Below are 223303 nucleotides of genomic sequence, written 5' to 3' on the forward strand. Positions count from 1 at the left end.
TGATGATCTTTCAGGAATCACTGGAGGCAGGAAGGGTCCCAGCGGACTGGAAGGTGGCTAATGTAACACCACTGTTTAAGAAGGGAGGGTGACAGAAGATGAGAAATTATAGGCCGGTTAGCCTGACTTCGGTCATTGGTAAGATTTTAGAGCCTGTTATTAAAGATGAGATCGCGAAGCACTAAGTGCATGGTAAAATAGGACTGAGTCAGCATGGCTTTGTCAATGGGATGTCGTGTCTGACAATCTGTTAGAGTTCTTTGAGGAGGTAGCAAGCAAGTTAGACAAAGGAGAACCAGTGGACGTGATTTTATTTAGATTTCCAGAAGGCCTTTGACACGGTGCCGCATAGGAGACTGATAAATAAGTTTAAGAACTCATGGTGTTCAGGGTAAGATCCTGACATGGATAGCAGATTGGCAGAAGGCAAAGAGTGGGGATAAAGGGATCTTTTTCAGGATGGCAGCCGGTGATTAATGGTGTGCTTCAGGGGCTGTGCTGGGACCACAACTTTTTACAACATACATTAATGATCTGGAAGAAGGTACTGAAGTTTTCAGATGATACAAAGATTTGTAGAGGAACAGGTAGTACTGAGGAAGCAAGGGGGTTGCAGAAGGACTTGGACAAGCTAGGAGAGTGGGCGATGAAGTGGCAAATGAAATACAATGTGGAAAAGTGTGAGGTTATGCACTTTGGAAGGAGGCATAGAGTATTTTCTAAATGGGGAAATGCTTCGGAAACAGAAACACAAAGGGACTTGGGAGTTCTTGTTCACAATTCTCTTAAGGTTAATGTGCAGGTTCAGTCGGCAGTTAAGAAGGCAAATGCAATGTTAGCATTCGTGTCAAACGGGCTAGAATACAAGACCAGGGATGTACTTCTGAGGCTGTACAAGGCTCTGGTCAGACCCCAATTGGAGTATTGTGAGCAGTTTTGGGCCCCATATCTAAGGAAGGATGTGCTGGCCTTGGAAAGGGTCCAGAGGAGGTTCCAAGAATGATCCCTGGAATGAACTTGTCGTATGAGGAACGTTTGAAGACTCTGGGTTTGTACTCATTGGAGTTTAGAAGGATGAGGGGGGGTCTTATTGAAACGTACAAGATACTGCGAGGCCTGGATAGAGTTGGATGTGGAGAGGATGTTTCCACTTGTAGGAAAAACTAGAACCAGAGGACACCATCTCAGATTAAAGGGACGATCCTTTACAACAGTTGAGGAAGAATTTCTTCAGCCAGAAGGTGGTGAATCTGTGGAATTCTTTGCCACAGAAGGCTGAGGAGGCCAATTCACCGAGTGTCTTTAAGACAGAGATAGATAGGTTCTTGATTAATAAGGGAATCAGGTTATGGGGAGAAGGCAGGAGAATGGGGATGAGAAAATATCAACCATGATTGAATAGCGGAGCAGACTCGATGGGCCAAGTGGCCTAATTCTGCTCCTATGTCTTATGGTCTTATGGCTGGTGCTGATGTCGTATTACTGAGTGGTGAACATAAAAAAAGTGTGTGTGTGTGTGTGTGTGGGGGGGGGGGGGGTGATGGAGGAGGCTTCCTGTGTATGTTCGGGTCTAAGGGCATTGGTTACAGCCCGTCTTCTGTTCTCTCTGGCCAGGTTCTCTCTGGGCCCGGTGGCATCCCTAAGAATTTGGGGTCAATTCAGGCAGCATTTGAAATTGGGAGCAATGTCACTACTGTCACCAATTTGTGGGAACTACAGGTTTGTACTGTCTGGGATGAATGCAATGTGTTCAATTTGGAAGAGGGAGGGGATCAATAGTTTCAGGGATTTGTTTGTGGAGGGCAGGTTGGGGGGGGGGGGGGGGGGCTGGAGAAAGTGGAGAAATTTCTATCACTAGGGGGAGTTTGTTCAAGTATCTGCAGGTGGGAAACGTGCGTAAGGAACTGTCTTTGTTCCCTCAGCTACCGCGACCTTATGGACAATATGCTATCTCTAGATGAGATAGGGGAAGGGAAGATATCCAATATATATGGGTGGTTGTTGGAGACAGGGAGAGTATCGTTAGAGGAAGTAAAGGGAAAGTGGGAGGAGGAGCTGGGCCCGGAGGGCGGGGGGTGGAGCGAGATCTTGCACAGAGCAAATTTACTTCTTGTGCCAGGCTGAGCCTGATACAGCTCAAAGTACTTCACAGGGCATACTTAACTAGAGCGCACATGAGTAGGTCATTCCCCAGAATAGAGGACAGATGTGAGCAATGTCTAAGGGGGCAGGTAAACCATTCAGACATGTTCTGGTCCTGCACTAAACTGTTTGGGTGTCCTTTTTTGAGACTATGTCAGAGATTGTGGGGTTCAGGCTGGAGCCATGTCCATTGGTGGCGATCTTCTCGCTGGCGCTTCTGGAGAGGAAGAGGACTGATGTCCTGGTCTTTGCCTCGCTGATTGCCTGGAAACAAGTCCTACTTGGATGGAGGTTGCCAGCTCCACCAAAGGCCTCGGTGTGGTTTGGGGGACTTGACAAGAGTTCCTGAAATTGGAAAAGATCAAGGATGTCATTAGTGGGCTGGAGGAAGGGTTCTATTCCAGGTGGAAGCCGTTCATCACCTTCTAGAAGGGATTGTTCATGGCCAGCAACAAGGGGGGGGGGAAGTTAACGGGGGTGGTATTAGAGGGGTTGGGTCTTGGATGGAATGGAGGGATTGAGAGATTATTTTAAAAAACATTGTATCTGTTCTGTTGGACTGTTTTGTATGTGATAAGCTGCACATTTTTTGAATAAAAATATTTATTAAAAAAAGACGAGCAGAGCCAGGGCTTGCGAAAACGCAATTGCTCCTACACTCATCATGTGACCCCCCCCCCCCCATTTTCAATGAGTTTGAAAAAGTAAATACTGAAATGACATTTTAATTACTACATGAAGTGACAAGTCAATTTAGGTACAGATGTTGGATTAATTGAGGATTGAAAGGCAGCTTGTAAGAAACATTTTCAAGCAAAATATTTCAAAAAATATTTATTAAAATCTGGAATTCATTGCCACAAGTAGTTAGTGAAATTGAGTCAAATCACAAATCTAAGAGGCAATTGGATGAACACAAAGAAATATTTCAAACACTGCAGGGACAGATCAGGGAAGTTGAGGTAAAATAGATGAGCAGCTAGCACAGTACAAAAACCTCTTTCTGTGCTGAATTTTCTGTCACGCAATTGGGAAGGAAACGACATAGCTGCAATAAGCAGCTGCAGAGTGTATGGGTAGGTTTTATTCTGAAAAGGAACATGGTACTGCTGTTATTTTCTTGTACTTCAGTGAGCTCTTTGTTCTCCACTCTGCTGTAATTATTTGCATCTGTAATACTACAATCACAATGCTTTGTGTATAAAACCTATGCACTTTTCTTCGCTTCTTGGAGATTCAATGCACTACACAACTGACTGACCAAGTGGCTTGACTGGAAATGATCTCTCGCTTTCACCTGTGAAGATTCACAGCTCAGGGATGCACCAATGTCTGGTGGAGTGTCAAATCACTTTTGTTTGACAGTTACTCTCAGAGAACAATGGGAATCAGGGGGAAACAGTCAATGGAAACCAGGGAGAAAACTGGTTGGAGTCATATCTAACATAAAAGGAAGATGGTTGTCATTGTTGGAAGTCAGGCATTTCTGCTCCAGGACATCACTGCTGGAGTGCCTCAGGTGTATGTCCCAGGTTCAACCATCTTCAGTTGCTTCATCAATGACCTTACTTCCATCACAAGTCAGAAGTTGGGATGATCGCAACTCCTCAGATACTGACGCAGTCCTTGTCCAAATGCAACAAGACCTGGACAATATCCTGGCTTGGGCTGACAAGTGGCAAGTAACATTCACACCACAAATGTACCAGACAATGACCATCTCCAATAAGAGAGAATATAACCATTGCCCCTAGACATTCAATGGCATTGCCATCACTGAATCCATCACTATCAGCATCCAGAGGGTTACCATTGACCAGAAACTAGACTAGGCATGTAAATATCATGGCTACCAGAGCAGGTCAGAGCTAGGAATCCTGTTGCTCCTCTTGACTTCCTAAAGCCTGTCCACCACCTACAAAGCACAAGTCAGGAGTGTGATTGAATACGCCCTATTTGCATGGACAAGTGCAGCTCCAACAAGAAGCTTGACACCATCTAGGAAAAAACAGCTTGCTCGATTGCTGCGTACAGAATGCTGGAATTCACATGAGTGTAATGGAATACTCTCCGCTTGCTTGGATGAGTGCAGTTCCAAGAATACTCAAGAAGTTCAACACCACCCAGGACATAGCAGCCTGCTTGATTGCTACCCCTTCTACACTCACTCACTCCACCAACGATTAACAGTGGCAGCAGTGTGTACCAACTACAAGATGCATTGCAGGAACTCACCAACGTTCCTTAAGCAGCAACTTTAAAACCCACGACCACTACCTTATAGAGAGACACTTTGGGAAAGGAGAAAAAGGCAGTTTAAACAAAAAAAATACTGATGAGCACTGAAAAATAGAAAACAGGACACCATTAAGAAGTCAATTAAATTTATTACATCACAGATAAACCCACATATTCTAATGGATTCTCCCTGTAAATGTATCTTGATTTTACATTTTCAGGGATTAATTCATCCTGAAATAGCTTTTAGACCGTCAACAGATACAAAAGTGTGACATATTTAATATTGTTTAAATCACCCACCATTGTTCTTGAATGAAATTATAGCCCAGCCTTTCACTTCTCATTTCTTCAGTTCAATTTGAAAAAAAACAATATTAGCATCACGTGCCAAAAGTCAAAATCAACTCCATTGAGATCCATTGATTTTGCACCCAGAGGCTATTCTGAACTTAGGTTTGGGGCCAGGGAAAACCATTATGTTTTCTTATTAAAAATTAAATACCAGCTAATCAGACAGAAATATATAACATGTAAACATTGAAATGCAAATTGTGTCAGAAAATAGCAGCGACAAACCATTAAGTAATGGTGTAAAGTTAAACAGATTTTTAAAAATATTATAAAGGAGATAAAGAAAACAGTCTTATTTCAATTCTTTGGTGTTCATTCATGCCTTCCTTGCTTAGCAAATCAATTTTTTCAGGGCAGAAAATTACAGGGAGGAGTGGAAGTTTTTTCCATTAGTCAAATATAGTCCACTCATAACTGGAGTGATAAATAGCTGCCTTGTCCATCAACAAGAATATCAGAGGGTTGGACCCAAATGTGCTTGCTACTGGTGTCAAAAATCACTCGCCTTTCATTAATATGTCCAGTTAGTTGATTGGGTTGTTAAATATAGCTGGTGAGGGGAAAGAGAGGAAGGGATTCATAAATATTGCCACTGTGAAAGAGACAAACTAGGATGGCATTTCATCTATTTCAATTAGAGCTTTAAAACATTACAGAAAGTTCCCAACCACTGTGTTCGGCTGACTAGATGATACAAAATGAATGAAGCAGTGTCGCCATACTTAAAGCTCACCCCAAGCACTTCACTGTTCTCCAGGAAATGTTTCAAGTATGAATTCCTGTCATGAGATGAAGGGATCATGATACATGCAGCAAAGGCAATGCTGGTGGTTAAATGCACAGCAGCACACGATGAAACAAGGAGGTTACAATGTTACTGGCGGGGGAGCTGCGCCATTTCCAAAAAGCATTGTTTGCCTCCTTTCTGTTAATGTTGCAATAATAAAACAAGGACATTTCGGAATGCAAAGTGTGTGCTGCTGTACAACACTGGGAATAATCCAAATATTTGGAAGAGTCGAGAAAAACAACCAAAAGGGAATCAAACAAATATTAAATCCTCGATTGAACTTGGTAATGAAACAAGTAATTATCTAACTGGGCTATTTAGCAGCTACATTTCTCCTATAGTCCTCCAGGTGCAGCAGTGTTTCTCTAACCCACTTTAGCCAGCTGCATGTTATGACTCATGAACTGGCACTATTTATGATCCTTTTCCAACACAGCCTTTTCCTATGGTATTTATTTGCTCAACCACATCAGTAGTGGTACATCTGTAAGGGAAGTAAATGTAGCATTTAGACTTTGTGCAAAAGCTAAATAGCTAAATATGCTCTATTAATATATACAAGAGTCAGTTAAAGTACATGAACTGAGCACGATTTCAGCAGAAACCTCTCACAAATGATAACTAATGGAGGTAAAAGCCCATGCACTAAATAGAAGACTCTTTTAATACAAAATACAAGAGAAGAGCCACCCTCCAACATTACTAATGATTTACCCGAGTTAGTGAATTTCATCCCGCTCAGAAGCTACTGCTATTTCTCCAATTTCCAGTACAGATCTGTGTGCATGTAGCATTTCTTTGGGCCTGCTTGCAGCCCATTCAACTGCTTAATATAACCAGCCCTGAAATTCAGTCTCAAATACTGTTCAGTTAGAAAAGCAAGAGCTTTTATTAGAACGCATGCAAAGGCTGAAAAGGTTCTTATTCATTTACCAAGCCCCCCCACTCAGTAACTTTCTGGGTGGCATATCCAAATCCAGCAGCTCACCGTAATGGGAGATGACAGATGCCTACATTCCATCATTCTTTGGTGCAAAATATTGGAGTGTTCCTGAGAATATTTTGAACAAGACAATGATACAAAGCAATATACTATGGATGCTGGAAATCTGAGCTCTCAGAAAGTGCTGGGAGTACTCAGCATCTCAGACAGCATCTTTGGAGAGGGAAACAAAGCTAACGTTTCAGTTTGATAACCCTTCATTTGTGATCGGACAAAGGTGCCGGCCCTGAAATGTCAACTCTTGTTACTAGCTCCACAGATGCTGCCAAGCCTGCTGAGTATCGACCACATTTATTTATTTCAGCAAGACAATGTTCAGGAGTGGAGAGAAACGTTACTAAAAAGCAATAAGCCAGACCATTTGTCCAATGATTTGTGCTATTATATGTCCAGTGTAACTGTTGAGGCCTATAATCAGGGAAGAGGCCTAATGATGATTCACAGAAAATAATGACAATGTGAGGAAGGCTCATGAGAAAACGGCTGTGAAAATGTAGATACTTAATGACTGCGCTGGAATACAAAAGACTTTCAGAAAATAGTTTCTGTACAAACATTTGAAATGGCTTCTCTAAAAGGAATTCAAAATTCAAATCTACAAAGGCAATAGATTCAGTCATTTCAGAAGGTTAAATATTTGGAACAGAAAAATAGCATGACCTGATTCATGTTATCATGTCTACTAAGTGCATTTATCAGTCGTTGATTGATTGATTGACAAATTAAATTTTGGCAGTAGAGTTTTTTTTGCACAAAGTGCTATTTCATTTCAGCTTCTTGCCTCCCAGTTGAGGCCGAAGTAGCAGGGACCCGGGTATCCATTCATTGGGACTGAACACCATTTCTTGCCAAAGAGCCACCTCTTCCTCTGTGGAGTCCATCCATTCTACTGGGATTCCATAACTACATCCTGCAAAATATAAACATGAACAGTGTGAGGGTTCACTCACCCTAGTGACCACAGACATACATACCAATTTCTACCCTCCCATAAGTCCCGAAAGACGTGCTATTAGGTAATTTGGAGTTTCTGAATTCTCCCTCTGTGTACCCGAACAGGCGCCGGAATGTGGCGACTAGGGGCTTTTCACAGTGACTTCATTGCAGTGTTAATGTAAGCCTGCTTGTGACAATAAAGATTATTATGAGTGTCAGATTCATGACCAGGAATATTTCTTCTTTTTAAAAAAAATATTTTATTGAGGTATTTGAAAATTTTTATAACAGTAACATAAACAATGACATCAACATGGTAGAATAAACATTTCCCCCACCAGCCCAATCTTCACACACCTCAACCGTACAACAACAATCCACCCCCCCCGCCCCCAATCCAGAATACTGCATCTGCTGACATTTTAATTTTCCCCGAGAAATTCGACGAACGGCTGCCACCTCCGGGTGAACCCTAACTCTTACTGCAAACTTTATTTTCTCAAGACTGAGAAACCCAGCCATGTCACTAACCCAGGTCTCTACACTCGGGGGCTTCGAGTCCCTCCACATTAATAAGATCCGTCTCCGGGCTACCAGGGAGGCAAAAGCCAGGACGTCGGCCTCTTTCGCCCCCTGAACTCCCGGATCTTCTGACACTCCAAAGATCGCTACCTCTGGACTCGGCACCACCCGTGTTTTTAGTACCGTGGACATTGCCTTAGCAAAATCCTGCCAAAACCCTCTAAGCTTCGGGCATGCCCAAAACATGTGGACATGATTTGCTGGGCTTCCCGCGCACCTCGCACACTTATCCTCAATCCTGAAGAACTTACTCATCTTAGCTGCTGTTATGTGTGCTCGGTGGACTACCTTAAATAGTATCAGGCTAAGACTGGTGCATGATGAGGAGGTATTAACCCTGCTTAGGGCATCTGCCCATAGCCCCTCCTCTATCTCTCCTCCTAGCTCGTCCTCCCACTTGCCCTTAAGCTCCTCCACCGGAGTTTCCTCCGCCTCCGAAAGCTCCTGGTAAATATCCGATACCTTCCCCTCTCCCACCCAGGTACTGGAAACTATTCTATCCTGTATCCCCCGTGGCGGCAGCAACGGAAAGGCCGGCACCTGTTTTCTCAGGAAATCTCGCACCTGCAAATAACTAAACCCATTCCATGCTGGCAATTTAAATTTATCCACCAAAGCTTTCAAGCTGGGAAAGCTCCCATCTATAAATAGATCCCCCATGGAGTCGGACACCTTAGGAACTTTCAAGCGGTTATTGGATAGGCACATGGAGCACACCAGAATGACAGGGAGTGGGATAGCTTGATCTTGGTTTCGGACAAGGCTCGGCACAACATCGAGGGCCGAAGGGCCTGTTCTGTGCTGTACGGGTCTATGTTCTATCCTTCTAATTCCTGCCCTCTGCCAACTCCAGAACCCGCCATCTAGCCTACCCGGTACAAACCTGTGGTTATTATAAATCAGGGTCCAAATTCCCGTAACAGCCTCCCCGAACAGGCGCCGGAATGTGGCGACTAGGGGCTTTTCACAGTAACTTCATTTGAAGCCTACTTGTGACAATAAGTGATTTTCATTTTTCAAATCGAATGCTCCCTCCCCTCTTTTATATCTTCTCCATTGCCCCCAGGTCCTCAGAGCCGCCAGTACCACCAGATTTGTGGATTATCAGGTCGGCGAGAACGGCAGAGGTGCCGTTATCAGTGCTCCCAAACTGGTGTCTTTACATGACGCCGTCTCCATCCGCTCCCTTGCCGACCCCTCCCCCACTACCCACATTCTAATCATGGCTATATTAGCCGCCCAGTAGTAATTGCAGATGTTTGGCAGCGCCAACCCATCCTTCCCCCGGCTGCGCTCCAGCAACACTTTCTTCACTCGCGGGGTTTTACCCGCCCACACAAAGTCCGAAATAATCTTATTCACCCACTTGAAAAAGGCCCTCGGGCCGAAGATGGGGAGGCACTGAAAGACAAACAGAAATCTGGGGAGGACCGTCATTTTCACGGTCTGTACCCTCCCCGCCAGTGATAGCGGGAGGCATGTCCCATCACTTAAAGTCCCCTTCCATTTGTTCTACCAACCGGGATAGGTTTAACTTGTGCAGTGCCCCCCCATTCCCAGGCCACCTGGATTCCCAGATATCCAAAGCTCTTCCCTACCATTCTAAGCGGTAGCCAACTCACTTTTCCTCATGTTCAATTTATACCCTGAAAATTGCCAAATTCCCCCAAGGTTCGCATTACTTCCCCCAACGGGTCCGAAATGTACAAGAGCTGGTCATCTGCATAGAGCAAGACCCGGTGCTCCGCCCCTCCCCGAACCAGCCCTTTCCAGTTCCTGGAGGCTCTTAACACCATGGTCAATGGCTCTATGGCCAGATCAAACAGTAACGGGGAGAGGGTGCACCGTTGCCTCGTCCCTCGGTGTAGTTTAAAATATCCCACCTCAGCCGGGTTGTACGCACATTCACTACTGGTGCCTGATAGAGCAACCGCACCCAGTCAACAAAGCCCTCACCAAACACAAACCTTCCCAGCGCCTCCCACAGGTAATTCCACTCCACCTGATCAAAATCCTTCTCCGCAAACATCACTACCACCACTTCCTCTCCTTCTGAGGGCAACATAATAACATTCAGAAGCCTTCAAACATTGGCCTCGAGTTGCCTGCCCTTCCCCTCCATCCCAGCCGGGGGCTCCGACTCATATAATTTACTATAAAAGTCCTTAAACACCTTGTTCACCCCCGCTGGGTCCAGGACTGTATTACCGTCTCTACTCTTTACTTTACCTATCTCCCTGGCCGATGCTCTTTGCCTGAGCTGGTGCGCCAACATTCTGCTTGCCTTTTCCCGTACTCATAGATCCCCCCCTCCCTTGCCTTCCTCAACTGTTCCAATGCTTTCCCTGTGGTCAACAGCCCAAACTCCACCTGTAACCTCCGCCGCTCCCTCAGTAGCCCCGCGCCCGGGGCCTCCGAGTATCTCCTCTTCACCTGGAGTATCTCCTCAACTAACCTGTCCTTCTCAGCCTGTTCCATCTTTTCTCTGTGGGCCCGTATCGAGATTAGTTCCCCTCTGACTACTGCCTTCAAAGCATCCCAGACCGTCGCTGCACAGACCTTCCCCGTATCATTTGTTTCCAGGTAGTTCTGGATGGACTTGTTAACCCATCCACAGATTGTTTCGTCTGAGAGAAACCCCACATCCAATCTCCACAGCGGGCGTTGCCCTCTCTCCACACTAACCCGTAGATCCACCCAGTGCGGGGCATGATCCGACACGGCGATTGCCGAGTACTCAGTATCCACCACCCCCGGTATTAGAGCCCTGCTCAGAACAAAATAGTCGATGCGAGAGTATACCTTGTGGACATGTGAAAAATGGAAAACCCCTTCGTCCTCGGCCGTGCAAATCTCCATGGGTCTACTCCCCCCCCCTCATCTGTTCCATAAAACCTTTCAATTCCTTTGCCGCAGCCGGCCATCTCCCTTTCCTGGATTTTGACCGGTCCATTTCCGGATCATCCCAAAGCATCTGGGATGCTTTGAAGGCAGTAGTCAGAGGGGAACTAATCTCGGTATTGATGTCCCCTCCCATGATCAGGTTATGTGACTCATAAGTCTGGGATCTTACCTAACACCCGCCTCATAAATTCCACGTCGTCCCAATTCGGAGCATACATGTTTACAAGTACCACTCGCACCCCCTCCAGCTTCCCTCTCACCATTATGTACCTACCCCCCTTGTCTGACACGATTCTCCCTGCCTCGAATGCCACTCGTTTGCTGATCAAGATCGTTACCCCCCTGGTCTTTGAGTCCAGTCCTGAGTGGATCACTTGGCTAACTCATCCCTTCCTCAAGCCCGTCTGGTCTGTAACCTTTAGGTGTGTCTCTTGTGGCATTGCCACGTCCGCCTTCAGTTCCCTCAAATGTGCGAACATGCGAGACCTCTTGACCGGCCCATTCAGTCCTCTCATGTTCCATATGATCAGCCTGGACGGGGGGCTTCCAACCCCCCACCCCCTGCCGACTAGCCATCACCCTTTTTAGGCTAGCCTCGAGCTCGGGCCCTCCGCTTCCTCAAGTCCCCACTTGGGCTGCCGCCATTCCTGACCTCCCATTTGTCTCCCAGTAACCGTTCCTCCCCTGTCAGAAAAGCAGCTCCCCCCGCCCCCCTAGCAACAAGACTAGAAACCCAATCCCCCAAGTCAAGCTCCAGCTTGACACCTGCTCACCCCCACTGTGCTTCCGAGAGTCAGCTGACCCATGCTGACTCGGTAGCTCCTGCCCCTGTCACCAAGTATCTGTCTCCCTATTGTTTTCTCCTCTCTCCCCCCACATGAATAAGCATTTTAAAAGCATCCCATTCCCCAGTAAACAAACATCATAAAAAACAGTGACAAAACAATCACTTTAGAAAAATAGTCACCCAAAAAGCAGAACCAAATTCAAAGCCCATCCCCCCTCTAACAAGGTCCCTGCAAGACAAAGCAACCTTTAACCATTTAACCATGGTTAACATTTAACCATCCACACAGCCCATTATTTCACATAGAGCTACTTACATTTATACAATCCAGCACCACAAATCGCTGCCACAGTACTTCTCTAAGGCTTAAGTGTATTTTAATTCACCTCCAGCTTAATTTCTTTAATAAAGGTCCATACAAAGTAGAAGTCCCATTCCTCATGTATGACCCACAGACGGGCTGGGTACAGCATCCCGAACTTCACCCCCCTTCTTAAAGAGGGTCGTTTTTGCCCGATTGAACCCAGCTCACCTCTTGGCCAAATCCGCTCCCAGGTCCTGATAGATGCGCAACTTACAGTTCTCCCACTTGCTGCTCCATTCTTTCTTGGCCCACCTCAAAACGTGTTCATTGTCCATGAAACGGTGAAAACGTACCACAATGCCCCTCGGCGGCACGTTCACTCTGGGCTTCCTCGCGAGGGCTCTGTGCGCTCTGTCCAGTTCCAGGGGCCGAGGGAACGCCCCAGCCCCCAACAACTTCTCCAACATATCCGTCACATAGGCCCTCACATCCGATCCCTCACTGCCTTCAGGGAGGCCAACAATTCTGAGATTCTGCCTCCTGGACCTATTCTCCAGGTCCTCCAGCTTCTCCTGCATTCTTTTCTGGCGGTCGCTCATCATCCCTACCTTGCTTTCCGTCACGGTTATATACTCCTCGTGCTCGGACAACTTTTGTTCCACCTCCTGGATCACTCTCCTGTGGGTTTCCTGATTCTGAACCACTTGATCAATCAAAGCCTTAATTGGGTCCAGCGTGACCTTCTTCAGCTTGGCAAGCAATCCTCGAAAAACCTCACCAGCTGCTCCATCGACCACTGTGCCGTCTCCCCGCGGCCCTGCTGCCCCGCCATGCTGTCCCGTGTTACCAGCTCTGCTTGCGTCTCCCTTATAGGACTTTGTCGTCTCACACGGCCACGTCTAGTCCAATTCTCCATATACCAGAGGGGGATTTCTCCTTACTGTCTCACTCTTCACCGATTTATCCCATAAAATCCGGGGAACAAAACGGGGAAAAAAGGTCCATTACAGGCTATCAAATGTGCGACCTACTCCTCCATGGCCACCACTGGAAGTCGACCAGGAATATTTAAAACAACAGGCTAGGCGCAGAGGAAAAGTGCTCTTAATTTGAGATCATGATGGGACTAGGTTAATCACAGGCAATGTTGATAAGTTGAGCCATAGGGAATTTCTCCCTTTTTGTTTGCTGTGATGGTGGCAAGGATATGGGAGATCGGCACAATTCCCCCTTCTCAATGGCTTGGCAGCTGTGATCACATATCTTGTTGAATATTCCATTCTTCAGAGCGTACTGCGAATGTTGAGATGCTCAAGCCAGCCCTACCTTAGCAGTGCCCGACTCTCCCGTTGCTGCTGTTGAGGCTCCAGGAGACACCGGCCCATGCCATCCTTAAAAGGATTGCAAATGGAGAGGCAGCCAATTAGGAGGCTGATGCACTTCTGCTGATTGTGGGTTCAGGATCCACCTTCGGTCCTAACAACGTAGCCATAATGCCCACAGTAAAATCCAGAGCAATATACTGGAGGGGGTGAGAAGCTGCCTCACCAAACATTTACTAAAAAGCAATGTCAAATTAAGCATTGAATTTTCGGGAGACTCTAAATGAGTAATTGGCAGTGGAATGGTCAACAAAATCATTCCTGCTAGCAGTAGTGACTTGTCAATGTGGTCCACAGTATTGTATCATGTGGAAAATGCATTTCTGTTTCATGCACAAATTAGCATTCCATGCATCTACATCCAATCCTGAAGGTTAACTGCAAAAGTTACACGATGATCATGAAAATATGGATGCCTATTTATCCCTTTGTCACTAGATGACGTCGGGCACAATAAATCTTAACTCCCACAACAATAAGGAAATAAACAGGACTAATGGTAGAGATATCCAGTGTAACCCTTTCCAACTGCCTGTTTAAGATTTAAGCTGGGATAAGTTGATGTTACCTCTAGATTAATGATCATAGAAATAAAGCAGACTTTCTTTTCTCCATGCCACACCATCCATGTAACTCTAAACCTCAATTCTGCCAACCTGTTTTCTCAAACTTGGCACCTTTTGGCTAAAGTTCGGTACTCAGCAGAGCTCCACCCCCCAACCCCCCCTCACATCTGAATCACCAAAAGAATGTTTCTTTCCCTCCCCCCTTCACCTCCAAAACCTTGTCCACTCCCTTTTTGCCCCAATCCCCATGGTTGTTGAAGACTTAATTTCTACAAAACTCCCTTTGATACCCAACCCATGTCCACAAACTATAGGCCATTTAAAACCCCATTGTCCATCTTTTCTCCTGCACAGTATGTCATTAGGTCATGTATTTCTCTGATTCCATCATCCCGTGAATTACTATATCATTGTCATTATTTCAAACTCCGCTCATGGCCTTGTCCCATCCAGTCTCCTCCAAACTGTTAGGAATGGGTTACGAGACATTCCAATTACATATCAAATTGGTGTTAAGTATCCAATAATTGACACTGGCATGTAAAGGGGTTGCAGGTAGAACTTGAGGCGGTGATAGTTTTGTATGGAGTGTGCTCAAGGAAAAATGAACCCATTTGGGAAAGAAGCAGAACTCTTGACTCTTTACTCAACAGCGGCCCTGAACCAGCAGACTCCACATGCAGCCTCCTGTACAATACTTGTTTGATCATCAATTTCACTTTGGTTCCTTTGTAGGCATCAGCGACAGGAGACAGTCTTTGCCCACACTAATCAAATTGAATCCCAGGCGCAGTATTGGTCAATCAGCATCTACAACCAGATCGACTACCTGGTCACGGAGAACGACAGACCTCTAAAGAAAATTCCACAAGCACAAACAAGAACGGTCCCCTTACCAGTGCCGAAGCCCAGTCGGAGTCCACCCAGAAAATGATTGGTCAGTTTTTCATGGTCCCATACTGTCAGCTCAACACAAGCTTCCTTAAGATCTTCTGGTCTAAAGCCATCATACACAATGGTATGGTTATAAATTGGGTTGGTGTCCTTCTTCACAATCCGAGTCTTCTGGTAGCTCTTCTTACTTGTGTCGGGAAGCACATAACTGAGGAGAGGATAACATAATGAGGGAAGTTAGAGTGGTCTTATGGGGTGGGGTTGGGGTGGGGGTGGTAAGAGAGATTCCAGTCTTGGTTGGGGGAGGGGGCAATTGACACCCATTATTCCTGACTCCACCATGGGTTAGTGGTGTCCCAGGGGTTACATAGGAGTCACACGGCTTTCCCTTGCCTCTCAAAGGCCAGGTTTGCTTGTGGCCCAGGCGGGGGCGGGGGGGGGTCTCGCACATTCACTCATGCCTGATCAAAAGCTTTGGCAACAGGAAGGGTGTGCGGATTGGTGGGGGGGGGGGTTGCTTACTGCTGAAAGACACACTCAGACCTTGCCCCACCTCGCAACCCCCCCAAGCTCAACCTTTATCCCACCACTCATCTTTGGTCTGTGATCCCAGGGTAATGCTGGACCTCTGGTGGGTTCATTGCCATCACTCCCACTGGCAGCATGAGGAACTGCTGACCTCTGATTGGTTGGCAGCTCACATGGGGGGGGCTTCCACCAACGGGAACCTTAATCCGGAGTAAGGCTTGACAGTGACCACCTGTGTGCCTGAAGAGCACTTGGCTCAGTCGGACCTCCCCGACAGACCTAATGGGGGTTCCTCGCCGGTTCTCCAAATGGTGGGCAAGATCCGTGTCAACCTGACAGACCCTCAGCCGGTGTCTGATTTATGAATGACAAATAATAGTTGAGACAATGAGAAGTAAATTCCCCTTTCCCTCCAAATCTCTCTGTGGATTTGAAAATAGTCTATGAATTCTATGTAGGATATACATTAGAGAAAGCCATTAAAGTACCATTTCACAAATGAATCAACTCCAGATGATCGAAGCTGGGGCAAATCCCTGGCATTTTTCATCCAGATGTGTACCTCTCCAGTGGGCGGATCGCCAGCACCTTAATACATTACATAAAAACTCAAATTAATCCTTTCAAAACAAAATATAATTACTCTGAAAAACAGTGATGTAAATTAAAAATACTAGGTGGAATTGAAGAAATATATCAAGGTGTTTCTGTCATTTTGTCTTTGATCAGGACTAAATCCTCCTTGCTCCACTGCAAAAGGATTCTGAGCAAAAAGAATGTTCTCCAAGGTCATGGTGCCATCACCATACAATCTGCTATGTACAAGAAAGCAAAGTGGGCATGAGACCGGATGGCCCTCAGTCCTCTTGCCTACCAGAATGAACAGGAATAAATTGCACTTGAAGTGCAGTGATCAGGCAAGGGGCAGGGCTGTATTAATTACCAGTAAGTAGCAGTACAGCGATCAGAAGATTTTGAAACCTTCCATTACTGATTCTCCAGAAATATTTACCCTGCTCATTGCAAATCTAAAAATGGTAAGAACGCAAGTGTCGTAGCCAGGTAAACTGTATAGAGACACCAGGGAAAAAAGTATCTGCGTCACTAATCACTCCAATCTACCCATTTCACTTGGATGATAAATGTTAATTTGATTACGCGTTACTCATTTAGTTTATCAGGAGTTAAGAAGTGGCGTTGACAGATGTCCCACTCTGGATGAACCAAATGCTGTAGCTCTAGAGAAAGATACGAGCAGCACAAGCAAGGAAAGAGGGCTAGTCTCGACATCAGAGGTCACCCTTGGTCAGGGCAGTCCCATTTTATTTATAGCAAACTATCGCACAGACTCACAGATTATGGTTTTACATGTCTTTGCCCTCCACTTCCCACGGTGATATCTTTTCAATGAGATTAGAGATCACAAATGCTCAAACTAATTTTGAAAAGCTATTGGGCGGGATTTCCCGGCTGTTCATGCCGGCGGGAAATTCCGGTCCGGAGAGGAGGGGTGCAGTCAATGGGAAATCCCATTGACAATAGCCGGCTGGTAGATCCTGCTGGTGGGCTGCCTCCGCCGCCAAAAAACACCCTGTCAAATCCCGCCCATTGTTTTATTTATATGGGGAAAACGTAACTGCCGCAATAAATGTCCTTTTTGATTGATCCCAACACTTCACCTTCTCAGCATAGCTCCATACAAGTTTCCCCCATACACCACCTTTTGATCCTATTTATCTTATTTGCTTCAATGGGCTTTCCGGTTCACTTGCCCGAAGCAGCTAGTACCCATGTGCAAATGTTCAGTCTAAGTTCACTATATCTTCACTATTTTTAAAATATATCCCCTAGTTTCTGAGTGTTTTGCCTGGATTAACTGTCCAGACCGTAAGATTTATGAAATGAAAAAATGAAATGAAAATCGCTTATTGTCACAAGTAGGCTTCAAATGAAGTTACTGTGAAAAGCCCCTAGTCGCCACATTCCGGCGCCTGTTTGGGGAGGCTGGTCCCAAATCCTTGCCACCATCACGAGAACAACTTAATTTAATTAACCTATCCTTTTAAGATTTCATCCATAATAGCAATAATTAACATGATATTATTATGTTCTAGTGAAATTCATTTCTGAATTTTACCTCAACACTTGATTGTTCATCCCAGCATTAGATACAGAGGATTCTAATTTGGACAGAACAACAACTCAAGCCTTTAGAATTCTACAAATTGTTATCTTCCATTCATCATTCCTCCATTGAATTGTGAATCCACTAGGCTAGAGGAACTGGTTCCACATGTGTACATGTGCATTCACTAACATGTATATACATACGAATTAGGAGCAGCATTCATTCCCTCAAGCCTGCTCCGCCATTCAACAAGATCATAGCTGGTTTGATTGTAACTTCAACCCTGCATTCCTGCCTAACCCCAATAACCTTTCACCCCCCTGTTAAACAAGAATTTATTTAGCTCTGCCTTAAAAACATTCATATACTCTGCTTCCACTGCCTTTTGAGGAAGAGAGTTTCAGGGACTCATGATCTTCAGAGATAAAGATTCTCTTCATCTCTGTCTTAAATGAGCGACCCCTTCTTTTTAACGTGACCCCTTGTTCTAGATTCTCTGACAAGAGGAAACAACCTCCCCACGTCCATCCTGCCAACACACCGTGCTAAGTTTTTGTAGTTGTTTCAATAAAATGAAAAAGGTGTCTTTATACAATGTTCTTTATCCAGCAGCTATCGTTTAGTAAGAGGGATTCCTGCTTACTAGCGAAATGGTAAAGTGTGGGGCGGGCAGTCTTTGTCCAACACTGTTGCATGTAAAGGAAATCTGGAGACATGATAAATCTCCCAGAAAATGGAGGTGAAAACTGACATCTATCAGCATTTTCTACTGTACAAATGGAAGTGCTGGATTAAAAAAAGTAACCGGGTATTTGCATGTTGATGGACTGCTGTCACAGAATGCTAGAACAGTGGGCAGCACTGTTGCTTCACAGCGCCAGGGTCCCAGGTTCGATTCCCAGTTTGGGTCACTGTCTGTGTGGAGTCTGCGCGTTCTCCCCATGTCTGCATGGTTTTCCTCTGGGTGCTCTGGTTTCCTCCCGAAAAACATGCTTGTTAGGTGAAGTGGACGCTCTGAATTCTCCCTCAGTGTACCCGAACAGGCGTCGGAGTGTGGTGACTAGGAGATTTTCACAGTAACTTCATTGCAGTGTAATGTAAGCCTACTTGTGACAATTATTATTATTAAAACACAGGTTTAGGTTTTTGCAGCATTCAGCAAAGGCTGCACACAAGTGACCCAGCAGGAGACAAGAAGTTGAAAAACAATATATCCAGTACCTTCTCTGGAGTTTTCAAAGATCGCTCATAAATCTGACATTTTGTTTTAGAAAAAGGAAGAGTCTATTGATAAGGGGCGGGGTTCTCCCATTCATGGGAAGCAGCACTCAAAACGAGAATGGGGGACAATGCCACTGGAATTTATATGCTCTTTGCTGGACCATACTTTGAAGCACTATTGAAAGGTAGATTGATTTTTACCTAAAGTGCATGGTGGTACATATTTGATGGCAAGGTTTATTTCCCCTCTGTGATCTATTCCAACGCCCACAGCAGGACACTGCAACAGAAAGTTTTTTTTAAAATTGAAAGTTGCACAACAAGTGATTCATTTAGTCATAGTTTGCTTATTTGATAATCAATGGAAAAATGCCTACTCAGAAAGGAAAACCGCATTGTCACTACAGAATTATTGATTGAACATTCCATTATTTTTCCTCTCCACTCAAAATATTCACTGGCCTGATATTTTGTTTTAGAAAAAGGAAGAGTCTATTGATAAGGGGCGGGACTCTCCCATTCGGCAGCAGAGTGTCCACGGCGTCGGAAACACAATGGGGTGAACGGGCCGCTGGGAGTACCGATTCTGGCCCCTACAGGGGGCCAGCACGGCACTGGAGCGGTTCCCGTCGCTCCAGCCTCCCATTCCAGCGCGAACTGTGCACCGCGCCAACCTGCGCATGCGCGGTGGCATCCCTCAACATGCCGGCCCCGACGCAACATGGCGCGGGAGTTCAGGGGCCGGCACGTAAGAAAATAAGCCCAGGGAGCGAGAGGCCGGCCCGCCGATCGGTGGGCCCCGATCGCGGGCCAGGTCCCATTCGAGGCACCCCTCGGGGTCAGATCTCCCCCCCCCCCCCCCCTGGCCGCCTCCCGACACTGCGTGCAGAGTTCCCGCTGGCTGCGACCAGGTGTGGACGGTGCCGGCGGGACTCTGCCCGGCCGGAGAATCGGCGGCCTGGCCGCCTGGAGCGGCCCGCAACCGGCGCCGCGCCAATCATGCCGGCGTCGGGGCGGCGTGGCGTGGTTGCGGGGATTCTCCAGCCCGGCGCAGGGCTGGGAGTATCCCGCCCAAGATATCACTACCAATCTCAAATGGAGAACGTGCAAGATGTCCTTGACTTTGCCTTTTGAATAGTAATGAATGCAGTTCATTGCAACATTAATCTAAAAATCTATATATTAGATACCTTGCACAATCCCAAAATATTTACTTACTGTTGTCAAAGTTTACCATATGTTGGTTAACTCCCTTGCACCCCACCCATTGTAAATTCCTACATCCACATTTTGAATTGAAAATATCTACGACAATTTGTCACCCTAATGACACCCTCCTGCCAGAGGTGGCAGTATTGTACGCCATTTTGATGATTTCCAAAACCTCCAGGAGCAGAATTTTACTGCCATGTTACAGCAAGGGAGGGGCAGTAAAACGTGGCGACACATTCAGAATTCCATCAACTCCAGCGGGAAAGGAGAACCCCGCCGGCGAGAGGGGTCGTAAATTTCCACCCCAGGTGTACGGCAGAAAAACTCTTAGAGAGAATATTTTGTTTGTATAGTGCCCAGACATGATAGCTTGTGGCATTGCCCACCCCAGTGGGAACAACATAAGTCAGCAAACACAGCACAAAACTTTTCTTCCGAAGCTTTAATCAAACCTAATTATCCTTTTCCCAAAGACAGAACTTTCGCCATTTATCTGTAAGTAACTAAGAAGGACAAAAGGTGAGAGGTTAAAATGGGGACTAAATATTGTACACCTATATCTTATTTAAACAACTTACCACTGCATACCCAAGTTTAATTATCACTAGCTCTCGAAACCATCTTCACCCTCCAGTGCCACAGGAGATTTGTGCTGCTGTGCATATCATCCCAAGGCAGCTTTGAACCAATTTTTGGACTGAATGCATTATTTTGTCTTCAGATGTAATCCAGCAGCTGGGTTACTGCCCAGGTGTATTAGTTGAAGATCTCTCTCTTTGGTTGCAATGTAGGACTTTAGCCAAGATATCTTAAAGAACATTACTTAATTGTGTATCACTAAGGTCGAAGGTGGTGCTTAAAGTTCTCTTTCACCTATTCACATTGCTCAAAACATTTAATTAATTCAATTGGTAAGGAATAAGAACAAAATGGACCATGATAGGCTGGAGCAGTTGTCCAGCTTCTGGTTAGATTTGCTCTTGCAAATTTAGCTTTGTAACTTCTTTTGATTGGCAGGTTGCTAATAATCTCACAGCAAAGGAATTTTGGAAAGGTGGTAAGGGCCCTGCCGGCTGCAGTTTGACATCAATCTTGTCCCACACAATAAATGATCATCTCAATTTGCATTTATTCTTACAATCCCCAATTCCACTCCAGCTCTTCATTCAGTCCTAGTTTGTACTCTGAAGAAAGCCAGCAAAGTGAATGGAATATCGGAAAGCCTCTTTTGGATTAGCCAGACTTCAGGGAAACAGAATTAGCGGTTCACCTGAACAACGCTTTTGCCTGAGCGATTTGTGGGCTCGATCCAGCTCGATTCCACCCTCCCCCACAAGGCTCGAGAGGTTTCCGAATCAGACGATGATTCTTTGTTTGTCTGCTGCCTGATTTTGTACTTTTTGGGCATTCCTTTTACATGGGAACCTCATCGCATCGAACTAATACAGTATACCTGATAGTTGAAATGGTAGGTTTTGCAATTTGGGTTTTTCAAAATCTTTGCAATTTTGGCTGTAGGAATTGAACGCCCACATCATTGCTACTCGTCATCCCAAAGAACTATTTTTCTAAATGGTTGTGGTGGGGATTTGCAGCAGGATTACAGTCAAGTTTGCAGCACTTAATAATTTACTTACCCTCGATTTTAGAAGATACCAGTTGAGTTCTCGGTTACTCCAGTCCCAGCTGGCCAAGTCCACATCCACCTCTCCCAGAAAACTATTCCGGCCCAGAGTGTCATTGTGCCAGACAGACAGATTGAGTTTTTGGATCAAGAGAACACTCTTCTCAATTTTATACTGTGGGAGGGGGGGGGGGGGGGGAGAAAAAGTAATTACCTCAATAGAGATAGTTGTATAAAATCAAGCTATTTGTGTGGCGTAATTAAATAAAGTGCTATTTTTCAAAGTCTTAGCTAATATGAATCCCTCAACCAATAATAGGAGAAAGCAAATTAATTGACTATTAATTCCATTGCTGTCCATAGAAACTCAGCACCATTCTTTTCAAACAGGGACTACATTTCAAAAATAATCCACAAGCTGTGAAATGCTTCAGGACTACCCAAAGATATGAAATGTGCTATGCAAATACAACTCTTTTTCTTTTTAAAATCATTTGGCCTTTGCTGTCAAGATTCAAACTGAATCGATAAAAAGCCTCCTCCTCCAGGTCAGCTGTAATATTCCAGGCGAGTGAAGTCAGACACAACAATTTTCAACTGTGTGCCTTGTAAACTAGGAGGCACTACATAAAATTGTGAAATTTGGTATATTTAGCACGCAGTTGGAAAGATGATGCCGAGGACCCATCATGAATGCTGGAGAAAGAAATGAGATGGTCAGATCAATGCAGTGCATGGTATTGAGTTGCCATTTATTGGCAGGAGTACAGTTTAGATGAAGATTTAATTGGGGATTAATAAGGGGTAAAGGACTGGCAGTGGCACAAAACATGTGGTATCAAGTTGGCCACCTATTAAATCAGAGCCTGATTACTGGCGGGTCGGGTACAGGCGGGTTGAAGGGATGATTACCTCGTTCATATGGGAAGGGAACATGGCCAGAATTAGAAAGGTGCTACCACAGAGAGGAAGGCAGGCAAGGGGTTTGGGTCTTCCGAATCTGAAGTATTAGGACTGGGCGGCGAATGTGGAGAAGGTACGGAGCTGGGTCAGAATGGAGGAGAGTTTGTGTAGGGGGTCGGGATTGAAGGCGCTAGCAACAGTGCCGCTCCCGACAGTCCCAGGGAAATACTCTGGGAGTCCGGTACTAATAGCTTTGTTGAGAATTTGGAGGCAGTTTTGCCAGCATTTCGGGTTGGGGGCAGGGTCAAGGGAAATGTCGATTCGGGGGAACCATAGATTTGAGCCAGGGAAGTGGGGTGGAAATTTTCAGAGATGGGAGGAGAAAGGAATTAGGACACTAAAAGATTTGTTTCTTCGGGGTCGGTTTCCAGGATTGAAGGAGCTGGGAGCGAAGTATGGGCTGGAGCAGGGGGAAATATTTAGATACATGCAGGTTCGAGACTTTGCCAGAAAGGAGATACAGAGCTTCCCGGTGGAGCCGGCTTCCACATTGCTGGAGGAGGTGCTGACGACAGGGGGGGGGGGTAATGTCGGCGGTTTACAGGGTGAATTTGGAAGAGGAGAAGGCAGTGCTGGAGGGGTCAAGGCAAAGTGAAATGAAATGAAAATGAAAATCGCTTATTGTCACGAGTAGGCTTCAAATGAAGTTACTGTGAAAAGCCCCTAGTCGCCACATTCCGGCGCCTGTCCGGGGAGGCTGTTACGGGAATTGAACCGTGCTGCTGGCCTGCCTTGGTCTGCTTTCAAAGCCAGCGATTTAGCCCTGTGCTAAACAGCCCCAGTGGGAGGAAGAGGGTATGGAGGAGGGGTTCTGGTGTGAGGTGTGCCGGAGGGTGAACGCCTCGGCCTAGTGCACGAGGTTGGGGCTGATACAGCTGAAGGTGGTATCTAGAAAACACCTCACAAGGGCGAGGATGAGCCGGCTCTTTGAGGGGTAGAAGATGTGTGTGAATGTTGCGGGGGGCGCAAACTACATTCATATGTTTTGGTTCTGTCCAAAGCTGGAGGATTACTGGAAGGAGGTTTTTAGGGTAATCTCTAAAGTGGTGCACGTGAAACTGGACCCGGGCCCTCGGGAGGCCATATTCGGGGTGTCGGACCAGCTGGGGTTGGAAACGCGTGCGGAGGCAGATGTTGTAGCCTTCGCTTCGTTGATCGCCCGAAGGAGTATCCTGTTGGGGTGAAGATCAACCTCTCCACCCTGTGCCCTGGCGTATGGGGGGACCTGCTGGAATTCTTGACTCTTGAGAAGGTCAAATTTGAACTGAGGGGAAGGATGGAGGGTTCTACAATTCATGGGCGTTATTCATTATGCACTTTCGAGAATTGGATAACATCGAACATTGGGGAGGGGGGGGGGGGGGAAAAGGAGAATAAAAATATTTATTTTTTAAAAATCAGTGCCTGATATTGAATTAGCACTGCTGCCTCACAGAGCCAGGGACCCGGGATCAGTTCCGGACTTGGGTGTGTGTGTGGCTTTCTCCCCGTGTCTGCATGGGTTTCCTCCGGGTGCTCCGGTTTCCTCCCACAGTCCAAAGATGCGCAGGTTAGGTGGATTGGCCATGCTAAATTGCTCCTTAATGTGCAACGGTTAGGTGGGGTTACGGTGATAGGCCGGGGGAATGGACATGGTTGCGTTGCTCTTTCAGGGGGTCAGTATAGTCTTGATGGGCCGAATGGCCCCCTTCTGCACTGTAGGGGTTCTATGAATTCCATTGACTGTAAGGCAGTTAGTTGATTAGATTCTGCCCTTTTGTGCCATGGCCCAAGACAAATTTCTATCCCCAAACCTCTATTGAGATGAAGATGTGCAACCCTGCAACTCACCTGATCCCATCCTAAAAGCTCTTTCAATGGCATCTGGCAATGTCCTGTTTAATTACCAGAATCATTTGTAGTGTGCAGCCACTAAGATCCGTCAGTGCACAAGAGGTGCACAACATAGTTAGAACACTTAACATGTGCTGCACTCAACCTGAAAATGCTTGATGCAAAAGCTGCTGCACTCCTCAGAACGGTTAATACAGACAAATTATTCATGAGGATCCCATGCTGGTAAATTGACCGATCAGTCACTTCGGACAACCAAACTGTTGGAAGATTCTTGCAAAGAAGCTTTTCAGGTGGATCTCAGCTATAGGCACAAAAATTCCCATTTTGAACAACTGTGTTTCAGGAAATCAGCTTCCATGGAAGGACGGTCAAGAATGAGATTGCTCAATCATACATACTTGTTTGCACTACTGCCCAATACAACTTTGCACCTCATTGCCTTTAGCTTCCAGAATTTAGAGTAGCACATAGCTACAGAAAGCCCCTTAGGAGAAGAGCAATCTGCAAGGAATGCTCATATTTACACCGCAATAGACAGAAAAAAGGAAATTTGGAGAAAAATGGAAACATTTGTCTCAGGAGCGTAGGTTGTGCTAGCTTGGGGGCTTCTCAGATGGGAGGAAATTGATGAGAGAAAGAGAGAGAGAGCAAGAAGAGAGTTAAAGGGAGATTTACAAACAATAACTCTCCACATTCAAATTTAAGTGATGTCCATATTATGTCGGCAAATATGGGAGGCAATTTGCACACCTAATCCTGCAAACAGTAAAGGGGGAGATTAATGAATTGGAAAAAGAAAGCATGTGACTCAGAACTCTTTGGTCTTTTCAAGTTGATCTTTGAGATCTTTAAAATTCTCCTAAATAGGCATGCTTAGTTTAATGTTTTATTGACAAGACGGCTGCAGCTTAGACAATGCATGACCTCCCAGTTACTGTACTTCATTGTGGACATAGGTTATGCAGATCGGCCTTGGAAGTCACCGACGTACCCACTGGAACCCTACCAAAATCCAGTTGATGAACATGATCATCTTCACCTTGAAGGACGAACAATAAGAGGTTATGTGCTTACATCCTGGACTGAGAAAGTGGACTGCAACCAAAGTTAACTGCAAACATAATACTGTTACGCATTGGTAAACTAATGGCCATCATCGCCAACTGATATGGTTTTGGCATTTTGGAAATTTCTTCTGGCAAGGCAGGTTTATCACAAGCGAACCTCCAAAATGAGGTTTCTAACTATTTAATGTTTGAGCATTCAAAGTCATCTACAGTACTTAAATCAATGTAAAAGAGAGTGCAAATACCTTCAATATTTCATTGTAAAGTGGATTCAAATTTCTCCTCTTGACAGAGGTCTTCCTCTTGCCCATACGTGCCTTGTCTGGAAGCAAGTAGGTCTTAACATATCTGCAATTACCCCAAAGAATGCTTTAAAACTGTTTGATCCATAATACAACATGGCCTTTAAGACTTGACACAATGATGAAACAAGCTTTCTCAGCCCTTCTCCCCCCATGTTAATGGTATTCGATAGCACAAATGACCCAGAAAAGACCAGGAAGGGGTTTTTGCCAAGGAAAAGTGCTCTAAGCCAGGTGAGAGTAAGAAATGTTCCTGTGCTACGGAAGGGGGGGAAAAGGATGAATAAAGACATCAGGATGTTCTCATTGCTGATGATTATTCAGTGATTCTTGCAAGTATATGGACATGTACCAGGGATAGGATACCAGTAGCTTCTGCAAAGTTGAAAATCCCATGAAAAGCACATGAAAGATACCATCCCAGTAACTTATTTTACTTGCAATTGATATCATGGCTGGGATTCTCCGAAATCCCGGCCAAGTTTTGACGCCGGCATCAAAACCGGCGCGAGCGACGCCTGAGTCAACGGGCCTCCAGGCCCAGTCATTCTCCCCATCCTGGGGGGCTAGCATGGCGGCGGAGTGCTGTGTACTGCTCTGGCGCCGAAAGCCGGCCCTACACGGCCGGTGCAGGTCCGCGCATGCGCGCCACGGCCATCTCCCGCCACCCCCTCCGGGCAACATGGCGGAGCCCTACAGGGGCCCGGCGTGGAGGAACATAGGCCCCCTCCTGTAATGAGCGCGCCCGCCGATTGGTTGCCCCCGATCACGAGCCTGGCCAACGTGGAGGCCCTCCCCGGAGTCGGGTCCCCCTGCCCCCCCACCAGGACAGCCCCCGCTGCCCGAACGCCGAGGTCCCGCCGGGTAGGGCTATATGCGAACGAAGTCGGCGGGACTCGGCCCATCGAGCGCGGAGAATCGCTGCGGAGCTGCTTTTAACAGCCCCCGACTGGTGCCATGGCGACCGTGCCGGCGCGAGTGCCGCCGATTCACCAGTCACCGGAGAATCCGCGGCCCGGTGTCGGAGCAGCATGGCGGGATTCGGTTCGCGCCCCCCCCCCCCCCCCCCCCCCCCCCCCCCCCGGCGATTCTCCGACCTGGCGCGGGCTCGGAGAATCCCGCCCCATGACTTGAAAGTACAAAATGTATTTGGAGTAAGAAGAGGGGGGGGGGGAAGAATAGTGAGAGAGAAGGAAACGAGACAGCAGGAAAGTAAGTGTTAGCTTCCAAAAATAAAAAAGCTAGAAAATTATAATCTACTTACGCATCAGTTCGACCTTTCTTCTCATCCACTACTGCCAGATCCTTACACTGACTCATATAAATCTGGAACTCTTTATTCTTCTCACTGTAGTCCAAAGCAAACTGAACTGACCCCTGGGCGTCAATGCTTCCAAAATCGCCACTGTAGACACTCATGATGCTTCCACTCACCTGAAGGTGATATTAACAGACAATTATTTCTAATTAATCCATCATAACACCAGACAGATTAGCAATACATCTGCACAGGGTGCAAGAAATGCTTATATTCTTCTTTGTTAATTTTGGTATTGAAGTATAGTTATTAGATGAAACAGCAAAATTATTCAAATAAAGGGGCAGCATGGTGGCGCAGCGGTTAGCACTGCTGCCTCACTGTGCCGAGGTTCCGGGTTTGATCCTGACCCCGGGTCACTGTCTGCGTGGAGTTTGCACACACTGCCCCTGTCTCACACCCACAACCCAAAAAGATGTGCAGGGTAGGTGAACTGGCCACACTAAATTGTCCTTAATTGGAAAAAAGAACTAGGTGCTCTGCAAACCTTTAGCTAGCAACGTCAAGAGTATTATTTTGTGCCTAACAATTTTTAGCCAATTCTTATTATTTGTTTGACCAAAGAACGGACATCACTATTGTTTTGAGATCACTGGAAACAAAAAGAAAAGACTTGGGATGCATGTTCTAGCTTCTTCATGTCGCCATACATGCCAACCTAGAAAACAAACAAATGTTGGCAGGCTACAAAAAAAAGAATGATAATTCAGGAGCGGGGTGGGAACCCAAGAACAAATAGTCACATAAATGTGCCATTAGCAAGAGGTAATGTTCTTTCGCTGGTACCTCAAGAAAAATAGCAAATACACAGCAACCTAAATGGGGAAATCCTAGCACCTGTAAGAGGAGACAAATGAATAGGGTTTAATTACAATGATTTATTAGAGCAGCCAAAAATTATAGTCTTTTAAGGGGGTCTTTTTTTGAACTTATATAGTGCAGAGCAGACTGGTATTAGAACAGTAGAAGAAAATTTCGCAGTCAGGGTAAAGACACCAACCAGCAACATGCCGATGTGGCAAAAAAACACAAACAATGCTAACTGAATGCCCACGTAGTGGTAAAAGACACCTGTGAGACCCTCAGTAACATTTTTCAGTCTAATATGGTTTTCTGGGACATAAAGATGGGGACATAACAACAGCGCTAACAACAAGAGAAGAGATTAGGAGAAAAGCCATAGAGAGGCAAGGGTAGAAAATACTCACTTTGCTTGGGTGAACACCTGTAACTTGTTTAATGTAAAAGTCGGGGCCAGACAATGTTCAAATGTTAATAATGCCTTGCCTACGTGATCTACAATGTATAAATGTCACAGGATTTCTCAGTTGGGGAGAATCAGCTCCAGAGACCCTTCTCTGTGCTCCCCCAACGCCTTGGCTAATAAATGATCGTTCTGTACCCAATTCTCCTCCCATTATTTTGGATAATAGTTTTTGCACTGCAAAATGCTGGTTGCCCTTCAGAGGGCAGAGGGAGAGGGTTGTCTGGGGAAGAGAGGCATATCTAAGGGGCATACTTCAGAGAAAGATTTCAAAACTCTTGCAAGAAAATATTATTGAGAAACTTCCAAGAAATTCAAGATACCTCCCTTCCACTTCTAAATACGGAGGTCATTAGCTCTAGATGCTAGATGAACATGAAGAGAATGAACAGGATTGGTCTGCTGCATTAACCAGTGGACAGTGGATTAACCAGAGGTTGGATGGTAGGAACAGGGAGATGGTGGGTATAAGTGGGTTTGGATTATTTGCAGTCATTCACAGGGCCCAAAAACATTGTCTGCCAATGTGAGATATTGATGTCTGTCATGCATGCATAACATATGGGCCAACTTACTGCATACTACTTCTTACAAGCTTCTAGGATTTAATGTTAGCACAGAGGAGACAAATGGAAGAATGGTGATAAAAATGTATCTAAATGTTAACTAATACCTTAAGCAAACACTTCACTCAGGTTATTCCACCTTTGACAGGCAAGGGAGTTTCTTGCTTGCGAGGTTTGAAATTCACTCACAACCAGCGCTAGGCAGACATGAGTCAGCACCTCTCACCAGTTACACAAAGTGAGGAAGCTTCTTGGTACCTGCTTTGCACTGATTCCAAAATTCTTAACAACAATACTTCACCCTTCCATGTGCACATGATTCCTCTGGTCTCCAGCTGTGCTCACAGGCTGAAATTCGCGGATGGATTTGTTTATGTTCCTCCCTGGGAGAAATAAACCTACCCAGAGGACAGGGGCAAATATGAATCCTGCAGCTCAAACATTTGTGTTCAAACAGCTATTTCTTCAGCCAGTGGCAATCAATGTTCTCCCAAGGCCTTCCTGAGTCACTGAGTACTTGGCTGCTGACTTGCTCCACTACTGCATCCAAAGATGTCAACTCATACTCAGTTGTCATAAACAACAGGACAAACAAAAGTCATGGGGAGCACAGCCAATACAGTTCGTAGTAACACTTGATAGAATACCCAAGGTGTCAGAGGGATTTGAATCTTTATGTAACAGTGCACATAAAACATGTACTAGAGTAATTATATGCAGCATCCCAACAAACACAGACGTAAAATATTCCAAGATTTTGTTTGGTGCTTACAAATAAATTCATACCGAAGACACAGATGCCATATCTGAGGAGTGGCTGGCATCACTGGGACTTTTCCTGTGCCATCCAACATTGAAGCTGACTTCTGAAGCAGAATCCGATTCACTCTGTCAAAACAAGACTAGTAATGTAATGTCTTTCAGCTTCAAATCACACAAATTGAACAAGACCCTTAACCATAAGTCAGAGGCAAAATAGGTCAACACTTTTGTTTTCCCCTTTCTTCTCCACTGCAAATTATTTAAAAGATTTCTAAAATTCATGTTGCGTCTTTTACTGCCGAAACAGGCATCACCAACTCACAGCACAGTGGTTTGGTCAGCTTAAAGATACCATGGCTTCACTTAGGCTGGCCAGTAGGAAGATTCAGTGGAAGAGAAATGCAGGCCTCTGAGATGTGGCCTGCACAAGGCTTGCATTAAGAATCTACCATGCTGGCTTAGTATGTCATAATATCAAAGCAGCTCAAAGTTTACAGATCAAAATACATCACACCATGAATTGTATTGGAAATACAATTGTTCTGTTACGTAAGGAAATACAACAATCTTTCTACATCAGCAATACTCCACAATTAGTCATGGGATGAATGACCATTGATTTGCTTTTTAATCGTTTAGTTGAGGGTGAAATATTGGCCAAGTTCATCAGTAAGACTTGTTGCTCAAATAATGCCATGGGATATTTAACAGCCAGCCGAATAGGCAGATTGAAATCTCAGTTTAGTGTCTCATGTATAGAACAATCATGTAATCTGGAAGTGAGAGACAGGTAGTAGAAGAACCACCTCAGCAATGGAAGCAGTAATCAAGGCTCGGACTGACAGGATTTAAAGTCAATTGTGGAGAGAAATTGACTTGGAAGAAGGTTTTGGAAGTAGCTTCAGCAATGGATGTTGTATATAGTAAATTCTAACATTCAACATTGCATTAATAAGGGGATTTTTTTAATTAAAAAGGGGATCAGGAGTTATGGGGAGAAAGGAGAATGGGGATGAGGAACATATCAGCCATGATCAAATGGGCCGAATGGTCTACGTTTGCTCCTATATCTTATGGTCTTATGGTCAGAGCAAGTGTTAGGTGACATGAAAAGGGGTAATATGTATTTTAAGGAATACAAGAGGTTAATCTGCAGAATTTCATGCATGTGCCTTCTCAACTGGAATCCTACCACTGGCCTCCCAAGACAAGGTAAGCACCTGTACACTTACCCAACCACAAGCTTTAAAAACTCCACATAATATTACCATGTGATAGTGTGCAGACTTAAACTAAGCTGGTCTGGTGACAGTGACATTTCTATGCCATAACATTCAAGGCTTTCTACACCGTAACATTCAAGGCTATGGGCCGAGTGTGGCAAGTGGGATTATGTGGGCAGGTCAGGGCCTTTCATGCATTGGTGCAGGCCCGATGGGCCGAAGGCCTCTTCTGCATTGTAGTATTCTGTGATTGAATTAAAATTACGGAACCCTATGGGAAATAACATTGCAAGTTGAAGTAATCTTCGCCCACGCCAATCAACATCATAACATTTCCCATTCATTCAGTGGTGGCTTTAATTCAGGACAATTGATCTGTATACACAATAGACCACTCCCTGAATCAGTTTCACTTAATTTGCAAGTACTCCATCTGATTTGGAGGATTAAACTTTAAATAAGTTAGACATTGTGAATGTATTATCTTCTCATCATTGAGTGAACTCACATAAAAACAATTAGCAATTTAACATAATGGTTGGGGTTGGTAGAGTCTTCTTAAATCACCACAATGTATTCTCATTACTACTCAACATTTCTTTTTTGGGGGGGGGGGGGGGAATGGTTTGAATTAATTCCTTTCATCTAATTTGTACAACCGGCTCTCATTTTCAATGCACATTTCCTGCTCACAGTTACCTCAGTCATGAGCAATGGAACAGACTTGCTCAGCTCCTTCACTCTTGTGTGCTCCAGAGTTGGAAGGTTTGCTGCAGGTGCTTTGTCATCAGCTGGAAAAGCAGATTTTGGCATTAAAATATGGAACTACCTCTGACATGCAAGAAACAAGCTGCAGTGATGGTCTGTACACGGGAACTTCTACAGCATTTCAAAATCATCCTTAAATGTAACCTCATGGCCCTAACAAAATCATTAAGGTACCAGTTTAAAAAATAAGTGCGATGGAAATTCATTCAAACACGATTTAGCATAGTCTTCATCCCAGCCCTACGAATATTTCATTTAAAACACAAAACCAAAATTAAAGGTATCGGATGGGAGAAACTCTTGCTGATTGGTAGAAATGAAAATGAAAAATTGAAAAATCACTTAGTGTCACAAGTAGGCTTCAAATGAAGTTACTGTGAAAAGCTCCTAGATGCCACATTCCGGCACCTGTTCAGGGAGGCTGGGAATTGAACCTGCGCTGCTGGCCTTGGTCTGCTTTACAAGCCAGCTATTTAGTCCACTGTGCTAAACCAACCCCTGGTCAAAAGCAACAGAAAAGGAGTGCTGTGCTATGTACCCACTTGTGTCAAAGTTACCATCCATATTGTGTCTCTTTACTCAGAAGGTGCAGCAACCCCCTCCTAGCTCTTACTCTTTTATGTTTTCCTTCTATTATTGAATTCGGTAGTTTTACACACAGCACAGCACCATCAGCTAAAATAAAACAGTTTTAGCACTTACTTAAAATAAAAGTCCCATTAGCAACCATCTCATCGAGCTAATTAATGAAGGGAGGTGATAAGTTGCTTAGGTGAGTGAATGGGATATAGGGGGGGGGGGTTGGATATCGGCAGCGGTGGGGGGGGGGGAGGAGGAGGGGTTTTGCGTGGAGGGAGTTTGTGAGGGGGAAAAATGAGCAGGAGTAGAGTTGTTTGAAATCTGTGAATCACAGCTTCATAGTCAAAAGATGAATCCAAATTTTGCAGGGCTTGAAGCTGATAAAAATGGGGGTTGACTGTGTATACACCTGCCCTTTCAGACACTTTTAGCTGCCTTAAGATCAAGATCATACACGACACTGTGGATCTGAGTCACAAACACAGAAAATTGAAGGTGAGGCAAGAGAATGAAGCTAGGCATAAGGACAGTTTTTCATTTTACTTTGAAAGTTCAAGGTATATCACAGTGCACATTCGTTCTCATCCAAAAGTATGGGTAAATTATCTGATGACTTAGACTTGCCCATTTCCGGAGATATCTCATCACCTCAAAATGTTGAACAAGAAGTGGGCTCCAAAATGACAATAGAACTACAAGACATTGCTGATTCCGTTCAAGTGGGGGAAGAAACCTACCCTGAAGACATTGTCATATGACCAAAATATGTTCCAATGGGTACGATAGAATATTTCATACAGAAAAAACAGAAAACATCGGTACTATGGAAAATTTGAGAAAAGGGTTTGAGGTTGGTGGGCGAAAGCAGGTTCATAAGTTCCATTTTCTAAAGGTGAAGAGAAATGGGATGGAAATTAGAAATTGGTTGATTTTACTGTTATGTTTGCAAATTATTCCCTGATGCCAGTAAAGGAAAACAAGCATTCGTCGACGGGTTCTCTAACTGGAGAAATGTTGGAAGAGATATTGCTGATCATGAAACATCCAAAACTCATATAAAGTTCGTTCAAAGATGTAAATTATCTGGAAGTACTGATTCTGCGTTATTGGCTCAGTTTGAAAAGGGGTGTTTTTCTTGGGGGAAAGTGCTGAGACGTGTTGTTCCCACAGTCAAACTGCTGTCTTTTTTGGACATGGTGAATCATCATTGTCAAATCGAAGAGATTATTTTATAGCTTGCCTTGAATATCTCAGTGAATTTGATGAGCTTCTCAAAGAGCATTTGAAAAGTTATCAATATTGTGGCTCAGTGAAGACCAATTTTTTAAACGCACCAAGCCTATGATGACTTCATCACTATAATGGCATATCGGCTCAGAAACCAATTCACCAACGAAGATGCCAAATACTATTCCATAATAGTTGATTCAACATCAGATGCATGTCATATGGAATCATTTACATTAATTTTAAGATATCTGACCAACGATGATGAGGTCATAGAGCGATTTCTTGGTTTTGTCCAGCTATAATCCCACACTTCTGCGTCTCTGGAGACAACTGTTTTGAAAATCTTTGCAAATTTAAGTTTGTCATGGGCAGAGTTTTGACAATACTGCAAATATTGCAGGAAAATATTTAGGTCGACAAGCAAGAGTGAACAATGTAAGCCGCTGTGCGTTAGTCATCCCGCGTTCGAGCCATTCCTTGAATTTATTCTGCAATGCTGCATCTGAATCGCCTGAGTGAGCTGTTCCTTTATTTTGAATTTGTTCAAAACGTGTGTGTGTGCCTTATTTTTGGTTTCCACACATCGGTGGAATATGTCGTAATCACGCCTGGGAGTAGGCAAATGAAAAATATTTGACAGTCAAAAGGCCGGGTGGTCTTTTCGTGTAGATGCTGTTTTGGCTTCGAAAATAAACTTTGTTTATATAAGAGAAACCTTATTAGGGATAGCCTCACCAAATTCAGAAAAGCCACGTGTGAAAACTGAAGCAAAATCCTTAGCAGAGAAGTTTGAAAAGTATGATATTGCTGTTTTTACTCTTTTGTGGAACCATTTACTTCAAAAAATTAATGCTGTCATCAAATTGCTGCAAAATATTGAAACACAATACAAACTGAATGCCGAACAATGGTTAGCCTCAGCTAAAAGTTGTGTCATGGAAGTTCAAACTGACGATAGCTTGGTGGAAGTACGGGCATTAACATTGACATATCCCTCAGATATATCTGATGAGAAGCATACAAGACACAAGAAGTTATATTCGATGAAACTAGAGACAAAGAAATCAATTTAAAAGGGAAAAAGATCATCATTGAGACCGTCAGTGATAACTGTGAAACAATCATGGTGCAGTTGTAGAGCAGAAGTGAATCTCTGAAGAAAATGGTTGATTAATTTTGCGTGCTTTTCGACAAAAGTTTGGCTGAGAATGCTAAGAGCCGCTGCAGTAACAGGTTAATTGAATTCTACTGGGAGGACAGACTGAAACAAAATAATACATTCATTTCTTCAATTATATGCGATGAGATTGCCAGCTGATTTGTACAGACTTGTACATGATAGTTTGCAGGCAACCTTTCAAAAAATTCCCATAACAGCCTCCCCGAACAGGCGCCGGAATGTGGCGACTAGGGGCTTTTCACAGTTACTTAATTGAAGCCTACTTGTGACAATAAGCGATTTTCATTCATTTTTCAAAATGTGGAAACCATTCTGAAAATATTTTTGACAATACATGCCATAAATGCTTTCGGTGAGCGTTCTTTTTCTGTATTGAAAAGAGTTAAAAATTATTTTGCGATGTACGATGAGTCAGGAACATTTGCCAAGTTCAGCAATACTGACAATTGAAAGGGAATCTTTACAGGATTTTACCTATGATGATGTAGTTGATGATTTTGTAAAGGGTATGTAGAAAAACACTCTAAATTTCCATTGCAACAAGGGATGAAGCAAGAAAATCTTAAAAATCTGTCCGTCTTCTATATTCTCTTGTTTAAATTCTGTTTTTCAAAATGGACCATTGATGGTCTGGTATAATGCCTGCAGCTGGTCACATGCTGATAGTTCTAACCACCATCGCTCTCAAGACTGGTCTTCAGAAAGTCTCTCGGACAAAGAATGGAATCCTGCAGACAGAGCCACTGATATTGGACTTGAACTCACTGGGCACTTCACTTGAGTGAATTTACGGCAATAAAGTATTTGTTTTTGTGAGAGGAAATAAGGAAGTTAACTTTTGAAACTGAATGAGACTCGGTGGGTGAAATATACTGAATGGCAGCGTACGCATCTTGCTGATTGGAGTATTTGCTCCTACACCGGACTGGCTCATCCTGTCCTGCACTGGCCTGTGCTGCAGTGATGTTATCGGCTGTTTTTTCCATCTCGTTACTCATCAGCAAGTTCTATGTTTTCTCGCCTCAAGACACACATCACAGTATTGACCATGTTTACCATCATTCTGACAAAGAGTCAAGCGTGGATTTCAGCAATTACTCATACAGGTGTGTTTTTACAAGTGAAAAAGCAATGATCAATTTGTGGATTTTTGCGGCTTCCACCTTTGCATTCTGTGGGGCGAAGGTGGGTGGGGAAGGGAGTGAGGTTGGGCAGGGGGGGCAAGAAATGAGCACGAGGCCCCACTTTCTGTAAATCCGCCTCTGGATTGAGGAATCATGCAGGGTTCCTAATTTGGTCAATGTTTGGATACAAATTTGAAAACAAAATTTTGCTACAGGTAACATTTGAATGATTAATTCCTCACCATCTCTTTTCATTTCATTCTCAATCACTGAAGTAGTGATGGTTTCTCCTGGAAACAGAAAACCAAACTGAATTCTGGCTGTTATTAAAATGATGAACACATTCACAAACTGTTCCAATAGCTCCAAATGATTCCAGCCCCCATCTACATATGAACCACAGAGTGAGCAGGTTAGGAAAAGAAAGCAGAATACTGCAGGTGCTAAACATCTGAAATAAAAACAATAAAATGCTGGGAATACTCAAGAGGCAGGCAGGACCTATTAGAGAAGTAGGGAAGTAGGGAAAACTTGGATAAGGCAAGAAAATAGGGAAGGGACACCCTGAGAGATAGGAGCAGAATAGGCCATTTGGTCCACTGAGTCTGTTCTGCCATTCAATGAGATCGTGACTGATCTGATGTGATAATCCTCAACGCCACTTTCCTGCCTTATTCCCAGAACCCTTGATTCCCTTACTGATTGAAAATCTGTCTTTCTCAACCTTGAACATACTTAACGACCCAGCCTCATCGTAATGCTGATTAATGTGTACCTGTTGGCTGTGATGTAGAAAGTATGCAAACTTTGCACTGCCTGCTAATTTAAATGATTGTGGTGTGTAGCCCAGCGCTTATACATGCTCACCATCACTGGGACCATGGCCAGTGACTGCACTGAAACAAGATCATGACCCATAAACTCTGACCTCCGGGACATTCTACCCTGCAGGTACCCCAAAGATGCGCTCGGGTATTTGTGGACCCCCACCATGATGCAGTATCAGATGGCTGTGTCTCAGTTTCCATTACAGCTGAGCAATAATCTCCCAAAATTTCACTGTTAAAGTGGAAGTCCAGACCAAGGCCATACAACCCCAGCTTACTGGCATATAGGCTCAGACTGCAGTCAATCCTGGCTGTGGAAATCAATGCTCAAAGAGACTTTCAGGTCATCACAAGTGGAGAGCAATCTTTCCTCCAACAGATTACTCCGCCCCAGTTGGCAGACTCTATGAAGCACAGACCTGCTGCACTTTCTCAAGAGGACAGCATCTGTCCTCCCTTCACCACCACTCCACGCATGCCCTTGCCCCTCAGGCAGTCAACCCAGACTGCTGCCACCCATTCCAAGGTGATGCAGTCCAAAACCAGATCTTCAAAGCTCAGAGCTGCTCCAGGTCACCTTGCAAGGCTCCCCCAGAAGAGTCAGCAGCCTTCCACCAGTCATGCTGCAACCACTAAGTGGCATTATATAGGAGCATTAGACCAGGCAAAGGTACTTGAAAAATGCTACGGGAATGAACAAGGGCGATTATTTGCATTTTCTATGGAATACTGGATTGGTTTGTTAAATAAAGTTGGTTTGGAATACTTGTTTTGATGTGAGTTTTATATCAGTATTTTGACAAAGAGAACATTGTGATCATTCGTAACAGAGAAATGATAATGTGTGAGATTGTTTATAGTAGGGTTGTTGTTGGATGAAGCAATTATGAATAGTCTAGCTCTAAAGGGATTGTATTGGTTGTCTCCACCCTTCCTCCTCTTCCTGAGCCGTTTGTCATGTCCATGGTGATAAGAGTGATGCCCCTCACTATGATTAGGTTATGCAGGATATAGCAAACCATCAAGTATCAGGACGTACGCTCCAATAAGCAGGAGAGGGTTCCTCCAGAGCAGTCTAGGCCCATCGACCTCAGTGTAGCCATGGGTCATTGGTTTGCACAGTCATGAGTCAGGTGAGAAGTAGATAGTATTGTTGCCCAGCAGCCACCCTCTGATTTGATGTGGTGGCTCAAATACTGAGGGAATAGCAAAATGACACAGAATAAAGGCATTGTGACTGCTGCCAGGTTAGCAGGCGTTTCTCAGGCGATGTGCTGAGCGTGGTTGGGCATCAGCTGGACATTCAGCATGTGGAACTTCTTGCAGATGGGATACATCTCAGGTATGGATGTTGCTCTCACAAAGCCATAAGTGTGTGTAATTGATGGCACCTTTCACCAGAGGGAAGCCTGTTATCTAAGCACATTGTCTGCTTCTCTCTGTCCAAAGAGCACCCAATGAATTCTCCACTTTTGGCAAAAGTGCAAGTCACCAGTTGACAGCAAAAGAGAGATGTTACAGATGCTGCCTGCTTCGACAGGAAGAAACTCATAGCCACAGCTTACTTCAAATTCTCACCTGACCCTGAGGCTGCAAGAGTTGCATAATTCTGGTGAGTATCTCCTTCACAAAGCACAGCTGATGCTGTTACGATCTCAGTGGGGGAACAGCAAACCAAAATATCTAAATTTACCAGTTGACCCCAGAATGAAGAGAGTACACAACAAGATGACACTTTATGTAACTTATACTTTAACATGAATCAGAACTAACAAAAATTAAACATGAATTCACAAGCAAATGATCCTTCAGTTAAAAAGCAAGTTTCACTTTAAATAATCAATACAACAAAGAAACACATTCACAAGCATCCACATCACTCCCCATAGACATGTGGCACCATGTGCGGTTCCAAAGTTCTCCATCTCAGCCTCTGGTAGGATCTCTTATTTTCCCCATTAAATTGATTCAACCCTCGAGTTACGTTCAACGCCAGCCGTCATGCATCTGAGGTCCCCAGGAACAGCCTTCATCTGAACGGCATTCCTGGAGAAACTCATGACAGTCCAGATGGCATGGATTCCCCTTTATCCAAATCCTTTAATGTACCCTGTTAAACGGTCTGGTTGACTCTGGCAAAACTGAAACAGCAGCAGTAAAATTATCCAATTCACAACTCCTGCAATAACTCCTGCCTTTTGTTCACGGGATGTGGGCGTCGTAAGCTGGGCCAGCATTTATTGCCCATCTCTAATTGCACTCGAAGGGACAGTTAAGAGCCAATCACGTTGCTGTGGATCGGGAGTCACGTGTAGGCCAGACCAGGTAAGGACAGCAGATTTCCTTCCCTAAATAACATTAATGAACCAAATGGACAATCGACAATGGTTTAATGTTCATCATTAGACTTTTAGTTCCAGATTTGTTTTTATTTAATTCAAATTTCGCCATCTGCAATGACTGTATTTGAACCTGGGTTTACCAGTTGCATTACTCTGGGTCTTGGTCTACTAGTCCAGTGACAATACCATTATGCCACCGTCTCCCCTACTTAACTGTATTACCCACACACGCAGCACCTTGCTTATGTGCTTTCTCTGTCCTCCCCACTGCTGTAGCTTTCCTTTGTCTGCAGCTATTTGGCCACACAGCTTTTGTAGGCTTGCTACCTTTTTGTTGGTACTGTTTCCAGATCAAGGATCGCGGGGTCACATGGACTAGCATTTCTTATTATTCAAGAAAATTACAACTGATCATTTTACAACTGAAACAAACCCTAAAGATCCTTTTCAAACATTCTTAAAACGAGTTACAGATTCTGTGGATATTTTAACAAATTTACCAATTTTCCTTCCGGTACTGATTCCAGGTCAAAGATCACCACACATACCGCACGTACATTTCCAATTTTGGTTGAGGCAAGAGAAATGCATCTGGAAGACCCTAGGTGTTCAAGGTGTCCTGCTAAGCGCACTTCTCCCCTTTTTTCTTTCCCCTCAGTGAGAAGTTGGCCCTCATCTGGGCTGTCTCTGCTCAATATTCCTCTTTTGCTGCAACCCAAGAGGTATGGACAACTATAGCACCCATGACTGGGAACAAGTGGTTTGTCTAGTGCCTTTAAAGTCAGAAACTGGGCTTTCTCCGAGTTCAGCACCGCTCCCTGTCAACACGTTAACTTTACGCAATGATGGAAACCGCGAGTGCTTTGACAAACTCAAACAAAGCTAGTAGAAATTAATCAGTAACTAACATGCAAGCGATTGTGGCTGGTCCTCCCTGTTGCCCACATATTCAGCTGTGTGTGTTTAAGGAGGGTGTTGGCTGGAATGGCGGGGTTGGAAGTGGAAGCACTGGCATTAAAACAGGTGTTACATGCTGACTGACAGCCTGGCCGCACTGCACCTTACTGGCACAAGCTCCTCATGCCCTCCCTTACACCCTCGGCAAGACACCCGCAAGCGCAGGATGCACCAGAGTTGGTGCAAATGCTACATGGGTATGAAAATGGCCCCATAGCAACAAGACTATAATTTTGTGGCCACAGAGTTAACATTTCACTTCAATAACTTTTCATCAAAACTGAAAGAGACAGTTGTTGAATAAATCTCCTCTTTGTACTTAAGCTGTCTATTTTGTTAACTTTCAATTGGCAGGAGGAATTTAACACCAGTTATGCTTTGTCATCTGGGCAGAAATCCATTCAACTCAATAATTATTAATCTTAGTTATTTAACCTTTAAAGAAAGTAATATAACCATGTGAATCTGTATAATTCTATTTTTTCCTTACCATTAGTACAGAAAATAATTTCCACAGTGATTATGCCCTCAATGAGGTATGTCAGGCTGGACACAGCCCTCCTTGCCGCCAAGACGTTCTGTGAAAGAATGTCACAAGCCATCGACAGGTATGTATCCTGCAAACAGAACGAGGGGAGGTCTCACCCTCCACATTTTGGGAGTCACTGAAAGCGGTGATGGGGGGGGGGGGGGGGGGGGGGGAAACAATAGCATACAGGGCACTCAGAACCGGAAGGAGAGGGCAGCTAGGCTATGGCTGATCGACTCCATATTGGATGTGGATCGGAGATACTCCACAGACCTGAACGTGGAACTACGGGCGGAGAGGAAAAAGCTACAGTTGGAATTTGACCTGCTCTCCGCCGGGAAAGCAGGTCACGGGAGACCTTTTATGAACACGGAGTCAAGGACAGCCACCAGCTGGCTCACCAGCTGAGAAAGCAGGCAGCCACGAGGGAGATAACACAGGTGAAGGACAGGAACGGTAAGCTAGTCACAGTGCCAGATAAAATCAATGACGCCGTTGCGACCCTTTACCGGGAGCTGTACACCTCCGAGCCCCCAGAGGGGAACTCAAGGGTGAGGCAGTTTTGCAACAGGCTGGACGTACCAGCTGTGGGGGAGGAAAAGAGGCAGACTTCGGATGCACCACTAGAAAATCCAGAGGTGATGTGAGATTGACTGCCCTTGACATCAAGGCATCATTTGAACAAACATGGCATCAAAGACCCCGAGAAAAACTGGAGCCAAAGGGAATCAGGAGGAAAACCCTCCACTGATTGGTGTCATACTTGGTACAAAGGAAAATGTCTGTGGTGGTTGGACGTCAATCATCTCAGCTCCAGGACATCATGGCAGAAGTTCCTCAGGATAGATTTCTAGGGCCAAGCATCTTCAGCTGCTTCATCAATGACCTACCTTCCAACCCAAGGTCAGAAGTTGCTGATGAGTGCATAATGTTCAGCACCATTCACAACTCCTCACATATAGAAATTGTCCATCTCCAAATGCAGCAACACCTTGACAATATCTAGGCTTGGACAGACAAGTGGCAAGTAACATTCGCACCATGCAAGTGCCAGGTTATCATCTGCAACAAAAGTGGATCTAACCATTGCCCCTAGATATTCAATGGCATTACCATCGCTGAATCTCCCACTATCAGCATCCAGGGGGATGACCATTGACCGAAAATTGAACTGGAGTCGCCAGATAAATACTGTGGCTGTAACTCAAAGTCTGTCCACCTTCTAAAAGGCACAAGTCAGGAGTGTGATGGAATACCCCTCACTTGCCTGGATGAGTGCAGCTCCAACAAGAAAGAAGCTCGACACCATCCAGGACAAAGCAGTCCACTTGATTGCTTTCTCTTCCACAAACATTCACCCCATCCACCATCGATGAACAGTAGCAGCTGTGTGTACCATCTACAAGATACACTGCAGAACACCAAGGTTCCTTAGACAGCTCCTTCCAAACCCGAGGCCACTACCATCTAATAGCAGCATTTACCCGGGAACTCCACCACCTGGAGGTTCCAAGTCACTCAAAATTTGGGAGTGCCCTCTCTAACAACACTGTGGCCTACCTCATGGAATGAGGTGGTTCAAGAAGGTAGCTCCCCAAGCACCTTCTCGGGGGCATCAAGGGATGGGCAATGCGTGCTGACCCAGCCAGCGACACCCACATTCAGTAAATTAATTTTTTTTTTTGTGTAAATATTTTATTGAAAATTTTTGGTCAACCAACACAGTACATTGTGCATCCTTTACACAATATTATAACAACACAAATAACAATGACCTATTTTATAAACAAAAAATGAATGAATCAATAATAAATAACAAAAATGAAAACTAACCCTAATTGGCAACTGCCTTATCACAAGTAACACTCTCCAAAAATATAATTTAACAGTCCAATATATAATTATCTGTAGCAACGACCTATACATATTATACAGTATATATTAACAACCCTGAGAGTCCTTCTGGTTCCTCCTCCTCCCACCGCCCCCCCCCCCCCCCCCCGATCCTGGGCTGCTGCTGCTGCCTTCTTTTTTCCATTCCATCTATCTTTCTGCGAGGTATTCGACGAACGGTTGCCACCACCTGGTGAATCCTTGAGCCGACCCCCTTAGGACGAACTTAATCCGCTCTAGCTTTATAAACCCCGCCATGTCATTTATCCAGGTCTCCACCCCCGGGGGCTTGGCTTCTTTCCACATTAGCAATATCCTGCGCCGGGCTACTAGGGACGCAAAGGCCAAAACATCGGCCTCTCTCGCCTCCTGCACTCCCAGCTCTTGTGCAACCCCAAATATAGCCAACCCCCAGCTTGGTTCGACCCGGACCCCTACTACTTTTGAAAGCACCTTTGTCACCCCCATCCAAAACCCCTGTAGTGTCGGGCATGACCAAAACATATGGGTATGATTCGCTGGGCTTCTCGAGCACCTCGCACACCTATCCTCCACCCCAAAAAATTTACTGAGCCGTGCTCCAGTCATATGCGCCCTGTGTAATACCTTAAACTGAATCAGGCTTAGCCTGGCACACGAGGACGACGAGTTTACCCTGCTCAGGGCATCTGCCCACAGCCCCTCCTCGATCTCCTCCCCCAGCTCTTCTTCCCATTTCCCTTTTAGTTCATCTACCATAGTCTCCCCTTCGTCCCTCATTTCCCTATATATATCTGACACCTTACCATCCCCCACCCATGTCTTTACTCTGTCCTGCACCTCTTGTGTCGGGAGCTGCGGGAATTCCCACACCTGTTGCCTCGCAAAAGCCCTCAGTTGCATATACCTGAATGCATTCCCTTGGGGCAACCCATATTTCTCGGTCAGCGCTCCCAGACTCGCGAACTTCCCATCCACAAACAGATCTTTCAGTTGCGTTATTCCTGCTCTTTGCCACATTCCATATCCCCCATCCATTCCCCCCGGGGCAAACCTATGGTTGTTTCTTATCGGGGACCCCCCCCAAGGCTCCAGTCTTTCCCCTATGCCGTCTCCACTGTCCCCAAATCTTCAGTGTAGCCACCACCACCGGGCTTGTGGTGTAGTTCCTCGGTGAGAACGGCAATGGGGCTGTCACCATAGCCTGTAGGCTAGTCCCCCTACAGGACGCCCTCTCTAATCTCTTCCACGCCGCTCCCTCCTCCTCTCCCATCCACTTACTCACCATTGAAATATTAGCGGCCCAATAATACTCACTTAGGCTCGGTAGTGCCAGCCCCCCCCCTATCCCTGCTACGCTGTAAGAATCCCTTCCTCACTCTCGGAGTCTTCCCAGCCCACACAAAACCCTTGATGCTCTTTTCAATCCTTTTAAAAAAAGCCTTCGTGATCACCACCGGGAGGCACTGAAACACAAAGAGGAATCTCGGGAGGACCACCATCTTAACCGCCTGCACCCTCCCTGCCAGTGACAGGGATACCATATCCGATCTCTTGAAATCCTCCTCCATTTGTTCCACCAACCGCGTTAAATTTAACCTATGCAATGTGCCCCAATTCTTGGCTATCTGGATCCCCAGGTAACGAAAGTCACTTGTTACCTTCCTCAACGGTAGGTCCTCTATTTCTCTACTCTGCTCCCCTGGATGCACCACAAACAACTCACTTTTCCCCATGTTCAATTTATACCCTGAAAAATCCCCAAACTCCCCAAGTATCCGCATTATTTCTGGCATCCCCTCCGCCGGGTCTGCCACGTATAGTAGCAAATCGTCCGCATACAAAGATACCCGGTGTTCTTCTCCTCCTCTAAGTACTCCCCTCCACTTCTTGGAACCCCTCAACGCTATCGCCAGGGGCTCAATCGCCAGTGCAAACAATAATGGGGACAGAGGGCATCCCTGCCTTGTCCCTCTATGGAGCCGAAAATATGCAGATCCCCGTCCATTCGTGACCACGCTCGCCATCGGGCCCTATACAACAGCTGCACCCATCTAACATACCCCTCTCCAAAACCAAATCTCCTCAACACCTCCCACAAATAATCCCACTCCACTCTATCAAATGCTTTCTCGGCATCCATCGCCACTACTATCTCCGTTTCCCCCTCTGGTGGGGCCATCATCATTACCCCTAACAGCCTCCGTATATTCGTGTTCAGCTGTCTCCCCTTCACAAACCCAGTTTGGTCCTCGTGGACCACCCCCGGGACACATTCCTCTATTCTCATTGCCATTACCTTGGCCAGGATCTTGCCATCTACATTTAGGAGGGAAATAGGTCTATAGGACCCGCATTGTAGCGGGTCCTTTTCCTTCTTTAAGAGAAGCGATATCGTTGCTTCAGACATAGTCGGGGGCAGTTGTCCCCTTTCCTTTGCCTCATTAAAGGTCCTCGTCAATACCGGGGCGAGCAAGTCCACATATTTTCTATAGAATTCGACTGGGAATCCATCCGGTCCCGGGGCCTTTCCCGCCTGCATGCTCCTAATTCCTTTCACCACTTCTTCTACCTCGATCTGTGCTCCCAGTCCCACCCTTTCCTGCTCTTCCACCTTGGGAAATTCCAGCCGATCCAAGAAGCCCATCATTCTCTCCCTCCCATCCGGGGGTTGAGCTTCATATAATTTTTTATAAAATGTCTTGAAGACTCCATTCACTCTCTCCGCTCCCCGCTCCATCTCTCCTTCCTCATCCCTCACTCCCCCTATTTCCCTCGCTGCTCCCCTTTTCCTCAATTGGTGTGCCAGCAACCTGCTCGCCTTCGCCCCATATTCGTACTGTACACCCTGTGCCTTCCTCCATTGTGCCTCTGCAGTGCCCGTAGTCAGCAAGTCAAATTCTACATGTAGCCTTTGCCTTTCCCTGTACAGTTCCTCCTCCGGTGCTTCCGCATATTTTCTGTCCACCCTCAAAAGTTCTTGCAGCAACCGCTCCCGTTCCTTACTCTCCTGCTTCTCTTTATGTGCCCTTATTGATATCAGCTCCCCTCTAACCACCGCCTTCAACGCCTCCCAGACCACTCCCACCTGGACCTCCCCATTATCATTGAGTTCCAAGTACTTTTCAATGCACCCCCTCACCCTTAGACACACCCCCTCATCTGCCATTAGTCCCATGTCCATTCTCCAGGGTGGGCGCCCTCCTGTTTCCTCCCCTATCTCCAAGTCTACCCAGTGTGGAGCGTGATCCGAAATGGCTATAGCCGTATACTCCGTTCCCCTCACCTTCGGGATCAACGCCCTTCCCAGCACAAAAAAGTCTATTCGCGAGTAGACTTTATGGACATAGGAGAAAAACGAGAACTCCTTACTCCTAGGTCTGCTAAATCTCCACGGGTCTACACCTCCCATCTGCTCCATAAAATCTTTAAGTACCTTGGCTGCTGCCGGCCTCCTTCCAGTCCAGGACTTCGACCTATCCAGCCCTGGTTCCAACACCGTATTAAAATCTCCCCCCATTATCAGCTTTCCCATCTCTAGGTCCGGAATGCGTCCTAGCATCCGCCTCATAAAATTGGCATCATCCCAGTTCGGGGCATATACGTTTACCAAAACCACCGTCTCCCCCTGTAGTTTGCCACTCACCATCACGTATCTGCCCCCGTTATCCGCCACTATAGTCTTTGCCTCGAACATTGCCCGCTTCCCCACTAATATAGCCACCCCCCTGTTTTTCGCATCTAGCCCCGAATGGAACACCTGCCCCACCCATCCTTTGCGTAGCCTAACCTGGTCTATCAGTTTCAGGTGCGTTTCCAGTAACATAACCACATCTGCCTTAAGTTTCTTAAGGTGTGCGAGTACCCGTGCCCTCTTTATCGGCCCGTTCAGCCCTCTCACGTTCCACGTGATCAGCCGAGTTGGGGGGCTTCCTTACCCCCCCCCCCTTGTCGATTAGCCATCACCTTTTTCCAGCTCCTCACCCGGTTCCCACGCAGCTGTATCTCCCCCAGGCGGTGCCCCCCCGCCCATCCCCTCCCATACCAGCTCCCCCCTCTCCCCAGCAGCAGCAACCCAGTAATTCCCCTCTCCCACCGCCCCCGCTAGATCCTCCGCTAGCGTAATTACTCCCCCCATGTTGCTCCCAGAAGTCAGCAAACTCTGGCCGACCTCGGCTTCCCCCCGTGACCTCGGCTCGCACCGTGCGACGCCCCCTCCTTCCTGCTTCTCTATTCCCGCCATGATTATCATAGCGCGGGAACCAAGCCCGCGCTTCTCCCTTGGCCCCGCCCCCAATGGCCAACGCCCCATCTCCTCCACCTCCCCTCCTCCCCCCATCACCACCTGTGGGAGAGAGAAAAGTTACCACATCGCAGGATTAGTACATAAAACTCCTCTTTCCCCCCTTTTTAACCCCCCTCTTTGCCCCCCACATTCGCCCCACCACTCTGTTCAAACGTTCTTTTTAATAACCCGCTCATTCCAGTTTTTCTTCCACAATAAAAGTCCACGCTTCATCCGCCGTCTCAAAGTAGTGGTGCCTCCCTCGATATGTGACCCACAGTCTTGCCGGTTGCAGCATTCCAAATTTTATCTTCTTTTTATGAAGCACCGCCTTGGCCCGATTAAAGCTCGCCCTCCTTCTCGCCACCTCCGCACTCCAGTCTTGATAAACGCGGATCACCGCGTTCTCCCATTTACTGCTCCGAGTTTTCTTTGCCCATCTAAGGACCATTTCTCTATCCTTAAAACGGAGGAATCTCACCACTATGGCTCTGGGAATTTCTCCTGCTCTCGGCCCTCGCGCCATCACTCGTTATGCTCTCTCCACCTCCAACGGACCCGCCGGGGCCTCCGCTCCCATTAACGAGTGCAGCATCGTGCTCACATATGCCCCAACGTCCGCTCCCTCTACACCTTCAGGAAGACCAAGAATCCTCAGGTTGTTCCTCCTTGCGTTGTTCTCCAGTGCCTCCAACCTTTCCACACATCGTTTCTGATGTGCCTCATGCGTCTCCGTCTTCACCACCAGGCCCTGTATGTCGTCCTCATTCTCGGCTGCCTTTGCCTTCACGACCCGAAGCTCCCGCTCCTGGGTCTTTTGTTCCTCCTTTAGCCCTTCGATCGCCTGTAGTATCGGGGCCAACAGCTCTTTCTTCATTTCCTTTTTGAGCTCTTCCACACAGCATTTCAAGAACTCTTGTTGTTCAGGGCCCCATGTTAAACTGCCACCTTCCGACGCCATTTTGCTTGCCTTCCTTGCCGCTGTTCTAAAGGATCCACTGCAATCCGGCCACTTTCTCCTCCTTTTTCCATCCGTATCCGGGGGGATTCCCTTCTGGTTTACCGCACAGTGTTTTTGCCGTCAAAATTGCCGTTGGGGCTCCTATCAAGAGCCCAAAAGTCCGTTTCACCGGGAGCTGCCGAAACGTGCGACTCAGCTGGTCATCGCCGCACCCGGAAATCCACAGTAAATTAATTTTTAACAAGTCCTTTTCCAAGTGGGCATAACCAGCATCGAGGCACTGATTACTCAAAACCAGCTGTGCTGGGCGGGGCATATCGCTTGCCTGCTGGATACCAGACTCCTGAAGCAACTGCTCTCCTTAGAATTTGCTCGCAGCAGGAGACTTTTCAGGTGGACAGTGAAAACGCTTTTAGGGATGTCCTCAAAGTATCGCTGAACAGGTCAAACATCCTGGCTTGTGCCCAACCAAAATGGAGAAGGTTCATTCAGGAAGACACCAAATAACACTGAAGAGATTTTGTCAGCAACATGAAGTCAAGGTGTTGGAGGTAGAGCACAAACCTCCAAACAACTCATTTACTTCACCCTTCAAGTATCACCTGCCCATCAAGTGGCTGAGTCAGATTATGCATTGGACTCATCAGTCATCTAGAACCAATCAAAACGGAGTGAAAGCAAGTCGTTCTCAAATCTGAGGGACTGCTTAGGAAGAAGGGTACATCCATGAGCATTGGCAAGTCCCTGATTAATGTCCACTGCCTGAAGGCAATTAACACTAATCAACACAGATTTCTCATCAGACGTCTCCAAAACAGATTAACTGGTCTTCCATCTCATTGTGGTTTGTCAGATCTTGCAATATGCAAATTCATTGCCTCCACAAATGACATGCCAAAATTAATTTATTGGTGAAATGCTTTGAGACATCCTGTGGATCTGAATACTGCCAAATAAATAGGAGATAGTTTTGCTTCTGTGGCAAGAATATGCCAGCAATTCCTCATTTTAAAATATTTGTTACTCTATTGAAAATTTAATATGCCAAATATGAAAGATTCAATTTACATATAATGCCAACACTTACTGTCTGTAGTAGAGCTTAGGTTATCCATACTCTTAGTGTTGCCCTTTTTAGCTCTGGCTAAAGCCCTCATTACAGGAGACAATCCATAAGTAGGACCTGAATTAAAATTAGAAGAAAGTTTTCATATAAAACGGATAGTGTTACATGTCAGCAAAGTATGTTCAAACAGCTGAAGCAATGAACTAAAATCTTTGAACAAAGAAAGCTCCTTTAGCTGGAGAAAACCTGAAGCATTATCCTCTTGGTATGAGCATAAAAGAGGCAATAAGTTAAAACTGACCCGAATCATTTGTTTCCCATAGCTGACTGTATTTTGTTTTGCTACAAATCTGCTTGCAAAGTACGTTTTGTTCTAAGCATTACAACATCATTGTCCAGTCTGTTTCATAATCTGAAGAATAATTTCATGAGAACTCAATTTTTAAAAGCAGCTATTTGATGCAACAAGTTTGATTCTTTTCATTAGGCTAACGTGATTTATTCACTTTAAAAAAAAATCAATACTGGCCACCCCTTTGCACTTTTTATTGTTTCTTGAACTCGTTATTACGTATTCCAATGACATGACGTTCCACATTAACATTCCACAACTATTGGCCTCTAGATATAAAAGTTCAACTTCCCTTTACAAATTTGGCTTTCAATTTTTTTATAATTCCCTTCTCCTAATATTTTAACACTTTGTCCCTTATGAACCATTTGAATTAGGCAACTGTCAATTCCTCTCAAAATCTTTAACTTCAGGAAAAGAAACCTTGAAAACTCTTCTCTAAAGGAGAGCACACTCCCTAATCTTCGCCCCCTACCTTGAAATCCGGACTCACATTTGGTGCTCCACCTGAAGCTTCTTAATTCCCAGGTAACTAATGAATTTATATTTAATTTCCTTCACTTTGTCATGGTTTTTTAAAGTTGAACGGGATCATTGTACAATATAGAATCAACATACACCAGTTAAAGCAGCATCTAAATGATGCGTCCAAGTGGTGTCAAATTTCTTTGGGCTGCAAGAAGATTGAGGGCATGTTTCTGTTTACGCTAACAACAAAGTGGAATCTGAAGGTTTCAGGATTTTAAGCATTCAGCCAGCAAGAAAAGGTAAGTTACTAGATATAAAAAGATCAAACCTGACTCCATGCTTTGAAAATCATCGTTACTTTCAGAATCATCCATAGAATGGACACTGTTTGAAGATTCCTCCTCCTGGACTCTGGAATTATTGTTTATTGCATTGCCCGAGAGGTCATCTTCATCACCGTGAGTACCGGTGAAAGTTAAAAGTTTGCCATTGACGATAGGGTTTACATTGACTGAACAATGGGGTTCATCGGTAGATGATGCTGTCACACCAGCATCTCCGGAATGTTCGTTTCTGCATAAGGATTTTGATTCTTCACTTACACCTCTTGGTACTGTGTGTTTATTGTATTTCAGAATGGTATTGGGTTCAGTCACATCATCTTCGGGTGATTTGTCAACCAAGGCTTCTCCCTGGCTCTTCAAAGAAATGTTGGCACAGACATTTTTTACTGGGACTGCTTCCTGTTCCAACAGAGGAATATTGGACTTGGAAGAGCTCAGTGTGATTTCCTCATTTCTTTGGTTTGGAACAAGTTGGCATTCTTTGTCGAGTCTTATTGTGTAACTGTCCACAGGGTTCCTCATCTCTGCTTTGTGATTGTCGGGCAGTATTGGCCTCTCACTGCAGGCTTCATCTTCAGCTTTTCTCATTGTGAACTCCTCTATTGGTGCTGATTCAGCTGCCATTTTCCTTATCTTGTTGTACATTTCTTTTCTCTCGTTCTCTTTTGGTGGAAGAATCTCCTTTTTTATTGTTTCATCGATAACAGAATTGGAAGTAGTTTGACTGTTTTTCATGTTTGACAGACACTCATCCCAACTCGAGTTATTGGAGAGCGTCAACATTGTGGATCTTCCATGTTCAAAGGATTCTGGTACAAAGGAGTCTTTGGCCTGATCATCATTGCTAGAGGTTCGCTGGACATCTGCTTTAGGTACTTCATCAACCATGGAAGGATTTATTTCCGCATGTTTATTCCATGTGGTCATCCTTGCATCATTCTTTCCCATCTTGTCAGGTGGCTTGAGTCTTGGTGCTGGAACAGGAGGTAATTTGCTAACCTTGGATAATGGAACCATCTCTTCCTCCGCAGAGGACTGAGATTCTGATTGATTCCCTTGATGTTCAGATTTTAAAAAGCTATTTTCAGGGGGAATTTCCCTGGTTACCTTATTGGATCTGGACTCAGCCAATGTGGAATGATTTATTTCAGTTGGACAGCTTTTGTACTCTGGTGATCGGAGCCTTCTAGATGGAATTTTGGAAACATCACTTGGGAGCTCAGATTTTGCTTTACTAGATTCAATTCCTACTTCCCAAAACTTCCTCAGGTTTTTAAAATGGCCGGGATCAGTCAGGATTTCCTCTTCAGGGTGCTTATTACCCAAAGCATGTATGGTGAACGCAGGTTTAAGACCTTGCTCCCTCTCATCATCAGAAGAGGATGGCTGGTATTTAGCGATTCTGGAAGTAGGTTGGAAGGCAGCCTTTGCTTGATTAGTCATTCCAGCTGTCCCATTCTTACCTGCCAACTGTCTATTTGCTGGTTCCAGATCCTCAACAGGTGCTTTAGGAGTTTCTGCTGCTGCTTCTGAAGCAATCTTCGGTCTTGGAATTCGGGATGTGGGGGACAGGTCCAATTTCTCAGGTGCCTTGTGAGTTTCTTGTTCTTCATTAGCCGGGGTTAATGGCAGTCCTTCTGGACCTGGGATTATAAAACAACATTCAGCTAATTATGTCTAATGCTCTAGTTTAAAGTTCTAAAGTGAATGGGACAGATATTAAAATCAGTAAAATTTCCCATGATAAAAATGAAGCATTTGTCAAGCTCTGAATCGGTATTGGGCTGTTAATCACGGTACACAAATTCAAACCCGTGTACTCTCTGAAACCTTGTCCCAGTCTAAAATCAACACCAAGTTTCAAGGATCATTCGGTGATCTTTGGGCTGGACTTGATGAAGGATTCGAACTACACAATTCAAACAAGCAAGTTGGCCAGAATTTAGTCAACGGGATCTCCCAGTCCTGCTGATGTGAACGGAGATTTCAATGGCTCGCCTACCAGGCTGTGGGGAAACCCACGGTGGGGATACTGGGAAATTTAGGCCGTTGTGTAAATAGATCAGGTCAGTGTCTAGTTGGAAGCTCCCTTTAAACATACAAAACAAGCCTCAAATGACACTATACCAACCAATTGTTTTTTTTTAAGCAAATTGAATGTATTGGACTATCTTCACAAGACACGGGGAGGGGGCGGGTTGGTTGCACATCTTAATTGATGTAATACAATGTTGCAAATCATGGTAACACTCCCAAGAGAAAAAAAGCTTGTCAGATATTTCTCAAAAGAAGATAATGCCTCTTTTCATGTCTTCCTTTTATTTGACAGGGTAGAAGGAAAAGTTTACTGAAGTAATAATTTAAGCACCATATGTCACCTGGCTCAGTGGCAAGGCTTTCTGGTTTGTCAGTTGATAGTGTTTCGCTTTCTCTGGATGAGCTCTTCCATTTTGGAATCCGGGTAACATTCGAGGTAGCCCTTTTCCCTTTGTCACTGGCCTCTGCAATCTGGTAACTGGGGGCCCCTTTATAGTGAGTGGCCATGCTCCTCTTTGGTTTTGGCACACTCAGAGCCTTCTCGCTCATCGGCAGTTCAACAGGAGAGACTGTGGCAAACCCTTGCCCTGAAGCTTAAAAAAAAAGAGACACTCACTTAACAGGCAGCTATTTTCTGATATAACCTTCTCAGGTCACAGAATGTACAATAAATTCATTGCAATTTCACTTTCAGTACTGAAATATACACAAATTGTACGATTTAACATGACGAACAAGTAGCACAGCTGAATTGAATCCAGTTCAAAATGGAGGGGCAAATCTTTCCCCTCTACCAATTGCTAGGAACTGTTTGGTGAAACTCAGTGCTCGGTTGGTCAAGCGTCTGCATGAAACTGACCAGAGCACTGACAAAAAAATGGCAGGAGGAGGTTTAAGAGTGAGGGGGAAAAAAGTCAAAATCCCACCAATATGTGACTTCTTTGGAGAGGAAGAGAGGCCAATATTTTCCTACTTCTTCTCAAATTAATCAACTTCCTCTAGCTGAACAATGGAGAAAGTGAAGCCATTCCCATTCCCTCCACAGCCTCATCCACCGCCGATAGCTTTGTATCAGTCACCTCGCTACCATTCTGATCCCCAAAGATCTCTGCTGCCTCTCCATTGCCTCCTTAAAGCTCACCTCGACCAAGCCTTTGGTCACCCTCCTCCTTTGGTCCTTAAAAGTCTTTATTCCCATTTTCAAATGTGAAGCTCCTTGGGATTTCTTTTTAAGGGTGCTATATAAATTCAAGCCATAACTATTTCATCTAATGCTTCTGGGAATGCTTATTATTGTGTGACCCATCATATGGTGTCCTTTTAGCTTGATACGCACAGAAGTTCTCTATCAGCAACAAAGCTTTCATTTTGGAATCAGTGGTAAATTGTTGCACAAGGTATATTTTCTCTAGTGGTAGAGTCAAATTTCTCAAACATCTTATTTAACGCATAAAAACATTATTACATGACTATTGACCGAGGGAAAAGCAAGTGGGTCATGTCAGAAGAGGATATTCAATCACAAGGGCAAGCTTGTCCAGGAAGCGTCTGTTCAATTACACCTCTGGTATATTATGCATGATATTCATACCACCTTCAGACACATGCTTTTATAGCTCATACTATCAATAACATAGCTCATGCTTGGGTTCTTTCACTATGCATGGAAAAGACTCTGGACCAGGTTTCCGCTCCTTGAGTTGAGACATTTGCTGATTTTGCCAGTCCTGCCTTGGTTAAAAAGTGCCCCGATTTGCGTAATCTTCACTGCGGTGGGGGATTTGAGGTGAGATAGAGTTGAACTCACCAACCTTGGAAGCAGAACATAGATGGACATAGAGTTGGGCAGTGCTCAGGTGGGTTGATTAGAAGGCTTGCTTCTGTTTTCTGAGACTTTCCCCAGTTGTTTTACAAACTGTTATGCCCTCACCCCCTCACACCCCACCCACCTCACCAGCCCCTCAATCACCATCCAATTCAGTTCCGACTCATGCCCTCAACCCACTACCCCATGCCCTCTCATAGCCCCCAAGTCACCTCCATAGCCATTCACCCGGTATGTACCATGGACAGACCTCATGAGTCATAGGGAGCTGAAAAATCCAATCTAATATTAACAATCTAATACAGCTTTCACTCAGATGCACTTCCAATTCTGAAATCCATTCAAAGCTTTAAAATCTCAAGTAGTTAGTCTCTTACAAAAACAAATAAGCTTCTTTTCTGACTCCACATTATAGACAGCTAATGCTTTAATTGCGTTTTTAAACTGCCAACCAAACTGTGAACTGAGATAATTATAGCTTTTGAAACTCTGCCAAACACTCATAATGGGATTAATAAGAACCAGTAGGGATATGTCAACAAAGTGAAAACTAATAATAACCATTAGGCATAAGTCAACTGGTGAAACTGCATGACCAGATGCCATTTTGTTTTCTAAACTACACCAACTGGCATGTCAAAGCAGCGCAGCACAAGTTTAAAAAAAATAAAAAATGGCTAATCAGCCACTGTGAAATAATATTCAAGAGTGGGGCATTAAAAAAAAATTCAGATCATGGCACTGCAACAGACCTCATCCACCTTTCAAGAGCATTTATGTCTACTTCATTTCATGAACTACACAACATTGTGGGTAAGGCCCTTGCAAAAGCCAAATGGCATCTGTTTGAACTCAGCACTAAGTTTAAATGGCTCTGCTGAGTTTGGGTTTCCCTCCCGAGTGATTCATACCCTGTCCCTTTTTCTTATTGGTTAAAAACTGGATCCGCCAGAAATAGGGATAGGACTTCTGCATCCGGGTCCTGCTCACTGCCTTTAAAGGTTTGCAAAACCTTCCCGACCCCACAACAAAAATGGCCCTGTCTCCAGTATATGTGTTGTAGTGAAACAACGATATTCAAATTCATGCTCCATGAAATCTTGAGAACTGTGTAAAACCAGTTGTTTAAGTATAAAACCAGTTTGTTCATTACTCCGTTATGTTAAAGAGACAATGAACATTTTTCCAGGACTCAGTAAATAATAATAATAATAATCTTTATTAGTGTCACAAGTAGGCTTACATTAACACTGCAAAGAAGTTACTGTGAAAGTCCCCTGGTCGCCACACTCTGGTGTCTGTTTGGGTACACTGTGGGAGAATTCAGAATGTCCAAATCACCTAGCAGCATGTCTTTTGGGACTTGTGGGAGGAAACGGAGCACCCGGAGGAAACCCACGCAGACATGGGGAGAACATGCCAACTCCACACAGACAGTGACCCAAGGCAGGAATCAAACCCGGGTCCCTAGCGCTGTGAAGCAACAGTGCTAACCACTGTGCTACTGTGCCATCTTACCGCCTGCTGTTCAGCCAGCAGGTGTGCAAACATAACCTGGGATTAGCAGTGTTTGAAAGACCACATTGCGGAGTTTTGTCATTTATAATCTCCTTTCTGTTTTGAGTCACCGAAAGCAGATGTGAGGTAGACATGGCAAATGGAAAGCTTTAACTGTTTCATAGTGATTAAAGAAGCTGATAAAGATTGCACTGAAAAAAATTACAATTGCACATCCTCATTACAATAGAGGTAACGTTTGTAAATAGATGTAAAATTACTCAAGGTTTTCAATGGGTTTAAAGAAATCTAAGTTTGATATTTATGGTACACCAATCTCTAGATTTTGATTAATATTGTGCTCTGCAAGGCAAGATAAACCAGCAGTAGGAATCACATCACCTTTAGTACTCTTGGGTCTGATGTTTGAGTGGATAAAGAGGAATTTCCACTTCCCACATCAGCTGTATTTTCTGGCTCACATTGGGAAGTTCAACAAAACAGCATCATTTGTCTATTTCCATTTCAATAGAAGTGTGCATAATTATGAAACTGAATGTTTCGGCGGCATGGTGGCACAGTGGTTAGCACTGCTGCCTCACGGTGCTGATGACCCAGGTTTGACCCCAGCCCCGGGTCACTGTCCGTGTGGAGTTTGCCCCGTGTTTGCGTGAGTCTCCACCCCCCCGCCCCCCCCGTTTGCCCCGCCTTTGTGTGGATTTATTGATTGTGCCAATGCAAATCAGGATGCAAGGCCCATGTGCGTTAAATGCAGGGAAGTGCTGGCAAATGAAAGTTTAAAACCCTCAAAACTTCAAAGGCATTTGAAGACTACGCATGGCGAGTTCGAGGACAAATCTCTTGATTTTTTTCAAAGGATGCAACGAGAACTTAAATCGTTGACTGAAGTCCTCAGCAGAAATGTTACATTGAACGACAAAGTACAATTAGCCTCTTACATGATAGCTTACCGTGCAGCTAAAGAGAAAATGCCCCACACTATAGCAGAGAGATTAATTCTCCCTGCAGCATTAGATATAGTTCGTACGGTCATAGGTGAGAGGTTCGTTGAAAAAGTGAAATGCATCCCACTTAGTGATAGCACAGTGGCTTGCCGAATTTCTGATATTGCTGAGAATTTAGAAGCTCAGCTTATTTCTCATTTAAAATCAGCGCAGGCATTCTCAATACAACTGGATGAAAGTACAGACATTTCAGATTGTGCAACCTTGCTAGTATACGTTAAGTATGTTTGGCACAATTAATTTGTTGAAGATTTGCTGTGCTACCTGACTTTAGCGACCCACACGACTGGCGCAGAAGTTTTTGAAGTTTTGAATAGTTTTGTGGTTGGAAAGTGCTGGCTCGACTGGGTTCATTGCAGAGGAATCAATCACAAGTGATGGAGCAGCCAACATGACTGGGAAAAACAGCGGAATTATAGTAAGGATTAAGGAGGCAGCTGGTCAGGACATTGTTTGGAATCATTGTTTTATTCACCGTGAGGCACTGGCATCGAAAGGAATTCCATCCAATCTTGAAGTGGTGTTGAAAGGAATAGTGAAAGTTGTGAATTTCATTAAACGCAGCCCACTCAATACCAGACTTTTTTTTTTTTTATAAACAATATTTTATTGAAAATTTTTGGTCAACCAACACAGTACATTGTGCATCCTTTACACAACATTGTAACAATACAGATAATAATGACCTTTTTAAATTTAAACAAAAACAACAACAAATAAATAAATATTAAATAACAAAAAAAAAAAACTAGCCCTAATTGGCAACTGCCTTGTCTCAGGCCACACCCCCCCCCCCCCCATCCCCCCCCCCCATCATCCCCCCCCCCCCCCCCCCCCAAGTCCTGGGCCGCTGCTGCTGCCTTCTTTGTTCTCCCCTATCTATCTTTCCGCAAGATATTCGACGAACGGTTGCCACCGCCTAGTAAACCCTTGAGCCGACCCCCTTAGGACGAACTTAATCCGCTCTAACTTTATGAACCCCGCCATATCATTTATCCAGGTCTCCACCCCCGGGGGCTTGGCTTCTTTCCACATTAGCAATATTCTGCGCCGGGCTACTAGGGACGCAAAGGCCAAAACATCGGCCTCTTTCGCCTCCTGCACTCCCGGCTCTTGTGCAACCCCAAATATAGCCAACCCCCAGCTTGGTTCGACCCGGACTCCTACTACTTTCGAAAGCACCTTTGTCACCCCCATCCAAAACCCCTGTAGTGCCGGGCATGACCAAAACATATGGGTATGATTCGCTGGGCTTCTCGAGCACCTCGCACACCTATCCTCCACCCCAAAAAATTTACTGAGCCGTGTTCCAGTCATATGTGCCCTGTGTAATACCTTAAACTGAATCAGGCTTAGCCTGGCGCACGAGGACGACGAGTTTACCCTGTTTAGGGCATCTGCCCACATCCCCTCCTCAATCTCCTCCCCTAGCTCTTCTTCCCATTTCCCTTTTAGTTCGTCCATCATAGTCTCCCCTTCGTCTCTCATTTCCCTATATATATCCGACACCTTACCGTCCCCCACCCATTTCTTTGAGATGACTCTGTCCTGCACCTCTTGTGTCGGGAGCTGCGGGAATTCCCTCACCTGTTGCCTCGCAAAAGCCCTCAATTGCATGTACCTGAATGCATTCCCTTGGGGCAACCCATATTTCTCGGTCAGCGCTCCCAGACTCGCAAACTTCCCATCCACAAATAGATCTTTCAATTGCCTTATACCTGCTCTTTGCCACATTCCATATCCCCCATCCATTCCCCCCGGGGCAAACCTATGGTTGTTTCTTATCGGGGACCCCCCCAGTGCTCCGGTCTTTCCCCTATGTCGTCTCCACTGTCCCCAAATCTTCAGTGTAGCTACCACCACTGGACTCGTGGTATAGTTCCTTGGTGAGAACGGCAATGGGGCTGTCACCATAGCCTGCAGGCTGGTCCCCCTACAGGACGCCCTCTCTAATCTCTTCCACGCCGCTCCTTCCTCCTCTCCCATCCACTTACTCACCATTGAAATATTAGCGGCCCAATAGTACTCACTTAGGCTCGGTAATGCCAGCCCCCCCCCTATCCCTACTACGCTGTAAGAATCCCTTCCTCACTCTCGGAGTCTTCCCGGCCCAAACAAAACCCATGATACTCTTTTCTATCCTTTTGAAAAAAGCCTTCGTGATCACCACCGGGAGACACTGAAACACAAAGAGGAATCTCGGGAGGACCACCATCTTAACCGCCTGCACCCTCCCTGCCATTGACAATGCTACCATATCCCATCTCTTGAAATCTTCCTCCATCTGTTCCACCAACCGCGTCAAATTTAGCCTGTGCAATGTGCCCCAATTCTTAGCTATCTGGATCCCCAGGTAACGAAAGTCTCTTGTTACCTTCCTCAACGGTAGGTCTTCTATTTCTCTACTCTGCTCCCCTGGATGCACCACAAACAGCTCACTCTTCCCCATGTTCAATTTATACCCTGAAAAATCCCCAAACTCCCCAAGTATCCGCATTATTTCTGGCATCCCCTCCGCTGGATCCGCCACATATAGTAGCAGATCATCCGCATATAAAGATACCCGGTGTTCTTCTCCTCCCCTAAGTATTCCCCTCCATCCCTTGGAACCTCTCAGCGCTATCGCCAGGGGCTCAAACGCCAGTGCCAACAGTAATGGGGACAGAGGACATCCCTGCCGTGTCCCTCTATGGAGCCGAAAATATGCCGATCCCCGTCCATTCGTGACCACACTCGCCACTGGGGCCCTATACAACAGCTGCACCCATCTAACATACCCCTCTCCGAACCCAAATCTCCTCAACACCTCCCACAGATAATCCCACTCCACTCTATCAAATGCTTTCTCGGCATCCATCGCCACTACTATCTCCGTTTCACCCTCTGGTGGGGCCATCATCATTACCCCTAACAACCTCCGTATGTTCGCGTTCAGCTGTCTCCCCTTCACAAACCCAGTTTGGTCCTCATGAACCACCCCCGGGACACATTCCTCTATTCTCATTGCCATTATCTTGGCCAAGACCTTGGCATCTACATTGAGGAGGGAGATTGGTCTGTAGGACCCGCATTGTAGCGGATCCTTTTCCTTCTTTAAAAGAAGCGATATCGTTGCTTCTGACATAGTCGGGGGCAGTTGTCCCCTTTCCTTTGCCTCGTTGAAGGTCCTCGTCAGTAGCGGGGCGAGCAAGTCCAAATATTTTCTGTAAAATTCAACTGGGAATCCGTCCGGTCCCGGGGCCTTTCCCGTCTGCATGTTCCTAATTCCTTTCACCACTTCTTCTACCGTGATCTGTGCTCCCAATCCCATCCTTTCCTGCTCTTCCACCTTGGGAATTTCCAGCCGATCCAAAAACTCCATCATTCTCTCCCTCCCATCCGGGGGTTGAGCTTCATACAATTTTTTTATAAAATGTCTTAAACACTTCATTCACTCTCTCCGCTCCCCGCTCCGTCTCTCCATCTTCGTCTCTCACCCCCCCTATTTCCCTCGCTGCTCCCCTTTTCCTCAATTGGTGTGCCAGCAATCTGCTCGCCTTCTCTCCATATTCATACTGTACACCCTGCGCCTTCCTCCATTGTGCCTCTGCAGTGCCTGTGGTCAGCAAGTCAAATTCCACATGCAGCCTTTGCCTTTCCCTATACAGTCCCTCCTCCGGTGCTTCCGCATACTGTCTGTCCACCCTCAGAAGTTCTTGCAACAACCGCTCCCGTTCCTTACTCTCCTGCTTCCCTTTATGTGCCCTTATTGATATCAGCTCCCCCCTAACCACCGCCTTCAACGCCTCCCAGACCACTCCCACCTGAACCTCCCCATTGTCATTGAGTTCCAAGTACTTTTCAATGCATCCCCTCACCCTTAAGCACACCCCCTCATCCGCCATTAGTCCCATGTCCATTCTCCAGGGTGGACGCCCTCTTGTTTCCTCCCCTATCTCCAAGTCTACCCAGTGTGGGGCATGATCCGAAATGGCTATAGCCGTATATTCCGTTCCCCTCACCCTCGGGATCAATGCCCTACCCAACACAAAAAAGTCTATGCGTGAATAGACTTTATGGACATAGGAGAAAAACGAGAACTCCTTACTCCTAGGTCTACTGAATCTCCACGGGTCCACCCCTCCCATCTGCTCCATAAAATCCTTAAGTACCTTGGCTGCTGCCGGCCTCCTACCAGTCCTGGACTTCGACCTATCCAGCCTTGGTTCCAACACCGTGTTAAAGTCTCCCCCCATTATCAACTTTCCGGTCTCTAGGTCTGGGATGCGTCCTAGCATTCGCCTCATAAAATTGGCATCGTCCCAATTCGGGGCATACACGTTTACCAACACCACCATCTCTCCCTGTAATTTGCCACTCACCATCACGTATCTGCCCCCGTTATCCGCCACTATAGTCTTTGCCTCGAACATTACCCGCTTCCCCACTAATATAGCCACCCCCCTGTTTTTCGCATCCAGCCCCGAATGGAACACCTGCCCCACCCATCCTTTGCGCAACCTAACCTGATCTATCAGTTTCAGGTGCGTTTCCTGTAACATGACCACATCTGCTTTAAGTTTCTTAAGGTGTGCGAGTACTCGTGCCCTCTTTATCGGCCCGTTAAGCCCCCTCACGTTCCACGTGATCAGCCGAGTTGGGGGTCTTCCCACCCCCCCCCCTTGCCGGTTAGCCATCATCTTTTTCCAGCTTCTCGCCCAGTTCCCACGCGGCTGTATTTCTCCCAGACGGTGCCCCCCCGCCCATCCTTTCCCGTACCCACTCCCCCCTTTCCCCAGCAGCAGCAACCCAGTAATTCCCCCCTCCCCCCCCCCCCCCGCTAAACCCCCCGCTAGCGTAATTACTCCCCCCATGTTGCTCCCAGTAGTCAGCAAACTCTGGCTGACCTCGGCTTCCCCCCGTGATCACGGCTCGCCCCGTGCGGCGCCCCCTCCTTCCTGCTTCTCTATTCCCGCCATAATTATCATAGCGCGGGAACCAAGCCCGCGCCTCTCCCTCGGCCCCGCCTCCCATGGCCAACGCCCCATCTCCTCTCCCTCCCCACCTCCCCCCATCACCACCTGTGGGAGAAAGAAAAGTTACCATACCGCAGGATTAATCATACAATCCCTCTTCGCCCCCCCCCCCCACTCGTCCCACCACTTTGTCCAAACGTTCATTTTCGTAGTCCAATCATTCCAATTTTTCTTCTACAATAAAAGTCCACGCTTCATCCGCCGTCTCAAAGTAGTGGTGCCTCCCTTGATATGTGACCCACAGTCTTGCCGGTTGCAGCATTCCAAACTTTATCTTTTTTTTGTGAAGTACCGCTTTGGCCCGATTAAAGCTCGCCCTCCTTCTCGCCACCTCCGCACTCCAATCTTGATAGACGCGGATCACCGCGTTCTCCCATTTACTACACCGAGTTTTCTTCGCCCATCTAAGGACCATTTCTCTATCCTTAAAACGGAGAAATCTCACCACTATGGCTCTGGGAGCTTCTCCTGCTCTCGATCCTCGCACCATAACTCGGTATGCTCCCTCCACCTCCAACGGACCCGTCGGGGCCTCCACTCCCATTAACGAGTGCAGCATCGTGCTCACATATGCCCCGACGTCCGCCCCCTCCACACCTTCAGGAAGGCCAAGAATCCTCAAGTTGTTCCTCCTTGCGTTATTTTCCAGTGCCTCCAACCTCTCCACAGATCGTTTCTGGTGTGCCTCCTGTATCTCCGACTTCACCACCAGGCCCTGTATGTCGTTTTCATTCTCTGCTGCTTTCGCCTTCACGACCCGAAGCTCCTGCTCCTGTGTCTTTTGTTCCTCTTTCAGCCCTTCAATCGCCTGTAATATCGGGGCCAACAACTCTTTCTTCATTTCCTTTTTTATCTCCTCCACGCAGCGTTTCAAAAACTCTTGTTGTTCAGGGCCCCATATGAAACTGCCACCTTCCGACGCCATCTTGGTTTCTGCTTGCCTTCCTTGCCGTTGTTCCAAAGGATCCGCTGCAATCCGGCCACTTTCCTCTCCTTTTTCCATCCGTGTCCAGGGGGAACACCCTCCTGGTTTACCGCACGGTGTTTTCAGCCGTTAAAATTGCCGTTGGGGCTCCTATCAAGAGCCCAAAAGTCCGTTTCACAGGGAGCTGCCGAAACGTGCGACTCAGCTGGTCATCGCCGCACCCGGAAGCAATACCAGGCTTTTTGACACTCTGTGTTCCGATATGGGGGCTGAGCACACACATTTATTGTTCCACACAGAAGTATGTTGGCTGTCAAAGGGTCGGGTGCTACTCAGAGTTTACGAACTGAGGTACGAAATAAATGCTTTCCTCCTCGAGAAATTGTCCCCTCTGGCTGATTTGTTTGCTGATGAAACTTGGATGCTAACAATGTCTTACCTTGCAGACACCTTTTCAATTCTAAATGAACTGAACCTCAAATTGCAAGGGAAGGATGATGATTGCTTTCGGCACTCTTAAGAAATCGAAGCTTTCCAAAAGATATTGAAAGTTTGGCAATTGCGAGTGCGAAGCCAAAACTACAACATGTTTCCCACACTGCTACGACACGTTGAAGAAAACAGAGTTAGTAAGGAAACTGTAAATGGATTGGCAAGCCTTATTGAGTTGCATCTGACTGCCCTGATCGACAATTTTGGTCGCTACTTTCCAGAGGTGAAGTTTAAGATTCTGAGAGAGAGGCAGTGGGTGAAAAATCCCTTTGAGTTTGAGACCCCAGAATCAGTTCTTAACTTGCAGCTGCCTCCAAAAGAAGAAATTGAGCTTAAGTGTCTCAGCTGTAACAGCATATTAAAAACACGGCACAAGTAATGAGGCTGGCAGCATTCTGAAGTAGCATCTCTGAGGAGTATCCGGAGCTGAGTAAAACAAGCTCTTTGTTGCTCTTGCCCTTCACAATGACCTACATGTGCGAGGTTGGATTTTCCGTCCTCACAAAGATGAAGACGCCACAAAGGAACCGGCTGAATCCTTCACCCGATATGCGCATAGCCCTCTCTTCCTGCGAACCTGATTGGAGTGAGATCGTGAGGACCAAGGAGGCTCACCTCTCGCATTAACGGTAAGAGAAAATGGTGAGTCGCGAAGGTCGGCTGCCGTGGGTCGTGAGGGTCGGCCGGCGTGGGTCGTGACGGTCGGCCGGGTAGGGTCCCGAAGGTTGGCCGGTTGGTAAAAATGGGTCCCCGGAAAAAAAGTTTGAAGAACACTGAGCTAGACTGTTGGACATTTTTGAGAGAGGTAAGGAGGTCATGTTAAAAAAAAATTAACATGGCTTGAATCGTTACATATTGGGCTCATTTCAAGCACACACACTTACCATTCAAATGACTGTGTTCAGGCTCTTCTGGAGCCTTGCATGTTTCATCTGTAACATCTAAATTACTCTGTGCTCTTGTTATCAGAGTGTTGTCATCAGTTGATGCAATTCTTTGCTCCCCAAGCTCAGCAGCCTGGTAGGCTTGTGGCCTATCACAGTGGCTACCTGCAACACTGCCTTGTTTCATCAGGTCTGGAGTTTGTTCACAAGTTGGAGATTCAACACTGGAAACTACAGGAATCTGACCTGTAACAGAAGCCATATCAAATCAATCCAACTAGTAACTGTTTCACAATATGGCCCTACCAATGCAAAATCAGACAGATATCAGGATCACATTTGGTCTTCAATATAAGCAAAGACAGATCAGAATTTAGCTTCATATGCTCATTGAGTGGTTGCAACGTGACCAAGGCTGGAAGCTGAATATTCAAGGGCATTTGACATTTCAGACGGATCGGAAGAAGGGAAAAGGAGTGTGTGGGGGAGGAGGGGGAGCCCAGTATTAAAGGATAACATCAGTAGGTAATAAGAAATGATTTTGGTTTGGATTATTCAGATGATAAATCAGTTTGGGTGGAGATAAGAAATTGCAAGGGAAAGAAGTTACTGGGTGCAACTAGCATATCGCCCTACTGACAGTATAAGACAGAATATAAATCAAGAAATAAAGGGGGCACATATGAAAGGTATTGCAATAATTGTGGGTCCAGTGCATTTGGGACAATTTCTTAGAATAAAAAGTGTTTTGGACCAAAGAGGGAAAAGGCTATGTGTAATAAAACATTATTAATTAATGATCTCATAGTAAAGTAGAGATGAGTGATCATAATATGATAGAATTTCATATTCACTTTGAGGGCGGGAAACTGGGATCTAAAACTAGTGTCTTAAACTTAAATAAAGGCAATTACAAAAGTATGAAGACAGTTCTCTAAAGTAGTTGGGGAAAATAAAGTTAAAACATAAGATGGTAGATAAGCAAAGGCAGACATTTGAGGAGAAACATCAGAACCCTAAACAAAGAAATTCCATTGCATAAGAAAGACTTTGCAGATGCAGTATCTGTAGATAACTAAAAAAGTTAAGGAAAGTTTCACATTGAAGGAAAAGATGTACAATTTTGCAAAGGTTAATGGTATGCCAGAATATCGGGAACATTTTCAAAATCAACAAAGGATTACTTAACAGAAAAGAGGGACAAATTAGAATGCGACAGTAAACTGGCAAGAAATAATCAGGGTTTTTACAAATGTATAAAAAGGCAGCCAACCTAAAATCTTCCCAGGGTTGGATGGAAATGGAGCAAAATACAATCAGATATTAGATTCTGCCATTAAATGAGACAGTATGTATTAATATATAAAAATTACATACAAGGCATCTGAATTTCCAGGATTCACAGACACCCGGGCACGATTCTCAGAAATGGAAACGGGCGCGGGCACTACCGATTCTGGCCCCCATAGGGGGCCAGTACGGTGCTGGAGCGGTTCACGCCGTTCCAGCCTCCCTTCCCAGCGGCAAATGGGTGCCATGCCAACCCACGCATGCGCAGTGGTGCCGCGCCAACCCGCGAATGCGCGGGGGACTTCCTCAGCGCGCCGGCCCGACGCAACATGGCGGGGGGTTCAGGGGCCGGCCGCGTAATAAAATAGGGCCGGGGCTGGAGAGGCCGGCCCGCCAATCGCTGGGCCCCGATCGCGGGCCAGACCCCATCGGAGGCCCCCCCCCCCCCGGTGAAGGAGCACTTTCCCCGCCCCACAGGCCGCCCCCCCAGACCATACGTTCCCGCCGGCTGCGAGCAGGTGTGAACGGCGCCGGCTGGACTCTGCCGTTTCCGCTCGGCCCAACAAGGCTGGAGAATCGGCCCGCAACCAGTGCTGCGCCAAGCGCGCGGGCGCAAAGGGCACCGATTCTCCGCTCCTCAGAGAATCGCCTGCCGGCGTCGGACCGGCGCCGTGGGAAAAAATGGCACGAACGGTGATTCTCCCATACAGCGCGGCATCTTTGGACTGTGGGAAGAAACCAGGGCACCCGGAGAAAACCCACACAGGCATGAGGAGAACATGCAAACTCTACACAGTCATCCAAGGCTGGAGTCAAACCTGGGTCCCTAGCGCTGTGAGCAGATGCTAATCACTGTGCTGCCATGTTCTCCACATGGGGCTAAACAATAGGAACTCACATTTAAGGCATCCTTATTTTATATATTACTAATAACATAGTGCTATATAGTATTGTGCCCACATATCACTTTCTTTATAAATCTATGCATAACGACTCGATTTTTGTTTCCCAATTGAGGTGTGAATCACGTCATCAAGCTTGCTGGAAAAATAATTTTCTTGTGTTCCCCTGACCACACTATTTTCATGTGGCCCTTGGGTGGGTTGGGGAGGTCTTGGGGCCAAAACTCACCTCTTCGGAGATCAGGACTTCTATGGTGAGGACCAGAGGAGAATTGCATTTCCTCCACTCACTATTTTCATGTTTTGGTGTGGGTTTTGGAAGTCCTAAGAAAAATCACTACAAGTGGAAACCTGCTGAAGAGTCAGGAACATTCTGAAAGGTAAGTGTTTGACATCTTCAAATGTCACTATCTGGTGCTGTATTGTAATGTTGATGTGTTTTTAAGCAGTGATCCATCATAGGGATCTGACCGGCATCGGAAAGTTGACCATTACATTGACCAGCATTGCATAATTGACCTGCATTGTGAAATTGCCACGCATTACAGTACGTTCTTATTGTCAAAAGCGCCACAATGCATTAAAAATTGAAATGAAATAAAATGTCCCGTCAGCCTCTTCTGTCATATTTGCACTGTGATTAAAATCAAATCTGGCTTTTTCAAAACACCTGCTTTTGAAACTAGAAAAACATCTCTGCATCTGCACTAATTGACAGACACTCTGCTTTAAAACAGAAATGGAACTCTTCTGTTCTGCCAGTTTCAGTCAATGTAACTAGAATGTTTTGTTATGACAGCTGGAGCAATTATGAAAACTTGGCTGGGTTTCAAAAGGTGTTATGGCTTCAGCTCAGCTGGTAGTCTATTGATCCAAAAAGGATTGAAACTTTAAAAAATAGATTTTTATTCAGCTTGATTAATTTTATACATAACAAAAACAATAACAGATAATAACAGACTCTCCCACCCCCTCCCGCCCTCTAAAAAACTAAACAGAACCCCACCAGCCCTCCCACCATCCCTAACAGCTAACAATCGCCAGCATTTTAAACTACAAAATAAACGGCTGCCATTTTTGATATAACACCGAAGCTGGCTTCCAATCCATCAACACCCATTTTCAAGCAATCAGCAAGTTGAAGGCCCAGAACATCAGCCCCCGCCCCAGTCTACAGATCCGGGAGGTCCGAGACCCCAAATATGGCTCCGAGGGGACAAGGTTTCAGTTCAATTTGTAGGATTCCAAAGGAGGAGATCCAGAAGGCCATGAGCTTAGGACACGACCAGAACATGTGTACATGGTTAGCTGGGCCTCCTACAATACTCACACTCATCCTCCACACCCGCAAAAAGCCTGCTCATCCTGGATTTGGTCAAATGAGCCCTGTGCACTACCTTCAACTGCATCAGCCTTAGCCTCGCACATGTTGACGTTGTGTTCACCCTACGCAGAATCTCACACCACACCCCCTCCTCCAGCTCGGACCCCAACTCTTCCTCCCATTTTGCCTTAAACCCCTCCAAGGATACTGCCTCCTCCGCTATAAGTCTCCCATAAATTCCAGAGGTACTCTCCTCCTTTGTCCCTCCCAATGACGAAACCCTCTAAGCTCCGCCCCTGCCAATGAGAAAACCCTCTCCAGCAATGAAGAAGGCGGCACCACAGGGAATGTTGGAAAGATCTTCTTCACAAAGTCACACACCTGTAAATATCTAAATGCATTTGCTCATGAAAGTTAAAATTTCTCTGCCAACACCTCCAGGCTTGCAAATCGACCCTCCAAAAATAAATCCTTCATCACAGCAACCCCTTCTCCTCACATCCCCTAAACCCCCAGTGTCCTGCCTCGTCGACTTGAACATATGGTTCGCTCAGATCGGCACCAACTTCGATACTGCCTCCAATTTGAAGTGCTGCTGAAATTGTCTCCTTATCTTCAATGTGGAGACCACCACTGGATTCCCTGAATACTTTCTCGGAGAAAAGGAGAGTGAAACCGTCACCAACGCCCTTAGCCCTGACCCCCTACATGAACCCACCCGACTCCATCTGCACCCATAAAGCCTCAAGAGCCCCACACCACACCAGCACCTTCTCAGAGTTCGCCATCCAATAGCACTGTCATGATATGGGGCGGCACGGTAGCATACTGGTTAGCACAGTTGCTTCACAGCTCCAGGGTCCCAGGTTCGATTCCCAGCTGGGTCACTGTCTGTGCGGAGTCTGCACGTTCTCCCCGTGTCTGCGTGGGTTTCCTCCGGGTGCTCTGGTTTCCTCCCACAGTCCAAAGATGTGCGGGTTAGGTGGATTGGCCATGCTAAATTGCCCTTCGTGTCCAAAAAGGTTAAGTGGGGGTTACTGGGATAGGGTAGATACGTGGGCTTGAGTAGGGTGCTCTTTGTAAGGGCCGGTGCAGACTCGAATGGCCTCCTTCTGCCCTGTAAATTCTATGATTCTATGATATCACCCATTGTGGGGATCGGATTCATTACATCTGAAAGATCATCAGCGTACAAGAACACACTTTTTCAACCTCCCCCAAAACTATTTCTCTCCATCTAACCAAAGACCTCAGGGCAATAGCCAATGGCCATTGGCCAATACAGTTAAAATCTCCCCCAAAATCAACTGGTGCGTATCCGTATCAGGTATCGCAGCCAGCATCCTCTTCATGAATTCCACATCATCCCGATTTGGGGTGTACACGTTCACTGACACCACCGTCTTATCCTCCAGTATCCCCGTAACTGTGACATACCTGCCGTCCTGGTCCGCTACCACCTTCTCCATCTGGCACTGAATTCTTTTGCTAATAAGTATAGCCAACCCTCAGGCCCTGCTATCAAAGCCTGAGTGGAACAACTGGCTATCCCAACTCTTACAGAGCTTGATCTGGCCCCTTATCCGCGGGTTGGTCTCCTGCAAAAGCACCACATCGGCTTTCAAACTTTTTAAATGAGAGAAAACTCTTGCACGTTTCACTGGGCTCCCCAAACCCTGCACTTTCCACGTGACCAATCGAATTGGGGGTCTCTCACCCCCCTCGTCAGCCATTTCCACCGAAAAGACTTGCCCCCTTCCATCCAGCATACTGCTGAAACCAGAGCCCACCCAAGATGGCTGCCTGTCCCGCCCAACAACGTCCCACCCCCAGTCACTGTAAGCACTCTACCCCATCCCCATCCACACCTCAGAAATCCCCCAGCCACTTCCTCTCGAACCGATACCTCTCTCCTCCCGAACCGATACCTCTCTCCTCCATCCCCTTCCCCCCACCATTTACACCTCTCAGCTCAACGAAACAGCCAAAAAGGTCTCGCAAGCTGCTGCCCCTTCCCCCACCTCGCTCCCATTCACTAGCCAATCTCACTCAAATCGCAAAGTAGCCCCCCTGCCAGAGCCCACAATACCCAAATAATCAATCAAACACAATAACCAGACCCCAAACTGAAATGCCCCCACCCCTGCCTTCCATCATCCAAAGCAGCCCAACATCCATTCACCCTCCCCCCCCCCAAAAGCAAATGTTCCCTCCAAACCTCAAGCACCCCTTAATGCGAAAAAATAGAAAAAAGGGAAGGAGCCCCCCAAGCCAAACTGCAAAAATTTCAATGACCACCAACTCTGCACAAACAAGAGAAAAGAAAGGTGGGGGGGGAACAAGGGAAAAAAATATATAAATACATACACATTGTTACAGTAGTGGACTCGCCAACACTAAGGGCATTCAAATGGTCATTAGATAGACATATGGAGGATCAGGGAATAGTGTAGATGGGCTTTAGTGGTTTCACAGGTCGGCGCAACATCGAGAGGCGAATGGCCTGTACTGCGCTGTAATGTTCTATGTTCTATGTTACTGCAACATCCCCATACAGACCCCTCCCAACCACCAACCAAGTCCCATGCAAGTCTGTTCAAGTCCAGTCCAACTCCTTCAGCTTCAGTAAATGCCTCCGCTTCCTCCGCCATCTCGAGGAAATGGTCTTTAGCCTTGTGCATAACCCTCAGCCTCGCTGTGTACGCCATGCCAAATCGAACTTCAATCTGGTAGAGCACCGACTTCGCACTGTTAAAGGCTGCCTGCTGTGGTAGTCACCACTAACTGTATTAGATGTATATTAGATGTAGTACGGTAAGACTCCTGTATTAGAGGTACACGGGTAAACCCCTGCCTGCCTACCCATTCTGGTAGCAGCTACAGGAGGCCACACATCTTTGCTCAATAAAGCCTCGATTATTCACTACTGTCGTCTTTGTAGTAATTGATAGTGCATCAATTTATTGAGCAAAGATTTTAAAACAATGGAACTTCGCCTCAAGCCTGACCGCCTACAGCTGAACCCTCAAGCAGCCAATGCTACGTCCACTTTTGACCACTGGCTAGCCTGCTTCGAAAGCTACCTCCAAACATCTGCTGAAGAACCCTCGGACGCACAGAAGCTCCAAGTCCTTTATTCATGGGTGAGCCCTGACATTTTTCCTCTCATCCGGGATGCGCCCAATTACTCTGAAGCAATGGAGCTCCTGAAAGGACATTACGTTCAGCCGGTCAACAAACTATACGGCAGGCACCTCCAATCCACGAGACAGCAACTCCCTGGTGAGTCCCTAGGTGATTTCTGGTGTGCCCTGCACATCCTGGCGAGGAACTGTGACTGCCAGGCAGTCTCGGCAGTCGAGCATACAGAATCAGAGTCGCTTTTGTTACGGGCATGGGGTCGGCGTACATCCGCCAGTGCCTATTGGAGGGGGATACGCTTGACCTTGCGGGAACCAGGCAGCTTGCGAACTCGTTAACAGTGGCCTCCCGCACGGGGGTCCCCCGTCTGGGGGACTGGAGGGTGAGGGAGGCATGGACACGGGACTGGCCCAGAAAAGGAGATGGCTAGTCGGCAAAGGGGCAAGTGAGAGCCCCTCCAATCCGGCTGATAACGTGGAACGTGAAGGGGCTGAATGGGCCGGTGAAGAAGGCTCGAGTGTTCGTGCACTTAAAGGAACTGAAGGCGGACGTGGTCATGCTCCAAGAGACTCACCTGAAGGTGGCGGACCAGGTCAGGTTAAGAAAGGGATGGGTAGGACAGGTATTCCACTCGGGACTGGACGCAAAGAATAGAGGGGTGGCAATATTAGTGGGAAAGCGGGTGTCATTTGAGGCCAAGACTATTGAGGTGGACAATGGAGGGCGATATGTAATGGTGAGCGGTAAGCTGCAGGGGACGTGGGTGGTGTTGGTAAACGTGTACGCCCCGAACTGGGATGATGCAGGATTCATGAAGCGCATGTTGGGGCGCATTCCGGACCTGGAGAAAGGAGGCCTGATAATGGGAGGGGACTTCAATACAGTGTTGGACCCAGCACTGGACCGCTCCAAATCAAGGACTGGAAAGAGGCCGGCAGCGGCCAAGGTACTTAGGGGGTTTATGGATCAGATGGGGGGAGTGGACCCATGGCGGTTTGCAAGGCCGCAGGCCAGGGAATTTTCTTTCTTTTCCCATGTACACAAAGCCTACTCGCGGATAGATTTTTTTGTTCTGGGCAGGGCGCTCATCCCAAGGGTGGAGGGGATGGAGTATTCGGCCATAGCCGTTTCGGACCATGCCCCGCACTGGGTGGAACTGGAGCTGGGAGAGGAGAGGGACCAACGCCCGCTGTGGCGGCTGGATGTGGGACTGCTGGCGGACGAGGGGGTGTGTGGGAAGGTGAGGGGGTGTATCGAAAGGTACCTGGAGGCCAACGACAACAGGGAGGTGCGAGTAGGGGTGGTATGGGAGGCGTTGAAGGCGGTGGTCAGGGGAGAGCTAATCTCCATTAGGGCTCACAGGGAGAAAACAGAGGGCATGGAAAGGGAGAGGTTAGTGGGGGAGATTTTGAGAGTGGACAGGAGATACACAGAGGCCCTGGAGGAAAGATTACTTGGGGAAAGACGACGGCTTCAGACGGAGTTTGACCTGTTGACCATAGGGAGGGCGGAGACACAGTGGAGGAAAGCGCAGGGAGCGACCTATGCGTATGGGGAAAAGGCTAGTCGGATGCTGGCACACCAGTTCCGTAAAAGGATGGCAGCGAGGGAAATAGGGGGAGTCAAAGATGGAAGGGGAGCCACGGTTCGGAGTGCGACGAAAATAAACGAGGTATTTAAGGCCGTCTATGAAGAGCTGTACAGATCCCAGCCCCCAGCGGGGGAAGAGGGTATGAGACGATTCCTAGACCAGCTGAGATTCCCGAGGGTGGAGGAGCAAGAAGTGGCTGGTCTGGGGGCACCAATTGGGTTGGAGGAGCTGAGCTAGGGTTTGGGGAGCGTGCAGGCGGGGAAGGCCCCGGGGCCGGACGGGTTCCCGGTGGAGTTCTACAGGAAATACGTAGACCTGTTGGCCCCGCTACTAGTGAGGACCTTTAACGAGGCAAGAGAGGAGGGGACCCTACCTCCGACAATGTCGGAAGCGACAATTTTGTTGATCCTAAAGCGGGACAAGGACCCACTGCGATGTGGATCGTACAGGCCGATCTCGCTCCTTAATGTGGATGCAATGTTGCTGGCAAAAGTGCTGGCCACGAGGATCGAGGACTGTGTCTCGGGGGTGATTCATGAGGACCAGACAGGATTTGTAAAGGGTAGGCAGCTAAACACCAATGTGCGGCGGCTCTTAAACGTGATAATGATGCCATCGGTGGAGGGAGAAGCGGAGATAGTGGCAGCTATGGACGCGGAGAAGGCCTTTGACCGAGTAGAGTGGGAATACCTCTGGGAGGTGCTGCGTAGGTTTGGGTTCGGGGGAGGGTTCATCAGTTGGGTTAAGCTCCTTTGCAGAGCCCCAGTGACGAGTGTAGTCACCGGCGGAGTACTTTCGGCTGTACCGAGGGACGAGGCAGGGGTGCCCCCTGTCCCCCCTCTTGTTCGCATTGGCGATCGAACCATTGGCCATGTAATTGAGGGAGTGTAACAAATGGAGGGGAGTGGTCCGAGGGTGAGAGAGCATCGGGTGTCGCTATATGCGGATGACCTGTTGCTGTACGTGGCGGATCCAATGGAGGGGATGGTGGAGGTCATGCAGACTCTAAGGGAGTTTGGGGAGTTTTCGGGCTATAAGCTCAATGTAGGGAAGAGTGAGCACTTTGTATTACAGGTGGGGGACCAAGAAAGAGGGTTAGGGGACCTACCGCTGAGGAGGGCGGAGGGGAGCTTTCAGTATCTGGGGATCCAGATAGCCAGGAGCTGGGGGACCCTACATAAACTGAATCTGACGAGGTTGGTGGAGCAAATGGAGGAGGATTTTAAAAGATGGGACATGTTACCGCTCTCGCTGGCGGGTAGAGTGCAGTCGGTCAAAATGGTGGTCCTTCCGAGGTTTTTGTTTGTGTTTCAGTGCCTTCCCATCGTGATCACTAAGGCCTTTTTTAAGGGAGTAGGCAGGAGTATTATGGGGTTTGTGTGGGTGAATAAGACCCCGAGGGTAAGGAGAGGGTTCCTGGAACGCAGTAGGGACCGAGGAGGGTTGGCGCTGCCAAACCTGGGGAGCTACTACTGGGCAGCAAATGTGTCGATGATCCGCAAGTGGGTTATGGAAGGAGAGGGGGCGGCATGGAAGAGGATGGAGATGGCGTCCTGCAAAGGAACGAGTCTGGGGGCGTTGGTGACGGCACCGCTGCTGCTCTCGCCGACAAAGTATACCACAAGCCCGGTGGTGGCGGCAACGCTAAGGATCTGGGGCCAGTGGAGATGGCACAGGGGTGCAATGGGAGCATCGGTGTGGTCCCCGATCAGGGGTAACCATCGGTTTATCCCGGGGAAGATGGACGGGGGGTTCCAGAGCTGGCATCGGGCGGGGATCAGAAGAATGGGGGCCTGTTCATTGACGGAACGTTTGCGAGCCTAGGGGCACTGGAGGAGAAGTTTGCGTTATCCCCGGGAAATGCCTTTAGATATATGCAGGTGAGGGCTTTTGTAAGGCAACAGGTGAGGGAATTCCCGTTGCTCCCGGCACAAGAAATTCAAGACAGGGTGATCTCAGGCGCATGGGTTGGGGAGGGTAAGGTGTCGGAAATACACCAGGAGATGAAAGAAGAAGGGGAAGCGCTGGTAGAAGAGTTGAAGGGTAAATGGGAGGAGGAGTTTGGGGAGGAGAGCGAGGAAGGTCTGTGGGCGGATGCCCTAGGTAGGGTTACTTCCTCCTCCTCCTGTGCCAGGCTCAGCCTGATACAATTTAAGGTGGTTCACAGAGCTCACCTGACGGGGGCGAGTTTGAGCAGGTTCTTTGGAGTAGAGGACAGATGTGGAAGGTGCTCAGGGAGCCCGGCGAACCATGTCCATATGTTTTGGTCATGCCCGGCACTGGAGGGGTTCTGGAGAGGAGTGGCGGGAGCAATATCTCAGGTGGTGAAAGTCCGGGTCAAGCCAAGTTGGGGGCTTGCAATATTCGGAGTAGTGGACGAACCGGGAGTGCAGGAGGCGAAAGAGGCCGGCATTCTGGCCTTTGCGTCCCTAGTAGCCCGGCGAAGGATCTTGCTAATGTGGAAGGAGGCGAAGCCCCCCAGCGTGGAGGCCTGGATAAACGATATGGCTGGGTTCATAAAGTTGGAGAGGATTAAGTTCGCCTTGAGAGGGTCTGCGCAGGGGTTCTACAGGCGGTGGCAACCGTTCCTAGACTATCTCGCGGAGCGTTAGAGTAAGGTCGGTCAGCAGCAGCAGCAACCTGGGGGCGGGGGGGGGAGCTGCCTGGGGGGGTGGATGAGCAAGAGATAACATGAAGAGTCGGGGAAACTGGACGTACGGGAGAGAGCCAGTGTACAAAGCTATGTAAACTTTAATAAATATATATATATTTTTAAAAGTGGCCTCCCGTAACGTCCAGTCGTACGCCCCCGACCGCTTGGCACACTCATGGGCATCATGGGCCCCACCAGCTACCGACCCCAGCCCACCGCAAGCCTGCGCCGGGCGGCAGCCAGCCAACCCAGGGGGGCCCAAATGCTACTTCTGCGGGCAGAACACCCCCGGCAGCACTGCCCGGCGCGGAGCGCAACCTGCAATGGCTGCGGAAAGAAGGGACATTTTGCTGCTGTGTGCCAAGCCCGGTCAATTGCCGCTGTTTCTAGGCCCAGCGTTTCTATACCCCCATGTGCGGCCTGTGGGCGCCGCCATCTTATTTTCCGCAGGCCACGTGCGGCCCGTGGGCACTGCCACCTTTAATGCCGCCCACCATGTGCGCCCTGTGGGTGCCGCCATCTTCGGCACCATCTTAGACGGCACCTCAGGACCCCTGCTCGTCGGGAAGCTCATCTGGCTGTTCATCGCCTGCCACCACCGCTGTCCAGCCCAGGGCCTCACAGCATCTGCCGCAGGTTGCCTCGATCACCGTCGACCAGTCACGGCCCCCACAATCTCGCAACCGCAACGGTGAAAATCGATGGGCACAAGACTTCCTGCCTTTTTGACTCCAGGAGCACGGAAAGCTTCATCTACCCCACTACGGTAAGGCGCTGCTCCCCTCGCAGTACACCCCGTGAGCCAGAAAATCTCCCTGGCCTCCGGATCCCATTCCGTGGAAATCCGGGGTACTGCATCGCAACCCTCACTGTCCAGGGCGTAGAGTTTAGCAACTTCCGGCTCTACGTCCTCCCCCACATCTGCGCTGCCCTGTTACTCGGCCTGGACTTCCAGTGCCACCTCCAAAGCTTAACTTTAAAATTCGGCAGACCCCTACCCCCCCTCACCTCATGACCCTTAAGGTCGATCCACCTTCCTTGTTTGCAAACCTCACACTGGATTGCAAACCCGTCGCCACCAGGAGTAGACGGTACAGTGCCCAGAACAAGACCTTCATCAGGTCGGAGGTCCAGCGGCTTCTGCGGGAAGGCATCATTGAGGCCAGCAACAGCCCCTGAAGAGCCCAAGTGGTAGTAGTAAAGACTGGGGAGAAATACAGTCAGACCATCAATAGGTACACGCAGCTCAACGCGTACCCCCTCCCACGCATATCTGATATGGTCAATCAGATTGCATAGTACCGGGTCTTTTCCACAGTGGACCTGAAGTCCACCTACCACCAGCTCCCCATCCGCAAGGAGGACCGCCAATACATTGCGTTCAAAGCAGATGGCCACCTCTACCACTTCCTTAGGATTCCCTTCGGCATCACTAATGGGGTCTCGGTCTTCCAACGTGAAATGGACCGAATGGTTGACCGGTACGGACTGCGGGCCACCTTCCCGTACCTAGACAACGTCACCATCTGCGGCCACGATCAGCAGGAATACGACGCTAACAGTCTGAAATTTCTCCACACCGCCAAACTCCTTAATCTCACGTACAATAAGGAGAAGTGCGTGTTCCACACCAACCGCTTAGCCATCCTTGCCTATGTGGTGGAAAATGGAGTTCTAGGGCCCGACCTGACCGCATGCGCCCCCTCATGGAACTCCCCCTCCCCCACTGCCCCAAGGCCCTGAAACGATGCCTGGGATTCTTCTCCTATTATGCCCAGTGGGTCCCTAACTATGCGGACAAGGCCCGCCCATTCATTCAGTCCACAGTCTTTCCCCTGATGGCTGAGGCCCGCCAAGCCTTTAACCGCATCAAGGCAGACATCGCCAAGGCCACGATGCATGCGGTCGACAAGTCCCTCCCCTTTCAGGTCGAGAGTGATGCATCGGACTTAGCTCTGGCCGTCACCCTCAACCAAGCAGGCAGGCCTGTGGCATTCTTTTCCCGCACTCTCCATGCCTCCGAAATTCGGCACTTCTCTGTCGAAAAGGAGGCCCAAGCCATTGTGGAAGCTGTGCGGCATTGGAGGCATTACCTGGCTGGCAGGAGATTCACTCTCCTCACTGACCAACGGTCGGTTGCCTTCATGTTCAATAATACACAGCGGGGCAAGATCAAAAATGACAAGATCTTGAGGTGGAGGATCGAGCTCTCCACCTACAATTACGAGATTTTGTAACGCCCCGGGAAGCTCAATGAGCCCCCCGATGCCCTATTCTGAGGTACATGTGCCAGCGCACAAGTGGACCAACTCCGGGCTCTACACGATGGCCTCTGTCACCCGGGGGTCACCCGGTTCTTCCACTTCATCAAGGCCCGCAACCTGCCCTACTCCATTGAGGAGGTCAGGACTGTCACCAGAGACTGCCAGGTCTGCGCTGAGTGTAAACCGCACTTCTACCGGCCAGATCGAGCGCACCTAGTGAAGGCCTCCCGCCCCTTTGAGCGTCTCAGCATGGTCTTCAAAGGGCTCCTCCCCTCCACCGACCGAAACACGTACTTTCTGAACGTGGTCGACGAGTACTCCCAGTTTCCCTTCGCCATCCCATGCCCCGATATGACTTTTGCCACGGTCATTAAAGCCCTCCACAGTATCTTCGCCTTTTCGGTTTCCCCGCCTACGTCCACAGCGTAGGCTCCTTTATGAGCGATGAGCTGCGTCAGTTCCTGCTCAGCAAGAGCATTGCCTCGAGCAGGACGAACAGCTACAACCCCCGGGGAAATGGGCAGGTGGAGAGGGAGAACGGGGCGGTCTGGAAGGCCGTCCTGCTGGCCTACGGTCTAAGAATCTCCCGGTCTCCCGCTGGCAGGATGTCCTCCCCGACGCGCTCCACTCCATCCGATCACTCCTCTGCACTGCAACTAACCAAACCCACCACGAACGTCTTTTTGCCTTCCCCAGGAAGTCCACCTCCGGGGCCTCGCTCCCAACATGGCTGGCAGCTCCTGGACCCGTCCTCCTTTGCAAACACGTGCGGACCCATATGGTTGAAATGGTCCAACTACTGCACGCAAACCCGCAGTACGCCTACGTGGCGCACCCCGACGGGCGCCAGGACACAGTCTCCCTCCGGGACCTGGCACCCGCTAGATCCCCACCCACGGCCCACCACCTGACACCCCCCCCCTCCAGTTGCCCCTGCGCCACTCACCCTTCCCCCAGCGCACCTCACCGCAGCCCCCACCCCAGGAGGATCCGTCCTCCCACTGGTTCCACTCAGGGGCGATGAAGACGAGGTCAACACGCTCTCGGAGTCACAGGTGACCAAGTCGGCGCCCGCATCACCACCAGGACCGAGGCGATCACAGCGGAGGATCAAGGCTCTCGACAGACTGAACTTGTAATTTTTTCCACCACCCCCGACAGACTCTTTTTTAACAGGGGGTGAATGTGGTAGTCACCACTAACTGTATTAGATGTATATTAGATGTAGTACGGTAAGACTCCTGTAATAGAGGTACATGGGTAAATCCCTGCCTGCTGGCTCCACCCAGTAGGCGGCGTATAAATGTGTGTGCTCGCCGGGGCTGCTCCCATTCTGGTAGCAGCTACAGGAGGCACAACACCTTTGCTCAATAAAGCCTCGATTATTCCACTACTCTCACCTTTGTGGTAATTGATAGTGCAACACCTGCCTTCTTGCCATTTCCGCCACAATGTCCTGATATATGCGGATACTGCTACCTTCCCACCGCACTTCCCGATTCACCTTGGCCCACTTTAGAACCCACTCCTTCAACCGATAGCTGTGGAAAACATGCCATCGCCACTTGCAGTGGTTCATTTCCCTGTGGCTTCACTAATGCCTCCATTATCGGTATCAGAGCATCATCCACCGACTTTGAGTGTTTCCGTCATTTCCGTCCCATGTCTTTCAAAATACTTGCTGAATTGTTTATCAAATTCGACAGCCATTACCTCCGCCAGCTTATCTACCATGATAGATGTGGCTCTACCCGATGAACTTGCCTCCGCCATCTTAGATCCCCCTGGGCTCCGCATCTTGCTCGGCTCCTCCGAAGGACTGCCACTCCTACCTTTCTTAATAATATTCTTTCTTGTGCCTTTTGACATCTTCTCACCAAAGACTCTCAAATGGGACGAGTCCGTCCACCAATTACCCTTGGAAACCGGGTAAAACGAGCCAAAAACCAAAGACTCTAGCAGGAGCTACCTTCTGTGCGACCTCCTTCTACATGCCGCCAACTAAAGTCCAAGGATTGAAACTATGAGGTTCTGATAACAAAATATGTCTTTGATGTGGTTTCTTGTTTATTTCCAAACTTAAAAGACACTTACATTTACAGGATTACATTTATTTCCGCAGCGGAATTGTTTTTTCCCCCATATTAATGGTAGTGTTTGAAATTTCTTTTAGTTTTTTTCTTAAGATTTAATTTTGGTTTAAAAAGATAACTTCCCATTACTATTGCATAGCTCCTGATGTGTGCATACTGGGTGAGTGGCAATGGGGGGCTTAGAGGTAGCATGGACGATCTGAGGGGGCATGGGGAAGGGTGAGGGGGTGAGTGGTGAAGGTTATGCGGTCTTTAAATAACATTGCAGAGGTGAGCTGCTGTTTTGGAGAAACAAGACTGCACCCACATTGCTCACCCCTCCATCGAGGCTCACAAAATGAATTGCAAACGTAAACCTCGTGTGAAAAGATACAACTCCAAGGAAATGTCACACTTGGGTCAGGTGTGCATTTTGGAAGGGGCTCAAGTGTGTGCAGCCCCAGCCCCATAGAGATATCCAGGCCAATGAGTAAGTGGGTATGGGTAAATCTATGATTGACTTTGTTAAAAAAAATCTTAATCCAAAATTTAATAGCAAGAAGACCACAAAACCACCACATCTCCCCTTATAACCAAATTACAGCTTGGCCTATCCCCTTCCAGTGCTCAGGTTCCTTCTCGTTCAAGCACCTTTCCTTGGTCCACCACTCTCTCATTTTTCCATCTCTCTGTCTTGTCCTTTAAAACACTTGGGCCGGAACTTTCCGGTTGTTTACGCCAGCGGGATCTTCTGGTCCCACCAACGGCGCACTTCATATGGGTGTCATGGCGGCGAGGGGTGCATTCAACAGGAAACCCCGATAAATCTCGCCCTTGTTCCCCACTAGTCCACAGTCCCATACCAAGCTTTGCCAATAGATATCATCCCTCCTTTGTATTGCAGTAAACAATTCTAAATGTTATCTGCATATATTCAGTCTTAGCTGTACCATATTATCAGTGATATAAATTGAAAACCTAATCGGTTAGACACAGTCTCATGCTGGTGAATGGCCATAACTCATCACAGCTGAGCTTCACTACCACAGTTCAAGGTCATGCAACACAAAGGTCCCAGGATGTATAGATGCCTCTTTCTAAAGCAATGGTAAAAAAGGATGTAAGAATATAAGTATACAAATACAACTCACTCAATAATCAGATATTTTTTAAGCACTATATTCCTACTTCTCTATATTAATATTGATTAGTTCAAATTGCTACACAATTCAATTTTTATCAACTTCAAAAAACAATATTGAACTATCAGAAGACTGTACCACCATTTAGAAATGATGGCACATTTCAATGAAGCATACTTCCCCTTTACCTACTTACCATTTTTATGGCCATGTCCCACTATATTGGCATTTGGTGCTGTTAGCTCCCCAGTTCTACCCAAGTCTCCTGAAGTACCCATGGAATTAATTCTTCTCGGAATTCGAGAAACACTGGAAGTGTTTCGCATTTGCAGATCAGTGGTAATGTCAGAACCTGTGGGAGTCTGGCAGGAGTGTGGATGGTGAGTATGTACATCCTTGGCTTGTTTCTGCCAATCTGAAGTTGGCTCAGTTATTGGAGAGGATGTATTAGGTCCTGTATCTCTTTGTTGTCCTGCAACATACACCAGTTGAGAAAACTTAGGAGCTCTCTTAGAATTAATGATTTATACCATGTATCAGGAGACCTCACTATGGTCAAAAGTAGACCGTGCTCAGATTGGTATTAAGGTTACTCCATCTTGCTTAATCTGTCTGCATTGCAAGGAATTCTCCAATCTGGTCATTGTGGAACAACATTCAGCTGAAGAGGAACAGGGGAACACAAGTAGGCCAGGCAACTTATGAAGCCTGTTCCAATATTCAATCAAATCATTGCTGATCTGTACCTCAGCTCCATTCACCCACCTTTGATTCATTTTCTTTGATGTTCTAACCTAACAAAGTTCTATTGATCTCAGTCTGAGAAGAAGGGAGAAATTGGCCCGGGGAAGGGGAGGGATTAAAAGAAAACCAAAATACCATGAAACCCATGAAACATTCAATTTGAGTTGGACTGCACTAACAGATTCTCATTCATTCCCCAAAATGGCCATTTGACCCAATTCTGTAGCTGCACTGGTCTCTCATGCCATAGGTTTATTCCAAAAGCGATGCAAGGAAATGCTCTCAACAAAAAAAAAAACAGCCCTCTGCCAGGGTGTACGTCCATTTTAACTGGGTTTCAACTGGCCATTTGTGTTTTATTTTGATGGGAAAACAAAAAGAAGCCAGAAGAGAAGGAGGAGGAATCATCAAGGCATCTTCGGTCACTCTTGCACATTGCGGACTGGTTAAAGGAACGATAATTCGTTCATGGGGCGTGGATATCGCATGCTAGGCCAATGTTTATTGCCCATTCCTAATTGCCCTTAAGGAGGCAGTTAAGAGTGAACCACGCTGCTGCAGATCTGAAGCTACATGTAGGTCAGACCAGGTAAGGACGGAAGATTTCCTTCCTTAAACGGACATTTGACATTAGTGAACCAGATGGATTTTTATCGACAATGGTTTCATGTTCATTCCAGATTTTTATTGAATTCAAATTTGTGGCGGGATTTGAACCTGGGTCCCAGAGCATTACACTGGGTGTCCGGTTTACTAGTCCAGTGACAATACAGTCCAGTGACAATACCACTATGGCACCGCCTCCTGGTGGAATTCTAGGAGTGGTTTCCAGCTCATCCTATTAGTCAGTGTTGCATTATCTGAGCACAATGAAAGGTCAAGCTGAAATGTTAACTCTGTTGCTCTCTCAACATATGCCTGACCTGTATGACCTGTAGCGTATTTCCAGCATCTGCTGTAGATTAGTTTTATGAAAATATTTGTTGTGTAGCTTAGTTCAGCCACCAAAGGGTGCTTTTTTATAGCATTTTGAACTCATGTTTCACATTTCAAAGACTCGAGTCCACCATCTAAAGCTGGATGAACACCAGCGTCAGAGGAATGAGGCCCTTAGATGGCCATCAATTTCCCACTTAAGGGCCTCAATTGGCAGCAGCATTCCCGCCATTGGCTTAACTGGAGCAGAGTCAGAAAGGTAGCTCAGTCCCCATCCACCATGATCCAGCCCAGTTAAATGCCCCCCATCACCAAACTCAACCAATGGGAAGGCATTAAATTCCATCCTTGTTAAAGCACAGAAATCCTGAGGACTTGCAGCTGCGTTTTCAGCATTTTCAACTGGCATTAAGGAAGTTAATTTGTATTTTTGCTAATGGTCTTTAAGTCTTAATGCTGAGATGAGTTTTTTTTAATATTAACTATCTTGGGAATAGAATATCTACACGTGCCCAGGTAACTCCTTACCGGCACAATAGTAACCTGATCACTCATCACAATACCTTCCTCTTACAATTTAAAATATATTAAAAAATCATCAGCGGATGATCAAGATGCTACTTTTTGGTTTTCTTTCAACATTAACCCTCACAGAATTTGTGCCTTGGCTCTAAGCTTCATCAACTTAAAAACGGCACAGTCACGATGCGGACACACAAACATTGAGCTCAATATTCTATGCCCTGTGGAGGTAGGTCTGGAGGCAGGGGCTGGAAAAGCAACAGGAAACACCATCAGGATGGCTCTCAGTCACTGTCCCATCTCTGGGTTTCCTAGGGAAGCGGCTAAGGAAGTCGGCAGACACCTTCATGGGGGCGGGCAGGCATTGAGGCCACCTAGTGCTCCAATCAAGGGCCATTTTCTCCCAGCTCTGCAGATTTTCCCGCACCACATGGCAGTCCCACCTCTGCTGTATCTGGAACCCAGAAACACTGTGGAGGCAACCTCTCACTGGGGGCTGGGGTGCCTAACTTGCAGCATTAGGCGCTGCAAAATTTTTACATGGTCCAGGATTAGCCATGGGTCCTCTCTGAGAGAGATCAGCTCTACACTCAAGAGGCCGCATGTGATATTCGTCAACCTTTTCACCATTGAAGTGGGGGACTTTTGTGAACATTTCTACCACTAAATGTCCCCTAGGGTACCCTCTTCACCAGCATCACTCACTTCTCCCAGTGGGGTTCTTGTCCAAGCACCACTGTGCATCCTCCTATTGGGCATCCTGTTTCCCTAGTCCCTCCCCGTCATCCTTAACTGGGTGGCGAATGGAAAGGTGGTCTAGGTTCCCACCTCACGGGTGATACTCTGGCGGAAATGATGAGGCCATGTGTGGACTCAGGACTCACATCTGGTTTGGGATATCGGGATCCTGATGCCGGGAAAAAAAAATCTAGTTCATTGTTTGGAGAATACGGTGAGGTCATGGATGGGGGTGCTTCTAATCCAGTAATGTAATTGTATGGATCAAGGGACTGACACATAAGGCTTCATTAGTTACCTATGGCTGCACTGTCAAAGAATTCAGTTTAGCAAATAGTATATTGCTCTAACTCTGCACACACACACCCAAAAATTCCAAAAGCAATCCAATGCTAGAATGCCCGGTTGAGCAACTACACTGCATTTCTGTAAATGCAGCTACAAGTTGGTTCTAATGCTATGCTCATCATATAACACAGTCCAATCAATGGATTTGAATTCTATCGGCATTAATAAAGCATTTAATGTGAAGCTAGATAAGAGCCTGATGGAGAAAGAAGTGGAAGGAAATTAAGATGGGTGGGAGGAGGCTACTGTGGAGCATAACTGCTAGCATAGGCCAGTTGGGCCAAATAGCCTGTTTCTATCCTGTAAACTGTGTTTGATTTTGCAATCAATGATTTGTGCAGCTGGTGCACAGCCCCATTGTAAATGGACCAATAATAAGGATAACTGTCATTTCAACGTCATACAGATATCACTTACTCTTTTCCGCTGTTCGTACACCAACTTCTGTAGAACTTGGTTCATCACTGCTGCTTTCCCAAGGATGATATAATGGCTTCTTCTGCAGCACAAGGAGAGAACAAAGAGTTAAATATACAGATTAAATATAATCAAAATCTCAACTAGGGCTTTATTAGCTGTATAAATCCCCAAAAAAGGTCACTTCACTTATGAAGCCCATTCCTCCCAGAAACCAGGTACACAGTAATTCTATTCAACCTCGCCATCCTTCTCCAAGGCCTCCAAAGCAAAAAGCAGAAACGTGAGCTCTACAATGATTGTCAGAGGGTCTGGTGGAGATTATGGTGGCAGATGCTCTGCCTCCGATGGGCCGATTTCCTGACGGCGCGGTCCACGTGTGCTCTCAACAATCATGAACCTGGCATGGTGGCTGTGGAGAGAGAGAGAGGGGGCATACTTCACCGACATTCATGCTGCCGGCCAAATGGGGCTTCTGCCAGGGCTGGGGGAGCACTGGGGGGGTGGCCAGGAGATGCGCTGTGGGGTGTGGTGTTCCACACGGCACCGGTGCTAGCCCCTGACCAGTAGTGGAATCGGTGCGGGTGTGGAACTCCAGGGATCCTCTGTTGGCATAAGCCCTTAGGCTCAGAAATCCAGCCCATGAAGTTTTAGAGAGAGTGCAAAAAGATTCACAAGAATGGTTCCAGAGAGGAGGGTCTTCAGTTACGTGGATAGATTGTAGAAGTTGGCACTGTTCTCCTTAGAGAAGAGAAAGCTGAGGAGATATTTGATAGAGGTGTTCAAAATCACGATAGGTCTGGACAAAGTCGATAAAGAGAAACCTTTCCCTTTGGTAGAAGAACAGAAAGCCAGAGGACACCAATTTAAGGTGAATGGCAAAACAACCAGGGGTAACATGAGGAGAAGTGTTTTTACGCAGCAAGTGATTAGGATCTAGCTGCACTGCCTGAGAGGGTGGCGGAGAAAGATTCAGTCATTGCTTTCAAAGGGAATTGGACAGTTATCTGAAAAAAGAGAGTTTGCAGGACTGCAGGGAAAGGGCTGAGAATGGGACCAGCTGAGCTCTTCTTGCAGAGAAGTGATATGGACTGAATGGTCTCCTTCTGTGCTGCAACCGTTCTAGGATTCTAATCGAAGCTTGGAGACAGGGATGGTGTCAAAGAAAAACGTTCTCTTCCTTTAGCTTCTCAGGTATCCATCAACCTGTTCCTATATATAAGGCGCCATCACCTTGCCCAAAACGGGCTCCGCACCAGGTCGATCACGAGTCACTCGACTCGCTCCTCCCGACGCGATGTGGATCTCGCTCTCACTGGGCGTGATCCAGATCAGCATATCCATTAGGTTAATTTAAATACCTGGATGCTGCTTTCGCCAGCGTCTGGGAGTCAAAGCCACGCCGTGTGACCTCAACAGGGCACTGTTTATGATTGGCTTCCACAAATGTGGACTTGGCCTGACGACACCTCGGGAGGGGGTGGTGGTGGGGGGGGGGGGGGGGTTCTCGCAGGCAATTAAGAGACCCCCGGGTGGTCGGGGACAGGGCAGAATAGTATCCTGGCACCACCAGCCACCCAGGCCAGTGGGCCCGGTGGCCCCTGCCAAAAGGGGGTGCAGAAATTGGGGATGCCGGTCAAAATGGCGCTCCTGATCTGTGAGGAACCGTTCCGACTGGCGGGTTCAGCTCGTCAGCAAGAAATCGACTAAAGTGTGGCCTCGGTGAAGAGAAGCTCCCCAAGGCCAGAAAAACTGGCAAAGTACCGGTGAATAGCAGAGTGAATCTCGGCGCTGTAGCCGCCAAGAAACAGCTTGCCAAACATGCCTGAAACTGGACCGTTTCAAGTCCGCTGAATCTCGCCCATGGATAAGTAAATCTTATTTGCTAAGACAGGGTCCAGGAGTATGATTCTGTTGAGCTATTTAAAGATAAGAAGATCAACAGAACAAATGGAGATGGTAAAAAATGGTGAACGATAGGGAAGAGTATTTTCATTAGTTGGGAACACTGGATTTAAAATAAATGTTTTGGAGAAGGTTAGAAAGAACTCATCACTAGCAAGCTGTTTATGGTTTGTGCTGCAGAATACATATCTAAATTATAACAGAAGCCTTTTTTTTTTTAAATACCTCAAAAACTATTCATAAAAATGACTCAAGAGATGGCAGACAATGAAGTATTGGCATTATGAACGGCCATTTGATTTACCCATGAAAGTAACTGGTTAAAACATTATGTTCCCTGGGTGATGGGGGTGGGAGGGGAGGGTAATGACATGGGTACAATTTGTCTTTTAGTTTTGGCTAGGGAGAGTGGGTTAGGAAAAAAAAAAATCAGGCAGGGTTGTCTCTCCATAAGTATCCAGTGACCCTATCCAGTTGTGAATATTTGGTGATGTTTATCTACGACATGACCAAAACGCATGGAATGATTCGCCCTTCCTTTCACCCACATATCCTTAAAAACAGAAAGACAGCTGTTATGGCAAGGTAACAGAACGTTGCTAGGATCTATGGAATACGTCCATGTCCTGAGGGGAGGTTGAAAATTGGAAAACAAATTCAAAAAAGATCCCAAAAAAAAAGTAATAACCAGGAATGCATACGATTGCTTTCAAGGAGTCAACCATTTGCAGCTTTCACTTGTAAAACAGCTACACCACAATCTTGTCTTTTCTACCTGAGCGTCCTGTTGGAACACAGGCTTCACTTTCATTTTCCGCCTCGCTGGGATCTTTTCTTCCTCACCTGGAGCTTCTTCACTGGCTTCATCAGTTGAAACACTTTTAAAAAAAAAGAAAACACAATGTGAGATCACAAGTGCTGCTGAGCACATGAGGAGGTCACATCAAACCAAATTACTAGATTCACCTCCTGCACCATGAATTCATGAAGTTGTGGAAGAATAGCAAGAGGCCAAGCTCTGTAGTAAAGACAGCATTAGCTGCTTGACCCATCAACAATTCACATTACTTTGAATCTCACTGCTGTGGCCTGCTTACAACATAACTTTTCCCTGGTCTGATCTGAAAGGGCGCCCTTAGCCAGAGACACAAGCCTCCCCTATTTTTTATTTTGTAAAACGGCGGGCAGAATGATAACAAAACTTGATTAAATCCCCAACATTTCTCAGTATCATGGGAAACCCAGTAGTAACTGCTGCACAAGGTCAGCTTATTGACCATATTGAAGCCAAATATCTGCCAACTGCTGAAGAATAATTTAAGTTTATCTGCAGACACGTCATAAAAATAAATCTTGTGACAGCTGGACTTAATTGTTGATAAAAGCCTAGGTTAACAAGGGTGTGGAGCTGTACCAATATGTATCATGAACAGCCCTCAGCTCACTCCATTTATTTTGACAGGATTTGTCTATTTACCTGCAACGAGTTACTCAAGCAATGAATGCAAGGGTGTTTTGCAAATAGCAAACAATACATAGACTCCAAGAAAGATAAAGAGAAATGAACTGTTCATGGATTGTCTCGGAGGTGGAACGATATGGCTACACGTCAAGGTGATCAAGTTTTCATGTATCACTAACTATACAAGCCTCTACAGTGGCAACCTCACTGTGAAAGTATTTTAGAAAGCAGGAATAGTGAAAATAGGAATAGTTGAATGTAATTCTTAACATGGCAGTTACCTATGCAAGCAGACCATTGCATTTTGACGTAACTTATTCATAACGCACATTGTTCTCGTGAATACAATGCTGTTTTAATGTGCCACCCCAATCCTAGATTTGCTTGACGAATGTGAAATTTTGTTATAGCAAAGGCTTGCAGGACTTTTAATTAGTGTTTAATGACCACATTCTGCAATCACATCAATTTCCCTTAAATTATATATGTGATTGAGATGAAATTGTTGTTTGGAGATCAGAGTTCTTTGGTTTTCCATGTCAGATGAAAGCCTTTACTAGGTGTGCTTATTATTTGGTTCACATGCCACACAAACCACTTAATAATTAACAGGTAGGCACAAACTAATCGCCACGTAAGTCAAAGCAAAACCACCTTGTGTACCACATGCCAATAGGATACAAGTTCACACTTAATAGTTCCCCATATAACAATGTTCTAATCCTCTTAGATCAGTTGAAAGGGAACAACATTCTCCTTTGGCAAGGTGGGGGTGGGTAAAGAGAAAGAATTGTAAAGAAAGTCAACCCAGGCTGTTCACACTCTCAAAGAAAACAGTTTAAAAAGATGTTACAAGGTGGTTGGGGGAAAAGGAAAGAGAATCAGAAAACGGAGATAAAATAGTTTTAAACATAAATGAAGCTCCAGATGCCTATACTCTCTTCGTGTATCATAATTAACAGAAAGGCACAGTTCTAGCGACAACAGCCGCAAGGTATTTCACAAGTGTTAAAAGGTCAAGAATCTTCACTCACCACTGAGCAGAATCCTCGTCCTAGCCCACCATTTCCCACAGCAGGGGCCTGCAATCTGCAGATCTGGAGCCATATGTTTCATTAAGAATTCATATGTGGCACCTAACTTTAATCGATCAAACCCATTTAAATGGTTTGTTGCATCTTATTAAGCTTCTACTAACATTGATATTTTCTCACAAGTATATACAATTAACAACTATTCTTTCAAAAGTTTTTAAATGTTACTGAATTCTCGGTCCTGTTTTTATTATTATTGGGTATCCGAGTAACAGCATTGCAACTTTTTGACTAAAATTTGAAAAATGGCTCTTCGTGTTATGAAGGTTGCCGACATCTGCTCTACCAGCGTTTGGGAACATTTGCTGAAATGACATATTTGAAAGCTGTAACCTTGTATCTTCATATTTTGTAGTTTGAGACAATTTCGGGATGGGGAATGATGGAGACAAATGAGCTTGCTGCGATTCAGACTTCTCAGTGGGCTCTGTAAACAGAAACAAAATAAAGCTAGTAAGCATCCAAAAGAAAGTATGATTATTTGTTCAAAAATTCAATTAATTAAAGTCAGAAAATATTTTACACTTCCTCCATCTGCAATATTCTTTTTCCAAAAACTAGCTACACATCAGGGAGGAACAGGGTTGGGCTCAGATCCGATATCAAATCACCTGCTAACATGCAGTGTAAATTTCCAAACACATGAACCACATACAAATACTTTAGTAAATACCAGAGATGAGCCATTGTAAGTACTGCCAAAAAATTACATTTTCAACCAACCATATTTTATTAAATACTCAACTTCATCCATCTAGCAATTAAAACTGAAAGGCAACTAACTGGTCGCATTTTTCATTTTGATGAAATGTAATGTAAGCAGTTCACTAGTTTAGAATCTAAATCCAGTACAAATTACAAGATTAAACTTTTGCAGTGTTCACAAGGTACTGGTTTGCTAGTATGCCATAAGTCCCTTATATAAAGCACCCCATTGTGACTGAACCTGGCAGGGTTTTAGTACACTACTCCTTTCACCTTGAGGATGCAGATTCTTATCCAGCCCAGATAAAAGCCATCTCCCCCTGCTAGGTGAGTCATATAGAACATAGAACAGCACGATGTTGTGCCGACCATTTATCCTAATCTAAGATCAACGTAACCTACATCCCTTACACTTACACCTCACACACTCACACCGCCCCCCCCCCCCCCCCCCCCCCCCCGATGCACTGACCACAAAATATTCACTCTGCTCTATGTCCAATATGTAACCGGAGAAGGCCCTGTGCAAAACAGATCAAAATACCAGGACTCTGGCAGGAGCCACCTTTCATGCGACCTGCTCTCACCTGAAGTCGCACATAAACAACGATAATTTACAAATAATTTGACAGATGTTAGTATTAGGAACAGGAATAATTCCCACAACGGGCTTTATAACATTATTTTGATTCTGTATATGATTTCAGGATTTGCTAGGATTGTCCACTCAAGTGAAGTAACTCGGTCTCTGACCTTTTCACCGCCCGCTTTTTCTTCCCGCACAATCATGGCATTAAGTTTTCTGTCAACTCAAATGACTAATTTAAATTTCTCCTCTCTCCAAATAAACAATATCTTAAATGGCAGAATGCTGTACATGATCCCTGTACCACATGGATTATGGACTGCCCCTTGAATCTAGCATCTGTTTTAGTTTCCTTCTCTTCCCCACTTCGATCTGAAGTGTTAAAACAAGTGTGATTCATCCTCTGTAGAATTAAATCCTGTGGAGAAATCCATCCCAGGATTTTGATTCTTCCATTCAGTTTAGGAGAGGTCATCTGATTCCCACAGAAACACAAGCCAATCAAATTATAGGAAATTAGTTAATATTTACATTGGCATGGTTACAAATGCAAATCAACTTTCTAGTTGATGATCCGCAAGCTGAAAAAAAACTTTAAAACAGTATCCCTAATCTGTCTAGCCTACAGGTGTGTACCTAAGCAAAAATAAAGTGTCCTTGGCATGTTACACCTTAATCCAAAAGGTATGTTTTGCTGTAAAGGGTGAACTAAAGAGCTTTGTGTAGATGCATCCAGTGGATGCATTAGGCCCATGCTGTAACTGACTGAGGGTGCAGGATATCAAATAAATCTGCGTTGCTCAATTAAGGCCTTCTAGGTCAGAACGCCAAAACAAAGATGTAAAGCTCCTTTCTCAGAGTCCCAATATGACAGACATAAAAAGTCAGAAAAGCAATCGGCAACATCCTAGCGTGACATTCCAACTTGCTGTGACTTTTCATTGGGATATTGAGAGAGAAAGAAACCAGAAAGAGGGAAAAAGATAGAAAGGAAGTGAAGCAAAGCTAGTGAGCAAACAAGAGCAAGTGAGCGAGAGCGAGCGAGAATTAAAGCAAGAACTTGAGAGAGAGGTTGAGCGATCAAGCGCAAAGGTGAGCGAGAATAAGTGCACGCGAGCAAGAGAGAAAAGAAAGTATTATAAAATGAAAAGAGAGAGGGAAGGAAAGCCACATTATCTTGAATCCTGTTGAAATTGGTATGAATCAATATTCCGGAGGTGCCTTTACGAGTGTTAAAACTGGTAAGTCGTCCTGCAGTTGTATCGAACCTTGGTACGGCTGCACTTGGAATATTGTGCACAATTCTGGCCGCCACACTATCAGAAGGATGTGCAGGCTTTGGCGAGGGCGCAGAGGAGGTTTACCAGGATGTTTACCAGTCTGATCTGGAGGGTGTTAGCTATGCGGAGAGGCTGAATAGACTCGGACTGTTTTCATTAGAACGATGGAGATTGAGGGGTGACCTGATAGAGGTCTACAAGATTATGAGGGGCATGGATAGAGTGGATGGGCAAGCACTCTTTCCCACGGTTGAGGGGTTAGTCACCAGGGGGCATAGGTTTAAGGTCCGTGGGGCAAAGTTTAGAGGAAATGTGCGAGGCAGGTTTTTTTATACAGAGGGTGGCGAGTGCCTGGAACGCGTTGCCAGGGGAGGTTCTGGAAGCAGATACATTAACGGCATTTAGAAGGCATCTTGACAAATACATGGGTTATAGAGGGACATGGCACAAGGAAGTGCTGAGGGCTTTGGCCAAAGGTTGGTATCATGACCGGTACAGGCTTGGAGGGCTGAATGGCCTGTTCCTGTGCTGTATAGTTTTTTGTTCTACCCATGGTGCAATTGACATAATGCTGACAAATGCACATTTGTGCTAATTTCTGCCCCTCCCATTCAGATCTAAACTTAACTAAGAATGAAAATCAACATGAACAAAATTTAATTTCCTCACTCCTTTCTAAAATGAAGGACTCATGCAGTGGTGTGTTTGCCAATATTCCAGGATTTTCCTCAAACTACCAGGAATTAAAGATTGCGCTGTTGTAGTAACACAGGAGATAAGGGCCGGGATTCTCCTTTCCGGGGATTAAGTCCCCACACCAGCGGGAAAACCGGCGGCAACCACCCCAGCGTCAACAGCCCCCAAAAGTGCGGAATGTTCCACACTTTCAGGGGCTAGGTGGACACCGGAGGGACTGCGCGAGTTTGCGCATGCGCCAAAGGGCTGGCGTGATCTCGCGCATGTGCATGTTCTCTTCGCGCCGTCCATGGCGGAGCCCTACAGGGGCCGGCACGGAACGAAGGAGTGCCCCCACGGCACAGGCCCGCCTGCAGATCGGTGGCCCCCGATCGCGGGCCAGGCCGCGGTGGGGGCCCCCCCAGGGTCAGATCCCCCCCCCCCCCCCGAGGACTGCACCAGCCGACTTACCTGCCGCTGCCAAAGGCCCCCGACTGGCGTGGCGTGAACCCTGCCCCCCACCCGAAAAACGGCGCTGGAGAATATGGCAGCCGGCGACGGGGCGGCGGGGCTGGATTTGCGCCACCCCCCCGGAGATTCTCTGACCCGGCGGGGGTCGGAGAATCCCGCTGATGCAATGGGGCAGTGGTTCCCAAACTGTGGATTATTGCTCAAAATAGGGTCAGAGAAATAGCAAATAGAAGGGCTGATTGCAGTACGTGTGGGGCAGGATAGGACAACACAATACTCAGAAGCACTCCCCTTTCCCCCACCAAGGTGGCACTGCCAAGGTGCCAGTGTGGCACTGCCAAGGTGCCCAGGTAGCAGCGCCAGTTGGCAAGGGCACCTCCAAGGTGCCAGATTGGTGCACCGTGAGGTCCGGCAAGCAGAGCTCCCCATTGTAAAAAATGGGACCATGTGCTGCCTTGGCCGTACGTTCCCCATTCAGGCCCCTCATCCAACATGAGCCACGTTGAATAGCCACATGTTTGTCAGCACTGCGAGTGCCGGGAAACACGCGGCTAAACGCTCTCACTCGAGGACTTTGCTCGCTTTTGGGAAGATCGCGCCCGCAAACCGTTTCCTCACTGGCCAATACTGTTGTGCGCCAAATTGGCACCGTGGAGCCTTGCAGGGAACCTGGACTTTAGCTGTGGTGCACCCCAATCAATGACTCACATTATTGAAGATTGTTCCCTGACAAAATTCGCAAAGGGCTCAAAGAACTGCATTTAATCTATGCGGAAGCTATTGCCGGACCTAGCGATTGATTTTTTGTAAATCTAAGTATATCACATCTACAGATTCCCCTTTAGCCAACTTGTTTATTATTTCCTCAAGGATTCTAATAATTTAGTTAAACACAATTTCCCTTTTACAAAACCATGTTGACCCTACCTGATCCCATTATGATTTGCTAAATATCCTGCTATAGCCTCTTAATAATGGAGTCTAGAAATTTCCCTCTGACAGATGTTTCCTGCTTTCTGTCTCCCTCCTTTCTTGATTAGAGGTGCTAAATTTGCTGGGACCCTTGCGGGGTGGAAGTGGTGCTGATTACAGTATGCAAATTTGTGTGTGCAGGAGGTGGGGAAACAATACTCCAGCTGAATTCCTTGGTAGAAAATTAAAAGTTTACTTAATTTGTTCCACATTAAAATCAATGATGTCAAGACGGCCCTAAGGGAACCTTAGTGTGATGTTGCTGTGGATCAGTAATGCTGAATGCAAATGCAAAAGTCAATAGTGTTCGCTGCTTTATGGCCAAGGTCCATGAGCTGGAGCAGCTTCGCTGAAGTAATGGACTACGAATACATAAAATTATAACATATTTGGAAAAGTACTTTAAAACACAGATTTTCATATTGATATGATGTTCTATATGTCGATCTACAATGGGTAAAATTTAATAATATACTGAATGCCACTATGCTGCTTCATTACTGCTTTGGTAAATGATTACGTTAATTTTCACATGTTAAAATGGGATAATATTGGAAAAATGTGTTTGGGACGCACGGCAAGAGGGGCACTAAAAAGAAATTGTGCTTTTTCTCTCTCCCGATCCAACTCCCAGTCATAGCATTTTGATAGTGTAAGCAGAGAGTTAACTCAACCAGTACTTCCGAAAGAAAACCCGGGGTCTTCCTAATGCATCGACCAATGGCAGTAAATAATCATGGGATCTGAAGGCATTTTAAATTCTGTAGTAATGAGCATTGGGAAAATTCATAGAATTTACAGTGCAGAAGGAGGGCTTTCGGCCCATCGAGTCTGCACCGGCTCTTAGAAAGAGCACTCTACCCAAGGTCCACACCTCCACCCTATCCCCATAACCCAGTAACCCCACCCAACACTAAGGGCAATTTTGGACACAAAGGGCAATTTATCATGGCCAATCCACCTAACCTGCACATCTTTGGACTGTGGGAGGAAACCGGAGCACCCGGAGAAAACCCACGCACACACGGGGAGGATGTGCAGACTCCGCACAGACAGTGACCCAAGCCGGAATCGAACCTGGGACCTTGGAGCTGTGAAGCAATTGTGCTATCCATATGCTACCGTGCTGCCCTTGGTGGGTATATTCCCTATCCTCTCAGCTTGGGACAAGTGTCCAATTATTAAAAGTTGCAATTGCCCAAGGTCACAACTCAGATGAAACAATGCTGTCGTCTTGCCTGTTTGCAAAATGCCGTCCAACTGGTTTGGCCTGTCATGTTGCCATGCACCTTCTAACAGAGGGGGGTTGTGCACATGGGACAAAAAGGGATCGATAATTAAATGATGCACTCCTCCTATGGAACCAATACGTCCTGTTCTCAATCATAAAATCCCTACAGTGCAGAAGGAGGCCACTCGGCCCATCGAGTCCTAAGGGGCAATTTAGCATGGCCAATCACGTAACCTGCACACCTTTGGACTGTGGGAGGAAACCGGAGCACCCGGAGGAAACCCACACAGACAGGGGGAGAATGTGCAAACTCCACACAGTCAGCAAAGGTCGGAATCAAACCCAGGTCCCTGGAGCTGATGGCAGCAGTGCTAACCATTGTGTCACCATGCCACCCCCTGTTGATTTTTTTTTTTTTACATCCGCTGCAACCAGTATTTTAAAAGATTTTTGCCCTACCCTCCCTCCTAACAACTATGCACATTACAACCTTGGCAACCGAAGATGCGACTCCTCCAAGGATTGCCTATTTCTAGATGATAAAAAAATAGTGAAGGTATTTAATGAATATTTTGCACTGGTGTTGATTAAAGATGAGCATATCCTTAAGTGGCTGAGAGCAAGAGGAGATATATTATGATTGAGAAAAGAAAACTTTTAGATACTAAGTAAGTTAAGGGATGATGAAGTATAGATTATAGGAGCTTGAGAGAGATAAGAAAACTGAGTTCTTAGAAATTATGGACTGAATTTTATGTGCCCCTGGATGGCAGGAACAGAAGCGCAGGGCGGGGGTCGGTAAAATACGAGGGGGCTGTGTCGAGATAAACTCCATGAAGCTGGTGGTCACCCCATGCAGCCGGGGGGCTGATTAGTTGTGGGCAAAATGAAAACAGTGTCTTAAGATAGCCCTGAATTATACAAATTGGCTGTCGGCCTCCATGCAGCAGCCGCTTGTTTCAGTTTGCAATCCACCACTGGGGAAATAGTCTGGCTGTGGGCAGAAATTGGGAACATTTGAATTATACGGAGGATTAGAACATGCCAGCCCCTGCAGTGAAACCACCTTGGTGAGGACTGCAGAGTGCAGGCTTGTCACCTGAACCACCCCGAACCCTTAAAAGGCATTCCAGAAAATCAGAAACCCCGGGAATGGGCTTGGGAATCCTGGATTTGGAACCGGCTGCCATTTCTAAGGGTTCCAGGGTCATCCTGACTAAAATTCCAACCCTGATCATCTGACAGTTACCTCATTGCTGTTTGTTGGAACTTGCTGTGAGCATAATGGCTATATTATTTAAAAACTCATTAATTATGCATAGGTGACTTTCCCTCCAAGTCACCTGGTGGGCTGGCAACTGGAAAGTTCGAAGGTATCGGCACCATGTTTATGTATCAGTCCAGCACACTCGTATCACTGTCTCCAGCCCACCTGCCTTCACCAGACCGTGCAGGATGTGAAGGGTGAAAAGGTTTGCAGCCTCAAGAAGAAATCTATTCCTCGATTTAACAATGTTCCCGTCAAGCCCGTCACCCGCGAGGCGCATGAGCCCCACATGAGCCTCTACCCACCGCACCAGAAGTCTTGTTGCATTCCCTTCCAATAAAAAATGTGGTTATTCCTTTTTTTAAAAAATTATTTTTATTCAAATCTTTGTGAAAAAACATAATTTTTGCATAACTGTACGCAACAATTAACAGAACAAAGAGAAAAGAAAATTTTAACCATATGTACAAAGAAAGGAATACAACGTAACGATTAAGCCCCCCCCCCCCCCCCCCCCACCCCGGCTGCTGCTGCTGACCTTTACTGCTCTCCTAGAAAGTCGAGGAACGGCTGCCACCTCCGAGAGAGCCCTGCCATGGACCCTCTCAAGGCAAACTTTATTTTCTCGAGACTGAGAAACCCAGCCATGTCACTAACCCAGGTCTCTACACTCGGGGGCTTCGAGTCCCTCCACATTAAAAGAATCTGTCTCTGGGCTACCAGGGAGGCAAAGGCCAAAGCCTCGGCCTCTTCCACTTCCTGAACTCCCGGATTATCTGACACACCAAAGATCGCTGTCTCTGGACTCGGCACCACCCGCGTGCCTAAGATCTTGGACATTGCCTTAGCGAATCCCTGCCAGAACCCCTTAAGAGCCGGAACATATGGACATGATCTGCAGGGCTTCCCGCACACCTCGCACATTTATCCTCAACCCCAAAGAGCTTGCTCATCCTGGTTGCCGTCATGTGTGCCCGGTGGACCACCTTAAACTGGATTAAGCTAAGCCTGTGATTATTCCTTTGACCCCCTTGTTTGGGAGTTGGTGCAGCCTTGCCGGGGCACAGCTTCCCCCCCCCCCCCCCCCCCCCATCAGTCTTCCTTCTGCCTTCCATTGTACGTCTTCTTTATCCACATTCTTGTCTCTGCCTGTCCTTGCCCTTCCCCACTCCTGGCACAGTCCTCCTTCCACATAGCCCCCCTTGTCTTCATTAGTCCCCCCACCCGCTCCCATGCTCAAGTCGTGCAGTACAGTTCTGTCCAGATAGACACCAGGGGGATGGAGATCCCTGTACCCTGCAACCCCAGGCTCACTCCTGATCTGAGACGGTGACACAGGAGAGGGTCCATGGGTTCAGTAGCATGGCGCTGTCCATGACAACCAGCTCAGCATGGAGGTAGTAAGCAGGAACTGCAGCTCCAAAGCAGAAAGGCTTTTATTGCACTCACCTCAAAGTCACTTGTGAACTGAGGGCTGTCTTGTGCATGCCACTCTTTGGCAATCAGTTTTTAGACCAATGTAATTTTGCACTGGAAGGCCTGACGGGATGCTGGCGTGCAGTTGGTTTGATGAACATAATTGAGATGCAAATGAATTCAAATTGCATCCACACCACCTGCCAGCGGAATGACCGATGCGCCAAGAAAACCTGCCATTTGGAGAAATTGCAGTGTAATTTTATGCCAATGAGTTTCCGCCTTTGTGGTTCCAATGGATTCTCCGCTCATGCCCACCATCGAACCATGTTCTGGGCAGGATGAGAGAATTCCGCACAGTGTCCTGGGGTTAAGGGCAATTTTGGGAGTACTTGGAAATGAGTAGTGGCGCTCCATTCTGGGCCAAGTCTGCGCATGATGAACTCCAGGTGGCGGCCATGATGTGAGTGGTTGCACACAGGGCAGCTCCTGCTTGAAGGTGTAGAAAAGAGCTCTTTTTACCCGAAACTGGGTGCAATCTCACGGAGAAGTGTAACTAAAGGTCGGAGGGGAAGTTCCCCCCGGGAGTGGTATGTCTGCTGGTTACCAAACCCGGCAGAAGGTGAAAGACCTGGCCAAGGAGATGAAAGTGACCTGTGGCGCAGCAGCCGGTGGAAGGACGACGGAGGGGGAACCACGGAGGGGGAAGGGCAAGTTGCAAAGCCCCAGATGGAACAGTTTAAGGCCTCCATCAAGGAAGCAAGCTCCGCCATTTTTGCCAGCAGAGGAAGGAGATGCAGGGGGATCGCTCAAAGGCCATCGAAGGGGCTGTGGCACCCCTGAAGGGATCGATGGGAGAGGGTGGAGGGTGGAGAAATACTTGGGAGGCACAGGGGTCGCAGATCCGAGTGATTGAGAGGCTGATGTCGGACCACAGCGGTGGTGGCATTGGAGGCAGAGGTGAGGCTCTTAGGAGACGTTTGTAAAACATTGAGAGCAAAGGTGTATGAGGCAGAATCTATGGATAGTGGACCTGCCTGAATGAGTGGAAGGTGCGAGTGCCACGAGGTGCAATTCGAGGCTGGTGACGGAGGGGGTGCTAGATAAAGCCTCTGAGGTGCACAGAGCGCACAGGTCTCGGAGGCAGAAGCCTAGAGCGGGAAAGTGCCCACATATCGCAGGCAAGAACGAGTGGTTCTTTGAGGGGCTGGCAGATGAGTGTGAGAATTGTGGGCGGGGACCAGCGAATCATGCACATATGTTTTGGGGCTGTGAAAAGTTGCAGAGATTCTGGGCAGCAGTGTTCGTGGTGCTAGCAAGGATAGTGGGGGAGGCGGCTGAGCCGGACACTTTGGTGGCAATATTTGGGATATCAGAGAAGCCGGAGCTGATGGAATGGAGGACGGCCGATATTTAGGCCTTGGCCTCTCTGATTGGCTGGCGATGAATTTTATTGGAGTGGCGGCCAACAACGCACCATGGGTAGCGGCCTGGTTGGATGACTTGTATGACTTTCTTCGGCTGTAAAAGATCAAATAAGTGTTAAGGAGTTCAGTGGAGGGTTTCGGAGGCAAGGTGGAGGATGTTTGTACTAGCAATCTTTATTACGTGACCATGTTTGAGGAGTTGTTCATTGTGGGGGGTGAAAAACGGAAAATTTGTACAACCCCCGCGCACAAGCCCCATGCAGGACAACAAGCATTCCATGCGAAGCAACCCTCCTCCAATCAACAAATCTCTAACCTTCCATACTCCACCCCTATCCACCACTAACTTTCACTCTAGGATTATCATAGATTATCATAGAATTTACAGTGCAGAAGGAGGCCATTCGGCCCATTGAGTCTGCACCGGCTGTTGGAAAGAGCACCCTACCCAAGGTCAACACCTCCACCGTATCCCCATAACCCAGTAACCCCACCCAACACTAAGGACAATTTTGTACACTAAGGGCAATTTATCATGGCCAATCCACCTAACCTGCACATCTTTGGACTGTGGGAGGAAACCGGAGCACCCGGAGGAAACCCACGAGCACACGGGGAGGATGTGCAGACTCCGCACAGACGGTGACCCAAACTGGTCTGGTTACGCCAATGCCCAAATGCCATCGTGACCCAATGGTTACACAACACCAGTGGCATTAAAATGGGGTCACATAGGGAAACGCTTTGGAAAGCACTGTTTGAACCCATATTCCCACTTCACCAACTTGGTCTTCATAGCCTTTCAGTGGCTTTTAAGTTGAAGATACCAGTTTCAGGCCAAGGTTTCTCACCCCAAAGTGTGTTGTGCATTCAGATAATGAATCTTTAATTCTGTTTTCTAACCAGTTCTCGTACCGGCCTCCCTGAAATGGTGCCAGAATGTGGCGACTAGGGGCTTTTCACAGTACCTTCATTGAAGCCTACTTGTGACATAAGCGATTATTATCATTATTAGTTTTCCCTCCACTGACCTTATTTGCTGGTGCATTCACATGTTTGTACACGGTCTCTTCTTTTCTGACACCGGTTACCATCACTTGCAATGCTAACAATGACCTTGTCCTTTTGCTTAACTTTCCAAATCTGACCTCGGCGTAAACACCCCTGCACCACCTCCCACCCTCCACCCCCTAACTCCAACTACAGCCTCCCTACAGCCCTAGTCATTTGATTCACCAGGTCACTTGTCCCAGTACTGTGCAGACGAAGGCCGTTCCAAAAGTGCAGTTCCCTCCTTCTCCAGTACTGGTGCCTGTGCCTCATGAACTGAAGCCCATTTCTCTAACACCAATCCTTGAGCTACTCTTAGAAAACTATTTAGAAAACTGATGGAGCTGCGGATTGACAAGTCTCTGGATCCTGATAGACTTCATACTCGAGTCTTAAAAGAGGTGACTAGTGAGGAAGTACAGAACTTGTGTTAATTTTCCAAAATTCAGTAGATTCTGGAAAGGTTCCATCAGACTGAAAAGTAGCAATTATAGCCCCTCTAGTTAAGAGGGAAGGGGGTGGCAGTAAACAGGAGGTTATAGCTGGGTACTTAAAAAAACACGGTAATCGGGAAGAGTCAACATGGGTTTGTGAAAGGGAAATCATGGTTAATCAGCTTATTGGAGTTCTTTAAAGGATAAAGGGGCGTGTTTTTCCCACATCTACAGACATACTGTACTTGGATTTTTAAACAGCATTTGATAAGGTGCCACATCAAAGGTTGCAGTAAATAAAAGTTCATGGTGAAGGCGGTATCATATTGGCATGGATAGATTAGCTGACAGGCAGAAAACCGAGTATGCATAAATGGGTCTGTTTCTGTTTGGTAAGGATGCAATGGGTGGAGTTCCATAGGGGTCTGTGTTGGGGCCTCAACTTTTTCCAATTTATATCAATGACTTAGATCACTTATGAGGGGAGTGAAGGCATGGTAGCTAAATTGTCAGATGAAACAACGAGAGGTAAGAAGGTATGGTGTCAAGAGGACATAAGGAGGTTGCAGCTGGATATAGATAAGTGGAGTGGCCAAAAATCTGGCAGATGGAGCATAGTGTGGAAAAATATGAAGCTGTTCGCTTTGGTAGGAAGAATGAAAAAGCAGAGAATTACTCAAACAAAAATGATTGCAGAATTCCAAAGGGCAGGGGAATCAGATAGTCCAGTGAATGAGTCACAAAACGTTAGTATGCAGGTACAGCAAGTAGTTAAACTTATTGGAATGTTATCCTTTATTCCAAGAGGAACTAGTACAGATGTTAGTCTTCAGTTAAACAGGACACTGGTAAGACCACACCTCAAATATGGTGTGCAGTATGGTCTCCTTATTTAAAGACGGATGTAAATGCATCAGAGGCGATTCAGAGAAGTTTCCTAGAATGATATCTGGAATGAGCAGGTTGGCTTATGAGAAAAGGTTGGACAGAATGGGTTTGATTCCACTGGTGTTTAGAAGAGGTGGGGAGAAGGGGTAGACTTAAGAGTCATAGAATCATACAGCACAGAAAAAGCCCTTCAGTCCATTCGTCTGCACCGGTCAAAATCAACCACCTACCCATTCTAATCCCATTTTCCAACACTTGGACCTGGATGCCCTGGGATCCCAAGTGCACAGCTAAATACTTCTTAACTGTTATGTGGGTCTCTGCCTCCACCACCCTTTCAGGCAGTGAATTCCAAACCCCCACCATCCTCTTGGTAAAAAGGTCCTGAACCATCTTAATTAACCAGGTGTTAAACTGGGTGTTTCCCGGTGCTCGTAGCGATGAGAAAGACACTGCTATCCAACAGGACGCTGTTTTGTTTCGGGGCTGCAGTGGGGAATGCCCCACCGAGGCCGCACTCAGTCCCATTTCCTGCACCGAGGAGCTCCGTCCATCAGTGCATTAAGAGATCGGGGCGACATTTTAAAATGGTGCCCCGATCTCTAGAACACTCCCACCATGCAACCCCCAGACCGCCCCAATGCCCCAGCCCCCTTATAAGGGGGCCATTGAACCCCCCCACACCACCTAATAAGGGCACCCCCAGGCCCCGATTCCCAGCACAGGCAATATGCCATCTGGGCACCTTGGCACTGCAAGCCTGGCACCCTGGCAGTGCCCCTGGAAGTGTCACCTGGGCACCCCGAGTTGGACACGGTGTTATGGGCCAGGGTTTAAAAACCTCCAAAGTGTATTATGGAGTTCATCTGACCTATAACATTTTGTTGAACTTGGCTAGGATGAGCACAAGAGCCTTCACTAGAGGGTTGTATTCAAAAGTCTTCCCAGACCTTTAATCAAACAAGCTTTATTCTAAGAACTTAGTTAACATATATATAAAGACACCGCAAGAATTTTTTATCAAAAACATAAAGATACCCCACATCTACAGTAATCTATGTATAACACTTAATTAATTCCCCCTTTTACTGTTCCTATTCAAAAACAAAATCCCATAAACTAAAAACTCCTTTTTTAAGGGCGTGGTCCTGCTCTCTGCATTCTCACTTGAATAAGACTGGCATTTCCTGAGATTCTGACTCCGTCTCACCAGCAGGTTTAAACCCTTCCAGAAAGCACATTATGTCTAAAGCCACCAAGATGATTTTTACTGGACCAGATATTTAAAATGAAAATAGAGAGAGAGAGAGAGGCAGGCCAAAACATTTCTGATCTCTGTCTGAGTCCACAGCAGTCAAATGTGAAAGTGAAACCAAAAACAGCTCACAGAGCCACAGCCCAGCTCCACCCACACAATGACATCACTGAAGCCATGTGATAAAACAAAAACCTTTCTTAAAGCGACACTCCCATGACAACGGCACAGTCATTAGATTGGGCCCACTGTTTTTAAAATTAGGGCCCCCCCCCCCTTTTATAACAGAGATGAAGAGAATTTTTTTTCTCCAGCGGGTTGTGCGACTTTAGAAGGCAGTATATGCAGGGTCATTGAATGTCTTTAAGGCAGAGGCTGATTGATTCGCTTGCCTAAAAAGAATCTACGGTTAGCTGAGGTAGATGGGAATCCTAGAACTAACAGTGCAGAAGGAGGCCATTCAGCCCATCAAATCTGCCCCGGCACTTGGAAAGAGCACTCTACCCAAGCACACACCTCCACCCTATCCCCATAACCCAGTAATCTCACCTACCCTTTTTTGGACACTAAGGGTAATTTAGCATGGCCAGTCCACCTAACCTGCACATCTTAGGAGTGTGGGAGGAAACCGGAGCACCCAGAGGAAACCCACGCAGACACAGGGAGAACGTGCAGACTCAGCACAGACAGTGGCCCAAGCCAGGAATTGAACTTGCAACCCTGGAGCTGTGAAGCAACTGTGCTAATTGCTGTGCTACCATGCTGCCGTGCTGAATGTGGAGCTCAAATCATAAACAGTCAGCCATGATCTTATTGAATGGCAGATCAGGCCGAAGGGACTGAATGGCCTAATTCTGCTTCTAGTTTGTATGTTCTTTCCAGTGATCGAAATGCTAGGAATGGAGGGGCCATTAAAACAAAAGCAAAAGCAACATATTTAGAAGAAGAGGGCAGCAGAAATTTATTATATGAAGAATTATGAGGCCGTGCTATTCACTTAATAGTTGAGGCACAGACTCTCAACCACTGATATTAGAATGGATAGATGGATGGAGGAAAAGTGGGGTTGGATAGAATCGGTGAATAATATTATTTAGAACATGGAAAATAATTGCTAATTGGGCCAGGTGGCCTACTTCCATATTGTAACTTTCATCTGCTCCACGGATGCAGATTTGCAATGAATCTACAAGAAAGGTCAATAATTTTGAAACCCGAAGGTGATCTGAATTCACAAAAGAGTTAAAATAACCTTGTTCATCAGGCTCATATGTTTTAATGAGATGTCGTTAGAATGGAATGATAAACAAGTCTCCCCTCCCAGATGGGCTTAAAGATCCCACGGTACTAACCGAGAAGCATGATATCCTAGCCAACATCTAGCCTTCAAACTAAGCTGTCTGGGTATTAACCTCATTGCTATTAGTGGGATCTTGTTGAATGCAAATTGGTCAGCAAATTTCCTACATTAGAACAGTGACTACCATTCAACCATACTTAATTGGCTATAATGTACTTTTGATATTTTTAATATCACAAAAGGCACTATATGCTCTTACATTTGTATTTTGTGCACAGATATCATTTTAGTTTTATGTTTGAAAATAAATTTTAGAAAAGGCAAGTTTCATAACACTTGTCGAAAATATATAAATTACATTAAATTGCATTATTGGTGACTTAACGATCTATGTATTGTACAAAGTTAAAATGTCAAGGGGATTTAATTGATGAAAGGTCTTGCAATAATTTACCGTTTGTTATGGGTTTTTTCCTCCTTATTGAGGTCTTGATCAGGTCTACTCCAGGTAATGAATTCCGGTAACGCTTTGCTTTAACTTCATCAAACCATCGTCCAGTAACTAACTTCCTTCTCTTTTCATCTTGAATAGATTTCTCTGCTGTCCTGAAGCAAGAGCAGAGAGGGTTTTCAAACAGTTTCAAATAGTATTCAGTTTACCCACATCAAAGGCTACATTCCAGTGTCATGGACAGCTTCCTGCTTGATGAGGAGATTGTAAGAAGGCTGGCGTGGAGGAGGAAGGGGCAGGTTTTTTGCAGTTTTGAAAGTGCATTGCTGTAATTAGTGCACAAATTAATGACAAACTAAAATTCAACGGTGAACCTTGGCTATCTTGATCTGAACTTGGAAGATTTCTTTGTAATGATACACATACACACAGTTGATTTAGAGTATGTTTCAAGGCCCCACGCTGAGGATTATCATGAATAGTTCTGCAAGGGTGATCTCGGATCTGTTCATGCACAAGGAACATCTTATTAAAATTTTACTGGCGGTTGAAACTAACCTTAACCTTTTAAAGACCACTGTTTTATTGCATGCATTAATTGGATTGGATTGGATTTGTTTATTGTCACGTGTACCGAGGTACAGTGAAAAGTATTTTTCTCCGAGCAGCTCAACAGATCATTAAGTACATGGGATGAAAAGAAGATACATAACAGGGCAACACAAGGTATACAATGTAACTACATAAGCACCGGCATCGGATGAAGCATACAGGGTGTAGTGTTAATGAGGTCAGTCCATAAGAGGGTCATTTAGGAGTCTGGTAACAGCGGGGAAGAAGCTGTTTTTTCAGTCTGTTCATGCGTGTTCTCAGACTTCTGTATCTCCTGCCCGATGGAAGAAGTTGGAAGAGTGAGTAAGCTGGGTGGGAGGGGTCTTTGATTATGCTGCCCGCTTTCCCCAGGCAGCGGGAGGTGTAAATGGAGTCAATGGCTGGGAGGCAGGTTTGTGTGATGTACTGGGCTGTGTTCATGACTCTCTGAAGTTTCTTGCGGTCCTGGGCCAAGCAGTTGCCATACCAGACTGTGATGCAGCCAGATAGGATGTGCACCTGTAAAAATTGGTAAGGGTTAATGTGGACATGCCGAATTTCCTTAGTTTCCTGAGGAAGTATAGACGCTGTTGTACTTTCTTGGTGGTAACGTTGACGTGGGAAACAATAAATTGGATAATGTTCCCATCAGTGTGTTATTAATGCAGGATATTATTATGCTGCAATGCTGACAATGTCTTTCAAGAGACAGATTAGCTTAATTGCTGTATATATATACTCAAAGTTTAACAATTGTTTGATCAGCAAAGTTTCTGCAAATGATGTGCGAGTCAGTTTCAAGCTCAGAATCGCCAGTATTTTAAGATTGCTTTCCATCTCTTGAGTGTGACATTTACAATCACCTTAATAGCGAATAAGGAATCTAGCAATATGCTGTTTCACTGTGTGTATTGTGCACAGTTCACAAATTTTCATACTTCCTATCTGTCCCTTGAAACAATGTGTGGTATATTTGCAGCCAAATCTGGGGTGTGCCGCAAACCACTTACCAAGTAATAATGGCACATTAAATGTTTTAAAGGACATGATTACTGAGTCATAGCTGGGAAAACAGAGATAACAGTTTTCTGGGACTAGCGAAGGGGTGACTGAGAAAAGAGTCACATCTTTACTATTTAAACTAAAATCATTTGCATTGCTCAATGGTGTAAAACAATAAGTATGGACATTTGAAATCCCAGGTTGTTAAAAGTAATAAAACGAATAGTTTTGCAGAACTATTGCCTCAGTCATCCTTTGTTTATACTTTAAAAGAACAAAAATAAAAGGTCGCCAGGTATAAAATGTTGCGGGTTTCTCAAATCACCGACATCAAGGATTTCCAACAAAGGTAGTTTATTCCGAAGCTCAACAGCTAGACAATACGTGTGCTCTGCCCGAAATCCCAGGGATAACTCCCGCGTTCCTGCCACATTATGTGGTCGGGTCACCACATTCTCACGTGACCGCTCGGCCTATCTTCCCTGTTTAGTTGGGCCATCCAGTGGCATAAGATGTAACAGTGTGCGCAATAGGAAACTATGTACACACCATGTGTGTCATGAAATAAAACAAACTGACAATGTATAATTATTACTTATATTTATATATTGAGGCATGGATTAGGCTGTAGCAACTGGTGCTTAGCCCATCGTATCTCCTTCTTTCCTCCCTGCCCAACCTCCCCCCCCCCACTTTTCTGTTGGAAACAAAGTTGATTTTCAAAAGTTAGTAAAAGGCTAAGTGGGAATAAAGTCCTGGAATCTTGTGTTTAGCCTGTTTAGACGTCCTGAGCAAGTGTTTACACCGGTACGGGGTGTAGTCGTTCTGTGACCGGCGTCCTTACTGGTAGCAACACAGAACGTGTCGTCTGCGTGTTCCTCGGGTGCAGGATTCACTGTGTCGGCCTCTCTATAGGAGTCTGCATGGCCGCTGGTGCAGAGGGCTGGTGCCATAGTCCGGATGACCGACGTGCTGTGTTGTCTGTTAGTGCTGGTTCTGCTACTTGCAGAAGGGGATGGCGATTGCGAACATAGTGGGCACCGTCTGAGGCAACTGTTCGGTTGCCAACCATCAACTTGTCATGGCTACATGCAGTCTGAATCCTGACTGCTTAAACCTGGTGTTAGAGGGTCGAACCTATGGGAATCTCGATCATAGTGTGTACTGTTTTTCAGTCTCCATTGCAAGACAGCCTCAGTCACATTGGTTTCCAGTTTAGGCTGCAGTAGAGCCTTGGTAGCCGGAATCGTGATCCTGGTGCGCCTGGAAAAAAAGTCAATGTACAGATGAGGGCAGGCCCAGTATGGTGGATTTTGCAGGCTAAGGAGTGTGGCATAGTAGACGGTGTGATCCCGTGCACATTTCTCGAGATGATTCTTGGTTGAGCAAACCATCTGGATACAGGGGTTGCTGTGATATGTTCAAAGTCCCATGTGAGTGCAAAAGTTGCAAAATGAATTGGTGAGTGTGGTCTGTCATGAGTCTCTGTGGGATGCTGAGTGTGGTGAAGTGTCTTTTAAGGACTTCTGATGCCGTTATAAAGGGGGAATACACACACGAGGTGGCTCCCTCTAGAGTGCTGTTCTTTTAACCCTTTCTGCCCAGTTTCTGGGGATATCTTTGTTTAAAGGTACACCTCGTTTAATGGAATAAGATGGCTACATTGAGGAAATGCCCAGGAAGATCAGTGGGAAAACGCCTGTAAGCAGAAGTTCGTCGACTGAATCCGAGGCATCTCGGGTGGAGATACGACGGGCTAAGACCAACGAAACGGTAAAAGCACATGAATGCCGTGATGCAAGGCATGGAAGTGTTTCTTTCAAGGCAAAGTGACCAGATTGCCTCTCTGGAAGCAGAGATGGCTCTGATGGCTGAGGCCAAAAGGTGCTGAAGGCCAAAGTGAATGATTTGGAGAATCATTCAAGGAGGCAAAATATCCGTGTTGTGGGGTTACCAGAAGGGATAGAAGGCCCAACTCCCATACGAGTATTTTTTAAAAATAAATTTAGAGTACCCAATTATTTTTTTCCAATTAAGGGGCAATTTAGCGTGGCCAATCCACCCAACCTGCACATCTTTGGTGGGTTGTGGAGACAAATCCCACGCAGACACGGGGTGGATGTGCAAACTCCCACAATGACCCGGGGCTGGGATCGAACCCGGGCATCAGCGCCATAGGCAGCAATACTAGCCACCGCACCACCGTGCCGCCGCCGCTAACCCCCCCCCCCCACCCCCACCCCCACCCTCCTATTGAGTATTTTGCAAAGATGTTTGGGAAGATGGTGTGGAAGAGTGGAATCACATGCCCTCCAGAGCTTGATCAAGCCCACCGGAAACGCCAACAGAAGCCCCATCCTAACAAACAACCGCAAGCAATAACTGTGAAGTTTCACAGCTTCCAAGAAACAGAGCGAGTCCTGTGATGGGCAAAGGAGCATCACAACTAAATTGGGAAGGCCACGCCATCAGAATGTAGGAGCGGAGCTGGCAAAGAAGCGGACAGCGTTCAACATGGCCACAAGCTGCCCTGTATAAAAGTGGAGTCCGATTTGGGGTGATATACCCGGCTCAGCCAAGGGTGAACTTTGAGGAGAATGGCTATTTTTTGGATGCACTGGCGGAGGTGAATTCTTTTATTAAAAGCATGGGCTGGGTGCAGGTTGATTGAGGTTTTTGTATGTTGGGCTTGGGCATGAGAATATGGAGAGTTGTTGCGGTGCCTTGTTCATGTTTGCATTTCTTTGTTCTTGTGTAGAATGAATGTTTTGCAAGTTGGACTTGGGTGGGGATTTAATTTTATTTGTTATAACTGCTGCAAAAATATATAGCTCCCTGTTGGAGTAGTATATTTTAAGGGTTTTTTATACTTGTGTCCTTTTTCTGTTCGCGTTTTTCTTCACTCTCGGTAGGAGGCGCCTTCCTAGCCGCGGAGTTAGCTAATGGGAATGGCGTGGTAGGGGTGACTGCAGCTCAGTATATTAGTTTTGTTTCGGTTAATGAGCTGTACTTGGCTGATGCCCTCTCCAGACCTCTACAAAATTATGAGTGGCATAGACAGAGTGGATAGTCAGAGGCTTTTCCCCAGGGCAGAGGGGTCAATTACTAGGGGGCATAGGTTTATGGTGCGAGGGCAAGGTTTAGAGTAGATGTACGAGGCAAGTTTTTTTACACAGAGGGTAGTGGCTGCCTGGAACTCGCTGCCGGAGGATGTGGTGGAAGCAGGGACGATAGTGACATTTAAGGGGCATCTTGACAAATACATGAATAGGATGGGAATAGAGGGATATGGACCCAGGAAGTGTAGAAGATTGTAGTTTAGTCGGGCAGCATGGTCGGCACGGGCGTGGAGGGCCGAAAGGCCTGTTCCTGTGCTGAGAAGAGATCATTTCCAGCAAGCACACATGGAAAAGGCTTCGAGGGTGGAGCAGCAGAGGCTGGTGAACTCCATTCCTGAGGTGGATATCAATAAAAAATCTGCTGACACAATTTGAATTACTCGGGTAAGACGGTAGGGCCAGCTGCGACGTTCGAGGTTTTGTCAGCTTTAAGGAGCTGTCGGAAAAATGTCAACTCCTTGGTTCCAATCTGTTTAGATATTTTCAGATTCACGATTTTTCATGCAAGGCTTTCCCCTTGTCACCACCCTCCCCCCTGATGAAGAGGATTTTGTCTTCAGCCAGGTCTGGTGGGGGAACTATAACTATTTTGTGTATTTATGGTCAGATCGTATCTGCGGAGTGGACTCCGTCGAATTAGGTAAAGGTGAAATGAGAGAGTGAATTAGGTCCTATTCTGGATGATGAGGTGTGGAGCGAGGCAGCTCCACACACTCTTGCACTCAGCAGATCCTGTTCAAGGTGGTGCACAGGGCTCATTTGACGAAGGGGTGGAGGAGAGGTGAGAGCGGTGTTCTCAGGGCTGGTTAACCACATTATATGCTCTGGTCTTGTACCAAATTAGTGGGCTTCTGGGACTACTTCCTCAGCACCATGTCAGAGATACTTAATGTCGATCTGGAGCCACGTCAGTTGGTTTCCATTTTCAGGGTATCAGACTTAGCGGTACTGCAGACAGGGTTGAAGGTGGGTATCCTCCGAGTGCTCCGGTTTCCTCCCACAGTCCAAAGATGTGCAGATTAGGTGGATTGGCCATGCTAAATTGCCCTTAGCGTTCAAGAAGGTTAGGTAGGATTTAAGTAGGGTGCTCTTTCCAAGGGACGGTGCAGACTCGATGGGCCAAATGGTCTCCTTCTGCACTGTAAAATCTGTGATGAGGTCTTGCATAGTACAACCTCAAGCAAAGATGTCATCAACAAAGATCTCGCAAGGTTGGCCTGCAAAGATTTTCTTCATGAACCACTGGAAGACTTCGCTGTCAGTGAGGATCCCATAGGGCATACGATTGGAGATAGGTGCTTAGTTTGTGAGGATTCCTCATCTGGCAGGACCTGCCAGAACTCGGATTTCACATTGGGAATGCTGAACACCGTGACATTTTGCATGTCTGCATTCTCCTGTTCCCCTGCCTTCAACGATGATGCAGCGCTTTATTCAAGTGAACTGGGTCAATACACATCCTGGCTGTGCCATTTTTATTGTGGTCGCCATTGCTGAAACCCATTCCGTGGCCTTGTCTATAGGTGTAGTTACACCTAGAGCCATCATCAAATGGAGCTCATCAATGACTTCTGCTTCATTTCTACTGCTACGTTTCTCGGAACAAAGACTGTTTTTTTTTTAAAGTATTTTTATTCGACATATTTTCACCATTTTTACCATACAAAAGAAGGAAACAATCCCAGCAATACAAATCCGAGTTCTGGCAGGTTCTGCCAGATGAGGAATCCTCAAAAACTAAGCACCTATCTCCAATCATATGCCCTATGGGATCCCCACTGACAGCGAAGTCTTCCAGTGGTTCATGGAGAAAATCTTGCGAGATCTTTGTTGATTGACTTAGCGTTCAAGAAGGTTAGGTAGGATTCAAGTAGGGTGCTCTTTCCAAGGGACGGTGCAGACTCGATGGGCCAAATGGCCTCCTACTGCACTGTTAATTCGATGAATTCTATGATAGACCACACCAAACCTCACGCCTATTCAGTGCCGCTTTCACCCGTCCAAAGATCGTTCGCCTTCTCGCCAGCTGCACTGTCGGGTCTTGGTATATTCGATTCCCAATGCCTTCGCTTTGCCCAACCCGGGGCCTTCTCCTTAACTTGAAACTTATGGAAGCAAATTATAACTGCAATTAGCAGCGCATTTGCTCGGGGCTTAGGCCTGCACGAAAGTTGAGTCCTGTCCAGCTCATATCAGGAGGGTTCTTCCCCCTTCCCCAACAACTCTGCCAGCATTTTCGCGAAGTACTCGGTCGGCCTCTGGCCCGCCACCCTCGCAGGCAAGCCCACGATCCCGAGGTATTGCCATCTCGGCCTGTTCTTCAGGTGCTCCACCTGGACTCTGAGCCCTTTGTTAGCCACCCTCTGCATCTCCCATCAAGGTGAACTGGTCTCTCTGTTGCGACAGGACCTCCTCCCCCCCCGCTTTAACTTCTCTCCTTGGTCCTGTACTTCGCCCAGTGTCTTCGACACAGCCAACTTCACCGGGTCAGTCGTCTCCTCCACCCACTCCTTCATCGCAGCCAACATCCCCCTCCGCAGCACCTCCAAATGCTTGGTGAACTGCCTCTCAAATTCTGTGTGCAGTGGAGGGTTGCTATACCTGCAGTATGGAGTGTCTGTCTGCCATAAGCCCTGATGTGCGTCTTGAGTGCTGGGATCTGGTGCTGCATACAGGTCTACTTTCTGTAACCTTTGGCTTGATAGTAAGTTATCCTTTGCTCCAGTATCAATCTTGACTTTAAGTCTGGCATTACAGTTTAGTTAAGTTGCAAATGATTTCCGTTGATATTTGTCACAATAGAGTGTTGCCAGAGGCTTTGTAGCTTCACTGCTTTAGTTGAACTCCAATTCTTCACCTTCCTGACCCTCCTTCCTCTGGAGGATTGAACCGCTGCTATGTTGCTGATGGCGGAGGAGGATTACGGTGGTTTGTTTCTGCAGCTGTTCGCAAAGTGATTCTATTTCCAGCATTTGTTGCATCTTTCCATATTGTTATGGGCCAGGGCTTAGAAACTCCAAAGTATATTATGAAGTCCACCTGACCTACAACCTTTATGTTGAATTTGGCTCGGGTGAGCACAAGAGCCTTCCCTTCAGATGTGATTCATCAGACTTCCTAGACACTTTAATCAAAACAAGCTTTATTCAAGGAATGTTAACATATATATATATAAACACGCAGCACAAAGTTTTATCAATTACAAACATAAAGAGATCACACAGCTACAGTAATCTATGTATAACACCTAATGAATTCCCCCTTAACTGTTCCAATTCAAAAACAAAATCCAATAAACCCCAAAAACCCTTTTCAAGTGGCTCAGCACTCTGTATTCTCACCTGAATGAGACATAGCTTTCTCACAGATTCTGATCCTGTCTCATAAGCAGTTTTAAACTCCTTCCAGAAAGCTAATTATATATTTTAAGTTACCAAAGCAGGTAGTTATGACCAATGTTTTTTTTTACTGGAACAATTCAAAATGAAACCATAGAAAGACAGGAAAAAAAACACTTCTTTCTCCCTCTGAGTCCACAGCAGTCAAACTGAAAATGAAACTGAAAAACCTCACAGCCACAGCTCAGCTCCACCCACAAAATGACACCACTGAAGCCATGTGATAAGATAAAAAAGCTTTCTTAAAGAGACACTTCCATGACAATATGCCAACATATGGGCGGCACGGTAGCACAGTGGTTGGCACTGTTGCTTCATAGCACCAGGGTCCCAGGTTCGATTCCCAGCTTGGGTCACTGGCTGTGCGGAGTCTGCACGTTCTCCCTGTGTCTGCATGTTGTCGTGTTGGGTGTCCTGATACACAAATGAGCCAACATGGCTGTAGATGGTACAACTTGATTTTATTATGTTAACTAACAGATGCAACTAACTGTAGACTTGGGTACGTTCGCTACTAGCTAACCTATGGACCTAGCCCTATCACTAATGTTAGTGAGGCACTCAGCGCATGTTCTATGTCTGAGTGTCACGCTGCAAGCTGTATGTCCCGAGCTGTCTCCTACCAGAATGAGCGGGAACTCTCGTGTTCCCCCTTTTATAGTGCGTGTGCTCTTACTAGTGATTGGCTGCGATGTTGTGTGTGTGCTGGTTGGTCCAAATGCCTGTCCATCAGTGTGTGTGTGATTGCACCATGATATGCTGATCTGGATATCATGACATCCCCCCTTTTCACAAGAAATATGTGCCTGCATGATAATAAATAAGATTGTGTACTGGGTGCAACTAAATATGTGTGTGTGATTAACTACAAAATGTACAGGAGGCTAACTATATACATAGGAAGATGTCAGGTGCAACATAAGAACAAAAGTGTACCAAGAATGGAACAAATGCAAACTCTCAAACACAGAACGATAATAGAAACATGTCAACAGTACTGTAAACCAGTTCAGTAAGTCCAATGGAACAAAAGAAACCAAAACAGGCTCATAAGTTCAGTCTCTCAGATGGGCGACGAATTCGGGTTGACCGCCTCAAGGGTGGGTCAGGAGCCACCGACTGAGAAATGGGCCTATCGACGGGCGAGAGAGGAAAATACATTGTGGCAGGAAGCTCAACAAAGTCGACATCAGGGGCAACAAGAGGGCATGGCACCGGTGCAGAGTGTCGTAGCGAGCGCGGAGTCAAACGAAGGGCCCGCCGATTGCAGCGGCGAACAAAGCCATCAGGCATGCGAACAACGAATGATCGGGGAGCTACCTGGCGGAGAACCTCAGCCGTTGCTGACCAGCCACCGTCCGGAAGGTGTATGGGGACATTGTCGCCAGGCACCAGGGCAGGAAGATCAGTCGCCCATCATGTGCCACCTTCTGCTGATGGCGCTGTTGCTGCATCTTCCGCAAGACCGGGCCTTGATCGAGGTCAGGAACATGAATGGACGGAACAGTTGTCCTGATGGTGCGACCCATCAACAGCTGAGCCGGCGACAGGCCCATGGACAGTGGGGCCGAGCGATAAGCCAGCAAGGCTAGACAGAAGCCAGGCCCGGCATCAGCAGCCTTGCAGAGAAGCCTCTTAACAATATGGACGCCCTTCTCCGCCTTGCCATTCGATTGAGGATACAACGGACTGGACGTCACATGCGTGAAGTTGTAGGCAGTGGCAAAGGAAGACCATTCCTGACTCGCAAAGCAAGGTCCGTTGTCAGACATGACGGTGAGCAGAATGCCATGGCGAGCGAAGGTCTCCTTGCATGCCCGGAGGACAGCAGATGATGAAGTGTTGTGCAGGCGTATGATCTCCGGGTAACTCGAGAAATAGTCAATGATAATAACGTCACTGGAATGATAGTCCCTGCCGAGCGCGTGAAAGAGGTCGACGCCGACCTTCGACCAGGGGGAAGTGACCAACCCGTGGGGCTGAAGGGTCTCATGGGGTTGCGCCGACTGAAACCTCTGGCAGGTGGGGCAGTTGAGCACCATGTTGGCGATGTCATCGCTGATGCCCGGCCAGTACACAGCCTCTCGGGCCCTCCGTCTGCACTTCTCGACTCCGAGATGGCCTGCGTGCAGTTGCTCGAGGACAAGCTGGTGCATACGGTGTGGTATCACAATCCGATCCAATTTTAAGAGGATGCCATCAACGACGGCCAGGTCATCCCGGACATTGTAAAATTTTGGGCACTGCCCCTTTAGCCACCCTTCTGTCATGTGGCGCATCACACGTCGTAGTAGAGGGTCAGCCGCAGTCTCACGTTGAATGTGGGCCAGACGTGCATCAGTGGCCGGCAGATTGGCCGATGTGAAGGCTACCTGTGCCTCGACCTGGCACACAAACCCCTTGGGGTCGGACGGTGTGTTGACCGCCCTAGACAGAGCATCTGCGATGATAAGCTCCTTCCCCGGGGTGTAGTCAAGCTGAAAGTCGTACCTCCGGAGCTTGAGCAGAATGCGCTGGAGGCGAGGGGTCATGTCGTTTAGATCCTTCTGGATAATGCTGACCAGGGGGCGATGGTCGGTCTCTACAGTGAACTGCGGAAGACCATAGACATAGTCATGAAACTTGTCAAAGCCTGTCAACAATCCGAGGCACTCCTTCTCGATCTGCGCATAGCGCTGTTCTGTGGGGGTCATGGCCCGCGAGGCATAGGCGACCGGAGCCCATGATGAGGTGTCGTCCCGTTGCAGGAGGACCGCACCAATACCCGATTGGCTGGCATCCGTGGAGATCTTTGTCTCCCGTGTGGTGTCGAAAAACGCCAATACTGGGGCGGTGGTGAGCTTGACCTTGAGCTCCTCCCATTCACTCTGGTGTGCAGGCAGCCACTGGAACTCCATGGTCTTCTTGACCAGGTGGCAAAGAGCAGTCGTGTGTGAAGCAAGGTTGGGAATGAACTTCCCCAGGAAGTTGACCATCCCGAGAAAGCGTAGCACTGCCTTCTTGTCTGACGGCCGCTGCATGGCCGTGATGGCTGCCACCTTGTCGGCATCCGGCCATACACCCGACCGGAAGATGTGGTCCCCCCAAAACTTCAGTTCAGTCTGGCCAAAAGAGCATTTAGCTCGGTTAAGGCGCAGGCCCTGATCTCGGATACGTGCAAAGACACGCTGGAGACGACTGATGTGCTCCTGTGGTGTTGACCAGATGATAATATCGTCTACGTAGACGCGTACCCCTTCGATGCCCTCCATCATCTGTTCCATGATGCGATGGAACACTTCGGAAGCAGAAATGATGCCGAATGGCATTCTGTTATAGCAGAACCTGGCAAATGGAGTGTTGAAAGTGCAGAGCTTCCGGCTGGACGGATCCAGTTGAATCTGCCAAAAGCCCTTTGAGGCATCAAGCTTGGTAAATATTTTTGCCCGAGCCATTTCGCTCGTGATCTATTCCCGCTTAGGTATAGGGTAGTGCTCCTTCATGATGTTGGAATTCAAGTCTTTCGGGTCAATGCAGATCCAGAGCTCGCCGGATGGCATCTTCACACACACCATGGAGCTGACCCATGGCGTTGGTTCCGTGACCCGGGAAAGCACTCCTTGGTCCTGCAAGTCCTGCAGCTGTTGCTTGAGGTGGTCCTTGAGGGGTGCTGGGACCCTACGAGGGGCGTGAATGACTGGGGTGGCATCCGGTTTGAGCCGTATTTTGTACGTGTAGGGCAGTGTGCCCATGCCCTCGAAAACCTCCTGGTTGTGCGCAAGGAGTGAGTGGAGCTGCGCCCTAAAGTCTACATCTGGAAAGACCGATGTGCCATCAGGAGACAAAGTGTGGACTCGCCGAACGAGGTGGAGAATCTTGCACACCTGTGCGCCTAACAGAGATTCCTTCGAGGATCCTACAATCTCAAATGACAGCTTGGCCGTGCGCAAGTTGTGGGTGACTTCCAGCTGGCAGGACCCCGTGGCCGGGATGACGTTCCCATTGTAATCCACCAATTGACAGTGGGAAGGTAGAATGGGTGGTTTGACCTTTAATGCCTGGAAAGCTGACCATGCGAGCAGATTGGCGGAGGCACCAGTGTCCAGGCGAAATGTGACTTGGGATCGGTTGACCGTCAGGGTGGCACACCACTCATCGTCCGGATCAATGGTGTGTACTGGCAGCTGCTGGTGGTGCCTACTTGGGGACAGCCTGTTCTTATGGATGACCGCAATGCGGAAGGGCTCGCTGTCATTGGTATCGCCGGTCTGCAAGGTGTCTGGAGGTGAGCCAGTGAATGTAGGCTGAATGGCCCGCACGGTCCTGCGAGACTGGCGGAATTGTTGCGAGTTGGCAGGTTGAGGTGCTCGACAACAGGCAGCATAGTGGCCCAACCTGCCACAGCATAGGCACTGTCGGGTTCTAACAGGACATTGCCGCTTTAAATGTGCAGATCCACAGTTGCTGCACGTCGTGACGTCATTACGTTCGTAACGTTCGTTGTGCCACCGCACATGCGCGGTGCGGTCCTGCGTAGTGCTGCGCATCGCGTTCCTCTGCCTCAGCGTCCCCTCTTTTGGCACGTACAAGCGCGGGAGGCATTAGAAAGCGCACAAAATGACCACCCTCGTCCAGGCCACGGGCCGGGAGGCACTCAATCGACCGGACCTGCTCCGCATCGGGGGGCCCGTGCCGCGCCGTTTCGGCCGCCTTCATATGGGAGTACCGGCTGGTCCCGTTTTCATGGAGGACACAGGTCTCTATTGCAGTCGCCAGGGTGAGTTGTTTCGTTTTAAGGAGCTGCTAGCGTAGGGTGTCTAAAACGATCTGATCCCTTATCATGGAGTCGGACGTGGCCCCGTAGCCGCAGGATTGCGCAAGGATGCGGAGGTGTGTTAGGCATGATTGAAAAGGTTCGTCCTTACCCTGCAGGCGCTGCTGAAATAGGTACCGTTCAAAGCTCTCATTTACTTCCACGCTGTAGTGTTCTTCGAACTTGAGCAGCACCGATTTGTTTTGTTTTTTGTCCTCGGCTTCCGCGAATGGCAGGGAGTTAAAGACGTGGATGGCGTGTTGCCCTGCCGTGGAGAGGAGAAGGGCTATCTTCCTGGTGTCCGATGCATTCTCCCTGTCTGTGGCCTCGAGGAATAGCTGGAAGCGCTGTTTGAAAAACTTCCAGTTTACACCTAGATTGCCAGCAATTTGGAGCGGCTGCGGCGGGCTGATGCTTTCCATGGATCAGGATGGCGGATGGCTGAAATGGTGCAGGTAGGTCTCACAGTCGCTGGTCTGCGTCCACTCGTGGTATCATGTCGTGTTGGGTGTCCTGATGCACAAATGAGCCAACACGCCTGTAGATGGTACAACTTGATTTTATTATGTTAACTAACAGATGCAACTAACTATAGACTTGGGTACGTTCGCTACCAGCTAACCTATGGACCTAGCCCTATCACTAATGTTGGTGAGGCACTCAGCACACGGTCTATGTCTGAGTGTCACGCTGCAGGCTCTGTGTCCCGAGCTGTCTCCTACCAGAATGAGCGGGAACTCTCGTGTTCCCCCTTTTATAGTGTGTGTGCTCTTACTAGTGATTGGCTGCGATGTTGTGTGTGTGTTGGTTGGTCCAAATGCCTGTCCATCAGTGTGTGTGTGATTGCACCATGATATGCTGATCTGGATATCATGACACATGTGTTTCCTCTGGATGCTCCGGTTTCCTCCCACAAGTCCCGTGCTGTTAGGTAATTTGGACATTCTGAATTCTCCCTCCGTGTATCCGAACAGGCGCCAGAATCTGCCGATTAGAGGCTTTTCACAGTAACTTCATTGCAGTGTTACTGTAAGCCTACTTGTGACAAAGATTATTATGACAAGCTGTTCTGTACAGTGGGTGCAGTTGAAGCATGGTGTGCCCTGCAAATACCTCCGTTTTCTGCCTAAAATCTCTGCTTTAATTCTCTGATTATTCATTTTGCGGATATTGTTGGCTGCTTGTAATGTTAAGGCTTTTTCTCACATCAGTTGATTACAGACTAGACACTATATATTCCGTAAACTACTTGATCCCTGATTAGGTTTTTAGTAAGAGTTCCAAACGCACATTTCTTTGCCAATATTTTTAAGGTGGCCATGTAGGATTGTATTGACTCATCTGCTTTCTAGTTCGTGAAATTGAATGAAGGATTAGAATTTTTACTGGGAGGGAAATATTCTCGAATTGTTTCAGGATTATCTCTGGGTCTTCTATTTTCCCTCTATGGCCTCGGGGCCTTTGAGATTTAATAGGGTAAAGGCATGTACCTTTTTTGATTTGTCAGAGAGTGCAGCACTGCAGTAAATATGCCACTCCTTCTGGAACTTTTCTAAACTCTCAGCAATATTTTTATCAAAGATGAGTGGGTCAATGCGACAAAGTCCTTGTTCCATAGACCCAACTCCTGAAATCTCTGGTCGCCCAGCCTCATGTTTCTCAGCAGCAGGAGGCAGCGCACGGTTTGCTGGTGGTAGGATTATCTGTTCCCGGTATTGTCAATGGGAATTCCCTTTGAAGTCACAGACTTCAATCCCGCCTGTGAACGACAGGAGAATTCCTGTCCATGTAGAACATTATGGGTTCCTCAAATCACATCAAGGACTTGAAACAAAGGTAGTTTCTTCCTAAACTCAACAACTACAAAGAGTATTTGTGCTCTTCCCGAGATCCCGGGGATAACTCCCACCCTTCCACCACCTGACCTCTTACGTAGTTGCATTATCTGTTCTCATGTGAGCACTCGGTCTACACCAAGGGACCAATATGTTGGGCAGAATTCTCCATACCATCAAATAAAGTCACTGATCTTTGCAATGGAACCTTTTTGGGAGGCGTCTCTGTTGGAGAAATTAGTACAATGTGCCAACATGACCTCATCAAGCGTTGAAAGTTCTATGGACTTTCCAAAAAGCTTTGCAATCCAGTAGCACATGAGGAAATGCACTGCATGAAAAAAGAGTCTTTGAAGAGTCACCAACAAAGAGTCACCCAGACTCGAAACATTGGCTCTGTCCTCTCTCACGGATGCGGAGATTTTCCGGCGTTTTCTGTTTTTGTATCGGATTCCAGCATCCAAAGTAATCTGCTTTTATTTGTGCATCTGAAGTTGGCAATGGATTTACTGTAATTTAAGAAATTGAGCATGAAAACTAGGGAAGAGTTTGTAATGAATTGTGATGATGACTAAAACAATCGAAATTGCCACAGGCCAAAATCTCTGCTTCAACGGGAGGATCTTCAGATACCCATTGATTTGGAGCCCCAAGCAAGTATGACAAGCCTACACCTGCATGTGGGTGCGGGAGCTACATTACAACATGGAACAATTATCACCACAGACTGAGTTACAGCTGTTAAGCGAGTGAATGCTGATAAGCAAACGTCTTACCTGATTCGCTCACTGTCTCTTTTCTTGAGTTCCGAATCCCTCTGAATTACTTTCAGGACTGCCTGATATTCATCCTCAGTCAGGAAACTGAGGTCCAGGTGACTATCCATCACTCCCTTCATTCCGTTCTGGAGTAGCACAGGGTGGGGGCAGGGGAGGCAGCGATACAGAAAGCCCGAAGCAGTGCTGCTACTACTGGGTTGACAGACAACATGCAACCCTATCCTGCATGGTCAGAGTTAGTTGTACAGGCAATTACATAATAAATCCCAGCAATGGTCCTCCAAAAAGTATCAGTTTCTCTTAAGAGGTTTTGGTTGCAGGATACGTATCAAAATGTCCACGTCCAGGAGTTGTCAGGTTTTGCTCCAGATGAAAGAGTCTTCAATCAGGAACTCAGTCGATTTCCATATCCCGAGCACACATGTGTCTGTAAATTATGCTCATGAACAGCAGTTTCAGAAGGAACATATATGAAAGCACCTGCAGCAAGGAAAATAAACGTCACTGTCACAACATCGATATATCAGACATGATCATCGTGCCAAAGAAATGGTCTCAACAATTAATATTTACAATGCGCCTTTAATGTAATCATAGAATTTACAGTCAGAAGGAGGCCATTCGGCCCATCGAGTCTGCACCGGCTCTTGGAAAGAGCACCCTACCCAGGGTCAACACCTCCACCCTATCCCCATAACCCAGTAACCCCACCCAACACTAAGGGCAATTTTGGACACTAAGGGCAATTTATCATGGCCAATCCATCTAACCTGCACATCTTTGGACAGTGGGAGGAAACCGGAGCACCCGGAGGAAACCCACGCACACACGGGGAGGATGTGCAGACTCCGCACAGACAGTGACCCAAGCCGGAATCGAACCTGGGACCCTGGAGCTGTGAAGCAATTGTGCTATCCACAATGCTACCGTGCTGCCCCAACTTTCCAACTCCCACTAAATACACCAACCAGCTAAATACCACAGGCAACCTCAAAAACAAATAACTCTTGCCATGTTAGTTATTTCTCCCTTATCTTTCTTGAAGAAACCAATGACTATTTCCAGCACGACAATGAATCGAATGGGGAAATAGTTAGAAGTCTTCAATAGTAAAATTAGGCATAATATTTTGATCCAGATGAATGAAGATTCTACTGGTCAAAGAAAGTAATAATCCATCAAACGCTGCAAGCACATGTCACACCAAAAGGGGCAAAACCTCTCGAGTCACTTCTTGATGATTTTACACTGTGTTTTTGTATTTTAGTAAAATAGACAAAGAGTTGGAATACAATACTTCCATGGTTACCAATTAGCTGACACTGAACACAATGTGACAGTGGTCTAATTCCAAGTCTGGTTGTTAAGGAAACCAGGAGCCCTTTGCATGGGAGATGGCGAAGTAAAGAAAACACTAAGTCTAAAATGCATAAAATTTGAATACAATATCAAGTTTAAAAAGTTGCTATTCACATACACCAAGTGAAAGAAGGCATTACTGAATTTTAGGAGAGTCATTTGAATTTCTGATCTCTGCTTGACTTTACTTTGATTGGGGGATTCACAAGATGGTCTTCCCACAGAACAGTAGTGATAAAATTCCCAGAGGCTGACAGAGGTCCTTACTTCGTTCAATTGGGCTCTCAGCCAAGTCGGCCAGTTTTCCCACCACTGGCAAAATGGCATGAAGGCAGTGATGGACCAGGCATGCCACCCCATGCCATTTTACCATCCTTCCCATCCCCGAGTCACCAAGGGGCTGTTAAAACTCCAGCCAATATTTTTTTGAATTCACGGCTGATGTCCAATCAGTTCCCATTTGTCACTGTAATATGACCAAATCCTCAATGGTAAAGCTGTTCCTGGTGAAATGAATAAGTGCTTATCCTTCTTATTCAGAGGAGTAGCACGGGTTCAGAGATTTCTGTTTAAAAATTTCAGAAAAAGCCATCATTCTGATAGATACTAAAATGATCCCGAATTGAAGGTGAGAAATCTGCACGAGTGATAAGTGGTACGCCTTTCCCTTTTATTTTTGTCCGCACCTTTTAGTAAACCAGTGGGGCACGGTGACCAGCACTGCACACAAACCTGCTTTCAGTTTTTAACCCGCCTTTTGACAAAAAGACACATTTCTCATTGTGATTGTATGCATGCAAGAGGTATAATAGTTAAGGAAAATTCCAGACATGAAGAGACTGATTAGTTCCTGGAACAAAAGTTAGCATTGTCCTCGCCAGATGTAGGTAAACCCACGTATTACATCACAAATAAAAATGTCTCCACACGCAGTAAGAGGGATCAGCTCGATAGTTTTAAAACCCATCTGCGTGCCTCGACATGATACTCTGAAAACCCCCAGCCTTCCAAATGAGGAAATTGCTAGCAGCAAAGCATTTTTTTTTTAAAGTACAAGAGGTTTTTCTTTAATTTCCAGGTTGAGAGTTTTCTGAGATCATTTTTATTTATGGAAATTTATTTTTCTTCTGACTGCACAAGTCGGTTCGCCTACTAAGCAAACAATAGCTGGCATTAGCCAACAGGCAGGATGATGGAGCAGTCACACCCAATGGGCCAAAAGTAACCAAAGACAGATTCAGTCCGATTTTTCTGAGGCACCTCTCCTTGTCAGAACCCCCTCCCTGACTTTGCACCCATACTCCACACCCCCACCACACTACCTCCTATCCAGATGAACCCTAAAACCCATATCCAAAATCCTTGCAGTCACCTATATACAAATTAAATCATAGATCACAGAATGAATTGTTTCCCCTTGTCATTTTCCTGCATCCAAAGGGTAGGCACACACACACACACACACACACACACACACACACACACTCACACACACACACACACACACACACACACACACGTGATATCCTTCATTTATATCCAGGATAGATCCATTCAGCAGTCATTTGTTAAACTTTATGGCACATGAGGAAAGCATCCCTCAGCCTTCTGCTAAGTAAACAGAAACAATATTTAGATCCCCATCCCCCTGCCCACAGAGCCCGATTTAATGCCCGCGTTGCATCCGGCGTGTCGGTTAAGTCATGGGAGAGGCCAAAACGGAGATCTGTGCTGGGCATGAATCGGTTCACGATTTAACCAGCCTGGTCCCGATGGCGGGCTCCGGACCCCGCCCAGGCGCGGAAAGACACCAATTGAGAAAAATTAAGAACAATCTACAGCTCATTAGCAAAATGGAAGCCAATCTAACGGTCTCCCGGGAACTAATGGCTCCCAGGCGAAGGAGTACTCCTATTTAAAAATGGACAGGCAACTACAGATGCTGCCTGTCTTTCCAAGCAAACACTTCCCAGACAGAACCCTGTTCGTGGTTATATGCTGACGGTCACTATAACTCCCTTTGGCTGTGAGCAGCCTCTGGCTAATAAGGAACTGGCATTGTTAGTTATGTGAGCACTTCACAGCTACAAAGTGGCTGCATAGGCTGTGTCTGCAGAATGCTCCTGCTTTGGCTGCACGGTGCCTGCAGGCCTAGTTTTTGTTTGCTGCTGCCTCTTCTGCTTCTGTGGCCTGCAATAAGGTGATGGGAATCTGTAAACAAGCCTACTGCCAGTCAGAAGGAGGGGAAGTGGTGCTCACTCACACTGCTGGGCTCTATGTTAATGTGGCTTACAGGTAATTATTGTTTCTGCCTTGAGAGTCTGCTGCTGGGAGTCGCCAGAGTGGGAGAGAGAGAGAGAGAGGAGGAGTGATCTGACAGCTGCTGCCGTCACTTGGAAACTGTGTCTGCTTGCTGCTCCCTCTTTTGCTTCCGTTGCCTGGAGTGAGGAAGGTGAGAGAGTGAGATGCAACCACTGCCAAAGCTGATGAAGGGGATTTGATTTGATTTGTCACACGTACCGAAGTACAGTGAAAAGTATTTTTCTGCAGACAAGAGAACATACACAGTAGACAGTAGGAGCTGCACGAAAGGGAAAGAGAGCATCGGGTTGATTCAGATGTTGGTGACTTCATTGTACTGTTTCATGTTTAATGTGCATTTGGTTTTTTTTTGGACAAATGCAAAACTTGTAGCTTTGTGTTAAGGCTAAGAAACTGTAGGTAATCTTTTAAGTGTTAGAACTGAAGTGAAAGTTTAAATATTGTTTTAATAAAGTTTGTTTATAAAATAACCAAGCCCTATTTCTTACATTGTTATTCCTTGAACAAAGCGACCTTTCCACACCGCATTAAAACTTAAAAACATTATGGGGGCGATTCTCCCAAATGGAGCCCAAGTGTAATTGCCGTCGTGAAATGGTCTATAGTTCCCTGTTTTCGTTCTACCTACCTTTTTAATTAGCTACCCTCCAATCTGTAGGAATCATTCCAGAATCCAAAGGATTTTGGAAAATGACCACCAATGGATCTACAATTTCTTGGGCCACTTCCTTACGTACTCTGGGATGAAGATTTATCCACCTTCAATCCTATTAATTTCTCCAAAACCATTTTTTATTAATCCTAAGTTCCTTCAGCTCCTCACTAAAACTAGTGTTTCTCAGAACTTCCAGTAATTATTCATGTCTTTCTTTGTGAAGACAGAAGCAAAATACAAATTTAGTTCCTCGACCAGTTCTTTGTTCCCCGTTATGAATCCTTTTCTCTTTACATACCGATAGAAACTTTTACAGTCAGTTTTTATGTTCCCCACTAGCTTATTTTTATATTGTATTTTCCCCTTCTTAATCAATCCCTTGGTCCGGCTTTTCTGAATTTTAAACTGTTCCCAATCCTCAGTTCTATTGCATTTTCTAGCTAATTTGTATGCCTCTTCTTTGAATCTAATACTCTCTCTAATTTCCCTTGTAAGCCATGGTTTGGCCAGTTCCCTTTCTACTTTTGCGCCACATAGGAATAAACAACTTTTGGAGTTCACCTATTCGGTCCTTGAATGCCTGCCGTTGCCTGCCTACTGTCCTTCCTTTCAGTAATGTTTCCCAGTCCATGTTAGCCCGCTGATGCCTCATACCAACACAGTCACATTTATCGAGGTTCAGGACCCTGGTCTCAGAATCAACTACCTCACTTCTACCTTGATAAAGAATTCTATCATATTATGATCACTCATCCCCAAAGGTTCTCTCACAACTAAACTGCCATCTAATCCTTTCTCATTTCACAACACCCAGTCCAAGATGGCTTGTTCCCTTGTTGGTTCCTCAATGTGTTGGTCCAGAAAACCATCCCATGTACACTCCAGAAGCTCTTCGACTATTGTACTGTGATAAATTTGACTCACTTTGGTGTAAAGGAACATCAAAACAGATGCTTCTTTATCGCATGCATCTCTGACTTCCTGTCTAATGCTATTCCCATTAACATTACCATTGCAGTTAGGAAGCCAGCTATTTTATTTCCTTTCATCTTGCCAAATGGATGGAGTTGAATGTGAAGCTTAGAAAGTGATAGTAGGCCTTTAGGATGCCTTACGTAGAAATTGTGCAATTGAATGGTTTGGCAGGCCACTTCATGTGGTGATGTGATGCAGATAAGACATATGTAGCGCAGACCAGGAAGGGCTGGCACAATCCCTTCCACAAATGCAATTAGTAAACCAGTTGGATTTTTACAACATGCTGGTAGCTTTTATGACCATTTCCCCCACCCTCAATTTATGGTGCTAGGCACAAGTTACAACACGATTTGTTGGTTTCAATTTAATAAATTGCCATGAAAGAGCTTAACTTGTGACTCTGGGCTGCCTTTCCAGGGCCACAGTCACTATACAATTGCAGCCATGTATGGCATCCTGAACTGCTATTGAGTTCAGATATTATACCAATAAAATTAGAGTCAGCCAATTTGTAACAAAAGCAGCTGACCTAATTTCAACACACATTGTTTTGTTGTAAAATATACATTTTGAGCACCCAATTCATTTTTTCCAATTAAGGGGCAATTTTGCATGGCCAATCCACCTAACCTGCACATCTTTGTGTTGGGGGGGGGGGGGGGGGGGGGGGGGGGTGAAACCCACGTAAACACGGGGAGAATATGCAAATTCCACACAGACAGTGACCCAGAGCTGGGATCAAACAAAGAACAACAAAGAACAAAGAACAAAGAAATGTACAGCACAGGAACAGGCCCTTCGGCCCTCCAAGCCCGTGCCGACCATACTGCCCGACTAAACTACAATCTTCTACACTTCCTGGGTCCGTATCCTTCTATTCCCATCCTATTCATATATTTGTCAAGATGCCCCTTAAATGTCCCTATCGTCCCTGCTTCCACTACCTCCTCCGGTAGCGAGTTCCAGGCACCCACTACCCTCTGCGTAAAAAACTTGCCTCGTACATCTACTCTAAACCTTGCCCCTCTCACCTTAAACCTATGCCCCCTAGTAATTGACCCCTCTACCCTGGGGAAAAGCCTCTGACTATCCACTCTGTCTATGCCCCTCATAATTTTGTATACCTCTATCAGGTCGCCCCTCAACCTCCTTCGTTCCAGTGAGAACAAACCGAGTTTATTCAATCGCTCCTCATAGCTTATGCCCTCCATACCAGGCAACATTCTGGTAAATCTCTTCTGCACCCTCTCTAAAGCCCCCACATCCTTCTGGTAGTGTGGCGACCAGAATTGAACACTATACTCCAAGTGTGGCCTAACTAAGGTTCTACACAGCTGCAACATGACTTGCCAATTCTTATACTCAAATATAAGAACCCTGGGGGGTTGGCTCTGGATCGAACCTGGGACCTTGGCGCTGTGAGGCAGCACTGCTAACCTCTGCGCCACCGTGCTGTCCTTCAACACGCGTTCTTATACAAGGAAAATATATTGTGAAGGAGTTAATTACCTACATCCGTCAGTCTGCGCCAGGGAGAAGTGAAGAAATATTAAACAAGGGTCAGAAATTGGATAAGGCCCATGGAATTGGTGGCATGGTCGCAATGTCACGAAACTGGTCATCTGGGGGCCCAGGCTAATACACTGGGGACATGGGTTCAAATTGAATTTAAATTCAATTTTTAAAATCTGGAATTATAAAGCTAGTCTCGGCAATGGTCACCATGACAACTATCATTGATTGTTGTAAAAACCTATCTGGTTCACTAATGCTCTTTCGGGAAGGAAATCTGCCATCCTGACCCAGTCTGGCCTAAATGTGACTGCAGGCCCACAGCAGTGTGGTTGAATCTTAATTGCCTCTGAACTGCCTCTTATCTCCCCTCTGACCACCACCTTCAACGCTTCCCAGAAAGTGTCAGGAGAAACCTCCCCATTCTGATCAAACTACACATAGTTCTCGATGGCTGAGGCTACCTTCTTGCAAAACACCTCGTCTGCCAGGAACGCTGATAACGCCCACAGGAGCCGCTGGACTGGACCTGTTTCTATCCTCACGTCCACATAATGTGGCACATGGTCTGATATCGCTATCGCAGTATATTCCGCCCCTACAATCCCCCAAAGGAGTAACGATTTCCCCACCATGAAAATCTTTTTTCCGGGAGTATACCCGATGTACGTGGGACAAGGAGGAAAACTCCCTCTCTTCCAGATGCCTAAACTGCCACGGATCCACCACCGCCCCCCCATCTGTTTCATGAATACGCCCAGTTCCTTTGCCTTTTCCAAGATTACTAACGACTTGAGGCTTAATCTGCCCATCTTCAGTTCCAAAAAGCACGAAAATGATGGGGCCAAGGTGGGGGGAAAACGCCAGATGTTCCCTTCTGATTTTGCACGCCACCTCCTTCAGGTAAAGTTGACTAAATACAAGGGAGGACATTTTAAATATATTAATATATTTGATGCAGATTTAGAGTACAGAACCCACAATTCATTTGTACTTAATCTTAGAACATAATTGTGAAAGGCACTTTCATATCAGAGCTTGCCTGGTAAGTGTCTATTGCACGTGGCTCTGCTCCTTATTCATTCAGCAACAGGTGCTGGGCTCCACTGTAACAGGCAGGATGTGTTTTGAGTTTATTTTTGTGGAGCAGGATGCCTTAAACCAATTGCTGATTCCAGGCAGATGTTTTTATGGCACTTTGCTGCTTTTCAATTCCCTATAGGTTCCACGATTTATACACAGACAGCAAATAGAGAATCAAACATCAGGGGCGTCATTCTCCGACCCCCCGCCGGGTCGGAGAATGGCCGTTGGCCGCCGTGAATCCCGCCCCCGCCCCCGCCGAAGTCTCCGAAGGGAGAAAAGTCGGCGGGGCGTTAATGGCGCCGCTGCCGCGGAGAATGTCACGGGTCTGCGCAAGGCAGCCGATTTTCGGCCTGCCGATATTCTCCCTTCCGGATGGGCCGAAGTCCCGTCGACGTGATGACCGTTCACGTCGACGTGAATCAAACCTCCTTTTCATCGGCGTGACCCGGTGCTCCAGGCTCACGCCGACCAGCGAGGAGGTGAGTGACGGCCTGGGGGGTTGGCTCTGGGCAGGAAATGGCGTGGCCGCAGACTGATTGCGTGAGGAGAGGTGTGTCTCGGCTTGTGTGTGTGTGTGTGCGGCGGGGGGGGGGGGGGGGTGGTTAGAGTAGGCTGGGCTCCGGGGGAGTGCCGGGAGGGGGTCCGTGCCGGGGTGGAGGTTGGGAGGGGTCCGTGCCGGGGTGGAGGTTGGGGGTTGGGGGGGGGTCCGTGCTGGGGTGGAGGTTGGGGAGGGGGTCCGTGCTGGGGTGGAGGTTGGGGGTTGGGGGGGGGGGGGGGTCCGTGCTGGGGTGGAGGTTGGGGAGGGGGTCCGTGCCGGGGTGGAGGTTGGGGGGGTGTCCGTGCTGGGGTGGAGGTTGGTGGTTGGGGGGGGTCCGTGCTGGGGTGGAGGTTGGGGGGGGGGGTCCGTGCCGGGGTGGAGGTTGGGGGTTGGGGGGGGTCCGTGCCGGGGTGGAGGTTGGGGGGGGGTCCGTGCTGGGGTGGAGGTTGGGGAGGGGGTCCGTGCTGGGGTGGAGGTTGGGGGTTGGGGGGGGGGGGTCCGTGCTGGGGTGGAGGTTGGGGAGGGGGTCCGTGCCGGGGTGGAGGTTGGGGGGGTGTCCTTGCTGGGGTGGAGGTTGGTGGTTGGGGGGGGTCCGTGCTGGGGTGGAGGTTGGGGGGGGGGTCCGTGCCGGGGTGGAGGTTGGGGGGGGGTCCGTGCTGGGGTGGAGGTTGGGGAGGGGGTCCGTGCCGGGGTGGAGATTGGGGGGGGGGTCCGTGCTGGGGTGGAGGTTGGTGGTTGGGGTGGGTCCGTGCTGGGGTGGAGGTTGGGGGGGGGGTCCGTGCCGGGGTGGGGGTTGGGGGGGGGGGTCCGTCCTGGGGTGGAGGTTGGGGAGGGGGTCCGTGCTGGGGTGGAGGTTGGGGGGGGGGGGGTCCGTGTCAGGGTGGTGGTTGGGGGTTGGGGGGGGGTCCGTGCTGGGGTGGAGGTTGGGGGCTGGGGGGGGGTCCCTGCCGGGGTGGAGGTTGGGGTTTGGGGAGGGGGTCCGTGCCGGTGTGGAGGTTGGGGGGAGGGGGTCCGTGCTGGGGTGGAGGTTGGGGGTTGGGGGGGGTCCGTGCTGGGGTGGAGGTTGGGGGGGGGTCCGTGCTGGGGTGGAGGTTGGCGGTTGGGGGGGGTCCGTGCTGGGGTGGAGGTTGGGGAGGGGGTCCGTGCTGGGGTGGAGGTTGGGGGGGGTCCGTGCCGGGGTGGAGGTTGGGGGTTGGGGGGGGGGGGGGGGGTCCGTGCCGAGGAGGGTGATGTGAGGGCAAATGAGTTGGTCCACCTGGCCAGGTGCCAGCCTCCAACAGTTGGACCCATGCGGTCCATGCCACCTGGCTAGGGGGAGGAGGGGATATGGGCAATGATGACATGTCGCCGTTCCCCTCCCCCCCACCAGGCCGTCATGTTTTCAGACCATCCAGCGATGTTGGCCGCCGTGGTGGCAGCCGCTCATGTCTATGTTGCCCTGGATGAGGAGGAGGAGGAGGAGCGTGCCAGAGAGGCGGCGCAGGCTGCCGCAGAGGGGCAGGCGGCAGCCACCCAGGCTGGAGGGACACCTGACCGACAGGACGAGGAGGGGGAGGAGGATGTCGCGGCCCCACGGCAACGGAGGCACCCGAGGGCGCCCCGGCAGTCATACCAGGACCTCACGGACCGGGAATGCAGGAGGAGACTCCGGATGAGTCGGGAAACCGTGGCACACATCTGCCACCTGCTGGCACACCTGTCACCGCGTGGCACTGGCGGGGGACACCCTCTCCCCGTGTCCGTCAAGGTTACGGTGGCCCTGAACTTTTATGCAACGGGGTCATTCCAGGCACCGAGTGGGGACCTGTCCGGCATATCGCAGACATCGGTGCACCGGTGCATCCGGGCAGTGACAGATGCCCTTTATGCCATGGCGCACCGCTACATCCGCTTCCCCGTGGACCGGGCCAGCCAAGATGCCCGGGCCGTGGGCTTCTCTGCCGTTGCCGGATTCCCCATGGTCCAGGGCGCGATCGATGGGATGCACGTCGCCGTGCGGCCACCTGCAGATTACAGGGTCGTGTTCACTAATAGGAAGGGGACCTATTCGATGAACGTACAGGTGGTCTGCGACCACCGCATGATGATCCTGCACGTCTGCGCCCGTCACCCAGGCAGTGTACACGACTCATTCGTGTTGTCGCGGTCATCCATCCCCGGCATGTACGAGGGACGCCATCCCCGGCTGAGGGGCTGGTTGCTGGGCGACAGGGGCTACCCATTGCGATCGTGGCTGATGACGCCTATACGGAGGCCACGCAATGAGGCGGAGAACCGCTACAATGATGCCCATGTAGCGACAAGGGGAGTGATCGAGAGGTGCTTTGGCGTGCTGAAGATGCGTTTCAGGTGCCTGGACCTCTCTGGGGGCGCCCTCCAGTATCGGTCAGATAGGGTCGGCCGCATCATTGTGGTGTGCTGCGTCCTGCACAACATAGCCCAGCAGAGGGGCGATGTGCCGCAGGCAGAGGAGGGCGGAGTGGAGGAGCAGCAGGAAGAGGCGCAGTCCTCCCCAGATGAGGGGGATGGGGGCAATGGTCAGGGCAGACGGGCTAGACACAGGCGGGTGGCTGTCCACCGTTACCGGCTGGCCCAGCGGGCACGGGACAGACTGATAGCCGCCCGCTTCACTGACTAGATGGGCGTGGGAATCGGGTAGTATGGCCACAGACCGCACACCATGGCAACAGCCGACCACCCACACCCCCCACCCAGCACCCTCACCCCCCTCCCCAACCCCACACACCCCACCCGCATGCACACCACCCACCCCCCCAACTGCCGATCCACCGGCGGCACAACGGGCCGGGCTCACCCAGTTGCGGGTGGACGCGTGTCTATCGCAGGCCATGGAGGATGATGACAACCCGCCCTGCGATGAGCTCCTGGCTCTACATCGTTGGACTATGTCTGACCCATGGCCACAGTACCACCATCCACCCGGACCATCCCTGCATGCGGCTGTGACACTGCAGCGCACGGTCCCGTCCTCTGCCCGGGGGATGTTGATGGCGGCCCAGGGGGAAGGGGGCAGACTCACCTGGGGCTGAGGTAAGACCACCCGTCACACACACACTTGCGCTCAACGTACATGACACGCCCGCACACTTTGGACAGAGCACAAAGGCAGCTTCGGTAGGTGTAACATTGACTTTAATAACCAAAGGAGTTCATGCACGTGCCCTAGCCCCTAAAACTCATCTGTGCCCTCACCCGTGCCAACTTACTCAGTGTCTAATTGTTTGGCCTTACGGGCCCTTTGACTACGTCTACGTGGTTCCCCAGACGGTACAGCAGAACTGGAGGTGGACTCCTGTGATTCCTGCCCTCTGACACTGGATCCCTTTGGCGGCCGTTTCCTGGGGCGTCCTGGCCTAGATGGGCCAGGCTGCGGCCCGGGCGACTGGGATGGCGAGCTGCCAGCCTGTCCTGCCCGTTGCCCATCCGATGCACCTGGGACGGAAGGGGGGGGGGGGGGGGGGGGCGGAGTCCGAGGTGTCGCGGTGTACCGGGACCTCCCCTACAGAGGGAGCCGGGACGGACCACACCACCTCCTCCTCCCTCGGGGTGCCCGATGGCCCCCAGGCCTCTATATGGGTGGGGGATGCGAACGGACTGGCCATCCGACGCCCCCCCGACATCTGGCGCTTCCAGTCCTGGAGGCCCGTGCTGGTATTGACAGGGGTCTGCAGGTTTGCAGCCATGGAGCCCAGGGGGTTGGCAAACCCTGCCTGTGACAGTGCGACGCCGGCTCACACATGGCCACTGGCGCCGATGCCCTCAGCGATGGCCTGCTGAGACTGGGCCATGGCCTGCTGAGACTGGGCCATGGCCTGCTGAGACTGGGCTATGGCGTTGAGCGCCTCTGCCATCTGGCGCTGGCACTGGCTCATGGCCTCCTGTGAGAGGGCAGCCATTTCCTGGGCCACAGACGCCGCCTGCACGGAAGGCCCCAGGCCTCGCAAACCATTCCCCATGTCTGACACCGTCGCACCCATTGCCTCCACCGCGGACGCCACCCGTGCGGTGTCAGCCTGGGTGGCACGCATGACCGGGACCACTCCCAGCTCCTGGACGCGGGTGGACTCCTCCACCTGCGACCGCAGCCGCCGCAAGCCACCCGTCACCCTATTCGCTCGTCTCCGTGTCGGTGGTTGCATCGGATCTATGTGTGAGTGTGGTAACTGCAGGAACCCGGGATCCATCTGGGCGGCAGATGTTCGCTTGGCCTGGGCTGCCCTCCGACCGCCCGGTCCCTCTGCTGCTCCTACCTCCACCTGCTGTACCGGGACGGCTGTGTTGTGCGCACCAGTGAGTGTACCAGACGCCTCATCACTAAAGTGCCCAACCGTGGTGAGTGTTTCTGCGATGGTGGAGGGTGTTGGTGACAGCAGTGGTGTTGTGTCGTGCTCTTCGTCCCACTCTGACTCCATGGCACTTTGGGGTGGGGGGTTCGTCTCCACCCATCCACTCTGAGTCACTGTCCGGTATTTCGTCTTCCCGGGTAGGGGTGTCCTGGGTAGTGCTGTCCCGGGTAGTGCTGTCCCGGGTAGTGCTGTCCCGGGTAGGGGTGTCCTGGATAATGGTGTCCTGGGTAGTGGTGTCCTGGCTCGGATGTGACGGGGGCCTGTGGCTGCCCCTCTCATCGCTGGGTGGTCGCTCCCGCACGTGACGGGGGTGTCATCTCCCTGTTGCTCCAGGTCTCTCCGTCTCCCGTGGTGTGCGAGGGGCATCCTGCGGGCGTCGCATGCTGGAGGGTCCGGGTCTCTCCGTCTCCCGTGGTCTCCGAGGGGCATCCTGCGGGCGTCGCATGCTGGAGGGTCCCGGTCTCTCTGTCTCCCCTGGTCTCCGAGGGGCATCCTGCGGGCGTCGCATGCTGGAAGGTGCGGGTCTCTCCGTCTCCTGTGGTCTCCGAGGGGCATCCTGCGGGCGGTGTGCATCTGTGGGGATGGGTGCCTGGATGTTTGGTCCTGCGATACACAGTGATCAGGTGATACGGGGAGGGGGATATAGGGGAGGGGGGATATAGGGACGGGCTGTTGGTGGCTCACTTGCTCGTGGGCCCCCGACCTCTGCATCAGCAACCTCCCGGTCCTCAGGTCCGCCAGCCAGTTCCAGGGCCCTTTCCTCGTGTACGGTCAGTGGCCTCTCATCAGCGGGCCCTCCTCCAGTCCTCACATGCTCCCTATTGTTGTGTGCGCGCTTCTCCTGTGGGGGGGGGGGGTGGTGGCAGGGGTAAAAGGCAACAGTGTTAGGCAGGTATATGAATGCACGCCATCGGTTGCACGTGCATTGCAGAGGTTAAGGTTAGGGCTGGATTCACTTGGGGATATGGGGGAGGGGGGATATGGGGGAGGGGGGATATGGGGGAGGGGGGATATGGGGAGGGGGGGATATGGGGGAGGGGGGGATATGGGGGAGGGGGGGATATGGGGGAGGGGGGATATGGGGGAGGGGGGATATGGGGGAGGGGGGAATATGGGGGAGGGGGGATATGGGGGAGGGGGGATATGGGGGAGGGGGGATATGGGGGAGGGGGGATATGTGGGAGGGGGGATATGTGGGAGGGGGGATATGGGGGAGGGGGATATGGGGGAGGGGGGATATGGGGGAGGGGGGATATGGGCGATATGGGGGAGGGGGATATGGGGGATATGGGGGAGGGGGGATAAGGGGGATATGGGGGAGGGGGGATATGGGGAGGGGGGATATGGGGGAGGGGGGATATGGGGGAGGGGGGATATGGGGGAGGGGGGATATGGGGGAGGGAGGATATGGGGAGGGGGGATATGGGGGAGGGGGGATATGGGGGAGGGGGGATATGGGGGAGGGGGGATATGGGGGATATGGGGGAGGGGGGATATGGGGGAGGGGGGATATGGGGGAGGGGGGATATGGGGGAGTGGGGATATGGGGAGGGGGGATATGGGGGAGGGGGGATATGGGGAGATATGGGGGATATGGGGGAGGGGGGATATGGGGGATATGGGGGAGGGGGATATGGGGGAGGGGGGATATGGGGGAGGGGGATATGGGCGATATGGGGGAGGGGGGATATGGGCGATATGGGGGAGGGGGGATATGGGGGAGGGGGGATATGGGGAAGGGGGGATATGGGGGAGGGGGGATATGGGGGAGGGGGGATATGGGGAGGGGGGATATGGGGGAGGGGGGATATCGGGGAGGGGGGATATGGGGGAGGGCGGATATGGGGGAGGGCGGATATGGGGGAGGGCGGATATGGGGGAGGGGGGATATGGGGGAGGGGGGATATGGGGGAGTGGGGATATGGGGGAGGGGGGATATGGGGGAGGGGGGATATGGGGGAGGGGGGATATGGGGAGATATGGGGGAGGGGGGATATGGGGGATATGGGGGAGGGGGATATGGGGGATATGGGGGAGAGGGGATATGGGGGAGGGGGGATATGGGGGAGGGGGGATATGGGGGAGGGGGGGATATGGGGGAGGGGGGATATGGGGGAGGGGGGATATGGGGGAGGGGGGATATGGGGGATATGGGGGAGGGGGGATATGGGGAGGGGGGATATGGGGGATATGGGGGAGTGGGGGATATGGGGGAGGGGGGATATGGGGGAGTGGGGGATATGGGGGAGTGGGGGATATGGGGGAGGGGGGATATGGGGGATATGGGGAGGGGGGATATGGGGGATATGGGGAGGCTCACCCTGTCTGCTCTGACGAGGTCGTTCACCTTCTTGTGGCACTGGGTGCCTGTCCGTGGTGTCAGGGCCACAGCGGTGACGGCCTCTGCCACTTCCCTCCACAGACGCCGGCTGTGGCGTGGGGCAACTCTGCGGCCGTGCCCGGGATACAGGGCGTCCCTCCTCTGCTCCACCGCGTCCAGGAGCGCCTCCACATCGCGTGACTCGAACCTCGGGGCTGAGCGACGGCCAGCCATCCAGTCGGGTGTTGCGGTCGGGTGTTCTGGTCGGGTGGGGGGGAGCTGCGCGGCCTTATGAGCCGTCACGCCGTGCAGCGCGTATGACGCTGCACGGCATGAACCACTGCGCAAGCGCGGATCCCGTTACGTCGCTGCTAGCCCATTTCGGGCTGGAGACTATCGTCTCATTTTTATGACGTGACGCAAGTGGGATTTGCGCCGTTTTTTGCGCCGATCGGCGGACTTTCCGCCGATAACGGAGAATTTCGCCCCAGTTGTCTGTATTCCAGTAAAGCGCACAGTACCATATATAGCACACTGCCTCAAGCACCAGAACTGGAGAGGTGCAACACAATTACGCATGCTGAACCTCTCTGCCTTTGGGTATCTCTGCATTGCCCCTCTATTGCAGAATGTATGTAGTGCTTTAAGGAGGGTGGAAGGTTGAGTGCATCTATTCCCTGATGGTGTTGTCAAGTTCTTGCAATGATAATAGAATAGAATAGAATAGAATTTACAGTGCAGAAGGAGGCCATTCGGCCCATCGAGTCTGCACCGGCTCTTGGAAAGAGCACCCTACCCAAGCCCACACCTCCACCCTATCCAAGCCCACACCTCCACCCTAGCCCCATAACCCAGTAACCCCACCCAACACCAAGGGCAATTTTGGACACTAATGGCAATTTATCATGGCCAATCCACCTAACCTGCACATCTTTGGACTGTGGGAGGAAACCGGAGAGCATCCGGAGGAAAGCCACGCACACACGGGGAGAATGTGCAGACTCCGCACAGACAGTGACCCAAGCCGGAATCGAACCTGGGACCCTGGAGCTGTGAAGCAATTGTGCTGTCCACAATGCTACCGTGCTGCCCAACATCACCGACAATCCCCTGGGAACTCTCTATTCCTGCAATCTTGGCGGTCGTGCTTCGATCACCGAGACACTCTGCTCTGGAATTCCTGTCACTCATTCTCCAACTCTCTCTCCTCCTTCAGGCACACCTTAAAAACTTGCTCTTGGCAGCATTTCTCCAAACATCCGTTCTTTCTGTTTGGCCTCAGTGTTTATCTGACTGGGCCCTCGGGTTTACCTTACGATGCCAAAGGCAATATGTAAACGCTGTTATTCTGACAGTCACAATATTGAGACCACAGCGGAGAGGCACGGATGGGATCATAGAACAAAAGTAGTCCATCGAACCTGCTCCACCACTCAATATGATCATGATGTGGAGATGTCAGTGTTGGACTGGGGTGAGCACAGTAAGAAGTCTTACTGTGTCTTACACAAGCTTTCGGAGCACTGCTCCTTCCTCAGGTGGAAGGAGCTGAGGAAGGAGCACTGCTCCGAAAGCTAGTGTTTGAAACAAACCTGTTAGACTTTAAACTGGTGTTGTTAGACTGCTTACAATATGATCATGGCTAATCAGACACTTCAATGCTTTTTACACCCAATAACGCTGGTTGTTCATCAGAAATCTATCAATCTCTGCTTTAAACATACTTAATGACTGAGCTTCCACTGGGATAGAGAATTCCAAAGATTCACAACCCTCTGTCTAATGAAATTCTCCTCATCCCGATCCCAAGTGGCATCCTCCTTATATGAAATTGTGCCCCCGCTTCGAGACTCCCCAACCAAGAGAAACACCTTCCTGTATCTTTCTTGTCTATTCCCTTCAAGTATTTTGTAGTTTTCAATGAGATCATCTCTCATTCTTCGAATACAGGCCCAGTTTTCCCAATCTCTCTTCATCGGACACACCCATCAGCCCGGGAACAATGCAGAGCAGAAACGTGCCAAGTTTCTGTGGCAGAACCTTCAAAACCCACAGCCTTGACCATCCCAAAGGACAAAAGTAGCAGAAACAAGGGAACACCACCAGCTGGAAGTTCTCTCCAAGTCACTCGCACCATCCTGACTTAAAGCCATAATACACAGGAACAGAATTAGGCCACATGTCCCATCGAGTCTGCTCCGCCATTGAATCATGGCTGATATTTTTCTCATCCCCATTCTCCTGCCTTCTCCCCATAACCCCTGAACCCCTTATTAATCAAGAACCTATCTATCTCTGTCTTAAAGGCACTTCATGATTTGGCCTCCACAGCCTTCTGCGGCAAAGAGTTCCACAGATTCACCACCCTCTGGCTGGAGAAATTCCTCTTCATGTACAGATGAAAGGATCGTCTGTTCAGTCTGTTGCTGTGCCCTCAGGTTCTAGTTTCTCTACTCGTGGAAACATCCTCTCCACATCCACCCTATCCAGGCCTCTCAGTATTCTGTAAGTTTCAATGAGGTCCTCCCCTCAGCCTTCTAAGCTCCATCGAGTACAGACCCAGTGTCCTCAACCGTACCTCATATGACAAGCTCTTCATTCCAGGGATCATTCTTGTGAACCTCCTCTGGACTCTCTCCAAGGCCAGCACATCCTTCCTTCGATACAGGGCCCCAAAGCTGCTCACAATAGATAGAATGTACAGTGCAGAAGGAGGCTATTCGGCCTGTTGAGTCTGCACCGGCTCTTGGAACGAGCACTCAGTCATTAAGCCCACACCTCCACCCTATCCCCGTAACCCAGCAACCCCACCTAAACAATATGCTCACTTGGAAATATATCAGCCGTTCCTTCACTGTCGCTGGGTTAAAATCTTGGAACTCCCCCCCCACCCCGCTAACAGCAATGTTGGTGGACCTACACCACATGGACTGCAGTGGTTTAAGAATGCAGCTCACCACCACCTTCTCAAGGGCAATTAAGGTAGATCGTACCAGCCTCAGAAAAAAATCTATTGAAGATGGAGAATGAGAAATAGGAATGATTGCATTAATATTGTGCTTTGTTTAATCAACAATTCAAAGCATTTCACGGAGCAAATGGAACAAGCATTTGAATGGTAGCCTGAATGCTAGCACTCGCACCTCTGAGTGAGTAACAGGTGTGAGTGAGGGAAGGGGCAGGGTTCAAACTCCGGTTAGTTGTCTTCTCTGGTTCCGAATTGTGGGGTGACATCTAACGGGAGACCCGTGACCGAGTGACTTTGTGATGAGACCAAACTGCTGCTCCTGGGTGGTAAGCATTTCCATTGATTACATGATTATATTGAAGGGTATTTGTCATTATGAAGAGGGCAGCTGCGTTGCTTTTTGACCTTTGCAACAGTCAATCCGAAGTGATGCAAGTGGACTTTGTAGAAAAGGATGGCTTCCAAGCGGTGATGAAAATCTGCCCATCCCTTGGATCTCAAAGTTTGAGTATAAAAATAATTTTAGTTTTAACGCAATTCAAGTTACAAAACCAGAAAATGAAAAAAATAATGTGACCGCTATGAATTCTATCATCTAAACACTGTTTTTATAAGTTGTCAACGCTGGCTAGGCCAGTGTTGCTAGTCCAGTGTTGTTGCCCATTCATAATTGCCTCTGAGAAGGTGGTGGTGAGCCACCTTAGAACATAGAACAATACAGCGCAGTACAGGCCCTTCGGCCCACGATGTTGCACCGAAACAAAAGCCACCTAACCTGCACCTTCTTGAACCACTGCAGTCCATGTGGCCCAGGCACATCCAGAGTGCTGTTAGAGAGGGAGTTTTAGAACTTTAAGCCGACAGTGAAGAAATGACAATATAGTTCACATCAGGATGGTGCACAATTAGTCCCCTATCATTCATGACTTTGAATCAGAATTGTTAGTTGTGGGTTTGCTTAGCTCTGTCTATCATATTCTGCTTCTGCTTTTTAGCATGCATGCATGTCGGCCTGTGTTGTGGCCTCACCAGGTTGTGACCTCAATTTTAGATATGGCTGGTGCTGCTTCTGGCAAGTTCTCCTACATTGCTCATTGAACCATTGACCCTCCTGCTCGATTATAATAGTAAAGTGAGGAATCTGCAGGACTGTGAGGTTTCAGACTGTAGTTGAGTACTTGCTCCTGCTGGTGGCTCACAGCACTTCATGGACGTCTGGTTTTAAGCAGCTATATCTTTTCTAAAAAAATGTAGGGACGTATGCATTGCTGGCAAGGCCAACAATGCTACCATCCTTAGTCCCCCCCGGAATCTATCCCATTTACCTCTTGTTGTGCTAAGTAACATGGTGGAAGTTGTCCTCAAATGAGACTTCATCTCCACAAGGACTGTTAGGGACAGATGCATCGAAGACCAGTAGAAGGGACAGATGCATCGAAGACCAGTAGATTGATAGGTCCAGTTTGGCAGATATGCCCTTCAGGACCTGGTCAGCTCAGGCAGTAGTGGGTGCCACCAATGCACTCTTGGTGGTGGGCATTGAAGCCACTCACCCAGAGTACATTCTGTGCCCTTGCTATCCTCAGAACCTCGTCCAAGTTGTGCTAAACATGGAGGAATATTAATTCATCAATTGAGGGAGGGGGGTAAATGGTAATCAGGGCATTTGTTACTCATGTTTGAACTGACATGAAACCTCATGGAATCTGGAGTCAATGTTGAGGACTTCCACTTAACTGTGTACCACTGTACTGCCACCACTGTCCTACTGGTGAGCCAGGCATGGTGAAGGAAGAGATTGCAACATCAGCTAAAAGATGTGATTTGGCGAATATGACTATGTCAGAACATAGAACATAGAAAATACAGCACAGAACAGGCCCTTCGGCCCACGATGTTGTGCCGAACCTTTGTCCTAGATTAATCATAGATTATCATTGAATTTACAGTGCAGAAGGAGGCCATTCGGCCCCCTGAGTCTGCACCGGCTCTTGGAAAGAGCACCCTACCTAAATTCAACACCTCCATCCAACACTAAGGGCAATTTTGGACACTAAGGGCAATTTATCATGGCCAATCCACCTACCCTGCACATCTTTGGACTGTGGGAGGAAACCGGAGCACCCGGAGGAAACCCACGCAGACACGGGGAGGACGTGCAGACTCCGCACAGACAGTGACCCAAGCCGGAATCGAACCTGGGACCCTGGAGCTGTGAAGCAATTGTGCTATCCACAATGCTACCGTGCTGCCCTTAAAAACAAATAAATCTACACCATATCATTTTACCGTAATCCATGTACCTATCCAATAGCTGCTTGAAGGTCCCTAATGTTTCCGATTCAACTACTTCCACAGGCAGTGCATTCCATGCCCCCACTACTCTCTGGGTAAAGAACCTACCTCTGATATCCCTCCTATATATTCCACCTTTCACCTTAAATTTATGTCCCCTTGTAATGGTTTGTTCCACCTGGGAAAAAAGTCTCTGACTGTCTACTCTATCTATTCCCCTGATCATCTTATAAACCTCTATCAAGTCGCCCCTCGTCCTTCTCCGTTCTAATGAGAAAAGGCCTAGCACCCTCAACCTTTCCTCGTAAGAGCTACTCTCCATTCCAGGTAACATCCTGGTAAATCTTCTTTGCACCTTTTCCAAAGCTTCCACATCCTTCCTAAAATGAGGTGACCAGAACTGTACACAGTACTCCAAATGTGGCCTTACCAAAGTTTTGTACAGCTGCATCATCACCTCACGGCTCTTAAATTCAATCCCTCTGTTAATGAACGCGAGCACACCATAGGCCTTCTTCACAGCTCTATCCACTTGAGTGGCAACTTTCAAAGATGTATGAACATAGACCCCAAGATCTCTCTGCTCCTCCACATTGCCAAGAACTCTACCGTTAACCCCGTATTCCGCATTCATATTTGTCCTTCCAAAATGGACAACCTCTCACTTTTCAGGGTTAAACTCCATCTGCCACTTCTCAGCCCAGCTCTGCATCCTATCTATGTCTCTTTGCAGCCGACAACAGCCCTCCTTACTATCCACAACTCCACCAATCTTCGTATCGTCTGCAAATTTACTGACCCACCCTTCAACTCCCTCATCCAAGTCATTAATGAAAATCACAAACAGCAGAGGACCCAGAACTGATCCCTGCGGTACGCCACTGGTAACTGGGATCCAGGCTGAATAGTTGCCATCCACCACCACTCTCTGACTTCTATTGGTTAGCCAGTTCGTTATCCAACTGGCCAAATTTCCCACTATCCCGTGCCTCCTTACTTTCTGCAGAAGCCTACCATGGGGAAACTTATCAAATGCCTTACTAAAATCCATGTACACTACATCCACTGCTTTACCTTCATCCACATGCTTGGTCACCTCCTCAAAGAATCCAATAAGATTTGTAAGGCAAGACCTACCCCTCACAAATCCGTGCTGACTATCCCTAATCAAGCAGTGTCTTTCCAGATGCTCAGAAATCCTATCCTTCAGTACCCTTTCCATTACTTTGCCTACCACTAAAATAAGACTAACTGGCCTGTAATTCCCAGGGTTATCCCGATTCCCTTTTTTGAACAGGGGCACGACGTTCGCCACTCTCCAATCCCCTGGTACCACCCCTGTTGACAGTGAGGACGAAAAGATCATTGCCAACGGCTCTGCAATTTCATCTCTTGCTTCCCATAGAATCCTTGGATATATCCCGTCAGGCCCGGGGAACTTGTCTATCCTCAAGTTTTTCAAAATGCCCAACACATCTTCCTTCCTAACAAGTATTTCCTCGAGCTTACCAGTCTGTTTCACACTGTCCTCTCCAACAATATCGCCTCTCTCATTTGTAAATACAGAAGAAAAGTACTCGTTCAAGACCTCTCCTATCTCTTCAGATTCAATACACAATCTCCCGCTACTGTCCTTGATCAGACCTACCCTCGCTCTAGTCATTCTCATATTTCTCACATATGTGTAAAAGGCCTTGGGGTTTTCCTTGATCCTACCCGCCAAAGATTGTTCATGCCCTCTCTTAGCTCTCCTAATCCCTTTCTTCAGTTCCCTCCTGGCTATCTTGTATCCCTCCAATGCCCTGTCTGAACCTTGTTTCCTCAGCCTTACATAAGTCTCCTTTTTCCTCTTAACAAGACATTCAACCTCTCTTGTCAACCATGGTTCCCTCACTCGACCATCTCTTCCCTGCCTGACGGGGACATACATATCAAGGACACGTAGCACCTGTTCCTTGAACAAGTTCCACATTTCACTTGTGTCCTTCCCTGACAGCCTATGTTCCCAACTTATGCACTTCAATTCTTGTCTGACAACATCGTATTTACCCTTCCCCCAATTGTAAACCTTGCCCTGTTGCACGCACCTATCCCTCTCCATTACTAAAGTGAAAGTCACAGAATTGTGGTCACTATCTCCAAAATGCTCCCCCACTAACAAATCTATCACTTGCCCTGGTTCATTACCAAGTACTAAATCCAATATTGCCCCTCCTCTGGTCGGACAATCTACATACTGTGTTAGAAAAGCTTCCTGGACACACTGCACAAACACCACCCCATCCAAACTATTTGATCTAAAGAGTTTCCACTCAATGTTTGGGAAGTTAAAGTCACCCATGACTACTACCCTGTGACTTCTGCACCTTTCCAAAATCTGTTTCCCAATCTGTTCCTCCACATCTCTGCTACTATTGGGGGGCCTATAGAAAACTCCTAACAAGGTGACTGCTCCTTTCCTATTTCTGATTTCAACCCATACTACCTCAGTAGGCAGATACTCCTCGAACTGCCTTTCTGCAGCTGTTATACTATCTCTAATTAATAATGCCACCCCCCCCACCTCTTTTACCACCCTCCCTAATCTTATTGAAACATCTATAACCAGGGACCTCCAACAACCATTTCTGCCCCTCTTCTATCCAAGTTTCCGTGATGGCCACCACATCGTAGCCCCAAGTACCGATCCATGCCTTAAGTTCACCCACCTTATTCCTGATGCTTCTTGCGTTGAAGTATACACACTTCAACCCATCTCCGTGCCTGCAAGTACTCTCCTTTATCAGTGTTCCCTTCCCCACTGCCTCATTACACGCTTTGGCGTCCTGAATATCGGCTACCTTAGTTGCTGGACTACAAATCCGGTTCCCATTCCCCTGCCAAATTAGTTTAAACCCTCCCGAAGAGTACTAGAAAACCTCCCTCCCAGGATATTGGTGCCCCTCTGGTTCAGATGCAACCCATCCTGCTTGTACAGGTCCCACCTTCCCCAGAATGCGCTCCAATTATCCAAATACCTGAAGCCCTCCCTCCTACACCATTCCTGCAGCCACGTGTCCAACTGCACTCTCTCCCTATTCCTAGCCTCGCTATCACGTGGCACCGGTAACAAACCAGAGATGACAACTCTGTCTGTCCTGACTTTTACCTTCCAGCCTAACTCCCTAAACTTGTTTATTACCTCCACACCCCTTTTCCTACCTATGTCGTTGGTACCAATGTGCACCACGACTTCTGGCTGCTCGCCCTCCCCCTTAAGGATCCTGAAGACACGATCCGAGACATCCCTGACCCTGGCACCCGGGAGGCAACATACCTTCCGGGAGTCTCGCTCGCGACCACAGAATCTCCTATCTATTCCCCTAACCATTGAATCTCCTACAACTATTGCTTTTCTATTCTCCCCCCTTCCCTTCTGAGCCCCAGAGCCAGACTCAGTGCCAGAGACCTAGCCGCTAGGGCCTTCCCCCGGTAGGTCATCCCCCCCCAACAGCATCCAAAACGGTATACTTGTTTTGAAGGGGAATGGCCACGAGGGATCCCTGCACTGTTTGCCTATTTGTTTTTTCCCCCTGACGGTAACCCAGCTATTCTTGTCCTGTACCTTGGGTGTGGTTACCTCCCTGTAACTCTTCTCAATCACCCCCTCTGCCTCCCGGATGATCCGAAGTTCATCCATCTTCAGCTCCAGTTCCCTAACACGGTCTTCGAGGAGCTGAAGTTGGGTGCACTTCCCGCAGGTATAGTCAGCGGGGACACCGGTGGTATCCCTCACCACCCACATCCTACAGGAGGAGCATGCAACTGGCCCAGCCTCCATCCCCTCTTACCTGACAGAATATAGCTGCCCTGTGGACTAACTAGATCTCCGCCCTCCGACTCTGCTCCCAGTCAGCTACACTTTCTGGAAACTCCTGGCTCTCTTCTCACTCTTTGCGGAAATGTCGGAAACAAAATGAAAGCAGCACCTTACTCCCTCCTCACCTAACTCCCTCGGTCATCAAACTCTTACTATAGCACTCAAAATGCACCAAATTCAGCACTCCCTCGGTCACCAAACTCTTACTATAGCACTCAAAATGCACCAAATTCAGCACTCAGTGCAAACAAAGTCTGCACTGTAGGGGATCACTTTTATACTGTGAATCTAGCCTCTGAAAACTGGCCTAATCCAATTAACTAATTAACAAGCTCCAGCTGCAAGTGCCTACAAGTAGAAGCCTGTCAGGCTGATGCTTGATCTGTCTGTAAAACAAGTTTCCAGATTTTAGTGAAGAGAACCATAAAAGATCGACTGGGCAAGGTGCACCACCATCGTATCTGGTGCCTAGGCTGAGAAAATAATTTCTGAAGCATGAATTTTTTCTTTCCTCAACAGCAGCTTAATTCTGGCATCCAGTTACAGAAGCGTTGTCATCAGCAAGCAGGTAGGCAGTCAATCAAATTGAAGTATTTTCACAGACAGTTATCTAGAAAGTTCAAAAACCTGAATCCCTACACTTTTAAATTTTCAGCTAAGACAATAAATGTGAATGGCTTGATTAAAATAGAAGCTAAAAATTACATGTGCAAAAAAAATGAAGAATGTCTTATAATGGAGAGATGTTGCATTCAGAAACTATAAAATTGCACCTTCAGTCTGTTTAGCAGAAATTATGAACTTCGTATGACGATAAAAAAACCCTATTACAGCTCAATCAACAAGGCATGACTTTTTCTCATGACTTTTTACAGTGAGACTAAAGCATGAGTGAAAATTCTCATTAATTCAATTGATTTTCCATGGATTGCAGTTTGAGGCGCAGAAGGGTTTCACGGTTCAAATGAATGTTGTCGCGGTCAAGGTACAAGTGGGCGGCACAGTGGTTAGCACTGCTGCATCACAGGGATCACCACATCTCGGGTGACTGTCTGTGTGAAGTTTGCACTTCCTTCCCATGTCTGTGTGGGTTTCCTTCGGGTGCTCTAGTTTCCTTCCACAGTCCAAAGAAGTGCAGGTTAGGTAGACTGCCCATGCTAAAATTGCCCCTTAGTGTCCAGAGATGTGCAGGATAGGGCGGGGTGAATGGAGGAATGGACATGGGTAGGGTGCTCTTTTGGAGAGTCGGTGCAGACCCGATGGGCCAAATTGCTTCCTTCTGCACTGTAGGGGTTCTATGATTCCAGGAAGTGGACTTTGTTGCAGAAGCAGAATTGGATTCAACGAGGAACAAATACATGGTTATAGTTAGAGCAGCCTTCCCCAAACACACTACCTCACACTTGTCCGGATTGAACTCCATTTGCCATTGTTCTGCCCATCTGAGTAGATCATTGAAGCCCCAGCGCCAAAAACTCACAACCCTGAACAGACATCATCCTCAAATCCAACTGAGGTCGAGGATAACGAGTCCATGGATATCTAGTAGTGAGCATTGTTAACCTACAGCTGGGAAGAGATACACAGGAAGTGTACAACGGACATCCAAAAGTTGTCAAGACAGGCAAAATAGTCATGCATTTTGAGTGTTAAAATGTTATGTGATGGAAATGCCATACATCACTTTTAGTTCTTCATGCTGTTTCCATTTTCTCCCACATACACCATTGCTCAAAGATTGCCTCTTAAAATGTGGACCCTCTTTGTCCAAAGGTGCATTGCCTACTTTGGCACTATGAAACGAAAACGAAACGAAAATTGCTTAGTGGCACAAGTAGGCTTCAAATGAAGTTACTGTAAAAAGCCCCTAGTCGCCACATTCCGGCGTCTTATCGGGGAGGCTGGTACGGGAATTGAACCCCCGCTTCTGGCCTGCCTTGGTCTGCTTTAAAAGCCAGCTATTTAGCCCAGTGCTAAACCAGCCCCTAAGCCACAGAATGTAGAAAGACCTCTGATCGATATTGAGCAAGGCCCTCCTTGCCAAGTTAGTGGTAGAAAACCTACAACTGATCTCAGAATCCTTAGACTGCACAGAGAGTTAGAGACTGAGCATAGACCAAATCCCAAATTGTCATCTAGGGATCTCCACTGGAATGTGTGCGTGTGGACATAGGATGAATATAAGACCGGTTGTGATAGAAAGATTATACATTCAAAATGCCTGCCAACACTTATTGCCTATCCTCATTCATGAAAAATGGCCACGTGAACAAGGCATTAGAGAGCGACACATAGAACCATGCCTCAGAAAAAGTCAACATCTTTAGCAGATGGAAAGATGAAGGTTGTGAAAAAACTACATTAAAATCTGCTTTCATTGTAAAATACAAGAGAAACATATCAGGTCCTCACCAGTAACACACTGAAGACTACAACCAATACCACAATTAGATTCTGGTGAAACATTAAAATCAGTTTCCAGAAAATTCCAAAACATTTAATATCCAAAACTAAGCAAAAGTTTCTAACTAATGTGAATACAAACAAAAACAAATATTTCCCTAGTTAGAAATTTAAAAAGCCATGTTTGGAGAAGGATTGACTGGATCATAGAATCATAGAATTTACAGTGCAGAAGGAGGCCATTCGGCCCATCGAGTCTGCACCAGCTCTTGGAAAGAGCACCCTACCCAAGGTCCACACCTCCACCCTATCCCCATAACCCAGTAACCCCACCCAACACTAAGGGCAATTTTGGACACTATGGGCAATTTAGCATGGCCAAGCCACCTAACCCGCACATCTTTGGACTGTGGGAGGAAACCGGAGCACCCAGAGGAAACCCACGCACACACGGGGAGAATGTGCAGACTCCGCACAGACAGTGACCCAAGCCGGGAATCAAACCTGGGACCCTGGAGCTGTGAAGCAATTGTGCTATCCACAATGCTACCGTGTTACCCCAGTGTACATTACACTAGCATTAAGGATGGGATTACATAAATTGTACTTTAACCATCATTCAAACTATAAATAGCAGCTAAAAAGACAGGTTAGGTTGATGTGAAAATTAGCTATCTTATCCAGGTGAGTGTTCTAGTAACTTACTAAATTCCTTTTGGATCTTTTGTAGGTCTTCAAAATCTAGAAACATGGCATGACCAGAATACAGCAAGATTGAGGACTATTTAAGTTCAGAGGGAGTTAACATTTCCATCTTTAATAATGTTATCAAGAAAAACTGAATGCAGCTTTCAACAGTCCTTTCCACCCATCAGACCTATTAAAACTATAGTCCTATGCTTCTCAAATGAAATGTGTACAAAATAGCCCATTTCAAATTTTGCTTAATTTGAGGTATCCTCATATCACAGAGTGTAGTTTTATAAATTTCAGAGTTGCCTTTTTCCTGGTTTAAAAGATAGAACTTGGACTTCCGGGTGCGGCTATGCAGAGCTAGGTCGCATATTCGGCAGCTCCTGCTTGGAACGGACTTTTGGGCTCTTTTACAGGGCCCCCACGGCATTTGTTTGACATTTCCCGGTGTGGGAAGAAGGCTGCAATATTCCCCCGACAGTGTCCCCCAGGAAGGGTATGTCTCTTGGTTGCCAGACACACGCAGAAACAGTAAAAGATTTGGCTGCAACTGCAGGATAAACAGGGCCTCTTCCAGCATGCAGGCGGGGGAAGGGCAAGCTTAAAGCTGCAAGCTGACCTGAGGGCCTGTATCAAAGTGAATTCTAGCAGCAGAGGGAACAACTGTGAAAAGACCTCATCAAGGCCACTGAAGGGACTTCCGGTTGCGGTGATGCCTAGCTAGCCGCACGCTTCGGCGGCTCCAGCTCCGACGGAACTTCGGGCTCTTTTAAGAGCCCCAACGGGGAATTTTTCGACGACGCAACCCGGTGTGGGGCGTGTGAGAAGGGAGTCCCCCCCCCAAACGAAGGAGGAAAAAACCGGCGGCGGCGGCTGCAGCGCGAGGAATCGTCGACCAAAGGGTCAGAAAGAGAGAAGTACAAGATGGCGGCGGAGAAAGCGCAGGCGACATGGGGGCCTGAGCATGAAATTGTGAGACGGTGCGTGGAGCTGCTGAAGAGGGAGGTGCTGACCCCGTTGCTACAGGCAATTGAGGGGCTCAAGGAGACATTAAAGACCCAGGAGACAGAGCTCCGTGTGGTGGAGCAGAAGGTGACAGATATTGAGGACGAGATCCTGGGCCTGGCGGTTAAGACACAGACGCACGAGGCACTTCATAAAAAGTGTACTGAAAGGATCGAAGCCCTAGAAAATGGAGCGCGAAGGAAGAACCTTCGGATACTGGGTCTCCCTGAGGGTGTGGAAGGAGTGGACTGTGGAGCGTACGCAAGTACGATGCTGAGCTCACTGATGGGTGCTGAGGCCCCTACGGGCCCCTTGGAGGTGGAGTGGGCAAATCGGATTCCGGCGAGAAGACCAAAAGCGGGAGAACCACCCAGGGCGATAATCGTGCGATTTTACCGCCTTAAGGATAGAGAAGAGGTCCTGAGATGGGCTAAAAAGGTGCGGAGTAGCAGATGGGAGAATGCAGTGGTACGGGTATACCAGGATTGGAGTGCGGCGGTGGCGAGAAGGAGGGCGAGCTTCAACCGAGCCAAAGAGGTGTTGCATAAAAGGAAGGTGAAGTTCGGGATGCTGCAGCCGGCAAGACTATGGGTCACGTATCAGGAGAGACACCATTATTTCGAGACGGCGGAGGAAGCATGGACCTTCATCAAAGAAGAGAAATTGGATCGGAACTGAGGGACTGATGCTGCAGGAAATGTTATTGTTAATGTTACGGTGGAAGTTAATTGAGAAGTAAACAGGGAAGGGGGGAGACATTGGGGAAATGTGGGCGCCGGTGAGGGGGGAAAGACGGGACATAGTTGGAGAATGGGGAAGGGGAGGGGGAGGGGAAAGGGAGCTGCGCCATAAGAGGCGGGTCAGGTAAAGGGATGTTCCCGCACCAGAAAGAATAAGGCGGGAAGACAGGCGCAAGGCGGATGGGAGTTCCCCACATGGGGGGGGTCGAGGAGTGAGCAGGAGTAACCGGGGTCAGTTGAAGTCAGCTGACTTACGGAAGTAATATGGGGGGAGCAATCATGCTAGAAAGAGATCTAGATGGGAGGGGGGGAGGGAGGGGGAGGGGGGGGGGGGGGGACAACTGGGTTGCTGCTGCGGAAATCCAAAAGGAAATGGCTAAAGAGTGGGTGGGCGGGGATGGTGTGCGACGCTGGGGGAGCGAGCGGGAGCGCGGAGGCGGGATATGGGACTGGCCTAGAGAAGGTAATGGCTAGTCGACACGGGAGGGGGGCAGGTAGCCCCCTAGTGAGGCTGATCACGTGGAACGTGAGAGGCCTGAACGGACCGATAAAAAGGGCCAGATTGAAAGGACTAAGGGCAGACGTGGTTATGCTCCAAGAGACGCACCTAAAGGTGGCGGACCAAGTTAGGCTAAGGAAAGGATGGGTGGGACAGGTGTTCCACTCAGGACTGGACGCAAAGAATAGAGGGGTGGCCATTTTGGTGGGGAAACAGGTCGCATTTGAAGCAAAGAACATCGTAGCAGATAGCGGAGGTAGATATGTAATGGTGAGTGGCAGGCTGGAGGGAATGGAGGTCGTGTTGGTTAACGTGTATGCCCCAAACTGGGACGATGCGGGATTTATGAGACGGATGCTGGGGCGTATACCGGACCTGGAGGTAGGAAACTTGATTTTAGGAGGGGACTTTAATACGGTGCTGGACCCGGGGCTAGATAGATCCAGCTCAAGGACCGGAAGAAGGCCGGCAGCGGCCAAGGTACTTAAGGGGTTTATGGACCAAATGGGGGGAGTGGATCCATGGCGATTTCTTAGACCTAGGGCTAGGGAGTTTTCCTTCTTCTCCCATGTCCATAAAGTGTACTCCCGGATAGATTTTTTTGTTTTGGGAAGGTCGTTGATCTCTAGGGTGGAAGAAGCTGAGTACTCAGCCATAGCGGTTTCGGATCATGCCCCACATTGGGTGGACCTGGAATTAGGAGAGGAAAGGGAGCAGAGAACACTCTGGCGATTAGATGTGGGACTGATGGCGGATGAGGGAGTGTGTGCAAGAGTGCGGGGGTGTATTGAGAGATATCTGGAGGTCAATGACGACGGCGAGGTCCCTGTGGGAGTGGTATGGGAAGCACTAAAAGCGGTGGTCAGAGGAGAGCTGATCTCCATTGGGGCCCACAAAAGGAAAACAGAGGCCAAGGAAAGGGATAGATTACTGGGGGAGATTTTAAGGTGGACAGGGAATTTGCAGAGACCCCGGAGGAGGAGCTGTACAGGGAGAGGAGACGACTCCAGACCGAGTTTGACCTTCTGACCACCAGAAAGGCGGAGGTACTGTGGAGGAAGGCACAGGGGAGGAGGTATGAATATGGGGAAAAGGCGGGTCGCCTGTTGGCTCATCAATTGCGAAAGAGGGCAGCAGCGAGGGAGATAGGAGGAATTAGAGACAAAAGGGGAGACACGGTGCGAAGGGCAGGAAAGATAAATGAGGTGTTCAAGACCTTCTATGAGGAACTGTATAGGTCTCAACCCCCAGAGGGAGAGGAGGGGATGCAGCAGTTCCTGGACCAATTGAGGTTCCCGAAAGTGGAGGAGCGGGGGGTGGTAGGCCTGGGGGCACCGATTGGGGTGGACGAGGTTATTAAGGGACTGGGAAGCATGCAAGCAGGGAAGGCCCCAGGACCAGACGGGTTCCCGGTGGAGTATTACAGAAAATATGTGGACTTGTTGGCCCCGTTGATGGTGAGGACGTTCAATGAGGCCAGGAAAGGGGGGACTCTACCCCCGACGATGTCGGAGGCGACGATATCGTTAATTTTGAAAAGGGATAAAGATCCGTTGCAGTGCGGGTCCTATAGACCCATTTCATTGTTGAACGTGGACGCCAAATTGTTGGCAAAGGTACTGGCATCGAGGATAGAGGACTGTGTCCCGGGGGTGGTGCACGAAGACCAGACAGGGTTCGTAAAAGGGAGACAACTGAATGTTAACGTGCGACGACTATTAGGGGTGATAATGATGCCCCCAGTGGAGGGGGAGGCAGAGATAGTGGCGGCAATGGACGCAGAGAAGGCATTTGATAGGGTGGAGTGGGAGTATTTATGGGAAGTGTTAAGGAGGTTTGGGTTTGGGAATGGGTTTATTAGCTGGGTTAGACTTCTTTATGGGGCTCCAACGGCAAGCGTAGTTACAGGTCGACATAGATCGGAGTATTTCCGACTATATAGGGGAACAAGACAGGGATGCCCGCTGTCTCCATTGTTGTTCGTGTTGGCAATTGAACCTCTGGCCATGGCGTTGAGAGACTCCAGGAAATGGAGAGGGGTGATTAGAGGGGGAGAAGAACACCGAGTCTCGTTATATGCGGATGACCTATTGTTATACGTGTCGGACCCAGCAGGGGGAATGATAGAGGTTATGCGAATTTTGAGGTGGTTCGGGGATTTCTCGGGGTATAGGCTAAACATGGGGAAGAGTGAATTATTTGTGATACATCCAGGGGACCAGAGTAGAGAGATAGAAGGCTTGCCTCTAAGGAAAGTGGAAAGAAACTTCCGATACCTGGGGATTCAGATCGCTAGGAGCTGGGGAACCTTGCACAGACTTAATCTGACACGGTTGGTAGAACAAATGGAGGAGGACTTCAAGAGGTGGGTCATGCAGCCTCTATCGCTGGCGGGCAGGGTGCAAGCAATTAAGATGATGGTCCTCCCGAGGTTCTTATTTGTATTTCAATGTCTCCCTATACTAATCACTAAGACCTTTTTTAATAAAATAGACAGGAGCATCACGAGCTTCGTGTGGGCAGGGAAAGTTCCGAGAGTAAGGAGGGGGTTCCTTCAGCGTAGTAGGGACAGAGGAGGATTGGCACTACCGAACTTGGGCGATTACTATTGGGCCGCCAATGTGGCAATGATACGTAAATGGATGATGGAGGGTGAGGGAGCGGCGTGGGAAAGACTGGAGAGAAAGTCCTGTAAAGGGACGAGTTTAGAGGCGCTGGTGACGGCGCCGCTACCGATCTCACCTAAAAAGTTTACCACGAACCCGGTGGTGGCGGCAACATTGAATATCTGGGGACAATGGAGGCGACAGAGAGGGGTGCGGGGAGCCCTGGTGGGGTCCCCAATCAGGAACAACCATAGGTTCGCCCCAGGAAGAATGGATGGAGGATTTCAGAGCTGGTTCCAGTTGGGAATTAGGAGGGTGGGAGATTTATTTATAGATGGGACTTTTGCGAGCTTGGGAGCATTGGAGGAAAAGTATAAGTTGCCCCGGGGAAATTTCTTGAGATATATGCAGGTGAGGGCATTTACTAGACAACAGGTGAGGGAATTTCCGTTGCTCCCGACACAGGGGATACAGGACAGGGTGCTTTCAGGGGTGTGGGTCGGAGAGGGCAAGGTGTCAGAGATTTACCGAGAGATGAGGGAAGAGGGGGAGGAGTCGGCGGGCGAACTAAAAGGAAAGTGGGAAGAAGAACTAGGGGAGGAGATAGAGGAGGGTATGTGGGCTGATGCCCTAAGCAGGGTAAATTCCTCTTCCTCATGCGCCAGGCTTAGCCTGATTCAATTTAAGGTGCTACATAGAGCACACATAACGGGAGCAAGATTGAGCAGGTTCTTTGGAGTGGAGGACAAATGTGGGAGGTGTGGCGGGAGCCCGGCAAACCACGCACATATGTTTTGGGCATGCCCGGCACTGGAAGGGTATTGGAAGGGAGTGACGGGAGTGATTTCGCGGGTGGTGAAGGCCCGGGTCAAACCAGGCTGGGGGTTAGCTCTATTTGGAGTTGCGGAAGAGCCGGGAGTGCAGGAGGCGAAAGAGGCCGACGTTGTGGCCTTTGCGTCCCGAGTAGCCCGGCGCAGGATCCTACTCATGTGGAAGGAGGCGAAACCCCCCGGACTGGAGGCCTGGGTAAATGATATGGCGGGGTTCATTAAACTGGAGCAGATAAAGTTTGCCCTGAGAGGATCGGCTCAAGGGTTCACCAGGCGGTGGCAGCCATTTCTCGACTACCTAGGGGAACGTTAGACGGAAGACAGATGACCAGCAGCAGCAACCCAGGGGGAGGGCGGGGGGGGAGGGTTTAGTTTAGGTCAAAGGTAAAGGGGTTTTGTTACTTGTGTATTGTTTAAAATTTCTGTATTGTTATTGTTGCGTTTGCTTTGTAAGAGGGGAAAAATTGTTGTTTGGGAAAAAAAATTCAATAAAACATTTATAAAAAAATAAAAATAAAAGATAGAACTTTAAAAAGCAAGGGCGTGCAGAATGTCTTGCAAAAACATTGTTGGTCTCTGATTTGATCTCTGTTCAGTGTTGAGTTTGCATAAACAAATATAATACTTAGGATAAATTATGACTCAATTTTGTAAAGCATTTGATACATTATGCCTATAAGGTCTGGAAAAGCAAACTGCCACATTTGGTTTTAAGGTCTAAAGAGCATTCAATTCTCATCAGACTATAGATGCTAAGGCCTGGAGTGTTGCAATGACATTAGAAATAGGAGCAGGAGTAGGCCATTCAGCCCTTCAAGCCCACTCCACCAGTCAATAAGAACATGGCTGATCTTTTACTTCAACAGCATTTTCATGCACTATCCCCTATATATCTTGATGTTTTTATTATTTAGAAACCTATCAATTTCTGTCTTGAACATACTCAATGACAGAGCCTCCACAGCCCTCAGGGACAGAGAATATCAAAGAGTCACCATCCTCAAAGTGAAAACATTCTTCCTCATATCAGTGAATTCTGAAACAGTGTCCCTTGCTTCTCGGCACACTAGCCAGGGGAAGTATCCTTCTTACATCTACCTCATACAGCCCAAATCAAGAGCCTCTACATTGTTGCAAATGGCAGACAAGGCCAAAATATGGATGCTTTTCCCCAGAAAACAGCAGGGGTGGTAATGGGATCAAGTCGGGGTTTGAACATGGGTGTTAACGTGAGTGTTGTGCAGATGCGCTGCCCTTACAAAAACAATAGCTGTATCCAACCATGCCCGATTTCCGTCAGCCAGGAAAGGGAAACACGACGTGTGCAGCTTAGACCTGGCAGGAGCAGGTCTAAACTTCTCAGGGTCCTTTGGAAAGGTGGGGTTCCCTTTTGTCGAGATAGGGCATCCCTTTGGATATCGTCTTCGGACACCTTTCGGAAAGGTACGGTGCCCTTTAGGATTAAAAGTGCACATGAATGCATGTAAAAATGCATTAAGATGGAAACTATCACAAGAAACTGACAAAACTGCCACAAGTGTCAAAACCTTTAAGAGGATCTTATCAAAAGATTCAAAAACTACTGCCAAAAGCAACTGCCAAGCTGTCAAAGCATTAAAACTCCTTCCCTTTTGGAAAAAAAAAACATGTGGAGTGTTAAAAAAGAGTGCTTGCTGTTTCACTCTTGAAATGAAAATGAAATGAAATGAAAATCGCTTATTGTCACAAGTAGGCTTCAAATGAAGTTACTGTAAAAAGCCCCTAGTCGCCACATTCCGGCGCCTATTCGGGGAGGTTGGTACGGGAATTGAACCCGCGCTGCTGGCCTACCTTGGTCTGCTTTAAAAGCCAGCTCCTTAGCCCTGTGCTAAACCAGCCCCATCTCGGTTGACTTAAGCCTAAGGGTCATCATTACAGGATTTGTGCTGCATGACTTATCTCACATCCTTCCATTGTCACAATGGGGTGCCTTCCATTTCACAGTTTGATTGACAGCTCAGAGTGTTTATACATTCTTTGAAGTGGGACTACTAAGTCTAATGTTTGTGTGAGGGCTGCATGTCCGTATTTAGTGCCACTGTACCGAGGCCAACCTTCCTCCCAGCCTACCTCCGCACTCATGCCTGGGAGCAAAATTCAGGCCTAATAAGTTGGAATGAATTTAATTCAGAATTCAACAGTGGGCCAACACATCAACTTACAAACTTTGTCTTCACAATTAATGATCTCATCACCGATTGTAAACAGAACGTCTATCCGTCAAAATTAAACAGATTCTTATACCCATTTGAAATCTGGCATGTCTATTATATATGTGACAGCCATTCTATGAGACATCGTGCCAGATGTCAGAAGTCCTAACAAGATGGCGGTTAATAAGTTGCCTCACCTAACTGACTGCACACCAAAAACATTTAACACTGGCATGCAGTCACATTCAGCAGCAAGGGGAGTTCATATTGTAGCCACCTAAAATGGCTGATTCCCGATTAATTTGGCCAAAACCCGATATAAAATGGCTAACTGAAAAGGCTGATGGGAAAAGCAGCCAACAGGACACAAACGGACAGCTGCAGACAGAATAGCGTATTCGGCTCTGGGGAAGTCGGCCCAGATCGATACCTGCGACTATTAGCAGCACATCAACACAGACATCTGCAGTTTAATCGGCTATCCCCGGGAACAATTGCAACATATTAGCAATTGAATGCCGGGCCAGACCTCTCGGCGTCTGCAGTGGCCGAAACAAAGACAGGTGAACGGCCACCCCCCCGATCGAGGAATCGCCCCATTATTGAAGCATATCGAACCCAGTTATTGGGAACCAGTCCAATCACTTGGGACTCAGGGTCAAGGGCCGCCCCGAGAGGCGGGAAGCCCCTGGGCCCTATAAATTGAGGGGCCAAGTTCAGATCTCTCTCTCTCTCTCTCTCCCTTCTTCTCCTGCTCGCAACCTTCGCAAGAACATCGACCAGAAACTGTAAGTTTGACTCCAGCGATCGCTACCCGATAGAGACTCGTAGCCATCGACCCGTATCAGCCTTTTGAATCCCGCAGGCCAGATCCAATTCGATAAACCATTTGTTTCCCTGACCTGGTGGGCCATCCCCAAAAGTTAAGTATTGGCCAGTAGTGGTAGGTAGTGATATAGAAAGTAGGATTATTGTGTAAGTATTTATTGTTGTATATAATAAATGACAGTTGATTTCAATCTTACTAAGCGGTCTGCTGACTTATTAATCATAACTCGAGCTTGAACCACGTGGCGGTATCCGAAAGATACCTGGCGACTCGTGAGCAAAGGTGACATAATCAGAGGTAATAAAACTAAGGCTAATAAGAGCAACAATATTAACGTATCAATCCCAATTTGATCAAGCTTAGCCTCCCAGAACATCACGCTGACCAGTCATCAATGGGCAATCCCTCAATTTTTTTTGTTGATGTTTAATTCATCATCGTTCCCCTGAACTTTCTTCTGGTTTCTAGTAAACGCCATGGGCGCTATCCCCCCCCCCCCCACAATGCCGGGTGGGAGATTTGTCGGGGCGCCGCGTGAATCGTACCACGCCGCACCGACCCCCGCACGCGATTCTCCCAGCCCCCAGCGGTGCGCGATTCACACCGGGCCGTTGGGAGAAGCGGCGAGCAGCCGCTACAACACGACAGGTTCCCGCTGGTGCCATCCACCCCTGGTCGCTGCCGGCGGGAACTCTGCAGGAACGCTGGGTGGGGCGGCCTGTGGGGGAGGGAGGGGGGGCTCCTTCACCGGGGTGGCCTCCGATGGGGTCTGGCCCGCGATCGGGGCCCACCGATTGGCAGGCCGGCCTCTCCCCCCTCGGGCCTACCTCCTTCCGCACGCGGCCCCAGAACCCCGTCGCCATGTTGATGAGGGGCCGGCGTGCGTAAGACGTTCCGCGCGCATGCGCGGGATGGCGCGGCCCAACTGCGCATGCGCAGGATTGGGCTGCCCCAACTGTGCATGCGCAGGTTGGCGCGGCGACGCTGGAGCGGCGTGAACCGCTCCAGTGCCGTGCTGGCCCCCTGTGGGGGCCAGAATAGGTCGTGCCCAGGCCATGTTCGCGCCGCCGTGAAACGCGACGGCGTTCACGACGGCGCGAACACTTGGCCTCCATATCGGAGAATCGCCCCCAAAATATTATAAAATTAGAGAATAACACAGCACAAAAGGAGGCCATTTTGCCCATTGAGCCCATGCTGACTCTTTGAAAGAACTAACCGATTGGACTCATTCCCCTTCTCTTTTCTTATAGCCCTACAACTTTCCTGACTTCCAAGTATTTATCCAATTTCCTACTGAAAGTTATTGTTAAATAACACAGCCCCAGGGACTCAGGTTCGATCCCAGGATTGGGTGACTGCTTGTATGGAGTTTGTACGTTATCCCCATGTCTGCGGGGTTTCCTCTGGGTGCTCCGTTCTCCGTCCACAGTCCAAACTGTGCTGGTTAGGTGGATTGGCCATGCTAAATTGCCCCCATAGTGTCCAAAGGTTAGATGGGCTTATGGGCCTAGGTAGGGTGCTCTTTCAGAGGGTCAGTGCAGATTTGATGGGCCAAAGGGCCTCCTTCTGCATTGCAGGGATTCTTTAAAAAATGTGCATAAATCACAGTTTCAAGCAAAATATTCCAGATCGTAACAATTCGCTACACAAAAATATTTTTCCTTATGTTGCCTCTGGTCATTTTGCCAATTACCTTAAATCTGAATCCTCCGTTACTGACCATTCTGTCATTGGAACCATTTTCCCATTACTTACTCGATTAAAATCCTTCATGACTTTGAACACTTCTGTCAAATCCCCCTTTAACCTTCTCCGCTGCAAGGAGAACAGCCGCAGTTTCTCTCGTCTTTCTCTGTAACTGAAGTTACTCATTACAGACACCATTCTAACAAATCTCCTCTCAGCCTCTCTTAAAGTCTTGACATCCTTCCGAAAGAGTGATGCCCAGAATTGAACGTACCATGCCAGCTGGGCCTCAACGAGTATTTTATGGAGACTTAGTACAACTTCCTTGCTTCTGTAATCTATGTCTCTATTTATAAAGTCCTTAGATCAGACTTCTCAACTTGTCCTGGCACCTTCAAAGATTTCTGTAAGTATTGTACACCCAGTGCCCTGTTCTTGCATCCCCTCCAAAATTATGCCATTTAATTTGTAGCGCCTCTCTTCCTTCTTTGTACTTAAAACAAATCACTTCTCATTTTTCTGGATTTAGTTTTATCTGTCATGTGTCTGCCCATTTTAGAAGTCCATATGTCTTCAGAAAGTCTGGCCTCCTAATAGTTGACTACATTTCTGAGTATTATGTCATCTACAAACTTTAAACCTGTTCTACAAACCTGTTCACCCAGGTCCAGGAAACTATGCCCTGCACAGGTCATTGATATATAGTCATTGTCATCACTGCTCACTTTTTAGTTAATACTTACTTAGATTTCCAGAAGGCATTTAAAAGGTGGCATATCAAAGGTTATTGTGGAAAATAAAAGCTCAGGGGGTAGGGGGTAACATATTGACATGGATTGAAGATTGGCTAGCGAACAGAAAGCAGAGAGTAGGCATAAATAGGTCATTTTCTGGTTGGCAATATAAAGAGAGATGTGCCACAAGGAGAAATGATTTGGGTGAAGGGATCAAAGGCAAGGTAGCTAAATTTTCTGATAACACAAAGATACGTTGCGAAGAGGACACAAGGTTTAAAAGTGATATAGATAGTTTAAGGGGCAGCACAGTGGTTAGTGCTGCTATATCACAGCGCCAGGGGCCTGGGTTCGATTCTGACCTTGGAGGACTGTATGTGTGGAGTTGCTCGCTCTCCCCATGCCAGCCTGGGTTTTTTCCACATGCTCCGGTTCCCTCCCACAGTACAAATATATGCAGGTTGGGTGGATTTGCCATGCAAAATTGTCCCTTAGGTGTCCAAAAGGTTAGACAGGGTTACAGGGATAGGGCAGGAGTGTGGGCCTAGGTGAGGTGCTCTTTCGGAGGGTCTATGCAGACTCGATGGGCTAAATGGCCTCCTTCTGCACTGTAGGGGTTCTAAGATTCAAAGTGACTGGGCAAAGATCTGGCAAATGGAATATAATGTGGACAAATGTGAAATTGTCCATTTTCGCAGGAATAATAAAAAAAACATATTATCTAAATACTGGAAGATGCCGAGAGATCTGGGAATCTACTGCATGAATCACAAAAGCCTAGTTATGTAGGTACATCAAGTAATTAGTGATACACGATCAATGACCACTAAAGCGAGGTTGTAGTCCAACTGAAGGCTTTAATAAGCTAGATGTTTCCCCCAGCTGCTCAGGTACAGAAAGAAGGCTGCTTTGGTGTTCCAGCATTACCAGGTACCGTAATACCTCTACACAGACTACCATATTCACCCCCTGTTAAAAAAGAGTCTGGCGGGGGTGGTGGCCTGATATTACAACATGGTAACGTGGTAGAAATTATAGTTAGGAGGTACCGTAATATCTCCGCACAGCCTTTTGTAACTATTTACAGATTCACAATTAACTATATACACTTGAAAATGAAGCAATCAGTCGATCGGAGGCCCTGGCCGTCCTCTGCGATCGTCGAAGCTTTGGTGGTGACGCCGGTAGAGGCTCGGGCGTCTGTGACTCCGGGAGCGTGGCCTCGATCTCTGTGGCAGCTTCAACACCCCTAGAAGGCGCTGGTGGGGAAAACGGTTGACCTGGGAAGGGAGCGTCTGCGGGGTGTGTCGGTGGGTGGGCGAGCCTAGACGGGTCCGGCGGAAGGACCGATCCTCCTGTAAGGTGCACCGGTGGGATGGAGGGTGGGGTGTGCGTGGGGATCCGGCGGGCGCCAGGTCTCATAGGGAGACCGTATCTTGTCGGCCGTCGGGGTACGCCCACTGGGAGAAGATGGACCCTCTCGACCAACGGGTCCGACTTGTGCGCCCGCACGTGTTTTCGGAGCAGGATGGGTCCGGGAGCTGCCAGCCAGGTCGGGAGCGAAGTCCCAGAGGAGGACTTCCTGGGGAAGACAAGATGATGTTCGTGAGGTGTTTGGTTGATGGTGGTACAAAGCAGTGACCGGATGGAGTGGAAGGCATCTGGCAGGACTTCCTGCCAGCGAGAGAATGGGAGATTCCTGGACCGTAGGGCCAGTAGGACGGTCTTCCAGACCGTTCCGTTCTCCCTCTCTACCTGTTCGTTACCCCGGGGGTTGTAACTGGTCGTCCTGCCCGAGGCGATGCCCTTGCTGAGCAAGAATTGACGCAGTTCGTCGCTCATAAAGGAGGACCCCCCTATCACTATGTATGTAAGCGGGGAACCCGAACAGTGTAAAGCTGCTATGGAGGGCCTTGATGACGGTGGTTGCGGTCATGTCGGGGCAGGGGATGGCGAATGGGAACCGGGAGTACTCGTCAATCACGTTCAGGAAGTATGTGTTGCGGTCGGTGGAGGGGACGGGGCCTTTGAAGTCCATGCTGAGGCTTTCAAAGGGATAGGAAGCCTTTATCAGGTGTGCTTTCTCTGGCCGGTAGAAGTGCGGTTTGCACTCCGCGCAGATTTGGCAGTCCCTGGTGGGTGTCCTGACCTCCTCGATGGAGTAGGGCAGGTTGCTGGTCTTGATAAAGTGGAAGAAGCGAGTGACCCCCGGGTGGCAGAGGTCCTCGTGGAGGGCTCTGAGGCGGTCCACTTGTGCGTTGGCACATGTGCCACGGGACAGGGCATCAGGAGGCTCGTTTAGTTTTCTGGGACGATAAAAGATCTCATCGTTGTAGGTGGAGAGTTCGATCCTCCACCGCAAGATCTTATCGTTTTTTATCTTGCCCCGCTGTGCATTATTGAACATGAAAGCAACCGACCGTTGGTCAGTGAGAAGAGTGAATCTCCTGCCGGCCAGGTAATGCCTCCAATGTCACACAGCTTCTACTATGGCCTGGGCCTCCTTTTCGACTAATGAGTGGCGGATTTTGGAAGCATGGAGGGTACGTGAGAAGAAGGCCACTGGTCTGCCCGCCTGATTGAGGGTGGCCGCCAGACGCGTCGCTCTCGACCTGGAAGGGGAGGGACTTGTCGATGGCGTGCATCGTGGCCTTTGCAATGTCTGCTTTGATGCGGCTGAAGGCCTGGCGGGCCTCTATCGACAGGGGAAAAATGTGTATTGGATCAGGGGACAGGCCTTGTCCGCATAGTTGGGGACCCATTGGGCATAGTAAGAGAAAAACCCTAGGCAGCGCTTCAGGGCCTTGGAGCAGTGAGGGAGGGGGAACTCCATAAGGGAGCGCATGCGTTCAGGGTCGGGGCCTCTAACTCCATTTCGCACTACGTAGCCGAGGATGGCTAGGCTAAACACGCATTTATCCTTGTTATACGTCAGGTTAAGAATCTTTGCGGTCTGGAGGAATTTTCGGAGGTTGGTACCGTGGTCCTGCTGGTCGTGGCCGCAGATGGTGACATTATCGAGATACGGGAATGTTGCCCGTAAACCGTACCGGTCAACCATTCGGTCCATCTCGCGCTGGAAGACCGAGACCCCATTAGTGACACCGAAGGGAACCCTTAAGAAGTGGTAGAGCCGCCTATCTGCCTCGAAGGCAGTGTACCTGCGGTCACTAGTGCGGATGGGGAGCTGGTGGTAGGTGGACTTAAGATCCACCGTGGAGAAGACCTTGTAATGCACGATCCTGTTTACCAGGTCGGATATGCGGGGGAGAGGGTATGCGTCCAGCTGCGTAAACCTGTTGATGGTCTGACTGTAGTCGATGACCATCCTATGCTTCTCCCCGGTCTTTACCACCACTACTTGAGCTCTCCAGGGACTGTTGCTAGCTTCAATGACTCCTTCCCTCAGTAGCCTTTGGACCTCTGACCTGATAAAGATCCGATCCTGGGCACTGTACCGTCTGCTCCTGGTGGCGACGGGTTTGCAATCCGGGGTGAGGTTTGCAAACAGGGAAGGCGGGTCGACCTTGAGGGTCGCGAGGCTGCAGATAGTGAGGGGGGGTATAGGGCCGCCGAATTTGAAAGTTAGACTTTGGAGATTACACTGGAAGTCTAAACCTAGGAGTGTGGCCGCGCAGAGGTGGGGAAGGACGAAGAGCCGGTAATTTTAAAACTCCCTTCCCTGGACCGTGAGGTTTGCTACACAAAACCCCTTTATCTCTACTGAGTGGGAACCGGAGGCCAGGGAGATTTTTTGATTAACGGGGTGGACGAGGAGAGAACAGTGCCTTACCATGTCGGGGTGTGTGAAACTCTCCGTGCTCCCAGAGTCGACTAAGCAGGACGTCTCGTGCCCATTGATTAGTACTGTTGTTGTAGCAGTTGAGAGCGTTCGAGGCCGGGACTGGTCCAGGGTCACCGAGGCTAATTGCAGCAGTTGAGTGTTCTCTTCGGGCGGTGTGCGGTCAGCCGAGCTGGGGTCCTGGGAGCCCATCCAAGATGGCGGCTCCCACGGGTTGCACATGGCTCGGGGTGCACAAAATGCCAGCGCTCATCCATCGAACATGGCGTCCGTGGGACAAGATGGCGGCGTCCAGGGGCGCACGTGGCCCTGGAGGAGGAAGATGGCGGCTCCCGCTGGCCGCACGGGGACCGTGGAGAGGTTTGTGGTGGCGGTCTGCATTCGACACCGGAGACCGCGGCGACCGCACGGGCCTGGTATACCACCACGAAGTCGCCCTTTTTACCGCATCCCTTGCAGGTGGATGCGTGGGCCGGGCAGCACTGTGGGGGGGTGCTTGGCCTGCTCGCAAAGGTAGCAGCGAGGCCCCCTGGGGTTGCCAGGCCACATTGCAGCACAAGCTTGTGGGGGAATGGGAGATGTCTCGGAGTCGGCTGCGGAGGGGTTCCATGCTGCCCAGGGGATTGCCGCGCGGTCGGGAACGTAAGCGCGGGCGTTTTGGGAGGCCACATCCAGGGAGCCTGCAAGGGCCCTTGCCTCCTTGAGGCCTAGGGTGTCTTTTTCCAGCAATCGCTGGCGGATTTGGGAGGACAGCATACTTGCCACGAAAGCATCCTGGATCAAGAATTCTGTGTGTTCGCTCGCCGAAATTTGCGGGCAGCTGCAGTTTCTCCCCAACACCAGGAGCGCATGGTAGAATTCTTCCAGCGATTCCCCAGGGATTTGTCGCCTCGTTGCTAGCAGATGTTGGGCGTAGACTTGGTTTACCGGGCGCATATAATGTCCTTTTAGCAGCTCCATTGCTGCATCGAAGTCGTCCGCGGCCTCGATGAGGGTGTAAATTTCCGGGCTCACCCTCGAGTGCAGGACTTGCAATTTCTGTTCTCCCGTGGGTGTGTTTTCGGCCGTTCCGAGATATCCTTTAAAACACGCCAGCCAGTGCTTGAAGGTTGCCGCTGAGTTTGCCGCGTGGGGGCTGAGTTGCAGACACTCCGGCTTGATTCGGCGCTCCATCCTTTTAAATCTAGCTTATTAAATTGATGCCCGATCAATGACCACTAAAGCGAGGTGGTAGTCCAACTGAAGGCTTTAATAAGCTAGATGTTTCCCCCAGCAGCTCAGGTACAGAAAGAAGGCTGCTGGGGCGGCACGGGCTCTTATACCCCGCCTTGCAGGGCGGAGCTACCATACAGCTTGACCAATAGGAAACATACAATATCTACCAATGGTGTTCCAACATTACCAGGTGCCGTAATACCTCTACACAGACTACCACATTTAGGAAAGCTAATAAAATGTTATAGTTTATTGCAAGGGGAATCGAATCCAAAAGTAGGAAGGTTATGCTTCTGTTATACAGGACACTGGTGAGACCACATCTGGGGCATTATGTACAGTATTGGTCCAAGGGTAGCACGGTGGCGCAGTGGTTAGCACTGGGACTGCGGCGCTGAGGACCTGGGTTCGAACTCCGACCCTAGGACATTGTCCGTGTGGAGTTTGCACATTCTCCCCATGTCTGCGTGGGTTTCACCCCCACAAACCAAAGATGTGCAGGTGGATTGGCCACGCTAAATTGCCCCTTAATTGGAAAAAAAAAATTCTAAATTCATAATAAATAAATAATAAATCTAAATTTTATTTTTTAAATATTGGTCTGTTTTTTTAAGGAATGCAAATGCGTTGAAAGCAGTACAGAGAAGATGTAATATACTAATAACTGGAATAGGCAGGTTGGCTTATGCAGGGAATTTTGGACAGGCTGGACTAATATCCACTAGCATTTAGAAGAGTAAGAGGCAACTTGATTGAAACATAAGACCCTGAAGTGTCTAGACAAGGTGGATGTTGAGAGGATGCTTCCTCTTGTGGGAGAATCTAGAACGACGGATCGCTGTTTAGAAACGAGGAGTTGCCCACTTTAGGCAGAATTGTTTTCTCCCGGAGGGCCGTGGTTCTTTGGAACTCTCTTCCTCAAAAGGCAGTGGAAGCAGTCTTGGAATTTTTTTAAAAATAAACGTTTTATTGAGGTATTTCTTTGGCATTTTAACAGCAACAAAATCAACAATATACATAACAAGAAAAATATATACATAGTGCAAATTCCACCACCCTCTCCCGCAGGTCTTGCCATTACATACCCCCTAACCTAACCCCCACCCCCCCCCCCACCCCCACCCCCATTTCTGCTGACGATTAGTTCTCTGCGAGGAAGTCGACGAATGGTTGCCACTTCCGGACGAACCCAAGAAGAGACCCTCTCATGACGAACTTAATTTTCTCCAGGCAGAGGAAGCCTGCCATGTCTGAAAGCCAGGTTTCCGATTTCGGGGGCTTTGAGTCCCTCCATGCCAGCAATATACGCCGCTGGGCTACCAGGGAAGCAAAGGCCAGAACGTCCACCTCTCTCTCCTCCTGGATTCCCGGATCCTGCGAAACCCCAAAAATCGCCACCTCCGGACTCATTGCCATCCTCATATTTAATACCATGGACATGGTGTCGGCAATCCCCTGCCAAAATCCCCTCAGTTTTGGACATGCCCAGAACATGTGGACATGGTTCGCTGGCCTCCCCGTGCACTTCGCACACCTGTCCTCCACCCCAAAGAACCTGCTCATCCGGGCCACTGTCATGTGAGCCCGGCAAACAACCTTAAATTGGATCAGGCTGAGCCTGGCACATGTTGCGGTCGCGTTGACCCTTCCTAACACGTCCGCCCAGAGGCCCTCCTCAATCTCTCCCACCAGCTCCTCCTCCCACTTTCGCTTCAGCTCCTTGGTTTGAGTCTCCTCCGTACCCATAAGCTTTTTATATATGTCCGAGACACTCCCCTCCCCTATCCATTCTCTGGAGACTGACAATTCGCGTTCCTTTTGTTCCCTCAGTCTGGTCTCAGTAAAATTACCAAGTCGGAGTTGTAGGTAAAAATCTATTTTATTCCAAACAGCTTGCAAGCTGGACTCACTCTGATAACTGCAGGACACCACCAAGTTTCCTGAAATCCTGAGAGCAAGTGAGAGACAAAGGACAAAGGATCTTGTTTTCCATATACATTCATGTAGCATCAAGTTTCACATACACACGACCAAATAAGGCAACGGTGGCAAATGCAAAGCTCCCATAGGCTTTCCCCCACAATCCTTAACCCTGAGGCCCCTTTCACCAGTATCTCCTGCAACAAACGAGATGGTCCCAGTGGTCCAGACTCGTACCCACACAGGACGCCATCTCCAGCCTCTTCCACGCCGCTCCCTCCCCTCCAGATTAGGTAACGCTAACCCACCTCTGTCCCTACTCCGCTCCAGAAACACCCTTCTCACCCTCGGGGTCTTTTTCGTCCACACGAATCCCATGATGCTCCTACTGACCCGCTTAAAAAGGCCTTAGGGCATCAGGATGGGGAGGCACTGGAATATAAAAAGGAACCTCGGGAGCGCCATCACCTTCACCGACTGCACCCTACCCGCCAGGGAAAGTGGCAGCATATCCCACCTTTTAAACTCCTCCTCCATCTGCTCACCAGCCTCATCAAGTTGAGCTTGTGTAGGGCCCCCAGCTCCTGGCCACCTGGATCCCTAGGTACCGAAAACTCCTTTCCGCCCTCTTCAGTGGAAGCTCGTCTATCCCCCTTCCCTGGTCGCCTGGGTTGTACCACGAAGAGCTCATTCTTCCCCACGTTGAGCTTATACCCGGAAAAGTCCCCAAACTTCCCGAGGATCCGCATCACCTCCGGCATCCCCCCCCACTGGGTCCGCCACATACAGTAACAGGTCATCGGCATACAACGATACCCGGTGTTCCTACTCCCCCGGACCACGCCCCCTCCAGTTCCTGGACTCCCTTAGAGCCATAGCCAAAGGCTCAATTGCCAATGCAAATAGCAAGGGGGATAGGGGGCACCCCTGCCTCGTCCCCCGGTACAGCCGAAAGTATTCCGACCTCCTCCGATTCGTGGCCACACTCGCCACCGGGGCTTCGTGAAGTAGCCTAACCCAACTAATGAACCCCTCACCGAACCCAAACCTCAATCAATTCCCAAAGGTACCCCCACACCACCCTATCGAAGGCCTTCTACGCTTCCATCGCCGCCACTATCTCCGCTTCCCCTCCACTGCAGGCATACATGATTACGTTAAGGAGCCTCGCACATTGGTATTCAGCTGCCTTCCCTTAACAAAACCCGTCTGGTCCTCGTGAATCACCACCGGGACACAGTCCTCAATTCTGGTAGCCAACACCTTCACTAACAGCTTCGCGTCCACGTTGAGGAGCGAAATTGGCCTATACGACCCACACTATAATGGGTCCTTGTCCCGCTTCAAGATCAACGCCCTGGACATCGTTGGGGGTAGGCCCCCTCCCTCCCTCGTTTCATTGGAAGTCCTCACTAATAGAGGGCCCAGCAGGTCCATGTACTTCCGGTAAAATTCCACCGGGAACCCATCTGGCCCCGGTGCCTTCCCCAGCCCGTTAGTCAGCTCCTCCATCCCTACCAGTGCCCCAAGCCCAGCCACCTGCTCCTTCTCCACCCTCGGGAACCTCAGCCGATCTAAATATCGACGCATCCCCCCTCCTCCGTCGGAGGTTCGCACCGTGTTCCCCGCTTTATTCCTAACTCCCCCAATCTCCCACGCTGCCTCTCGCTTCCGAAGCTGGTGTGCCAACATCCGGCTAGCCTTCTCCCCGTACTCATACACTGCCCCTTGTGCTTTCCTCCACTGCACCTCTGCCTTCTTGGTGGTCAACAAGTCGAACTCCGGCCTGGAGGCTTTGTCGCTCCTGGAGTAGTCCCTCCTCGGGGACCTCAGCATACCTCCTATCCACCCTTAAAATCTCCCCCACCATCTCTCCCTCTCTCTCCTCTCCTTCTTCTCCTTGTGGGCCCTAGTGGAGATTAGCTCTCCCCTAATCACTGCCTTCAGCGCCTCCCAGACCACCCCCACCTGCATCTCCCCATTATCGTTAGCCTCTAGATAGCTTTCAAATGCACCCCCGGAAACAACCCGCTCACCGCCTCATCCGCCAGCAAGCCCACATCCAGGCGCCACAGCGGGCGCTGATCCCTCTCCTCCACTAGCTCCAGCGCCACCCAATGCGGGGCAATGGTCTGAGATGGCTATGCCGAATACTCCGTGTCCTCCACCCTCGGGATTAGTGCCCTGCTCATAACGAAGAAGTCTATCCGGGAGTAGGCTTTATGGATGTGGGAAAAAAAAGAAAATTTCCTGGCCCCCGGCCTGACAAACCTCCATGGGTCCACTCCTCCCATCTGGTCCATAAACCCCCTCAACACCTTGGCCGCCACCAGCCTCTTACCCGTCCTGGACCTGGAGCGGTCCAATGCTGGATCCAGTACCGTGTTGAAGTGTTCCCCCCCCCCCCCCCCCCCCCCCCCCCCCATATTATCAAGCTCCCTGCCTCCAGGTCCGGAATCCGGCCCAAACATGCGCCGCATAAATCCAGGCACCGTCCCAATTCGGGGCATACACATTCACCAAGACCACCCGCACCCCCTGCAGCTTACCACTCACCATCACATACCTACCTCCATTGTCTGCCACGATGTTCAGCACCTCAAACGACACCCGCTTCCCACCAAAATCGCCACCCCTTGATTCTTTGCATCCAACCCCGAGTTGGAAAACCTGCCCTACCCACCCCTTTCTCAGCCTCACTTGATCTGCCACCCTCAAATGCATCTTCTGGAGCATAAACACATCTGCCTCAGTCCCTTCAGGTGCGCAAACACACGGGCCCTCTTGACTGGCCCGATCAGCCTCTCACATTCCAAGTTATCAGCCGGATCAGGGGGCTTCCGCACCGCCCCCCCCCCCCCCCCCCCCCCCCCCCCACCCCCCCCCCCCCCCCCCCGATTAGCCATCCCCTTTTCTCTAGGCCAGCCACGTGCCCGCGCCTCCCGCACACTCCATTACCCCCAGCGGCAGACCCCCACCCGGACTCTCTCTCCGAGCTCCAGCTCCCCTTTGGCCAATGCAGCAGCAACCCAGTCCGTCGACCCCCCCACCCCCCACCCCCCCACCCCCCACCCCCCCCCCCCCCCCCCCACCCCCCCCCACCCCCAAGGTAGGTCCCCCCTTAGCTGCGTTGCTCCCCCCCATAGCACTCCCGTAAGTCAGCTGACTCCTGCTGACCCCGGCCACTCCATCGGCCCCCCAGTGTGGTAGTCCTCCCCCCCACCCCTCCTGTCCATCAGTGGGCGCTCCTCTCCAACACCGCCCTTTCTCCCTGGCCCCGCCCCCTTCCCACCCTAGCACGGGAAAAAGCCCATGCTTTCCATCAAACCCGGCCCCGCCCTCTCTGGCGCAGCTCCCTTTAGCGACCTAATCCAGCTCCCCCACCTCGGGCCTCCCATCTCCCCTCCCCCCAATGGGGCCCCGTCCTTCCAACCACCGACGCCCACACTCTCACAAAACCCCCACTTTGAACCATTTCACCCTACCCCACCCAGCACCCAAGGAAACAATACAGAACAGAACAGAACATCCCCCAACACCCCCCCAAAGCAGAGTAACCACAGTAGCCCACCGCGACCTCCCCTCACAACCGACCCTCAGTCCAATGTCCAATATTTCGGCCTGAATAAAGGTCCATGCCTCCTCCGGCATCTCAAAGTACTGGTGCCGGTCCTTAAACGTGACCCACAGTCGCGCCGGCTGCAGCATTCCGAATTTCACCCCCTTCCGATGCAGATCCGCCTTAGCCCGATTGTACCCGCCCTCTTCTTGGCCACCTCCGCGCTCCAGTCCTGGTATATACGGACCTCTGCATTCTCCCACCTGCTGCTCGCTCCTTTTTTGCCCATCATAGGAGACACTCCCTATCCACCAAGCGGTGGAACCGCACCAATACCGCCCGTGGCGGCTCGTTAGACTTGGGCCTCCTCGCCAGGACTCGGTGGGGCCCATCCAGCTCCAGGGGCCTCGGGAAGGCACCCGCGCCCATCAACGTGTTCAGCATCGTGACCACATACTCCAGCATCCGACCCCTCCTCTCCCTCCGGGAGACCCAGAATCCGCAGATTCTTCCTCCTCGACCGATTCTTCCATGTCCTCAAACTTCTCCTGCCATTTCTTATGCAGCGCCTCGTGCGCCTCCACCTTCACTGCCAGGCCCAGTATCTCGTCCTCATTCTCCGAGGCCTTCTGCCGCACCACCCGGATCGTCGCCCCTTGGACCTTCTGGGTCTCGACCAGCTTGTCGATCGAAGCCTTCATCGGCTCCAGCAGCTCTACTTTTGATTCCGTTGAAGCAGCGCTTGAGAAACTCCTCCTGCTCTTTCGATCACTGCGCCCATGCTTGCCTGGTCTCCACCTGCCGCCATCTTGGCTTTCCTCACTCACACTTTTCGCTGCACCAGAATTACTTTTTTCACCGCTCCACTCCTGGACCAATCCATACAGGGCCGGGGAAATCGTACTGTCACCTTCCCACACTGGGAACCGTCGAACAAATGACGCTGGGGCCCCTAAAAAGAGCCCAAAAGTCTGTTTCTGGCAGGAGCTGCCGAACGTGCGACTTAGCTCGGCATAGCCGCAACCGGAAGTCTCACTTCTTTTGTTTTTCGAAGAGAGATAAATTAAACATATTCTCAGTTTATTATGTCACTATTTGAATTTAGGATAATTTGTGATTTTTCTGTTTTTTTTGTCTGACCTATAATGAGTAAATGTTATCTAAGGTATTGCATATGTGAACATGTAAAATCTGTTGTTTTCATTCTATATACTTAAATGCTGATATAGAATTGGAATTAATGACATCCTGTGAAAGAATAATAATAATCTTTATTAGTGTCACAAGTAAGGACTCGTGTTCATGAGTCAGGTGCTCTGTGGTGGGGAGATTGTGTTAAATCTGGGGGAGTGTTGGTGAAGTTTGCAAGAGATAATAGGATATTTCCATTATTGGTATCATCTGGGGTTACGGAATGGAAGTTAAAACCTTAGAAGAAGAATAAAACGCAGCATGTGTGCAGATCACACTATCCATGAACTAAGAAAGAATGGTCAAGAACAATGAGGAGATAATGGAGGAGTTTCCTCTACAATTTGTTAAAGTGTGGGGACTGAGCAAGCATAGGAGGCCCTACTAATAGTACCGCCTTTTGCCTAAAGCCCCAAATTCTAGCCAGGATTAGCACCAATATCACATTTCTGCCTGAAAACTTGCAATGTATTAAACAACAATTCACGAAAACCCTTCAGACACACATAGATGATATCCAGAGAGCTAGGAAAGAAAATTAAGATTCTAAAAGGAACTAGCTGGTGGAATATTTGGAATTGGGGCACAAACAAACAAATATACCCATGGATAAGAATTGCTATGCTTATTAAGGTTGCTGTGATCATTTGGATTTTAATATCTGTTCGTGAGAAAGAGAGAACGGAATGTTAAAATCGGTGTGATATTGTGACACAGCTTGGATTTGAATGGAGACTCGGAATGTAGGCTGGTATAGTTATGATCCATTGAGCGTTAGCGAAGGGGGGGGGGGGGGGGGGGAGACTGTAACCTGATGGGTGTCTGTATAAACATCAGTCAAGCCTGATGGTTAAAAAGGCCAAGTCTGCGTCAGCATAAGAATTGTGGGAGCAGCAAGTGATGCTGTGATCTGCAGCAAAGAACAGGAGGTGTAGCCATGGAGTGAAAACGGGAGCTGATTGGGCAGTCACCTCATGCGAGACACGGCTGTTGCTATGCCTTGGGGTGGACAGTGATTGATCACAGACCCCTATGAGTGCAAGTGCTTAGAAACACGACCTCCTGTGAGAAATATGATCCCCCTGAGCATTTGCAACTAAAAGGTAAAAAATTGTGATCTAAAGACAGTGATCCATCAGTACCTTGCCTGAGAGTATGTGACAAAGCACGACCAGTGCCAGCGGGACAAAAAGGAGAGACAAAGAGCATCAGAAGCGATAACCTGCAAGAACGACCATCATTTGGGGAGCAGCACGGTAGCGCAAGTGGATAGCACTGTGGCTTCACAGCGCCAGGGTCCCAGGTTCGATTCCCCGCTGGGTCACTGTCTGTGCGGCGTCTGCACGTCGCGTGTGCTCCATGGCGGACGCAGATCGCGGAGTTGGACCCGAAAAATAGGTCCCCGTTTTGGCCTCATGTCTGACTCTGCCTGCCCGCCCGAACATTGCTAGGCTGCGTTTAAGGCCCCCTTGCCCTCCGATCGGCCCACCCCCGACCAGGGCGGCCACGGACTGAGTCTGCAGCCGCCACGCTAGCGTCCCGACCGGCAGGACCCATATTAGATCCACGCCTCCGGACTTCGGCCCGTCGGGGGCAAAGAATGGCGGATCGGTCTCCAGCAATGGCCCCAGGTAGGTGCTAGGCGGCGCGGCATACTCTCCGAGTACGCTACTTTCCGAAGCCCGCAGAATCGGGGAATCAGCGCCAGTCCTGGTCCCGTGCGGGGAAATGGATTCTCTGCCCCAGCCCTGGCCGCGATTCCGGCATCGGGGTGCGGAGAATCCAGCCGTGGTGCCCAGAATTGTGCACAATATTCCAGCTTTTAAATATGTTGTCCATACGGAAATTAATTTTGGTACATTGCAAAATTGCATGTGAAAATTATTAAAACTTACCCCATCACACAGAGCTGCAATTTTAATGAAGTTGTATTTTTTTAAAGCTATTCCCAATACATTATCAGAAAGTCCCATCATGAGTGAATACCCTCATCTTTTAACAGGAGTTTCATGAATAGATCTTACAAAAGAGCAGCACAAGCGAGTTCAAGAACCTGCATCCGAGAGGATCTAGCCTCCTCGATCCAGGACATCTGCTTCACAGCTCCAGGGTCCCAGGTTCGATTCCGGCTTGGGTCACTGTCTGTGCGGAGTCTGCACGTCCTCCCCGTGTCTGCGTGGGTTTCCTCCGGGTGCTCCGGTTTCCTCCCACAGTCCAAAGATGTGCAGGGTAGGTGGATTGGCCATGATAAATTGCCCTTAGTGTCCAAAATTGCCCTTGGTGTTGGGTGGAGGTGTTGAGTTTGGGTGGGGTGCTCTTTCCAAGAGCCGGTGCAGACTCAGGGGGCCGAACGGCCTCCTTCTGCACTGTAAATTCAATGATAATCTATGATTAATCTAGGACAAAGGTTCGGCACAACATCGTGGGCCGAAGGGCCTGTTCTGTGCTGTATTTTCTATGTTCTATGTTCTATCACTGCAGGAGATCCTCAGGATAGTGCCCGAGGCCCAACCATCTTCTGCTGCTTCAATTACTTTCCTTCTCTCATAAGAACAGAAGTGAGTGCGTTCGCTGATGATTCCACAATGCTCAATACAATTTGTAACACCTCAGATACTGAAGCAGCCCATGTCCAAATGCAGCAAGACCTGGGTAATAGCCAGGCTTAGGTTGCCAACTGGCAAGTAACATTCGCACCATACAAGTGCCAGGCAATGGCACTTGTCCCCAAAAAGAGAGAATTTAACCATCATCCCCTGACATTCAATGGCATTACCATCGCTGGATCCCAGGCTCTCAACATCCTGGGGATTTCCATTGACCAAAAACTGAACTGGACTAGCTATATAAATACTGTGGCTGCAAGAACAGGTCAGAGGCAAGGAATCCTGTGGTAAGTAACTCACCTCCTGAGTCCCCAAAGCCTGACAACCATCTACAAGGCACAAGTCAGGAGTGTGATGGAATACTCTCCACTTGCCCGGGTGAACACAGCTCAAGCAACACTCAGGAAGTTCAACAGCATGTGTTGCTTCAGCAAGGAAAACTCAATCAGGTTAGTCAGGCATTGTTTGTCTTTAACAAATCCATTTTGGCTATCCCTTATTAACCTACACTTCTCCAAATGAGAATTAATCTGGCCCTCAACAATAGTCTTTAGTAGTTTTCCCACTACTGACATTAAACAGATTGGCTTGTAGTTACCTGGCATGTAGTTACCTGGCTTTTCCTTCTCTCTCGGACAACACTCAAATATTGAATGAGCATTAAAAGATTATGATCAGGGCTTCTGAATCCATCCTAACTTCCCTCAGCAACTTAGAACATATATCTGGACTGGGTGGCTTGTTGACTTTGGGTCGATGCCTCTTTTCTAATACAATATTAACTTTATCCTCTTCTTTTGTGAGGACGGATTCAGTACTTTAGTCATACCCTCTGCTGCCACAAGATTTAATTACTTGTCCTGAATTAGTCCCGCTATTCATTAACTATCTTTTTAAAAATAGGTTTATTAAAAGGAAAACCGGGGGGCGGCACTGTGGCGCAGTGGTGAGCACCGCTGCCTCACAGCGCCGAGGACCCAGTTTTGATCCCAATCCCAGGTCACTGTCAGTGTGGAGTTTGCACATTCTCTCCGTGTCTGCATGGGTCTCACCCCCAAACCCAAAAATGTGCAGGTCGGTGGATTGGCCATGCTAAATTGCCCCTTAATTGGGAAAAAAGAATTGGGTACTCTGCATTTTATGTTGTCTGCTAATCCTTTCTCATACTCTCACAACCTTTTTTTTATTTTTCCCTTGCACTCTCTGCATTCAGCCTGTTTTCTGATTGTATTCTCCACCCAACATTTATCATAAACCCCCTTTTGAGTGTTATTTTAAACTTCATTTGTTTTGTCATCCATCAAGCTCTACCTTTCTTCCGTACGGGAATGTTTAGTTTGTCCCAAACTATCTCTGCTTTGGAGGTCGACCATTCTTATTTATTGGCTAGTCCAGCTATTCAGAACCGTGCACAGGCCCCTCTTGGAGTACCCCTTTTGTCTTTACACCCCAAACCTCAGAAAATATAATGATCTAGGGAGCAGCACAGATTCGTTGGAATTGTACCAGGTGTCATAGGAGGGCAATTTGTAGAATGTAACATCTACCCCCTCGGGCTGAGAAGGTTTAATGATCTGATCAATGCAATTAAAATTTATGAAGCAATTGAAGAGAGGAGATAGTAGTTCTTCTGGTGGTGGAATCAGCCCAGTCTTAAAAATGAGAGTTGGACCATTTAGTACTGAAATCAGAAAGCACACCTTCACACAAAATGGTCGTGGAAAAACTGGAACTTGCTTCCCAAAAAGTCAGTTGAAATTGAAGACGGAGTTGGATTTTTGTTGGTGTTCAGGGGAGCAGGATGCAGGACAAGGGTGGATAAGGGGTGGAGGTACAGGTCAACCATGATTCAACTCAATGAAAGAATAGGCCCGAGGGGCTGAATAGCCTCACCCTGTCTCTCTGTCACCTCTTGACGATTCACCACGGAAGCAACATTTTCAAGCGCCAACAAGAAATTCGCAAATAACATCAGCAAACAGAGAAAGGATTGGGACAGAAAAGGTTATTTAACTAGTCGCGGTATAGATTCGGAGATCAGTGACTAGCTACTGTACAGTCAGCGCTGACATATCCATATACCACTCACCTGATAAGCTACTGGAACAAAAATAACTCAAGACTCTTAGGTGCCTGATTTCTTTTTTTTTTTGGGGGGGGGGGGGGGGGGAGGCAGGACCGGTTATTGGCTTCCTCTAAAATGAAACAAAACTTCCAAAATATGGATTCACATACAAGTAAAAATTAATCTTAAACATCCAGCAGTTAGTGTGTAACGATCGGCGCTACAGGAGTATAAAGAAACTTTTACCTTCTCCGGTACGTTGTATCAGGTGTTAAGAGGCAGTCACCATTCCAAAACATGGTTACTCTAAGTTGGAAAACTTTACAGCTTGCCCTCACACCCAATCCAAACAGGATCTCTTCACAGATATCTGTGCACACCCAGCTCGATAGGCAGCCACCAACAGAGGTAAAACCCGGCGTGGAGTTTCACAACAAAAACGAATCCGTCAATCCACCACAGGATCCAGCTTTATGTTTGGGTCCTAGATGGTCAAATGTCCAATATTTTCAAATGAATAAGGCAGCTTGAATAAAATCGTCCTGCCTAAAAGAGGATGCATGCAATTAAAACATAAATTGACCGTGGCAATGTGTACTCATAACGTTTTTATTCTTTGGTTTGGAAAACACTATTTTGAGGATTATTTTATTCTTTTATGGGCTGTGGGCATTGCTGGCTGGGTCAGCATTTATTGCCCAACCCATCCTTAATTGCCCGGTGGCTTTCTAGGACATTTTGAGAGGACATTTTTTTAAGAGTGAACTACACTTCTGTAGGTCTGGAGTCATCTGTAGGCCAGACCAGGTAAGGGCGGCTTCCCTAAAGGACATTAGTGAACCAGATGTTTTTTTAACGACAGTCGACAATGGTTTTGTTTTCATTCACATTGAAATGCATTTCATCTTGACTACCTTATTGTTACACTCATTGCAGGTGATATCGCTCCGATACAACTGGAATATTACGTTCTGTTCATTCTCAATCATGATAAAGACACCTTTCCCAAATGTTCAAAAACAAAATGCTGGAAATCTGCACCAAAGGTAGAAAGTTCTGGGAATGTTCAGCAGGTCAAGGGGAATCTGTGAAGAGGAAAATAGAGTAAATGAACAAGATTTTACTGCAGGCTTCAGGACCAAATGTGAATCCCAAGCTAGCAGTGGGACTGGCCCAATGATTTCATCAGAGGAGGCCTCCTAATTTACTGTCTCCTAGCCCATCATCCATCAATCAGAGGGCAGGTGGCTCTGAAACCACAGGAACCTCATGGGAAAGGTGAGTGCTGCTGAAGCAGGTAAGAAACCTCAGGGCATCTCCAGGTAAGTAAATAAAAAATTCAAGGGTGGAGGGTTCGGAGGAAAAACCGCTATGGGACGTTTTGGTGGTGTTACATTAAACACATTCTCAGCCAATGGTCCCCTTTTTGAGCTGTGGAACCTCTGACTCCATTTGATGCTTATATTGGCAGCTTTCTAGTTTAATTATTAGTGGTGTTTGGGGACATTTGTGATGATTTTTGTTTGGTCACATTAGGGTCACCATATTGGCCCAGTACAAGGTGGACACTAACTACTTCTCTACAATCTGATGTACGCATCTTAAATGCATCAATGTGCTTCAAACACTCCATGGGATAGTGAGATCCAAGTTCCATGAGGGAAATGAGCAGTGATCCCTGGTAGAAAGATAATGGGAGGGATTCTCCACTGCCCAACGCAGGCAGCGAGATTCGCAACCAGGCAGAGAATGATGTGTCGAGCAAAAAACGGGGCTGGCCCCACGCAAGTACTTGATATGCATTGATTTGACTATGATTGACGGGCTGGACACTGGATGCTGCACCTCTTCTCGATGATCCAGCCCTCTCAGGCAGGAGTCATGTGGGCGTGAATTGGTGCAAGTATTTATGAGCAGGGCCTGGGCACCATGGCTGTTGAGGGAGAGCAGGAAGGCAAAAAAACTCTCAAAACATCTTGTTGGGGGTATTTGCCTGGACCTCGGGGAGTACCACCCCACTGGGAGAAACAGGGCTGGTGCCGAAGAGCCTATCACTGACATGGATTCCAGCAGCCAATGGTACCCCTGTTGACAGGGGAGGATGGTGAGGATAGAACCCACCGCATCACAGGCTCGGTGACAATAACTGATGGGGATAGGGGTGCAGTGCGGACTATATCACGTCAAAGGGGCAGGGGAGCTAGTGGTGGGGGGCATGTAGCGGGTGATGCAGCAGTACAACTCAGGGTGGCCATGCACTGGATGGTCAAGGGAATGCTGTTCTTGCTAACATTCTCTGTCCCTCCTCCTGCAGATACATGGATTTCAGATTAAAGCCAGCTATGCTCACTATCTATCTGGCTGCTGCTGCCATTGCGGATACACGGAGGCTAGTGCAACAGGGCCAGCTCAGGGAGTACCCTGCAGAAGAGGAGCCTGCCCTAGAAAAGCAGGAGCCGGCTGGTGAGGCTCCAGTACCGCCCATCCAACAGGCTGAGGAGGAGGTGCGAAGGAGGCGCTGCATCAAGTCACATTTACACCTTCAGCACTTGTCTTTCAAGGAGCTGCAGGACCACGTGTACTGACGCCAACTCCGTCCCCAGGGAGACTGTGCGCCACCTGTGCCAGATGTCAGCACACCTGGCTCTGCAGGGATATGGAAGAGGACACCCACTCCTGGTGACGGTCCCTCTGAACTGTTATGTCACTGCTCATTCCAGGGCTCGAGCAGGGAACTATGTGGGATCTTGCAAATGCCCGCACACAGGTGCAGCCATGCTACCATGGATGCTGTAAGCACTCAAGCATCGGACTACGTCACTTTCAACGTGGACGAGGCCCACCAGGAAGTGTCCGATCGATGGCATGCCGTGGGTCCAGGGATGATCGACCTCATGCGTGTCGTCCTCCGAGCACCAGTTCGACATGAATGTCCAGTCGGTGTGCAACCACCAGCTGCACATCATGCACGTCTGTTCCCTACATCCAGACATCATGCACGACACACACATCCTGAGCCAAATGCTCGTTCGGTCAAGCAGAAATAAAGTTCATTGGCGACCATACTTCGCAGTTCGGTGTGCAGCCAGGTGCAGACAAGGTGTCGGCAATCAACACCATGAAGACCCCGGAGGGCAAGAAGGCGGTCCTCCGCTTCCTAGGGATGGTCAATTTCCTTGGGCTGTTTATCCCCAACCTTGCATCACGCAGCACAGCTCTACGCAATCTTGTCAAAAAAACTACGGACTTCCAGTGGCTCCCTGCTCATGAGCAAGAGTGGCGTGAGCTCAGGGCGAAACTACAGGCCATTGGTTCACATCATCCAAAAAGATCTCAATGATATGACGCCACGGCTACAACGTATCCTCCTGAAACTCCGCCGCTGCGATTTCGACCTGGTCTACACCCTGGGCAAAGAGCTCATTGTGGCCGACGCATTCTCTAGATCCATCACCACGCCGTGTGAGCAGTCGGACTTTGTCTGTCAGATAGACGCTCAGGTGAAGTTTTGTGCATCCAACCTTCCGCCCACTGATGAAAGAGTCGTGCAAATTCGTCAGGAGATGGCCAGGGATCCTTTACTCCAGCGGGTAATGCGATATCTCACGGATGGTTGGCAAAAGGGGCAGTGCCCCCAGTTTTATAATATAAAGGACGATCTAGCAGTAGTGGACGGCATATTATGAAGCTGGACAGGATAGTAATTCCACAGAGCATGCGAGAGCTGGTCCTCGGCCAAAACCACGAGGGTCACCTGGGGGTCGAAAAGTGTCACCGTCGAGCCCGAGATGCAGTATATTGGCCAGGCATCAGTCAGGATACCGCCAACACGGTCCTCAATTGCCCAACGTGTCAAAGGTTCCAGCCGGCTCAGCCCAAAGAGACTCTCCAGCCACATGAACTGGTGTCCTCCCCATGGTCCAGAATTGGTATTGACCTCTTTCATGCAAAGGGCCAAGACTATGTCCTCCTCGTGGATACTTTTCCAACTACCCCGAGGTGGTCAGACTGACTGACCTCACATCAGCAACGGTTATCAAGGCATGCAGAGAGATTTTTGCCCATCATGGCATTCCACTTACAGTTATGACTGATAATGGCCCTTGTTTCTTCAGCCAGGAGTGGACGGATTTTGCCTGGCTGTACAATTTTACGCACGTCATTTCAAGCCCCCACTAGCCCCAGTCGAATGGGGAGGCTGAAAAGGGGGTCCACATTGTTAAAAGAATGTTGTGCAAAGCTGCTGACTCGGGTTCGGATTTTAACCGGGCGATTCCTTTGTCCGCTGGCCTGTCCCCAGCACAGCTGCTAATGAACCGCACACTAGGGACGACGGTGCCGGCTATCCACATCCTGGACCTTGACAATTTTCGGGTCCTGCAGAGGATGCAACAGTCTCGGGATCAATGCAAGTCGGCGTACGACGCCCACGCCACAGATCTCCTCGCTCTGGCTCCTGCTGACCGGGTTCGTGTTCAGCTATCTGACGGTGGCTGGTCTGCCACGGCTGTGGTGGTTAAGCAAGTGGCCCCGAGATCGTTCCTCGTTTGCATGCATGGTGGCTCCTTTCTTCGGCGTAATAGGCGGGCGTGGAAGTAGCCTTACATGCTGGTTCCTCAGGACGTGCCCTTCCACGAGGCCACCGATCTGCCAGTTCTTTTACCAACCGATACATTGGAGGCAATTCCGCCCATTCAAGTGCAGGCGGCCCCTGACCCACCCTTGAGGCGGTCAACCAGAATTCGTCACCCGCCGCAGAGATTGAACTTATAGACTGAATGTTGCATTACCTTGTGATCCATTTACACATCTGTACATATTGTTTCTTCCTAATTTGTTATCTGCCCTCTATCTGCACTAGACACCTTCCCATGTAAATACGTTAACATACTTTGTATGTAGCCAGGCTCCTGTACACACACTCACTATTTATGGACCTACACACATTTTTGCTAAATAAGTTTAAAAAAAAGGGGGGGGGAGATGTCATAATTACACACAGGTATATGATGGTATACAGACAGGCAGTGATTGACACACAGGATGACCAACGAACACACAGAACACAGCAGCCAATCACCAGACAGGACACAACCACTATAAAGCCAGAGGGCACTAGTTTTCCCGCTCTCTTGGGATCCAGCCTCTGAGACAGTCAGAGCCCGTGAGCAGCAACTAGAACATACACCATGTGGTAGTAAGATAGTCTGGTCAGGTTAGCCTCAGGTCTCCAGTCAAGTCAGCTTAGTGTCAACCCACAGTTAAAGTATGTCTGATAGTTAAGAGTTCAATACAATCGAGTTGCATTTCTTCAAGTGTTGGAAGCCTGTCTCTCTCACTGCTGCAGTAAACGCAGTCCTTGCAGACCCGGCATACACAACACATCACCCTTGAGGTCATGCTGGAGGCAGTGCGAGAAAGGTGATAGCTCTTGTGCCTGATGGTGACCGGGTAGGTCACCCAGCCACAGTAAGCAGGCTGGCAAGAGGTGTAGAGCATGTGAGTATCCATTGTATGATCCAGAGGAACTGGGTACAGTGTTGTAAGAGGTTCAATGCACACCTTTGTTCTGGCAAGGTGCGTGCAACCTGACACATAGATGGCAGGTTTCCAGGTCTGCAGCCCCTTAGCAGACACACCAGCTGAGTAACCTGAGGGTACATAATGTTCCTGAACCTTGGGAGAAACATGTGCCCTGGGTAATAATTGACCTGTCAGCAAGGCTCAAATATTTAGCACCACTAAGAAGCAGACAGCACTAATAAATGCAGCTTCTTATTTAAATCAGCTGCTGGAATTGTTGTCCTTGTGGGAGAAGAGGGCACACAATTCAAGGGAGAGGGCTTGTCCAGACAGTGGAGTGCCCCCAAATTGCTATCCTTACTAAAATGGAGAAGGCAGCACTGGACATTGCAAAGGTGGCTATTATAACCCACACGAGGACCATATCTAATTGATCTCCCCATTTGCTCATAGAGTACGAGTTTGCATGGTGGGGGGGGAGGCCCGGCAGCTGGGATTCATCAGTGAGCCCTTTAAATGCTGCTCCCAGACCAGGAGTTCCAATCGTCCCGGGCTGGGACATTTGTGTGTACGTCTTGCTAGCGGCTTAATCTTTTGAGCTAAAATAACCTGATTAGCCGCTTTCCTTGTGTCTCCTGGATTAATACAGTGGCATTGAATGTGGAAGTGGGTAATGGAGAGATGGGAAACCTGCAGGCGAAGGTGAAAAGATATTAAAATCTGTAGATGAAGGGGATGGAATGCTCTCCTCCTCATCCGACGGTGTGCCAAAACGTCAACTGCATTTTATATCTTCCACAGGCCCGGTTGTAGAGGAGGAATGTGCCAGAGTTGCAGCAAAATCACAGCTCAGAGGAGATGGATATCGCAAAGCTAAGACCATCATATCACTCAAGTACACCAGCACAGATACACTCACATTGGTGGGTCGTTAAGCATGGTTGGAAAGGGTGACACTGGGCGAAGTGCATGTCATGAATGAACAGGAGGAAGTGAGAAAGGCTGCGGAAGCTATGTGCAGGTCCCCCCCTCTTCCCCCTTGATGCACTATCAATTACGACGAGACGAGAGTACAATGTAATCGAGGCTTTATTACACAGAGTTGTGTGGCCTCCTACAGCAGCTTACGAAACGGCTGCTGTTCGGAGAGCACACACATTTATACTCCGCCTCCTGGGCGGAGCCAGCAGGCAGGGATCTACCCCCTGTAGCCATCTGGGATGGCCACGTCCCGATTACAAAATGGACACTTTGCAAAGAATGCAGGGAAAATTGGACAATACCGAAAAGTAAGCAGGTGCAAGGTTTGTCTGTTGATTGGAGCTACAGCTCCCAGACAAGATTGAGATTGCAGAACCATCTACATACTAATGAGCCATCCCCGGGAACAAAAAGGCAACATTTAGGTAAACAATGCTAAGCCAGACACCCCGGCGCCAGAGGAGACTAAAACAAAGCAGACCAACGGTCACCTAGGACACGCCCAGCAACCAGGGAACCCACCCCTCTATTGGAGGAAAATCAATAGGAACGATTGGGAAACGGCCCAATTAATTGGGGCCAAGTTCAAGGCCTGCCCAAAAGCACGCAAAGCCCTTTTGGGTATAAAAAGGATTCCCAAAGAGAGAATCGCTCTCTTGGCCTTGGCTCTCAGCGAGGAGAGACCTGCCAAAGTTGCTCCAGACCAAGTAAGTTCCAAGTCAACGCACACCCCGAGATAGACGCTCTTAGTTTCTATCCTGTAACAGCTCAACCCAGCAGCCTCAGAACCGAGCAACGGCCATTGTCCCTCTGACTGAGTGGGTGCCCGAAGCTAAGTATAGGCTTTTAGCAGTAGTGATAGTTTAGTTTGTAGAGTTTTATGCATGAGTATATTTGACTGTGTGTGTAAATAAATGAGCATTGAGTTTGAACTTATTAACTGGTGTATCGAGTCTTTGATCAGTATTTGGTTTTGAACCTTGTGGCGGTATCGAGAGATACCTGGCGACTCTAGAGCAAACGTAATTAAACAGACCCAAATTAAGAAACAACAGCAACGAGCAACACCCCGTACCTGTAGTACAGGGGCCTTACCGTAATACCCATATATACAATATAATACAACAGTAGTGACTACCACACCCCTCGAGAATGGATCACAGACACCGCCATGTTCATCTGAGCACAGATACACAGTCATGGGAGGCACAAGCAAGGTAAGTCTACTTTGATCAGCAGTGCAAGATGCGTGCCCACATGTCAGGGGTTCCTGAGGCAATGCAGAGCTATGGGTTGAGACTAGAGGACTCCATTCAGCTCATCATGGCCCAGAGGTCTGAACACATGAGCTCCACCATTGAGAGTGTGGCCAACCGTTCGGAGAACCATATATAGCAACATTCGGAGTGTAGGCAGAAAGAGCACATTGATAGCCACAGAAACATGCAATCCTCTGCAGCATTGACCAGTTCATGACATTGATGGTGAGTGTGATGATATGCATAAGCAATCATGTAAATAGTGATAGATATGACTTCCAACCAGCAGGTGGCAGTAGAGAATAACTACGTGACACTGTTACCTCCGGGAATCTGGAGATAGTCGCCGTAGTGGATAGTCGCATTTGTAGTAACTCTTAGATAATTTATAATAGTTAGTAGATTCTTGATAATTTTCTTATGGTTATCTAACCCACATTGTTGGTTAACAATAAACATTTAACTAGTCACGAACTAGACGTTCTCTAGTGCATTAATTCTGACCGGTCAAGCACCAGAACATAACTGTGAGTAGATGCCAGTTACACTGCAGTCACCCTCTCTAGCAATTCAAAGCAACATTAAAGGGCTAAGGCAGCCACTGATGTGGGTGCCACCCCCTCATGGGGCACCGTCACTCACGATCAATCATCACCAATATACTTGGCCCTTCTGACTGAGGGAAAATCGATACAACACAACCCAGTGATGGAAATGCCCCTGCATTGCCATCAATGTAGCAGCCTCCAGAGGTGTCCTTACTAACACCTCCATGCTGAGAATGACTGCTATAGGCATTCCAGCTTCAAGCAGATGATGCCACTTCATCCAAGGCCACAGATGGAACACCATGTAAGAACAGCTGAGCGACTGTATCATTCATTCCACTGAGTTGTTTATTTGGGTGTCTTTTATTTGCGATTGTGCAAACTTTTATTTATTCACTACATTGGAGATGTTGAGCCCTGATCTCATTCTTTAATGGAAAAACTGCAAAAGAGGAAAGAAGTGGTGAAGGGAAGCAATGGTCCTAAACCAGGGAGACTGAGATTGCTGGAGAAATGTGTACCATGCATTGGAGCGATAAGAATGGAATTATTCTAAGTTGTGTGATTTATGGATGTGTTCTCACAGGCAGTTTAAAGTGATTTCCAGGGCATGTAGTCTTGCTGGATCTGTAGTGCTCAGCTGAAAGTCCCCTAGTTGCCACACTACGGTGCCTGTTCTGGTACACAGAGAGAGAATTCAGAATCTCCAATTCACCTAACAGCCGTCTTTCGGAACTTGTGGGAGGAAACTGGAGGACCCGGAGGAAACCCAAGCAGATACAGGGAGAGCGTGCAGACTCCGCATAGACAATGACCCAAGCCTGGAATCGAACCCGGGTCCCTGGTGCTGTGAAACAACATTTCTAACTACTGTGCTACCGTGCTGCCCATTGGTAGCAAGATTAAGTACAGGTATGACATGATGAACAGCCTTAGATTGTCCTACATGCCATGAAGTGACCCGAGATGTTTTGGACTCACCGCAATGAAATCGTAGCATCGGTGACTGTTGAAAACATAACGGGCGCGATTCTCCACTCCCACGCCGAAGTGGCCGCGCCATCGTGAACGCCGTCGAGGTTCACGACGGCGTGGAACGGCCCCGGTCCCGACCGATTCAGGCCCTGACAATGGGCCAGGATCGGGGCCCCGTCATCTACACGCGCCAGGCCTTGTCGCCCGCATAAAAGCGGCGCCGCATAGATGACGCGGCCGGCGCTGCATAACGAGCGTCATCCGCGCATGCGTGGTTGCCGTCCTCTCTAAGTCCGCCCCGCAAGAAGATGGCGGACGGATCTTGCGGGGCCGCGGAAGGGAGGAGGTCCTCCTTCAGAGAGGACGGCCTGACGATCGGTGGGCACCGATCGTGGGCCACCCCACATTTCAGGTAGAGCCCGGTGCAGGATCCCCCCTCGCCCCCCCACCGGCCGCCCCCCCAGCGTTCACGCACCGCTCATGACTGCAGCGACCAGGTGTGGACGGCGCCAGGGGGGACCCGCCGTTTTGGCCTGACCGCTTGGCCCATCCAGGCCTCAGAATAGCGGGGGTGCCGGAGAATCGCCATTTTCGGTGTCTCCGGCGATTCTCCGGCCTGCGGCCCGCAAACCTCGACCGGGCCGTTCCTGCCGCTTGGGAGAATCGCGGGAGGGCGTCGGACCGGCGTCCCCGGAAATTTTGGCGGCCCAGGCGATTCTCCCAACCGGCGTGGGAGTGGAGAATCGCGCCCAACATGCCAACAGCACAGAAAACCTTTGAAGGCATAATCCAGGATGGTGCTCAAATAAGGAGCTGATAAGCAGACGGATCCTTTGTACTGAGTTTATAGCACACAGGCTGTCAGTTTTGTGAGTCGGACAGTGCGTTGAGAGGGCTTGCACTGGGTTAGCTCAGAAAGACGAGTGACCAGGAAGTGAGCCAGATCAATAGTGAGCGAGGGAGAGTCGAGCAAACAAAAAGTCATACATTTTGGGTCAGAGAAGGTGACAATTATATCAGGCAGAGCTTCAGTAAAGCGATGTTAGGGGAAGATGTGCACGAGGTGGCTCCCACTGGAGAACTGATCTTGTTCTTTTTCTTGGTGCAACGGGCCGTTTAATCATTGAAAACCCATGAAAGTTACTGGGGTAGAGTTCTCTTTTTGCTACGATGCCCAGAAAGCACAAAGCTAAGAAAGTTTGAACCAGAAACTTGTCGACGGTGTCTGAAGCCTCTCAGGGCTCAACGAGAAGTAAGATGGCGGAATCGGCTTCTTCCTCCACTAATCCACTCCACTAATGGCCAAGGCTTTCACTAGTATTTCGGCGAAGGAGTTCGGGAAACACCGACAAATCGTGTCGGAGGATCCTTTATAGATCAATCGAAGAGGCCCTGGCTCCCATTCGCCTAGTTCTGGAAAAAACTGGTAAGACCGTCAAAGTCCATGGAGTCACAATTAAGAGCCTGGAGACGGCTTTATCGGACCACAGTGATCGGATTACCTCGCTGGAGTCTGTTCTGATTTCCGTGGCTAAAACCAATAAGTCGTTAAGAGCCATGCTGAATGATCAAGAAAACAGGTCTAGGAGGCAGAATGTGGGGTTGCCGGAGGGAATCTACGGTCATAGCCCTACGGAATATTTCTCGGACATGTTCCTCAAAATGGTGGCTGAGGGTGGATTTGCATTCCCACCTGAATTAGACTGGGCCGTTCGTTCATTTCAACTGAAGCCTCGTTCTGGAGATCCACGGTGATTGTGAGATTCCACAGTTATCACTGCAATTTCAAATGGGAAGGTTGCATTAGGCTGCATCAGGACATGGGCGCAGAGTTGGCGAAATTAAGAGCCATATTTAATGGAGTGAAAGCTGCCCCGTATAAGAGTGGTGTCAGGTTCGGGATGGTCTATTCAGCTTGTCTTAGAGTCACATTTGCGGAAAAGGACTATCTTTTGACATGCTGGGAGATGCGGACTGTTTTGTTGAAAGGCACAAGTTGTGCACTGTGTAAATTGGTTTATGGCTCTGTTGACGGGCATGGAGTTTTGTTTGTATTCCTTGTTTTTTCTTCTGGTTGGTGTTGTGTTCTCATTGTCTTTGATTAGATTTTAGGGTCTCTGCTACGTGGGGTTTTGTACTTTACATTAATATATAGTTTCCTTTATTTATTCAAGGTTGTTGTTTAGCGCGACCTTTAATCACTAGTGGAGCGTGCAAGATAAATGAGGTTTTGGTATTTTTTATTTCATTTCTTTTTCTCCAGTTGGGAGTTTCCTGCTAACTCGGGGGTTAGTTAACGGGAGGGTTCGTTGCAGCTCATTATAGTACTTTATTGGAAAATGAACTTAGAGTTTTTGTTTTATTAAATGTAGGTTTTAGTTTTAGGTTAAGCCTTTGTTTGCCTGCTTTTATTTGCGTCCGGGTGCGGTTACATTCAATGGCGATGGAGATTTTGGGAGGGGGAGGGTGGAGTGGGTGGAGGGGATGGTCTGCTGACGGTGTCTGTTGGTATTCCTTTGTCCCATATTCTGACTTGGCTTGGTAGCCATCTTGGGTGGATCTTTTTGCTTTATTCTTTTATTGTCCCTTGGTTGATTTCTCTTGGTGTGAATGGCTGAGTCTGGATTAAGGGATAGTGGGAGACATCACCTTCCAATCCACTAGAGGCCAACAACATCCCACCTGCCTGCATCTCCCTTACACCCCACCATCGACCAAACCCCAACACATGTATTTCCCTCTTTACCTAGGAGCTGAGGACACACATGCCACCAGCTGCAGACCCCCCCAGAACCCACCTTCCAGCGTTTCATTATGTACTTTCTGTGCCCCCAAGGATAAGGTGGCCCATACTATGCACGAGCACCAGCAGACAGGAGGAGGATTCGCTGAAATTTGGGTCCAGACCCCCTCGGAGGGGAGGGCCCTGCAACCCGAGGGGAAAGCCGAGGGGAGGACAGTGGCAGCGATGGAGATCAGCCTGCGTTATACAAGTGTGAGCCCAATGCATCCCGATAGCAAGTGAGTCACGCATCTCCCACAGGCCAGTCCTTCCCAAGATCTTACCCAACATCTTTTGTGTTGCAGGATCTCCATCAGACAAAGCTGGGACGTCCAGAACAGTCTGGAGCACCCCTCCAAGGAAAGCACCCATGCTGGGCCTTGGCAGGGAGCCCATGACACATGAATGTCCTACATGGTGACACCCTCACCAAGAGGTGGCAGGGCATGGGGGTGGCATAACCGTTCACCATTTCCCACATCCCCCCCAAAGGATATATGGGCCCGTGAGATGGATTGGCCAGCACACATGCAGGGATCAGCCGGGCAGACAGTGATCCTGAAGGCAGGAGTAAGGTTTTGTCAAACAATGAGGAGCAACAGAGCTCATCTCACAGCAAGTCATCATCATCCTCTGTCCCGGGAACAAGCCAACCAAGGGTGAATATCCTATGGTAATGTTGGTATGACCCTCGGGAGATGAGCAGGGGAGCGGTGGTAGTGGAATGGAGTGAAGGCTAGGGGGGAAGTGTAGTGAAGGACTGAGCGGCAGGGAAGGGGTGGAAGGATTGAGGGCAGGGCAGGCGTGGAAGGACTGAGGGACAGGGAACGTGGAATGAAGGACTGAGGGACAGGGAACGTGGAGTGAAGGACTGAGGGACAGGGAACGTGGAGTGAAGGACTGAGGGACAGGGAACATGGAGTGAAGGACTGAGGGACAGGGAACGTGGAGTGAAGGGCTGAGGGACAGGGAATGTGGAGTGAAGGACAGGGACAGGGAACGTGGAGTGAAGGACTGAGGGACAGGGAACGTGGACTGAAGGATTTAAGGGACAGGGAAGGGGTGAGAAGTTCAGGGGAAAGGGGATGAATGAATTTTGATGGGGGGGAGCGGCGGAGAGAGGGGTGGAACAGGGCAGCGGAGCTGCTGGTTGCCAGGCTTCCCAGTTGGTAAATTAAGAGGTGATGAGGTTTGTTGTGTTTGGTCCCTTTAAGATAAACTCACCAAACATTTTGATCTGTCCCACTAAGATCCTTTTATTGTGTCTCGTGCAGTAGGATGGCAATCTGATACAGAGCACGTTATCATGGATCCTTGCTACTCCTCTGGAACTTACAACTTCTGCTGACCTGTTACATGTACGTTTTATTACCCTCTATCTTGGGTTCTTCTGGAGATGGTCGGATGAGCCACTATTTATATACAGGTTCCCAGTCACATGACCTTGGAATTGATTCCGCATGGTGTGTCGGTCCCACCACCTGTGGCCAATGTGTGATCCAGGGCCACTGCACATGGGACGACCTTGTGGTGATATGCCTATGGGCCATATTATAGTTAGATGGTGTGAGACCTCCAGCCAGCAAGTGGCGGTACAGACACACCATGAAGGATGCAGCAGGCCACCACGATGCTCAAACCCCTCTGAGGGAAAAATTGGATATCCCCAACTGAGCAGTCCAGGCATCAGAAGTGCATCTTGAGCACGTTGCTGCATGAACATCATTATAACGGTTCTCCACCTCGGTCTGAGGCCTCTGCGCACGCGCCATTTGCCATGACCTCAGCAGGTAGCCCTTCTCACTCAATAGCCAACCCCTCACCTGAGAGAGTGCCTCGCAGCAGCCAGGAACTGACATGTGTACCAGGATGTAAGCATCGTGCTCGTTACCTGTGCAATTGGTGTTACAGCACAATGAACCTGTGTGCAGACATTTGCAAGATCGCATCCAGGCCCCTGCTCGAGCTCTGGAATGAACCAACGGCATAAAAGGTGAGGGCAACTGTAGCACAATCAATCACTCACGAGGCGAGAAGAGATGAAGTCAATCGATGGCTTTATTACGCAGACTTGTTCCCAAGAAGCTCGGTTACAGAATGCGGCTGCTGGGAGAACCCGGGTTCTTATACTCTGCCTTACTGGTGGAGCCAGCAGGCGGCAGATCCAATCAGGACCCAGTGTCTGTCCACCAATAGCCTCTCGGCATCACTAGGTATCGTACTACCCCTAATACATACCACCACATTCACCCCTTGTTAATTAAGAACCCGGCGGGGTGGTGCGGTCGCATGGTGGTAGGGGTTTACAAGGTCGGTATTGGGCTTCCATTAACACAGTGGCTGTGCATCGATATCAACGGTTAACTATTTACAATGCCGCTTTTACTGGGCTACTGAATTATTTACCGATCTTGCTTTGTCACGCAGATTCAATGAGTCGAGTGGGTGCCCTGGTCGTCCTTGCCGATCGTCTCAGCTCCGGTGGTGGTGCAGGCGCTGGCTCAGGCACTGTCTTTTCTGGGAGCGTTGCGATGTTTGTTCCTGTTTCACTACTCCTGGGAGGAGGACCGATCCACCCGGGAAGGGAGCGGCTGTGGGGTGCGCTGGCGGGAGGGAGGAGGTGATTGGTATTGGGGGGTGAGGGGAGCTCCGGCAGGTGCCAGGTCCTGCAGGGAGACCGTGTCCTGTCGGCCGTCGGGGTATGCCACGTAGGCGTATTGAGGGTTCGCATGGAGAAGATGAACCCTCTTGACCAACGGGTTCGATTTGTGCCCCTGCACATGCTTTCGGAGCAAGATGGGTCCTGGGACTGCCAGCCAGGTCGAAAGTGACGTTCCGGAGGAAGACTTCCGAGGGAAGACAAGGAGGCGCTCTGAGGCGTTTGATTAGTTGTGGTACACAGCAGCGACCGGATGGAGTGGAGGGCATCTGGGAAGACTTCCTGCCAACGGGAAACTGGGAGACTTCTGGACCGTAGGGCCAGTAGGACGGTCTACCAGACCGTACCATTCTCCCTCTCTACCTGACCGTTCTCCGGGGGTTGTAACTGGTCGTTCCTGCTCGAGGCGATGCCCTTGCTGAGCAGGAATTGACGCAGTTCGTCGCTCATGAAGGAGAACCCCCTATCGCTATGGATGTAGGCGGGGAAACCGAACAGTGTAAAGATGGTGCAGAGGGCTTTAATGACTGTGGCCGAGGTCATGTCGGGGCAGGGGATGGCAAAAGGGAAACAGGAGTATTCGTCAACCACGTTTAGGAAGTACGTGTTGCGGTCGGTGGAGGGGAGGGGGCCTTTGAAGTCAGACTGAGGCGCTCAAAGGGATGAGAAGCCTTTATCAGGTGTGCTCTATCTGGCCTGAAAAAAGTGTGGCTTGCACTCTGCGCAGATTTGGCAGTTCCTGGTGGCTGTTCGGACCTCCTCGACGGAGTAGGGGAGGTTGCAGGTCTTCACGAAGTGGTAGAACCGAGTGACCCCCGGGTGGCAGAGGTCCTCGTGGAGGGCTTGGAGACGGTCCACTTGTGCGGTGGGACATGTGCCACGGGATAGGGCATCGGATGGCTCGCTCAGCTTTCCAGGACGATACAAGATCTCATAATTATATGTGGCGAGTTCGATCCTCCACCACAAGATCTTGTCGTTCTTGATCTTGCCCCACTGCGCATTATCGAACATAAAGGCTACCGACCGTTGGTCAGTGAGGAGAGTGAATCTCCTACCGACCAGGTAATGCCTCCAATGTCGCACAGCTTCTACTATGGCCTGGGCTTCCTTTTCCACTGAAGAGTGGCGGATTTCTGAAGCGTGGAGGGTACGGGAGAAAAAGGCCATGGGTCTGCCCGCTTGGTTGAGAGTGGCCGCTAGAGCTACGTCGGATGCGTCGCTCTCGACATGGAAGGGGAGGGACTCGTCGATTGCGTGCATCGTGGCCTTTGCGATATCCGCTTTGATGCGGCTGAAGGCCTGGTGGGCCTCTGTCGACAGGGGAAAGACGGTGGACTGAATTAGCGGGCGGGCCTTGTCCGCGTAGTTGGGGACCCACTGGGCGTAAGAGAAGAAGCCCAGGCAGCGTTTCAGGGCTTTGGAACAGTGAGGGAGGGGGAACTCCATAAGGGGGTGCATGCATTCAGGGTCGGGGTCTATCACTCCATTACGCACTACGTAGCCAAGGATGGCTAGACGGTCGGTGCTAAACACGCGTTTTTCCCTGTTGTAGGTGAGGTTCAGGGCGTTAGCGGTCTGGAGGGATTTGCGGAGGTTGGCGTTGTGGTCCTGCTGGTCATGGCCGCAGATGGTTACGTTGTCGAGGTACGGGAACATGGCCCGTAAACCGTGCTGGTCAACCATTCGGTCCATCTCCCGTTGGAAGACCGAGACTCCGTTAGTGACGCCGAATGGAACCCTTAAAAAGTGGTAGAGCCGCCCGTCTGCTTCAAAGGCAGTGTACTTGCGGTCGCTCGGGTGGATGGGGAGCTGATGATATGCGGACTTAAGGTCCACGGTGGAAAATACCTTGTACTGTGCAATCCAATTGACCATGTCGGATGTGCAGGGGAGAGGGTACGCATCTAGTTGCGTGTGCCTATTGATGGTTTGACTATAGTCTACGACCATCCTGTGCTTCTCCCCGGTCTTCACAACTACCACCTGAGCTCTCCAGGGACTATTGCTGGCCTAGATTATGCCTTCCTTCAGCAGCTGCTGGACTTCAGACCGGATAAATGTTCGGTCCTGGGCGCTGTACCGTCTGCTCCTAGTGGCGACGGGTTTGCAATCCGGGGTGAAGTTCGCAAACAAGGAAGGCAGTTCAACCTTGAGGGTCGCGAGGCTGCAGATAGTAAGTGGGGGTATAGGGCCGCCGAATTGGAACGTTGAACTATGAACGTTACATTGAAAATCTAACACCAGGAGAGTGGGAGCGCAGAGGTGGGGGAGGACATAAAGTCGATAATTCTTAAACTCTCTCCCCTGCACCGTTAGATTCGCGATGCAGAACCCTTTGATTTCTACGGAATGGGATCCCGCTGCCAGAAAAATCTTTTGGGTACTCGGGTGGATTGAAAGAAAACAGCGTCTTACCGTATCCGGATGGATAAAACTTTCCGTGCTCCCAGAGTCGATCAGACATGGCATTTCATACCCGTTAACCAGCACCGTTGTTGTTGCCGTTTGGAGCGTCCGGGGCCGCGACTGGTCCAGGGTCACCGAAGCCAGTCGCGATTGCTGCATCGGGGCATTTTCTTCAGGCCCCGTGGAGCCGTCCATGAATCGCACGTGGCCGGAGGGTCACAAGATGGCGGCACCCATCCCCCCCGCATGGAGTCCGGGACCCAAAATAGCGGCGCCCGTTGGCCGCACATGGATCATTGGGGGGGTTAAGTCTGTGGTCCCACTTCTCCCCCGGAGATTGTGGAGACCCCCTGGGACTGGCAGACCGCTGAATAATGCATCTTCTTGCCGCAACTTTTACAGATGGCCGAGCGGGTCGGGCAGCGCTGCCGGGGGTGTTTCGACTGCCCGCAAAAATAGCAGCGGGGCCCCCCCGGGTGGTCTGGTGCTCTGGCGGCGCAGGCTTGCGGGGGGATGGGGGGTGCCGGGGAGTCGGTCGCGGCGGGGCCCCACGGAGCCCAAGGGGCTGCCGCTCGGTCGGGGGCATAAGCGCGGGCATTCTGCGAGGCCACATCGAGGGAGGCCGCAAGGGCCAGTGCCTCAGTGAGCCCCAGTGAGTCTCTCTCCAGCAGTCGCTGGCAAATTTGGGATGAGGTCATACCTGCTACGAAAGCATCCCTGATTAGGAGTTCCGTATGTTCGTTACCCGTCACCGGTGGGCAGTTGCAGCTCCTTCCCAATATTAGCAGCGCGCTGTAGAACTCGTCCAGCGATTCTCTGGGGATTTGCCATCTCATCGCGAGTTGGTGGCGTGCGTTGACCTGGTTTACGGGCCAAATGTAGAACCCTCTCAGCATGGTGAGCGCCGTCGGGAAATCCTCCGCGTCTTCGATGAGCGTGTAGATCTCCGGACTCACCCTGGAATGCAGGACCTGCATTTTCTGGTCTTCTGTAGGTCTGCCGGGGGCCATTCGGAGGTATCCCTCAAAGCACACTAGCCAGTGTTTAAAAGTGGCTGCTGAGTTTGCTGCATGGGGGCTGATTCGTAGAGACTCCGGGGAAATCCGGAGCTCCATAGTCCTTTAAAGTGTGCGTATCAATCAATCACAATCAATCACTCACGAGGCAAGAAGAGATTAAGTCAATCGATGGCTTCATTACGCAGACTTGTTCCCCAGCAGCGCGGTTACAGAATGCGGCTGCTGGGAGAACCCGGGTTCTTATACTCCGCCTTACTGAGTGGAGCCAGCAGGCGGCAGATCCAATCAGGACCCAGTGTCTGTGCACCAATAGCCTCTCGGCATCACTGGGTATCGTACTACCCCTAATACATACCACCACAGCGACCAATTACCTGATAGCCACCGGGAGACGGGGTCGTACACCAGACCCGCGAGATGCCAGCTGTGCCACTATCTGGCATGGGTGATGCACGGTCTCCCCCCAGCAAGGCCGAGAATTGTTGTATATTTTCTTACCTTCTCGCTCCCCATCAACAGCCATGGCGCCCGGGCCCCGCTCGTAAATACTTGTACTAATTCACACCTGGGTGGCTCCTGCCTGTGAGGGATGGAGCATCAAGGAGGAGTGGAGCACCTGGCGTTCAGCCCGTTAATCATAAGCAAATCGATGCAAATTGTGGATTTGTGTGGGGCTGTAGGAACTGGGCGCAAACCCAGAAACTGATGCTACCACCAGTGGGGGACTGGAACACACAACATTCTCTGCTCGATTGGGAATCTCGCTGTCGATGTGGGCAGCAGAGAATCCACTCCAATATGACAAAGTGTATTTAATCAAATCTGCTAAAGGAGCAGAATTCTGTAATTGTCTCTGTGGCTGGGTGAATCCCCAATTTTGCCTCCTTTCCTTTATCAAAGAAATGCATATTTTTAAAAGTTCTATATGTATAAAAATGTTTTGAATATATTCAGGCTGCCATTTTCAATATTCATTTGTTATGTCATTTCTATCAAGCTTGGACTCACCCTTAATGCTGTTATTTTAATGATAAGAAAGTTCAGAGCAGCAGTCTGGGCCACAAAAAATACCAAGGCAACTCCAACAAAAATAATTTAAAGAAAACACCCTTTGCTAAACTATGTTGCTGGTTCAGAAGTGTTATCTTCTAGTTACAACCTGTTGACAGCCCATGGACAACAATGGTTACTCCCTCTTTGGTTTAGTTGGCACTGACTCATGGTCTTACAGTCAACAGTGCTTAAAATTATTTGAATTCCATTGTTTTCCATACTGGGCATGATCTGGGAGTGTTTGATGGTACAGGATAAAAAGAGCTTAACTATCCTTATCTCCCCCTACAGTCAGGCAGCAGTGCCTGGACCTGTGTCCCTCTTATTCTCTGATTTGTAGTCATTTGCTCACTCAGTTGTTCTCATAAAGTTTATTATGAGTTACAATTCATTTTGAAACATCAAATATTATCAGTGGGGTATGTCATGATATTCAGATAAACATATCATGGTGCAAACACACATACACACTGATGGACAGATCAACGGACCAATCAACACACACACAACATCACAGCCAATCACCAGTGAGAGCACACGCACTATAAAATGGGGAACACCACAGTTCCCGCTCATTCCAGCAGGAGACAGCTCAGGGCACAGAGCTTACAGCGTGACACTCAGACATACACCATGTGCTGAGTGCCTCTCTAAGATAGTGTTAGGGCTGGGTCCACAGGTTAATGGGTAAAGTACGAACCACAGTCATAAGTTTACAGATGTTGTTATCAAGAGTAATAAAACAGAGTTGTACCATCTATAACCGTGTTGGTTCGTTTGTATAGGGGAACACCCAACACGACAGGGTAGACTGTAGCACCCTTCAATAATTGATCACTAAACCAAGATCGTTTATAGTAGGCCCTACTTTTGAAATGTTTACACGCAAAAGAAGACAACAGGCATGCAATTACACATCAGTGCAGAGGGTAGTGATGTCCAATTTCTTGAATCTTCTTGCATAATGGGCGGGATTCTCCGTTGGTGGAACCTTTGCAAGCAAGAACAGAAAATTTGGCTTTCCAACCAAAACTCCGTAAACTTTCAGCGGCACCTGAAAATCCCAGCCACGAACGACGATGGAAGTTTTCAGCCAATATCTCAGTTGCATCTTATTTTCTCATTTTATTGAGTGTATTTTCTGTACTTCACCACTTTTCTTACATTTTTATTCCACGATTGGTCTGATTTCTAGGTGTGACTCTCTGCTTATGTTTCTCATCCTGCCAGAAAGCATGAGGGGGAGTGTGCACCTTGACTTGAGACTTGCACCAAATTCAGAGGAAACACATGGGAAATGAAAGATGAGTGCTGCCTGACGGCGCTGAGGACCTGGGTTCAATCCCATCCCCGGGTCACTGTCTGCGTGGAGTTTGCACATTCGCCCCCACAACCCAAAGGTGGATTGGCCATTCTAAATTGCTCTAAAAATTTAAAAGGAAAAAAAATATTTCAACAATAGGAAATGAAAGATGAGGGAAGCACATAATGAAAAGCTTCAACGTGATCCAGAATTCAAACATTTCAAGGCATAAAGGTACCAGTTATACAACTTTTAAATGGAAAGTGGGAATCAAATGGGATTGATGAACTAAGATGTGGTAATTGACTTTCCTCATCCATAATCACATTATGATCTGACTCTGTCGCTAGATATATATATATTTTTTAATTAATAACGATCTTTATTAATGTCACAAGTAGGGTTAACAGTGCAATGAAATTACTGTGAAAATCCCCCAGTCGCCACATTCCACTGCCTGTACGGGTAACTGAGGGAGAATTCAGAATGTCCAATTCATCTAACAAGCACGTCTTTCGGAATTTGTGGGAGGAAACCGGAACACCCGAGGAAACCCAAGCAGATACGGGGAGAACGTGCAGACTCTGCACAGACAGTGACCCAAGCAGGGAATCGAACCTGGTGCTGTGAGGCAATAATGCTGACCACTGTGCTTATTGTGCCGTCCACTACGCTATCATGCTTATGAAATTAGAATAAAATATTTGCCACTGATCGAAGGAAGTGGACAGCCTCTCAACCAAGGAAGTGTGGATGCAAAAGGCCAAGGAAACCATCAGAGGTATGCTCCCTCGAACCAGGATAGAGCACCCAACAGGATTAACGGTCTTGGGAAAGGACATGATGAGAGACAAAACACTTTCAGATGCAAAGTTTGACTTCCTCAGTATTCGCCATCACAACACTCCTCAGACCAGCAAACTCTTCATCCATCTCCTCAAATCCCCATTGGAACAGCTAACACTCACACTCACCCACATTTTGTCCTATCCCAGACTCACACCTCATTATCATCCGCCACAAGTACAAAAGCAATATATTGCGGATTCTGGTAATCTGAAATAAATACAGGAATTTGATTTGATTTTGATTTGATTTGATTTATTGTCACATGTACCGAAGTACAGTGAAAAGTATTTTTCTGCAGCCGAAGGAACGTACACAGTACATACATAGTAGACAAAAGAATAATCAACAGAGAACATTGACAAATGGTACATCAACAGTGATTGGTTACAGTGCAGAACAAGGGGCCAAACAAAGCAAACAAATACTCAGTAGTAATACATTTCACGGACTTGAAACATTAGCTGGAATATTGTTAAGGCATTTGGGGCAGGATTCTCCGTTGGCCGATGCCGAAATCAGGATAGGTGATTGGGCGGGGAATCGGTTTTGACGCCGAAATCATGGCGGACACCGGGTTCATGGCAAATTGCAATTCTCCAGTGCAATTCTCTTCCTCCACTGGGGGGGATTCCCGATGGAATTCCCAATGGCGAGGTTCACTTGCACCTTTAAAATCGGAAGCTGATGAGGGAGAGGCACGTTCGTGGACTGCCGGTCCTGACACTGGCCAGGTAGGCTGGGGTGCAGGGAGAGGGCTGCCAGGGCTGGGGTGGGGGATGCCGGGGAGATGGGCCGTGGGACCCGTATGACCCCTCATGGGACTGGGGCGGTGTCCAGACATGAACCACCATTGTCCCAGCCTGCAAGGCAGCCATCCTGCTGCGCACCCCACTGACAACCCACCTTGGCCCCGGTTCTGCAGAGTGCCACCGGCCCCGCACCCCAGCCCCCACCCTTCACTCCCAGCCCAGCCCTCACCACTGCCCTCACCCCCGCACCCCACCCTCTGCCACCCCAACCCGCCCCCCCAAACCGGTCACCACCTGCCAGTGGGGCATCGCACGGCCCACCCAAGGGTAACACCCACAGTGACCTACAGGGGCGTGCCGGATGGGTAGGTGGAGTATACCACTAGCAAGGTTAGCGCCAAATGATGGTAACCCTGGCAGCAGGGACGGGCATCAGGACCAGTAGCCGGGTGAACCTGCTTGGGAATGGAGGTACACACCATACTAACATAGATATTGTAATTCAATCAGCAATGGTGGCCTTCCTCCTAGTCGCCGCAGCCCTGGGGGATGCGCGGTGGCTGTATGAGCTGGAGTGGCTCAAGGAGGAACAAGCTGCAGCAGCGGAGCCTGAACAGGATGGAGAGCTGGCTGCCCAACAAGCCAAGGAGCAGGAGAAGGAGATGCAAAGGAGGCACCGCATGAGGCCTCGCATGTACCGGCAGAGCCTGTCATTCGAGGACCTCCCGGACCGGGCATGCCATCAAAGGTCTGGCTGAACAGCTGACAGTGCGACATATCTGCCAGATCATATTGCACCTGCCACCACGGGGGGTAAGGGGAGGTCACCCGCTCCCGGTGGCCGTCAAGCTGACGGTTGTCCTGGACCTTTACGCCACGGGGTCCTTCCAGGCGTAGAGTGGGGACCTGACTGGAATCTCACAGAGCTCGGTGCATCCGTGCCATCACGGACGCCCTGTATGCCCAGTCACACCCATTTCAATGTGGACCGAGCTCACCAGCTGCCCGGGCCCAGGGGGTGATTCACGGGTTGCATGTTGCCCTACGAGCACCTGGAGATGACAGGACACTCTTCACAAACTGAAAGGGGTTCCACTCAATGAACGTGCAGCTGATGTGTGACCATTAGCTGCGCATTACGAACGTCTGCGCCCAATGCCCCAGCAGTGTGCATGACACCTTCATCCTAGCACATTCAACGGTCCCTGGCCTCTTCGAGGCACACACCGGCTGGGGGAGTTGGCTCCTGGGCGACAGGGGTTATCCTCTGCAGTCGTAGCTGATGACGCCTTTCTGGAGACCACAGACCGACACGGAGACTCGCTACAACAACGTTCATGCAATGACCAGAGGTGCGATCGAGCAGTGCTTCGGCATCCTGAAGATGCGGTTCTGGTGCCTGAACTGCTCTGGAGGAGCCCTCCAGTATAGCGCTGGGAGGGCTGCCACATCGTGGTGGCCTGCTGCATCCTCCACATCATCGGGCAGCAGAATAGATAGGAGATTCTGTGGTCGTGAGCGAGACTCTCGGAAGGTATGTTGCCTCCCGGCTGCCAGGGCCAGGATCCTTAAGGGGGAGGGGGAGCAGCCAGAAGTCATGGTGCACATTGGTACCAACGACGTAGGTAGGACAAGGGGTGTGGATGTAATAAACGAGTTTAGGGAGTTAGGCTGGAAGTTAAAAGCCAGGACAGACAGAGTTGTCATGTCTGGTTTGTTGCCGGTGCAACGTGATAGCGAGGCTAGGAATAGGGAGAGAGTGCAGTTGAACACGTTGCTGCAGGAATGGTGTAGGAGGGAGGGCTTCAGGTATTTGGATAATTGGAGCGCATTCTGGGGAAGATGGGACCTGTACAAGCAGGACGGGTTGCATCTGAACCAGAGGGGCACCAATATCCTGGGAGGGAGGTTTTCTAGTATTCTTCGGGAGAGTTTAAACCAATTTGGCAGGGGAATGGGAACCGGATTTGTAGTCCAGCAACTAAGGTAGCCGATATTCAGGACGCCAAAGCGTGTCGTGAGGCAGTGGGGAAGGGAACACTGACAAAGGAGAGTACTTGCAGGCACGGAGATAGGTTGAAGTGTGTATACTTAAACGCAAGAAGCATCAGGAATAAGGTGGGTGAACTTAAGGCATGGATCGGCACTTGGGACTACGATGTGGTGGCCATCACGGAAACTTGGATAGAAGAGGGGCAGAAATGGTTGTTGGAGGTCCCTGGTTATAGATGTTTCAATAAGATTAGGGAAGGTGGTAAAAGAGGTGGGGGTGGCATTGTTAATTAGAGATAGTATAACAGCTGCAGAAAGGCAGTTCGAGGAGTATCTGCCTACTGAGGTAGTATGGGTTGAAGTCAGGAATAGGAAAGGAGCAGTCACCTTGTTGGGAGTTTTCTATAGGCCCCCCAATAGTAGCAGAGATGTGGAGGAACAGATTGGGAAACAGATTTTGGAAAGGTGCAGAAGTCACAGGGTAGTAGTCATGGGTGACTTCAACTTCCCAAATATTGAATGGAAACTCTTTAGATCAAATAGTTTGGATGGGGTGATGTTTGTGCAGTGTGCCCAGGAAGCTTTTCTAACACAGTATGTAGATTGTCCGACCAGAGGGGAGACCATATTGGATTTGGTACTTGGTAATGACCAGGGCAAGTGATAGATTTGTTAGTGGGGGAGCATTTTGGAGATAGTGACCACAATTCTGTGACTTTCACTTTAGTAATGGAGAGGGATAGGTGCGTGCAATGGGGCAAGGTTTACAATTGGGGGAAGGGTAAATACGATGTTGTCAGACAAGAATTGAAGTGCATAAGTTGGAAATATAGGCTGTCAGGGAAGGACACAAGTGAAATGTGGAACTTGTTCAAGGAACAGGTACTATGTGTCCTTTATATGTATGTCCCTGTCAGGCAGGGAAGAGATGGTCGATTGAGGGAACCATGATTGACAAGAGAGGTTGAATGTCTTGTTAAGAGGAAGAAGGAGACTTATGTAAGGCTGAGGAAACAAGGTTCAGACAGGGCGCTGGAGGGATACAAGATAGCCAGGAGGGAACTGAAGAAAGGGATGAGGAGAGCTAAGAGAGGGCATGAAAAATCTTTGGCGGGTAGGATCAAGGAAAACCCCAAGGCCTTTTACACATATGTGAGAAATATGAGAATGACTAGAGCGAGGGTAGGTCCGATCAAGGACAGTAGCGGGAGATTGTGTATTGAGTCTGGATAGGAGAGGTCTTGAACGAATACTTTTCTTCAGTATTTACAAATGAGAGAAGGGACAGTGTGAAACAGACTGGTAAGCTCGAGGAAATACTTGTTAGGAAGGAAGGTGTGTTGGGCATTTTGAAAAGCTTGAGGATAGGCAAGTCCCCCAGGTCTGAAGGGATATATCCAAGGATTCTATGGGAAGCAAGAGATGAAATTGCAAAGCCGTTGGCAATGATCTTTTCGTCCTCACTGTCAACAGGGGTGGTACCAGGGGATTGGAGAGTGGCGAATGTCGTGCCCCTGTTCAAAAAAGGGAATCGGGATAACCCTGGGAATTACAGGCCAGTTAGTCTTACTTCGGTGGTAGGCAAAGTAATGGAAAGGGTACTGAGGGATACGATTTCTGAGCATCTGGAAAGACACTGCTTGATTAGGGATAGTCAGCACGGATTTGAGAGGGGTAGGTCTTGCCTCACAAGTCTTATTGAATTCTTTGAGGAGGTGACCAAGCATGTGGATGAAGGTAAAGCAGTGGATGTAGTGTACATGGATTTTAGTAAGGCATTTGATAAAGTTCCCCATGGTAGGCTTATGCAGAAAGTAAGGAGGCATGGGATAGTGGGAAATTTGGCCAGTTGGATAATGAACTGGCTAACCGATAGAAGTCAGAGAGTGGTGGTGGATGGCAAATATTCAGCTTGGATCCCAGTTACCAGTGGCGTACCGCAGGGATCAGTTCTGGGTCCTCTGCTGTTTGTGATTTTCATTAATGACTTGGATGAGGGAGTTGAAGGGTGGGTCAGTAAATTTGCAGACAATACGAAGATTGGTGGAGTTGTGAATAGTGAGGAGGGCTATTGTCGGCTGCAAAGAGACATAGATAGGATGCAGAGCTGGGCTGAGAAATGGCAGATGGAGTTTAACCCTGAAAAGTGTGAGGTTGTCCATTTTGGAAGGACAAATATGAATGCGGAATACAGGGTTAACGGTAGGGTTCTTGGCAATGTGGAGGAGCAGAGAGATCTTGGGGTCTATGTTCATACATCTTTGAAAGTTGCCACTCAAATGGATAGAGCTGTGAAGAAGGTCTATGGTGTGCTAGCGTTCATTAACAGAGGGATTGAATTTAAGAGCTGTGAGGTGATGATGCAGCTGTACAAAACCTTGGTAAGGCCACATTTGGAGTACTGTGTACAGTTCTGATCGGCTCATTTTAGGAAGGATATGGAAGCATTGGAAAAGGTGCAAAGGAGATTTACCAGGATGTTGCCTGGAATGGAGAGTGTGTCGTACGAGGAAAGGTTGAGGGGACATAAATTTAAGGTGAATGGGGGAAGATATAGGGGGGATGTCAGAGGTAGGTTCTTTACCCAGAGAGTAGTGGGGGCATGGAATGCACTGCCTGTGGAAGTAGTTGAGTCGGAAACATTAGGGACCTTCAAGCAGCTATTGGATAGGTACATGGATTACGGTAGAATGATATAGTGTAGATTATTTTGTTCTTAAGGGCAGCACGGTAGCATTGTGGATAGCACAATTGCTTCACAGCTCCAGGGTCCCAGGTTCGATTCCGGCTTGGGTCACTGTCTGTGCGGAGTCTGCACATCCTTTCGGTGTATGCGTGGGTTTCCTCCGGGTGCTCCGGTTTCCTCCCACAGTCCAAAGATGTGCAGGTTAGGTGGATTGGCCATGATAAATTGCCCTTAGTGTTCAAAATTGCCCTTAGTGTTGGGTGGGGTTACTGGGTTATGGGGATAGAGTGGAGGTGTTGACCTTGGGTAGGATGCTCTTTCCAAGAGCCGGTGCAGACTCGATGGGCCGAATGGCCTCCTTCTGCACTGTAAATTCTATGATAATCTATGATTAATCTAGGACAAAGGTTCGGCACAACATCGTGGGCCGAAGTGCCTGTTCTGTGCTGGATTTTCCTATGTTCTATGTTCTATGATCTGGGTCCCCTGTGGCAGCCGTCTGCCCATGTGATGCTCCCGGGACAGGAGGGGGAAGTCCAAGGTGCTGCAGTATTCCGGCACCTCCTTGCGGGGGTCCCTGACACGGCCCCGTCACTTCCTCTTCCCTCAGGGTGCCCGATGGCCCACGGGCTACTCCATGGGACGGGGGTGCGAGTGGAGCCAACCTCTGAGGCACCCATCACCTGGCACTGCCAGTCCTGGAGGCCTGCTGCCATCTTGACCAGGGTCTGAATGCTCGAGGCCATGGAGCACAGGGAGTGGACCACCTCCCTCAGGGACTGTGCCACATCACCCGGGGACTGTGCCACAACCTTCTGGGTCTTTGCCACATCAGCCAGCACCTGGGCAATGCCGCCGACACTCTCAGCCATGGTCCGCTGTGACTGCGTCACACTCAGGAGCGTCTCTGCAATGTCCAGTTGGCCCTGGTACACACATGTCTGTGAGAGGGTGGCCCTGGCCTGGACTTCGGCCACTGCCTGCACGGATTGCCCAAGGCCTTGGACATGTTGATCCACGACCGAAACCTTCGTCCCCAAGGCCTCCACCATGGACGCCACCCGTGTGGTGTTGGTATGGGTGGCACGCATGGCCGACACCACCTCCAGCTCCTGCTTGTGGTTGGACTCCTCCAACTGCACCCGCAGGTGTTGGATGCTCGCCGACAACCCCTCATGTAGTCCCTGGCTCAGGGACTGCATCTCCACAATCGATGAGACCGTCCATTCCAGAAGCCCAAATCCCGTCTGGACAGCAGCTAGTCCCTGGGGTTGGCCCACCCTTCGATCGCCCGCCCCCTTGGGAGTTCCTCGCTCCACCTGCTCTACCAGAGCATGCGTATGGTGTACACCTGATCGTGTCCCAGGAGCCTCTTCACTAAAGTGCCCAACCAGGGTGAGTGTCTCTTGGATGGTGGAGGTATCGGAGATAGCTGTGATGGGAAATCAGTGTCATTCCCGACTGGAGCTCCGGACTGTCCTGGGATTCGGGTCGAGGACTCCCGTCTGTGTCATTGTCAACCTCGTCGCTGATCAGCACCTGGGGTTCTGGCTATGGATGGGGGCGTGGGCAGGGGACACCAGCAGGATCCACCCCCATCACCAGCAGCTCCTGCAAGACACAAGAAAGGACACTTGATTACATTGTCAGCTGGGGGGGGTGGGCGTGTGTTGGGGAGGGGGGAGTTGGGTGTGTTGGGAAGTGGGGGTGAGGTGTGTTGGGGAGCGAGGGGTGTCGGGGAGGGGGTGAGTTGAGGAGAGGGGTGGGGACTGTAGGGGTGGTGGTGATGTGAGGGTGAAGGTGGTGTAGGGTCGGTAGTTTTCGGGGGGGTTGGGCGGGGTGACACACATGAAAAGGGGAACCGCAACTCAGCGGGGTCTCACTTCCTTGTCGATGCCGACCTCCACCCCAGTGACTGCCCTTTCGCTGGGCCCACCGACCACATCCAGTACCCTCTGTCTTGCTGCGGTAAGAGGCTGCATGTCCGGCAGTCCCAGTGGTTATGAGTGGCCTTCTCCTGCGGGGGTGTTGTACCCTCAATAATGACGCTTAGAGAGTAAACGGTAAAGAAGACTTCAATAAGCTAAGAACTAGCCTGGTGCCGAGTCGGGTGCTTACTGGATGCCGCCCACATAGCGGCACCTTATATATGGCTCCCAGGTGGGCGGAGCCGGAGGCGGAGTCCCCCAGGGTTCCAAGCCCCGGTCTTAAAGGGGACATCAACTTACATGATGATAAGGGTACAGTAATACAATAACCGTTCATCACAGTGGGGAAACAGAAAACGCACAGTTAGACAGTCCAACACATACAGCACAGGGTAGCTGGTGGCTTCAGTGGCCAGGGCACCCGACCATGGCGGCTGGTTACGGATGCCGGCATGTGGTGCAGGGTGGGGATTCGGCTGTCCTCGGGGTTGGGTGAGACAAACAGTATTGCTCACATGATGATGTGAGAAAGAGTCAAATGACTAGGGGTTTAGAAGGAGAAAGCTCTTCTAGGGGGGTAGGGTTAGGGGTATGTGGGACGGGAGTTGGTGCCATGGGCACAGTGCTGCTTTCTCACCCTGGCCACCCTGAGGAGGTCATACAGTTTGTTCCTGCACTGTTGCCGCTCTGGATGGTGTTGCCCACGGCGCTGACCGCCTCTGCCACCAACGTCCAGGCCCGGAGAACGGCGGCGGCTGAAGGAAACAAAACATCTTTGACAATATTGTGGTGGAGCATCAATTTAGATTATAAGCTGACATTTTTGGTGGGGTTTTGAATCCATTACCACTTGGCACAGAGGGCGTGCTGCTAACCAATTGACTCAAGCTGTTGTGGTCCATTTCTAAGTTAAGGTACAGGGTAAAAGGAGAAAGAATCATTGAAGACAACCTGAAGACACAAACGTGACCCTTTCACCAGAGTGGAGTCTGTGAGTGAGGGAGGGTTAGGCATTCAACACTGTTGAGTTTAGTATGATCCTGTTTTGGAGCAGACCGACAAACTGCCCCCAAGTATCCAGGAAGCCTTCCTCTGACCCTCGGGTGGCGTACTTAATCTTCTCCAGGTGGAGAAATTCCGAGAGGTCAGCGAGCCAGTCTGCAGCTGTGGGTGGTGCTGCCAATCGCCAGCCGAGCAGGATTCTCCGACGTGCGATTAGGGAAGCGAAAGCAAGGGTGTTGGCCCCCTTCCCCATGTGTAACTCTGGCTGCTCCGATACCCCGAAGATTGCCACTATTGGGCATGGCTTCACCCTCACCCCCACAATCTTGGACATTGCCTCGGAGAAGGCTGTCCAGAACCCAGCAAGCTTGGGGCAAGCCCAAAACATGTGGGTGTGGTTGGCCGGGCCCCTCTAGCACCGCTCACATTTGTCCACCACCTCCGGGAAGAACCTGCTCATTTGGGTTCTGGTCAGGTGCGCTCTGTGCACCACTTTGAGCTGCATTAGGCTTAGCCTTGCGCAGGAGGAGGTGGAGTTCACCCTGCTCAGTGCTTCGCTCCAGAGACCCCATCCTACATCTTGTCCCCAGTTCGTCCTCCCATTTTTGTCTAATCTCGTCCAGTGGAGTCCGGGCTCTGTCCAGTAGCTGTACGTATATTTTCTCACATAGCCCCCCTTCTCGTTGCTTGTGCCTATCAGGTCCTCTAGTAGTGTGCTTTCTGGGGCCCCAGGGTACCCCACTGTCTCTTTGCGGAGGAAGTGTTTTATTTGGAGGCGTCTCATTCCCTGTCCTTTTGCTAGCCTCCACTTCCTCGTCGGTTCGTCTAGTGTCGCCAGTCTGTGCCCTACGTAGAAGTCCCCAACCGTCCGTCCCCCCCCCCCCCCCCCCCCCACACACACACACACACACACACACACACACACACAAACGTCATGATTAGACTGTCTACGTTTTGGAAAAAGGCCTTGGGGATGAAGATCGGATGGATCTAAACAGGAAGCGGAACCTTGGCAGTACGTTCATCTTGATCGTCTGCACTCTCCCCGCCAGGGAGAGTGGGAGTGAGCCCCACCTTTGAAGGTCTCTTCTTACTTCCTCCTCCAGGCTGGTCAGGTTCCACTTGTGGATCTGTGTCTCTGGCTATCTGGATCCCCAGGTAGCGGAATCTGTTCTGGGCTGTTTTGAACGGGAGCCCCTCCAGCTCTCCCTCCCCCGTTTGGGTTCACTGGGAATGCCTCGCTTTTGCCCAGGTTATGTTTGTAGCCCGAGAAGGTTCCAAACTCTTTCAGTATTTGCAGTATTGCCTTCAGTCCCTCCTGTGGCTTCGAGACATAGAGGAGCAGGTCATCTGCATAGAGTGAGACTCTGTGCTCTCTGTCTCCTCTCCGGATTCCCTTCCAGCCTTTCGCGTCCTGCAGGGCTATCGCCAGGGGTTCGATGGCTAGCGTGAACAAGAGTGGGGACAGGCGGCAGCCCTGTCTTGTTCCTCTCTGCAGCTAGAAGTGTTTAGAGCTGGTGGTGTTAGTTCGGACACTCGCTTTTGGAGCGTTGTACAAGAGCCTCACCCAGGCGGTGAACCCCGCTCCTAGCCCAAACCGTTCCAGTACCTCGAGGAGGTATTTCCATTCGACTCTGTCGAAGGCCTTTTCTGCGTCCAGGGAGACGATCGCTTCTGGTGTTCTCTCCCCAGAGGGGGTCATTATTACGTTCAGCAGCCGCCTGATGTTCGCTGTGAGCTGCCTACCCTTGACAAAGCCAGTTTGGTCCTGTGTGACCACCTCTGGTACACAGCCCTCCAGTCTTTTGGCCAGGACCTTTGCGAGTATTTTCGCATCCATGTTCAGCAGTGAAATGGGCCTGTATGATCCGCATTCCGTCAGGTCTTTATCTTTTTTGGGTATCAGTGAAATTGTGGCCTGCGCTAGCGTTGGGGACAGGGTGCCCTTTGCCAGTGAGTCCGCGAACATGTCCCTTAGGTGTGGGGCCAGGACTGTGCAAATTTTTTGTTGAAGTCCGCCGGGAACCCATCGGGTCCCGGTGCCTTCCCCGCCTGCATGGAGCTGATGCTCTCCATGATTTCTCCCAGGTCTATTGGTGCTTCCAGCTCCGCCCGTCTGTCTTCCCCCACAACTGGTAGATCCAGTCCGTCTAGGAACAGTTTCATCCCCGCGTCCCCATTGGGGGGCTCGGAGGCGTACAGTCCCCGGTAGATCTCAAATGCCCGATTGACCTCCTTTGGTTCTGTTACCAGTCTGCCTCTGCTATCCTTTACCTGCACTATTTCCCTTGTGGCTGCCTGCTTTCTCAGCTGGTGAGCCAATAGGCGGCCAGCCTTGTCTCCGTGTTCGTAGAAGGTCCCCCGTGTCTGGCGAAATTGGTACACTGCTTTCCTAGTGGATAGCAGATTAAAGTCCATTTGCAGCTTTTTCCTCTCCGCCAGCAGCCCTACGGTCGTGGCCTCGGAGTATTTTCTGTCGACTTCCAGGATGGAGTCCACCAGTTGTTGCCTGGCCACCCTCTCTTCCCTATCTCTGCTTGTCTTGTAGGCTATGATCTCTCCTCTAATCACGGCCTTCAGTGCCTCCCAGAACGTGGAGTGTGAGACCTCCCCGTTTTGGTTGTTACTCACGTAATCGCCTATGGCCCGCGATGTTTTCTGACAGAAGGCCTTGTCGGCCAGGAGGTCCGTGTCCAGCCTCCATGTGGGGCGCTGGGCACGGCCTGTCTCCAACCTCACATCCACATAGTGTGGAGCATGGTCAGAGATAACGATCGCAGAGTACTCCATTCCCGTGATCCCTGGAAGCACTGATTTCCCCACTGCAAAGAAGTCGATAGGGGTGTATACCTTATGTACTTGTGAGAAGTATGAAAATTCCTTCTCTCCCGGGTGCAGGAACCTCCATGGGTCCACCACCCCATCTGCTCCATAAATGCTCCTAGTTCCCTAGCCATGCCAGTCTTTTTCCCTGCTCTGGGGTTTGATCGGTCGGTCAGTGGGTCCTGTACACAGTTGAAGTTGCCCCCCATGATCAGTCGGTGTGTATCAAGGTCGGGGATTTCTGCCATGGTCTTCTTTATGAATTCTGTGTCGTCCCAGATTTAAAACAAAATTATGGGGTTGAAAGGGATCAAGTTCTGAATGCAAGATGAGCAGTGGGCTCAGGGAAGAAAGAACATTAATTGGGTACAAAGATCCTGTGCACTGTCGCACCAAAAATAAGTTTTTCAGTTAAGTAGCCCTGACAGGTCCACAGTAATTAATGCTCGCTTGAATTCCACCTTCTGTAGATGGTGAGATGCAATAATATCTTTTAATTATAAAAATGAAAAAGTGCCTTTCAAAAAGTAGTTCCAAAGTGGTTAAAAAATAGCTCCAAATGTTCCATTTATATTTTATTTGCAACTCTCAAATGACAGTGATTTAACTAATTGGTGCTGTAAAGATAACGATTTTCCCACTTCTTGACTCGACTAAAGGATGTTTTCCATTTGTGTGGAGTTACTCCTTCAATGCCATTTTCAATCAGCATCTTTAAATAAATACATTTGTAGTCATGTATTTTTGGAAATGATGTGACAGTAAAATCTTTCCTATTGTTGATTATAGTCCATTTGAGTGAAGACCATGCCGATTCTAAAGGACTAAGGTGAGGGTAACTGGGAGGAAAGTACAAAAGCTCATGGCTGTAATATCTAGCAACATTAGGACAGCAATACATATTAGACGTTTGGGTGGTTGATGAAGATTGTAATAGGGCATTCTGGATGTCCTCTGGTTTCTGTGGTGGCATCTCTGATGGGTCATCAGCAGGATTTTGTTGCTTGAAGCCTGAAGAAGAAACCCAGTCTTTAGGTTTGATCACCACTGCGCATTTTCCGTAGGACTTCCTGAGCACCTGACATAATTCTTTGAAAACCTCTTCTTTAGCACCTACAGCTTTTGGAGATGTCCACAGTTCTTGTGACTGGAAGAAGGCCCTGTATTGCCATGGAACCCATCCTCTGACTCCCCCAGCATGCATCAATGTCAATCCTTCTAATGGGGATTTGGATTTGGCTACACTGTGGGAAATGTCACCTGTTATCAGATTTTCAGAAAGATGAGTTTCACCCAAATAAACAGTGTAAAGTCCAGCATTCTGAAAATTCCTCAATGTCTTCAAGTATTGCAAGCATTGGTGGCTTCTTGAATTACTAATTTCATTTGAGTACTTAGATCTTAGAAGTAATTTGATGAAAATTTGCATGTTGTTCCATGCGGGATCGTTCACCTGACTTTGCTAATTGGAAAAGAAAGCTACCCGAACACAACAGCAGGCGGGGTTCATTATAAATAACCTTACTGTAGACAGGAGGGATCGCTCATGACAACATAATGCATGGGTTGACATTTGCATGACATCGCAATGGATGATAGTGACTGTACATGACCTTGCAATGGGAGCAATAAATAAAAAGATCTGTTACACATTCAGAGGTTGTTTGGTCCACCCCTTGGATACCCATTGCCTGGTGTCTGGGACAAATCACTCGCCCATCGTCTCATCAGAGATGTGCACTGTAAAGAAAGTAAGGAAAGTAGGAAAATGAGAGGAAATAAATAAATAATTGGATTCCATAGTAACTCTACAGTAGCCGGGTTGGTCTTTGTTATGTTCTTCTTTATTCGACGTAAACACACCAATTGCAAGTCGGCGGCAGGGTGGGGGGGGATTTATTAAGACTTGCCGGCTACCTGTTTGTCAGATGAAAAATACTGAATGACAGTTGAAAGTCTGTTGGGGACCAGTTTTTCTGCCTCAAATAAACTTCCAAGCAGCCTTTAAATGGACGTTCAAAGCAACCACCCAAAACGGGCTGGGCGTTGTTTAGATATGCAAACTGTTCTACGTCTGTTATTGGTCTTCACAGTTTTCAAAGATAAATGAGCAGAACATGCACTAGCATATTCGTCTCATTGTCCCAGCATTTAGCAGTGTAATGGTGGTTCAACAGTCCCAAAAATGCTTCCTTAACCCGGAACAGGATTGCCCGAGCCTTCTCCAAAAAGTAATTTTCCCAGGGCCATAAAGGACAGGAGTGCAATTCCGATCTGAACAAAATTCTTCTAACCTACAGCACACTTACTGTTCTATTCCTCGAAGTACTCAGCTTCCCCTTGTGTTATTACTTCAGATGACCTCACAAGGTTTTTTAAACTTTGGGCAGATTTTGTGGTCAGCAGTGAATCAAGGGTGCTCCCCATTGATCTGTGACAAATATCTTATTCAGGGTTTATGTTAATATTTTAGACATAGGACACGATTCAACCACCGCGTTGTACCCAGCGCGGATCTGGGCGCACTGGGTAAATAGTGGAGGGGGGGGAGAGATCCCTCAGGGGATTGGGGTTGGTAGGGGTGCTGAAGCATTCCAGATTGGGGGTTGCCCCCGGGCTGGGGAGGGTGGGGGGGCTTTGTGTCTGTGAGGCCTTCAAGCCATCTGTTTTCGAGACCCATAACGGGCAAGCCTGCAGCCTGTCTGGTCCCCCCCCCAACCCCCTCCAAACACTTACAAGACAGAGCCTTGCTGGACTTCCGGTGGCCATGGAGTCAGTGGTCAAACATTTGGTGGCTCCTACTCGTGGCATTTTTTTTCGGACCTTTTTCCCGGCTTACAAGTGGATGTGAGGAGGCAAAAAGGTGCAGGAGAATGAGAGGAAAATATTTACCCTCTGGTGTATGAGGCTGAGGGCCAGGATCGGTTGAAAGAGAGGGGACCAGACGTTTAGAGCCTGTGATGCACGTGGAGATGGCGGAGGGGCAGGGAGCGACCCTGCCGGCTCAGTGGTCAATGGAGCAGCTGGTGAGATTCTTGAATGAGAAGTTCACCCAGCAACGGAAGGAGAGTTTGGAGGATCTGGCCAGGGTATGGATTCGATCAAGGTGGTGGTCGACCACGTGGAAACGAGGCTGGCGGCCCAGGGTCAGGCGATCCAGTAGATGGAGGAGGTGGTGCGGGAGCACAAGGAGCAGTTCGCCTCGATGGCAACGGAGATGGGGCTGATGCGTGATCAGCAGAAGCGACTCCAGGAGAAGGTCGAGGCCCTAGAGAACCGGTTATGCAAGCAGAATATTAGGATCGTTGGCCTGCCGGAGGGGAGTGAAGGAGCTGATACTGGCGTATATGTGGGGAGGATGCTGGAGAAGCTGCTTGGAGAGGATATGTTTGCACAGCCGTTGGAGGTAGATTGAGCGCAAAGGGCACTGGTGATGAAGTCCCAGGGTAGAGAGCCGCCGAGGGCTATGGTGGTGCAGCTACACCGGTTCCTGGACAAGGAGCAGATTATGAGGTGGGCCAGGCAGACGAGATGCTGCACCTGGGAGGGCAGTGAAATTCGCATGTACCAGGACCTGAATGCAGAGTTGGCCAAGAGGAGGGCGAGTTTTAACAAGGTCAAGGCAGGCCTCTACAAGAAGGGGGTTCGGTTCGGACTGTTATATCCGGCACGTCTGTGGGTGACCTACGAAGGCCTGGAATTGTACTTTGGATTGGCGGAGGAGGCTGTCGAATTTGACAGAGACAATGGATTGGCAGGAGAAGGTGGACCTTGAACTTGTTGTGGAGATGTTATTAAGATGTTGCTGTCAAATTATGTTCGAGGCCAAAAATCTTTTTCTTTGTCGGCTTCAGGTTTGTTTTTTGTTCTTTGTTAGGGGATGGGGAGCTGGTTTCTTTGTTTGGGTTTGGGGAGGGGAATGTTTTTGGTGTTTGCACTAATGTTCGAGCGGGAGGGGAATCAGCTAGGCGTCATGTGTGGGAACCGCCAGACTAGCTGGGTGGGCTAGTTCACAGAAGCGCAATGGGGGGTGAGTGGAAGGTCAGTGGGGGGCTGGGGCAGGGGCTTTTGCTGGGGGGCATTGGGGGGAAGGTACTGCTGACTGAGATAGGGCTTGTAAAATGTAAGTGGAGGAGGATCAATGACGGTGGGCACCCAAGGGTGGACCTGGGGAGATGCGGGGCATGGGCTGGGGGCTGACCCAAGAGGGGCTATGGTTGATCGGCGGGGGGTGGGCAAGGTGCCCCCCGACCTGGCTGGTCACGTGGAACGTGCAAAGATTGAATGGGCCACTTGAGAGGGCCCGTGTGTTCGCACATTGTTATAACCGGCCTACTTACCATTGGCTGGGGACTAATGACAATCCCACAATCCTGTGGGAGTATGAGCTTCCCCAATGAGGGGGGCGGAGAAACCATTAGTAAACTCCTAGTATAAATAAAGCTGGCCAGTTTAGGAACCAGCAGGAAGGAGTGTGCAGCAAGGGAAGTTGCTGCTGCTGTTATATATATATGTTATTGTAAATAAATGTTATTACTTTGTATCCTTAAAACTCGTGCTGGATTCTTCGTGGCCCGCACAAAATTGGCGACGAAGGTTAAAGTGAATAGCTGTCTACACTGCTGAAGCCACCTCCCTGGATTTTTGTTGGATACAGGTTGGAAGTTGTTTTCTATTATACCATGCCTCGGAGGTTTGGATGTTTTTGATGCTGCGCTGGAAAGCTGGAACCAGTACACACAACGGATGCGTTACTATTTCCGGGCAAACAATATCACCGAAAACGAGCGGCAGGTGGTCATATTGCTCACCGCCTGCGGCCCGCATACGTTTGGGGTGATTAGGAGCCTTATGTACCCAGCTGCGCCAGACACCAAAACGTTTGATGAACTTGTGAATGTAGTGGGACAACATTTTAACCCAACCCCGTCCACGATAGTCCAGCATTACTGGTTTAATACCGCTGAGAGGACCCCTGGAGAATCCCTTGACAAATTTCTATCCAGGCTACGCAGGATTGCGGAGTACTGTGACTATGGTGAGACCTTGTCAGAAATGTTACGCGACCGTTTGGTTTGTGGTATTAACAATGCGGCCACCCAGAGAAAGTTGTTAGCTGAGCCAACATTGACTTTTCAACAGGCCATTCAAATAGTATTGTCCCGAGAGAGCGCAGAACGAGGAGTGCAGGAGCTACAGGGAATGGAAGTGCATGCCTTGGGGCGCAACCCCTTCCGTCCGAAAACGTCCCCCCGCACTCCTGCGGTACCTTGGGCGAGGCAACGTCCGTACCGACGCCAGTGGCCGTCGGACATTCGTCCCCGAAGGGAGCCTTCTCCAGAACAAATGGATGAGGAGCCATGTCCGTGTCAGACTTGTAGGCGCCGACCCCGTCGTGGACGGAGGTCCTGGGGGCGCCTGAGGCGCCATCGTTCCGACCGAAACTGGGACCAGCCCAGGGGCCGTAACTGGGACCAGCCCAGGGGCTGTACCTTCCATGTGGATGAACCTGCGGCAACTACTCCTGAGGACGTGGAGACGGAGGATGGCTGCCTGCAGTTGCATTGTGTGGCAGCTCCCCGTGTGGCCCCCATTAAGGTGACAGTATGGGTCAATGGCCACCCGCTTGAGAAGGAGTTAGACACTGGCGCAGCGGTCTCCGTGATCGCCCAGAGGACATTCAACCGCATCAAGCAGGGTATACAGACCCTTACATTAACCGACTCACAAGCCAGGTTGGCCACCTACATGGGGGAACCACTGGACATTGCAGGAACTACAATGACCCCTGTTGTTTATGGACGCCAGGAGGGGCGTTTCCCACTTATCGTGGTGCGCGGCCATGGGCCCAGCCTGTTGGGTCGGGACTGGTTGCGCCATTTGCGGTTGCAATGGCAGCACATCCTCCAAACAGTTTCTGAAGGGTTGACTGAGGTGCTAGGACGATACCCAGATGTATTCCAGCCTGGTTTGGGGAAAATAAAAGGGGCCGTAGCCCGTATCCAAGTCGAACCAGGAGCCACGCCGCGCTATTTCCGGGCGCGCCCGGTGCCTTACGCCTTGCTCGAGAAGATAGAAGGGGAGCTCACTAGTTTGGAGAGTTTGGGTATTATCAGGCCCGTCCGTTTTGCTGACTGGGCAGCACTAATTGTACCTAAATCATAGAATCTACAGTGCAGAAGGAGGCCATTCGGCCCATCGAGTCTGCACCGGCTCTTGGAAAGAGCACCCTACCCAAGGTCAACACCTCCACCCTATCCCATAACCCAGTAACCCCACCCAACACTAAGGGCAATTTTGGACACTAAGGGCAATTTATCATGGCCAATCCACCTAACCTGCACATCTTTGGACTGTGGGAGGAAACCGGAGCACCCGGAGGAAACCCACGTACACACGGGGAGGATGTGCAGACTCCGCACAGACAGTGACCCAAGCCGGAATCGAACCTGGGATCCTGGAGCTGTGAAGCAATTGTGCTATCCACAATGCTACCATGCTGCCCCTAGTAATGAAGCCAGATGCCACAGTTCGTTTGTGTGGCGACTATAAACGTACAGTTAATACAGTTTCCCGACTCGACCGATATCCAATGCCTCGCATAGAGGATCTCTACGCGAATCTTGCAGGTGGACTCTCGTTCACAAAATTAGATATGAGTCATGCCTACCTGCAGTTGGAGCTGGACCCTGCCTCCCGACCATATGTAACGATTAATACACACCGGGGCCTGTATGAATATACACGGTTGCCCTTTGGAGTATCCTCTGCCTGCGCAATTTTTCAACGTGTTATGGAGGGCATTTTGAGAGGTTTACCACGTGTTGCTGTCCACTTAGATGACGTTTTGATTACTGGGACTTCGGAGCAGGAACATTTGGAAAATCTGGAGGCAGTCCTTAGACGCCTTTCGGAGGCTGAAGTCCGTTTACTTCGCACAAAGTGCGTATTTCAGGCAAAGGAAGTAGTCTACCTAGGTTATCGGGTGGACCGCGAAGGTTTGCACCCCGTCGCAGAGAAGGTGCGTGCAATTCAACAGGCCCCCGCCCCGACTGACACTTCGCATCTTCGTTCTTTTCTCGGTCTCGTAAACTATTACGGGAAGTTCCTCCCCAATCTGGCAAATACGCTGGCCCCTTTGCACCTTCTGCTAAAGAAAAATCACACCTGGGTTTGGGGTCAGCCGCAAGAAACCGCTTTCCGGCGGGTAAAGCAACAATTGTCGTTGTCTGGGTTACTAACCCACTATGATCCTGGAAAGCCTTTGCTCGTCACATGTGATGCATCCCCGTATGGTATTGGGGTCATCCTGTCCCACAAGATGGAGAACGGGGCCGAGCGACCGATAGCTTTCGCCTCCAGCACATTGACTGCAGCAGAGAAAAAGTATGCGCAGATCGAGAAGGAGGGCCTGGCAGTGATTTTTGCGGTGAAACGCTTCTACCAGTACGTGTATGGCCGCCATTTCACTATCATGACTGATCATAAGTCTCTGCTGGGACTTTTCAGAGAGGATAAGCCAATACCGCCCATTGCTTCCGCACGGATCCAGCACTGGGCTTTGTTGCTTGTTGCATACGAGTATTCTCTGGAGCACAAACCAGGTACGCGGATAGCAAATGTCAATGCACTGAGCCGATTGCCTTTATCGACCGGCCCCATGTCAACCCCCACGACCGGTGAGGTGGTTGCAACCCTAAATTTTATGGACACCTTGCCTGTCATGGCATCACAGATCCGTGAGTGGACCCAGACGGAGCCAGTCCTGTCAAAGGTTCGGCACATAGTCCTGTATGGTGGGCAGCATAGACAGCTCCCAGGCGAGTTGCGGGCATTTTCCTCCAAGCTGTCAGAATTCAGCGTGGAAGACGGCATCCTCTTGTGGGGGACGCGTGTGATTGTCCCGGAAAAAGGCCAGGAGCTGATACTATCAGACTTGCACAATGGGCATCCAGGCGTGACCAAAATGAAAATGTTGGCCCGGAGTTATGTCTGGTGGCCAGGCCTCGACACCGACATTGAGAAGGTGGCCCAAAACTGCTCCATTTGTCAGGAGCATCAGAAGCTTCCACCAGCCGTGCCCCTACATCACTGGGAATGGCCATTGGGCACGCTTGCATGCAGATTTCGCAGGCCCTTTTCAAGGATCCATGTTCCTTCTATTAATTGACGTCCAGTCTCAATGGCTAGAGGTGCATAAGATGCAGGGGACAACGTCCTGCGCAACAATTGAAAAGATGCGTTTGTCGTTTAGTACGCGTGGCATCCCCGAGGTGCTGGTCATGGATAACGGCACTCCATTCACGAGTGAGGAGTTTGCGAGGTTCACGAAGATGAACGGCATCCGCCATATCCGCACTGCCCCTCACCACCCGGCGTCAAATGGGTTGGCAGAGCGTGCAGTGCAGACATTCAAAAGAGGCCTAAAGAAGCAGTCTTCCGGATCAATGGACACGAGACTGGCTCGCTTTTTGTTTTCGTATAGGACCACCCCCCATGCGGTGACTGGGGTAGCTCCCGCAGAACTCCTAATGGGCCAGAGACTTCTCACCCGCCTTAGTATGGTTTTCCCGGACATTGGCGCAAAAGTACGCCGCACACAAGAACGGCAGGGACAGGGATTTTCTCGGCATCGGCTGATTCGGCAGTTTGCGCCCGGTGACCCAGTGTTCGTTCGGAATTTTGCTGGTGGTGCCCAGTGGGTTCCTGGTGGAATCTTTCACCAAAGGGGCCTATATCTTACCAGGAGCAAGCCCAGGGTCGTCTCCAGCACAAACATGTAGGCCACGTTCGGTCCAGAAGACTATCCCCTCCAAAGATTCCCCGCCCCCGGAGCTCATTTCTACAGCCGCAGAGACCAGAGACAAGGGAAGGTAGTCCTCACAATCTTCCACTGGTGCCTCACTCGAAGCCTGCGCAGGTCGTTACAGAACCGAATGGAGATAGAGACGCTGACATGACGGAGGCAGCAGACTCTGACTCCAAGATGGAGACACAGGATGCATCAGAGGGGGAATCCTCGGGTCCACGGGCCGTGGATGTACAACCGTTGCGCCGTTCATCACGGAAGCGCCGATCTCCGTCTCGTTACACACCGCCTGATCCAGCGCCGCGTGCAAATGGTGTCCGGCCTGCGGCAAAACGAGTCCGACGCCCTCCTTCGCCAGGGTCTTCGGTGGATTCCTTGGACTTTGGGGGGGAGGGATGTTATAACCTGCCTACTTACCATTGGCTGGGGACTAATGACAATTCCACAATCCTGTGGGAGTATGAGCTTCCCCAATGAGGAGGGCGGAGAAACCATTAGTAAACTCCTAGTATAAATAAAGCTGGCCAGTTTAGGAACCAGCAGGAAGGAGTGTGCAGCAAGGGAAGTTGCTGCTGCTGTTATATATATATGTTATTGTAAATAAATGTTATTACTTTGTATCCTTAAAACACGTGCTGGATTCTTCGTGGCCCTCACAAAACACACTTAAAGGGATTAAAGGCGGATGTGGCCATGCTACATGAGACGCACCTGAAGGAGGGGGATCCAGATTAGGCTGAGGAAAGGATGGGTGGGACAAGTGTTTCATTCAGGGTTGGATTCTAAAATGAGGTGGTGGCGATTTTGGTCATTACGCGGGTGGTGCTCGAGGTGGGAAGCATAGTGGCGGACTCTGGGGGGAGGTATGTTATGGTAGGTGGGAAACTGGAGGGGATGCCAATGGTGTTGGTCAACATCTATGCCCCGAACTGGGATGACGTGTAATTTATGAGTCGGGTGCTGGGGAGGATTCCGGAACTAGACTCTCATCGGCTGATTATGGGTGGGGGGGGATCTTTAATAAAGTTCTAGATCTGAGACTGGACCGGTCGAGTTCGAGGTCGGGGAGAGTGTTGGCTACAGCTAAGGAACTCCGGGGGTTTATGGAGCACATGGGGGGTGGGGGGATTCCGTGGAGATTTGGGAGGTCGAGGGCGAAAGAATTTTTGTTTTACTCCCGTGTACACAAGGTGTACTCCCGAATAGATTTTTTCGTGGTAAATAAGATGTTATTGGCAGGGGTGGTGGATGTCGAATATTCGGCAATAGTGGTGTCAGACCATGCCCCGCACTGGGTGTGTGTAAGGTGGGGGGGGGGGGGGGGCCAGCGCCCGCAATGGAGGTTGGATGTGGCACTGTTAGCGGAGGAGGACGTGTGTGATCGGGTGAGGAAGGCTATCTGGGGGGTATGTGGAGATTAGGACACGTGGGAGGTTTCGGCAGGTACAGCCTGGGAGGCACTGAAAACAGTGGTCAGGATCATTTCGATATAGGGAAAAGGGTGAGCGGGTGGAAATAGAAAGGTTAGTGGAGGAAATTCTGCAGGTGGACCGGAGATATGCAGAGGCCCCGGAGGAAGGGCTGCTAAAGGAATGCCAGTGTCTGCAAATGGAATTTGGGTTGGTAACCACGGGTAAGGCGGTAGGGCAGTTGTGAAGGGTGAGGGGGCGATATATGAGTACGGAGAGAAAGCGAGCAGGATGTTAGTGCACCAGTTGATGCAAGAGATGATGAGAAAAATTGGGAAAGTGAAGGACGTGGGAGGGAACGCGGTTGGACCCAGCAGAGGTGAATAGGATGTTAAGGGAGTTTTATAGTAAACTGTATATGTCGAACCCCCGGCCGGGGAGGAGGGGATGATAAGGTTTCTGGGAGGGTTGGAGTTCCCGAAGGTGGATGAGGAGTTGCTGGAGGACTTGGGGGCCCCATTCGGGCTTGTAGAAGTAGTGGAGGGGTTGGAGGCGATGCAATTGGGGAAGGCCCTGGGACCAGACGGGTACCGGGTGGAATTCTACAAGAAGTTCTCGGGGTGTTGGGACCGCTGTTGGTAAAGGCCTTCAATGAAGCAAAGGAGCTCCCCCTGACATTGTCAATCTCATTTTAAAATGGGATAAGGACCCGGAAAACTGTGGGTCATATAGGCCCATTTCCCTGTTAAATGTGGATACCAAACTGTTGGTGAAGGTCCTGATTGCGTCCCAGGGGTAATTGGGGAGGACCAGACGGGGTTCGTTAAGGGGCGGCACCTGGCGACCAACATTAGGAGGTTGCTTAATGTAATCATGATGCCTCCAGAGGGGCACGAGGTTGAGGTGGTGGTAGCCATGGACGCAGAGAAGGCCTTTGATCGGGTGGAGAGGGAATATTTGTGGGAGGACCTGGGTAGTTTGGGCAGAGATTTGTGGACTGGGTCCAGTTGCTATACTAGGCACCGGTGGCGAGTGTGCGGATGAATCGGGCGAGATGGGACTACTTCAGGTTACACCGGGGGACGAGACAGGGATGTCCACTTTCCCCACTGTTGTTTGCCTTGGCTATAGAGCCATTGGCACTGGCATTGAGAGCATTGAGGGTCTGGCAGGGGATAGTACGGGGGGAGTGGAACATAGGGTCCTGCCCTACGCGGACGATTTACTTCTATAAATATTGGACCCACTGGGGGGAATTGGAGGGATTATGGGGATATTAGAGGAATTTGGACGGTTTTCGGGATACAAATTGAATATGGGTAAGAGCGAGGTCTCTGCGATCCAGGGGAGGGGGCAGAAGATACTGGGTGAGGGGCCGTTTAAGGTGGTGAGAGGGAGCTTTCGATATTTGGGTATCTCGGTGGCGCGGGAGTGGGAGCAGCTGCATAAACTGAATTTGGGGCAGCTGGTAGAATAGATGAGAGGGGATTTTCGGAGGTGGGATGTGCTCCCGTTGTCATTGGCGGGATGCATACAGACAGTTAAAATGACGGTCCTCCTGAAGTTTTTGTTTGTTTTCCAGAGTCTCCCAATCTTTATTTCCAATGCGTTCTTCAAAAAGGTGAATGCAAAGATCTCGGCATTTGTTTGGGCGGGTAAAACCCCGCGGGTGAAAAAGGTGCTGCTGGAGGGTGGGCGTGTGGGGGTTGGCCCTCCCGGATTTCGTCATCTATTATTGGGAGGCGAATATTGCGGTGATCAGGAAGTGGGTAGTGGGGGAGAGGTCGGTATGGGAATGGGTGGAATTGGCCAAGTCCCGATTTAAAATGGCGAACGGCAAAGGCTGAAGGGAAATTCAGCCAACACAGGCAGAAACCAGCAGGTGCAAGTTTGATCTGTATTTAACTCTGCAGGGGCCCAGACAGCATCGATACTAGCAGCCATCTGTATAATAATGTAGCAGCCATCTACATACTAATAAGCAATCCCCGGGAACAATAGCAACATTTGGGTCAAACAAAACTAAGCCAGACTCCCCGGCGCCAGCAGGAGCCAACACAAAAGGGGTTGTTAACGGACAGCTCAAGACCGCCCATCGATCAGGGAACCGCTCCAGTATTGGAAAAATTGAACCAAGCGATTGGAACGAAGTCCAACCACCTAGAACCAGGTACAAGGTCCGCCCCGAAAGGCGGGAGACCCCTGTGGACTATAAAGTTAAGCCCCCACGTTCAACTCGTTCTTCTTGACCGGGTCACCCAGCAATGCAAACCAACATTGACCGTGACCGTTTCAACTGCCGCCGAGAGATCGTAAGTCTTAAGTCAACGCTCGCTACGAGATAGGTGCTCCTAGCTATCAATCCGTACCAACTTCAAATCCCACAGACTCAGAACCCGAATGAAAGGCCATTTGTTCCCCTGACCTGGTGGGCCAGTCCGAAGTTAAGTATAGGCCTGTTAGTTGTAGAAGTAGTTTAGACGTAGAATTTGTGCATGAGTAGCGATTACTGTGTATAATAAATGTGCTTTGATTTAAATCTTACTAATCGGTGTATTGAGTTATTGGTCATTACTCGAACTTTAACCTCGTGGCGGTATCATAAAGATACCTGGCGACTCGAGAGCAAAGGTTATAAAACAGAGCCAAGTGAACCAACCAAAAGTTAGCAACAAGGCGGCCTCATATAAGGACATGAATTTGAGGGCATTATTGACGGCACCTCTGCCATTCTCGCCGGCTCGGTACTCCACAAGTCCGGTAGCAATGGCAGCCCTGAGGGTAGGGGGACAGTGGAAGCAGCATATTGGATTTGAGGGGGCATCAGTGTGGGCGCCGATATCTGATAATCGCCGGTTCGCTCCGGAGGAGGAGTTTGAGTTGGCATGGAGGAATGGGTTCCGGTACCTGCAGGTGAGGATTTTGTGCGGAGGCAGATTTTGACCTCCCCGTACCTGCAGCCTCAGGGACTACAGGATACGGTGGTGTCGGGGACAGGAGTAGGAGAGGGGAAGGTCTCAGAGATCTATAAGGAGCCGATGGAGTGGGAGGGAGCCCCGATAGGGGAGGTGAAGAGAAAGTGGGAAGAAGAGCTGGGTGGGAAGTTGGAGGCCGGGTTATGGGAGGAGGCCCTGAGGAGAGTTAATGTGTCCTCGTCGTGTGCCAGGCTCAGCCTGATTCAGTTTAAGGTGGTCCACAGGACACACATGACTGTGGCCCGGATGAGTAGGTTCTTTGAGGAGGTGGAGGATAGGTGTGGGCCCTGTGCGGGGGCTCCTGCAAACCATGTCCATATGTTTTGGGCATGTCCAAGGCTGAGGGGTTTCTGGCAGGTGTTTGCTGATGCCTTGTCAGAGGTATTACAAATGAGGGTGGTGCCGAGTCCAGAAGTGGCGATCTTCAGTGTGTCGGAAACCCGGGAGCCCAGGGGGCGAGAGAGGCTGACATCCTGGCCTTTGCCTCCCTGGAGGCCTGGAGATGGATTTTATTGGGATGAAGGGACTTCAGCCCCCGAAGTCGGGGTTGTGGGTTAGCGACATGGCGGGGTTTCTCAGACTCGAAAAAATTTAATTCGCCTTGAGGGGTTCATTGCTGGGCTTTGCTCGGAGGTGGCAGCCGTTCATCGATTTCTTTGAGAAAAATTAAGCTATCAGCAGTGGAGGGGGGGGGGGGGCGGGGGAGGGAAGGCATGGGAGGTGGTTGGGGACGGTGGCACTGTTTGTGTAAGCCACGTTGGCTGGGGTTTGTGCCTGGGTGGGTTTGTTGGATATATTATTGTGGGTTTCTTTTTCTTGAAATTTAATGTTTAAAATTGTTAAAATGATAAATGCCTCAATAAAATATTTTCTAAAAAAAAAAGAACATAGTCTGAACATGTTTTTACTGTTGCCTGTCCTCTCTTTCTCTTCTCTCGTTATAATTGTAGTTCTGCTTTGGGCCTGTGTTTGGGGTTTAGTTGTGTAGTATGTATGTACCTCCTTGTACATCTGGGGTTTCCGTGCATTTTCTTTCGTTTTTGCAATGATGGGTTATACAAATCCGTTCCTGGCTCCTACATGGGTGCAGGTGGCCTAGAATCTGGAAATGAAAGCTGTGTTGGGTCACTGACAATTTTGGCACTGCTGGAGTTGAGAGGGATGTATGTTGGTGCACACCTAGTCATGGGAGGGGGAAGTTTATCCTGACCTTCCGTGATGATTGCGAGGCTGTGTGGCGTGAGAGGCTGTACGCCATTTTGACATGCTGTCATGGTTTCATGATTTTATCCTGTTTCTCCTTTGATCTCTGGTGGGGGTTATGAGTATGGTTTTGCCTAATGATGGTATTTTGCCAATTGAAATGTTCTCCCGTTCCATACTGTGCTCATGTGGGTTAAGTTGTTTCTGTTTTTCCCTTCCTTGTTTTATTATTATTACTGTATTACTGTATTATTTTGTAAATTTTTGCCGTTATGTTATAAAATGTAAAATTTTAATAAATATACTTATAAAAAGAAGAGGCAAAATCCTTCATGAGGGAGGCAAATTGTTAATTAGACTTTGTGATTCATAGGGGTTCCTGATGTCTGGGTGAGTTTATGAGAAATCTGTGGGGGTTTTCTTGGTCACATCTGCCATGTAATATGCTGTGGTGTATTTGACCACAGTTTGCCTATTAATTCATATTTACCTCCTGTTAATTCTGAATGTTAGAGTTTAAGATATATTGTAGATTGTTTTACTTTGCTGACTTTGCACAGTGGCACAGTGGTTAGCACTGCTGCCTCACAGTGCCAGGGATCCGGGTTCAATTCCAGCCTTGGGTGACTGCGCGGAGCCTATGCGTTCTCCCCGTGTCTGTGTGGGTTTCCTCCGGATGCTCTGGTTTGCACCCACAATCCAAAGTTGTACAGGTTAGTTTGATTGGCCATGGTTAAATTGCATCATAGTGTCCAGGGATGTCCAGGTTAGGTGGAGTTACGGGGATAGGGCAGGGATGTGGGCCTAGGTAGGGTTCACTTTCAGAGGGTTGGTGCAGTCTCGGGGGGCTGAATGGCCTCCTTCTGAACTGTAGGGATTCTATGGTTCTATGGTAAAGTTTATTTTGTTTGTTTAAAACCATGGAATCTTGTGGCTTTATTCAAGTGACTGGGATTTCAAACTTTGTCTACTTTATTGTTGGAGTGTTGGAGAATTGGAGAACTTCCCACAAAAACCAAGTGATCTCTGTGGCATGTGTTCCCCCTTCTGGACGACAGTTTAAAGCTGGTGTAAAGTCAAGGGGATGTCTTGGCGTGCAGCAGAAGTGATCCCAACAAACAGGTAGGCAGCCAGTCACACTGAAGCATGCACACACAGCAAGCTCGGAGGTTTCAAGGGCAGGATTTTTCAGATTCCACCTGCCACCCGAAGCATTGATAGGGCACACACCCGCCTAAGCAGTCCCACGGCCATGAAATGCTCCAAATAGCATTGACTGGCTGGATACTGGATTTCAGCCTCTCACTTGGGCAGAAGTCCTGCCTCGGAGAGCTGCCAGCCAATCTGAAGGGCCAGCTGCTCTGTAGTGCGAACAGCACCAGAGGTAGCAGTGGCCAGGGCTGGGACTACAGTCTGTCCCCAGATTCTAAGTCTGGACTCCAGGATCAGGTCGAAGTCCAGGGAATCTCATAGTAGAGTGGAGAGGAGGCCCACTGATTGGGGATAGGGGTGTTTTAGATGTCTTGATGGAGGAATCCAGGGGAGGGGAAGGGAGAACTTGCGGTTGGGAGTTCTGAGATCATAAGACATAGGAGCGGAAGTAAGGCCATTCGGCCCATCGAGTCCACTCCTTTGTGCAGGCAAACTTTGAGGGAGGGCGGGGTCGCCCGATGTTCCAAGGGGACCTATGAGGGAGGCGCTTCCACTCCCTTCCCTGAGGCCCAAGCATGGTGACCTGCCCGGATTCCCCCCAACAACCTCCAAATTGAGGTTCTTTTATTACGCTCCTGTATTATCTTTTATTACACTTCTCTGTGTGTCTTGATATACTACGGAGTGTAATATGTGTTACTCAAACTTGGTTATTGATGAGGTCTTCTGAATCTCGATGAAGAAGACTCGAACTCGTCCAGTAGTAACAAAAGGTTTATTGAGTAACTATAACAATAATTGCATGAGTTCTTTACTTTAACATTGATACTAGTGATAAGGTTGACAAGATATAACTTCAGTAACTACACTAACCATCTAAGCTAATCTGATACTCCTGCCCTTGTCACAGTCCATCCAAAAGAGAGAGAGAGACCCAATGTGGTTGCCTTTATACCCCTGTTGGTCCAGCCCTCTAGTGATCATGAGGGCCCCTTATGTACATGCACATACAGAGATCACTACAGAGGTCAGGCAGGAAACGGTCCTGAAGTGACCACTTAAAAGTCCAAATTAGGGCCAGGGTGGGTGGGCTACTCTAGGCTTCACTTTCTTCCAGTAAAATTGCGGATAGTACATGGGCAGTGTGAGAATAACGGGAAGGCCTGTCGGGAAATTTTACGAGCAACCGTCTGCCTGCAAATCCGCTGTCCTAAAAATAAGTCATGGTTCTGTTTTGCCAGACAAACCTCAGACTGATACGTGGACTGTAGACAATTCTAAAATAACATGTTAAGAATCAGAAAATTCTGTCTCAGGAGTTTTTATAGCAAGACAAACAGCATAAGAATGGAACCTCGCTGGTCAAGGTGAGGGATCTGTATTTGGAGGAAGGGTTCGTCAGTCTGGATGAGCTAAGGGAGAGGGTAGA

The 223303-nt window shown here is 48.8% G+C and overlaps 2 protein-coding genes across 7 annotated transcripts; both read right to left on the reverse strand.

Annotated features, from left to right (window-relative positions):
* Window positions 1-4509: 4509 nt before the first annotated feature.
* LOC140421129 (synaptotagmin-like protein 2) lies at window positions 4510-174167 on the reverse strand. 6 transcript variants are annotated; one of them, XM_072505553.1, is made up of 21 exons: window positions 174033-174167; window positions 118947-119429; window positions 103437-103588; window positions 88359-88452; window positions 86245-86347; window positions 83565-83646; window positions 80056-80331; window positions 63481-63726; window positions 52159-52404; window positions 49765-51423; window positions 48638-48733; window positions 36020-36067; window positions 31596-31687; window positions 29698-29799; window positions 27028-27197; window positions 25707-25809; window positions 21609-21770; window positions 18961-19039; window positions 15899-15998; window positions 14885-15090; window positions 4510-7437 (listed from the first exon to the last, which is right to left on the reverse strand). In XM_072505553.1, exons 2-21 carry the CDS (start codon window positions 119066-119068, stop codon window positions 7292-7294), a joined length of 4284 nt encoding a protein of 1427 aa, XP_072361654.1. In that variant the 5' UTR covers window positions 119069-119429; window positions 174033-174167; the 3' UTR covers window positions 4510-7291. The 6 variants fall into 6 exon arrangements, with proteins under 6 accessions (XP_072361654.1, XP_072361658.1, XP_072361653.1 ...); XM_072505557.1 differs by having other exon boundaries at window positions 51244-51423; window positions 52159-52410; XM_072505552.1 differs by having other exon boundaries at window positions 52159-52410.
* Window positions 174168-206893: 32726 nt separating this feature from the next.
* Window positions 206894-207800, reverse strand: LOC140422785 (uncharacterized protein C21orf140 homolog). Its single transcript, XM_072507705.1, has one exon. It carries the CDS (start codon window positions 207753-207755, stop codon window positions 206934-206936), a length of 822 nt encoding a protein of 273 aa, XP_072363806.1. The 5' UTR covers window positions 207756-207800; the 3' UTR covers window positions 206894-206933.
* Window positions 207801-223303: the final 15503 nt, after the last annotated feature.

This window comes from Scyliorhinus torazame, chromosome 5 (assembly GCF_047496885.1).
Source record: "Scyliorhinus torazame isolate Kashiwa2021f chromosome 5, sScyTor2.1, whole genome shotgun sequence".
Classification (NCBI taxonomy): Eukaryota; Metazoa; Chordata; class Chondrichthyes; order Carcharhiniformes; family Scyliorhinidae; genus Scyliorhinus; species Scyliorhinus torazame.

What these genes read in the sequence shown, in the direction of transcription:
- LOC140421129 (XM_072505552.1), bottom strand. Translation starts at nt 119,068, where the DNA reads ATGAAGGGAGTGATGGATAGTCACCTGGACCTCAGTTTCCTGACTGAG. An exon ending in TGTACGAACAGCGGAAAAGA is followed by an intron (nt 80,332 to 83,564) that starts GTAAGTGATATC and finishes TGTATGTTGCAG; the next exon opens with GACAACAAAGAGATACAGGA. An exon ending in CCTAAGCTCTACTACAGACA is followed by an intron (nt 36,068 to 48,637) that starts GTAAGTGTTGGC and finishes TTCTGTTTCCAG; the next exon opens with GAGAAACCATCACTACTTCA.
- LOC140422785 (XM_072507705.1), bottom strand. Translation starts at nt 207,755, where the DNA reads ATGCAAATTTTCATCAAATTACTTCTAAGATCTAAGTACTCAAATGAA.